The sequence below is a fragment of the Emydura macquarii genome, unplaced genomic scaffold (assembly GCF_026122565.2).
Source record: "Emydura macquarii macquarii isolate MOO-44397 ecotype Brisbane River unplaced genomic scaffold, CSIRO-AGI_Emac_v2 contig_3511, whole genome shotgun sequence".
Lineage (NCBI taxonomy): Eukaryota > Metazoa > Chordata > Testudines > Chelidae > Emydura > Emydura macquarii.
The window spans coordinates 559,740-843,884 of NW_027133648.1; the positions used below are offsets into that span (position 1 = coordinate 559,740).

The window sequence follows — 284,145 nt, forward strand, 5'->3', positions numbered from 1 at the left end:
AAGAGGAGCGGAGATGGCACACGCTAGATGTTAGGCAAGCATTAGTCTTCTACATTGAGCATACTAAATCATTTCGGAAGTCTACTCAAATCTTCGTCGCAGTGACAGATCGGATGAAAGGCTTACCAGTCTCCGCCCAGCACATCTCGTCCTGGATAACCTCCTGCATTAAGTTCTGCTACGAGCAGGCAAAACTGCCCCTTCCAGGGATAGTCACAACCCACTTGACCAGAGCTCAAGCGTCTTCGACAGCCTTTCTGGCGCAGATGCCGCTGCAAGACATCTGCAGGGCTGCCGCCTGTTCATCGGTGCACACCTTCATGTCCCTCTACGCCATCATCCAGCAGGCGCGGGACGACGCAGGCTTTGGCAGAGCAGTGCTGCAGGCAGCTCACCGGTAACTCCGGCCCACCTCCAAGGTATTGCTTGTGAGTCACCTACAAGGGAATTGACATGAGCAAGCACTCGAAGAAGAAAAGATAGTTACTCACCTTGTAACTGTTGTTCTTCTAGATGTGTTGCTCATATCAATTCCATAACCCACTCCCCGTCACCACTGCCGGAGTTGATGGTAAGAAGGAATGGCGGGGACGCAGGGCCAGCAGCACCTCATATACCGTGGCATGTGTGTGGGGCTCCAGGGAGCACCGGAGCTGGCCCCACAGGTACCGCTGAAGGGAAAAAAGTTCCGGTGACCATGCACGGGGGCGTGCACACACCTACAATGGAATGGACACGAGCAACACATCTCAAAGAACAACAATGACAAGGTGACTAACCCTCTTTTTTTTTTGACTTAGCATCATTGTCAGATGCCTGGGAGAGTAGGGCTACCATCTATTGTATGAAGAAACTTCTCACCCACCTTCCACCTAGCGGGGACTGCTCACTCCTCTCCCCCGAGTAGGAAAGCACAGAAGCTCTCAAAGGAGAGGTTATTCACCTGTAACTGGTGTTCATAGAGAGTCACCTCTTTGCATTCACATTGCCAACCCCTTTCCCCTTGACCTCGGAGTTCTACATGCCATCAGGACTGGCCAAAGCATAGTTGGAGTTACAGCTAGCAAGGGGTGTGAAGGGTAACAAGAGGGGTTTTTACAGGTATGTTGGTAACAAGAAAGTGGTAAGGGAAAGTGCGGGCCCCTTACTGAATGGGGGAGGAAACCTAGTGACAGATGCTCTGGTTGTCAAGAAGGCTAATAGCATATTGGGCTGCATTAGGAGGAGCATTGCCAGCAGGACGTGGGAAGTGATTATTCCCCTCTATTCGGCATTGGTGAGGCCGCATTTAGAATATTGTGTCCAGTTTTGGGCCCCCCACTACAAACAGGATGTGGACAAGTTGGAGAGAGTCCAGCGGAGGGCAACAAAAATGATGAGGGGGCTGGAGCACAGGACTTATGAGGAGAGGCTGAGGGAACTGGGTTTGTTTAGTCTGCAAAAGAGACGAATGAGGGGGGATTTGACAGCAGCCTTTAACTACCTGAAAGGGGGTTCCAGGGAGGATGGGGCTAGGCTGTTCTCGGTGGTGACAGATGACAGAACAAGGAGCAACGGTCTCAAGTTGCAGGGCGGGAGGTCTAGGTTGGACATTAGGAAAAAGTTTTTCACTAGGAGGTTGGTGAAGCACTGGAATGGATTACTTAGGGAGGTGGTGGAATCTCCATCTTTAGAGGTTTTTAAGCTGAGGCTTGACAAAGCCCTGGTTGGGATGATATAGCTGAGGTTAGTCCTGCTTTGAGCAGGGGGTTGGACTAGATACCTCCTGAGGTCCCTTCCAACTCTAATAATATTCTATGATTCTATGACGTGGAAAAAACTGAAGTACTCAATGCTTTTTTTTGCCTCTGTCCTCAGCTTCCAGACCACTGCACTGAGCAGCACTGAATGGGGAGGAGATGAGCAGCCCTCAGTGCTGACAGAACAGGTTCAGGACCTTTAGAAAGCCTGGACATACACAAGTCCATGGGGCCAGATGCAATGCATCAAAGGGTGCTGGGGGAATTGACTGATGTGATTGCAGAGCCATTGGCCATTATCTTTGAAAACTCATGATGACTGCGGGAGGTCCCAGATGATTGGAAAATAGCAAATATAGTGCCCAGCTTCAAGAAAGGGAAGGAGGAGAATCTGGGGAACTACAAACCAGTCAGCCTCATCTCAGTTCCTGGAAAAATCATGGAGCAGGTCCTCAAGAAATCCATTGTGAGGCACTGGGAGGAGAGGAAGGGGATCAGGAACATTCAATATGGATTCGCCAAGAGCAAGTCGTATCTGACCAACCTGCCTTCTATGCTGAGATGACTGGCTCTGTGGATGTGGGGAAAGCGGTGAACGTGATATACCTTGACTTTAGCAAAGCTTTTGATACGGTCTCTCACAGTATTCTTATCAGCAAGTTAAGGAAGTATGGGTTGGATGAATGGACTATAAAATGGATAGAGAACTGGTTATAGCATAGGGCTCAATGAGTAGTGATCAATGGCTCCATGTCTAGCTGGCAACCGGTCACAAGCGGAGTGCCCCAGGGGTCGGTGCTGGGGCCGGTTTTGTTCAACATCTTCATTAATGATCTGGAAGATGGGGTAGATTGCACCCTCAGCAAGTTTGCAGATGACACTAAGCTAGGGGGAGTGGTTGATACCCTGGAAGGTAGGGATAGGATACAGAAGGACCTAAACAAACTGGAGGATTGGGCCAAAAGAAATCTGATGAGGTTCAACAAGGACAAGTGCAGAGTCCTGCACTTAGGACGGAAGAATCCCATGCACAGCTACAGACTGGGGACCGACGAGCTAAGTAGCGGTTCTGCAGAAAAGGACCTGGGGGTAACAGTGGATAAAAAGCTGGATATGAGTCAGCAGTGTGCCCTGGTTGCCAAGAAGGCTAATGGCATATTGGGCTGCATTAGGAGGGCATTGCCAGCAGGTCACGGGAAGTGATTATTCCCCTCTATTCGGCATTGGTGAGGCTGCATTTGGAGTATTGTGTCCAGTTTTGGGCCCCCCACTACAAAAAGGATGTGGACAAGTTGGAGAGAGTCCAGCGGAGGGCTACAGAAATGATTTGGAGACTGGAGCACATGAGTTATGAGGGAAGACTGAAGGAACTGGGCTTGTTTAGCCACAGAAGAGAAGAATGAGGGGGGATTTGATAGCAGCCTTAAACAATCTGAAAGGGGATTCCAGGGAGGGTGGAGCTAGGCTGTTTTCAGTGGTTGTAGATGGCAGAACTAGGAGCAACGGTCTTAAATTGCAGTGGGGGAGGTTTAGTTTGGATATTAGGAAACACTTTTTAACGAGGTGGGTGGTGAAGCACTAGAATGGGTTACCTAGGGAGGTGGTGGAATCTCCATCCTTAGGGGTTTTTAAGGTGTAGCTTGACAAAACCCTGGCTGGGATAGTTTAGTTGGGGTTGGTTCTGCTTTCAGCAGGGGTTTGACTAGATGACCTCCTCAACTCCCTTCCAACCCTAATCTTCTATGATTCTATGACTGCAGTAGCAGAGAAGAGACAGTGCTGGTTGGGTGCATTTACCTATATAGACTAGGATATCTGATGATAGGTGAGAGTGCTTGTGTGCCTTGCACTTCCCCATGGACGTAGATTTGAAAACGGGTTCCAAGCATTCACCAGCAGGGGTGTCTTGCACTAGTGGAAATGCACAGAGGTATTTATTGAAGAACAACAGTTACTGGTAACTAACCCTCTTTCTTCCTGACCACCTCCCAACCATTTCATCATTGACTGTTTTCTAGTAGGTGTCACAGCAGAGGTCAATCTTGATGATTTTGAAGGCGATGATATAAACCTTATGGATTACCTCAGGGAGGGCCAATAGGTGTCTGATACATTGGAAACTCCACGTTCCTCTGGCTGCTGGAAGGGAGAAGGAGCTTTCTGTCTCTTCTCTTCCCTCCAGAGCCTTCTGATTTTGAGACCAGGTGTTCATTTTCTCTGTCCCTTCCTTCAGCTTCCTGACTGTTGCAGGAGCTCAGGCTGGAATGTGCTTCAGTTATTCTACCCCTCCTTCAGCCTTGACAATAAGAGCCAGTGACTGGAATTAAAGCCAGACAAATTCAAATGAGAAATAAAGCATATGTTTTTAAGAGTGAGGGTGACTAACCATTGAAACAAACAACCAAGGGAAGTGGGAGATTCTCCATCTTTTGAAGTCTTCAAGTCTAGGTGCCTTTCTGGAAGACATGCTTTTGTCATGATGAAATTCTAGGGCCCCTGCTATGCAGGAGGTCAGACTAGAGAATCTGATGGTCTCTTCTGGCCCTAAAAAGATATGAATGCCTTTAGGTTCCCCCCTTTAAACCTCCACTATCTGTCACTGCTGCTGCTCAGAGCTTCCTAACCACCAAGGGTATGAAATTAACATGATTCTTGTCCCCTTAGCTTCTGTTCTGAGCCTTGTGAGCAGCAGGTGTAAAACTGACTAGTCTTGTTAATGTCACTTGCTGATTTTTCCCCTTTTTCTTTTGAGATGCTCTGCAATAGGGTCTTTGGAGCTGTCTGTTTGCAGACCTCAATATGCAGCAGCATCACAGTCATAGGTGGCAAGTGCTTACTAAATAGAAGGTCTAGAAACTTAATGTTTGTAAAAGCTGATTTTCTGAATAAATTGATGGCTTATGCCTCTCCTCTCCCCCACTTGCCAAACAAAGTTTGTTATGTGCCAGGGATGAGTACATTTTTTGCCCTTTGTTTAATTCCAATAAACACAGGATGTTCCTCCATCTCCCTCTCCAACTTCCTTCCTCACTTTCCTTGGTCTGATACGTGATGCAGCTTTTTCATTTAATTTTCTAAGTAATCTTTCCTCTGCACTTCTGTATCCATGATAAGTCATGGCTCCATCTGTATCCTTGCAATCAATGTGGTTCTCTCTTTCGCTGATCTTTTTCTGCCTCCAGGATAACTTAAACTCAGATTTGCCAGCTCCTACAATCATCACATCAGAGCCTTTCCCTTAGCTATGCTTACTGCATTGCACTCAGGGATGCGGAGCTGCCTGGTGACAGGGGAGGAGCCAGCAGAAGGTCCCCCTTCCCCAGTGAGATCCCTGGTGACTGTGGAGAGGGGGCAGGGAGAGATTCCTCTTTATGCCTGGCTCTTATAGTGATTAGGATTAGGCACTGGACAAAATAAATGTTCTCATCACCTTGCTGTGTCTGACCCTATATCTATCTTAGAGCCTGATACTGCCACGCATCACCATAGTATTTGAATGCCTTCTATGTCAAATCAGTAGAAGCAGTGAAATTTAAGTCCCTAGTGGCCTTCATAGAGTCTCTGGCTGAAGGGTCTTACCCCGCTCTGAGCTCATTTGGCGTGTTTGAGGGGGAAAGCTGGTGGCAGCCTTCTATATAGCAGTTAAAGGTTTACAATAATCTCCAGTCAATCCCACTGTTTTCAGTTTCTCACATTTCTGAGACATTCATCGTCAGGCTGAAATTTTACAAGCTTGGTCTCTGTCTAAAGGTGAAACATTTGCAGAAATTTGAACAGCTGCTCAGCTCTTTTCTACATAGGTGCTGTGCAGCTCTCATCACCGTAGTACCTGACTACCTTCCCGTAGTGCAGTAAGCCGTGACTAACACTGTGAAACGAACATGTGGAGTTCATTTTCTGTCTCTGCCTGTCCCCAAAGTGAAAACTGCCTGTAATTATGATGAAGTGGGAGTATTCTGTGAAGCCTATACGTGCCTCAATTTCCCCTATGTCCTGCATTGTCACCTAGTTGGGGGAAAGGTCTGGTTATTCTTGGGGTAGGCTGAGACACAGGTGTGAGTGGCACTTAGCTGTCTGGGGCCTTAGGTCTCATCTGTTTGGAGCTCTTGATAAGACAATGGCAAACCTGCTGCCTGGACATAGACATTTAGCAATCAACAACCCAAATCTATGGACTTCCCTGCCTGTCCTCAGGGAGGCAGTGTTGGAGTCCCCAGCTTGGGAACAAAGGACGGGGGGTGGAGGGTGAAGTAGAGGTTAAGAGTTGGCTGGTTAAGAGTTGTTTTTGTTCAACATCTTAATTAATGATCTAGAGGATGGGGTAGATTGCACCCTCAGCAAGTTTGCAGATGACACTAAGCTGGGGGGAGTGGTAGATACCCTGGAAGGTAGGAATAGGATACAGAAGGACCTAAACAAACTGGAGGATTGGGCCAAAAGAAATCTAATGAGGTTCAACAAGGACAAGTGCAGAGTCCTGCACTTAGGACGGAAGAATCCCATGCACAGCTATAGACTGGGGACCGACGAGCTAGGCAGCAGTTCTGCAGAAAAGGACCTGGGGGTAACAGTGGATAAAAAGCTGGATATGAGTCAGCAGTGTGCCCTGGTTGCCAAGAAGGCTAATAGCATATTGGGCTGCATTAGGAGGGGCATTGCCAGCAGATCGAGGGAAGAGATTATTCACCTCTATTCGGCATTGGTGAGGCCGCATTTAGAATATTGTGTCAAGTTTTGGGCCCCCCACTACAAAAAGGATGTGGACAAGTTGGAGAGAGTCCAGCAGAGGGCAACAAAAATGATGAGGGGGCTGGAGCACAGGACTTATGAGGAGAGGCTGAGGGAACTGGGCTTGTTTAGTCTGCAGAAGAGAAGAATGAGGGGGGATTTGATAGCAGCCTTTAACTACCTGAAAGGGGGTTCCAGGGAGGATGGAGCTAGGCTATTCTCGGTGGTGGCAGATGACAGAACAAGGAGCAACGGTCTCAAGTTGCAGTTGGAGAAGTCTAGGTTGGACATTAGGAAAAAGTTTTTCCCTAGGAGGGTGGTGAAGCACTGGAATGGGTTACCTAGGGAGGTGGTGGAATCTCCATCTTTAGAGGTTTTTAAGCTGCGGCTTGACAAAGCCCTGGCTGGGATGATATAGCTGAGGTTAGTCCTGCTTTGAGCAGGGGTTGGACTAGATGACCTCCTGAGGTCCCTTCCAACTCTAATATTCTATGATTCTATGGACTGAGGCTCCAAGCTCTTCGAAGGCCACACCTGGGAGTCTGACAAAGGAGATCAGATGGAAGGACAGCCAGAGCTTGAACAATGGGGTTCACTACAGGTTGGCTGGGCTCTGGTTACCCAGAATGGACTGTGTTTTAACCTTCAGTTCTCTGGGCTAACCTAAGGATTTCCTTTGCTGTGTGCCAGTTGACTAATTAACCCTTCTGCTCTGACAGCGCTGTGTGAGTGTCACTGCAGATTCTGGAGAGGGACATTGGTCCCTAAGGCGGGTCTGTCTCAGTGGGACTCACTGCACAGAGTGCACAGTGTGACGCAGGGGGGCTGCAGACCCAGAGGTCCAGTCTAAGGGGGTGGTGAAGCTGCGTGGCTCACCATGGAGGAAGAGTGAGACTCCTAGGGGGTCTGGCACAATGAAGGGCTCCTCCCAGAGACTGTTCTAAAGCTGGGTCTGTAGCATCAATCCTGTGGATCTGTGACAGTGGTGTAGTGTTTTGGGAGTTTATTTTCCCCTAAAATAAATATGTACATGCTGCTCTGTGTTTACATTAAAAAGGCAGGTTGAAGAAATGCACATTACACTTGGAGCAGAAGGTGGTGAGGTTTCTGATGGTCCTTAGCAGCTGTGGGAATTCATTTAACAGTTTGAGGCCAGGTGTTGAGAATGCTCAGGTGAGCTATACCCATAGGGTAGAAAGCTGAACTGCATCAGAGGAGGAAAGTTGTTGACCACAGTTTTAGTCAATCTTTTATGTGTCCATGGCTCAGGCCATTGAGCTCCTTAGAGATAGAGACTCAGACCTTGAACTTCTTTTGATATTCTATGTGGAACCAGTATAGAGAGTGGAGGCCAGGTCTAAAATGACAGTATTTCGTGTTGACAAGATACGCTACAGTGCTGAATTAGATAGCTACATGCCCAGGTGTATTGCATTACTGTAGGCAATGAATCTCCATCCTTAGAGGTTTTTAAGCTGCTTGACAAAGCCCTGGTTGGGAAATGAGTCCTGCTTTGAGCAGGTTGACCTTGTCCACCTATGATTCTATGATATGTATAAATGAGGACAGGTTATTGTCCACCAGGATGGAATAGAGTCTCCAAGTCAACTGGAGATGGTATTTATTACTTGCAGGTGCTGCTAAATGAGGCCTTATTTAGATAAGGCCAGAAGGGACCATTAGATCATCTAGTCTGATCTCCTGCATAGCACAGGTCATGGACTTTCACCCAGTTACCACTGTGTTGAGGCCAATGACTTGTCTTTAGCTAAAGCACATCTTCCAGTCTTGATTAGAAGACATGAAGGGATGGAGAATCCACCACTTCCCATGGCAATTTGTTCCAATGGTTAATCACTCTCACTGTTAAATTTGTGCCTTATTTCCAATTTGAATTTGTCTGACTTCATCTTCCAGCCATTCGTTGTTATGCCTTTCTGTGCTAGATCACAGAGCCCTTGATTCCCCACCCAGTATATCTCCCCATGAACATACTTATACACCGTCATTGAGTTAACTCTTGATCTTTTATGAGGAGCTCAATCTGTTTAACTTAAGTCTATCTATAGTCTGTAATGTAAGGGATTTTTGCCAGCTCTCAAATCATTTTTTGGCTCTTTTCTGCACCCACTCCAATCTTACAACATCCTTTTTTAAAGTGTTGACACCAGAACTGGATTCATTCCAGTACTGGTCTCACCAATACTGCATAGAGCTGTAAAATCACCTCCCTATTCCCACACACTACTGCCTTGTTTATAAATCCGAGGATCGTATTAGCCCTTTTGGCTACAGCTCCCCACTGGGCGCTCATGCTGAGTTGCTTGTCTGCTATGATCCCTACATCATTTTCATGGTCACTGCTTTCCAGGATACTAGCCTCCGTTTTATGGTAAGTGTAGGATAGGGTGACCATATTTCCCAAAGGGAAAACGGGACACGGCATGGGGCTAGCCTGAGCCCTCTTCCCCTCCCCCCGCCCCGCCATGCACTGCTGGCCTGAGCCACTCATCTGAGCCCTGCCCCCCTCCTTCCCCATGTGGGGCTGGCCTTGTTCGCGCAAGCCCTGCTTCCCTCCCTGTGTGGGACTGGCATCGTGGCTCGCTCCCTCCTCCCCCCCCCCACATTCCTCTGCCCTCCACTTTTTTGACAAAAGTGGGCATTTGTCCCGTTTGCTCTTGCCAACTGATCAAATTGTCAAGAATAAATGGGACAAATTCCCACTTTTGCCTAAAAGGTTGGGACGGCCAGGACAGGGCTTAAAAAAGGGACTGTCCCGGCCAAAATGGGATGTATGGTCACCGCAGTGTAGGAGGGTGGGGCTATCCAGGTGCACCCTGTGCTGACCAAAGTATGCACCCAGAGCCTTCCTTGCTAGGATTGTACTCTCTGCTCCTTCCTTAGCAATCACCTTTCAGACACATCCCAGCAATTCAAGGAACCGGGCTGCTGATTTTCATTTACTAGTTCAAGTCCTTTACCATTCAGGATTTTAGTTGCCTTTAGTTGCACTTCAGGATTTTAGTTGCATTTTCTGGGCATAGTCCTCAGTTTCCCCGCAACAATCAGTCCAAAATACTGTCCTCCCATCCTGGGATTATCACAGTCTTTTCAGTGTTCATATAACTGCCTTCCAAGGGTCTGGCTGGCCCCACTCCTGGGGTTCACACTGGACAGGGCTTATATTACTGCCCTCCCTGTATTCCTGGGCCTACCTTCTTCCTGAAGGGCTTCATGGAACTTTTTTGCCTCCTCAAGGCTTTGTGCTGCTTCACACAGCTACAGATGCCTGCAGAGCCTTTTCTCCAGGCTCCTTTCCCAGCTCTCTCTGAGATGCCTTGGCTCCTTTCCAGCCTTTGCCTGGCCATTCCCAGAGAGGGAGGAACTTTCCACCGTGTCTCTTGTGGGTCCCGCCCAGCTGAGTTTTCCACTATGTTTAAGTAGTCATCACTCATCGCACAACCGCCCTCACTGCAGCTGGGATCAGTCGTTGTAAGTCTGTGTCATGTTCAGGTGGTGGATAGGCAAGACTAAGTCTGCCTTGCCTTAAAGGCCGGCCAGCCAGTGACAACAAGATGATCTTATTTTTGGCTGTATTAAAATGCCTTTTGTTTGCAAGGGCCCAGTTTACCAAATCACCCAGATCACTCTACATGACTGCCCTGTCCCCATCATTATTTACCATTCTGCCAACTTTTGTATCATCTATATCCATTTTCTGTTTACATCCAGATTGAGAACAATCTTGAATAGCACTGAGCCTCAAACTGATCACTTCTGAGTGCGTACCTTCAACCAAAATGATGTCTGCAAATTCCTCAGTGTGCTTTCCCTTGACCATCAGCATAACCTCAGGTTACATGAGAATGGCCATACTGGGTCAGACCAATGGTCCATGTAGCCCAGTATCCTGTCTTCTGACAGTGGCTGGTGCCAGAACAGGGCAATTATTGAGTGATCCATCCTCTGTCATCCAGTTCCAGCTTCTGTCAGTCAGAGGTTTAGGGACACTCGATCAGAGCAACTGACCATCTCGGCTGATGGATCTATCCTCCAGGAACTGATCTAATCCTTTTTGGAACCTAATTATACTTTTGGCTTTCACAACATCCCCTGGCAATGCGGTTCAGCTTCAATCATCTGTTGGTCATCTTTGGATCGATCTTGTCCAAGCACTGGGCCAAGCACTTGGTGGTAGTGGTGGAGTCGTACATGGTGAAGGATAGGTAGAGCTGTGCGTCGTCTGCGTATTCTCCTCTTGAGTCCATGTCGTCTTAATGGTTCTGTTCTTGGCTGCAGGTAGATGTTGAATAGGACCCAAAATAGAATTTGATCCTTGTGTGACTCCACATATCAGGGGTCTCAGGGCAGAGATGCTGTTTCCTCTGACTAGCCTTTAGGTGCATCCTTCCAGGAACTTAAAATCATTTTAGTTCATTCCCCTGGACTCTTGTCACCTCTCTGAGGTGGAAAAGCATTATCTCATGATCAGTAGTGCTGAAAGCTGCAGAGGGTGGTCTAACAGAATGAGGATGGAGGTCTGCCATCTATCCATCAACAGCAGGGCATCATGCAATCAGTAACACTGATGCTGTTTTCATCTCATGTCCTGGCATGAAGCCAGATTATACAATGTGGATTAAGCTAAACAGGAACAAGGCACTCTTGTTCCAGAATAAGAGTGTCCACACATAGAATTATCTAGGAATAGCTGTTCCTGCATACCTCCATGTATAGACGAGGCCTAAGTATAAAGTTAAATTAGTTCAAATCCGTATGCCTGGATCTTAAATCAGCATGCCTATAAACTTAAATTAGCATGCCTGGAAAACTTGCACCCAAAGGTCCTAAAAGAGGTTGTTTTAGGAGATCAACCTGGCCCACTAATATTAATGTAATACATCTTCGAATACCGGGGAAAGATGGCTCATATTGTGCCAGTATTGAAACAGGACAAGCAGGGTGAGCAGGGTCACGCTAGTCCAGCTAGCCTTGTATCAGTGGTAGGCAACATAATGAAAAGCAGATACAGGATTCAGATGGTAAAGAATGAAGGACAGGAATCCAATTCATGGCAGCTAACATGGTTTATGGAAGATAGGTCTTGTCAAACAAACATGATCTCATTCTTTGAAGGGATGACAAGGTTGGCTGATGAAGGTTACTCTCTTGTATACAGATTTGCAGTCCACATTTTTAAAAGGATGTTGAAAAAGTGAGAGTGGGGAGAGAAGAGCCACAGATTATCTGAGGACTGGAGAAAATGCTTTACAGTGAGAGACTTAAAGAACTCGATCTGCTTAATTTATCAAAAAGAAGGTTGAGCGGTGACTTGATTAGGGAATAATGAGAAATATCAGGACTAGGCTCTTTAGTGTAGCAGAGAAAAGCAGAACAAGAACGAGTGACTGGAAACTGAAGCTAGACAAATTCAAATTAGAAGCTAAGCACAAATTTTTCACACCCAGGGTGATTACAACTATTGAAACAAACTACCAAAGGAGTGGTCTTCAAACCAAGGCTGGATGCCTCTTTGGAAGATATGATTTAGTCAAAAGTTATTGGACTCAACACGGGGTAACTCAGTGAAATGTAATGATCTGTGATAGATAATATGGAGGTCATCCTAGATGATCAAATGGCCCCTTTGGTCTCAAACTCAATGAACGTAGATGAGCTTGTGGTTAGCCTTTGGTTAGCTTATGTAAGAGCTTGCTCAGGATACTGGGTGATAGTCTGACAGTAGTTTGGGAGAAAGAAAACAGCGGGGGATGAAACACTCAGGAAAAAAATCTTGACTTTTTTTTTGACATGTCTAGTATTGAAATGGCTGGTTACTTGAAGTTTGACAGGAAAATCACCCTCACTGAAGAGCAGTGCATAGCTGTATCTTGGAGGAACTTGGATTTGATTTAACATTATTTTTAACATCATCAATGTTGATAAATGCGAAGAACTGCACATTGGAAAACAGAATCCCAACTCTACATACAAAATGATGGGGTCTAAATTAGCTGTTACCAGGCCCGACGATGGGGGAAGAACAAGGTGGGCAATTGCCCAGGGCCCCAGTGATTTAAAAGGGCCCAGGCAGATGGGAGGATAGATACGTATCCTCCCCTCCCGCAGGCCCCCCTCCTCCAAACCCCATGTGCCACTCATGCTCCCTGCCCCTCTCCTGAGCTGAGCTTATTTATTATGCATCATGCAGCTTCCCAGGTGGCTGAGGAGGTGATCTCTGCTACTTAGCTTCCTGGATTCATCAATAATCTCCCTGGGGAGTCCCAGGGACCCAGCAAGATGAGCAGCAGATACCGCCTCCTCCGCTGCCGGGGAACCTGCCCAGTGCATAATGAATAAGTAACAACTTCTGGCAGACCATTCCAACCTCAGCCATCCCTTTCTAGGGGGGCCATTGACTGTTCTGCCTTGGAGCCTGGACTTGCTGTCAGTGGGCCTGGCCGCTAGCACTCAAGAAAGAGATCTTGGAACCATTGTGGACAGTTCTCTGAAAACATCCACTCAGTGTGGAGCAGTAATCAAAAAAGCTAACAGACTGTTGGGAATCATTAGGAAAGGGATCGATAATAAGACAGAAAATATCATATTGCCTCTTTATAAATCCATGGTGCGCCCACACCTTGAATACTGCATGCAGATCTGGTTGCCCCATCTCAACAAAGATATATTGGATTTGGAAAAGGTACAGAAAAGGGCAACAAAAATGATTAGGGGTATGGAAAAACTTCCATATGAGGAGAGATTACTAAGCCTGGGACTTTTCAGCTTGGAAAAGAGATGACTAAGGTGGATATGAGAGGTCTATAAAATCACGACTGGTGTGGAGAAAGTAAATAAAGAAGTGTTATTTACTCCTTCTCATAACATAAGAACTAGGGGTCACCACATGAAATTAATAGGCAGCAGGTTTAAAATGAACAAAAGGAAGTATTTCTTCACACAATGCACAGTCAACCTGTGGAACTCCTTGCCAGAGGATGTTATGAAGGCCAAGACTATAATGGGGTTCAAAAAAGACCTAGATAAATTCATGGAGGATAGGTCCATCAATGGCTATTAGCTGAGATGATCAGGATTGCAATCTCATGCTTTCCCTAAATCTCTGACCGCCAGATGCTGGAACTGGACGACAGGGATGGATCACTTGATAATTGCCCTGTTCCGCTCATTCCCTCTGAAGCATCTGGCATTGGCCACTGTTGGAGGACAGGACACTGGGCTAGATGGACCATTGGTCTGACCCTGTATGACCGTTCTGAGGCAGAGCAGGAGCAGACAGTCCATAGAACAGATAAATAGATTATAAAGCCAAAAGGGACAATTGTGATCATCTAGTCTAATTACAGGCCATAAGGCTTATCAAACTAATTCCTTTTAGACTGGAGCATAAGTTTCCTCTGTGTGTTGCTCCCCTTCCTCCCACCCCCAGCTCAGAATCTCAATTCCTCTAATTCAGAGAGTTCTTAAGCAAATCGAGCAAGGCAAAGCCATGGTTATTTATGTTGCCACAGCTCGGGCAATGTCACAGTTGTTTTCAGATCTGCTGCAGCTATCACAAGGAATTTCTCTTTCCTACAGCTCCAGACCTATTGACCCAGCAGAACAAGAGTTGCCATCTGAATCCAGACACACTCTGCCTTTGACAGCATGGACCATAGGATTCTGACAGCTCTGGAACTCCCCTGCTCAGAGAAGGTAAAGGAGATTCCGTTGAGCCCCACTCACCTGTGTTATGATCACTAGTGGAAAATGTTTTTTGTGGGCAACCACCCGTAACAGACAGCCAGCATCAGCTCCTCTTCCATCTATAGTGCAGTATTTACTCCATTTGAAATCCTTGGGTCTCTGTATATCGACCGTCAAACTACATCTTGTAGCCATTTCTGCTCATGCAGTAGTTGAGCAAGTGACTGTACCCAGCCATAAAATAGTGGGAATGTTTATGAAGGTTTCCTCTGGCTAGAGATCTCACAGCCACATGGGACTTCAGTCTATACTTGCACACCTCACACAACCACCTTCCTGACCTCTGGGAGAATGTCTGCTGTTTCATCTCTGAATGAAGACCACCCCTAGAAGAATGAGTGAGCTGCAGGCTCTCTGGCTGACCCTCCTTTTACAGTCTTTCACTCAGATAAAGTGATCTCTCATCCCCAAGGTGGTTACAGAATTCCGTATTAACCAGCCCATAAACTTGAGAGTTTTCTTCCTTAGTCCTCACGTAGTCAGGGGAAGCTAAGCCACACTTCCTAAATACTAAGAGAGCATTTATTCTCTATCTGAATACGTCTTATGAATTCAGGAAACCGCCGAGGCTATTTATTTATCTCTTAGGAGGGAAAAGAAAGTAAAGCTCAGGCAGTCACAGCGCCACTGCATTTCCATGTGGGTTAGACTCTATACAGAAAAGGTTTATAAACACACCTGTGTTCCCATTCCAGAAAGGATTAGAATATTGTAAATTGTGGTGTTACCAGTTGTTGGCTGCATGTGTCCCCCCTGTGCTATGTGCTGTCCCAGCTCTGTGCAGGTAACTGAGACGACACCCACAATTGAATGAATCGACATGACTATGGATCCGCTGAGCAACAAAGGCACCCGGCCAGGTTTATTGCAGTGAAGCGATGAGAAGTGACCTATAGTTTACAAGAACACTTCACATATAAGTGCTCTGTTAACGGCGGGACTCTCTGTTACCCCGTCGGCCAGACAAAGCCGTTTCTTCTAACATGTTTCTTCTAACATGCTCTTCTATACATTACTAGAGAGAAGTTTCGTTCTGCCCCTTCTGACGCATGGGAGGGGTGCTGCTTGCCATACTCCCAAGAGTGGGAATGTGCAGAGGCTGCTGGCTCAAAGAAAAAATGCAGGTTACTCACCTGTACCAGAGTTCTTTGACATGGACTCTGCACTTGCACACACTTTGCACACATTTCCCTCTTCCTCTGAGTCCTAATGATAACTTTGGACCTAAGGAAGTGGTGGAAGGAACTGAAGTGGCCAGCACACCACACCTCTCTTACAGACGTGCCATCCGAATGTTTGAGCTGCTAGGGGAGAGTGGCACTACTACTAGAAATCTCTACTGGTCCAAGCTGGACCGTCAATACATTCCAAGGGTGTGAATGTATCCCTATCTTGCAGGGTATCTATCACTCCCCCCCAGCTTAGTGTCGTCCGCAAACTTGCTGAGGGTGCAATCTACCCCATCCTCCAGATCATTAATAAAGATGTTGAACAAAACCGGCAGAGTCTTTTTAACTTGCTGATAAGAATACTGTGAGAAACCGTATCAAAAGCTTTGCTAAAGTCAAGGTATATCACATCAAATAACTCCAAGTACAGATGAGTAACCTTCACATGCTTCATAATCGGGGGCTCCAGGGTATACCATGGACATTTATATTGTTCCAGGGTATTTTATAGCCTTACTGGTCTGTCAAATCCATCAGTAAGGCCCCAATTCTGCAACTGCATCTACATTGCCTTTGCACTGGTGTGGAGGAGTCTCATTTCTCCAGCGAGGCACTGCATGGGCACAGGACTCTGCCGATGGGCATCCCATTGCAGGACTGGGACCTAATTTAGTAGGCCTATATCTCAAAAGCAGTTTCAAAGACAAATGCGTTTAGAGATGGTTTGACTGCCTCCTGTAGCAGTGTAACTACTCTGTTCTGTTCACATGAAGTTTATGTTAGCGGGATGGGGTGTACAAACCCCTCACTAGACTGGAATGGGTTAAAGGCAGCCCCACCCTCACCAGCCCTGCAGAAATTGCTTCAACTGGAGAAAAGTGAGTAACCTGGTTTACAGGTGGGGATGAGGACAGACCTATGCTGAGGGCGCCTGACGGGCACTGGGAAAGCCTCCCTGAGAGAGGACGACTGTATTCTACGCTGAGCCTCGATGGGGCTAGCAGTTTGGTTGCCTTTTCTTTTTCTTTCCATCTTATATTGGACTGGAAGCTGGGGGAGGAAAGCAGACAGCAGGAAGTGCCTGAGGGAGGGTAACTTGGAGGCACCTTTGGTAGATAGACACTGTTAACCCTCCTAAGACCCTGGGCCAGCCCAGTGGAATGAGTGGGCCCAGACACTCCTACCTCTGCCCCTACTACTGGAGGGATGCACCTCACTGCACCTCTAATTAAAAGTGGACCCAGATTGCAAGACCTACTAGCTGGGAGGTGATGCTAAGTGCGCTAACCACTAGATCACCTAACCCACCAATGACTCTATTACAATTACATTTTCAGAGTAATGGATGCACTTGTGTCCAGTGAATGGAGTATTGTGTCCAGTTTTGGGTCCCCCACTACAGGAAGGATGTGGACAAATTGGAGAGAGTGCAGCGGAGGGCAACAAAAATGATTAGGGGCTGCAGTACATGACGTATGAGGAGAGGCTGAGGGAACTAGGCTTGTTTAGACTGCAGAAGAGAAGAATGAGGGGGGGATTTGATAGCAGCCTTCAACTATCTAAAAGGAGGTTCCAGGGAGGATGGAGCTGGGCTTTTCTCAGTGGTACTTGATGACAGAACAAGGAGCAATGATCTCAGGTTGCAGTGGGGAAGGTCTAGATTGGATATTAGGAAAACTTTGTCACTAAGAGGGTGGTGAAGCACTGGAATGTGTTACCTAGGGAGGTGGTGGAATCTCCATCCATAGAGGCTTTTAAGCTGAGGCTTGACAAAACCCTGTTGGGATGATTTAGTTGGTGTTGGTCCTGCTTTGAGCAGGGGGTTGGACTAGATACCTCCTGAGGTCCCTTCCAACTCTAATATTCTAGGATTCTATGACTTTTAAAAAAATATTGTACCTGTTTCTTCAGTATGTGATATGAAATGTACATCTGTTTCTGGACTAGATACAAAGCATTTAATTTTATTAGCTAGTAAAATGTCATCTAATGGGATGGTAGCTCCACTGTAGCTAAGGTTGGAACTTCGGTTTAGTAGCTAATTAGTCTATTCTGAGACTTTGTCCACACAAGGATGTTACATTTGAGTAGCAAAAGTTTGTTCCCCTTATAGGGCCTTGCCACTGTAAGGTGTCCACACACACAACCTTTTTTTAAAGTGAATTGTTTAGCATCTTAAGACACAGTAAGTAATCCCTCCTTAGAGAGGAATAACCCCACTTTGCAGTGGGTTTGTTTGCTTTAAAGGTTCATGTGGACACACTCCTAACTACAGTAGAACCTCAGAGGTACGAACACTTTGGGAACGGAGGTTGTTCGTAACTCTGAACAAAATGTTATGGTTGTTCTTTCAAAAGTTTACAACTGAACATTGCCTTAATACAGCTTTGAACTACTACTATGCAGAAGAAAAATGTTGCCTTCCCTTTGTTTTTAGTAGTTTACATTTAACACAGTACTGTGCTGTATTTGCTTCTTTTCTCCCTCTCTCTGCGGCTGCCTGATTGCACACTTCTGGTTCCAAATGAGGTGTGGGGTTCACTGGTCAGTTCATAACTGTGAGGGTCTACTGTACTCTGCTGCTGGCAGTCCTCCCACTGGTATCCCACACTGCATAGCTTCGCACCTAGACTAGACTGTCTGCATATATGTGGTCCTCTGCTGCTCTAGGGTTATCTTGATCAGATGTCACCCTCCATTTAAATGCTGGCACTCAGCTAGGTGTGCCCCTTTTTCACACCCCCGAAGTCACATCTCCATCATAGCAGCCATGCTCCCTGTGCTTCTGCAGGGACCCCTGCACAGCTCCAGTACTTGACTGCCCTCTTTAGATGGGACTTGAGAGGCAGCTCTCCAGAGAAGCATAACTGCAATGCAGACGTTTGCAAAACACCGTCAGAGCAAATGAAGAAGAGATGGCACTTCTGGAGCTGGTCCCAGTGTCAAGTCAAAGCAAAGGAGCTCCGGCAGAAGTACCTGATGACAAGGGACAAGAACAGGACCTCTGATAATGCTCTCACTACCCACTCACGCTATGAGGAACTAAACTGCATTTTTGCCCGTGATGCTGTCACCCTCACACCCAAGGAGCACGTGGTGGACAGTTTTCCAGAAAGCACCCAAGGCAGAATCCTTGACCCCAAATGTCCCCTAGGGGCTGACTACAAGGGGATTTTTCTGGACAGATGGTGATGGCACCACACTTTCCCACACTAAGGAGATCTCCCATGTTGGTGTTCTGCCACTGCCGCTACAGGGCAAGCTCTGCACAGATCTCTAGGGAACTTTCCCATCCTGAAGCTCTGCAGCTCCTGTTGGTCATCCTGCTTTTGCATCACTGTCCTGTCTCACCAGACAGCATTATCTGAGAGGCCAGAAATGGTGCTTCATTAAGTGAAGCTGCTCCAGATAAATGCCCTGCAGATGTAATTGCCCAGTTTTAATCTCTTGCTCCTCCTCCACCTGTAGCCATATCACTGCAGCATCTGAAGCTGCAGAGGTAGTTACCTCGAAGAAGTGCAGAACTGCATGAACGCAGTGATTCATAAGGAAAGTCCATTAAGCTGCCGTAACAAAGTGGCGAGGATGCACTTCAGTTTTATATAGTTAATTTGCTGCTCTCAGAGCAAACAACCTAATCCGATGTAACATCCCTGTGTAGATAAACCCTGAGGCATAGGGTATGGTGTGGTGATTGGAGTGTGCTGATGACTCTCTGCTGTAGGTTCCTCCCTTATCTGACTCTGACAGTGTTGTCCAGGACCTTGCCTTGCAAACTTAACTCTGCTGCTTTCTGAGTGATGTCTCAAGCTGCTCCTGACAGACACGCTCCAGCACTTTGTCTTCCCAGGTGCTATGGAGAGCTGCAGGGATGCAGCAGATCGCTATTGTATTGTAGGAGAAATGATCAGACTGTGTCCTCCGTAAGGCATCACATTTAGGGCAGGGCTACCCCTGGCCTATACTCAGCCCCTTTGCTTGCTCTGTGCAGATCAATGGGGGTTGGACTAGATACCTCCTGAGACCCCTTCTAACCCTAATGCTAGCGCCATCCCTTCGCTGGGCCCCGGGATGTAAACAGGCATGCAGAAGGACTAGCAAAACGTGCCATTGTATAGGGTGTGGTGTGTCCCACAGCGTTGTATTCTTTCTGTTGTCTACATCTGCTCCATCTTCCCTGCAGGGTGCTGGGGTGTCAACCAATACAGCTGGCAGGGATTATTCCCAGCACCTCGTTTGTGCAAGCAGAGAAGTGCCATCTACTCTTCTCCCAGGGCTGTGTAGCAGGGCAGGGGCATGTGCCGGCGACATTCCCGATGGAGTCCTTAGGACAAGCGCAAGGGGTGGCACCGTCTGGTGTCAGAGCTGAGCTGCACTCCGTGCTCGCGGGGGAAGGGAAGGGAAGGGAAGGGGTACTGCGGGTGAGCCCGAACTCCGAAGCAGTCACATTTCTGGGCGGTGAATCAATTACTCCCCCAGCCCCCATCGCCAGGCCGGGAGTCATTGGCAGAGTCGCTGGCTAGTGCTAATGGGAGCGTGAAGCACTTTCCCAGGCCGCCTGGTCGGTGCACTTCCGCCCAGCGTGCACTCAGAGGTGCTCGCCCCACCTGGCGACCTTGGCCGGCTGTCCGGCGCACAGCAGCTCCCGCACCCAGCGCCCTAGGCCCGGGAGTGACCCGCGCGCACTCTCGCTGCGGCGGCCCCGCGGCTCCTGGCAGCGGACAGGCACCCGGAGGCGCGGCGGGCGGCGGCAGGGTCCCGGCGGGGCTGGGAATGATGGCTGGGGAGCCGAGCTCCGGGGCGGGGCTGGCCGGGGCCCCGCGGCCCTTCCTCCCCAGGCCGGCGGCGGGCTGAGGCTGCGGCTGCGCTCCCGGCTCGCAGGCAGGCGGGCGGGCGGCGAGGCGGCTGGTCGGAGCCGAGCGGAGGCACAGGCAGGCTCCCGCTCCTGCTCCCGCTCCCGTTCCCCTCCCCTGCGGGGGCCGGTCCCCGGAGCCGGAGCCGGCGCTGACGCGGGGGGAGGCGGGGGCGGCGGCGTGACGCGGTCCTGCTGCTGGCTGGGTGCTCGCGGGCCGCCGGGCTCGGGAAGCGGCGGGGAGAGCGGAGCGGAGCGGAGCCGACACCGACCGGAGCCGCGCCGAGCCGAGCCGCGCCGCGCCGCCCCGCCCCGGCCATGCAGCGGCTGCCTGCGGCCTGGCCACCCGCCGCCCCGCGCCGCTGAGCCGCTGAGCCGCGCCCGCTGCCCCGGAGCCATGAACTTCCAGGCGGGGCCCGGGCAGAGCCCGCAGCAGCAGAGCCTGGCCGCGCCGGGCGGGCCGGGGCCGGGCCCCTCGGGGCCGCAGCAGGGCGGGCCGCCCCCGCCCCAGTTCGGCCTCTCCAACTCGGCCGCGATCCGGGCCGAGATCGGCCGCTTCGAGTCGGTGCATCCCAACATCTACGCGATCTACGACCTGATCGAGCGGGTGGAGGACCTGGCGCTGCAGAGCCAGATCCGCGAGCACGTCATCTCCATCGAGGGTGAGTGCGGGCCGAGCCGAACCGGGCCGGGCCCTCCCCGAGCGGGGGAGTGCAGGCAGAACCGGGCTGGGGCGTGCAGGCAGAGCCGGCCCTTTCCCCCAAGCCTGAGTGCGGGCCGAACCGGGCCAGGGGGCACAGAGCCAGAGCCAGAGCCAGAGCCGGGGCAGGCCTTCTCCCGCGGGTGAGTGCGGGCCGAACCGGCACTTGCAGGAGGGAGAGGCAGAGGCCAGGCAGGTGTGAGCTCCTTTGTCTGGGAGAAGGACCAGGAGGAGGCTGCAGGGGCTGGGAGGGACAGTGCGAGGGAGGCCGGGAGAGGCCTAGAGCCGGTCCGAGCACCAGCGAAGGTTGAGTTGGACTCACGTCTGTCTGCAGCTGCACGGGGTGACTGGGCTGTGGGGCAGGTGTGGAGGCTGAAGTGCCAGAGCAGAGATGGGGGGTCAGGGAAGGTGCTCTGGATCTGGCGGGTCCAGCCTCCTTCCCTGCGGAGGAGCTCAGATTGGACGGGGAGTGCGTGGGGAAATCTGGAGCATCTCTGGGCCAGAGTCTGGGGACTGGAGCATGTTATGTCAGGTGGAAGCACAGGTGTGCTGTGGCTCTTGCATCACAGCCCAGGACAGCAGGTCACCAGGGAGGAGCCCAGCTCAGAGCTGCCATACAGTCTGGCTTGTTTCTGAGGGGTCTTTTCTGAAGAGGTGCCCTGAGGGCCTTCCTGACCAGGGCCCGAGGGTTGGGTGCTGGCTTCTTGTGGCCTTTGCACTGACTTGCCTCTACTCTCCAGAGATATTGGACTGATTCTGCTCTCAACACTGGTTAATCCCCATTGATCTACCGTGGTGTGAGTGAGAGGGGATCAGACCCATTGGTGGTTTCTGCCTTGGGCTGGCTGTGTTTCCTCCTCGGTCCCGAGGCCTAGGGATGGATGTGGGTGTCCCAGCGGGTGTCTCCCTGCGGAGATCCTTGTCATGTCCTTTTCTGACAGGCGCCGTGTTATCTGTGCTCCGTGGTTGGGACTCCGTAGTTCCACTGCACTTGCCATTGGTGCCAGGACTCAGGAGGGGCAGGAGAACGTCTCGCTGCCTTCATTTTGTGTGTGCCGGAACTGCTGCCTGTTTTTGTTTCGTCTCCTTCGGAAGGAGGCTTGTCAGCTTCATCCTCTGTGACTTGTTCTGTTGTGTTTGCAGTGTCTGATTAGGAATGATCAAAGTACCTTATAGAAGTGTGATCAGATCCTGCCTCTAAAGAGCTGCTTCCGCCCCCCCCCCCAGCTTCCCCTGGGGATGAGAGATCTGCTGCCGCTGCAGCTGCAGAAAATGGAGCCCCTGATGCTGGGAGAGCTGGTGTGTTGGCTCCATTGCTCTGCAGATAGTTTGTGATTAATCAGTTACTGACTGTCACACAGCCCCCTGTGCTTCAGCCTTGGTGTTTATTAATGAGAGGAGGAGATCTGATGTCAGAAGTCTCCTGAAAGCCTGGCTTTTAGGGCACGTGTCTAATTGAGTGGGACTGGTGCCCCCATGCACGGGGACTGAGAGCTATGGAGGGCTGGTAGAAGGGCCCACTGCCAGAGAGGAGAGCTTGTGCCCTTACAGATCACATGAGAACCTTCCTTGCGGGATCCTACTGAGGGGAGCCATTGTTAACAGTAAGTCCTTCCCCAGAACAGAGCCTGCTGTAGATTTACCGTTGGCTTCAGCCAGAGCTGCCCCACACAGTGAATGTGCATCAGTGGCACTGAATCGCCTCTGCCTGGGGTGCCAAAGGAAAATCATCGAAGGTGGGTCAGAGGTTACCTCATTCTGGAATTGTGAGAAGATGGTTAGTGGACTTGGGCTCCCCTAACCTTCCTGGGGTCCCTGTGTCTCTTCTCTGTCTGCCACTCATTTTAGATTTTAGTTCTTGCTGACATGTGCTCGCTGGGAAATGGGAGTGAAGTCACTTCTTCCTGCCGAGGCCTTCTAGGCAGAAGGCTGAGAAAGTGGCCCCTCTTGCCCCAGTGATATCACCATGGCTCTATGGCATGAGGTGGAGGGGAGAAGTCAGGGGACTCTGGAGACCTGAGTCATCTGTGAACTGAGTGGTGCCATGGTGTGGCGGGTGGATCTCAGCTTTTGGGACTGAGCAGGCTGATGTGTTGTTCAACAGCACATGTGTCTCATGTGTTAATACTGCAATGTTGGGTACCAGGGCCCTGGGAGCTCAGATCACATGCAGGGAGTGGGGGCGGCAGCTCATTAGCAACAATTGTCCTGGGTCTTTGGATCTGTGTTAATGAAAAGCTGCTTTGAGCTAGCAGATTTTGCCAGGGTTCCCGCATGAGTCTCTGTACAGGCAGGTCAGAGCAGTGCATGCTCTACAGTCTTTGCCCAGTGGGCACAGGAGAATGCCCAGCTCCAGTGAGGGCGTGTGTGTCTGGTCGGGGACAGGTTTGGGGCTGTTTGTCTGCAACATCAGATGATGTGCATGCTCCGAGGGGAAAGCAGATCGGTGTTGGCAATGGCTGTTCCCTAGTGGGTGACTGCAAAACGCCAGTGTCTGAGCTAGGAGCTGCGTTGGACAGGCCTGTATTTGCTGGACAGGTGCAGTCAGCTAGCTGGTGCCCAGTGTGTTTCAGCTTGTTTCTCCCTCAAGTGTTCATAGCACATGCTGTCAGCAGCTGGTCATGAGGAGGCTTCTGTATTACCAGCTGTGGGAGCTGGGCAGAGAGAGGGTGTGTGAGCTTGCTCATTGAAACTGCATCCAAGAGGCTGGGGGAGGCTGAGTGCAGGAATGAGGGCATGGGAGTGGTAGGGAGCATAAGTGCTGGGGGCTTGGCCACCAAGTCTGTGGCTAGCAGGTGAGGAAAGCTGAGTGCGAGGGGTGGGTGGGGGTCTGGCGTTGAGGCCATTGCTCCTACTCAGATTGGCTGTGGGGACGAGCCCTCTTTGCACTACGAGGCCCTTATTCCGCCTGAGGAATCTGCTAGCGTGTCTCCCTTGCCGCTTGGCGGCACGCTTGTGGAACTGGGCCACACAGAGGTGCCTGGTCCACTTTGATTCTGCCCAGTGACCCTGTGCCTCCCTGTCCCCTCCCCCACATTGGGGCGCTTTTGTATGATTCATTGAAATGAAGAGACTGTCCTGAATATTGTCCTGTGTCATCCTGGATTGGGGTTTCTGGCATTCTCAGTCCATCCTGCGCCCTGTCAATGGGAGTTCCCCATGTCAGGGCCAGGAGTGGGCAGCCTGGATTTTTCTGTGGAATCCTCTAGTTGGGGGCAGGGATTCTCATCCTTTTGACCTATGGAGAACTGGTTGCAAATCTGTATCCGGTTCTGAGTGAGAAGAACTTGTCCACCTGGCTAACTTGATTAGTAGTAAATTGTTTCCAGTAGTACTGGCAGTGAGCTGGGTTCTTTCCAGTAAAAGAGAAGCCCCAGTCCCCAGCCCCTAGGAACTCCCAGTTGAAAGCGAGTGAAAGAAGCAAACACACAGGGGCAGCCGGTTGGGAGCAGCGCTGAGTTAGGCTGACGAATGTTCTAGGGCAGCTGGCAGCAGCCCCTCTAGTCAGGCTGCCCAATACCTTCCATTTTAAAAGATTCTTGTGACTTTTGGAGAATCTTCACCCCTCCAGTGTTAGCAACAGCGGAGTCTTGGGGCCAGAGATGTGTCCTTGGCTTGCTCCATGCCAGTCTATTTGGATTTGGCTGGGTCGTAAACTCTTGAAAATGACCATTTCCCTGCTGTGGCTTGCATTGTCACAGTTTCGTTCCGTCATTGCGCCCATTCCCTTGAAATTTGAATGCTGGGCTGCTTCCACCACATCCGCAGTGTTCACTGCTCTGGAACCCCAGGGAAGAAACATGGCCCAGCTGTAGCCAGAGCCACTGAAGGGGGGAGAGAGTGGAATGGGGCTCCCACCCAATCACCCCTGACTCAGCACATGGTCCCTGAGGGGCCAGGACGTGGGCCATCCCTCTGTGTCTCAGGGATGGAGGAGAGCTGGTCCAGGCTCCTCTTGTTTGACCCCCTTTATACAGCACATGGGTCCAGTGGCCTGTCCCCCTCTTGGGGCACCACACAGGCCAAACCCCCTGGAGCAAAGACAAATCATAATTGGGACTCGCTTCTTCTCCCAGCTGGTGTCAAGTCTGTACCCTTCACAACTGAGAAGCTTCACACCCTAATGAGAGGCTACGCGAACTGGAGATATAACCCAGATCTCCAACATACCATAGTCCAAAGAGGAACTAACGCAGGGACTCTGTGTTATGCAGGTGGGTCGGACTAGAGGATCACATCGGACATAAGAATGGTCATGCAGGGTCAGACCAATGATTGATCTGGCCCCGTATCTTGTTTTCTGACAGTGGCTAGTACCAGAAGCTTCAGAGAGAATGAAGAGATCCGGTCAGTTATCAAGTGATCCATTCTCTCTTGTCCAGTCCCAGCATATGCAGTCAGAGGCTTAGGGACACCCAGTGCATGGGGTCGCATTCCTGACCATCTTGGCTATTAGTCATTGATGGGCCTATCCTCCAGGAACTTATCTCATTCTTTTTTGAACCCATTTACACTTTTGGTCTCCACAGTATCCCCTGGCAGTATGTTGCACAGATTGGCTGCTCTGTGTGAGGAAGTACTGCCTGGTGTTTGTTTTAAACCTGCTGCCTATTGGTGTCTTCTGGCCTTACAATCTATGGATATGGCAGACCCAGATCCATCTGTGTAATCATGCTGCGCAGCTGTCAGAACCTGATCTATCTTTATCCTTTGCTATGCTCTTTGTAAAATGGGGCTGGTTGAGAACAGGTAGCTTGCAATTTCAGTGTCTTGTGCATTCTGCTTTAATGACTGGTTCAGTTAGGTAAGATTTCTCCTCTGCCAGCTAATGTGGTTAGTCCTGTAGTTGAAGCAGTAGAAGCCCCAGGAACATCAGAATTGCCAAACTGGATCAGACCCAAGGTCCAGGTATCCCAGTGTCCTGTCTCTGACAGTGGCAACACAGCATTCATTGTTGACAAATGCCAAGTAATGCACACTCAGGGGAAACTGAAACGATTCCTACACTTTCCAGGTTTCTCAATTACCTGTATCAGCTCATGAGAAGTGACCTTGGCATGATTGTAGAGCTCAATGAAGACCTCTGCTTAGTGTTCAACTATGGTCAGAAAAAGCAAACAAGATGTTAGGAAGCTTAAGGAGTGAGATGATGAACAATACAAAGAACTTTTTATTTATAATGTTTGTGGTTTTATATAGATCAGTGGCGCAGCCTCCAGGGGATACTGTGTGCAGTACTGGTCACCCTCTCTCAAAAAAGGTTTGCAGACCTAGATGGGTTCATAGAACAGCAATGGGAATGGTCAAGGGCCTTGGAAAACTTTCCTCTGAAGAGCCATTGAAAGGCTTGGGATTGTTGCCTTAGAGAGGAGATAAATAAGAGGCAATAAGATAAGTCTATAAAATAGGAACTGGTCTAGAGAAGGGAGATCAGGAGTGCGCGGCTCCCTTCCTTTCTAACACAGGAGCAAGGGGATGTTCTGTGAAATGAAATGGTGGGAAATTCAAACCTGATAAAAGGAAATACTTTTTTTATGAAACGTGTGGTTAAACTGTGGAAATCACTGCTACAGGAAGTCACTGAGGCCAAAAACCTTAAGATTCCAGAAGGAACTGAACATTTGCAAGGGCACCAAGGATATTCAGAGTTGTCATGCCGTGGAATGGTAAGGCTCTTGCCGACAGCAGGGGTAGGGTGTGACCCACAGACAATAAGTGGCAAGTTGCAGCAGTTCCTAACTCTGTCAAATCTGCACAGATTTCCAGCAGGCTTGCAAACGGCACTTCCCTGACCATAGGGCTGTCTACCAGCCACTCTTCAAAGTCCTGCTACAAGCCATGGAGACACGAGAGCTCTTTAAAAAACCCAACAAAACAAAACCCAAAACGGTAAGAATATTTATAATGCAGAATCGTAGACATCTTCATTGCGGAGGTCTCCACTGCCCCCCAGTACGTGTGATACGTAAATGGTACCCAAGGTGACCTAGCTGAGAAGTGTCTTGACACAGATGGACTTTCAGGAGGGACTGGAATGCACAGTCCCAGCAGAGGGGTGGCATGGAGGACCCTGACAGATGGGTGCATAAGGCTGGCATTGTGAACAGGGGCTGCTAGGTAGGGAGGGACAGTCATGCCAGGGTTTGAAGACAGTGACAGTGAAGGCGTTAAAATGGGGGGTGGGGTGGTCAAAATAAAGAGCAAGGAAGTTGATTTTAGCAGCAGTGTTTTGTGTGCACTGAGGCAGATGATGTGGATGTCAGGGAGACCAGAGGGACGAAGACTGCAGTTTTCAAGACATGAGATCATGAGACCAGGGACAAGAGTCTTTGTGGTGGGGCTAGAGAGAGAGAACTTCTTAGTGGCCCTGGCCCGTGTGGCCTTGGCTCACAACGTGGCTAATGACTGAGCAGTTCAAGAGAAACTTGGGACTTGACCAGTGAGTGCGGCGAGTCAGGTTGAGTGGGATGGGCAGAGCTTCAGGACTGGGAAGATTGAAATAGCTGGATGTGCTGTATTCATTGCCCCAGCATGCCAAGGGCACGGGAGTGGAATAGTGTGAGATGCTGCTGGTTAGCGCGTAGAGGTGAGAAGGGAGTTTGCAGAGCTCCTGTTCACACTGTCTCTGATGCTTTGGTGCTGCCACCCTTTTGTCACAAGGCATTCTGTGATGAGCAAGTGTTTTGGGTTTGCTGGTATCTCTGCAGCTCTTCCCCCCCTCACATGCCCCAGGATGATTCACCTACTCTTTGGTTTTAAGAAGGGCTTTGTTGTCAAGGTGTTAGTCTGGAAACAGCTTCCCTCTGCATTGTCCTGCTTGGATCGTGTAGCTCCTCAGCCGCTTGCACAGGCTGGAGTGAGCCTGCGGAGCCTGGCTGGGCTGGCCATGCACATGCTGTGCAGTCCCTTTGTGTCTGCTGGGCAGGTGATCTCTGGATGGTGGTTGAGATGATCTCCTAGCCATAGTGCTTGGATTCGTTCCCAGCTGGTTCATGGATTATCGAGTTTAAGGACAGAAGGACCCATCTAGTTTGATCTCCTGGATATCGCAGGCCATTAAACCTCACCCAGTTACCCCTGTGTTGAGTCCAGTCATTTATGTCTGTTTGGCTAAAGCATCTTCCAGAAGGGCGCCCACTCTGGATTTAGCGACATCAAGACCTGGAGAAACCATCTGTTCCTTGGGAGTTTGTACCTCCACTGAAAAAAAATGGTGCCTTATTTCTCATTTGAATGTGTCTGGCTTCAGCTTCCAGGCACTGGTTCTTATTCTGCCTGTCTCCACGAGATTAAAGAGCGCTTTAGTACCTGGTATTTTCTCCCCATGAAGATATTTATACACTGTAATCAAGTCAACTTTCAATCTTCTTTATGATAAACTAAGCAGATTCAGCACTTTACGTCTCTCACTAGAAGGCATTTTTTCCAGCCCTCAAATCATTTTTGTGGCTCTTTTCTAGACCCTTTCCAATTTTTCAATATCCTTTTTAAAACGGGGTGTGTGTTTCTGGTGCTCAGGCTTGCAAAGCAAAATATGGGAAAGGGCTGCCACTGCATGAAGGGTCTTGTAAAGGAAAATCAATCTGAAATTGACTGGGGTTCCTCCCACTTTTCTGGCTCTGGTGGAGCCTAGTCCAGCCAGGCTGTGTGATGAGCTCCCTGGCTCATCCTTGCTCCGCTGAATTGGCCTGGAGTAAATTACACGCTGGGGGAAGGAAAGAGTTCTGCTTAGCCAGCTTCTTTCCTGCTAATTCCGTGACCTTGGCAGACCTGTCCCATTTGTGTGTCTGTACATTCCCGGTGCTTTAGAAACCACAAGGAGTGGCAGGGAGGGGGTGAGTGGAAGAAGCTTCACTTGGGTTCAGAAAACAGTAAATGTTGGAGTCCTGACTGGATTCCCTGTCAGAGTGGGCCTGGGAATCCTGAGCAATTCCTATTTGTCACTCCTTTGCCACATCAGCTCCTGCCACAGTGACAAGGGCTGGTCATGCTCTGGCTGGGCAGGAGATGAGCTCTTAGCCATATGTGCTGGGACAGTGCAGGGACCCTGGTAAGGGCGAGCCTAAGGAAAAGGCTTGACCAGCTGTTCATTCTGACTCGCCCTTCTGTAGAGCCTCTGTATGTGGCCACTCTGGGGTCACTTCTCTCGGTATGTCTTAGCAGAGAAGGATCCTTGATTTTGCAGGGTGCTGAGTTCCCTTGACTCGCATTGAAATCTATGGGAGGTGAGGATGCCCAGGACCGTGCAGAACTGACCCCTACCTTCAGAGGCATGAACAGAAAGAACTGGATAAGGAGAGAGCCTGTGGTAGCTCTGGGGAAGGGCAGGAGAGATGTTTGTATGTGGGGGGCTGTGTGCTAGGGCAGGCACGTGCTTGGACAACTCTGTTCTTTGTATAAAATATTGATATTGTGGCCTCACTCAGGTGGGGCTTGCTGTGCCAGGTGCTGTGTAGACCTATAATAAATGACGGTCAAAAGAGCTTATGCTCTAAAAGACCAGGCCTCCCAGGTGGATGAGACAAACAAGTGGGTTAGGGTGGGTGGTGGGGACTTGGTGACAAGTATGCCAGTCTGTGCACAATTCCTAACTAGTCAGGAGCAGTGTCCCCGGCAGCTGTTGTCAGGTTACAGTTTCCATAAGCGTTATGGGAGAGGTGAGTTTGGGGGAGGGATTTAGGATGGGAGCCTGGCTTTACAGATTTTGGCAGGGCATTTTTTCTATTTTACAGGGCAGCATGGGAGACAGCACGACAAGGCCAATGATGGCAAACGGAGAGTCTGCTTCCGATAAGATGGTTGTTTGGATAAGTAGAGCGGGGCTGAGTGGTGAAAGGGGGGCAGGTAATGGGAGGCAATGAGGAGAAATGCAGCAGAGCTTAGAGGAGAGATCCGTGGGGTTGGTTTTCCCACTGTTGTCTCAGGCCTGCCTTTGTGTGTTGCTGTGGCTTGTTGAAGCTGGTTGTGCCGTACATCAGTGGTACCCAGCCACTGGTCCACATGTCAGCACTGGAGCGCTAGCTTGCGTGATCTGTTCTCTAGACCCTCCGTCCCACGGTTCCAGTGCACTGTGCTGTGTGCCATCCCCCAGCTCCCACTAGTCAGTGCATGGCACTGTAATCCAGGATGGCTCTTGAGCCGAGTGAGAGATGGGGTTTGGAGCAGCTTCAGCTCTGTGGTGGCCTAGAGGAGGCAGTGGATGCTACCGGGCATAGCTGAGATCCTAGTGGGGTACAATGGATACAGGTTCCCGGGAGGGTTGGCAGCACCTGCCTTCCAGTTTTTCTCCTCTGGTACTTTTTGCCTTGAATGGCTGCAGTGGCCTGGGGGGCTTAACAGACTTTCTGTTCTCAGTCGCAGGTTTATGCCACCCCCTCTCTTCCACCATTGCTGTTGGCACTGCAGCTGTGACTCCTGCTTTGAAAGGAGAGAGTTTTCTATCTGCAGAGTAAGTGGGTGGTGAGTGTGTCTCAGTCTCCAGATGGGGGAATGGATTGGAAAGCTGTGAGTGGAGCTGTGTTCTTCAGAGACTTGCTCCTGGCCAGGGGCCAGATGTCCATGGGTGACATTTCCTCCCCCATGCACAATGTCCCTCCCTCTTTGGGTGAGAGCGTTAACATACTTTCTGGGCCTTTGACCTGAACCCCAGCCAGAGGCGGGGACCAGCCCTGCATCAGTGGAGCTGAGCTGGCTCCGTTTCATGCTGTCTGGGCTCATCTCATGTGGATGTTTCTTGAGCAGTTGTTAAACCTTCTGTTCCCTGGACGTGAGGTTTGGAGACGTTATCTAGGCCAGTTGATTCCAAGGATGGCAGTTGATGCTGTCTGGCAGCTGGATAGTACAGTCATGGGTGCAATAGATTGACAAAGGCAGCTAGAAAAGACCCTCTATATTGCCTACTGCCTCCTTGCCTCTGTCCCTTCTCCCACATGGCAGAGCCAAGGCCTGCGGAAATGCAAAGCTTATGCCCTGGGAGTCTCTTTCTGCCCTGTAAGTCAGCAGGGCAGGGAGCTGCCTCCTGTGTTCTGGAGTGACCGTTCTGGGGTGCGTATTTTTAAAAGGAAGTTGAAAAATTGAAGTGTGTGCAAAAAAGAGCCACAAAAATGATTTGAGGAGTGGAGAAAATGCCTGGCAGTGAAAGACTTGAAGAGCTCAATCTGTTTAGCTGTCCAAAAGAAGATTGAGAGGTGTCTTGGTTACAGTGTGTCATTACCTTCATGGGGAGAAAATTCTGGGTACTAACGAGCTCCTTATTCTAGCAGAGAAAGGGAGCATGTCTGATATCTGACACATTCACATTTAGAAGTAAAATTCAAGTGTTTCCACAGTCAGGGGGATAAAACATGGGAACAAACTGGGAAGGGAAGTGGGGGATTTGCCATCCCTTGATGTCTCTGGAGGCCTTTCGGAAACATACGCTTTACTTAGACACGAACTGTACTTCAGTCAAAAGTTATTGGCTGCAACACAGGGCGACTGGGGGAATTCTCTGGCCTGTGCTGTGCAGGAAGTCAGACTGGATGGGCCGATAATCCCTGCTGGTCTTAATTTCTGGGAACCTAGGAAGGACCCTATGGGAGCCCACCAGAGCCTGGGAGGGGCTAAGCTCAGGACACCTAGCGCCCTGGGGAAGGCAGCGTATCCTGAGTCCCACTGCCCACGAGGAGGCTGTGGTACACTGTGATCGTACTTTGAACATCTGCACACTCTGCTCAGAACAGCATCTTTTAACGATTGGCTGCAGTACCTTTGTGTCAGAAAATCATCATCTGTAATTTTTGAAACCCCAATGATGTTTTATTGCTGACTGAACGAAACCGCCAGTCTACGTGTCCCACACTGTAGTCCCCCCTAAAATACAAGTTTTCTTTCTACAGATTACAGACAGGTGTTTAAGGAGTAACTCATCTTGTTCTCTGGTTTGATCTGATGGTCTGTAACAGATCCCCACAAATACCCCCTCCTGGGCTTTGTTAATTAGCACATTGATCCAGAGTCTATATTCTGAGTTATTGATAACCATAAAACAGGTAGTGGTGTCTTTAATGGTAGCGTGCAACCCCCTGTGATGGGGCTCAGATGGTTCCCCAGCTATATTCTTTTTCTCTGGCTTGTTGGCTCCAGGGGTCAGATTAGAAAGTACTAATTGGTATTCTCCCATGGTCTGCCTGCAACCCATGCTCCAGCCAATTGACACCATAATTGAGCAGTCATTCATAGTAGATGTTCCAGATCTGCATGACATGAGTGGCCCTATTGTGTGCATGCTTTGACCAGCAGTGAGATAATTCACAGCATTGATATGGAAATTATCCTCATTGGGAATGAAAGTTAACACCCCATTGAGATGAATGGGCCAGCTTGCTGCTCTCTGAGTTACCCTTTCAGGCTGTCTGCAGACTGGGCAGACCCCATGACGTCGGTTACACTTCCCAAGTTTGGACAGCTGGTCCCGATGACACCCCTGCCCTAGAGCTCAGCCTGGTCAGGTGCATGTTTTAACACACCTCCGAGCTCTGCTGGGGTCGGTGCCTTTATGCTGCGCCTCCTCCTCAGTCTTCCTTGCTCTTGTTTGGGCTGGCTGTGGAATCCGCCCACATTAAGCCTTGGAAGGTGACTGGAGGAGCAGGCAGCAGATGCAGCTCCCTGCCTGGCAGCATGAGTGAGTCAGGCTCAGGCACCATGGCACGGGGAGTGGGCAGGCTGGCACACGGAGTGCTGAAGCAGACTGAGTCACTCTGGGACAATGGAGCTGCTGGGTATGATGACCTGTTGGACTGAAGATGCCTGTACAGTTCCAGGTGCTAATGACTTTTCAGCCTGTTTCCTCGACTCGCAGCTTGTGCTATTCTCCGCGATCCCTCTAGAGCAGTGATACCAGGGCTTGCTGCCTCCTAAACTGTGTCGGGGAGATTTCAGAGACTGACCATTGAGAATCACGGCTCGAGAAGGCCTAGCATTAATATTCTGTGTGCCCCCGGCAGGGAAATAGACAGGACTGTGCGCCCTGCCAGTGTGTGGTACTCAGACTGGAAATGGGTCCGCCATAATATGAGCGCCCAAGTGGCCACATTCGTGTTTGGGTGACTTTGCTGGCCTGAGCAGGTAGCTGGATGTCTGGGTCCTGGGCATCCCGGTTTTAGGAAGCATCCCTTTCCACTCAGCAGGCATCATGCACTCAGACAGCACGAAGCCGGATTTCTCCATGGTGAGGGCATGTGGTCAGATAGAGGAACTGAAGTGTGACGTCCAGCAGAGGCTGCCCTCTGTGGTTTGAAGGAATCTGAGCCCTGCACCATTTAATTAAGCAGTAAAGCAGCAGAAAATCCCAACAACTGGGAATCTAATTTAATATGTCACCCTAAATCTGGTGCCTCCCAGTGCAGGTTGGGCCTAGCAGAACTAGCTCGGGGAGAGGAGAGGGGCGGAGGCCTTGGCTGGTGGACTCCAAGGAGCAGGGGCATTTGGGAATGAGTCTGAGGTTCCACTGGAGTCAGTTATTTGGGTCTGTGCTTCATCTGCTGGACAAAAGCCTTTGATTCAGACGTGGGATCATGTCATCCTGTCCCTGGCGAGACAGACCTAGAAGGGGCTGTGAGACCATGCCCAGGAGTCTACCGCCCCGGAGACTTGGAGTGCACTCAGCGTTTCATGATGATCCGGTCCATCTCACGGGAGGCCCATTGCTACAGCTCCTGGGCTTGGGATGGGCTGCTGCTTTGCCTCAGGCTGCGGCCTTCTGTCGTGGCCTCGCTCCCTGAGAGGATGGGGCTCCCCTACATGAGGCTGGCAGGATGGGAGAGTGTGTTCGGGTCAGGACTCCAGGGGACAGGCTTTGACCCTGCTCTGCACGGGGTGAGTAGCTGCAGGGTTGTGCCCACTAGGCCTCGCAGGGAATGCATGGGAGAGTCTGAGCAGCGTGTAGAGGTCCGTGTGGCTGGCTGAGCTCTGTATGAGATGAATGGGAAGCATGTCCATGCATGTCCATTTGCCTCTCAGGTCTGCAGGGGGAGCAGAGGCTATCTCCCCTCCCTTCAGATGGGGTCTGAGCAGGAGGCTCCTTGGTGTCTCTGGAGAAGGGCCCTGCTAGACTCTGTCTCTGGTTTAGCCATAGATCAGCTGTAGCTGTGCTTTGCTTCAGTGTGTGAGGTTCTGGCCGTATACGGTGGGGTTGGATTCCTGGGGTACCCTGCTGGGGCTGGTCGGCTGCCTGGGTGGGGCGGTGGCCATGTGATGCCCCACTGGGAGACGGGAGAGCTGCCTGGGCGGGATGGATACCAGATTCAGATCTGAAAGTTCATTTGAATCCATCATGGGGTCTTTGGGTTTGATACATAAGAACGGCCATAGTGGGTCATGCCAATGGTCCATCTAGCTGAGTATCCTGTCTTCTGACAGTGGCCAGTGCCAGATGCTTCAGAGGGAAATGAACAGAACAGGTAAGCATCAAGTGAAACAGAGGTTCGGGACACTTCAGAACGTGGTTTTTTTTCAACTCATTGTGGATAGCTCTCTGAAAACATCCACTCAATGTGCAGCAGCAGTCAAAAAAGCTAACAGCATGTTGGGAATCATTAGGAAAGGGATAGATAACAAGACAGAAAATATCGTATTGCCTCTCTATAAATCCATGGTGCACCCACATCTTGAATACTGCATGCAGATCTGGTCACCCCACCTCAAAAAAGATGGAAAAGGTACAGAAAAGGTACAGTGATGGGCTTTGTAGACTCCATGGAGCTCACATCAAGAGATAGGGCATGGGCATCCCACACTGGGAACCAGCAGCCCCAGATGGGCTAACTGGGGAAGATTTGTCAGAGACAGAACAACCTCTTTTTAGGAAAATCGCCTCTCCCTAGTCGCAGAAGAATGTCTGTCTGAAAAGAAAGGATTGACAACTGTCCTGCAGCAATCGAGGCCAGCCCTGCGTCCCAACAGCACCTGCAGTGTCTGCCAGTGAGTGTGCGGCTCAAGGATCAGACTCCGAAGTCACCAAAGGACCAGATAAAATAAAACCTGTGACAGAAACCAGCCTGGACTGTCGAGGGATCACGGACAGTGGAGCTGAGTTCGGTGGTTTATGGAGCTCTCGTGGCAGTTGCTCTTGCCCTGGTGCTCTCCTCTTCCACCTCCCCAAGGCTGTGGCTGGAGGTTCCTGTTATTGCCACTGCAGATACCATACGACAATCCAGGTGTGTCCCTGTCCAGGGGACTATTCCAGCCCTCATCTGAGCCTCCTTTCATTTCCTCTGTGGCGCCAGGCAGAAAAGGGCCCAGTCCCTGCTCCAAAGCACTTGCAAGCTAAAAGGCAGGGGTGGGCTGGCCGGCAGGCAGGCAGGCAAGGGGGAGTCCGGCATCTGAGGAAAGCTGGGCACGGTGGGCGTTGGCTACAGTGTCAGCGCTGGACTAGTGCAGCTGGAAAAGATGAAGGGCTTCGTGTGCCAAGGTGCTGGAGCCGGTAGGTGTCATGGGGGGGAGCCAGGGTCAGCCCCATCTAGGCTTGGCATTAGCGGTGTCAAGCAATGAAAGCACAGCCATGTAATCCCACTGGTACACGACAGGAGAATGGCACCTGCCGTCTCTTAGCAGGAGTTGGGATGGTTTCTACATGTTCAAAACTACAGATTTCACCGACACCTGGAATCCGACTTTCCAGGGCTCGCTCTGTGGTGGTGTTTTTGTTTATATTGTTACAGTGCAGACGTTTGTAAACCGAGTCACCTCATACACGTCGCCTCACCTGTCACGCAAGCTCTGTATCGTGAAAGTGCCGCTTACAAGTGTAGGATGATGATGATGATTGGTTTAGATGACTGCACTTGGAAACAAGGAATGTAAACTGCTAGGGCCCCAGCTCGCTGCATGAAGGGGCGTACGGATGTTCAGCATCTCTGGCCCGGCCGGCTGCACCAGAGCCAGGTGTAAATCAGAAGTGGGCAGCGTCTCACCTGGAAATGTAAACACACTTGTTTGTCTTAGCGATGGCTGACCAAGAGGCAGGACTGAGTGGACTTGGATGAGGTGAACTGAAAAATATCATTTCTTTTGTTCATCTTTTTTACAGGGCAATTAATCGCGACTGCTTTTTAAACCCAGTTAGTTTGTTTTGCATTACCTGTATGCGCTCACTGTGGTTGATTGGCAGCCCTCCTTGGACTATCAGAGCAGAGCCCCTAGCTGTGGCCTGGGGCTGCTCTGGGCCGGACAGCCAGGGCATCCCCGCTGCGCTCTGCCCCAGCTGGGCTCACGTGCCTGGGTCCTTTGCTTCGCCAATCCCACCTGGGAGGCGGATCCATTGTTTGTTGTTTCTATTGTGCGAGGGCCTCAGGTCTGCCGGGCTGGGGACGGCACTGCCCAGCCACCCCTGTTCTGCAGCGGCCCCGGCACCCACCCTGCAGCATGGAACAGGCAGGAGGAAGCCTCGGGAGAAGGCAGCGTCACAGGCTGGCTGTGGGCACAGCCAAGTGCTTAGAAGGCTTTTTGTTTGTTTTGACCCTGTAAATACCAGGTGAATGAGGCTGGTGTAGGAGGCCCCCCAGGCAGGTAAGTGACTGGAGGAGGGGGGTGAGGGGCCCCAAGGCTCTTTGGTTCTCAGCTTTTGGCTGTTTTTAGGGTTGGGGCAGAAGTGGCAGAGCGAATGAGTGACGATGTGGGAGGGGAGCGTGTGGGGCAGGGGAGAAGCTGGTAAAAGCAGCCAGCGCTGAGTGGCAGTGTTCACTGCCCAGACGGTGACAAGTGGAGTCTGATGACGCCTGGCGGTGGGCCCTGGGGCTGGCCTCAGAACCCTGCCCTGGGCTCTTGTGGTGGGGCTAGGAAGAGGGTTAGCTCCTTCTGCGCACCAGGCACTTCCCAGGCAGACGAGATGGTGTCTGTGCTCAGTGAGCTCTGTGTGTGGACAGACGGATGGACAGAGAGAACAACAACTGAGATTTCTACACAAATCGACGCACTCGCTCTAGGCAGTCGAGTGGAAGGGACAGGTCCAGGGACGTGGATCCAGGCATGGAGGCAGGTGTTTCGGAGCCAGGCAGACAAGGGGGTGCTAGCGGAGCAGAGGGGCAGTGCCAAACTGGGTCCCTAGTTCTCTGCAGATCCGGTTGGGCCAGTTGTGACCCGTTCCCCACTCCCAGCCAGGGGAGAGGCGTTGAGGGGCCCGGAGCTGCCCGTCTGAGCTGGCTGTAAAAGGAGGAGCCGTGGGAACATCTGGTGCAGCTGGACGTCATGCGGGGCTGCAAGAGGCAGCTCTGAGCTGCCAGGACAGATGCTCTGGGGAGCGAAGTCTCTCCTCCATGAACAGCTCAGCGCTGCCAGCTCCTGTGGGGGGGAGGGGGGGCCATCTGTTTCCTGCTCCAGAGCTGGAGGTCAAGATTGCTGGGAAGCAGAGTGCAGATCTCCGCCTGCCCCCGGCGTGAGCGACAGCGAGACCTGCCTTCAGCTGTGCCAGAGCAGCCTGCTGCTAGGGAAGGGGTGTCCCCTGGCGGGGCCCTCCTGACAGCCCCTCCCCTTGGGCTGAGGGAGGTGGAGGGGTGATGGCCTGGCTACTCTCCAGCAGGTGGCTGTCCCCCTCGTTACCTCCCTTCCTCGCTGTGGCTTGTGGAGGGTGCAGATGTGCTGGGGCTGGGCTGTGGACAGAGCCGGCTGTGAAGAGCAGCCCGGGGGGGTTGATGTGGGGGGGGGGGCTTGATGTGTGCAGCTCTGGGGCTGGGGAGCCTTGCTCCTGGAGGTCTGTGTGGACGGGGCTGGTGTTGTCTGGCCTGGCCAGAGTAACGGGATGGTGGGAAATCCATGTACCGCTGGGAATGACGCGGGCAATGTGACTTGGCCAGGGTCAGACGGCGCCTGTGGCGGAGAAGGGAACTGATGCCCTGTCCGCTGCTGGGTGATGGGGAAGAGGAGGGGGAGTTGTCCTTGTGGAGGGAGTGCTGGGGGGGCTTGTGGCTGGGGGGGCCCTATTATATCTCTGCCGTGTCCAGTCTTCTGCTGAGGTGAGGGGGATCGAGTCTCCCCTTCTCCTGAGGACAGGCAGTAGCCATGTCCCGTTAACCTGGGGGGAGAGGGAGCCCCCCCCACTGCTATCCGGGGCAGAGGGCTGGTAGTCGGGGAGCCCCCCATAACCCCTCAACTGGGGATGGGCTAGTGATCAGGGTGCCCCCCTCAACTGGTGGAGCAGCGGCTGGGAAGTCCCCCCCCCCACTCCATTAACTAGGGGTGGTGGTTGGGGAGCACCCTGTTAACTGGGGGTGTGTGGGCAGTTGGGGAGCCCCCGGTGCCATGCTAACCAGGGAGCAGGTTCCAGGCAGTAGAAGGCGCCTGTGGTTCTCACGTTCTCTCTTGGCGCCAACCACACAGGAAGTTTCTCTCGGTGCTGGATGTGGCTGAAACCTATCCGGTTTGTGGGCAGGCTGGGGACTTCCCCGTCCGCGGGGGGCAGCTGGGCTGCCCTGCCTGTGCGGGGTGGAAGGGGCAGAGGTGTGTGCTGGGATGGGCCCTTGGGGAGAGGGTACGGGGGGGTGGGGACCTCAGGAGGACAGCGCCAGTGACCTGCTGTGCTTTCGGGGGGTTTTAATCCTTAGGGCAGGTTTGATCTCCATGCAGGGGTCTTGGCAGAGGAGGGGGGGGCCAGGAGTGTGTGTGTGTGTATGTGTGGGGGGCAGGAATGAGGTCTGGCGTGCGTGTGGCTGAGGGCCAGATGGAGGCCAGTGGTGTGGAGGGGGGGTGAGGGGCAGAGTGGAGGGGCCCCTGGAATTTATGGGGGGTAAGGGACTTGCTACGGGTCCCCCATTATAGCTGTACTGGGGTGAGGGGCTCCCACATCCAGTCTGCTGTTGAGGTGAATGGGTTTAAGTCCCCACTAACCTGGTGGGAGGTGGGCGGTCGGGGAGCCCCCCATGTCCCACTGACTGGGGGGTGGGTTCCAGGCAGTGCTTAGTTTGTGATGAAAGAAGTGCCGGGGCTCAAGTGATTTTTTTTTTTTTTACATTCATTACTGACGTGGCCAGCCCAGGGGTGCCGGGGCCGTGACCTGCCAGGCCCAGGGGTGCCGGCTTCAGTGCCCGCACGGGTTCCTTCCAGGGCAGTAGAAGGTGCCTGTGGCTCCCAGCTTCTCTCTTTGGGCACCAGCCACACAGACAGTTCAGTGAAGTGCTTGATGTGGCAGAAATCCCCCTGCCTCCTGGCTGGTTTGTGGGCAGGCTGTGGGGCTTCCCCATCCACGGTGGGGACAGAGTACGGGGGTGGGGATTGGCCTCTCCCCTCCTGGGGAAGGGGGGCAGGTATGCTGATGGCTGTGTGTGGTGTAGCCTGAGCCCTTCTCGGGGGGGTGGGGGAGGAAGAGGGGGAGGAAGAGGGGGACAGTGGAAACTTGGCTGGGAGGCCAGTGACCTCCTGTGCTTTTGGGGCTTTTAGTTCTTAGGGCAGGGTTTGATCTCAGTGCAGGGGTCTTGGGGGAGGAGCCTAGAATGTGGGGGGAGTGGTGCCTGAGACAGTCTGTGTGGGGGGACCTGAAGGGTGGGAGGAGAGCCTGGTGTGTGTGTGGGGAGTACTGAGGCGTGGGGAGGGCTAGAGTGTGTGTGTGTGTGGGGGGGGGGATGGGATGAAGGGCAGTGGGGTGTTTGGAGTGGGGGGTTGGGGGCACTGAGGGGCAGTGAGTCTGGAGAATGGGGGTAGGAAGTGCAGAGAGGTGGTCTGGAGAATGAGGGGTCGGGGGTGTTGTGAGGGGTCGAGAATGGCAGGGTGGGGGGCGCCGGGGGAGGGTCTGGAGAATGGCGTCCGGACTGTGACCCCCTGCACCTGGGCGTCCGGACTGTGACCCCTTGCACCTGGGCGTCCGGACTCTTTCCATTAGAAAAGATTCTTGTGACCTTTTAGCGGGAAGCTCCAGCGCAGCAGTCCCCAGACTTCTGCTTCGCGATCCCCTTACCTGGTGCACCTCCTGCAGGGAGCTGGGGCCCGGAGTGGGGCCCAAGCCGCGGTTGGGGGCTGTGAGCTGGAGCTGTAGCCATGGGGCCTGGGACTGGCCAGGAGCTGGGCCCGGGCGTGGGACAGGGCCAGGAGCAGGGAGCTGAGGCTGGGGCTGCACCTGGGGGCAGAGGCTGAAGCAGAGATGGGAGCAGAGCAGGGTTGCATGGCGCTTCCTCCATGCCCCTGTGGGTCTGCCCCATGCCCTGCCGCACTCCCCCAAAGGTTCCTTCATGCCCCCTTGGGAGGTGCGCCCCACCGTTTGGGGATCTCTGCTCTAGCGCCTCTGTTGTTTGCAGCAGGACCTTGGAGTCTGGCAGTGGAAAGCCGTCTGGCTGGCTGTAGAAATGCTTTCTCTGTCTCCCCACAGGATCCCTGCAGATTTAGCAGGCTACAGATGGCTGGAAAATAGTCACTTCTCTGTCTTACCTGTTCTCCTCAGGAAAATACTGGCAGCACCAAACAATAATGGAGCACAAATCTTCGAAAGAGCTGGGTCCCTGTCGCTGCCCTGGGAATGCAGCAGCCAGGGGACTGGTCTTCCTGGCCCTAGCATGTGCCCCCAGTGGCCCAGGCTCGCCTCTTGGAGGCACCACTTGGGGCAGGAGCTCATCCCCCTTGGGGGAAAGGTGAGGGAGTGCCACCCGGGCTCTCCTGTCCTCTGCAGGCCAAGGTGCCAGAGTCGTCCCTGCCCTGAGAGCAGCCTGCTGCTGCTGCTGGCTCCGGCTGTGGCAGTGTGTTGTGTGCTGACGTTCCAGGCTCAGGCCCTGTGCTGATGAGTGGGACAGTTGGACCAGACAGATAAATATTGACCTTTTTCTTTTAAAAACCCAACCCGCTGAGCAGCGACTCACAAGAAAACCAGTGAAAAGAACCTGCTTTCTGTTGTAGCGTCAGACTCCAGACCGTTCGGAAACGCCACGTTTACCGTTGTGCATGTCGCCCTGACTAACGCAGCCCCTTGGGCATGAACCGATTACGCTGCAGGCTTTAATTCCACCCTCATGTCCTGTCCTTTCCCTGAGGACGCCGTCTGTCTGTGTACAGGACGGCTGCCCTGGGGGCAGTACTGACAGTGTTAATCTGGCATTTCCGAATTTTGGAGTCCTGGGCTTTTGTAACCATAGTTGTGTTCTTTTCACACGTGCGTGTAAAACGGATTCTTAATCAGCTCGGATGGGCGCGAAGCCAGGCTTGGCTTTGATCAAAGCGTTGCTCCTAGCAGCCTTCTGGCTTTGGTTTGCGAGGAAGGACCAACCCACTTGAAGACATTTCCACTCCCCCTGCTCCTCTTGGAGCTGGGAGAGGAGAAGCTGGAGCCTGACTCATCCCTCTGCGTGTTGAGCAGAGCTCCTCCTTGAGCTGCCTGCCATGGTGAAGGGCAGCATCCTGCTCGCCGAGCCCCTTGTGCTGACCCGAAGCTCTGCTACCAGAGTTGCAGAAGCAGCTGGGACCAGCAGGAACTCAGCTTGAGACCTGAGCAACAAACGTTGGAGCATTTCCCCGAAGTGGGATGCTGGAATAGCCTGAATAGCGGATTCCTCTGCCATCTCTGCTCCCCTGGGGTCGTAGGACGTGAAGTCCCAGGCCAGAGACGGTGTAGGGGATGCCTGGAGGAACGCAGCTCTGGCTTGCCTTGAGTCGGGGGGTTGAGGGAAGGTGGGTTCTAGCCCTGAAGGAAAGGGGGGCTCCCTCCCCTCCCTTCTCCTCCCCTCCCCACGCTGAGCTGGCTGCCTTGTGGTTACTTGCTGGGCACTTCCAGGAAGTGAGCATTCTCTGTCTCCCGCCCACCCCACTGCAGCGGGCACGATTGACGGAGGTGGGGGTCATGCTTGCAGCAAAGTTTGGCCTCGCCCTGATTTGAACGCCTGCTGCTGCCCCTTGTGGGATGTCTGGGAGCACAGCGCCCGTGTCCCCAGAAGGATGTGAACCCTCTTCTCTAAGGGGCGTGTGTGTGAAGCAGACGCAGGGCGAGTTCCTGGGCCCTTGGTGCACTGAGCTGGCTGTGGGGGAAGGTAGTGTGTGTTTGTTAATCCGATTTATGGAGCGGGTGGGGGTGGGAGCAAAGTAATCTTCTCCTGTCCCCATCTCTGTGCTGAGCTCCCAGTCCTGGCCAGCTCCAGCTGCAGCTCCCCCTCGCTCGCTTGTGCAGTCTCTGGTTTCCTCGCAGTAGAAATAGCAGCTTTTATCATGGAGCTGTGCTGCGCTTGTATCCCCTCTGTGCTGCTGCCCTGCTCCCTCCCCGAGGGCGAGCCAGGGCAGCCCTAGGCCCTCCCTGTATCCCTCTAGGTTTTATAGCATGCGTGGTACCAGCTGGATCTGCCCGGAGGAGGGCCCCGCCAAGGGATGGAGCTGTCCTCTCTCCCCCTTGCCAGTGGTAGGCTGAAGGCCCCAGGTATCTGGGTGGTGGGAGGAAAGGGAAGGGCAGAAGTCTGTCCAGCGAGTCTGTCCGATGGAAAGGAGGCTGGCTGGAGACTTGCTGCACCGTGTGGTCTGCATCTGCCCTGCTGTGTCTGCGGGGCTCTGGAGCCTGGCACTGCCGACGCGTCGTGTGTTTGGCCAGCACAATCTGCCTCTTGAGTTCAGTCTCAGCAGTGCCCTTGCATGGCTTCTCCTCCGGCTGCCTGTGAGTCTCCTCAGCCGCAAGTTGGGGGGCTGGGGCGGAGAGCAACGTACCGGGTCCTCAGCCAGTTCCAGCTCGCACAGGATGCTGCAGCCCAGTCCACTGTCAGCACCTCCCACTTGTCTGCCTCTCCCGATGTTGGGTCCCAAAGGCTATCCAGCCAAGGTTCAGGCCTTGCTCCAGTGTCCATGTGCCCAACGGCCAGGGCCCAGGGCACCTGCAAGGAACTCCTGGTGAGGAGTGCGGTGCTGGCTCCACCCCTCGGGCTCGACGGAGCCGTCCACTGCCAGGGGCAGGGAGAGCTTTCTTGGGGGCTGGTCCCTAGTTCTTGCAGCTGGTTGTCGGTGGGAGATAGGGCGCTTCTCATGGAGCCCTCGTCTCCGTTTCCAGGAGTTCTGCCAAGCGGGGTGTGCTTTGGAAGCTACGTGAAAGGGGCCCTGCGCTGATGCATCTTGGGAGCCCTGGAAATGGTCCAGCTCTTCCAAACGTCCTGCAGTTGGGTGCGCTCCTGAGTGCGCAGAGCAGTCCAGATGATGGCGTGTGCCCTGCAGCCTCTGCTCCAGATCTGCACCCTGCATTGATGCCTAGGCGTGGTGCCCTCTGCCTGGAACAGCCTGTCACACACTCGGGAGGTGGGGACCTGTCACTGTCCCAGGTTCTTGCCGGGCCGTTGCAGAAAGAGGAAGTAACAGAAGGGCTCCAGTCCGGGTCGAGGCCTGTCGCTCTAAGCGTGGCACAACGAAGAGTGCACAGGCAGCCGCTGCCCCAGAGAGCTCGCGCGCTGCTTACCCTCAGAATACGCTCTTTAGTCAGGTGACCACAGACTATTATGGTCTGGAAATCAGTCCACCCACCTTGAAAAACAGCCACTTCCAGGCTGGAGCGCAGCGCTGGCAGTGCGGGAACAGCCTGTCTCCGACAGACGGGGCAGAGGAGGCGGGTGCAATTATTGAGCTGGAATTCGGCCAGAAACGAGGGTTCATCCCCCAGCTCTCGAAGCCCCCAGCTGCAGGATCGTGTTTGGTCTCCTCTGAAAGACTTTCCCCACCAGCACCTGAGGCTATCAGGGTTGGCTCGGATCTGAGGGGAGAGTGGCCCCACCCAGACAGCTCCCTGCAGGGCCCGGGTTTTTCCTAGCCATCCGAAGGCTTGCACAGCCTGACTCCTTTACATCTGAGGAGCACAGAACTTCAGGCGGTGTGACTGCAGGCAGCGCAGGCTCATTCGAAGGCAGGCAAATGCTCTGCCGAGTTCCCACCTTCACTCGGCTCTGGGTTGTTTGCCAGGTGCCCACTGTGCTGTTGTGGTGAGAGGGGTGGGCCTGGAGCGTGCCAGGTGGAGCTGTGTCGCCAGTGCAGTCACAGAGCTCCCCAGGGCTGTTCGCAGGGTGTGACTGGCTCTGGCTACGCTGACTGGCCGTGTGCCCCTGCAGTTGCCTGGGCCCCGTGCTGACCACCTCTCCCTTTGCTGCTGCTGCTGTTTTCTTTGGGTCCTGTCTTTGTTCTCCTGCCCCGTGACCAGCAGAGCTAGGAGCTCTCAGGCCAGCTGGACGGAGCTGCTAGGGCTGCTCACTCAGGCCTTTGCTTGGACAAGGAGACCCAAACCTTGGGTTAGGCAGTTGCAAGCTGTCGATCTGCCTTTGGCCATAATGGACATGGGCTAGGCTGGTTCGTGGGTTGTTGGAGATCTGCACCCAGCGTGAAAGGGGTGTCAGTCTGTCCAACTCAGGAAGGAGGGGCCATTGCTTTGGGTGCTGGTGAGGGGCTCTTTCCACCTCCGCCCATTAGTCCCTTGCCTCCCCAGGACAATCCCACGCCTGGCTGGGAGGGCAGAGAAATTCCCAGAAGTTGCTGATCTGAGCAGCGTGCTCTAGATCAGCGGTTCTCAACCTTTTTTTCCCCGAGTACCACAGGGGAAAAAATGGGGGAGGGGGCTTTCGGCGGTGGCGGGGTTTCGCACAGGCTCCATGGCGGGAACAATGCCCTCCGCCAAAACCCTTCCGCCATTTCCCCTTTTCGGCGGCAGAGCATCCCGAGGGTGGGTGGGTGGGCCCTACCGGCGGCGGCGGATTCGGCGGCGTGGTACGGCTCGCGTACCACTCAGCCTTCTTTGGCGTACCACCGGTTGAGAACCGCTGCTCTAGATAGCAGCAGCTTTTTGAAGGCTCTTATCTCCTCTGGGTGGCGGAGGGCACCATCCCATCATCTTGCTCATTGCTGGGTTTCCCCTCTGGGAGCGTGTGAGAAGCGCCGATCTTGCTTGCTTTTCTCCTTTCTGAAGCGTGGACACAGTCTCTTCCCTTGCTCCTTTGCACTGAAAGCCATGGCCCAGGATGTGCTCCTCTGTCTGTCGTAGTGGGTGGGGAGTGGGCAGTGTGTTGCTGCTTGGCGGAGGGGCCCAGGAGCAGTGTGTGGGGGAATGTCTCTGGATTAGCAGGGGATCTAGCATCTGAGCGCCTGTCTGTGCAGCTGGACCCGTCTTTGCTCCTGTGTGGGAGAATGGGCTGGGCTGGGCTGGGCCGGGCCATCATTGGAGCAGCAGGTTTGTGGGAGGACTGTCTCTGTCTAGTGGGGCTTTTGCAGCATGGAGGCCTGCAGAGCTTTTTCTTTTCATGCTTTTATATCCAGTCAGAAGCGCCTGATGCATTTACTGTGAGAAGCAGGTTTGTGTCATGTGGGGGCTGTTTGATTTCTGTGTCGTCGTAACAAACCTTTACTTTGATTTGGCTGTTTTGGGGCCTTTTCAGGAACATCCTGAGTTGTCTTTCCCAGGAGATCTTTGGGCCTGTGTACTGCGGTAGGCTTCCATCAGGGGCCATGGGGCTGGATTCAGGCGTAGATGGTGTGGGTCTGTGTCTGTGACTCCAGGAATCGTGATGTCAGTCAGTTCAATTGTGCTAGCACAGGAAGCTGCAAACATGAGCCGAGCGTGACCAGCGCAGTGAGGCCTGCCTGAGTCTGCAGGCAGCCTGAGATGGCAGAGCTGGGGTTTGTCTAGGCTACTGGGGCCAGTGCATGACTCTGTCCTGCCGGCTATTCTCCAGGGCTTGTTCTAGGCGCTCCTACCCTTCCCTGGGGGAGGATTCTGCAGCCTCTTCCATTTCCCTCCCACCTCATCCTCACCTGTAAATCTGCCTTTTACATTTCTGTCTAGTGTCAACCCTGCCCCCCATGTCTCACTCTGCGCAGTCCCCTCGTCGTGACACCCCCTTCTGATATTTCCACTTGGCCTGCCTCCCCCCAGACTAAACTAAGCAGGTTTAGAGCTTTTACATTTTCCCTTAAGCCTGTGTTGTTCGTGGATTTGAAAATGCTAAGCCTCACAACACTGGCTAAGTTCTCATGCAATGCCCATCACTTAGTATCTCCTGTTAGACCAGTAAGGAATATTCAGAGATCACTGAAAGGCACCGGGTCTGGGGTGGAATGCAGCTGCTAACGGTGCATGGTGGGTCTGCCCAACGATTTAGGGGGCACAGCGATGAATCCCATATCCGATGGAAACTGCAGGGTAGGAGAAGTTGGGGTTGGCCGGGCAGGACGCTGGGATTACAGAGGTGCTGGGAATCTGAAATAGGGCAGGGCCTTGGCCTTGCCCAGACGGCAGCACAGTGCCCATGGCCCTTCTTTGTGGTGTTAGCATCAGTGCAGGGAAAGTGCCCCCTTCTGCCACTGCACTGCTCATTCAGCACCAGGGGTGCCGGCAGAGTGCGGGCCAGCTGCACGGCCTGCCCCATGCCAGGGGTTCAAGCCTGGGTGTGCTGCGCCTGATTCTCCTGTGTGCTGCCGGGCAGTGCCTTGTTTGTGTGGGGGGTGAGAAGCTGGTGCCAGGAGTGTGACCTCACGGCGTGTGGGAAGAAGGCAGCTTGCTTTGGTAGGATGAATCCCAGGGAGAAGAGGGTGGTAATTTCCTCATCAGCAGCAGTGATGACTGCAGGCAGGGACTGAGCTGGGAGCGTGGGTGGGAGGAGGGAAAGTGCTTGTGCTGGAGTCAGGCGCTCATGTGCATCTTCTGTTTGCTTCCTGGCTTTCGTTAACTGCTTGGTGGCTGGAGAGCGGTGCCTGCCGTGGGCTGGTTCTGCTCCTTCCTGCCCAAGGAGATCTGTGCTGGGCACAAGCTCCGTTCAGTACAGCTGGTCAGGGTGGAAGGGCTGTGGGAACCAATCCCCACCCTCGGGGGTTGGAATGAGAGGAGGACGTGGAGGGGGCTGAGCGATGCTAACGGCAGCAGTGGGATCCGGGGGGCCTACGACCAAGGACTCCTGAGCGAGGTGTGGTGGTTAGTCAGGATCTGTTCCCAGCTGTGCCACACACTCCTTGTATGACCCTTGCAGCGTGCCTCGCTTTCCTGATGGGGCAGTCCTCAGATGGAGGAAGAAAGGATCATTTATTACCAGAATCTCGCCCGTTCTTGAGCTCGGCGCAGGGAACGGGTGACGTTCGCTGGCTGCGAAGTCGGAGGTCAGACTAGATCAGGGAGTCTCCTGCTGTTGTTGGGACCCCCTTTGAAAATATTTCAGCCTGTGCTGATGCCCTCCCCAAAGTGCTGATGCCCCCATGCCATGTCACCCGTACCAGCGTATGTGGGGGCTGACAGCTCGCAAACCCCTCCATAAAAGCCCCGGAGGGGTCATGGTGCCCAGTTTGAGAACCCCTGGAGCAGATGATTTCATGGGCCCTCCTGGCCTTGCTCTCTGAATCTGTGGGCGCCTCAGGCGGTCGCTGGCATGCTCCTGACAAGTGAGATGTCCATGGAAGGATGACTGAGCAGCCTCTCCTGTCCCTCTGGCTGGTCTAAGTCCCGGGCTCTGCCGGGGCACTGCCACTTCCCGGAGGGCCCCTACCCACACTGAACCTGGGGTGTACCAGTGGAGGTCAGAGAGGAAACCAGACCATTCCCCCTGTGAACCCCTGAATGGGGCTGGAGGCCCAGGAGCTTCTCCTCCTTGCCTTGTGGGGGAGCTGACGAGGCCCCTGTCCCCCCTTCTCGCTCCCCGCTGTCAGCCCCCCTGGGTGACGAGCACAGCCGGCTGCTGACGCGCTGGGGGCTGGCTGTGATTTCCGTGCAGTGAGAACAGGCTGTGACGTGGGATTGTGCTGCTGCAGCTCCGTCCCCCGCTCCCGCCTGCCTGGCTGAGGAGGCAGTACACCCCCGCAGACCTCATTGGTATTCCTGGGGCGCGGCGCAGCTGGCGGGCGCTGCTCTCCTGCGTTCGGACAGGGGCAGCTCCCCCAGCAGGCCCCTGGCATGGGCACTTGGTGGATTAGCAGCTGCCCCTGCCCGTGGCTCCGCATGCGGCTGTCTCACCAGAACGTTTGGCCTGGCATCTCTCCGGTGCTGGGGAAGGAGCCCGGCAGCACTGGCTGTGGGGAGGCCTCGCGTCCAGCCCCCCACTGCTTGTCTCGTGCCCCCTGGCAGCGTTGTCTGTGGGGTGACATTGCAACCTGGCCCCCGCCCACCTCCTTGCCCTCTGCCGGCACTGTCCCTGGGGTGACATTGTGCCTTGGCTCCCTGCCCTCTGCTGGTGCTGGCCGCAGGGCGACATCATGCCCTACCCCCCACTACCTTCCCTGTCCCCCGGCTGCGCTGACCTTGGGGCGACATCATGCATGACCCCCATTGCCTCCTGCGCCCTCTGGCAGCACCGGCTGTGGGGTGACCTCACATCCTGGACCCCCACTGCCATCCCCGGGCCCCCTGGCAGCACTGGCCTCCTGCCCCCCTCTGTCTCCTGGCAGTCCAGAGGCCCTGTGGGTGGTACCTGAAAAAGCTGATCTTCGGGGAAGGGCCTGCGTCAGGGACAGCTGCAGCCACAGCCCCTCAGGGAACCAGGCTTCGGTTCCTCCCTGCTCCTGGCCCTGCCCCCTGCATCTGGCGCCTGCCCCGAGGCTGGACTTGGCTGCTGTGTTGGAGCCAAGGATTGAGTTCTCCGTCTTCCCGTCTGGTGAGGCTTCTGCCACCCTCTGAAACAGGGCGCGGGGGCCCCGATGTGCTTCTTGCCTCGGAGCCATTGCAAAACTTCAGCCACACGGAGTCCTGGTTGGCTGGCGCTGAGCTGCCTGTACAGACACGACAGGGTTTTATTCCGAATTCGAGGGGCCTGTCCTCTGTGTGCAACAAAGGGTGCCGGGGCAGAAGTCTGGCTCTTCAGTGGAAAGGCTGGAGTAGAAAGAGCCCAGCATTTTGTTCCATCAGCCACGTTTCAGCCCTTTCCGCCTGTCCCAGGCTCAGCCTCTGACCTGCGTGCTTGGGGCCGTGGAGGTGGCTCAGGAATGGAAAGGCTCCCTTGCTTCTGCGAATCGTTTCCCAGAGTTTCTTTGCGTGATCCCACAGGTTGAGAGTTCTGCTGCCGTAGGGTTTGTAACGGGGTGTGAGACACAGGAATGTTGCCTGCCTTAGGTACCTGGCCTGGCCAGGGTTACAAGAGATGATGCTCCTGTCACATGCCTGGGGTCAGTAGCTGTGGAGTCTAGTGGGTTGGTATAACAGTAGGACCCGAAAGCCTTAACTGGGACTCAGGAGCCCACTGTGCTAGGTGCTGTCCATACATACACAGTAAACAAATCAGCCCAAACCAGCACCACAAACTCGGTATGGCTAGAGACCTGTAGAGATGAAGAGCAGCCTGTCAGACATCTGGCAGTGACGACGGGCTCGGAGCCTCCTTGCTGCCCACTGTCTGGTCTCCAGTTCATTCCTTCTGGTGTTTTGCACTGACCGGGCCTGTGCCTGTTTGTGCAGGATCATTCCGGGGGCCTGTGGAAACAGGCTGTGTCCTCTCTGGTTTTGCTGAGAGATCCCTGTTCCTCTGGCACGACTGACGTTCAGGCGTGGTTTTGTCAGAAGAGTTAGTTTATGGATTTCATTGCCACAAAATGTCTTTAAGGCCACGAACTGAGCAGGACTCCAGGAAGGATCGGGCTGTTCTATGGAAAGGGGTAAAATCCAGAGTTGTTTTAATAAAGATGAAACAAGCCCAGATGCTTCTGCTTCCTGGCACGAGCCAGCTGCTAAGTAATGGGCATTGGGAAGAAACGGCCCCCATGTGCAGGCGATTCAGAGATGCCTTCCACAGCGCTTCGTGCACCTGGGTGTAAAGCCGCTGTCCTGGCCAGCATCAGGCAGGATGCCAGGCAGATGGAGTGGGGCTCTGAGTCGGTCTGGCAGTGCCTGTGTTCCTGTGACCTTGGTGCAGATGGTATAATTGCTTCCTTGGCGTGTTGCCAGCCACTTCTTGCAATCCAACATTCTCTCCCGTTTGCTGCATGTCTGACCGCCACCTTCTTCAGCAGTATTTATATTAGGGGAGTGACTGAGTCAAAGATTATGCCCAGGCCACATAATATCTGGGGGGATGGTGGTGTCCATTGAAAATTGGAGAGGGGATGAGGAGGGCTCATTGAACAAAACCGAGGGAATAAGCCAAGAGTTGGAAGGAGGCACAGGAGAGGACAGTCTTGAAAACCCGTGGATTGGAAGACTTCAAGAGGAGCAGGGACATTGGTGTCAAAGGCAGCCCGGAGAGGCAGAGGAGACAGAGGATAAGAGTATAGACCCTGAGACTTGGCAGGAAGTGGAGACGTTGGTGAGAGCGGGAAGAGGGTGGAAGCTGGATTGGAGAGTCTTGGCTGGAGTTGGAGGAAGATGGGTGTAGAGGGGGTGTTTGAGGAGGAGTTTAGTCTGCTGATTGATTTATTTCTGTTGGGGAGACCAAATCGTGCTTCTGTTGGGAGAAGAAGGAATGTGGTAAGGCAGCTAGAGGGGGCAAAGGAGCTTAGCGAAATGGAGGAGAGGAGGTCGCTGTGGGTAAGGGGGCAAAGATGAGGACATTGGAATTCTACCCAGAGTCAGTGACATCTAGAACGAGACGCGTCTTTGAGACCAGGGAGGAAGGGGAGAGGTCATGGTGGGTTTTATTATGGTACCCCCACTGTCCTGTAATGAGGCAGTCTTTGTGGGTGACCAGTGTCTGGGATGGTGGCCATGGGAATCCGAGAGGCAGGAGGAGTAGAGCTGCTATTTAGAAGAGGGGATTGGTAATGGAGGGCCAGAAGGATTTGTGTGCACCCGACACGTCCTGTCTTCTGTTCCAGTTGTCTGGCATATGGCTCTTTTGTAACGCTGAGTAGTTATTTGTCTGTGCCTCGAGAAGCCTGTTAGATGTTAACATTGAGATCTTTCTCCCTTGTGCTGCTGGGTCTCTGAACCTTGTGACTGTAACAGTGTTATCGAGTCTCTGGAAGAAAGGAGATACGTTGGATTCTCCATCACCGGTAATTGTGAAATCAGGACTGGATGTTTTCCTGCTTTAGGAGCTATTTTGGGGGAGTTTTCTGGCCTGTGTCACACAGGAGGTCAGACTAGATGATCACAATGGTAGCTAGCTATGAAACATATAGTCATTGCTGGTAAAGTTTGCAGGTGGCACAAAGATTGGCGGGATGGTAAATAATGGTGGGAAAGGTCACTGATACAGAGCAAGCTGGGCTGTGTGGACGACTTGCATTTTAATACAGCGAGTGCATGGCCGTATGTGCCTTAGGAACAAAGAATGTAGCTCACACGCCCAGGATGAAGGCCTGGATTCTGGAATGCACATGCACAGAAATGCACTATGGTCAAGGTGGATGTCAGGTGAACATGAGCTCCCAGTGTGATGTGGTGGTCTAAAGGGCTAATGCAGATACCACAGAATGTGCTCCAAGGAGAAGGTCCGGGATACACACCTTAACACACTCAAAATCGCCTTCGCCAACAAGGACACTCCACCAGAGAAGTAGATCACATCATGGCACGGGCCAGCCATATACCCCACCAGAACCTGCTTCAGTACAGAAATAAAAACCCCTCTGACCGCACACCCCAGTTGTACCTTTCCCAGAGTTGAAGAAAAGCTCTGCTTAGCTCAAAATCTTGTCTCTGTCACCAACAGAAGTTGGCCCAGTAAAAGATATTATCTCACCCCCCTCACCCCCCCCCCCCGGTCTCTTTCAAAGGGCTAGTGTGACTCCTGGATGTGTAAGCAGGGGAATCTTCAGTAGGAATAGGGAGGTGATATTGCTGCCTCTGTATACAGTGTTTGTGAGACCATTGCTGGATGTGGTGTCCAGTTTAGGTGTTCACACTTCAGAAAACGATACGGACAAGTTGGAAAGGATTCAGGAAAGAGCCAGAGGAACGATGTCTTTTAGGGAGCGACTGAAGGAGCTCAGTCTGCTCAGCTGAAGTATGTGAAGGGTTAGGCATGACTTGGTCACAGTCTGCAAGTACCTGTGTGAGGAAGAGATTTCTGTTCGTCGGTGGCTGGGATAGTCCAGGAGAAAAAGGCTGAGTGAGATCCAGTGGTTAGAAGCTGAAGCTGGACAAATTCAGGCTAGAAATAAGGTGCAGACTGGCATTAGTGAGGTGACTCATCTTGGAACAGCTGATGTGGGAGGGGGCGGTGTTCTCTCACTTGCGGTCTGGAAATCCAGCATGGATGTCTTTCTGGGACAGACCCGCCTGAGCTCAGCCAGATGCGTTAGGCTGGAGTGTGGAGTGTCTGGCCTCTTATGCACAGGTCAAACTGGAAGTTCATAATGGTCCCTGCTGGCCTTAGCTATGAACCGCCCCCCAAATCTGCTAACATCTGGGGTGTGACGGTTGGGGACTTCAGGTGCCAATGCAAAGGAAAGTCACTTGAACAAATACCAGCAGGGTAGGAGGAAGTACAGGGGCATGTGCATGCTATGATCTGTTTGCAGCAGACTACGGAAGTACTCCTGCATTCTGAAATCTAGACATGGCCTCCTCCGGTGTTCCCTGGGGAGTGCTGTCATTCAGTGGTGGTGATCAGGTTTTGGGATCTGTAAAATTCCTTGACTCACTGAGCTTTCTGACAATGGCCATTCTGCTGATGCTGTCCTTCGGTGTCTGGACCCTCTGCGTGACAGCTAACTTTACCATGCAGACAGATTCCACTTTTCTTCTGTCTTTTCGTAGGAATGGCACTTTTTGTATGACACGCTGGGATCCATATCGATTGTTATTGCCCGTTATTCTTGTTCTGCACGCATGCCTAGGTGGTCCAGGCAGGGTCTGTGGGGTGGGCACTGGCATGTGGATAATCACCAGTGCACAAGCAGTTACCATGGGGCAGGATGCCTTGTGTGGGGATGGGGGCAGATGCTGACATGTGTGGGCAGTCATTTGCTTATGTATGGGTCATTGTGGCAAGGAGGCTTGTGGAAAGACAGCTTAACTCTGCAGTCATGCCAGGGTCTCATAAAGCTCCCTCCCAGGCTGGGATCCTGGTCCAATAGGTGAGGTGGGGTAGCCTCATTATATAAGAACATCAGATCGGCCATGCTGGGTCAGACCAAGGGTCCATCCAGCCCAGTGTCCTGTCTTCCGACAGTGGCCAGTGCCAGGTGCTTCAGAGGGAATGAACAGAACGGCGATTATCAAGTGATCCATCCCCTGTTGTTTGGTGCCAGCGTCTGGAAGTCAGAGGCTTAGGGGCAGTCAGAGCAGGGGGTTGCGTCCCTGCCCATCCTGGCTAATAGCCATTGATGGACCTATCCTCCAGGAACTGATCTCATTCTCTTTTCAACCCCACTTACGCTTTTGTCCTTCACAACATCCCCTGGCAGTGAGTTCCACAGGTTGGTGGCACATTGGGTGAAGAGGGACCGCCTTTGGTGTTTGTTTTAAACCTGCTGCCTACTAATTTCATCGTGTGACCCCTAGTTCTTGTGTTCGGTGAAGGGCTAAATGACATTTCCCGGTTCACTCTCTCTCCCCATCCAGGATTGTCTAGGCCTCTCTCATGTTCTCCCTTCGGGGTCTCTTTTCCAAGCGGAACAGTCCCGGTCTCTCTACTCTCTCCTCATACAGGAGCTGTCCCCCACTCACTGGCTTGGCTGCCTTTCTCTGCAGCTTTCCCGGTTCCAGGCCACGCTCCCTGCTCCGAGAGCAAGTGCTGGGCCGGTTATCGGTTGCAGGGCTCTGCTGCCCCCTGCTGGATCTCGCAGGCACTTCCCTGAGAAAGCTTGGCCCCATCATTAAGCAAAGGGGTTTCAGCTCCCCACATCGGCCGCCCCGTGGAGAGGACTGGGCCCTCACTCCATCCCCTCAGCCTTGCTGTGGTGACTGCCCTCCACGCCCCCGTCCCTGCCCTGCGACGATTTCCTGTGAGGCAGGCCCAGGCCGGCAGGCAGGTGCAGCTCATGCCAAGTCCCCAGGCCTCGCTGGGCTGCTGATGGACACATGGGGAGGCGGCCGCGTTCAGGGGGTTCCCGTTTGCTGGAGGAGGGATTGGAACGATAAAGCTGTGCTAGCGTTTCCATGCGGCAGAGCTGTCGCTGTGTCGGCCCCAGGATAGCACAGACCAGCTGGCAGGGGTAATGGCCAGCTTCTGTGGGTGAGAGAGAGACGCTTTCCGACTGCACAGAGCTCTACCACCATCGGTAGTGCTAACTACTGTAGTAGCGACTACTTGGCTGCTACCTATACCATGCTGACTACTGTAGTAGGGACTGCTCTGCTGCTACCTATACCACGCTAACTACTGTCGCAGTCACTACGATATGTGGTGCGAACGACTTAATGCTAAACTATCTGTTGCATCTTGCATTTAGCTGTGACGCTTGGAGTACCTTTCTCAGACTTGGAGTTGTTCTGTGTGCCTCAAAAGCTTGTCTCTCTCACCAAGAAAAGTTGGTCCAGTAAAAGATATTACCTTCCCCCACCTTGTCTCTCTTAGAGTTTCTGGGTTGTCCAACCCAGGGCCCATGGGCCAGAGTCCGGCCCACCAAAGGCTGCTATCTGGAGGAGCAGCCCCTCCCCACCAGCTCACTGGCCCCTTGAGTGAAAAAAAGTTGCAATGTGGCCCTTCATGCAGAAAGGTTGGACACCCCTGGTTTAGACTCTGTGAAATGCTTGTAAGTTGCTGCATGTGGAAATCTCACTTGTAATATCCGTATCCCATGTTGTAAGATAATATTGAAGGGTTTGCACTGTAAGCCTGTGTACCTGTATAAATGACCAGACAAGAAAGAGCCATGGATTAGTGTGAAATGCTGGCTTCCAGGAGAAGACGTTAAGTCCTCCCAGGAGAGGCGGCCCATCGACACCAGACGGGTGATCGTGGAACAGCATAGGACAAAAGACTTTATTTATTGCTCTCCCGTGCCCTCATGAAGAGGAGACATGCAAGTGAATTCCTTTCCACAGCTGAGTTTGCAACTCAACGTGCAAGGTGGGACGGGAATAAAAAGCCCTATCAAGGAGGAATTGTTTGTCTATGCAGCTTGGACTCTTGAGAGCAAGGTTTTCTAGGCATAAGCAAGAGATCCACAGTGCTTAGGCTGGGTTAGCCCTAAGGGACGTATAGAGCTTGCTTATTATAGAACCTTCTCTTGCCTTTTGCAGCTTCAGATTGTAACTCATTTGTGTGTGTATGTTTACCTGCTTTAACCTTGTCAATAACACTCTTCTGTTGATTAGTCTTTATATAACTATTGTGATTTTTGGTGTCAGAGGCCATCTGTCACAAAGGCAGCCTTGCGTAGGTGTTGAGGGATCGGAGTGCCCGAGGGGACTGTCTGTGACTCCATGTTAAGGCTGCTACAGTGCCTGGGGAGTTTACACTAGATACTTGGTGAGTATAGAACTCACAGCCAGTTTGGGCTTTGCGCCCTGCCTCTTAACAGCCTCCGAGCCACTGCAGGACAGCTCCCGTGTGCATTGCTGGATTTTACCACGGTGCCAGCCCTGCGCTCCAGGCCCCTCTCGCCTCGCTACACATAGCACTGAGGATCGTGCCTAGTCCTGCCCTCGCTGAAGGTTTTTGAGACGAAGCTGGGCAGCCCTGTCAGGGAGGGTCTCAGTAATGCTTGGTCCTGCCTCAGTGCAGGGGACTGGACTTGGCTGGTCTCTCAAGGTCCCTTCCAGCCCGACACTCACTTGACTGATGGGTGAGACCAGTGCTGGAATACTGGGTCGGGTCTGGTGCCCATATTTGAAAAAGGGGGTTGGGTAATGGGAGAAGGTGCAGAAAAGAGCCACAGACAGGAGCTGAGGGCTGAGAAATGCCTGACCATGAGCGTCGATCGGAAGACACTGAGTTAGTCATAGGTGCCGTCACATGCAGACAGTCGTGGTGCTTGCGGGCTGTGAAAGGCAGAACGAATTCAGAGAGGCATTAGGCACAAACTTCGCAGTGAGGGCATTAACTCGTGGAATGAGCAGTTGCCATGGGCAGCGGTGGATTCTGTCTTTCGCTCTCTCTGGACCCAGGCTGGGTACCCTTCTGGACAGTGCGTTAGCCAAACCCCGTGGTTGGGCTCAGCACAGGGCTAATGGCTGGAATGCTCTCCCCTGTGCGCTACAGGCGGTCAGATTGGATCAGCTTATGGTCTTAAACTCTGTACGCGTGGAAGAGGGTGGATGAGGCAGGAATCTGCTCCTGGCTGGTGCCCGATGGCTTGCGGCACCTTCCCCTCCCCACTGTGACGGGCTCGTGTGCCCCATCGCTCCAGGCCCAGCAGTTCCTCCCAGTGCTGCAGGAGCCCAGCAGAGGGTCCCTAGACGTGGATCCTAGCCATGTGGGTGCTGGGGGGAGAAGTTCGGAAGAAGAGCCATTACCCCCTCCCACCTGTGAGAATCTGACTGGTACGGGGGGGGGGGACACCAGAGCACCTTCCTTTGTCCTGGCTGCCCCCTCAGCTTGATGGGGGGGAGCCCAAGCTTGGGCCCCCGCTTTGGCCGTCCTCGTGGTGACCCCAGTTGCAGGCCGCCGAGAGCGAGCGTGCAGGTGGTGCAGCGTGCTGGGAGGGGAAGCCTGGCAGATCGGCGGGCAGGGAGCTCCAAGTCCGGCGGGCAGAGCGTAGCTGGCACCATGACCCGGGTGGGAGGATGCCGGGCGCTGGCGAGGGCGGTGCTCCGAGTGCTGGTGGCGGCGTTTCGTTGGCACCGTGCGCTGTGCCTGGCTGTTGTCTCCAGGTGTTGTGCTTTGTTAGCACATGTGCGGGTGGCTGGTGCTTTAATCTGGTTTGGGTTACGTGTTGCTGTCTCTGCCCTGTGGGCAGGCGTGCCGGCTCCGAGCTCTGCTCCTCCCTGGGTTCAGGGCAGACTGGCTGTGGCTCTGGGGAGGAGCAGCCGTGGTAGCCAGGGTGAGCTGCTGGTGCTGAGGGGGCGGAGACGGGCGGTCCCTGGGCCTGCACTCTCTGGCCTCCTGCCCTCTGCCCCCTTGGCAGCGGCCCAGGGTGGGTGTGGAGCTGTGGCCCCTTGCCAGGGAGAGGTCTGTGAGTGCCGCGCGTGGTTCCCGTTCCAGGGCAGGATCCAGCCCCGCAGTTTGTGGCGTGTCGGGAGCCAGGTCTGGGCATGCAGGCTCAGTGTGAGCGGAGCAGCTGAGAGGGAAGTTGTGCAGGAGGCGCTGGGGCGGCTGGCAATCTGGCGCTGCCCCTGCCTCTGCCCCGGCTGTCGGGATGTGAGCTGCAGGCAGCCCTGGGTGCGGCAGGGCCATGGGGCCGGGAGATCCCAGCAGCTGGCGATGGAGTCCCCGGCCAGGGGCTGTGTGCCTCCTGCAGCCTTGCCCCCGGAGGACCGTGAGCATGGGTGAGTCGCTGGACCTGCAGGGCGACCCTGCGGTGCAGGCTGCCCTCCGAGCCGCCCAGCAGCAGAAGCGAAGGCCCAAGAGCCTGTGCTCAGTGGGCAACGGGCTGGGCCCTGGCGCCCTGCTGCCCCCAGCGCCCCCCACCAGAGCCCACAGCAGCCTGCTGGACTTCTTCAGGCTGCGCTCGCACCGCAGGCGGGAGGCGTCGGGCCTGGTTCTCTTGCTGCCCGCGGGCTGTGACCACGGGGCAGACGGGGCGCAGCGCCCAGCCAGCGTGGCCTTCCTGCCCATGGGGCAGCAGCCGCCCACGGCCGAGAGCGTGGGGTTCCTGCGGGGCAGCTCCCTGTGGGGCAGCCGGCGCTGGAACATCTTCAGGGGCAGTGGCCGGAGCAGCCCCAGCCCCAAGAAGAACTTCAGCTCCCTGCGCAAGAGCTTCAGCTTCCGCCTGCGGCGGGGCCACGAGCTGCGGCGCTCGGAGTCGGGGGGGCTGCTGCGCCCGCCGCGCCTCCGCACCAGGAGCGAGGGCGACGCCAGCTCCCTGCACACCTGCCCCAGCAAGCGGGACCTGCTTTACCCGGACCTGGGGCGAGCTGGCGGGAAGCTCTGCTCCGACTCCAGCCAGGCGGGCGGCCTCTGGAAACTCCTCACCGGCCCCTTCCGAAGGCGGGACCGTGGCAGCGCCAGCAGTGCCAGTCCGCAGGACCCCCCCCGGGGCGTTGAGCCCATCCTTGTGGCCATGGGGGGCAGCCCGCTGCAAGCGCTGGGTGAGTGCCGCCTGCCGTCCTGCACCGTCAGGAGGGCATAGGCTGCTGGGATGGTCGTGTGGGCTGGGCAGCCAGAGAGAGCTGGCTCTGGGCCGTGGGGCTGGGCGAGGGGGCGGTGAGAGCCTGCCCCAGTGAGGGCCCCTCTTGGTGGTCAGGGTTGTTTGGGGGAGGATGACACGTTTTGACCCTTCTCTGCACTGGGGCAGAAATGCTGGTTGCTGCAGGCCCCATCTCCCCTTGGCTGGCTCTGTCTGTGAAATCTCTGCCGTGATGTGGGTGCAGTGGGCGGGGGGTTGGATCCCACGTTCGTTCTCCGAGGGAGACGTGGCCACAGCAGGCTGGACGGGTGGGTGCTTCCCTCTGCGCAGGGTGGCTGCAGGGCGAGCGGGGGGGGGGAGCCTGGTAGCCAGGGGCGAGGGCATGGAGCAGCCCCTCTGGATGAGGGCAGGGTCGCAGGTGGCCCCGGCTGTGTGAGGGGTGGCTCTGTGGTGCTGCTTGGAGGGGCTCGAGCAGGTAGATTGTGAGGCTCTGGCCACACGCTGCTAACGGCATTTCGGGGCCGTGCCTGGGCGGGCTGGGACTGATACGAGCTTCCCTCCCCAAAGCCTTGGGAGCTGCTCTGGGCATCTCCGTGCCAGGGCCTGCATGGCAGAGAGCAGCAGACGGGGCAGGGGCTGGCTCACCCCGGCCCTGTGCTGTGCTGGGCTGGGCAGAGGTGTGGGCGGGCAGTGCTGCGGCGTGGACAGAGAGAGCGAGGCCGTTCTCGCTCCCTGCTTGGCCCTGGCCCGTGTTATACACATGTCAGATGGATGGTCGCAGGGCTCCCTTCTGGCCTGGGAGTCTGTCACTCCCCCCCTTGCCTGGCGGCCCCGGCAATGAAAGGCCACCGGGGCAGTGCTGCCCACTCACTGTCCCACAGACCGTGCCGCCTTAGGCAGCTCTGCCCTGTGCGCTGGAGCCGCCTTGCTGAGCCTGCTGAAGGTGGCGCTGAGAGGATCCCGGTGGCCTGCAGCCTGGTGTGTGCCAGCGCCAGCCAGAACAGGGGTGGGTGGAGTGTGGGCCTGGGCTGGCATGGCACTGGGGTAGGGAGAGGAGAGCAGTGTCTGCAGGCCCAGGGCATTGAATGCTGGCAGGTGGGCAGAGACGGGCGCTTTACGGGTTCCTGGGGTGTCAGGGCAGCATGTTTGTCAGGTGCCCACCCAGGCCCAGGGCGCCTCTGCTCTCTGTCCTGTCCCTCGTGGATCTGAGTGCTTGTGGAAGCAGAGCTGTTCTCTCCTGGCTTGGCTCCTGTCCTGGAGGCAACTGACTGGGACTAGCAAAGGGTCCTCAGGCCATTTATATTCCCTGTGGCCTGGGATCCCCAGAGAGGAGCCAGCTCTGTGTCTGGGGAGCCTTACAAGAGGGACTGGGCTAGAGAGGTTGAGCTGGGGGGGGCGGGGGCAGCGAAGGACAGCAGCGTTGGCTGGGGTCAGGCAGTGCACTGGGGCGCCCCTGGGTTTTACTTGCCGATGGGCACAAAGGTGATGCAGATGCCTTCCAGGTCAGGGGCTCATGGTGCCTTACAGACACAGTGGGCCGATGGGTACAGACAGGAGGGAGCTTGCCTCCAGTCTCCTGCCCCCTGTCCCGGCTCATCCCCTGGCCGGAGCTGGCGGGCGTGCAGCTGGACTCTTTGGAGCAAGAGGTTCCCAGGCTGCAGGGAGGCAGCGTTCATGGCTCAGGAATGTGGGTGTGTCCTGAACAGGAGGGCTTGGCTCCTTCCCTGGCGGCAGGGGACCTGTTACTACTTGCCAGCAGCGCCATGGAGGAGCTGCCTCCTGAGCACGGCGGCTGCTTGGACCAAAGCTTGTGGCTGTGGAGCGGTCACCAGCACTGCAGAACAAGGCCTGACAGGGCTGAGCTCAGTGACGTCCTGTCGCTCTCTTTTAACGCCGTTGCTCCTTTGGTTGGCGAAGGTGACTGTTGCCATAATAGAGCTGGTCTCTGGCAAGGCGCTTGTCTTGCTCCCACACGACAGTCTGATGAAGGACCCTAGACCGCTCTAAAAGGAACATGGCACACACATGATAGGTTTAAAGCCTGGCTAACTAACGGCTGGGAATCCTCAGGAAGCAGGTGTGTTTCTAATGGGGTCCTGTATGGATCAGTTCTTGGCTCTTTGCTGTTTAGCATTTTTATCAGTGACCTGGAAGAAAACATAAGCTCGTCCCTGACACACAGACTGGGGGAGTGGGAAACAAAGACGAGGGCAGGTCACGGACGGAGCGGTCTGGATGGCTTGGCCAACGGGGCCCTAGTATCAGTGTGCATTTTAATATAGGCCAATGTCAAGTAATACCTCGAGGCACAAGACGCTTCCAGAATGGGGGGCTTTATCCTGCAAATCAGTGACTCTGAAGAGGACGTGGGGCTGCAGAATCAGCTGGACACGAGCTCCCAGTGCCATGCTGTAGCCCAAAGGGCTGATGCAACCCTTGGGTGCGTGACCAGGGAATCCGGAGTAGGTGCGGGGAGCTTTGGCAGTGGGTGTAAGCACGGCTGGAGTCCTGTGTGCAGGGCTGGTGCTGCCCTTCCAGAAGGATGTTGAAAAATTGTGCAGGGTTCAGAGAAGAGGCGTGGGCCAGGCCGGGGTGGGGTGGGGCGGGGCGGGGGAGTTTCTCTCACAGAGCAGGTGAATGCTGACATGGGGATCAGCAGTCTGATAACAGACGTTCCTCAGTCTCTCATGCAGAGAGCGGAGTCCGGCACGCTGGAATAATTAATAGGTGCAGAGCTTCTAAGGCCAGAAGTGACCACAGTGATCATCTAGCCTGCCCTCCTGTGCAGGCCATGTGACTTCCCCACATCGTTCCTGTTCGAAGTAGAGCGTCTCTGTTACAAAACATCCCGTCCTGATTTTAGAATTGCCAGTAATGGAGACGCTGGTTAGTCGTGGACAGCTGCCTGCAGTGACTCGAGTGTGCGCACAACCCCAGGGCAGACTGTTGAGGAGCAGCGCACAACACCAAATTGGTTGAGAGGTCTATACTTCGATTTCACCACCTGGTTATTGAGTGCAAACGCCTCCTTACCATGGGGTCACAGACAGTCCCCTTGTATTCCCACCTGTCTCACCACCCAGGTGAGCCTACTTTTGTGATGGATGGTCTCTTTACACCAAGGATCAGAGCAATATTCAGGTGACTGCCTAGATCTTACATCAGAGACAACACTTGTAGGCAATCCTATAACCAACTATCTGCAGATTTATTAACTAGGAACAGGAAGGAGAGTTGTTTACAAGTTTAAAACAAGTAAATGTACATGCACAAATGAGTTCCAATCTTCAGTTTCAAAAGGTAGTGGAAGGTTCTGTAATAAGCAACCTCTATGTGACCTTTAGGGCTAACCGAGGCTAAGCACTGGGGATCCCTTGTTTATGCCTAGAAACCTTGTCCCCCATCCCAAATGTATGCAGCACAGAGATCCAGTTCTTTCTTGTTGGGGGTTTTTATTCCCCTCCTCCCTTGTTCTCTGAGCTGCAAACTCAGCTGACCAGAGGAGTCCACTTGCCTTCACAGGAGCAGGGTGAGGGCAAAACTACAAATGTCTTTTGTCCAACACTTTCTGTTGGAGATCAGCGCTTCACGCTAGTTACTCTCTCTCCTGTCTGGTGATTTACACAGTCACAGAGGCTCACAATACAACAGCTCAAATATTATCTGGCAGTATGGGTTACAGCCCTTGTAAGTGAGATTAATGCTGGCAGCAACTTACAGGCATTCCATAAACACTAAACACAGTCTCTGATTCTGTTTTAACTCAAATAACGCCCAGGTGAGCCTGGCTCTGTATTTGTCTGTGTTAAGATGAGACACCTACGGTCTGCCAGTGTCTCAGGTTAAACTGGGCCCCGGTCTGCCAGTGTCTCAGGTTGTTCCGATGGTTAATTATCCTCATTGTTCAAAACATCCACTTTATTTCCAGTCGGAATTTGTCTAGCTCCAGCTTCCAGCCATTGGATCTTGTTGGACCTTGGTCTGCTAGCCTGAAGAGCCCGTTACCAAATGTTTGTTCTTCACGTGGGTAGCTGTAAACGTTGGTCAGATCACCTGTGACCGTCTCTTTGTTAAACTAGACAGATCGAGCTCTTTGAGTCTATCCTCAGGCAGGTTCTCCAATCCTTTCCTCATTCTCTTGGCTGTTCTCTAAACTCCCTGCCATTTATCGACATCCTTCTTGAGCTGCGCACACCAGAACTGGAGACAGGATTCCAGCAGGTCGCACCAGAGTCAGATCCAAAGGCAAAATAACCTCTGAGCTTTCCCTGTTCTCACCTCCGAAGATGGCGTTCGCCAGCCGTTTTGGACGCAGTCTTGCAGGGAGTGCCTGTGCACAGCTGATTATTTATCACAACCCCCACCTCCTTTTCCGAGTCACTGCTTCCCAGGATAGAGGCCCCTCTCCAGGAAGTATGGCCGGCGTTCATTGTTCCTAGATGTGTTACTTCACACCTGGCCAGATTGAAACACATGTCTTTAGTTGCTCCCAGTTTACCGAGTGATCTAGATCCCTCTTTGGTCTGTGACCTGTCCTCTGCATTATTTATGCTGCTCCATTATATATATTGTCTACAAACGTTAAGGATTTTATATTTTCCTCCAGGTCATTAAAAAGACTGTGAAATAACAGAGGGCCAGAACTCTCTGGGACCCCAGTAGAAATACTGCCACTCAAGGATGATTCCCTGTTTACAGTTACATTTTGAGACCTGGTAGGTGAGGTAATATTTTTATTGGACCAACTTCTGTTGGTGAGAGCTACACAGAGCTGTTCTTCAGGTCTGTGTATGCTCGAAAGCTTCTCTCTTTCACCAACAGAAGTTAGTCCAATAAAAGATCTTACCTCACCCACGTTGTCTCTCTAATATCTTGGGATCAACACAGCTACAACAATACTGCATGCAACATTTTGAGATTTATCAGTTGGCCAGCTTTTACTCCATTTAATGTGCACCAGGTTAGTTCTTTACTGTTCTAGTTTCTTAAAGTGTTCTGTGGGAACAAGTAAAATGCCTTCCAGAAATCTAAGTTTGTTGCATCAATGCTGTAAACTTTATCAATCAAACTCATAATCTCATCAAAAGAAGATAACCAGTTAGTTTTACTGGATCCATTTTTCATAAACTCGTGTTGATTGATGGTAATCATATTACCCTCCTTTAATTGAATCCCGGATCAGCCACTCCATTATTTTGCCCGGGATCAGTGTCAAACTGATGGATCTACAAGTACCTGGGTCATCCCATTTACCCTTTTTAAATATTGGCACATCAGTAGCTTTCTTCTAGTCCTCTGGAACGTCCCCGGCGTTCCAAGACTTCTTGAAAACCAACATTGATGGGCCAGTGAGCTCCCCAGCAGCTCTTTTAAAACTCTTGGATGCAAGTTATGTGGACGTATTGTTTTTAAAATGTTTAACTTTAGCAGCTGCTGTTTAACGTCCTCCTGCATTACTGTTGGAGTGGAAAGTGTATCATCAGCATCACCATGATATGCTGACATCTGTTTTTCCAAAACACAGAACAGAAATATTTATTGAACACTTCTGCCCTTTCTGCATTACTATGGATAATTCTACCACTTCCATCTAGTAATGGATCAATACCTTTGTTAGGATTCTCTTTGTTCGTACTGCTATCTACTTAAAAAAAACCTCTGCTGGCCATAGATTTCTCCTTCTGTCCTTTTGCTTTTTTTGGTCGTTTTCTACAAGTCCGATGTTCTAACTTGTATTAATTAATAGAGGCTTTCCCCTTGCTTCCATTTGTTATCTGTTGGTTTTCTTATTTTTTGTTTTTGCCTTTACTTCTAAACTGGGTTATTATTTTAGCTAGGCCAATCTTCTTTTTTGATTGTGGGCTTGCAGCTTTTGGGGCATCTATTAAAATGGTCTTAAATAATTTCAAATGGTCATTTATATTTTCCGTTTAAATTCTTCCTCCTAGGTGATTTGGCTGATAAATGTTTTCAGCTTTGTGAAATGGCCTTCTTAAAGCACCATGTATATATATTACTCATTGGACTTTATTTTGTTTGCACATAACCAATCTGATTTAAGAACCAATCATTTTTAGTTCTGTGATCAATTCCTGTTTATCTGTCAAGATGAGGTCAAACATAGAATCCCCCCGTGTTGGATACAACACGTTTTGAGTTTGGAACTCCTGGAAGCTTTGTAGTACGAAATAAAAGGATTTGCTGGGACTAGTGTGCTTTGCACAGCTAAGGGGAAGTGGGTAAGAGAAGGGGAAGAGTTTTCACCTTACTAAGACAAAACACGTACAGTGACATCACTAAACGCTACCATGCACCATCTCTTACGCATATCACACTGGCCTGCCAAGGGAAACTTTCCCATTAGCAGGGGGATGTCGAGTAGGCGAAGGGAGATGGTGGTACCTTTTGCATACATTAGGAAGAGACCATTACTGGTATACTATGTCCAGCGCTGTGTCCACACATCAAAAAATGTGGACAAATTGGAAAGCGTTTAGAAAAGAGCCACAAGAATGGTCTGAGGTCTGGAAAACCTGCCTTACGGTGAGAATCTGAAGGAGCTCAGTCAGTTAACAGGAACAGGTTGGGGGTGACTTGGTCATGGTGTACGAGTGCCTCCATAGGGAGGAGATTTCTGAGAGCAGATCTGGCAGAGCAAGGCAGAATGAGAGCCAGTGGCTGGAATCTGAAGCAAGACAAATGCAGGCTGGAAAGAAGGCTCGGATTTGTACTAGTGACAGTAATGCACCGTTAGAACAACGTGTGATGAAGTGGGAATTTTCTGTAATGGTTTCATGAACGACGTGCGTAGCAGTGACTGGTGTGACTAGGGACTGTTCCCAAGGAATGCAAAAGGTTACAAATCTGCTCTCTGGGCAGCGCAGAGCACACGAGGTATGTCAGCTGACGGTGCCATCTGCGATGGTGTGACTGGCCGAAACTGCCCCATATCAGCAATGCTAGCATTGCCGAGCGGGGCATGTTCTGGATGGAGCATGTGGGGGAAGAGAAGCTCCTCTGAGGTGCCTGGCTTTGCAGCATACCTGACTTGCTTGACCACTGTGTGGGCCTGGCTCCAAGATGGGAATTCTCCTCACTTCTCATTTCCTGACAGTTCCCCATTGTTGCTTCTGTGAGTGGCCCTGGGAATGGCAATGTGAGCTTGGCACAGCTTCTCAGGAGGGTGGGTGCTGTTGTCCCAGGGTATCTGTTACTGCTCAGCTGCAGGAACGCCCTGAAATCAAGTACCCAATCCCCTGTGTCAGGACTGTCCTGGGGAAACATCTGCTCTTGAAATGATCACTCATTGTTGCATCCTCCCAGCCTTTATGTGAAGCAGATTCCAGCCTGGAGAGCAGGTGTCCTGATGTCCTTTTGTCTGTGTGCCAGGGAGCTGAGCTCCCCCGGACACTTGGCTACTTTGGAACTGGGCTTTGGTGGTGGTCTGTGGACACAGTAGGTTTGTTCAGCCTCTGGCCCGGTTTTAGGGTTGGGATTTCAGTGCCTGGAGGTTCAATGTGCTAGTTAGTCCCACAGTGACCTAGGCGAGTTAGTTAATTATTAAGGGCCCTCTTTTGGCAGAGGAGATGCCTTTGCATGGCAGTTGCCATCTGAGCAGTGCTGCGTCTGCTAACTTTTTCCTGCAGGAAGGTCAGCCAGTCCACGAGGCAGTTGGACCCTGTAGTCTGTCCTCCTCTCCCCAACCCCCACTGTCCAGTAGTGAGTAGGTGCAAAGAGCTTCCAGACCCAGCTACTGTGAGAGGAGCAATGCTAGCCAAAGCCGAGGTTGCATTAGCTTTCGTACATTGCAGAGGAGGACGAGACCATCTGATATCCTTCACACATGGGCCCAGCCTTCTGTTGTGTTGATATACGTAGAATACAGGGCCCGCAGTCAGATGTGTTCTCATGATCCCTGGCGCCATGCAGCACGGAACAGTTCAATGGCTCAGGGCTTTGAGTCCACAGCCCTTGGCCTGCTGAGTCCCTTAGCAGCGACTGCCATTAAAAACCTTCCCAACCTTCAACTGAAGATACAGAAAAAGAAGGAAACCATTTGCAATGTCCAGTATTGAGTTAAGGCTTTTAGTGGCCAATGTCCTTTACTCCCTTGCCCTGTTAGCTGAGAAGAGTTTGTTTTAATGAGGATGTGATGGTCTTTAAGATGATGTTAAAGGAGATGGTAAGTGTCTCTTTTGGAGAAGAGAGACGTTAGCTGGGCTGGGCTGGCACTGCTGCTGCTGATGGTAAGAGCCAAGCCTGCCTCCTTTAAGACAGAGGCACACTGACGGGGCAGAAAAGAGCAGCAAAGATAGAAAACGAAGCTTCAGTCTCTGGTGCTGCCTGTCACTTGCAACCAGAGCAGACCCGTTGCATGGTCGGATCTGCCCCTGCAACATCAGGCAACTTATGTCAGCATCGGCCCTTTCAGAGCATTGCTTTTTTTCTGCCTCTGGTCACAGTCTTTCAGCAGTGCAGCGGAAGAGACAGCACTGACTGGCTTAGCCACATGCTTACACGGAAGGCAGAAAGAGCAGGCTAGGAAGGAGAAGAAATAAGGGAGGAGGGAAAGGAAATGGGCCTGGGGGGACGGCAGGAGCCCAGTCTCACATCCCAGGTGGTGTTTGGGATTTAGCCACAGCCGATGCAGGTGGCACTGTCATCTGGGTTCCTTTCTCTGGCCTGATCTGGTTAGGATGTCTCCCAGGATCTGGTCAGGGAAGGTCTGGGGACCCAGGAGATGGTCGGGGTGGTAGCCATGAGCGGGAAAGTTGCTCCTTTCAGTCCATCCGTCTCTCAGCTATTTTGATTCCCCTTCCTCCGTGTCACCACAAAATCTCTCTTTCTTGGAGGCCAAAGGGGGCTGATGGGTGCCCTAGCCCAGCCCTCATTAGTTTCTTCACCAGTTAGGTCTGACTTCCACACACCAATTAGGGTCCATTCGTTTTTGATTCCATGCTCCTGTGTTTACCAGTTATGATCTTAATTCAGTTCTTGGGTGGTAGCATGAGATGTTTTTGTCTGGGCTAATTCTGGTTTTCTGACTTTTACAAGCACTTTTATAGAACAGGCTATTACGCAGGCCCTGGATGATCTGGGAGGTGGCAGCCCCAAAACTGGTTTTCGTGCCAGTTAAGTTTAAACTTGGTACAAGGGGGGAAGCAAACCAAATCCCAAAGTCAAGTGTTGAATTGCAGCTTAACTGCCAATACCGAGCTGCCTGCCCATATTTCAGTGTTAGGAGCACATCGTGTGTGCTGTCCTCTCTGAATGTCTCAACACCTGGGTAACGACTCGTTATGTTTAACCAGCATGCCGTTCCAAATGGAGATATCTGCCTCTTCAGGCTACGCAGACGGATGGCCCTAGCCCACACGAGAGATGCATGGGCTCTTTTAGACGGGTGGTGGTTTGGCCGAGGGCTGTTTTGGCTGCCTTGAGGTGTTGTGCTGATAAATGCTGTGGGGTCTATGCAGACACACTCGCTTGCTACCAGTAAACGCTGGCAGCATTAGCAAACCAAGGGCAAGCGTGCTGAGCTAGCAGGGCTCCCCTCTGCTCAGGAAAATAAAACTAAGACCCAAGAGTTACTCCTTCTGCCGGCTGGCTGTGGCGAGTTCATGCTGCTCTCGGAAGCTGGTGCTCAGGACGGATGGATTAGCTAGTGGGCTTCCTGGCTCCGCTGATCAACGTGTATGGACCGAGTGGCTGACTGGGAGGCTTCATGCCTGATAGTGGACAATGTTCAGCCCCTGCTGATGTCTGCAGAGAGCGTTGAGTGTTCCTGGTTCCTACACCTCTGGTGGCCAGTTGTGAGAGAGGGAACACAGACCTCAGTGGTGCCTTAGTTCAGTCTTCCAGTGGTGTGGCTGAAAGCATGGGCTTGGTTTGTCCTGTCTCTTGTAGCTCCTCCTTTGGCAAATGGAAGTGAGATCCTCCCTCGTGGAGTCCATTCGGGTTAGATTAGCATGGTTTATGCAGACAAAGATCTGCCCCTTCCCAGCTGGCAAGTCCCAGAAATATTCTGAGATGCAGACATCCTGAATCAGGTGATTTTGCAAAGTTGACAGCAGCTTCTCTTGGTCATGAGGACTCTAAGCTTGCAGAACCCCATGTAGAGTCCCCTAAAGGATCCAGAAATGCAAAGTTAGTGTAAAGTTGGAACTGAAATCATAAAACCAATTACTTGGCCATGCACATAGAGAAGTCTCTTTCTTAACAGATGGGGGCTCCACTTTTCCCCTGTCTCCCTTGGTCCCCAGCAGCTCAACTTTGAACATATTTGAAATGGCTTTTTTTTTAACACCTGAATTGTGGGTGAAAGGTTAACCTTTTAACTCTGTTAGAGCAAAAAGGCTTTTCCATGGAAGAATGGTAACGTGCTAATACATAAAATGATAAATGGGACAACCCAGGTAATTATAGGCCTGACACCTTTGATCCCGGGAAAAATAATGGAGCAACTGATTCAGGTCTTCATTAATAAAAACTGAAGACGGGTAATATAATTAATGCCAATCAACATCCTGTCAAACAAAACATATCTTTGTTTTATGAGCTCACAAGTTTGGTTAATAGAGATAGGAGTTGATATAGTATACTTAAACTTCTATAAGGCTGTTTGACTTGGTACCACATAACATTTTGATTAAGAAAATAGAACTGTACGAAATTAACCTGGCACACATGAAATGGATTAAAACTGGCTAACTGATAGGTCTCAAAATTCAATTGTAAATGGGGAATCATTGAGTGAGTGTGTTTCTAGTGGAATCCTGCTTGGATTGATTCTTGGCCCTATGCTTTTTAACATTTTTTTATCAATGATCTGGGAGAAAACAAAATCATCACTGATAAAGTTTGCAGATGACACGAAGATTGGGGGAGCAGTAAATAATGAAGAGGACAGGTCACTGGTCCAGAATGATCTGGCTTATTTAGTAAATTGGGTTCAAGCAAACAATGTGCATCTTAAGACAGCTAAATGTAAATGCATACATCCAGGAGTAAAGATTGTCAGCTGTACATACAGGATGGGGGGATATCTTGGGATGCAGGGACACTGGAAAAGAGTTGGAGGTGATGATGGAAAATCAGCTGAACATGAGCTTCCAGTGTGATGATGTGGCCAAAAAGCCTAATGCCATCCTGGGGTGCATAACCAGGGGAATCTTGAGGAGGAGCAGAGAAGTTATTTTGCCTCTTTTTTTGGTACTGGTGCGACCGCTGGTGGAATCCTGTGTTCAGTCCTGGTGCTTACAATTCAAGGAGGATGCTGATAAATTGTAAGAGGTTTCAGAGAAGGGTCACAGGAATGGTTAAAGGGTAAGAAAACATGTCTTCCGGTGATTGCTCTCCTGGAGTCTGTCTGTTTACCTTGATGACAAAGTTAAGGGTGATTTGATCACAGTTTATAACTACCTACATGGCAAACAAGTATTTGATAACGGGCTCTTTAATCTTGCAGACAAAGATAATCACAAGATCCAATGGCTTGAAGTTGAAGCTAGACAAATACAGGCTGGAAATAACTTGTACAGAGAGAGTAATTAACTGTTTGGGAAATTTACCAGCAGTTACGGTGGATACTCCATCACTGGCTCTTTCTAAACCATGATGGGATGTTTCTCTGAAAGGGTCTGCTCTGGTTCAAACAGAAATGAATTCAGGGAAGTCCTATGGTCCATGTTATACAGGAAGTCAGACTAGGTGATCACAAACTCGCTTCTGGCTTTAGAACATATGAATCTATGAAAAACCACGTTTGGAGTTCAGTTTTCATGCAACCCTCTCTTTGTCTTGTGGTGAGCCCCAGATTGCTGTGTACAATGGACCCATCCCCATCCTCACCACCACCCACATCAGTCGTGTCAGTGCCAGCTTTACCAGTAATGATGTTCTGTTTTCTTCCAGACCAGTGATAAAACTATTGAATAACATTAGGCTGAGCACAGATCCCTGTGGGACACCACTAGAAACAGCCCCACTGGGTGGCGATTCCCCACTTCTGGTCCGAGACTCTGCTTCTGAGCCCTTGGAGCTCTCTCAGTTGTCCCCCGCCTGGCTTTTCATTTTCTATGCCAGCCTTTGTCTGCAGGTGACTGGTTTGAAACTGCTGGAGCAAAATGGGTTCAGCTGTATTTGAGGGTGAGCTGGGGGGAAAGCATTTGTCCAATTTTGGTCACCAATGTATAGAAAGGATTTAGAGAACCTGGAAAGGATCCAGAGGTGAGCAATAAAGATGATCGAAGTGCTGGAATGCAAGCCAGATGAGGAAAGGCTGAAGGAACCGGGTATGTTTAGTTTGGAAAAGAGGAGATTAGGGGGGAATAGGATAGCTGTCTTCAGATACTTGAAAGGCTGCCATAAAAAAGTTGTTCTGTCTCACCACAGAGGGCAGGACAAGAGGCATGGGTTCAAACTACAGCACAGCCGATTTAGATGAAAGCTCAGGAAAAACTTCCTCACTGTAAGAACAGTAGGACAAGGGAACAGACGGCCTTGAGAGGTTCTGGAAGATCCTTCATTGGAGGCTTTTAAAAGGAGGCTGGATAGCCATCTGCCTTGGATGGTTTAGAGACAACCAGTCCTGTATCTTGGCAGGGGGTTAGACGAGATGACCCGTGTCATCCAAGGGAGATGGCTATCCAGCCTCCTTTTGAAAACCTCGCGATATTCCCATGTATATTTCCTGCTGTCAGGCCCCTCCTTCTATTCCCTGTATGAATCCCTTTGGGTTTAGGGATACATCGGAAGAGCTGGTCTTAGGAATTAACCCTGGATGGAGGGCTCAAACAACCGATTCTGTTTAAATTAATCAGAACCAGGTTAGTAATGACGGTTTTCTATCTCAAAAGGGCTGACTTCAGGAAACGAAGGGAACTGCTGTAGTTAGTGATGTCAGCTGGACTGAAGCCCTGAGGGACTTAACTGTGGAGGAGGCTTGGAATTTCTGTAAGTCAAAGGTGCAAAAGCTATCTGGAATTTGCATCCCAGGCAACGTGAACAACTTGTAGGGAAAGGCTCTAGGGCTGACTGGGTGAATAACCACATCCAAACAGGATATTGGGAGTAAACAGAGAGCCTGTAAGGACCAGAAGAAGGGACTGATCGGGAAAGAAAGCAATATCTTGAAGGTCGGACAGTGTAGAGATCAAGTGAGAATTGCTCAAAGTCAAGCTGAGGGAGACCTTGCCAAGGAAATTGAGACAAATAGTAAAAGATTCTTTAGCCATAGAAGTAAAAAGAGAAGACGTGGGAGTGCTCTGCAGCAAGGATGGGCGTGCACGGGGGGGGGGGGGGGAAGCAGGGGCATGGACGTCCCCCATTGGTGGGGGCCCAGAACTTGTCTGGGGCTGGGGAAAGCCAGCTTCTCTGGCTGTGGGGTGTGGGAGGGGAGGGGGGGGAAGCCAGCTCCTCCAAAAGTAGTCAGATTTTTAGTCCTGTGCACGCCCTGGTGGAGATTACAATTAATCTTGGTGTGGCCCAAAACGGAAATGAATACTTTGCTTCGTTTGTCACTGAGGATGGTGGTGAGAGCCTGGGGGCAGAGGAATGAGTCAGTCGAGGTTACTACATCCGAGGTGGAACCAAAGGTCCAAGAGCTTAATGCCCTCCCAATGGGAAGTGTGTATTGATCTAGCTGGACTGAATGGGCCAAAGGTGTAAACACGACCCAGCCAGTGTCGAACATTAACCAGTTTTAAACAAGGTTTGATGTACAGAGACCTCAGCCTGCTCAGTGCCACCCCATGAACCTTTTCTTACAGACACACACAAGGAGGAGAAAGGATTAGAGCACTTGAAATGTGACGTGTTCCAGAAGGCTTTCGTTTTTACGACATTCCTTGCTCCTTCCCCTTTTTGTTTCAGAAGGAAACGCCCCTTTTAGATCGTGTCAAGGATGGAATAGCTGTCCTGGGGGAACAGAGATGTAGGGAGATGAGATGAGTTGAGCTGGTGGTGGTAAAGTCAGACCCCTGTGATGGGGTGGCCCAGGTGGGCCAATTAACTGCGTGGGCTGCAGCTGGGGAGGAGCCAGAGAGCAAGAGATGGTGCCCAGCTGGACGGGAGCAGAGGAGGAGGGGGCTGCAGTCCCTCTGGCATGAGAGAAGGCAAGGCAGGAAGTAGCCCGGAGTACAGCAGGAAGGGGTTGGGCTGTGCAGACTTGACAGCTTGTAGGGTCCCTGGGCTGGAACCCAGAGTAGTGGGTGGGCCTGGGTTCCCTGCCCTCCACAGGGCAGGTGGCTCTGTTAAGGGGCAGTGAATGGGTCCTGAGACTTTGAGACACTCCCCCACTCCTCCCACACGCTGACCTTGCCGAAGGGCCATCCCACAAAGTGGGAGCAGTTGAGTCCCGAGAGAGCGAGATACCAAGAGAGGGACAGAGTGAGCTGCACACAGGCTCTTCGGGCCATTGCTTTCGGTTGCCCTTTTGCGGCCGCAGGCTTGTGGCCGTGTTGCAGAATAGACCGTTTTGGCTGGCTGAGCCAGACAGGCTTTCATGAGACCGAAGGAAAAAGGAGAGGGATAGGAAAGAGAAGGAGTAAGGTTGGGAAAGAAAAGGACACATGACAGAGGGGAAGAGAGAGACAGCCTCACATGCCAGGTGGCATTCGGGATTTAGCTGGAGCTGGTGTCATCTGTCTTCCTCTCTCTGGCCTGGTCCGGTCAGGTTATCTCTCAGGGTGAGGATGAAGAAGGTCCAGGCCCCAGGAGATGGTGAGCGTGGCAGTCGTGAGCGTGAGGCTTTTGCTCCAGTTTTTCTCCGTCTCTTTCGTGAAGGGCCCGAGAAGGGAGTGCTGGGGGGAACAGCCTGTCTTCTCATGGTTTTGTCCATCAATTAGTCCTAGTTTGCAACACACCTGATTCCTGGTTCTGCAAGCCTCTTGTTTGTGGGTCATAATCTTAACATGGTCCTGGAGTGGGATCAGTGAACCTTTCCTGTTACATTAATTCACTCTTGCTGTTTCCCTTCCAGTCTTTACTTAAACAGTTTTATGTAACAGACTCTTGTGACAATTCACGAACTGTTACCCACTTTTCACCAGCTAGACTAACAATCATTGGGGCCTCCTAGGCCTCAGTTATTACAAGGGGGGTGAAGGGGAGAGGTGGGGGGAACGCAACCCATCATTTCCACCCTAGACTACTGAAAGAACACTGGCTCGTGAGCTTGCCAGTCTGGTAGCAAGGATTGTTAGTATCCCGTCGGGGTGGTGCTGTGTGACTGGAGAATAGCAAACTTAGCACCTTTGTTTGACAATCGGGAGAACTTCAGCCCCGTTAGTCTGACCTCACTAGCAAGCAAGGCAGTAGGACGGGTTCTGAAAGAAAGAATAATTAAAGACATGGACATAGATGGAAAATGGGATAATATGCATCCTGGGCTTGTCATAGGTAGCTCATGGCAAACTAACCGGGATTCTTTCTTTGCTACGTTAACTGATTGTTCAAGCAAGGAAGACGCTGTAAATCTAACCTGTTTGGATGCCAGGAAAGCATCTGACATGATACCACATGGGAAGTGATTGAAGTAGAGAGGATGGGGATTAGCCAGAGGAATTGTAAGATGGCTAAGGAACTGGCCAAAGAGGAGATGGCAGCAGGCTGTGCTGAAAAGGGACCTCAGTTGCAGGGAGGTTAAAGCAGAGTTCCTCAAGGATCACTCTTGGGACAAATCTGATTTAATATTTTCACCAGTGGCTGTGACACACAAGAAGCGGGAGTGTGCTGATGAAATTTACTGATGACAGGAAGGTGGGAGGCATCGTCAATGCAGAGGAGGATCAGGATATTCTACAAGAACTGGATGACCTAAAGCACTCGAGAAATAGAAGTGGGATGAAATGTAATAGCACGTAGTGCAAGGTCATGCATGTAGCTCCTACTAACAATAATTTCTGCTATAAACGGGGGTGGGGGGGCACTCATCATTTGGAAGCCGCAGAGGGGCTGGGTGTATCAGTCAATCACAGGCTGACTCTGAGCCACCAATGCGATGCATCGGTGGGATTCTTGGCTGTATCAGACAAGGTGTGTCCCATGGAGCTAGGGAAATATTAGTGCCATTGACAGGTGCTGGTGAGACTCATCGGGAACATGGTGTGCGTTTCTGGCACTCATGGTCAAGGAAGAGGAATCCAAAGTGGGAGGGGGCAGTGAAGGCTGCTGGGACAAGCGGTGACTGGAGGGGGTGATCTCCGGGGAGGAGCCTGGCTTGTTTAGCCCAGCACAGTGAAGGCTGCCGGGATCTGATTGCTCTATACATAGCTCAGGGTAAACGCCAGAGAGGAAGAAGAGCTTTTTAAGCTAGAGGACAATGTTGGCACAGAACAAATGGGGATAAACTGGCCAGGAGTGAACTGAGGCTGGAAACGAGAGGTTTTCTAACCTCAGAGGGGTGAGGTTCCAGACCAACCTCCCAACAGGAGCAGTGGGCAAACAGCCTCACTAGTTCAAAGATGGAGCTTGGTCGGTTTATGATTGGGATGATGTGACGGGGTGACCTGTGGCAGCAGGGACTGGACTCGAAGACCCAGGAGGTCCATTCTAGCCCTGTTTGTTTGAACCCTTGTGTGATTGTTGCCAAAAGTTGGGCCCAGAGTGACTTAAAGGGACCTGATTTGGGATGTGAGCCTGGCGCAGGCTGCTCATGGGGAGGCTGCTGCGACAAAGCGTTGGTTTCACCCTTCCATGCTTGCTGGGGCTTCGCTTAGGCCACTGGAGAGATTTGTGAGCTGAAAAGCAGCCCTGCTTGCACATGCACGAAGGGCCACGGTGAGCACTCATGCACAATAGCAGGGGCCCCAGTGAGCACGTACGCACGTGAGAGGGCGCGGGTGCAGTGGTACGGGGGCTCACCAGTGAGCTCTCGTGCATGCTAGAGGGCGCGGGTGCAGTGGCGTGGATGCGCCAGTGGGCGCTCATGCATGCTAATGCACATGGGAGTAGTGGTGTGGGAATGCACGCTAGAGGGCGCAGATGCAGTGGTGCATGTGTACCGTCAGCTCTCGTGCATGCTAATGGGCATGCGTGCAGTGGCATGGGCGCACAGGTAAGCGCTCGTGCACACTAGAGAACACGAGTGAGCGTGCACATGCTAAAAACGATAGGACAGGAATCCCTTTACAAATGCTCCCTTCCCATCAGGGTTTAGGGGCACCCTGTTCCCCCCAGTCACTCCCTTCGCACTGTGGGCTCCTGCACTAGATGTTTAAGGAGTGGCTGTGGAGCCGAGATCAGGTCAGGTGAGGCAAAGCATTATTCACGCCAATCCTGCCCACCCCAGAGGGCCTCAGCCGGAGTCCATCTGTTCAGCTCAGGGGGAGGGAATGGGCAAGGGAAGCTGCTGAGGCAAAAGGTCCATCCTGGGCCAGGCAGCAGGGCAGGGGAGCAGCGTCTCCTGGCATCAGGACAGGCGCTCCCCTTCTCTGAGAGCCTGCGTTAAAACCCCACCCAGTAAGCACGAAGGGCCCTCGCTGAGCTCTGCTGCGTCTGCCTTAGCAGCAAGATGCGACAGCTGCTGGGGTGCAGACAGCGGTGTCGCTGGGGTCCTGCAGCAGTGGCTCAGAGCACTGGAGTTACCAAAGCCGGCTTGCATGGTGCAACGCAGGGGGCGGCGTGGAGGCTGCCCTTACAGTTCACTGCATTTAGTTTGAAAGGGATAGAAAAATGGCCCAGTTCTGGGTCCTGCTGGGTTTCCCAGCTGGCCAGGCCCATGCTCAGCAGCTCCTCGTCAGGGGCGTTTTGTGCTCCTGGGAAGGCCAGCAGTGTGGCCCAGTGGATTGAGGACTGGCCTGGGACACAGGAGACCTGAGTTCTCTTTCCAGCTCTTCCCTGGGGGGGAGGGGGACCTCAGGTGAGTCTCTTTGGCTCTCTCTGACTCAGTTTCCCCATCTGTAAAATGTGGTTAATGACACCGATCTCCTTTGTAAAGGGCTTTGAGATCTCTTGAGGCGCTAGGTGGGAGCTAGCTGTCATTAGTGATGATTAAAGGAGACGGGCCCTGGCTGGACTGCCGACGTGTTCCTGCGTTCCCGTTGCTGTGGGGTGCATGCCTGACTCCTTCATTTGTCGCAGCTGCCTCCTCTGCGTTGCCTGTGTGGCTGTGCTGGCATGTCCCGGGTTGGGCTCTGCTTTGCGTTCGTCCCGTGCAAGGCGTGACTGCGGGGATGAACCATCTGCCTGAGCAGGGACCCACAGCTGCTCAACTCGCACAACTGGTTTGGGTGGCACCGCTGCAGGCTCCGGAGGGTGATTCTTCGCTTAGGCAAGAGATGAGCCAGAGATGCCGGAACAGTGGGACGGGGCCACGTGGATCCAGCTCCGGCAGGGCTGGGGGGTGTTTCTGGGCGTGGGGGGTGGGTGCTGTTCTCTATGTGGGGAGAAGGTGGCCAGTGCAGGGAGGCTGATAGCCCAGCCTGGGGGGCTGTGGGGGAGGGGGTTGCAGCAGCCCTCATAGGGAATGGGAGGAGGGCATGGGCGGAGTCCCAGATGCTGGTGCTGCAGGCCTGGCTGAGAGTGGTGCCTATGGTGCTGGGCGCTGCCCAGAATAACAACCCTTGTTCCAAAGAGCAAGCCCGGGCTGGGGAAAGGGACTGGGGTGTGGCAGACCGGAGAGCACACAGCTGCCTCTGATGGTGGCTGGCATGTAATGTGAGGGGAATTTGCTGAACAAGGCGGCAAGGCAAGGGGAAGGGCAGCTGGACAGAGACGGAGGTGACCAGACTGGCGGGGGGTGGTTGTAGCGAATGGAGAATGGCCAGCAGCTCCGGCTGCATCTTCCCTGCCTCTTCCCCACCCTGCGTCTCCTCACCTGCCCCTGGCATCGCTGCTCCAGCTGCATCTTCCCCGCCTCTCCCCCAGGGCTAAATCCCCGCCTCGCTGCATGTCCTCATCTCTCCTCTGGCTGCGCGCACCCACAGCCCCGCTGACCCAGCATTGCTGATGCTGTTCTCTGCCTGCTCCTGCCAGCTTTGGTTTCTTTAGCCCCAAGGGGCTGGCTCCTCCTGGGAATTTCCTTCTTCCTCCAGCCCCCTGGCTTGCGGAAGGGGGGTGCGCATGGTCCTAGTGCCCCCGGAGGGGAGCAGGGTGGTCGCCTCTCCTCCTGAGGCTGCCTGTGTCTGCAGGGTCCCTGCTCCTTCAGCGGGCGCCTCCTCCAACCCTGGCTCCAGTGGCTCATGCAGGGCTGGAAGGTGGCCACTGAGTTTGGAGGGTGTTGCAGTTCCGTAGCCCTCCCTCCTGTGTGGGGAGGGGGGAGCCCCAGGGTGTCCCTGCCAGGCAGAGGGCAGGGTGGGGGCGCACTGGGGCCTGAGCACGCATCTCCCCACTGACCCGGGCTGACAGCATCTTTTGTCTCTTCTGCAGATTCGTTTGTGAACAGCCAGGAGTGGACCCTGAGCCGCTCGGTGCCTGAGCTCAAAGTGGTGAGTGCTTGCCCCTCCCGGGCTGAGCGGGGCCCTGGCCCTGCTCTGCTCCAGAGACCCTGGCTGAGCAGAGGCTTGTGGGGGTGGGAGAGGAGGGCGGGGGAGCAGCACTGCCAGGTACTGTATCCCCTCAGATGGGAGAGGCTGCTGGGCTGGGGTTGAGTCCTTAGACGCGGAAGCCCTGGGCACCATTCTGCACATCTCATCCAGCCTGCTGCAGAGCCCTCGCCCAGGGCACCTGGCTGAGCCAGAGCAGGTCTGTCTGAGAGACGCCCCCTCTGGATTCACTCACCCTGTTGACAGAGGAACCCCCAGGTCAGTCCCCACCCCCCACATCCAGTTGTTCCAGTGATTGTCTCCATTCAGACCCCATCTCTTCCTGGTGCCCGTCGATGGGAGTAGGTGCGGCTCCCGTCCCCTCCCGTATGCATGTCTGTCGGCGGCTCCATCCCGCCCTGCTCTGCAGCCTAGCGCTGATCAAGGCCCTCGTGCTGTGGCCATGGTAACAATATCGAGACACCTGGATTTCCTTTCTGCTGGCTGTGTGCGTCTCACATCCTGGCTTTAGGATTAGGGAGCTGGCCTGGGAGTCAGGCGACCCGGGTTCAATTCATGGACTCCCTGTGTGACCCTGGGCATGTCCCTTTGTCCCTCTGTGCCTGAGCCCCATCTGTGAGAGCCGTTGCCTTGTTCTGTGGGCCGCACCGTTGGCTGAGGGTGTCAGCACGGCCAAGGTGTGCTCAGAATGCGGGGGAAATGTGCTAAGGACCCCGCTTTCCCTGTGCGTCCCGTGTGCAAAGAGCTCCTGGCTTGGCTACATCTGGCCCAGTTTCCCAGGGGCCGTCAGTGAGGACTTCCTGCACTCTCTCTGGTACCCCGCCTGTCTGGCGCTGGAGCTGGGTCTCTGTGGACCCATTCAGTCTGACAGCAGCACCTCAGCATGCCCAGGGCTTGTTCTCTGGCTGCACAGAACTTAAGGGATTTAAATCTGGAAACCTTTAGCTACAGTGAGAGACTCAAGAAGTGCATTCTGTTTAGTTTAACCAGGAGAAGGCTCAGAGGTGACTTGACCGTGGCTAGAAGTACCGATGTGGGGAGGAGATTTGATTTCACAGACGAAGGCAGGTCAAGAGCCAGTGGCTGAAAGTTGATGTCAGCAAAGCTCAAACTGGAAATCAGCTAATTATTTCCCAGCGAGGGTAACTCCCCACTGGAACAATTGACCGGGGTATAGGGCGAGTTCTCCGTCACGCAGGGGCAACGAGTCCAGACCAAGCGTCTCTCTACCAGTCCAGACCCACTCTGGCTCAGGCAGGGACCAAGGGCTGGATGCTGGAATCCCTGGGTGAGATTCTCTGGTCTGGAGAAGGCCCGATGGGATGGGCAGAACAGTCCCTGCTGGCCTTAACCTCAGTGAACCCATGAACTCGGATCCTTTGGGGTATGGACTCCCTGGCTCATCGATCTGAAGACACCTCTGGAAACCAGGCCCTCTGTGTCTCAAGTTGGGCACCGAAAGCCATAAAGTAAACGTGAACGTCGGCCATGGCTCCTTGTGAGGCTGAGCCCTCAGAGCGCAGCCTTTTCCTGGCACCTGGGGAGGAGGAGAAAATAGCCTGCAGGTCAGCCCAGCCTTGTGCCCCCTATGGATGGACAGCCACGGGGTGGTGGGGGTGCAGCTGGGAGCTCGCAGTTCCTCAGGGAGTTAACCCACATCCAGCCACACACTGCAGGGCGGCCCCATGGCCCTGCACACGCAGTTCCCGGAGCTAGATTTAACAGGTTGTCTGTGCTTCCGAGCGTCAGAGCCATTTGGACTCAGGGCTAGATCCGTGGCAGAGTCAGCCCCTCACTGCAGGAGCAGCAGGGCTGTAACTTAGACTCCCCCAGGGACAGGTCACAGGTGTTCTGAATCTCTGATTATTGCCCACGATCTGTTACTTTCACTAGAAGTACCCGTGACAAAACCTTACCCGTAAGCATGGCTAAGCAGCCGAGACTCTTGCACACTGTGTTATGGTCCCAGCCCTGCCACTGCAGCTCTCCCAGCCCTGTAAAATGACAGGTTGCTACTTGCCTGCCTCCTCGTGTGGGGCAGTGAGGCCTTTTTCAGTCGTAAGGGATTTGAAGTGCACAGAATTAACTGCACTCGGGAGAAGAGGTGAGTCAGGAAGCCCTTTCTGTAGGCCCGGGGTATTCTGAGGAGGCAGGACAGCGGGCGAAGGGTCTGTTTGATCTTTGTGCCGAGGTGGTGTTCTGTCTGGAGGGTTCAGTGGGGCTGGAGGTGCTCAGTGCCATGGGCTGTTCAGAAGAGGAAAGTGCGAGTCTCTACCCAGCTGTACGACACATGTGCAAATGGGGATTTTCTACAGCTAGAACTTGGCCCACTCTGACCAGATTTTCACAGACAGCAGAAGGTGCCTCTCTGACCCCAGGACTTTCCTGCAGCCTACTTTCAGCAAGCCCCCGAGGCACTGCAGCTCCAAAGAAATGGTTTGAAAAATGTGACTAATGGAGTAAACGCCCTGTGCGTGGCTGACCTTGCTTTTGAAAAGAGCTGCACCGTTGTTGTTGAGACTTCCCGAATGATCCAGCCAGAAGCAGGCCCCTGACTTGGCTAGCATCAGCCTGTCCTGTAGCTGGCTGAGCCATGTGGCAGATATCACGCCCCATTGCTGGGATCCCAGGTCGCAGCGGTGTCCAAGCCCACAGCCAGACCCAAGCTGTGTGCCTGGTGTCCATGGCCCTCAGGAGTTTGGTGTATGGGCTGGGAGAAGGATCTCCTCCCCTCCCACAGCACAAGTGTCCATCAAAACGAGGAGATCTGGGGGTTGATGAAAGGGGGTCCAGCGCTGGGCCCACCATGGCTGGAGCTGTTCTGCAGTGCAAAGGAAGCCCACTTGCAGTCAGCCACTCTGCCTCGAGCCAGCAGGGCTTCAGCATCTGTTCTCAGCTCCCCTCTGATTCCAGGACACTCAGTGCTCCCCCTGGCAACCCATGTGTTGTGTAGTTTGTGTCTTGCCTAATTGCCGTAGCAACAGAGCTTAGCTTGTTGCCATAGCAACAGAGTTAGACTATTAGGAGATAGCTCAGCCAGTCCTGGCTGGTTTCAGTGTTGCGCTCCCTGGGTTGCGTCTCTGTGATCCTGTGCTGGCTTCTCTCTCTGAATACAAGCAGTTAAAAGGAATTCAGCATAACACCATGAATGCCCGTCGGAGTGTGTCCTGACTGGGCCCTCTCCGAGGTGGGTCTTGCCTGCCCCAGCAGTAAGAGTGTGTGTGTCATGAAGTGCTGCTGCTTTACACCCCGGGCGTGGCTGATGGTGCTTGCCCTGGTGTCGCCGTGATGTTCGCTGTGAGTGGGCCGGGCACTTTCACGCACCTTTGTGTTGCAGGGCATCGTGGGGAACCTGTCCAGTGGCAAGTCGGCCTTGGTGCATCGCTACCTGACTGGCACTTACGTGCAGGAGGAGTCCCCAGAAGGTAAGGGCCTCTTCCCCTCCGGGGGCTGTCCCGATGCTGAGCTCTGCGGGCACCTGGGAGGGCAGGATGGGCTTCTAGTCCCTTGCTCAAAAAATGGCTCCCAGCTAGACTACTCTCCGGGCACCTCACAGCTGCCCCCGACAGCTGGCTGCCTTTCGTCCGGTGTGAGCCCACGCATCCTGCTCTCCACTCCCGCTCAGTGCGCTGCTTTGCCTTGTCCGCAGGTGGCCGGTTTAAGAAGGAGATCGTAGTGGATGGTCAGAGTTTCCTGTTGCTGATTCGAGATGAAGGGGGCCCTCCCGAGCTCCAGGTAAGAGCCCCCCACATTCCTGCACTGATCCTGCCTTTGCGAGCCCTGGCAAGGAGCAGGGAACTCCTGGGGCAGGAGAGGAGCGGCTGGCCTAGCTGTCAGGCCGGGAAGAGGCCCTCTCCTGGATTCGGATCTCACAAGCTAAACAGGGGTGGGTGGGAGACCAGGAAGTGCGTAAAAGCTGCAAGGAGTGAGATTGGGGCTAGCTGGGACGCTCTCCTCCCGGTCAGTGCTGACCCACGTCCCAGCGTGCTGCCAGGGGCCTGTGCCGGAGGGGGTGGGGGAGGGCCAGCGCCAGCAGGGGTGCTCACCCCCAGTCAGTGCTGGCTCCACTGAGTGTGGGGTGGGGACGCTGGCCTGCAGAGAGCGGGCTGGGGCATGGCAGGAGTGCGGGGCGGGGACATGGCGGGGGCTTGGCAGGGAGGGGTTTGTGGGCATGGCAGGGGGCGTTGAGGGCAGGGACCCTGGGTGGGGGCTCAGTGGGGTGGGTGCTGGGGGGCGTGGGGTGGGGGGAATGGGGCTGGGCAGGCGGTGATGGGTGGCGGGGTGGGGGCTTGGCGGTGGCAGGGTGCTGGGTGGCCGGGAGCGGGGGAGGGGCTTGTCGGGAGGCGCTGGGGGGCGGGGTGGGAGCTCGGTGGGGGGGATTCTTCCCTCAATCAGCACCCCCAGGGCCTGCCGGCCGCTGCAGGTCCCCGGCAGAGGCCCCGGGTCGGATTGTGATGGTTGGTGTCTGCACCAGTTCGCTGCCTGGGTGGATGCTGTGGTGTTTGTCTTCAGCCTGGAGGACGAGATCAGCTTCCAGACGGTGTACAACTACTACCTGCGGCTGTGCAGCTACCGCAACACGGCCGAGGTGCCCATGGTGCTGGTGGGGACGCAAGGTGAGCGGTGCTGGCAGCCAGCCCCGGCTAGCGCGGCAGGGACCTGCTGACGGCTGCGGGCACACCCTGGGGCTGTACGGGGCTCACTGGGGCTCTGTGTGGGGCCTGGCTTTTAACTGCGGGGGGGGGGAACTGCTCCCCACGCACTGCCCCACGCAGCCCTGGGGCACGAGCCCCGCCGGGAACATCGACTGTGAACACCACGCCCGCCACGGTGCCAGCTGCGCCTCCCCCCAGGGCACCCTGAGGTGTCCCAGCACCTCCCCCGCTCTGGGCCGTGCTGTGAGGCATCCCAGCACCTCCCCCCCCCGCTCTGGGCCGCGCGGAGGCACCCCCGCAACTCCCCCTCTGCCGGAGGCCCCAGGAGCAGGAGGCTGGGGTGGCCGAGGGAGGAGCGGGATGTCTGTGCAGTGCACAGGGGCTTGCCTTGGATCTCACTCCGGGGGGCCCACGTGGCTCAGCAAAGGCAGGTGTGAATCTTCTCCAGGGCCCTGCCAGTGCCGGGTGCAGAGAGCAGGAGCTGGATCGGACAGACCTCCGCTGGCTGGCACAGCGGGGGCCGGCGAGTGGTTTCGAGGGCCTTTGGGTGTGCGGAGGAGGCAGCTACTCCTGGGGCTTCCAGCGGGCAGGCTGGGTCGGGGTTGGAGCCGGGAGGAGCCGTCTCTTCACTCAGGTGCAGTTCTGAGCCGTTCTGCAGCAGCAGGCGAACAAGGAGCCTGGGGTACGGGTACCTCGGTGCTGGGCTGCGGCTGGCGGCCAGCCTGGCAGACAGCCTCACGCTAGCGGGGCTGGAGTTAGCATGTGGCTCAGGCTGTGGCTGGGGCGCCGCGACGCCTCTCAGACTGCAGTGCCCTGGAGCTCGAATTGCTGTTACTGCCTCTGCCGCACGGGATGCTTCATCCAGCCATGAGGCTGAATCCTGCCTTGCCGAGTTCCACCTATGTTAGCCATGCACAGGCAGGGCAGGGGGAGGGAAGCCGTTGGGGGGCTTTGGCATGGACAGTTCTGTGCTTCAGGACTTCTGACACCTTGGTGTCTGCCTCTAATTGTAGCCGAAGGGCAGAGCTGAGGGGAGTGGGAGAGCAAGGGGTCGGGGGATTGCTCTGCGCGTAGGGCTAGTGGGCATAGGAGAGCAGTAGGGAGTGGAGGATGTGGCAGCAGAGCTTCTGTTGGCAGAGTGCCCGTGCTGGAAGAGGGTGGGATTAAGCCAGCAAGATCAAGTCCCCCACGAAGGAGGGGGTAGAGAAATTCTTAGAGCTCAGGTACAAGGAATTACAGCTGGAGGAGAATCACCCGTGGTGTCTGCTCTGGACCGCGGTGTGGGGGAGCACAGTGAGGGCAATACCTTCCTGCCCCAAGTCACTGCATCCTTGGACATCACACACTGCAGACAGCCAAGACGTGACAAGTTTTTACAGTGCTTCTCTACAAATGCTGGAAGTCTAAATACTAAGATGGGTGAACTCGAGTGACTTGTATTAAATGAGGTTATGGATATAATGGGCATCACAGAAACTTGGAATGAAGATAATCAACGGGACACAGTAATACCAGAGTACAGAATATATTGGAATATACACAGAATAGGTTGTCCTGGTGAGGGAGTGGCACTATATGTGAAAGAAAGCACAGAGTCAAACGAAATGAAATAAAAATCTTAAATGAACTAAACCGTACCATAGAATCTCTATGGCTAGTAACTCCATGCTTGAATAATAAGAATATAGCAGCAGGGATGTACTACTAACCACCTGACCAGGAAGGTGATAGTGACTGTGAAATGCTCAGGGAGATTAGAGAGGCTATACAAATTTAAAAACTCCATAATAATGGAGGATGTCAATTATCCCCATATTGACTGGGTACATGTCACCTCAGAACACGATGCAGAGATAAAGTTTCTTGACACCTTAAATGACAGCTTCTTGGAGAGCTAGTCCTGGAACCCACACGAGGAGAGGCAATTCTTGATTTAATCCTAAATGGAGCACAGAATCTGGTCCAAGAGGGGAATATAGCTGAACCGCTTGGTAATAGTGACCATAACATAATAAAATTTAACATCCCTATGTGGGGGAGAGGGACACCAAAGCAGCCCACCATGGTAGCATTTAATTTTAAAAAGGGGAATCACACAAAAATGAGGACGTTAGTTCAACAGAAATCAAAAGGTGCAGTGCAAAAATTGAAATCCCTGTCTGCTTCATGGAAACTTTTTAACTACACCATAAGAGAGGCTCAGTTTAAATGTTTACCCCAAATTAAAAAAACATAGTGAGAGAACCAAAAAAGTGCCACTGTGGCAAAACAACAAAGTCAAAGAAACAGTTAGAGGCAAAAAGGCACCTTTAAAAAGTGGCAGTTAAATACTATTGAGGAAAATAGAAGCAGCATCAACTCTGGCAAGTGAAGTGTAAGCACAGAATTAGGAAGGACAAAAGAGAATTTGAAGAGCAGCTAGCCACAGACTCAAAGAGCAACAGCAGAAGTTTTTAAAGTACACCAGAAGCAGGAAGCTGCTAAACCACCAGCAGGGCCACTGGACAATCGAGATGCTAAAGAAGCACTCAAGGAAGATAAGGCTGTTGCGGAGAAACTAAATGATTTTTTTGCATCGGTCTTCACGGCTGAGGATGTGAGGGAGATTCCCAAACCTGAACCATTCCTTTTTGGTGACAGCTGAGGAACCGTCTGAGATTGAGGTGTCTTTAACTTATCAATTTATTTCAAAATCTCCTCTAAACAGTAATAAGTCACCAGGACCAGATGGTATCCACACAAGAGTTGTGAAGGAACTCACATGTGAAATTGCAGAACTACTAACTGTGCTATGTAACCTATAATTTAAATCTGCTTCTGTACCAGATGACTGGAGGATAGCTAATGTGATACTAATTTTTTTAAAAGGCTCCAGAGGCAATTCCAGCAATTACAGGCTGGTAAGCCTAGCTTCAGTACCAGGCAAATTGGTTGAAACTATAGTGAAGAACAGAATTATCAGGAGATGATGATGAATGCAATTTGTTGGGGAAGAATCAACGTGGTTTTTGTAAAGGGAAATCATGCCTCACCAATCCACTAGAATTCTTAGGGGGTGAACAAGCAGGTGGACAAGGGTGACCCAGTGGATATAGTGTGCTTAGATTGTCAGAAAGCCTCTGACAAAGTCCCTCACCAAAGGCTCTTTAGCACAGTAAGCTGTCATGGGATGAGAGGGAAGATCCTCTCCTGGATCAGTAACTGGTTAAAAAACAGGAAACCCAGGGTAGGAATAAATGGTCAGCTTTCAGAATGGAGAGAGGTAAATAGTGGTGTGTCCCCAGAGATCTGTCCTGGAACCAGTCCTGTGCAACACATTCATAAAAGATCTGGGAAAAAGAGTAAACAGTGAGGGGGCAAAATTTGCAGATGATACAAAACTATTTAAGATAGTTAAGTCCAGAGCAGACTGCAAAGAGTAACAAGGGGATCTCAGAAAACTGGGCGACTGGGCAACAAAATGGCAGATGAAATTCAGTGTTGATAAATACAAATAATGCACATTGGAAAACAGAATCCCAACTATATATGTATATATGATGGGGTATTACCTGGCCGTTACCACTCAAGACAGAGATCTTGGACTCATTGTGAACAGTTCTCTGAAAACATCCACTCAATGTGCAGCAGCAGTCAAAAACGCTAACAGACTGTTGGGAATCATTAGGAAAGAGATAGATAATGAGACAGAAAATTGCCCCATATTGCACCGTATTGCCTCTATATAAATCCATGGTGCACCCGCATCTTGAATACTGCGTGCAGATTTGGTTGTCCCATCTCAAAAAAGATATATTGGAATTGGAAAAGGTACAGAAAAGGGCAACCAAAATGATTAGGGGTATGGAAAAACTTCCATATGAGGAGAGATTAATAAGCTTGGGACGTTTCAGCTTGGAAAAGAGACGACTAAGGTGGATAGGAGAGGTCTATAAAATCATGACTGGTGTGGAGAAAGTAAATAAGGAAGTGTCATTTACTCCTCATAGCAGAGGAAATAGGGGTCACCAAATGAAATAAATAGGCAGCAGGTTTAAAATGAACAAAAGGAAGGATTTCTTCACACAACACACAGTCAACCTGTGGAACTCCTTGCCCCAGAGGATGTTGTGAAAGTCAAGACTATAATGGGGTTCAAAAAAGAACTAGAAAAGTTCATGCAGGATCGGTCCGTCAATGGCTATGAGCCAGGCTAGGCAGGGATTGCTGTTTGTCAAAAGCTGGGAATGGGCGACGGAATGGATCACTTGATGATTGCTTGTTCTGTTCATTCCCTCTGAAGCACCTGGCACTGGCCACCGTTGGCAGACAGGACACTGGGCTAGATGGACCATTGGTCTGACCCAGTCTGGCCATTCTTACTGATCCCCTGGAGTGGGTTGTGGAACCAGGGGATCTGAAGGCGGGTGATGGGAGAGGATGAGGTGCTGTAAGGGTTCCAGTAATGTACTGTGGAACCTGGCTGGCTGAGCCCAGAACAGGAAGGGCGTGGGCTTTGGCAGCTGGGTATCTCCAGAGGCTGGCGGGGCCCTGGGAACGTGCTGTGGGACCCTGGTATCTTGGCCGTCAGTGGGATGGGGATGTGGAAACCTGTTTTCTAACTGTTCCTCCCCTTTGGTTTCCAGATGCTATCAGTGCCACAAATCCTCGAGTCATTGATGACTCTCGGGCCCGGAAACTCTCCAACGATTTGAAGCGCTGCACGTACTACGAGACCTGTGCCACCTACGGCCTGAACGTAGAGAGAGTCTTCCAGGATGGTAACTGCAGTCCTGGGGTTGAGCAGAGCAGCACCCCCTCCCTTTCCCTGCCCCTCACTCTCCTGCAGATACGGTTCTCTGGCACTGGCAGCCCCAAATCCAGTGAATGGCTGCACTGGAGTGCTTGTCTCCCCATGTGGGCCTGTGTGAGCCGAAGGAGTTGTGAGGCTGGAGACGTGGGTGATTGCTAATGTATTGGGGGGAAGGGTGGAACTCCAGCTGAAGCCTTTGTATCTGGACACCATGCCAGGAACTGCTGGCTGGAGCATCTGCCCCGAGTGAGAGAGCAGAGCATGGAAAATGGGCCTGGCTCGGGTAGAAATGCTGCTGTCGTCGCTTGGAAAAGGGCTGTTGGGACACGGTGCTGCACAGAGCAAGGGGCTCCAGGAGGAGAACTGTGCCTACAGAGGAAGGGGCTGCAGGCATGGAGTATGGCGTGGAAGACGGTTTGGAAAGGGCAGTGCACTCATAATGGGAGAGGCTGGTTGGCGCAAGGGGCAGCTGGAGAAGAGGCAAACGGCAGGTGGCAGGAGTTGAGCTGCAAGGAACACGGGTGCAATGCAGTTCACTGCTGCTGGGATTTATTTCTTCCTCTCTTGGTCCTAGAAGAGGGAAGCATGGTCTAGTGGGCAGGGCACCGTCTCACTCTGCTGCTGACTTGCTGTGACATTGGGTGAATCCTCCTTTTGTAAGATAGGGCTAATGATCTGAGCCTGCTCCCCCTCTGCAAAGCCATTGGGCTCCAGGGTAAAGTGCCAGCCAAGGACTGAGGGTTAGGTTTAAGCACTTCACCTTCTCTGTGATGGCCAGAATTTAAAATCTCAGCACATCTTGTTTCATTGCTGAAACCTTCAGTCTCATACTGCCTTTTTCAGCTCCATTCAAGAGCTGTCATCAGAAATCTTAGAATCATAGAAGATTAGGGTTTGAAGGAACTTTAGGAGGTCATCTAGTCCAACCCCCTGCCCAAAGCAGGACCAACCCCAACTAAATCATCCCAGCCAGGGCTTTGTCAAACCGCACCTTAAAAACCTCTAAGGATGGAAATTCCACCACCTCCCTAGGTAACCCATTCCAGTGCTTCACCACCCTCCTAGTGAAAAAGTGTTTCCTAATGTCCAACCTAGACCTCCCCCACTGCAACTTGAGACCATTGCTCCTTGTTCTGTCATCTATAACTACTGATAACAGCCTAGCTCCATCCTCCCTGGTACCCCGCTTCAGGTAGCTGAAGGCTGCGATCAGATCCCCCCTGACTTTTTTCTTCTGCAGACTAAATAAACCCAGTTCCCTCTGCCTCTCCTCATAAGTCCTGTGCTCCAGCCCCCTATTCATTTTTGTTGCTCTGGGCTGGACTTTCTCCAATTTGTCCACATCTTTCCTCAATACTCCACAGTATTGTCCACAATACTCCAAATGTGGCCTCACCAGTGCTGAACAGAGGGGAACAATCACTTCCCTCCATCTGCTGGCAATGCTCCTACTAATTCAGCCCACCATGCCGTTAGCCTTCTTGGCAATAAGGGCACACTTCTGCCTCATATCCAGCTTCTTGTCCACTGTAACCCCCAGGTCCTTTTCTGCAGAACTGCTGTCTAGCCCGTCGGTCCCCAGTCTGTACCTGTGCATGGGATTCTTCCGTCCTAACTGCAAGATTCTGCACTTGTCCTTGCTGAACCTCAATCAGATTTCTTTTGGCCCAATCCTCCAATTTGTCTAGGTCCTTCTGTATCCTATCCCTGCCCTCCAGGGTATCTACCACTCCCTCCAGCTTAGTGTCATCTGCAAACTTGCTGAAGGTGCAATGCACCCCATCCTCTGGATCATTAATGAAGATGTTGAACAAAACCAGCCCCAAGACCGACCACTGAGGCACGTTGCTTGTTATCGGCTGCCAACTAGACATCAAGCGTTGATCACTATCCATTGAGCCCAATGCTCTAGCCAGCTTTCCATCCATTTTATAGTCCGTTCATCCAACCCATACTTCTGTAACTTGCTGATAAGAATACTGTGAGAGACCGTATCAAAAGCTTTGCTAAAGTCAAGGTATATCACGTCCACCGCCTTCCCTACATCCACAGAGCCAGTCACCTCTTCGTAGAAAGCAATCAGGTTGGTCAGACACGACTTGCCCTTGGTGAATCCATGCTGACTGTGCCTGATCACCTTTCTTCATCTTCTCCCAATTAAGGTGCTTGCAGACTGGGATCAAGTCACTTTTGAACCTACTCTGGAAGCTAAAGAGATTGAGTTCCTCCCACGATGAAGGCAGGTTTTCCAGTCCTTGAATCATCCATGTAGCTCTTTTCTGAATCCTTTCCAGTTTGTCAACATCCTTCTTGAAGTGCAGCCCCAGCAGCAGACCCGGTATCCAGTGATGTCTTGTGAATGGCACATGCTCTCCTCCTGTCGGCAGGTCTCTGAGCGCTCTACAAACTTGGAGGAAGTCAGCCTGGGGAGAGGGAGGAGCCTTGTCCCTATTTACAAACTGGAAACCAGCCCAAGAGAGGGAAGGGCTTTACCCACAGTACAGAGCCAGGAACAGGGCCCTGGAATCCTGGCCCCCACTTCCGTCTCTCTAACCGCTAGGCCAGGGCTCCTTGTGGGGTAGGCAACTCCTTATCTGAAGTCAAAGGTTTTCATGACCCCCTTGCATTTCCTACAGAAGAGAAGGAGTATATCAGTGATAACCAGGGTAAGCTGCTCCTGACTCGTGCATTTGGGAGGTTGCCAGGAAATACTTGGTCTTGACAGGCCCGGGTGTGCAGGGAGTGGAGAAACCAGATTTTCTTCGCTTTAGATTGTAATAAAGCTTGCAGTGCTTTATGACCTTCTACGGGTCCTGACCCTCCACTGAGAAACACTGCACCTGACCATACTACTTCACGGTCATTAGGCTAAATGGGCTTCCTACAGAGGGGTCATCCAAGGTAAGTGGAATGTATTGAACTAGAGAGAGCATGCTATGGCCACAGATAAACTAGGAGGGAGTGGCAGAAATGATGGCTCTAAAATGGCTGGGAAACAGTGGTGCAGTTTATGCAGGTTCCTGGGAAGTGTCTGGTACCAGGTGTCAATAAATCTGACTTGGAAAATTCATTCAGATCAGGAAGTGTTATTTACTCCTTCTCATAACACAATAACTAGGGGTCACCAAATGAAATTAATAGGCAGCAGGTTTAAAAGGAACAAAAGGAAGTATTTCTTCACACAACGCACAGTCAACCTGTGGAACGCCTTGTCAGAGGATGTTGAGAAGGCCAAGACTATAACAGGGTTAAAAAAAAGAACTAGATAAGTTCATGGAGGATAGGCCCATCAGTGGCAATTAGCCAGGATGGGCAGCGATGCGAACCAAGCCTTCCAAGGGGAGCAGGGGGACAAAAAATCAAACTTGTTTGATGCCTGAGCTTGATAAGTTCTTGGAGGGGATGGTATGATGAGACTGCCTACAATGGCATGTGGCCGATATGCGACTTCTAACAGCAAATATCTCCAATGGCGGAGGTGGGACACTAGATGGGGAGGGCTCTGACTGACTACAGAAAATTGTTTCCCAGATGTCTGACTGGTGGGTCTTCTGACATGCTCAGGGTCCAGCTGATCACCAGATTTGGGGCTGGGAAGGAATTTTCCCCCAGGTCAAATTGGCAGAGACCCTGGGGGGTTTTGCCTTCCTATGCCCCATGCTGCAGAGGTAACTTGCAGGTTTAAACTAGAATAAATGGTGGATTCTCTGTAATTTGAAGTCTTTAAATCATGATGTGAGGACGTGAGTAACTCAGCCAGAAGTTAGGTGTCTATTACAGGATTGGGTGGCTGAATTTCTGTGGCCTGCGATGTGCAGAAGATCAGACTAGATGATTAAGATAGTCTCTTCTGGACTTACACAGTGCGCTGCTAAGGCAAAAATGGTTATTGCAATCTTTGCATGTATAAGGAGGAATAGGATTAGGGAAGCGGTGTTACCCCTCTATGGTGTTGGTGAGACTGATACTGGAATAATGCATCCAATTCTGGTGTCCACGTTTTGAAAAGAATGTTTTTAACAGTGCAATTAACCATTGCAACAAGCTCCCCAGGGAAGTGGCGGATTCTCCTTCTCTTGGTGTCTCTAGATCTAGACTGCTGCCTTTCTGGAAGACACTTTATCTAAACACAAGTGACTAGGTTCAGTGCAGAGTCACTGGGTGAAGCTGAATGATCTGTCGTACGCAGGAGGTCAGATTAGATGATCTGATGGTCCCGTCTGATGTTAAACCCTGTGAATCTGTGACCTGTCTGGTCTGCTTCCTTCATTCTCCTGTGCAGACAGCAAGTTTTGTTCCACCACCTCCAGGTACAATAGCCCTGCATGTGCCACGGCGCTTGATTTTTGTCACCATTTTGTCAGCATCAGCATCCTGAATAACAACTACTGCCTTCCACTCCAGTTGCTGGCATGTCTCAGAGGAAGCTTTCCTTTGAGTGGGCTGCCTGCGTAGCCAATGTGCAGGCAATGGGGATACAGGCTCTGGTGAATTCACTCTGAATGCGCTGGTCAGGGCTCTGGAGAGCTGTGGAGAAGACAAGGGACATCAGTGGTGGGACGGAGTAGCAGGTGCGAACGGAGGGACCTGTCCGCTCTCTGAAGCTCTGGAATTGATTCTCAGTGTTCCTCCTCCTGCCAGCCTGATGTGCAACAGGACAGCACAGAAGCTTCCCGCGCTGCTGTGGCCATGGCCTGGGAGCGAGAGGAGAGTGCTGGGTCTGTAAAATGGGCACATGGGGGCAAGGGGTATGTTCGAGACATTGCTGGGATCCCAGGATCTGTTCAGCGAGTCCCAGGGTCCGGACACAGTAGCAGAGACCGTGACCAAGCCGGCTTGGCAGGAGAAGGAGCCGCTAGAGCAGGTAAGCTGTGGTTTCTTGCAGCGTCTGCTCTGGGACCGACGCTGCTGGTGCTGGGGAGTTTGGAATGACCGCTGCTGTTAGTGTTGTATAAAAGAGCAGTCATGGCCTCATAGGAGAGCACAGCAGTCCCCTCTCTCCCCATTTCTGCCAGTCTCTCCTCCCCGCCCACTGCTTCAGTGACACATGCTGCGCAGCCCCTCCCCAGTCGGGCCCCTGCAGGTCTCCTGGATCCCCTCCTGGTTACCCTCTCTGCTGGTCTCAGGCCGGTGGAGGCACTTGGCTTGGTATGTGCAGGGACTGACTGAGCCATGCAATGCGGAAAAATCTCTTCTGGGCACTAGGGCCAAAGCGTTCCCGTGCACTCTGCTGGCCTGTGTGCCCACTGATGGCATGGAGCGAGCATGGTGCTCTTGGCTACCTGCAGTCCCCTTTCATCCCGCCCTCCTGTGCAGTGCACAGGGAACAGCCAGGGGCATGCTTTGACAGCAAACTGACGTCAAACTAACCCAGGTCCTTGGGGGCTGGGGAATGACGTCCTTGCCCAGCCGTTCTGCTACCGGTATAGAAGTCGAGGCCGGTGCCAGTTCTTTCCTTCAAGAGTATTGCCTCGGGATGCCACTGAGCCCGGGGAGCCTTGTGGACGCAGAGCCTGCTGGCCCTGCGCGGGCCCCCTCTTGTGTCTTGAATGGTCAGACCTGAGCTCATTAGACGACTGGGCAGCTTCACCCGCCTTGGTTCCTTGCTTTCCGGGCCAGCGGTGCAGTAGGGACCTTCCCCTGTGCCTGACGTGGTTTCTGGGCGTTTGATCCAAAGCTGCCTTCATTCTAGAGCAGTGCAGTGCAGGAGCTAGGTAGGACGTGTTTGCCAGATTGTGCCATTGGCTTTTTAACAGGAGTTCTGGACCTAGGCTCCTTTTGGCCCCAGTCAGTCAGGGCCTCCCAGCTTGCTGATGAGAGGCCTGGAGTGAACTAGCTCCCTGCCTTTTGTCTGCTGAGGCCTGGCAGCTTGTGGTGGACTCACATCCAGTCGGTAGATCTCACTCCGCTTCGATACATGAACCAGTTTCGTGCATTGTGCCACAGGGATCCTTCAGGAGAAACTGCTCAGAGCAGCGGTGAGCTTCTCAGGACAGGCTTGCTCATACAGCACGAGAAACGGCCTCTTCCCTTTGTAGCACTTCAGAGACGGAACAGCTTCATCCGGACATTCCATGTGCCGGTCTTTCCCCTCGAATCTGGCTTGGGGCTCTCAGCTTAACGATGCCTGCTTCCGTGTGGCTATCAGAATGAATCATAGAACCCTAGAAGATGAAGGTTGGCAGGGACCTCAGGAAGTATCTGGTCCCACCCCCTGCGCAAAGCAGGACCAACCCCAACTAAACCGTCCCAGCCAAGGCTTAAATGGCTCTCTTTGTGGAGGGACAGCCATCCATTATCAGTGCAAGGGGCTGCGCTTGGCTCTGAGGACTGCACCACAGGGATTTCCAAATGCCTGGCAGTGGCTCATGTCCATCTCAGGCATCAGGATGCTCCCATAACTAGACAGTTGGCTAGTTGTGCCGTTCCCCAGGCGTTTGAGGAGTCGTTCAAGGTGACGTGGCAGTGCCGCTAAGTATTCCTTGGAGCTCTCTGGGCCGCCTCTTGGCAGGAGCTCCTGGCCACTGTGTTGAAGGGAGTGCAGCTGAGCGCTCCGACCCCATCCGTGGTGATCCGTGGTGTGGCTCTCGTTCCTCAGAGCTGACGGTTCATGGTGGGGGGATGTTTGGGGGAGCTGTTCTGTAGCAGTGTCTGGAACTGAGCTGTAAGAGGGGCTTTAAACCATCTGTGCTTGTCGGGATGTGATGTTCCAGTGCTCTTGGCCACCACCACACGTCTTCAAACAAGTGCTTACTCCCAGAACCGTGTCAGGAGGCTCTGCTCTGTGGGACGGGTCTGGCTCAGCTCTGCACGCTAGAGTTCTATGCCCGGCACGCAAAGAGCGTGTTAGAAATGACCGTGGTCAGGGAGGAAGGATGGGTCGAGTGGTTAGAGCATTAGTCTGGGCTGTGGGAGATCCGGGTTCAGTTCCTGCTCCATGGCAAACATCCTTTGTGACCCTGGCCATGTCACATAAGGCTTGTCTTCATGGGACATTAGTGCACGGCAAGCCAGAGCGTGAATCTCCAGCGCCCTAGCTTTCACACAGTAATGTTCCTTGTAGACCAAGCCCTGGGTCTCTCTCTGTGTCTCAATTTCCAACTGCAAAATGGGGTAACAGGCTTGCCCTCCCTTATCATCAAAAGGTTGCTGTGATGATCAATACTCTGAGGTGCTCAGATACTCTGGTGATGGGGGCCAGAGAAGTATCAAAGACAGTGGGACAGGATCAGGCCACAGGGGATCTGATGTTAAAGACGTGGCGGACCCCTTTCCAGCAAACATCAGTGTGAAGTCCTGAGCTGTGCTCCAGAGATTCCATCTCACAGCCATGCTGGACCAGAGCACCTTCCCACTAGTGATCAGAAAGATGCAGGACAGGACAGAGCTCGAGTCATGCTGCTTTCTCCAGCATGGGCCAGGCAATGTTGCTGTGTGGCCCTCCTGGATCTCCTACGGCAGGCTCCATTTTTCCTGCTGATATCATGAGCCCTACTGTCTCAAGAAGATGGGCTGATCCTGCCTCTCGCTCTGGAATCGCTCACCTGGTTGCCTGAATCTCAGGGCTCAGTTTCACACCTGTGGTGCCCCGCGGAAGTGCGGAAGGCATGCAGAAAGCCCTCTGCCCTCGGAAGTGAAAAGGTTTCTCTGTGGGCAGTAGATAATGTTTGCCCATTCCCTGCCTGTCTAATTTGCTTAGGACTGTTTGCTGGACACGAAGTCTCTGGGCTGATCCTTGTCTTCTGTCCAGGTGCAGCTGGCTGCCTTCTCCACATGAAAACCATGGATATTCCAGCTGATTTTAGTCACCCTGTTGTTGCAGGATTTCTGAAGACCTGGTTAATACCTCCAGAGAGCCCACTGCATCATGGGACCTTCACCTGACTCGCCTTCTGATCCCTTGGGAGTGTGCTCTTTATCCTTCCTGCCTTTAAAGACCCTTGTCCGTGTCTTCAGTGGGTGTAAATCGAGGCTGCTCCATTGAAATCACTGGAGCTATTCTGACTTACGCAGGCTGAGGATCTGCTCCATTGAAATCACTGGAGCTATTCTGACTTACGCAGGCTGAGGATCTGGCCTGCTGGTTTTTCGTTACCGTTACTTTAGCAAGAGGAGTAAGGCTACATCTGCACTGCGAGCGAGGGTGCGACCCCAGTTTGCATAGACATGCGTCGAGCTAGCACGCTGAAAATTGTAGCATCACCATGGCAGCACCAAGCGGTGACATGGACTGGCTGCCCCGAGTACGTACCCATGGAGTTCGGGCGGGTTTGTACCTGACACAGCTAACGCAGCTCCGCTCCTGTTTTTAGCAGATGGGGTGTGTATGTGAACTGGATATTGCGCCCTGGCTCATCTTGTAAACGTAGAATAAGGGAGTTTTAGGCTTTAATAATGGATCCTCCGCATGCCATATTCTACAGGGACTAAAGTATCCTGAATCCTCTTCCCAAATTTATGCCAGAGGCTCTATCTGAAATCCACCTGCATCAGACTTCTGTCATCTTCCTGTTCTCAGACGAGGACTTCATTCTTACCGAGGGGAAGCCAACCTCCATGTTGTAGATGTCAGCAGGGCTTTGGCTTTTTGTCCAGCTAGGACTAAACCATTTAGGAAACTCCCTAAACATTTGGTAGCCCTTGGGGATGAAAGCAAAAGGGAAGCGGTTTCCACTCAGCACCTGACTAATGGTGTTGGATTGTGTACTGAGACTGCCTTGTCTAGGATGACAGGGACTGAGGGCTCACTGTCAGGGCCCAGGGGGTGGCTGTGGCCTGCCTCTGTGATGTTTCCATGCTAGAAATATAGGATGTGTCTACACTGCAGCTGGCCCAAACTCACACTAGTGGGGTTTGAGCTACCTGCTGAAAACGGTGTGGACCCTGTGGCACTGGTGAAGGTCTGAGCTTGGATGGCCAGCCTGAGTCCTCACCTGGCTAGGCTGGGAGACTGGCTTCTCCTGCAGCGAGAGGTACCCATGTCTGCAGGGCTGCTCCTGGAGCTCTGTGCAGATGTTATACAGCACCACTCTCAACCGGGCGTCTAGCGCTGAATTCCTGTGGGAAGCAGTTCTGTATCCTGCCCCTGCTAGGGTCTGTACGGCTGGCTAGGACCCCCACTCCCAGCTGGGGCTATGCAGAGGCCTTTCAAAGAAGACAGAGCAGCTGCTTCTGGCGCGGGTGTTCATGTGCTGGCTGTCCTTCCATTGGCAGGATTCTGGGCTTTCACAGAAGGAACTGAGGCACTCTTTCAAAGACCCCGAGCTCCTTTGGTTCAGTGCATGTACGCCCTCAGCAGGCTCTGCTTTCCAGCAGGTTCCCCGAGCTCAGTGGCACGAGTGTGAATGTGCAAAGGCAGTGCTCTAAGAGTCATGGCTTCTGAGGGAAGGACCTACTTTCTTAGCTCTTCTTTTCCCCCAGTCCTTAGGAGCTGTGTCTCTATAGCCACTGCTCTAGCCCGGCGGTCACAGCAGGGAGCCATGCTCCCACAGAAACTTACACCGCGTTGGCTTCTGATGTCATCCAGGTGAACCGCTTCAGTAACCTGGCCTCCCACTCACTTGTACATTGCCCCCATTCACCGGCTGGGACCCGCCCCAGAAAGATGTCCGAAGGATGCTCTTCCTCTGCAAGTCCATACCCTTTGCTGAACTGCAGCCTGCCACGCTAAGCCATGCCTGTCCCCTCCATTGCTCCTGCTTTCACAAGGAGCTGGCCCCTCTCGTGCCTCACCATGGAATTTATGACCTGCCGTTGTAGGAGGCAGAGCGAGGTGCTGGGATTGGCGTCCCTTGGTAGTCCCAGGATGGAAGAGCCATCGCTATGGTGATTAAACCTGTCCCTCCTCCTTGTTCCTTGTAGTGCCCTGTCCAACCCCACGCACCTCTCAGAGCAGATGGAGGGTCAGACCTGTGGGATCCGAGTCCTGGAGCATGAGCCAGGAGAGAATCTTTTCCTGGACGTGTAGAGGGAGAGGGACTCAGAGTCAACACCCCATCTGGAGCAGGAGAGAACCAGGACAGCAACCGACGCCAGAACGTTGCCAGGACAAAAGGAGAATGAGCTGTGAGCGCCAATGGTTCCAGAGAGAAGATGGCAGACACAGCAGCTGGTTTCTCCACCACCTGCCCAATACAACATGGTTATTCAGGGCAGCTCCTTCAGCTCCCTTCCTTCGTGTGATGGGGGCAAAGGAAATGAGAATCCCCAAGCCCTGACATCTACAGTCCCTGCTGCCCTCGGTTCAGGGCTGTGTGTTGCCAGAGTTTGATATTGCAGCTCTCCTGTGTATTTGTACTCGTTTAATGAAGGAATTTCTGCAGAAGGTCTCAGCATAGTCAGCACATCAGTCGCATTGTACTCCCTCGCCACAACCAACACAACTCAAACCGGCCGTCAGAGCAAAAGTGCAAACTCGCCAGCCCGAAGTCCGTCCATCACAGCGCCTACCGCTGCCGTGGCTATAGTCCCTGCCCCATCAGTGCAGCCAGTGTTCTCGTCCCCAGGAAAACCATCCCTCACTAGACACACACACGCAATGGAATAATTGATACATATGTAGAAACCCACCGCCAGCAGAGCAAGAAATGGCTGGAAGTAGCAACAGGCCAGCTAGCGTGAGCTCAATGAGTCATCCTTTTTCGGCACCGTCCGTGGGAAAGTTTGCGCATGGAGCGTTTCTGAGGTGGGCCGGCTGCTGGCTGCACTAACATACGTCTCCGGAGGAGCAGGTTGTCTGTCCAGCTGTGAATAGTGACTGTATGTCTCGCTGTTGCCTCATGCTGTGGGGCAGCTTCACTAAGAGCTGTCCCGGTCGGTCATCAGGACTGGCACCATCCTGTCAGTCCCTTACTCAGACTCCAGCCCACTCACCCTTACTCCACCTCTCTGCGCCGCTTGGGAATGGACTCGTGAGCACTGGCACAAGTGTGTGTGCCTGGTGCCCGCAGAATCCCAGTAGGGCAGTGTTGGCTGGGCTGTGTTGTGTGGTAGGAAGTGTCCTCCTCTGCTGGCTCTTGAGACCAGGGACCTGCCACCACGGGCTGGGTGGAGCCTCCTGGGCTACCTGGGGATGGGGTGGGGGAGCCGAGCGGGCTGGGATTCTGTCCCTCACTGCTCTTTGGGATACTGGCCCCTGCACTGCCTTCCGAGGCCCATTCTGTGTATTGCAATGGAAGCCCCATGACAGTAGCACCTGCTGTGGACCTCCGAAGCCCAGGGCCCAGCTGCCAGTAGCAATCGGGTGGTTTGCTGAGCAGAGCAATGCCCCACTCATTCACACGGTCTGGTCCCTCCCCACAGAGGGATGAAAAGTCTCTGTCCTTATCCTGCAGGTCTGTAGCAATCCCAGCTCAGTCCGTGGTCATGGTCCACCCGGGGAGCACTGTCCTCCAGCGCTGGGTGGGGCTGCTGCTCCTGGGCAGGGGATTGCACGGGAGGTTCTGCGTGGCTCTGTCTTGTCACACTTCCCGTGCTGCCTCTCGTGGGAAGTGAGGGTTTGGTTTGTGGTGCTGGCAGGGCTCTGTGTCTCCACATCACCTGACCCAGCCCAGGTGGTCAGTTGCCCAGCCCAGCATTTGGATGAGAGCAGAGCATGGCCAAGAGCCTACAGGCTGTGACTCATCCCAGAGAAGAGGGAGCTCTATGGGGGACAGCCGGATGTGAGGCAGAGGAATACGGGCCACTCTGGTTGAGGGAGTTCACGTCATCTGCCGTTGGGTTCTGGTTGGACTCCCAGCTGTGTCAGAGAAGGAGGCCGGTCAGCCTTTCCGATCCGTGTGCAGCCATGAGGTTGCACCTGTGCGGTTGGGGCGTGGGGACCCCACGAGTGCTGGCGGGCTAGACACCTCCGGGTTCGATGCTGTGTATGGTGCGGTATTTTCAGGCTCTCTGGGAGCTGCAGCTGGTGCAGAGTACACCAGCGGCCTTGTGCCAGGCACATCTTGTCAGCAGCACAGGGCATGGACCATGTGGCTTTATCCTCTGGCCCTCTGAGTGGCTTTGCACTGCCTGTCTGAAAGACACCTCTCCCTGGGCTGTACTGTTGCCGTTGTGCCCCACACATATGAGCGTGGAGTACTTCTGGCCAGGCTTCCCCTGTGAGCACCTTGCCATGGGTGCCTGTTCCCCCTGCTCCCTTGTGTGTCAGCCTTTCGGGCATCCTGCAGAGCTGTTTGCTTTCCCACGGGGTGGGGAGGCTCTGTTGGAGACTGTAACGGCCTGAGATCTGCTTGGGGCTGCTGGGTGCTGAGCAGCATCTAGAGCGGAGGATGGGGGCCCCATGGGCTCCCAGGTGGGAGGATGGAGGCGCCAAGTGCCCAGGTGGAAGGAGGGGGTGGGGGAATTGGGGTGGAGGCAACTGTGGCATTTGGGGCGCAGCACAGGAGCACCTGAGCTGGAGGCTGGGGTACCCAGTGTGTTCATGGCGTGCCCAGTTCAGTATCTGGCTCTGTGAGCTGCACGCTCTGCAGCTCCTGCGGGAGCCCCTCCGCTGCCCCAGGTGCCTCACAAGTCTTTTCCAAAGCTCCAGCAGCTGCGTGTTCACCCTGGCCCCGTTCTGAGACCAGGACTTGGATGTGGGGCCAGAGACCGATGGGGCTCCCCAAGAAATTAGTGAATTTGATCTCTCTTTCTTGCAATTAACCTGGGCTTCAGAAGATTTTTCACAATCTCCCTGAAGCCACTGCTTTATGGAGCTGTGCCAGGAGCTGTACTCAGGGGGCAGGGCAGACTACACGGATAGGACAGGCTAGTGTGAGCATGCTGATCCCCCGGGGCAGCTACTGGCGGCTCCGTTCTCTCTTGCACAGGCAGCCGGAGGAGGCTGCAGGTGAGATGTGCACCCGAAGTCCCTTGGGCTGCCACAGGGAGGTGCAGTTTGAAGTCCCAGGCATTGGCGGCAGGCAGAGGCAGGCGCCTGTACTGGACATGGCAGGGCTGGGGGCTCTGGGACTGCTCTGAAGGTGCAGGGGTGGGGGAAGCCATCTGACCTAACCCGTCTTTTCTCTTTCAGTGGCTCAGAAGGTGGTGGCCCTGCGGAAGAAACAGCAGCTCTCCATAGGGCCCTGCAAGTCCCTGCCCAATTCACCTAGCCACTCGTCTGTCTCCGCTGCCTCCATCCCGTCTGTGCACATCAACCAGGTGGGAAATGGGACCTCCCCCTGCACTGGGCCCCTCCCCCCCAGCACTCGCCTCTCACTGAGAGAGAACCTGGGCCTGCCGAGCACCGGTGTCTCATGCACACCCCGGCATATCCAGTGCATAGAAGAACAGCAGCTAGCTGGGACCTGCCGGCCTAGGGCCCCCGGTAGCTCCCCACCTGCTGAGGGGCTGGGGGCGTGTAAGGCAAGCAGCTGGGGTCTCCTAGAGCTCAAGGGCAGCGGGCAGAGGTCAGAACTGCTGAGCTGGAGGAGCAGGTGGTGGGATTGCTATTCCTAGGGACAGTATAGAGCGGGGCCATCTAGCCTGGCTGCCCTGGGCCCTGGAGATGGGGAAGGCGGCTCCAGCTGCGGGGAGGGGACACTTGCGTAGCCGGGCCCTGCTGTCGGCTTGACGTGGGGGAGGCTGGTGGTCCCTCCCGCAGTGTGAGGGTTGCTCCAGGGGCTGGGGTGCCAGCTAGGAGGTGCAGCCAGGCTGTGAGAGGTGGTGGCCTGAGCTGGGTCTGTGGGGACTGAGAGAGCCAGGCAGGAACCTGCCAGCGGGCGTGAGGCACCTGGAGAGGCTCCTAGTGAGTGCTGGGGGGGACCCGGGGGTGGGGTGAGCTAGGAAGAGGCTCCCTGCCAAGGCCTATGGCTGCCCCTTGCAGTGCACCAGGGGCAGGGCCAGCCCAACGGGGAGCCCCAGGGATCCAGTGCAGGGTGGAGAAGATGGAGGAAGAGGAGGGGTTAGGTTGATGGGTGCTGGGGAAGGCAGAGTCCATGCAGAAGGGAACAGAGCAGGTGAGGTTTGGGGATAACAGCCGAGGAGCTGGGGACGCCGGAGGAGCCCTGGTCAGGCAGGAACAGATCTCTGCTGGGGAGGTCAGAGAGCCAAAGGGAGACCGGGAGCAGGGTGGGGCGTTGCACCAAGGAACGAAATAAGTGTGTCTGTACCGCTGGGGGACGCTGACAAGCAAAAGGCAGCGACCCAAGGGCTGGCCCCAGGAGTGGAGTGCTGCAGACCAGGCATCCCTGCCAGACAGGACACGGATGGAGGCTGTACTCCATGTGGGTGAGGCAGGGCAGGGCAGGGCAGGGCAGAGCGGGCTGGAGAGTGGCCCTTGGCCCAACTGGGTCCGTGCAGCCCCATGAGAACACGCCTGGTGGAGGAGCACATGCAGCAGGGTCCATTTGGTTAAGAGGGAGCTGATCAGTTTATGAAGCGGTTGATACGACAGGGTGGCCTGTGATAGCAGGGGCGGGGCTCAGTGACCCTGGAGGTCTCTCCCAACCCTCTGTGTGCACATCCCAATGGTGAGAATGCAAATATGGCAGCCAGGTGGTACTGCAGGCACCCAGCTCAGGGACCGAGACCCTTTGTGTAGTGCTGCGGGAGCTCAGAGAGGCAGCTAGGTCTAAGCAAATGGTAATAATGGGGGACTTCAGCTCCCGGTATTTAAACCAGTCAGTGTCACGGGGGTTTCTCCACAGGGGAAACGGCTGTGTCTCAAACAGCTTGTCCTAGAGCACAGGCACTGGTCTCAGAGCAGAGTGTAACTGGGTGAACCCCTAAAAGTAACAGTGACCACGGTATGGTTACTTCACCATCCTGAGGGGAGGGAAGGTACCAGTCACCACGCAGTGACACTCGGCTTTGGGACAGGTGATTCCAAACCTGAGGAAATCCTAAAGGCCAAAGTGTGGAAGTTACAATCTTGCGACTCTGCTTGGGGCTCTGGAAGCCACAATCACAGAGTTCTAGGAGGCTCGGAAGCCATAGACCACGAAGGAGGCAGGGCAGCAAGAGCTAAACCAGTCTGGCTAAGTGACCAGAGTCAGGGGCTACCCGAGGCAAATGGGCATCTTCCGGTCCATAGCCAGGCAGCCACGGGTGGCCAACAGAAGGAACAAATGGCGGCAGGTAAGGCATGCGGCGGAAATGGGCAGGCTAAGAGGGAATTTGAAGAGCAAACATCCAAAGACATCAAAACAAATAATACAATATTCTAGAGGGGTCGCCGTGTTAGTCTGTATACAGCAAAAACAACGAGAGTCCTGTAGCACCTTAAAGACTAACACATTTCTGCGGGCATAAGCTTTCGTGGGCTGCAGCCCACTTCGTCAGATGCATGAGGTGGAAACCACAGCTAGGAGGTATATAGATACATCCAAGGGTGAGAAACAGAACAAAGTCAGTTCAGTTAGGGTAGAGGAGGCCTGTTCACAACGGGTGATTTAGAAGATGAGAATGTATGAACAGTGACAATTACTTGTAATGAGAGAACCATTCCAAGTCCCCATTCAGACCCAGTCTGATTCAATACTTAAATAGTACAAAGCAGTAGTTTTTCTGTAGCACCTTAAAAACTAACAAATTTCTGTGGGCATAAGCTCCTCCCGGTAAAGACGAGGTGCTGTCAGCGGCTGAGGTGTACGAGAGGAGGTGCTGAACAAACTGGTAAATAGGGAACAACAAGTCAGCAGAACAAGATATTTGTCTGCCCAAGAGTCCAAGGGGCTGAAAGTGGCTGAGCTGCTTTTGTTCAAGCCAGCTACTACCGCAGAGAATTGGAAGGTGGCGAATCCCAGCTCAGGGACTGGGCTGTGTGAGGGCGGCGGAGCAAAGAGTCCATAATAAATGCAGGGGAATGCACATTGGAAGGAATAATTTGAATTCCTCATACATGTCGGTTGGGTGGGTTCTAAATCCGCTAGCACCCAGGAAGACATTTGTGGATCTGTGAAATCTGTGCTCCGTGCTGATCAGAGAAATGAGATGTGTTGAGTGGCATAAGTAGTGGGATGGAGAATGACACTGAAAATGTTCCCCTGGCTTGTGGACCTGTCCTTCTCGGGACACTGTTCAATTCTGCTTACCCCGAGGGTTGGTTCAGAAGCAGTGACAAGAAAGCAGAGGCCTGGCAGAGGTTGGGACTGTTGAGTTTAAAGAGGAGACATGAACTATGAATGGAAGCCGGCTGCTCCTGTTTGCCCTCTCAGAATGCTAGACAAGGCAGGGCATGCTCGGGGAAAGCAGTACATCCACAATGCTTTGCTCTTCTAGTGTGGTTGTCACGGATCCAAAGGATAGCTGCCCCACACGCTGCTCTGGAACCTCTTCGTGTGCCAGACCCTCTAGAAGTCTGACGCTTCCTCCTAGGTGGGCCACACAGCTTCCCTGTCTCCTTACAGTGGACCTCTGGGTCTGCAGCCCCCTGCTTCACACCATGAGTTCCAGGCAGCTAGTCCCACAGAGACAGACCCTGAGGGGGACTTGTCTGCTCTGCAGGGCTCAGTGTGCCTTGCCCAGCATTTGTAGTGACACTCACACAGCATTGTCAAAGCAGCCGGTCAGCTGGGACACAGCCTAGGCCGGCGTTCGGTTAGCATAGAGCAGGGAAGGTTAAAGCACTGTCCATTCTGGTCAGCCCAGATCCCAGCCAAGCTGTAGTGATCCCTCAGTTCAAGCTCTGTCTGTCTCGGACCTCCTTGGTCAGACTCCAGGTGGGAACCCCAATTCTTTCCTGCAGCCAACTCATCCCCATCTCACATCTCTCCATCTCCAGCCTTTTCATCTTGAGCTGGGGATTGTTGCTCAGCTTCCCCAAGGAGAGACGGAGCACTCCGCTTTCCTCCGGGGCGCTGGTGGCTAGGTGCCAGTGTCTTCTCAGATGCTCCATTGATAGGAGAGAAACTAAGGCCCACGAGTCAACCTGCCTGGAGAGCAAACAGTCCACATCCACCCATTGGGCAGCAGTATAGCACATCGGGGAAACTGAGGCACAAACAGGACTTGAAAATATTACAAAATATTCCCACTTACTTGCATTGGCCATTTGGGTCCCACATCGGGTCCCTGGAACAAGAATCTTTTGGTTAACAGCATCTGTTAGGGCTGCACTTGTGCCCCTGTGTGTCTTCACACCCTCCCCCTGAGGGCAGCGAGGGGGTGCAGCTCTACTGCCTTGGACGAGAGCCTGCCCTGCTTCCCATGGGGATTACATCAGACAAGTTACCCGCTCCGTTTCCAGGCCCTTGGTGGTTTGCTCTTCTTACCAGGCTGCCCTGCTGGCAGCCCTGCCCCGTTTGGGGCGGTGAGCTGAGGTCCCAGCCTGCTGCAGATGCCGTGTGGGAGTTGGCTTTGCCTGGGAGAGTCCTTGCCCAGTGTTCAGTGTTGGCCTCTTTCTGTGCTACGCTCTGCCCTCTAGAGCAGTCCGCGAAGGTGGCACTGGACTCAGATCCCTCCCACCACACCGTCCCCTCAAAGCGCCTTCGCTGTCCCAGTGCACCAGGACTCTGTCCCACAGTCTTCTGCCACCAGTATCAGTGTGTGGGGGGCACATCTCCATCGGGGAGCCAATCCTGGTCTCCAGGACCAAGAGTGTCAGCTGCTCTGCATCCTGTTCCCACTCCCAGCGTCGCTGTGGCCTCAGCCTTCCTTCTTGGGCCAAGAAGAAAACGAGAAGCTGGGAGTCGCACAACTCTCCCTGGCCTCAGGAACCCAGGTCTGGGCTCAAGGTGTCGACTGGTATCACAGGAGCATCCTCTGCGCACCTCACTACTGACAGCCGTGGCATTGGAGCCATTCCAAGGCCTGGAGGAGCAGTAGCTTGTGCTGACTGCGATGGCTAGAGATCCATGGCAGGCCAGAGGGACGTGTTGATCGTCACATCTGGCCTCCAGCAGAGTCCATGGAGGCGCATCTCATACAGGGACTCCTGCATCCAGCCTGGCACTGAGCTAGGGCAGGTCTGTCAGAGGCTCCTGGAGGATCCACCATCATGTCTGTTGGTGTCAGTGTCTTGACACCTGCATGGTGTGGTAGTGTGCTAACTGTCCAGAGCCCAACCGCAGGGAGATTGCACCAACCCTCTGCCCTAGCAGCCTCCTCCAGGAGCAGTGGGGGCTCCAGGGTGTCCTCACTGCCATCCGGAGTGGGGACTGAGGCCCCCCCAGGGTCCTGCCCTGCTAACACTTGCATGGCCCCCTGGATGACTCCTTCCTGGGCCCCTCTGCAGTCTTATCCCTGCAGATGTGTGGCCTTATTGGGCAGTGTGGGCTTCCCATCCCATCTCCCAGTGCCACGTCTTCTCACAGACCACCTAGATCCCCCTTCCCGGTCCGGTCTTGGAGCAGACTGGGCAGAGGTGGTTGGGAAAGAAGAGGCCTGGGAGGACCCTGATGATGACTTCACGTGCCCTGATGCAGCAGTCGCCCCTAACCTTCAGGACCTGTCAGGCAGGGTTGCCAAGACTCTGGAGTTGAGCTGCTTGATGGCGCAGGAGAAGCTCCACAGGCTCCTTGACACCCAGGCAGCGTGGCTATGCCCATCCTTGAACCAGCCCAGATCTGAGCGTGTCCTAGCCTCAGTCCTTCGCCTTGCGAGGAGCCCGACAGCAGGTACCGCTGCCACAGAGGGGCTTGGAGTACTTGTGCTCCCACCCAACCCAGGCTCTCTTGTGACCTCAGCACCCGCAGAGGTCTCCAATTCCACAGGTCCTCCAGAAGCCAGGCCAGTGAAGAAAGACCAAACAGTTGGAGCACCAGAGAAGAAAGGTTGGCTCTTTCAATGGCCTCCAGGTGTTATTGCCAGATATCCGCCCCGCTGGCTCACTCTCCTCCTGGACAAATGCCCACAGAGCCCCAGGCCACAGCTCAACGGAATCCTTGCCAAGGTCAGCGGGTGCAAAGATTTCCCTACAAGCTATGACGGACTCGCCAGAGACGGCAGCCAGCTCATCACGGCTCTAGTCTACACCTGCCAAAAAGGTTGAGGCCCTTCCCCTTGAGGGTTCTGAGCTCTTCAGCTGAAAAATCAGCGATGCTCTACACGCCCTCAAGGACTCGGAAGTCACTCTGTTCCCTGGGCCTCTCGGTCCCAACTACCGAAAGGAAGCTGTTTTGTTACTGGGGCCAGTTCAGACAGTGCCAGAGGTTCTCACAGCCCCTAAGAAAACACCTGTCACTGGCGTTCCTGTCCAGCTCTGCTCACTGTGCACCCAGGACAGAGATGCAGGTTTGACGGACAGCTCGGGAGCCCCATTCTTCTGCTCACCCCAGAACTTTGGCCCCATGCCCCCTCTTGGCAAGCACTTGCCCTTGTTTTGTAGGCATGGGCGGCAGTCACCTTGGACTTGTGGGCTCGCAAGATAGTCACTAGCGTTATTCCAACTAGTTCCAGTCTCTTCCCCACTCCTCTTCAGGGACGCATCTCACGAACCGTTGCTGAGAAGAGGGGGGCCTTTTTACTCCATTGGGGGCCGTCAAGGAAGGGCCTCGGCCATTTTGGGGCCAGGGTTTCTCCTCTCATTGTTTCCCCAACCCCTTCTTTTTGGGCACATGCACTTGATCCTGGACTTACCGTGTCCCAACAAATTCACCCATCACCTCAGGTTGGACGGTAACCCTGCCCTTTGCTCCTCTCCATCTCCACCCTGGATCCTCAGGATCAGTTCCCAGCTCTCGACATGCAGGGCGCTTACGTACACATTGCCATGCATCCGGCTCAAGGGAGTATCTCCGGGTCACAGTAGGGGCAGCAACCCTCAATAGATCGATGCCATTTGGCATGGCTATGGCTCCAGCCGTCTTCACCATGTGCCTAGTAGTAGTGACAACCTGGTGCAAATGTCGGGGCACATGCTGTGGCTAATGCAGGAATTTTTGGTAACGTTTTTATGAACAATATATGTGACTCAGTTTACCCACTCACTCTGTATTGCTGCCTGCGGAATGCAAAGGGGTTAATTTCCTCTCTGGGAGAAGGAGAATAAGAGCTTGATGTTGGGGCAGATAGGCTCATCTGGGTGGTGTGGATGCAGTGTGGAGGCCTGACCACATATGGAACTCTGCAGAGACGATGGAAACCTCAGCCCCGGAAGATTAGTTTAAATGATTGGCAGCCAAGGAAGCTGAAACGTGAACCCAGCGTGGCTGCAGCCGGAGGCAGAGAAACTGAAGTGTGAACAGCCTGGATGTTAAGTGTGCAGCTGCCGACATGCAGACCTGCACAGCTGGGGACAGACAGGATGGCGTGGAGTCAAGGGGCAGCTGCTTCCGCCAGGATGGACTCTGTCTGAAGCTTGGCTTCTCCATGCTGACCTCAGGACTCTGAGTCCAGGTGACAAATAAATGCTCTGTGGTTCTGAGCTGGCTGCACGGCAGATACCAGGAGTGTTACTCCCAGAAGGAGTGAAGTCTCTGCAGGTGTCTGCATTCAGCCCAACCTGCCGGGGAGCCACAATGAGAATCACAGTGTGCTGGAACCCGAAGGCCTAGTGTAGATCTGTGGGATGTGCTCTTGGGAAAGCTAAGCCTCGGGCGTGGCAAATATTAGGGCTCCCCCCCCAGAAAGGGCATGGAGGCTGTGGCATAGCACATCCCTGGAGAGCCATGACACATGCACCTGTTGACTGGCTTGTCCAGGGCAGACCCCTGCAGGACATTTTCAGTGCTTGAACCACTGTGCTCAGTCTTTCTCATGCTTCGAGTTTGCAAGTGAACCATTCCAGATCCACTCTGTGACCCAGAGGTCTCTGGATTCCAAATGAGCAACAGCCTTCCAGCCTCCGGACAGATCCCAGCACGTCCTGAGGCTCGTCTCAGTCCTCACCACAGCCAGGGTTTGCTGAAGGCTGATGGGGCGTGTGGCTCCTGCATAGCACCTCTTTCCTAAATTCCCCTGGCTGAAGGCAGCCTGCCAGCCCAGCAGACACAGCTGTGCCATCTGTCTCCCTGTCCGCACTGAGCGCCCTTCCATTCACCCCTTCCTGCAGCAGTGTCAGTGACAGGTGCTTTTGCACTGGGTTGGGGAACGCCCCCAGGTCTGTGGGCTGTTCAGTCACTTGTTCCACAAAGCCATTGGGGATCAGAGCAGGGCTCTGGGGAAGGCTTTTTGCTCTCCATATCCTGACAGGCAACACCATGGGCCGTGTGCTGTGTCAGCAGGCTGGATGGGCCTTGGTCGTCTCTGTTCTGGAAGCCATCCTGTTCTGGAGCTGTGTCGCAGGGCACCTGCACCCTGTCTCCCCTTGGGGGGTGGGGTGTGGACCCTGTGGCTCTGCAGTTACTCTGTCTGGCTGTCCTCAGCCTCAGGGCAGAGTGGCCAGATTCAATAGCTGCCTTCCGGTTCAGGGTTGGGTGGCCTAGGGGCCTGAGTCAATGGAGCCTCCCCTGCCTCCGGGATGATGTGGCCTGATGGCCAGAGTCAATGGCTGCCCTCCGGTTCAGGGCTAGGTGGCCTAGTGGCGTGAGTCAGTAGGGCCAGCCCTGCCTTAGGGCGATGTGGCCTAAGCGCCAGAGTCAATAGCCATGCTAGGACGTCTAGTGGCCTGAGTTAGTGGGGCTTCCCCTGCTTTTGGGGCAGCATGGTCTAACAGCTGGAGCCATTGGAGCACCCCGCCTTCAGGGCAGCGTAGCCTAATGGCCAGAGTCAGAACGACAGCGTGACCTCGGTCTTTGGGGCAGTGTGGCCTAACGGCCTGAGTGCTCTACCAGGTCCTAGCCCAGGGCCCTGTCAGTGACCCGTGAGTGCCACTGTGTCAGTGGGCATCCAGCCGAAACACCGTGCTTCATCACAGGCCAACAGGTAGCCTTCCCCCTGGGCCAGTTCCTATCCTGATTCCTGAAGCCTCTGCCCAGGCATCTTCAGGGTCTCCGGCTCCTTCGCCAGGCACAGCAGCCTGTGAATCCTGGGGCTTCTGTGGAGCATGCCCAGCAGGGGAGGGGGCGTGGCTTCTGCTGCCGTCTGTCCTCTCATCTCACAAGGATCATCAAGGAGAGAGAATCAGCAGCAGAAAGATGCAGCTGCAGTGAGCTCTTGCAGTCCTGGACAGGAGGTTTCCTTCATGCTTTCTCCAGGTCCTCTCATCTCCAGGATCATCAAGGAGAGAGAATGAGATGCAGCTGCAATGAGTCTTGCAGTCCTTTCTAGGCAACACAGGTGTGGTTCACAGACCTGCTACACATGTCCATGTGGCCCTGCTCCCACTACCAGACATTCGGATCTTCTGTCTTGGAAGCAGGGGCAGAGCTTTCAAGTCTCTGCAGCTGGCCAAACGGATGTTAGTTCACTGAGCATCACCAACAGCTTGTGCTCCACAGATGCCTGTCGCATCCTTATCCAAAGCGGGGAACCCCCCACCAGCTCCCTCTGTAGGAGGGGGTGGAAAAGCTTCTCTGTCTGGGGTACTGAGACGCACCTTGTTCTTGTATATGCTCCTGCGCCAAGGACTGAACTGGTTTGCCCTCACTTCAGTCAGAGTCCCCGGGCTGCAGGTCTGGGGGGACCAGGAAGGATTGTTCCCTTTATCACCCATCTCTCTAGATGGCTTTCTTGGTGGCTGTCGCCACAGCCAGAGGGTTGGTGAGCTGCACGCTGTTATGGCTACGCTTCCGTACATGGTAGATTCTGAGGCCCTGCCCCAGGCCTTCGTCAACGTATGTTCTTGCTTCCACCTGAACCAGTCAGTTGCCTGAACTGATTCCTTTCCTGAGCCCCATTCTTCTCTGGGGGAGGCTCAGTTCATACCTTGGGTGCTTAGAGGGCCCTTTCTTTTTACCCAGATAGGACAAAACCACTCGGGTAGTCACCCTGGTTGTTTGCAGCCCACGGTGATATTTCGAGGGGCCAGTTTTTTCCCCAGAGGTTATTCGGGTGGATCAGCCAAGTTTTGTTATGAGCCGCAGGCCCCTCCCTTCCCATGGGTATCTGAGCAGCAGCTCCTTTAGCAAACCTTAGGAATGCACTTACCAAAGCAGTTGGCAGGGTTGCATGGAGGAGCTCAGTCTGCACTTGACGCAGTGTTATTCCCTAGGTCTGGCTGGCTCCCTCGGACTTCCTTTGGGAACTGCTCCCTCATGGGCGGCTCATCAGCGGTGGGGATCCTCACTGGTAGTAAGAGAGAAGGTTGTGCAGATCCTGCAATCTGCCCTGCTCTCCTGAGCCTTCCCAGTCCTGCTTGCCCTTGCGTCCGTGAGGGTACGGCGTGCGGACGAGGCTGCATTCCCTGTATGGCTCTGGGTGGGGCTGCGTGTGGACCCACAGTGCACAGTCCCAATGGATGCTGCTGGCCCCGTGTGTGCCCCAGCCCTGGGACCCACAGGGACAAATGTCACCAACAGCTGGTTACTGTGCAGTCAGGGTCATTCTCTACACACTCGGCCTGTGGAGCTCTCTGCCACGAGACCTCCTGCAGTGCGAGAGCTGAGCACAAGTCAGACAAGGGTCAGATCTTCCTCTGGATACAAGCACATCTCTGGCAGTCACAGGGAGGGTGAAAAGAAAGCAGAATGAACCGAAAGCTGGGAGGGCTCTCTGCCTCCTGCTTTGGCGTGTTTGCATGCTCCACTGGAAGGGGTGGAGAACTGCTCACTACAGGAGCTGCCACTGGGCTAGCCGGGCCTGGCCTGAGCTACTCTGGCTAGTCCTGTAGTCCTTCCAGAGAAGCCAAGCCTGCTGCAGTGCCGCGAGCGGCATCCCAGCCCGGGGAGAACATGGCGTCAGGGTTGTTCTGAGCTGTGGGCGTCCAGCTGCCTCAGTGCCTTCCTTTGCAAGCCCTTCTCTGAGCAGGCGTCCCCGGGGCCTTAGGAACAGGCTGATGTGATGTCTTCAGAGGGGCCCTAGCATGCGAGGTCACCCAGTGCGAGCACAGCCCAGGGGTGGTGGTTCTAGCCAGGCTGGGGGCAACCTGCAGGCGGGTACCAGTCACTCCCCAGCTCACCCGGCGCACTCTCTCTCTCTCTTGCTCTCAGGCCACCAACGGTGGAGGAGCCTTCAGTGACTACTCCTCTTCCGTGCCCTCCACTCCCAGCATCAGCCAGCGGGAACTGCGGATTGAGACCATCGCTGCCTCCAATACTCCCACACCCATCCGCAAGCAGTCGAAGCGGCGCTCTAACATCTTCACGGTACGTGTGGCCAGCGACAGGCCAGGCAGGCAGGCGAGGGGAGGAGAGAGGAGGGTGGCCCCATCGGCACCACGCTGAGGCGAAGGGGGGGGGCCTCGCTCACAGCCATTTGCGTGCTGAGGCCACTGAGCATATTGTAAATTCTGTCAGTGTGTGGGGCAGAGAGGCTGTGGGGAGAACGATGCCGTGTGTGTGCGTGTATCCTCTGCGAGTGTGCATGCATCTGTGTGCGTGTATCCTCTGCGAGCGTGTGCGTGCGTGTGTGTGCATCCTCTGAGTGCGCACCTGTGTATGCTCCCCATGGGGGGAGGGCGGAGTGCAGCACTGGTGCTCTTTTCCCAGTGCTCTCCCTGGGGCCCTGTCCCCGGAACAGGGACTGACGTCCCCGGGGCTAGGCTCTGTTCTGCACTGGCTGAACGGGTCGGGCACACTCTGGCAGGGGCTCATGGGCAGTGGTGCTCAGCATTTGGAGCCCCTCCTGCATCCATGTGCAACTCTAGCAGGGCACTTGGGAGCTGTTGTGAGATCTCTGCTGCTACGTAAGGGCGGGGGTGGGCATGTCTGAACCAGGGGATTGAGGAACCCCCCAGCTCTGGGACATCCTGGGGAGACAATCTGGGGACATTTACAGCTGTTGTTGTGCTGGTTGTCTTTGCACCCCGTCACTCAGTGCACTCTGCATCCCCATGCACACACAGTCACCCCACTTGCCCAAGGCACCTATGCCTCCCCACACATCTCCCATCCACCCGCCCGCTGCGCCCCGACACCTGTACTCCAGTGTACACACCCGCCCACTGCGCCCCGACACCTGTACGCCACCGCACACACCCGCCCGCTGCGCCCCGACACCTGTACGGCACCGTACACACCCGCCCGCTGCGCCCCGACACCTGTACGGCACCGTACACACCCGCCCGCTGCGCCCCGACACCTGTACGGCACCGTACACACCCGCCCGCTGCGCCCCGACACCTGTACGGCACCGTACACACCCGCCCGCTGCGCCCCGAGACCTGTACGGCACCGTACACACCCGCCCGCTGCGCCCCGACACCTGTACGGCACCGTACACACCCGCCTGCTGCGCCCCGACACCTGTACGGCACCGTACACACCCGCCTGCTGCGCCCCGACACCTGTACGGCACCGTACACACCCGCCCACTGCGCCCCGACACCTGTACGGCACCGTACACACCCGCCCACTGCGCCCCGACACCTGTACGCCAGTGTACACACCCGCCCACTGCGCCCCGATACCTGTACGCCAGTGTACACACCCCCCCACTGCGCCCCGACACCTGTACGCCAGTGTACACACCCGCCCACTGCGCCCCGACACCTGTACGCCAGTGTACACACCCGCCCACTGCGCCCCGACACCTGTACGCCACCACACACACCCACCCACTGCGCCCCGACACCTGTACGCCAGTGTACACACCCACCCACTGCGCCCCGACACCTGTACGCCACCACACACACCCTCCCACTGCACCCCGACACCTGTACGCCACCGCACACACCCGCCCACTGCGCCCCGACACCTGTATGCCAGTGTACACACCCGCCCACTGCGCCCTGACACCTGTACGCCAGTGTACACACCCTCTGCCTCCCAACTGCCCCACACACTCATTTCTCCAGTGCACACACCCGCTGTCTCCAACACTCAGAAACCCATGCACACAACCACCTCCCCAGCGCACACCTCTCCCCCACGTGCACCTTCCAAGCACCCTCGTCCCCAGTGCGCACAGGCCCCGCCATGGACCCTGCTGTTCCCCAGCACCCGCCAGCACATTCTCTCCCTGCACCTTCTCTCCGCACAGGCCTGCAGATTGTCTCGCAAGGTCATGCTCACTGTTGTGCTCCTGTTCTAATGGGCGTTCTTGCTCCCTCACTCGCCGTTACTGTCGTTCATGCTCCAACTTGCCGTCGTGCGCCAGTGCACATGTTCTCTCATGCCTCTCACGCTCATCCTTTTGCTCGTCCACGCACCCACTGGTTCCGGACTCGCCTTCAGCTCATCTTCACGCTCTCCCTGTGGCTCTTGCTGGAGCTCGTCAGCTTGTGGCGACATGTCCATTCTGGGGGTCACGCTTAATCACTCTGGAAGTCATGAATCTGGGGCTCACGCTCGCTTCCCCTCTCTGTGCGGCTGACACACGGCCTGTCTGGGTTCTCACTCGCTTGCCCTCTCTCGGTGGGGCTCACGCTCGCTCAGTCTGTGGCTCACGCTCGCTTGCCCTCTCTGTGCGGCTGACGCGCTCTGTCTGGGTTCTCACTCGCTTGCCCTCTCCCGGTGGGGCTCACGCTCGCTTGCTCATTCAGGGGCTCACGCTTGCTTGACTTTGTGCTGGGGCTCACGCTCACGCGCTCATTTTGGGGCTCAGGTTTGCTCGCTGTCGCGCTGGTGCACGCACGTGACTCACTTGGGAGGCTTCGCCACGTTGGGGGGTGGTGGCGGAGCAGCAGCAGGACTTGACGGCGCTGGTTTGCCCTCTCCCCGCGGTTGGGCTGGGCAGGGAAGTTTGTCCAGCCATTAGTGCCCACTGGGCAGCCATTGTGCATGCTGCCAAGCGTCCCACCCCGTCCCAGTGTAGTACGCAGTGTCTTTGCAGAGGGAGGGGTGAGGCTTGATCCTTCTGGGTCGCCTGGCCCCTCCAGGTGGGCGTGCAGGATCTTGCCTAGGTCTCTGGTGCTGGGGAGAGACACTGAGCACCCTGCTCTGGGGGCAGCTGCGGCCCAGCGGCAGCTCACATGGCTCCGCGCTGCAGTTTGTTCCCTGGAGTTTCATTTCCAAGCCTCCTCCCCTTTGGCTCGAAGTGCCCGGTTGCCTCAGGCCTCTCGTCCGCTCCGGGTTCCCTGAGTGAGGTGCGGACCAAAGGGTGTGTGTGTCAGTGGCCACCAGGTGGAGACAGACTCCCGTTCTCAATCTAGCACTGGAGTGTAAATCCCCAGCTCAGCCTGCTGCTGCCTCCGGCTCCATGCTCAATGGCCGGCCTGTCTGTCTGTCTGTCTCCTCTGACGTCCCTGTCGCTGACAGACTCATGTCCGTGTTCTAAGTATAACTTGCCAAACTCTTTATTCTTTCGATATTTGCAGATATGTGCCACTGTTTCCAACTTTTCATCTACAAAAAGGCCTTTCCAACTCCTTCCAAATTAGAAGATCCAGGTGGTTACACACGGCACCTCTGTACAAATTCTCTCACTTTTCATTGCCTCTCCAGGGCCGGATAAGGGATGGGCACTGGGATTGATCTAAGATTAGAGGCTCGCCCGCCCGCCCTCCAGCCAGCATGGGTCCCCCTCCCGGAGACACGCAGGAGCCTTTTAACCCCCCCCATGTAAAGTCTAGGAAGCGCTGAGACGGCCTGCGCCTGCACTTTAAGCTGGGACTTTGCTGGGCCTGCTGGATGCTGTCTAGGCACTTTCCGTGTTCCGGGGATGCCAGGTGGACGACCCTCATAGGATGGAAAGATCTGCAGAGCCACCAGGACCAGGGCGACGGCAGCAAGTGGAGATGGATGGGCCAAGGGACTCATTAGCGCCTGCTGCTAGCACTCCGGCCCCTTCCTTCCTTCTGCATTTTCCTGCAGCCTGCATGGACTTCTGCTCCTCCTTCTCTTCCTCTTCGTGGCAGAGCAGCCATCTGTGTCTCTTTAATTTCCTCTCTGTCACTTTCCTTGTTTTATTCTGGGCCCGAAAGCGAGTGGATTGGTGTCCAGACGCACGGGGCAGATGTTCCTTTCCAATCCAAAGCACATGGGGAGCTCCCAGACTGAGGGGGCTCATAGGACACAAGGGAGAGACTTTGCCGCTGCCCCTCTTCTGCCATTGTTGTGATTCTGAATGTATTGATTGTGGTCCATGCCGTGTATGACTTGATATTTTCCTCTGTCTTAAGCACCTTGAATGAGTTCTGCTCGACAGACTGTATATTTCATATTGTATTTATTGGAGTTTGCTCTCTCATCACAGCCATCCTCCAGGATGATCCGATCCCGCTATAGACTCTCTAGATGTACGATAGATATTTATTGTCCATGCTCTTTTGTAAGGGGTTGGTGACCTGTGCTACTTTGTATGGTGCCAGTGTGTTCACAGAATAAATCTGTTGGATTAGTAGGAGTGTGAGTTCCTTTCACTGCCTTGGCCTCTCCTGCTTCCATCCATGCTCCGCGCACATCCCATGCTATTCCTGTCTGTGTCACTTTGTCTGTGTGCCCTGAGGGACTGAGGAGTCAGGGACAGCCCTTGCTGCTGGGAGAATGGCTCTGGGGCAGGTGTTAGACCTGGTTTGGGGGCTGGCTGGGAAGCTTGCGAGCAGGCGTGCTCTGGGGAGGCCAGGATCGGAGTCTGACCACAGCGTCTTTAGAGGGATGGGGAAGATGGGTTCTCTTTGAGCTCAAAGACCCTACCCTGGGGAGTGTGCGCTGGCCAGGCCTGCCGGCGCAGCAGGGAGAGATGTGAACTGCGCGTTACCTCTTCCCCTTGCCCCTGTGTCTAATGCGCCTGTCTCTCTTCTCTTCCAGTCTCGAAAGGGTGCAGACCCGGAGCGGGAGAAGAAGGTGCCGGAGTGTAAGGCGGACAGTATCGGCAGCGGGCGGGCCATTCCCATTAAGCAGGTTCGGATTCCCCTCCCCTCTAACCAGGAGAGCACCGCCCTCTGGGGCAGGGAGCCTCAGGCCTCCGGAAAGAAATTAGGGCTTCTCAGCCTGGGCCAGGGGCTTGGGAGAGGGGGGTGCCTGCAGCATGGAGATGCCTGGGGGGCCCTCTGGGCTAGGCCACGCAGGTGTCCAAGTGGTAGCAGAAGGAGTGTCTGTCGCAGACCCATTGTATGTTTTCATGCAAGTGTCGCTGTCACCAGCTCTGCGTTCAGCGTGCGTGTGTGTGTGTGTGTCTGTGCGCGCGTGCGCACCCCTCACCTGTGCCCTCCTGGCGTGTGTGCACCTGTGCGTGTGCCATGCTCGTACTGGTACTGATGCTTCCCAGCAGAGGGCAGCAGAGTGCCGCTGCGGCTTAGCCGCCGGTCCCAGGGTCCCCTGGCGGCTCTGGCCACGGCTGAGGACACGCAGGCCCGTCTCGGGGAGCAGCGCGCAGGGACTGGGCAGGGCTTAGCTGTCACCTGCATGGCCAGAGTGAGCCACATTCGCGCTGGGCAGCTGCGGTTCTGCTCGCTCCTTTGGGGTCGCTGGAGAGATGGTGAGAAGTGGATCCGGCCTCTCTGCTCTGCAGCCACGGGCTAGGAACTGAACTTTGTTCTGTGGTTCTGAGGACAGGGTCCAGGGGTGAGGGATGGTGGGGAGTGGGGCCAGGCTTGCTCCAGTTCATGCCTGCAAAGGGAAAGAAAGGGGGCAAGTATCATGCTCTTTCCATAGCAGCTCTGGTGGTGAAGATGGGGCCAGGTTGGGGGCAGTCGTGGGGAGGGGCAGCCAGGCCAGCTCTGGCTCTCGGGGCGGGGCGGGGGTGGGTCTGGGGTTGGCACTGTGGTGACGGGGAGGGATTGGGGGTAGCTCTGGTGCTGGGGTGACGGGGAGAGGGTCTGGGGTTAAACTAAGGGCTGGGGGAAAGCCGACAGGTGCGGTGGAGCACGTGGTTTGGACAAAGACATCCCTTAGGGGAGGATCTATTAATGGAGATTCTCTATATCCTAGTAAGGGGGAGAGGATGGAAGAGGATAAAATATGGGCAGGATCTGATGAGAAACAGTCCAATGAAAGAGTCCCATTCAATTACTTCACATAATGGCAGACAGCTAACAAGTGACAATTTTTTTTAAGTGCTTATGTACAAATGCTAGAAGTCTAAATACTCAGATGGGTGAACTTGAGTGCCTCGAATTAAATGAGGACATTGATCTAACAGGCGTCACAGAAACTCCTTGGTGGAGTGAGGATAACGAATGGGACCCGGTAATAGCAGGGTACAAGATACATTGGAAGGACAGAATAGGTTGTACCGGGGGGAGTGGCACTGCCGCTACTCTCACACAAAGGCGCCCCCCCTTTCCCAGCCGGGTGTATTCTACGGTGGGTTTGCAGGATCTTTTACTAGCGAGAGAGCCTGACACCGTAATAACCTTATCCTCTGTTTATTGACACTTACCACACACAGTACACATGCAAAGCATGTAATGCTATGCTCACTAATCCTGATCAAGCAAGTGGACTAAACCAATGGTTCCCAAACTGGGGGGTGGGACCCCCTGGAGGGGGTGCCAAAGATTACAGGAGGTCCATGAGGCTTCAGTACTATTGAGGTCATTTAGCCCCCCAAGCTCCGTGCCGGGCACAGCCCCCCAAACTCCATGCCGTCCGGAGCAAAGGAGCACCCTCGAACTCCGACTGGCAAGAGCAGAGAAGCAGAGAGTTGTGTCGCGGGGCGCCCCCCTCCCCCGAGGGAGCAGCAGCCCCGAGCTCCATTCTGGCTGGAGCGGAGGAGCAGCTCCTCTCCCAGCCCCAAGCCGGCTGGGCCCCTGACCGAAGAGGAGCAGCCCCATGCTGGTGGGAGCCTGGAGCAGCCCGGCCAACCCGCCAGTGAGGCATGGGAAGAGGCGGGGCCACGCGGGGCGTATGGTGGCAGCTGTGCCAGGGAAGGCTTCGCGTCTTACGCAGATAAGAGTCATTGATTAGTATTATGATGTAATTTAGTGTTGCTGTTGTTATCGTTATATGTGAGTATAGGGGTTTATGGACGGTGAGGTGGCGGGGTGCGGAGGGTGGGCGGGACACGTGTTTTACCTAGTCTTAGCTAGTAGGGCTTTCACTCAAAAGGGTTGGGAACCACTGGACTAAACCACCAGTGGGGCCACTGGACGATGGAGATGCTAAAGAAGCACTCAAGGAAGATAAGGCTGTTGTGCAGAAACTAAATGAATTCTTTGCATCGGTCTTCACGGCTGAGGATGTGAGGGAGATTCCCAAACCTGAACCATTCTTTTTAGGTGACAAATCTGAGGAACTGTCCCAGATTGAGGTGTCATTAGGGGAGATTTTGGAACAATCTGATAAATTAAACAGTAATAAGTCACCAGGACCAGATGGTTCCACCCAAGAGTTGTGAAGGAACTCACATGTGAAATTGCAGAACTATTAACTGTGCTGTGTAACCTGTCATTTAAATCTGCTTCTGTACCAGATGACTGGAGGATAGCTAATGTGACACTAATTTTTTTAAAAGGCTCCAGAGGTAATCCCGGCAATTACAGGCTGGTAAGCCTAGCTTCAGTACCAGGCAAATTGGCTGAAACTATAGTAAAGAACAGAATTATTAGACACATAGATGAACACGATTTGTTGGGGAAGAGTCAACATGGTTTTTGTAAAGGGAAATCATGCCTCACTAATCTACTAGAATTTTTGAGGGGGTTAACCAGCATGTGGACAAGAGTGACCCAGTGGATATAGTGTACTTAGAGTTTCAGAAAGCCTTTGACAAGGTCCCTTACCAAAGGCTCTTTAGCACAGTAAGCTGTCATGGGATGAGAGGGGAGGTCCTCTCCTGGATCAGTAACTGGTTAAAAGATAGTAAACCAAGGGTAGGAATAAATGGTCAGTTTTCAGAATGGAGAGAGGTAAATAGCAGGGTCCCACAGAGGTCTGTACTGGGACCAGTATGGTTCAACATATTCATAAATGATCTGGAAAAGGGGGTAAGTGAGGTGGCAAAGTTTGCAGATGATACAAAATTATTCAAGATAGTCAAGTCCAAAGCAGACTGCGAAGAGTTACAAAGGGATCTCACAAAACTGGGCAACAAAATGGCAGATGAAATTCACTGTTGATAAATGCAAAGTACCGCACATTGGAAAACAGAATCCCAACTATATGTATAAAATGATGGGGTCTAAATTAGCCACTACTACTTAAGAAAGATCTTGGAATCATTGTGGACAGTTCTCTGAAAACATCCACTCAGTGTGCAGCAGCAGTCAAAAAAGCTAACAGACTGTTAGAAACCATTAGAAAATGGATAGATAATAAGACAGAAACTATAGTAATGCCACTATATAAAGCCCACACCTCAAATACTGCGTGCACATCTCATTGCCCCTATTTCAAAAAAGATATATTGGAATTGGAAAAGGTACAAAAAAGGGCAACAAAAATGATTATGGGTATTGAACAGGTTCCATATGAGGATTGATTAATAAGACTGGGACTTTTCATCTTGTAAAAGAGACAACTGAGGGGTGATATGATAGAAGTCTAGAAAATCATGACTGGTGAGGAGAAAGTAAATAAGGAAGTGTTATTTACTCCTTCTCATAACACAATAACTAGGGGGTCACCAAATGAAATTAATAGGCAGCAGGTTTAAAAGGAACGAAAGGAAGTATTTCTTCACACAATGCACAGTTAACCTGTGGAACTCCTTGCCAGAGGATGTTGAGAAGGCCAAGACTATAATGGGATTTAAAAAACTAGATAGGTTCATGGAGGATCAGTCCATCAGTGGCTATTAGCCAGGATGGGCAGGGATTGCTGTTTGCCAGAAGCTGGGAATGGCCACGGGGATGGATCACTTGATGATTATCTGTTCTGTTCATTCCCTCTGAAGCACCTGCCATGGGCCACTGTCAGAAGACAGGACGCTGGGCTAGATAGACCCCTGGTCTGACCCAGTGTGACCTTTCATATGTTTTTATGTGAGCGCTGGAGTGACAGGGAGGGGACCGAGGGTTTGCTCTGGCTCTGGGGCAGTGGGTGTAACACAGGGAGACCATGGAGGCGAGGGTGGCTCAGGCTCTGGATAGGAAGGGGGACAGATCACTTTGACATCCAGATCGTGCCCTCCCATCTCTCCTTGTGTAGGCCCTGGTCACTGAGTCCTTTCCTCCCCCTGAAGTGGAGCCTGACCTGCGGTCCCCGTGGGCTGTTTAATCCGCTGGTCCTGTTAGCTGAGGGAGGGCCTTGCTGTCACGTTCCCTCTTTCTCCCCCTCCAAAGTTTGTGATGCTGGCTGTGTCTGTCAGTCCCGCTCGAAGGGTTGTTTGCTGGCCCTAGTTATCCCAGCCCCTCTGTTTGTTTGGTGCAGGGTGCAGGTTGATCAGCCCCAGAGCTTCCCTTTGCTCAGGTTTATCGATTCCTAGGCCAGCAGGGGCCATTGTGATCATCTAGTTAGATCTGCATAATGCAGGCCAGGCATCTGCCCCCCAGTTATTCCTAGACCAGCTCTAATCCCCCCCCCCCCTTTAGGAAGCAGTGTCAGATGTGGGTGGGTACTTAGTGGCGGGATATGTGTGTGGTGCCTTGACACCCGTGCAGGTTGCCAGGTGGGAGGGGGCAGGGAAAGGGCTAGCAGAATATCTGTGCTGAAGCAGGGACAGGCAGACACCATGGTGTAAGGACGTGCTTGTGCCCCTCGGTCTATTCATGAGACAGCCCCCAAGATTGGCTTACATCATGATATTTTACAAAATACGGCCGTGGAGGTGGTTTCTTTGCCTGCTGGTTTCTGACCCTTTGGGGTCAGGCATTCCAGCTTAGCGCCACAAGCTGTACAGAAAGAAACTTCCCTTTAGAAAACCCTCTGAGAGCTGCAATGAGTCGGAGTTCGCTGGTCTGCAGGAGCTGGGCTTTAAGAAAAGCACCCCGTACTGCGGGAATCGCAGTAAAATCAGGAGAACAGGCAGCTTGTAGAGGCTAAGGCACCATGGTGCCAGGCACTGTACAACACAGGCCAGAGCCAGTCCCTGGAGAAGGACATTTGTCAGAGGATTGGTTACCGCTGTCAGATGGCAGTGCTGAATGTGTTCAGGTACGGCGGGGCAGGGGGTAATGTAAACTCCTCCGTGGACAGATCCTGCGCAACGGCACCTGGGGGTTGGGCTTCTTTCTGGAATAGCCCCTTGTGGAGGAACCGGCTGGCCTGCACTGCTTTCCCTCCTAGAGCCAGGAGTGAGAGATGCCTCCAGGGTCTCTCCTGGAGGAGCCCATTGCTGCTGAAATGCTGGCCCAGAAAGAGAGGCGTTGGCAGCCTGCACACACACTGTTATCTCTTTGTCAGAGGAGTCACGGAGCCGGTCTCCTGGTCGGACCCTTCAGAGGGGCGCACACGGCTTGGATCAGGGCCTTCCGTTCAGTCCCAGCGGGTCCCTTCCTTCACTCGAGGCCCCAGAGGTTTCTCCGATGGCTCCAGCTGTGTCGCGCCTCTGATCACTTGTGAGAGTGACTTAGGTCCATGTGGCTGATTGGCAGCACTGACCCAAAATGCCAGTTACGGCTTCCAGCTCCTCCTCGACTTTCCCAGCAGGCCATGGAGGCTCTGCTTGCGTTGCACACGGCCTCTGCTGTGGCTGCTCCTTGTCTCTTCGGAGTGGTAGCAGCAGATCCCAGAGAGGCGTTGCCACGCACAGCTAGTTCAGCAGTGAGTGCTGGGGCAGCGGCCAGGCTCAGGGGATTCCCCCACCCTTCGAAGGGATGGCAGGAAATACCCTTTACTGTTTCTCTGGCCCCGTCACCACAGCCTTGGAGTGACTCATGCTCTGTAACAGGGTTACTGCATTCGTTCTTACTGTAGGCAGGTGGGTGCTAGCGTCAGAGACCTGGGACCTACAGGGACCAGCCCAAGGCCACCCAGGGAGTAACGGGCCAAACAGGGACTTGAACCCAGGTCTCCTGAGACCCAGAGTAGAGCCTGAACCACTGGACCATCCTTTCTCTAGGCAGCACCCACGATAGGCGCTCACTTGAGACAGCTCTCCTCTCCCGGGCAAACACTGGCAGCCCCAGGTGCTCCTCAGGCAGGGGACTCCTTGCTCCTCTGGGAAGCAGCATTTCTGATGTCTCTGCAGGCAGGTGGGACCACTGGATGCTGATACATGGGGCTCTGGGGACCATGGTCCCATTTTTCTTCTGCATGGTGTTGTGTCACAGTGAAGTGGTGGACCCAGGAAATGAAAGAATAGGGCTCTGCCCTAACCACACATCCCGTCCAGGGCCCCGTCCCGTGAGAATCTGCAGCTACCCTTGTGCTGCTCACAAGGAGAGGGCCTGCCAGAGCCTTACGAAGGCAAACGGAAGGAGGCTAAGATCCACTCTTCTGGTCTGTGGTGATGAGCCTGCCGTAACCTCCGCAGGTGCATCGGAAGGATCAAGTCTTGCACCCCACACTCTGCGTGAAGCCGTCTGCCTGGTTCAGGGCTTCCTGCAGAGAGCAGCTGATGCCCCAATATTCCAAGTGCGAAAACGAGAAGCGAGCACTGCCTCGGCGGCCGTTCTGCGTCAGGAAGGAGCAGAGAAGCACAAGCCTTGTAAGCACTGCTCAGCTCTCCTCGGGAGTGCTGCAGAGGGGAGTGAAGATCTCGGTGAATATCAGCTCGGCAGATGCCCGCCTCTTTGGAGCGTTCCCACTAGTGTGGATTAGGTTGAGACTGGATGGCTGTTTAATGGTGGTGGTGCTGAAGCCCCCTGTACTGAAGCAGAGGCACTGAGGAGGGTTATGGGGTGAGGAGAGAGGTGGCTGGGAAGGCCTCCCTCGGCTGCTCCCCAGAGTGCCAGGCCGGGGCCTGCGGAAGCAGGATGTTTGGGCCTTTGTCTCAGTCAAGTCCGCCTGGTCAGTGCCAGGCCGGGGCCTGCGGAAGCAGGATGTTTGGGCCTTTGTCTCAGTCAAGTCCGCCTGGTGACCAGCTCTGCGTCCGTGGTGAGCCTGCGTGAGTGGGCTGCATGCTCAGAAAGGAGGATGGCGAGGAGAATCCCAGGAGTGAGCTTTGGGGCTGCTTTGCCCAGTGGGGACGGCTGCCGTAGCAGGGAGCAGCACGCTCCGGAGGAAGCCTGTGGCGGCCACTGAGCTCTGCTTATCCCAGCACGCCTGGAGCATTGCTGTAGTGAGTCCATTTTTGTCTCTCTCAAACCCCAGTTGCAGACTGCTGAGATGCAGGGACCCAACTCCTCTGGCCCCCCGCATGAGACACAGGAGTCCAGCCTCCCTAACCTGCGCCAGCTCCTCCTCTGCCCTGGGTGGTAGCTGCAGCCTCCTGCTGGTGTGCGTGGTGCTGCATTCTAGGCTCAGGCTTGTTCCTGGGCCCATCCCCAAGCCCGTCTCTGGATGGGGGAGGAGCTTTGTGGCCGCTTGTCACTGAGAACTGGGCTAATTGGGCCGGGAGGCTGCAGTTTCCCAGCTGGTTGTTATGGGGAGCAAACCTGCATCAGCTTGCTCCTGCAGATGCTGCTGTTGAGTGCAGAGTCACATAGTCAGCTCAGGGCTGGGTCCCTGGCCCAGCTCTGGTCGGGCTGTGTTCTTCAGTGGAGCCCAGAGCCGGGATCTGGGATCATGCTGGGAGCTGAGATTACATTTAAATTGCCATTTGCATTTTCCAATCAATACACGACTTTACAATTAAGTTTGGTGTTAAAATTCTTAGCGAAAGTGAGTGGAAGGGAGATTTGTGGAGTGAACGAGTCCTTTGGGGGCCATTGCTGCTCCCCGCCTCATTACACTGCATATTGCTGCTGCTGTTGCTGCTTTTACTGTGCACACCCAATCCAAACACAACACCCCGAGACAAACACACAGGCCAGCATCGCAGGGCAGGGGAGGCGCGTAGGAGGGGGTCGTTCATCCCTAGTGGCCTCTTCCCGTCTGTGACATTCACACTGGGTAAAAGGCGCTAGCAAAGATCCGGGCGCACAGAACTCCCCGGAGCAGCCTGTGGGTAGCGAAGGTGTAGGGGTGTGGCTGTGCACATCCTGGTGTGTGACCAGTGTGAACATAGGATTTTGTGGGAGGTAGCGGGTGGGGTGCATGTGGGGTTGGGCATTCTTTGGGGGAGAGGGGAGGGAAGGCAGCATGTGCACAAGGTATGTTCAGGAGTGGGACGTGCTGGTGCAGAGGTCTCCAGCCCTTTGTGATGGGTCTGCAGCTGGGTTCACATGTGGCTGCTGCATCTCACCTGGGCTTTGTTCTTCTCCTCTCTCCTTTCTCTCCTTTCCCCTTTCTCTTATTTCTTCTTCTGCACAGTATTGGGATTTTGCTCCATTTTTCAGGAAAACAGAAAAAACTGGATCTCCCTAGGGCCTTCTGGGTCCACCCCACACCCTGTATCATCACAGTGGAGAACAAGTCCAGCCACAGAACACGGAGCCCCACTGTAGCATCACAAAAACCTGGATCCAGCACTTGCCTCCTCCCACTTTTTTCTCCAACCCTCACAACTTCCAGTGCCTCAATAGAGAACAAGTCTCTCTGCGTCCATTGCCCCAAAAATGTCTGGGCCCCCGTGTCCCAACCCAACCGCGCTGCAAAACCTGGATCTAGCTGGATCTTGTGAAGTTTTGATCCCGAATCCTCCATTTGTCCAGTCTAAATAAAGAGCAAGCCCAGCTGCTGCAGACTCCACTGGAAATATCTGCAATCTGATGCATCCCAACTCAGGAGTCCTGGAAAAATGTGTCTGATACCTGCCTTCTCTGTACCCAGCTCCATTTTTGGATTTCTCAAGCACTGGCTCGTGTGCTGGGATTTGTTGTGGTCCAGATTTGCATAGTGGGTTAGGGGCAACTGCATTTATTGTCTCTCTAGAGCAGTGGTGCTCAAGCTATTTACCACTGTGGGCCGCAAAGGCAGCTCTCTCTGTGTGTCATGTGGGCCGCAGCCACACAATATATTTAGACTACCGGTCTGGCCCTGAGCATGTCCAGTGGGCTGCAGCTCTGTGCTGATTGGGCCGCGGGTTGAGAACCACTGCTCTTGATAGTACATTTTTGGGGTTTGAGGCCAGAATTGACGAGGTGTAGCAGGACACAGGTAATAAATAAATATTTTTGCAATGCTGTTACACTGAGACATGTCAGGATCCAGACTTTTCAAGCAGAATAGGGGAGTTACACTTGGTCTCTGTTTACATGGTAGAATTTTTGGTTTGTAGCAATTATTAACAGAAAGCCAGAAGAGGCCATTATGACCAGAGAGTCTGACCTCCTACATAACACAGATCAGGGAATCTCACCCTGTGATTCCTGAGTCAAGCCCATAACTTCTGGTTGAGCTGGAGCTGGTCTATTAGAAAGAGATCTGGACTCCAAGTGATGGAGAATTCACTACGTCCCTAAGTCTGTTGTTCCAATGGTAAAACCCCTCATTGTAAACGTGTGGTGCCCTGTTCTAGTCTGAATGTCTCACTTCAGCTGCCAGCCGTCGGCTAACATTCTGCCTTTGTCTGCCAGAGTAAAGACTCTCAGCTATCAGAAATCTCTGCTCCACGTAGGTACTTGTAGATCCCAAGATCAAGTCACCCCTTAATCTCTTGGATAAACTAGATTGAGCACCTTTAGTCTCTCACTATAAGGCATGTTTTCCAGACCTCAGATGATTCTTGTGTCTCCTTCCTAAATCTTTTCCAATTTGTCAACATCCTTCAGCAGTGTGGACACCAGAATTGGACACAGTATCCAGGCATGGTTTCACTAATGCCTTGTACAGAGGCGGAAGCATATTCATACTTCTACTTGATATTCCCTTGCTTATACATCCATGGATTGCATTCACTTCTTAGCTACAGCATCACACTGAGCGCCTTTGTTCTCTCGATTTCCACCAGGACCTGTAAGTCCCTTTGTGTGTCACTGCATCCTGTACCTTTGGCCTACGTTCTTTGTTCCTAGATGTAGGACCTTAGCATTGAGCAATACAGATAGGCTTGTACAACTGACTCTCCCCAACATTTACCTCTCCACCAATTTTGTGTATGTTTTCCCAGAGCAGTGATAAAGATATTGAATAGAATTGGGCCAAGAACTGGTCCCGGCGGAGCCACTCTAGAAAGGCTTCCATTGGATGATGATTCACTGTTTGCGGTTACTTTTTGTGATCTATCATTTAACCAGTTTTTACTCCATTTTTATCAGCTACATTGATTTTGTACAGTAGTAATTTTTTAATCAAACGTCATATAGCAGTAAGTTCCGTACAGAGGTCTAAGCAGAGTATGTCAACACAATTAACTTTGTCAACAAAACTCATGAGCTCATAAAAAATTAGTATCAGGCTTGTCTGACCAGATCTATTGTCCATAAAACACTGTTGATTGGCATTAATTACGCTGCAGTCCTTTAATTCTGAACTAATTTCTTTCCATATTGGTCCTTTCCATAATTTTGTCTGGTATCAGTGTCAGGCTAACTGGCCCGTAGCTATTGGAGTCATCCCTTTTACCCTTTTTAAATATCGGCACAACGTTAGCTTTTTTCCAGTCCTCTTGGACTTCTCCAGTGTCCCAAGATTTGTTAAAAATCAACATTAATGGCCCAGAGACCACCTCAGCAAATGGTTTTAGAACTCCTGGGTGCAAGTTACCTGAGCCTGACGATCTGAAGATGATTACCTTCAGCAATTAATGTTTAACATCCTCCCCAGTTCTTGCAGTAATAGGAAGTATTTCCTTAGCATTGTAAACTGTGAGTAATTCATAGAAGATGAGGGTTGGCAGGGACCTCAGGAGGTCATCTACTCCAACTCCCTCCTCAAAGCAGGACCAACCCCAACTAAACCATCCCAGCCAGGGCTTTGTCAAGCCGCACCTTAAAAACCTGTCAGGATGGAGATTCCACCACCACCCCAGGTAACCCATTCCAGCGCTTCACCACCCTCCTAGTGAAAACGTTTTTCTTAATATCCAACCTTGACCTCCCCCACTGCAACTTGAGACCATTTTTCCTTCTTCTGTCATCTGCCACCACTGAGAACAGCCTAGCTCCATCCTCCCTGGAACCCCCTTTCAGGTAGTTGAAGGCTGCTATCAAATCCTCTATCCTTCTTTTCTGCAAACTAAACAAGCCTAGTTCCCTCAGCCTCTCCTCATAAGTCGTGTGCTACAGCCCCCTCATCAGTTTCCCTGCCCTCTGCTGGACTCTCTCCAATTTCTCCACATCCTTCCTGTATTGGGGGGCCCAAAACTGGACATAATACTCCAAATGTGGCCTCACCAGTGCCAAATGGAGGGGAATAATCAGTACTCTCGATCTCGATCATCCAGCTTCTTCCCAAATACTGAACAGAAATATGTATTGAACACTTCTGCCTGCTCTGTATCACTGTTGGCAGTCTGTGTGACACTGCATGTATGTGTGACTGTGTTGCCCAGGATGTCAGATACTTGATCTTTCCCGTGGAGTTTAGGCAGTGGGCCTGGGCCCCAGAACTGGCTTGTTCTAGCAGTGTGGAGGTCTTAGATCAGATTTTTGCAGTGCTGTTGAGGGAACAGCTAGACTTGTTCTCTAGTGAGGTTGGGGCATTTTGGGATTTGGACCCAACCACTAGCTAGATCCAGCTTTTTCCCCAGACTCCCTTTTTCAATCTTGTTTTGTTTCCCAGTTCTCTCCTTGCCTCCCGTCCTGGGAGGTGCTGAGCACTCCTGCTGATTTGGCTGGGACACCTTGAAGGAGGCCCTTTTCAGTATTGCTCTCTGCAATGCAAGCCTCTGGCTCCCATCTCCCTCCCCTGGCGGAGCTGAGCACAGGTCTCCTCTTGTCTAGACTAGGGGAAGCGCACTGTGTGTTTGCACAACTGTGTTAAAACCATCTACACTAGGTGCGAACTCCTTCTGTGGATGGTGCTTGACCCCAGGCTCCCCCCCACTCAAGCCTAGTCTACACTTAAGTTGACAAAGCCTCAGCGCTCAGGGGTGTGAAAAATCCACACCCGTGAGCCCCATGCGTACGCCACCCTAAACCGCTGGTATAGACACAGCTGGCTTGGTGGAAGAATGCTTCCATCGATCTAGCCACCACTGCCTAGGGAGGTGGAGTTACTACACCAACAGTCGCTGTAGTGTGCGTCTACACTACGGGGCTACGGCACTGTAGTGCCGGTGGTGCAGTCATGGCCTCAACCAGCCTGTGACTGGGTCTGCTGTCCTCACCGCTCGGTGGCACCGCCTCCAGGCCGTCCTGGGGATTAGTTCTGCAGGCATTGCGCCCTCCTCGGCTGGTATCTTCACCCGTCCTGTCTCACCCTGCAGCCCTCTTTGTGATTCAGCCCTCCAGCCAGGTCACTACGTGGTTTCCCCTTTGGTGGTGAGGGCGGGAGGGATATGTAACAGTCTTTCTCAGACAAACCATCCCAGGCAGTCAGCTGTCCTCTGCCGGGCCTGTGTCATGTCCCCAGGGGCTAGTAGGGGAACCTGGGCCGGCCCTTTACTCTGATCAGCAGCTACGCCCTGCACTGTCCTATCTCGCTGCTTCCCCCCGAGCCGCCTTCTCCCTTCCTGGCTTCCCTCTCTGGGTTCGCCAGCCTCACAACTCCCTCCTCTCAGGGATAACTAGCGTCTAGCCCCCAGTGCACCAGCATGGTCCCCTTCCCTGCAGCCTCCTCCTGTTCCCAGCTTCCTGGCTTTCTAAATCCCGGCCCAGCTCCTCCCCCAGCCAGGCTTTACTGACCAACTAGACCTTAGCACTGGCTTTCCTCCAGGGTCAGCCTATCTGTCAATGGGCCGAATGGACCCGCTGAAGCCTGGTGTGGGGTGGCCATCCCCTTGCACAGCCACATGCCGGCGAAAGGGGTCAGCCTCTGTCACTGCTAGGGAGGAAGTTGTGAGTTGGCCAGGGTGACCAGTCATGGCCTCGCGGCCCCGTCCAGACAGACCCAGGATGAGCAGCGTCTCAGCGGCAATGGGGAATGACCAGACAGCTCAATAGGAGCCAGAGGCTGAGCCCTGCTGCCCAGCGTCATTCCCCATTTGGGAAGCACTTCTGCCCTGGAGGCAGGAGTCTCTGCTGCCTCCTTCAGCCAGCCTCTTCTGGCCTCTAGCATCTGCGCCCACAACCTCCCCCAGCCTCCTGGGCCCAGCCATGGCAAGGGAGGGGAAGAGGCAGTCCTGGGGGCTCATTGCCTCTTCTTGTGTTTGCGCTGTGTGCGGCAGGCTGATTGGCGTTGCTGATGCAGCTGGATCCACCACTCTCTCCCCACCCCTGGAGACCTCGCGCCCCAAGGGGGGCCTGCCTCCAGCTCCAGAGCTGCTGGGTGGCTTGTGTAGGGTGTGCGCCCATTGCGTGAGAAGGCCTGAGGGGGTGTGGAGAGCTGCAGGAGAGCGTGTTGTGTTCCTGGGGGGCGGGGTGTTGTGCTTGCGTGGGCAGGCGTTTGTGGGTGGGGTGTGGGGAGCGATGGCCAGGTGAGGGGTGTGGGGATGCTGGAGGGCATCTCTCTCCAACCAGGTTGTTGGGTTGTGAGTCTGCCTGGCTCCAGCACAGGGCTGTAGCAGGCCTGGGACAGCAGGCCCGGGGGGCACCTGCAGCAGGCTGGCGGCGGGGGGAGCTGGAAGTGAGGGTGAATCCGGACAGGGAGCAGCAGCAGCAAACCCCTGAGCAGGCCCAGCTGCTCCGTACTCCTGGCAGCTCTGTCAGTTTGGGAACCCTAACGAACTTCCCCACATGTCCAGTCCCCCCACACCTCCCCGGAGCTCAGCTCACCTTGCCCTTCCCTCCCCACAGGGCGGTGTCTGGGCCAGCCCTTCCCCACCTCCCACCTGCTGCTACTGGCCTCTCCCTGCCCCTCCATGCCAGCAAAGCCAAACCTCTGCTGCAAGGCGAGAAGCTGATTTTTGGGCGTTCCAGGGTGGGAAGGCAGGCCTAGTCCCCTACCAGCTGGTGATCCTGAAAGGGCCATCCCCCATTCTTCCCCATGCCCCACAGCCTGTGACAACAGGAGGGTGGGGAAGGGACATCGAGTGCCGCTCGCAAATGGCCCGGGGAACGATTGGGAAGCTGGTTAGACTTTGCTCTGTGGAGCCCAGGTTCCTGTGAGTCACTCAGGGCCGGTGTCCGGGAGGGGCACTCCTGGGGCCGTAGCGGTGGGGCAGCGCCAGGGCCAGCGTCCCACAGGAGTTGCTCCCAGGAGGGCAAGCCCAGCATCCCACGCGGGACGCCCCCAGGGTGGTAGCAGTGGGGTAGTGCCAGAGCTGGTGTCCCATGAGGGACACTCCCGGGGCAGTCGTGGTGGGGCAGCGCCCGGGCCAGCTCCCGGGGTAGTAGTGGTGGGGCAGCAGCAGTGGGGCAGCGCCAGGCCAGGTCAGGGTTTGAGGTTCTTGACTCCTTTCTTGCAGGGCATTCTCTTGAAGCGCAGCGGCAAGTCCCTCAACAAAGAGTGGAAGAAGAAGTACGTGACGCTGTGCGATAACGGAGTCCTCACCTACCACCCCAGCCTGCACGTGAGTGGGCGCTGGACAGGTCCTGCAGAACCACAGGGTGGGGGCAGGGAAGGGACCCAGCATGGGGAATTCTTTGTTCAGCTGCTCCAGTGGGTCCTTCTGGGCGTGCGTTGCTCTGTCCAAAGCACAAGGCTGTTGCGGGAAGCTAGAGGGGGCAGACCTAGAACTCCAGCCTCTCCTTGTAATGGGAACTCAGCAAGCACGCTGGGCCTACCCCTCCCAGGACAGGTTTGTGTCCTGTGCCCGCCCGGGCAGCATCTCTCATCCCCTCTGGAGCATTTCCCATCACAGCAACTCGTGGAGTGCTCTGGCCGAAGGGAGGATTCAGCAGGGACAAGCACGCAAAGAAATGTGCCTCTTTTCCCCTCCTTCCCAGCTAGTTCCCGGTGCCCCCATGCAGCGGAAGGGAGGTGCAGTGCGCAAGCTCCTTACAGCCAGGCTGAGGGCCCGTCTGGGGCTGGAAGCGTGTTCCTGGCTGCTGGGTGTTGGGGAATGGAGATGAGGTGCTTGTGCAGAGCCTGCCCAGCTGAGCTGTCACTCGCTGCATCTCCAGTCCTCTTCGCTGCTCAGCTCCGGCGCACAGCTGCCTCTTCCATCCATCTCTGTCGCCTCCCTGCTGCGGGGCTAATGGCTCCTTCCCCATTCCCTCTTGAGCACAGTTTGCTGCTGCGACAGCGAACCGTAGCCACAGGCGCACCTCTGGCCCTGCCGATCACAGGCCCCTCTGGACAGAAGGGATGACTTCCTGGGGGGTACGGGCTAGCCAAAGGAGTGCCACCAGGACCCTACGTTGGAGGGGTAAGATGCTTCATGCTCAGAGCCCTGAGTCCCTCTGACCCCTGGTGTTTTAACACCCCAAGCTGCTTCACTCTCCTCCTCGACCCCAGTGTGCCACAGTCCGGGAGCCTTATCTGAGCCCACCCCCAACGCCCTAGAGGGCAAAGGCCTCCTGTCTCCTACCCTCCCCAACACCATCTCCCCTGGGGGCTCAGAGCCTCGCTGGGCACCTACATGCTGGGCTGGCTCCGAAAGGTCCTAGAATGACAGAACCCTAGAAGTTTAGGGTTGGAAGGGATCTCAGGAGGTATCTAGTCCAGCACTCTGCTCAGAGCAGGACTAACCTCAGCTAAACCATCCCAGCCAGGGCTTTGTCAAACTGCGCCTTAAAAACCTCGAAGGATGGAGATTCCACCACCTCCCTAGGTAACCCATTCCAGTGCTTCACCACCCTCCTAGGGAAAACGTTTTTCCTAATATCCAACCTAGACCTCCCCCACTGCAACCTGAGACCATTGCTCCTTGTTCTGTCATCTGCCACCACTGAGAACAGCCTAGCTCCATCCTCACTGGAACCCCCTTTCAGGTAGTTAAAGGCTGCTATCAAATCCCCCCTCATTCTTCTCTTCTGCAGACTAAACAAGCCCAGTTCTGTCAGCCTCTCCTCATAAGTCTTGTGCTCCAGCCCCCTCATCATTTTTGTTGCCTTCCGCTGGACTCTCCCCATTTTGTACACATCCTTCCTGTAGTGGGGGGCCCAAAACTCCAAATGCAGCCTCACCAGTGCCGAATAGAGGGGAATAATCACTTCCCGCGACCTGCTGGCAATGCCCCTCCTAATGCAGCCCAATATGCTATTAGCCTTCTTGACAACCAGGGCACACTGCTGACTCATATCCAGCTTCTTGTCCACTGTAACCCCCAGGTCCTTTTCTGCAGAACTGCTGCCTAGCTCGTCAGTCCCCAGTCTATAGCTGTGTATGGGATTCTTCTGTCCTAAGTGCAGGACTCTGCACTTGATCTTGTTGAACCTCATCAGATTTCTTTTGACCCAATCCTCCAGTTTGTTTAGGTCACTCTGTATCCTATCCCTGCCTTCCAGGGTATCTACCACTCCCCCCAGCTTAGTGTCATCTGCAAACTTGCTGAGGGTGCAATCTACCCCATCCTCCAGATCATTAATGAAGATATTGAACAAAACTGGCCCCGGCACCAACCCCTGGGGCACTCAACTTGTTACCGGTTGCCAGCTAGACATGGAGCCATTGATCACTACCTGTTGAGCCCGATGATCTAGCCTGTTCTCTATCCATTTTATAGTCCATCATCCAACCCATACTTCTGTAACTTGCTGATAAGAATACTATGAGAGACAGTATCAAAAGCTTTGCTAAAGTCAAGGTATATCACATCCACCGCTTTCCCCACATCCACAGAGCCAGTCACCTCTTCATAGAAAGCAATCAGGTTGGTCAGGCATGATTTGCCCTGGGTGAATCCATGCTGACTGTTCTGATCACTTTCTTCTCCTCCAAGTGCTTCAAAGTGGATTCCTTAAGGACCTGCTGCATAATTTTTCTGGAGACTGAGGTGAGGCTGACCGGTCTGTAGGTCCCTGGATCCTCCTCCTTCCCTTCTTTGAAGCTGGGCACTATATTTGCCTTTTTCCTATTGTCTGGGACCTCCCCCAGTCACCACGAGTGGCTCTGCAGTACCATCAGCCAACTCCCTCAGCCCCTTGGATGCATTGTATCGGCCCCATGGACTTGTGCCTGTCCAGCCTTTCTAAATGATCCTGAACCTGTTCTATGAGCACTGAGGGCTGCTCACCTCCTCCCCATTTGGTGCCACCCAGTGCAGTAGTCTGGGAGATGACCTTGTCTGTGAAGACAGAGGAAAAAAAACCATTGAGTACCTCAGCTTTCTCCACATCCTCCGTCACTAGGTTGTCTCCCCCATTCTTCAAGGGACCCACACTTTCCCTGACCACCTTCTTGTTGCTAACATACCTGTAGAAACCCTTTTGTTACCCTTCACGTCCCTTGCTAGCTGCAACTCCAATTGTGCTTTGGCCTCCATGTTTGAGCAGTATCTTTATGCTCCTCCCTAATCATCTGTCCAAACTTCCACTTCTTGTAAGCGTCCTCAGACTCAAGTTTTGGGGAGCTGCGAACAAGGTGTGGATGGCCACGTGCCATCTGCTCCAGGTACTCTGCTCTGGGGACAGGTGGCAAGCATAGGTGCAGCCACACAACACAGGGAAGGGAAAAGGGCCCTGCAGGGATGGTCTCCCAGACTGGCCTCCACTTGTGCACTGTCCTCCGGAGAGCATCAGGAGGCACTGCTATGCAGGGAGCAGACAGCCTTTCCCAGAGACAGCTAGCAGGCATTTCTCTTTGTCCTGAGGCAGAGCAGCCTGGCCAACTAGTGAAGTGCATTTCCCACAGCTGGGATCACAGCTCCAGTGCTGTTGCCAGCAGCAGCAATGGATCCAGCAGGCACACGAAGTAGTGAGCCAGTGTGGCAATGGTCAGGGTATGTCTCCCTGGTCTGAGGGAACGCTCGCAGCTCCCTTCACTTCTTCAGGATGTTTGCGGTACCCACCAGCATCCCCTCCAACTTGCCAGGCGTGAGGTTCAGCTGCAGAGAGTTCAGGAAACCGCAGAATCCAGGTGCGCAGAGGAGACAGCTGAGAATCATCCTTGTCCTTCAGGTGGGGGCTTTCCACAGCCCTAGAGAGCAGAGGCCTGTGCACTGCCCCATGATCCCAGTGACCTTTTCCTGTCATGTCCCACTGCCATGCTGAGGAGTTGCTGTCCCCCCACCCTCTCACCTCACTCCTGCCCCGGCCCCCTTGCAGTCAGGGCAGCTGCCCCAGGTGTGTTAGCTGCACTTCCAAGTTGAGTCGCACTCGTGTTTCTCTCGGGACTCTCCTGAATTATTTCTCTGGTTTCATTGGGATTCGTTGCTCCCCCCCAGTTCAGCAAGTTCATCTCTAGCCGCAGCAGTGGGAAAAGGTCTCCCCCTCCCCCGACACCTCACTGTCTCCAGGGCTTAGACGTGACATGGGGTTTGAAGGCTCCCGTAAGAGCTTGTTCCAATCCAGGAGTTAATGAAGAGGCCTGTTAGTTGTACTGGGCAGGTAACCCTGGACCTGCTGATGTCTCCAGGCAGCTCAAGCAGAGACTTGTCTTGCAGCCCTCAGCTGGTGTCACCCTTGTTGCTTTCCCTGGAATCTCTCTGAATTGACTCTGCGTGGTGGGCAGCTCTGGACACCGTACAGATGGGCTGTCCTGAGCTGAAGCTGTGAGAGCGGCAGCTGAGGCTGTAGACGGGAGGCCCTGTGGGCCAGAGCCCAGGGCTGCAAGTGGCTGGCACAGCTTTCTCCATTCCTTGTGCCTCTTTTCCCTTCATTTGTGGCTGAGTTTGTTCTGTGAGAGGAAAAGAGCAAATTCTGTGGAAAGGCCAATGCAGCTTCAGGTCACTTTCCTGAAGCCTTGGAGAGCAAGTGTCTGCTCCTGGGGAACGCGTGTGCAGCTCAGCCCGGCGTCGCAGCCAGGCTACACTACGCAGAGCCAGTGAGAAAGCATCTCCCATTTTGCAGCCAGTGGAGCCATTCACACAATCACCTTCTGTTAATTCTATCTGCAACATCAATTAAATTGTTTGTAGAAACTAATTGAATGTGGCTTAATCACACATCTTAATAGCTTTCCACGCTTTGAACTCGTTGTTAATTCCAGTAATAAAATGAAATGAGAGAACTGGCTGGGTAATTAGTGAGGAGGGTTGGGAGGAAATTGCTGCTTTATAGCAGGTAATAAAAGCAGCGTGCTGGTGACCGCTCTCTCCGGCAGGCAGCCGGCTAGCTCAGCAATTGTGCTGAGTTAGAGAAAATCCTCCAGCCCCTCTGAGATTCCCTGCCCAGGGGCTTCTCCTGTCTCCCACTCAGCCCTACTACTGCTCAGAGTAGCTGGTGATGAGGCTGGACGGCGAGGGGCACCCAAGGGTGTCCGTGTCCATTGACTGGGCCACTCTGCTCAGCTGGAGTCAAGTCCCCGTAGGAGTCCAGTGTCTCAGAAGGGTGCACTACGTGAAGTGCTGTGACCGTTCTCTGCTGGGGCTGGGAGTCGGAGCCCTGGCTGAGGCGCTGTCAGAGTGAGGGGAGGCCAGGGCAGCCTGGCTTGAGAGGGTGAGAAGGCAGCCCAGCATTTACAATCCTTGCACCTCGTGACCTGAAGGCTGTGGTAGACTCTCCTCCGCCTTCTGCTGTAAGCCAAGGGGCTCAGAGAAGCCATCGCTCCAAGCTTGGCCCTCTCCATCGCTCTGCCTTCCTTAGCTTAGAAGCAGCGGGTTTGCACAGGGACCAGCTCTGACTTAGTCTTTTCAGTGACCTCCTTGTGAACTGGAGCAAACCCACGCTTTCCTGCTGAAGGGAGCTGCAGCTGCAACTCCATCCTGGCCAGCTGCTGTCACTCATGTGTCGCTGACTGAGCAAGTCCCCAGGGAGGGGATTCTGGACAGAGCTGCCTTGGGGACAGCCCCTTTCTCTAGGGCTCTAGGGAGACTTGCGCCACACACACTCGGGGGACCTTGTGCTCAGCTCTCAGCCCCGGAGCAGGGAAGGGCAGCTCCTTTCTGTGGGGAGATCACACCTGGACTAGCGCACTTATTTCTGGATACATCAGTCCCAGAAAGATTCTGACGATTGGAGGGAGTTGCTCCGGGCTCTGGGTTATGGGAGAGGCTGAGACTGCTAAGTGTGGCTGTCTTGGCTAAGAGGCAGCGAAGGGGGCTCGTACGGGCACTCTGTGCGGGAGATGTGCTGGTTGCTGTAGGGTTTCCCAAGAGAAGAGGTAGAAGCCCAAAGTGTAGAGTCATTTCAAGTCATGCTAGTGACTGTACCGCAGGGAAGTGGCCTGCACTGGTTCCTGGCGCTGGATCGTGTTAGCTGGGATCTGGGAGCTCTGCATTCCATTGGTACGAAGACGACAGGCTACAGGGAAGAAGGAAGGGACTAGCCACTCTTCCTCCAGCTCTTACAAAGGGGCCTGCCACGGTGGCCTCTCAGCAGCCTTTGGTGACATTCGGGCACTGGCAGCGAGACATGGAGCTTTTCACCCCAGGAGCACCGGTTCTAATCCACGCCCAGCGTGGGAGGGGACCTGGCTGGCTCAGGGCTGGCATTGTTCAAGGCAGGAAATGGCTGGCACTGGCAATGAGACATGGAGCCTTCCCCCGCTAGGCCACCTGTGCTGGTAGCTCAGGGGAGTGCAGGAGGAGCTGGTTGCAGATTGGTGAGATGAATTTGGAGCTCTTTAAACACCTCCAAGTTCCCTGCTGACCCCTCGCTGCTGGCTGGTACCAATGGCACCTGGCAGAGTATGTGAGTGAGAGGGAAGTGGAGAGGGTTGTGCTGAGCCTGACACTCACTGTCTCTGCTGCAGGATTACATGCAGAATGTCCATGGCAAGGAAATAGATCTGCTGAGAACAACAGTGAAGGTGCCAGGCAAGAGGCTCCCACGGGCCACGACGACGACGGCCCCCAGTGCCAGCCCCAAAACCAACGGCCTGGCCAAGGAGAGGAGCAGCATGCAGTTCGCAGGAGGCACAGGTAAGGAAGTAGATGGCTCTCGCCCGGCTCAGCCTTCCAGTTCTCTCGCGCGCGCTGTGTATTTGGCTAAGTCAAAAGCAGACAATGCACGAGTGGTTCTGGTGTCTCCTGCTCCTCCCGCTCTTTTCACAAGTGATCCAGTTTCTGCCTGGGGACCAGCTGAGCTCCCTGTTGGGGTAGTGCCGTCTGGCTTCCAGTCTGGAGAAGGAACAGGCTTGAACAGCCAGAGAGGAGCCAGAAATCAAGTGCAGTTGATCACCGTCCAAGGGAGGCCAGCAATTCCCTAAGAAGTGTTAAATGTTTTTCCCAGGGCTGCCCTGGTCCTGAGGTGTCTCCTCTCTACCCCCATGCACACAGATCCTCTCCAGCATTTTCTCCTGCCCTCTTCACCGTGGTGTCTGAGCGTGGGCCGAGCACTAGGACTGGCCATGGGCATGTATGGCTCCTTCTTTCTCTCTTTTCTCTGTGAAGGGAAAACTATGGGAGGGTTTGTTATTTTATTTATTTATTTTCTGTCCACTCTGTGGTGAGTTTTTATTACTGAAGGCAGGTCAGAGGAGTGCAGCCAGCACAGGGAGCGGAAGGCGGCAGGTCTGGAATGGTCCTTGGTTCCTGTGCTGTTTGCTCCATACCCTGGGCCTGGCCCCTGAGAAAGCTCTGTCTCCTGCCCAGAGGAGCTTTCCCCGTGCGCTGGACAGCTCCACTGTGCCCAGGAGCTGAGCAGTCAGTCAGTCTTCATCCTGGAGCTTTCGGCTCTTTTAGAACTTGTCTGTGCTGTGTGCTAGTCCCCCCACAGGGGTGTCAATTCTGGTGTCTACCAGCATGTTACGTACTCACTGGCTGTGTGCTCCCTGCTGGCGTGCACTGAAAGTTCTCTTGTGTGTGCTGACCTAATACTGCTTGAGCCAGGACTACATCAACATGCACAAGAGAACTTTCTGTGCATGCCAGCAGGGTGCACATGGCCAGTGAGAGTGCGACATGTTGGTGTGCACTAGAATTTACACACTAATGCAGTGTGTAGATAAGCCCTTAGTTATCAAGGGACCTGGTCATTGAATACCTTGACAATAAGGACTGAGACTTTAACTTGATACTCTATGGGGAGTCAGTGGCTGATGAAGTCTGACATGCTCACAGATTCATAGACTATAGGGCCAGAAGGGACCGTTGTGATCATCTTGTCTGATCTCCTGCGTAACACAGGCCAGAGAACTTCCTGAATTAATTCCTGTTGAAACTAGAACAGATCTTGTAGAAAAACAGCCCATCTCGATTTAAAAACGGCCAGTAACAGCAGATCTACCACAACCCTTGGTAGATTGTTCCAGTGGTTAATTACCGGGGAGCCGAGTTTTCCATAACCCCTCCCCCACCCCCAACCCCACCCCAAATCTCTGATTAAAAAACATAAACATCCATGTTTTTCCATGATTAAAATGAAACATTGACCCTTTGTCTCCCTAGCTACAGTATAGCACAGAATCATAGAATATTAGAGTTGAAAGGGACCTCAGGAGGTATCTAGTCCAACCCCCTGCTCAAAGCAGGACTAACCTTCGCTATATCATCCCAGCCAGGGCTTTGTCAAGCCTCAGCTTAAAAACCTCTAAGGATGGAGATTCCACCACCTCCCTAGGTAACCCATTCCAGTGCTTCACCACCCTCCTAGTGAAAAACTTTTTCCTAATGTCCAACCTAGACCTCCCCCCTGCAACTTGAGACCGTTGCTCCTTGTTCTGTCATCGGCCACCACCGAGAACAGCCTAGCCCCATCCTCCCTGGAACCCCCTTTCAGGTAGTTAAAAGCCGCTATCAAATCCCCCCTCATTCTTCTCTTTTGCAGACTAAACAAGCCCAGTTCCCTCAGCCTCTCCTCATAAGTCCTGTGCTCCAGCCCCCTAATCATTTTTGTTGATTTTTGTTGATATATAGTAATATATTTTTGTAATATTTTTGTTGATATATAGGTATCAGTTTCAGTAAAATTTAGTTACTAGTTAATATATTGGTTTTTATTTTTTCACAACATGTAAAAACTAAAGATTCTCTGTAAAAATGTATATTCCATGTTTTTCCATGGCAAATGGATTTCTAGGATCCCTGTTAATTCCCCTCCCTGTTACAAATGTACAGTGCGTTTCCTGTCTGAATTTGGCTAGCTTCAACTTCCAGCCAGGGGATCTTGTTATACTTTTGCCTGCTAGATTGAAGAGCCCATGTAGATGCTCCTGAGGTCCCTTCCAACTCTAATATTCTTGATTCTATATGATTAAAGACTGATCAAATCACCCTTTAACTTTCTCTTTGTTAAGCTAAATAGATTGAGCTCCTTGTGTCTGTCACTTTAAGGCAGGTTTTCTAATCCAGTGATTCTCAAGCAGGGGTGTGCGTACCCCTAGAGGTACGCAGAGGTCTTCCATGGGGTACGTCAACTCATCTAGATCAGTGTTTCTCAACCTGGGGGTCTCAGGATGGGTTTGGGGGGGGGGGTCACAAGTGCAGGGCCAGTGTTAGGGGGTGGCAAGTGTGGCAATTGTCTGGGGCCCCACACAGCTAAGTTATATGCTTGAGCCCCGGGTGGCAGGACTCAGGCTTCAGACTGCTGGAACGGGTACAGGAGTCTGACGAGGTTGAGAGCCACTGTTCAGATCCTTTAAACGTTTTTGTGGCTCTTTGAACTCTCTAGTTAATCAAAATCCTTCATGAATTGTCGACACCTGGACTGGACACAGTATTCCAGCAGCTGCCAAACGCAGGGGTATCTGATTGCTTGGGATTCCCCTGTTCATACATCCAAGGATGGCGTTAGCCCTTTGGGCTGCAGCATTACACCGAGACTTCATGCTCAGCTAATTATCCACCATGTCCCCCAGATCTTTATCAGAGTCACTGCTTCCCAGGAGAGAGTCCCCATCCTACAAGTATGGCCGACATTCTTTGCTCCTAGCTGTATGATTTTTACATTTGGCCATGTTGAAAGACATTATTTGGCTGAGCCCAGTTTACCAAACAAATCCAGATTGCTCTGTATCAGTGACCTGTCCTCTTCATTATTTACCATACCCCCAATCTTTGTGTCAACGGCAAACTTTATCAGTGACAATTTTATGTTTTCTGCCTACTCGTTAATAAAAAGGTTAAATACCAGAGGGCCAAGAACTGATCCCTGCAGGGCTTCTCTAGAAACGCACTCACTCAATGGTGAGTCCATGTTTATAGTTGCATTTGTAGACCTGTCATTTATCCAGTTTTTAATCCATTTAATGTGTGCCATGTTCATTTTGAATCAGTCTAGATTTTTAATTAGAGTGTTGTGTGGTGGTCTTACAGAAGTCTAAATACGTTCCATCGACACTATTACCTTATCAGCTGAACTTGTAATCTCATCCACAAAAGACACCAGGTTAGCTTGACAGGCTCTATATTCCACAAGCCCATGGTGATTGTCATTAATTATATTACATCCTCTAATTCTTCTATAAACTGAGTCTCATATCAGCCTCTGTTACCTTGTCAAACTGACAAGCTTATAATTACTTTGATTGTTCTGTTTACCCTTTTTAAATATTGACACAACATTAACTTTCTTCCAATCTTCTGGAACGTTTCCCCAGTTTCCAAGACTTACTGAAAACCAACATTAATGGTCCAGCAAACTCCTCATCCAGCTCTTTTAAAACTCTTGGATACAAGTTATCCAGGCCTGCTGATTTGAAAATATCCAACTTTAACTGCTGTTTTACATCCTCTTGTGTTACTAGTTAACTGGAAAGTGTGTGATCATCAGCATATGACATGATTACATCACTGTAAGGATCTGTGGGTCTAAAACCTGAGTCTCCTGGTCCGTGAGTGATTGCCACATCCACAGCACCACCTGGAAGCTCTGGCAGAGCAGCGATTGACAGCCTGTGATCCTTGTGGGCCCAAGCACCACAGAATGTGCCGCCTACAGAGGGTGTCATTGGCAGTGCTCCAGGGGTCCCTGAATGGTCCAAGCACACTACTCAAATGCATAAAGGAAACAGACCGTAAAGTGTGAAGGTTTTCCCACACTCAATCTCAGCGGTAGTGATTGGAGCGTTACAGTACAAGGGCAAGTATCAGATTTTCAGACATGTGGATTTTCATTTGTTGGTGTCCCTTTAAGGGACATTCGGAATGGGAGGAATGAAGTGTCGTAGGCTCTTCCTGAAGGTCATTGACCCAGCGGCACTCTTAGTCAGAGCTGGAGGAAAGCTCTCAAACAAATTAAGCATAAGGCCAGACTTGCAAGGAGCCTCGGGGACTGAGCCACAAGAACTTGGGTGTCACCGAGAGATTCTGAGCTAAGGCTGTTGCTGGAGCCTGCTGGGATGAGTGCCGTAACTAGGGATGTGGTCGTTTGTACTCTGTTAGTGGCCACAGTGCCGCCCTCAGTGCCACTCACATCAAGAGGGGACACAGTCCCTGCCCCAACAGCTCAGAAGAGAAGCAGAAAATGAAGGACAAAAATTAAATGAAGGACGAAATCTCCTTCCCACCCTACATTTGTGCACTTAGATTCTCTGGGGATGGCTCCAGGGTAAATCCCCGAGGGATAATGGGGCAGCTTTTAAAGCCAGCAATACCCACAATGGCATCTGAGCCCAGCCAGCTTCATGGACTGGTTTCTTGGCGCTGTCATGGCAGATGAAGGAGGAGAGGGTGGTGGTCGTGTCCATCAGGTAGGTTGGGGGTTCAGTGCTCTGGGGGCAAAGTGGCAGAAAGTGGTTGTGGGAGAAACCACTGGGAAGCGCTGTGGGAAATGGAGAAATTCAGTGACTTCTGCTTCTGGCCACTCCCCTCCTCAGATGGAATGGGTAGGGACCAATAAATCCTTAGAAACTGCAGGGCACTGACTCCTGGGTGACTTCACCTCAATATCGTTTGGGGAACAACTCTGACTAGACACTAGCAAAAAGGTTCCCAAGTTCCAAAGAGAACAGTTCAGAGTCTGACCTGGTAGAGATGCCTGTAGTTAAGGTGGAATAGCATTTTTCTTCTTCAAGCGCTTGCTTCGGGTGCTTGCTGGTGTCGATTCCAGGTAGGTAGATTTTTCCCCTAGCGGTACCCGTCGGGTCAGTGCAGGTGCCCCCTGGAGTCATGCCTCTGTGGCACCGTATATTAGGCCCTTCCAACCTGCTGCCTCTTCAGTTCCTTCTTACTGCCCGTGACGATTGTTGAAGCTCCTGTCTTCTCTTGCTTCAGCAAGCGTTTGCCCCACTGGTCTTCTACTGTGGTTCCTGTAAATAGTTAGAGTAGAATTAATTATTAGTAGTTAGCTAAAGATTTTCTTGGGGGGGTTCCCCATTGCGTTCCCCGCCTCTCCCCCATGCCTCAATCCCGAGGATTCAAACTGTGTGGGAACTGCCAGGGACCTATGCCAAAGGATGATCCCCATGAATCCTGCCTGAAGTACTTGAATGAATCCCACCAGACGGATCGCTGTAAGATTTGCAGGGGATTCCATCCTAGGGCCAAGAAGGAGAGGAACGTTAGACTTAAACACCTCCTCATGGATGCAGCTCTCCAGGCCACTCGGACCCGGCACACAGTACCTCGGTATGGAGTGCGCCGGCCTCTGTTAGAGAGTCTGGGCGCTGAAGAAGGACTTGGCACCGAGAGAATCCTGGTGCTAGCATTCCCCGGCACCGAAGATGACCCAGCACCATTCCCACCCTCCAGTGCCTCTCAAGAGGCTTAAAAAGACTGATAAGAGGGCATTCGCCCACAACGAAGGGAGTGGAGAAGGACAGCACTAACTGAGTGTGTCCCATGCCTGGCCACCTGGCGCCTACCCCACCAGAGGCAGCACTGTCGACTTTGGACCGTGGAGGGTTCCATCGATCCCGGTGCTAGTGGAATCACCAGTAGGGGAGAGTCAGGTGGAAGAGCTGGACCTCCCTTCTGCCCCTGACACTTTTGAGGCGGCTAGGGACCTGATAGCCATGACGGCACAGCGGTCCACCGCCAGAATGGGACCTTGGCCAGCATAGTGGCAGATGTCCACACGATAGTCCTTTTGGACCCCATGGGCATACCACCAGGCCCAGGGGTCTTACTCTAGCCGTTCCCACTCGATCGCCTCTGATAGACAGGCTCCCGGGCTGCACAAGGAACACCTGACATCTCCTGGCACTGAGACAGACGTCGAGATGAGCGCCAAGGCTGGCACAGAGTATAGTGCGGGTCCGGCACCGGGGCGGAGCATGGCACTGAACATGTCAACCTGGCACAGGGCAAAACCCACAACCCAGATGGTCAGGAAGGCCTGGTGCCATCCAGGGCATCCTCATCCTCCCCTAGTGAGGCAGTGGAAAGGACTTTGACCCTGCCATCCCTAGTAGACAATGCGGTTCACCAGGATCTATTACGAAGAGTGGCCCAGAACCTAGGACTCTAAGTGGAACAAGGGAGGGATTCAGTGGACTGTATGGTGGGCACCAGAGGGCCCCTCAAAGGTGGTACTGCCCCTTATTAAAACCATTCAAAATACCACAAAAACTTTGTGACAGACACCAGCCTCTATCCCCCCTACAGCGAATGGTATCGGCATTAAAGGAGGAAGAGAAGCAACAGCTTCAAGGCCCAACGCCCAAGTCCAAGGACTCGAAGAAGCTGAAACTTTTCAGTAGGAAGGTGTATTCCACTGGGAGCTGCAGCTTCGCAGCGCAAACCAGCAGGTGATGTTGAGTCGATATACTTTTAATTCCTGGGAGACCATGACAAAGTTCAAAGTGCTGCTTCTGGCCAACTCCAGATTGGAATTTGGAGCGGTTGTGGAAGAGGGCAAGGAGTGGCAAGGACCTTGTTGCAGACTGCCCTGGACGCAGTGGACTCTGCCGCATAAACCATGTCATCCGCGATCATCATGAGAAAGAGCTCTTGGTTGTAGGTGTCGGACCTCCCTCCAGAGGTCCAATAAACTGTTCAGGACTTCGAAGGTTCAGGGTTGCTTTCAGAGCAGATAGACTCCAAACTCTACAGCTTGAAGGATTCAAGGGCAACCCTGAAATTCTTAGGGCTTTGTACACCATCCACCCAAAGGAAGCATTTTAAGCCACAGCCTACTTGACAGTTTTGTCCGGCACTGCCTAGGCGGGACTACTCTAGGAAGTGAGGCAGAAATAACAAGCGTAGGACACTGCAACCTCCATCCAACCAAGGCCAGGGCAGTCCTCCGGCTCTAGGCAAGCATTTTGAGGGTGCACCTGAAGCCACACATCAGACCAGATGCCGGATCCTTCTTGCTTCCTGAACCGTCTATCCCATTTCTATCAGGCATAGTCTCAGAAAACCTGGGACAGATGGCTGCTACGCATGGTAGAATGGGGTGTTCGCTCCAGTTCCGTACCTCCGCACCTACCATCCCCATTCCCTATCTGTCTTCAGGGACCCTTCTCATGAGCAACCTCTTATGTAGGAGGTGCAAAGGCTCCTAAGAGCAGGAGCAGTGGAGGAGGTTCCTCAGGAACTAAGGGGAAAGGGGTTTTACTCCCAATATTTCCAAAGGCCAATGGGGGTCTCAGTCCTATTCACGACCTGCGGAACCTCAACAGATTCATGAAGAAAGCAAAGTTTTGCATGGTATCCTTGGCTGCCATCATTCCCTCCCTGGATCTAGGGGACTGGTATGCCGCCCTTGACTTGAAGGATGCATATTTTCATATATCAATAGTCCCATCCCACAGAAGGTTCCTCAGGTTCATAGTAAACCATACTCGTTATCAGTTCACAGTCCTCCCTTTGGCCTGTCAGCGGCCCCTCGAGTGTTCATCATGTATATGGTGGTTGTCGCGGCATTCCTAAGGAGATGACAGGTAAAAGTGTTCCCATGTCTACACAACTGGCTTGTCAAGGGCCACTCCAGGGAGCAGGTAGAGGCACACGTCAACCTGATCCTGTCAACCTTCAACAGATTGGGTTTACAGCTAAACGTACCAAGTCGTCCTTGTCCCCTACCTAAAGAATAGAGTTTATAGGAGTTTAGACTCGGTCCAGACCAGGGCACTCTTGCTTCCAGACATTTGCTCCATCATAGAGGACTTCAGTCACTTTTCCACTACAATAGCACAGAGCTGCCTGAAGATCCTTGGTCATATGGCCTCCTGTATATATGTGGTCCAGCACATGAGGCTGAGGCTCAGACCTCTCCAGACTTGGCTGGCATCAACATACCAGCCAAACAGAGACAAACTAGATGAGATAGTTTTTGCTTCCCCCTTAGGTCATTAACTCAAGTCCCTTTTGTGGTGGCTCAGCACTCAATGGATATGCATGAAAGTGCCCATATCCAGACCCCAGATGTCGTTGTGTCTAGTCACGGATAGGTCAGCGTTGGGGTGAGGAGTACATCTAGGAGCTCTCAGGACTCAAGGCCTCTGGTCTCGAGCAGAACTATCCCTCCACATCAACATCAGGGAGCTGAAAGTGGTTCTCCTAGCATGCCAAACTTTCCAGTCCCATCTATATGGCAGATGTGTATCACTCTTGATGGACAATAAAACAGCAATATTTTATATAAACAGACAGGGTGGAGCACGCTCCTCTCCCCTGTGTTGAGACGCTCTCAAGCTGTGGGATTTCGGCATAACTCACTCCAGACACCTGAAGGCATGTTACTTCCCTGGATCCCAGAACGAACTGGCAGACCATCTCCACAGACCCATCCACTGCTACAAATGGTCTATTTGCCTGGACATCGTGAACAGCATCTTACAGCAGTGGGGAGTTCCCCAAATAGATCTGTTTGCAACAAGACTCATCAGGAAGTGTCAACAGGAAGTGTTTTGTTCATTCCTGAACCATAGCCCAGGCTCGATCGCGAATACGTTCCTCCTTGCTGGGAGTGGCCACCTGCTTTCGTGTTCCTGCCTTTCCCGCTCATTCACAGGGTCCTGCTCAAGATCAGGAGGGACAGAGCGTCCGTCATACTGATAGCCCCAGCATGGCCCCGACAGTATTGGTATGACGCTACTGGAACTGTTGTTAGTCACTCCGATCACCCTGCCTTCGGTGTGGACCTAATCACATAGGAGTACAGCTACCTGCAATATTCCAACCGAGAGCCTCTCAACGTAGAAGCTTTCTGGTTAAATCCCAGAGTGTCCACATGGTCGGGGCCTGTCAGAGAGATCCTCCACAGCAGCAGGAAACCGTCCACCAGGGCTACGTACTTGACCAAGTAGCTGAAGGGCATCCCTCCAATGCAAGCAGCATTACCCTTCGTTCTGGACAATCTGCTGCACTTGAAGCAATTAGGTCTGGCAGTGTCATCCTTAACGGTGCATCTAACGGCAATCTCTGTGTTCCATCCTGGGATGGATGGTCGATCAGTCTTTGTTAATGTCCTGGTTGCGATAACCTCAGCTAAGAGGGTGTCTGAGCTCAAGGCTGTAACATCCAAACCTCCGTACATGGTGCTCCGTAAGGACAAGGTTCAGTTGCAGCCCACCTTGCCTTCCTCATTAACGTAGTATCCCAGTTTCATATAAGCCAGGACATCTTACCTATTCTTCCCTATGCCACACACGAATAGCAGGGAAAGAATTCTCCACTTCCTAGGTGTGAGGCGCGCACTGGCTTTTTACATCGAAAGGTCAAGACCATTTCGTAAATCATACCAACTCTCTATCGCAGGAGCAGACAGGATGAAGGGTCTCCTGGTGTCATCCCAGAGGATTTAATCTTGGATCATGTCCTTCATCAGGACTTGCTATGACCTGGCGAAGGTGCCAGCCCCGGCACTGGCAGCGCACTCCATGAGGGCACAAGCCTCCTCGGCAATGTTCCTGGCACTGGAGATCTGCAGAGCCACAACATGGTCCTCGATCCACACGTTCACCTCACATTATGCCATCACCCAACAGCCCAGGGACAACAAAGAATTCAGCAGAGCAGTGCTTCAGTCAGTGATTCCGTGAGCTCTGACCCCTCCTCCTATGGTCAGAGTGGGAGTCACCTACTTGGAATCGACATGAGCAAACAATCGAAGAAGAAAACACGGTTACCTACCTTTTCGTAGCTGTTGTTCTTCCAGATGTTTTGCTCTTGTTCGTTCCAACACCCCCCTGCCTATCCCTCTGTCAGAGCCAGCCAGCAAGAAGAAATCGAAGAGGCGGCGGATTGGCAGGGGCTTATATGCGATGCCATGGAGGCATGACTTCAGGGGGTGCCTGCACCTGATCTGACAGGTACCGCTAAGGAATAAACCTTCTGGCGACTGTTCACATGGCGTGAACACACCTACTTGGAATGGACATGAGAAACACATCTTGAAGAACAACAGTTACAAAAAGGTAGGTAATTCCAATTCCGGGTCCTTCCCTTTGGCATAGCCATTACAACCTGAGTCTTCACAAAAGTCTTTGTGGGTCGTGGCCTACCTGATACTCCCGGCTCACTCTCTATTCCATATCTATACGATTGGCTCTTGGTGGAAGCATCCCGCAAACGCCTCCTCAGCACTATCCCAACTCTGTGAATGCCCCTTGACAGTCTGGGCATCTGTATCAACGAGGAAAAGTCCACTCTTGCCCCTACCAAAGAGCTCACGTTCATAGAGGCTGACCTGAACTCTCATGTGGCCCAGGCCTTTCTGCTGAAAGACCTATTTGCCGCTCTCAAGGCCTTTGTTATGCACCTACAGCACTACCCATGCAGGCAGGTCTGATATTGCCTCTCGTTCCTAGAACACATGATGCTCTGCACCGCTGTTACCACACATGCACATCTCCAAATGAGATGCCTACAATTGTGGTTACACTTGGTGTACGACCCACAGAGGGTCTACTGAAACAAATGAATTACACACACAATGGCAACTTCCCTGGTATGGTGGCACGACCTATGGTGGCAGGTACCCCCTCCATGCCAAAAACCACCCTTACCATGGATGCGTCACTCATCGGCTGAGGAGCTCACATTCTATGGACCCCCAGAGAAGCCAGAATGTACATCAATATCCTGGAACTATGAGTAGTACAACATGCCTGTCAAGCACTCCTCCCACTTGTGCAGCTTCTCTCAGACAATATGATGGCAGTAGTGTAGATAGACAGGGAGGAGCCAAATCACCAACCCTGTACAGGGAGGTGTTCCGACTGTGCAATTGATGGCTACGATACGATGTCATGCTACACACAATCCACATACTAGGTACAGACAACACCCTGGTGGATATATTGAGCCGCTCTTTCCACCGCAATCACGAGTGGGAGATCCACAACCCCACGCTTTGCTCAATCTTCCAACAATGGGGCACACTGTTGTGGGACCTATTCGCAACAACAGCAAATCACAAGCTTCCCCTGTTCTGCTCCAGGAGATGCCTTTCTCCTTCCATGGACGCTGGGACTTGGTTACACCTTTCTGCCCATCTCACTCCTTCCTCAAGTCCTCCACAAAGTAAGAAGGGACTGGGCAGTCCTTATTCTCATAGCCCACTTCTGGCCCCGCCATTATGGTTTGCAGCGCTCCTTCATCTGTCTGTCTGCTCTCCAATCTGTCTTCCCCTCCTTCCGGACTTCCTCATGCAAGAGAAAGGCCAAATCCACCATCCCAGCCCACACCACCTGCATCTCATGGCCTGGTATTTGGATGGGGAGCGCAAATAGACGTTGCGTGTTCCACTCCAGTACGTGACATACTCACCCACAGCTGACATCCCACCACCAGAGCCTGCTATCAGGCCAAATGGCATCAGTTCCCGAAAGTGTGTCCATACCAACTATCCTTGATTACCTACTTCACCTCCACCACTCGGGCCTTGCCCACTCCTCCATTAGGGTACACATGGCGGCAGTCAGTGTCTTCTTCCTGCCGTAGAGGGTTTCTCTGTCAAGCCACACAACTACAGCTCGATTTCTCCGGTGTCTCCTCAACATCTTCCCTCAGATCAGTAAACCTACCCCTCCCTGGGACCTCAACCTTGTCCTTTCCAACCTCACAAAACAGCCTTTTGAGCCCCATGCCATTTGCTTGCTCATCTACCTCTCCATGAAAGTGAGCTTAGTGGTCATCACATCTTCCCGCAGGGTCAGCGAACTTGCAGCCATGATGGAGGACCCGCCTTTTGCTGTATTGCACAAGGATAAGGTCTTCCTATGACTCCATCCCAAGTTTCTTACAAAGGTGACCTCTTCCTTCCACCTCAATCAAGTAATACATTTCCCAACCTTCTACCCGAAACCACATTCCTCCAACAGGGAGCGCATATTACACTCCTTCGACATCCATCGTGGGCTGGCTTTTTATCTCCACTGCACTCATGCCTTTTGAGCCTCGCCCAGACTCTTTCTTACAATAGCAGAGCTCAATCGAGGCCGTGCCCTCTCCTCTCAATGGATTTCCAAGTGGATTTCATGCTGCAACAACTGTTACGCTGTTGCCAGACATCGTGGCCCACTCCACTGGAGCGCAAGCCACCACATCTGCCCTCCTCGCAGACCCCTATGGCAAGACTTTTGTAAAGCTGCAACATGGTCCTCTGTCCACACATTCAGCGCACATTCAATGCCATAGCCAACGCATCAACGACGGATGCACCAGTTGGCCACGCAGTCCTACAAACTCTCACCTCAACTGAGCCCTGGCTCCCACCTCCAGACTGAATACTGCTTGCTACGCTACCCGCATCTGGAATCCACATGGGGATTGGCACTTGGAGAAGAAAGGGAGGTTCCTTACTGTAACTGAGGGTTCTTTGAGAGGTGTCCCTATCTGGGTTCCAATTCCACCCCTTCCCCTCTGCTATGGGCTCTGTGTCCGTCGGTAAGAAGGAACTGAGGGGGCGTTGACCCACGCAGTCTTATAATACGTTGGACGCACCACGTGGTGAACACACGACAGACACGTGGGTCAATGGAGACTACTTCAAACAGTTCCGGCGCATGGCACACTTGCACACCCACATTTGGAATCCAGAGAGGGAGCATATTTCTCGAAGAACCATCAGTTACAGTGAGTAACCTCCCTTTTTGTTTCATATGGAATGATACAGAGAGCAGAGAATCCACCCAGGAACAGGCCCATCGCTGAGGCCAAGGGTACGGTCTATTAACAGTTTTTAGTATCTAATTAAACTCAGATAACTAGTTAATGAAGCATTACGGGTGAGCAATCAAGCCCTTAAAAGTCAGGAAATTCCCAAAGTGGTGGTTGCTGTCCCATGTTAACTCACCCAGTTTGCATTTCCTACTTCTGCATTCATCACAAGCAATGATCCCTTACAGGGTTATGCTGAACAAGGCACCTAGGCCTGGCAAACAAAGCCCCACATGTGGGACTGGAGCACATTAGAAAAAGGGGTTTCTTTCGTTTCGCTTTTGGTTCAGAACGGACCATGCCCTGTAGGGAAGCCTGTGAAATGTCAGCCAACGGGGAATTGAGACGTTCCGAGCTCCCCACATTCACAGCTGCCTCGTTCCCTCCTCACTGCCAGCCAGGCTCCACTGAAGCGTTCAAAGCAGCCGGAGAGCCTTAAATCGTCTCAGCCTCTGAAACGACAGTGACATGAGCAGCCCTTCAGCCACTCTGGTGGCGGTGCTGAGTGCGGGGGTTGGGCTCTGCAGGGATTCCCACTGCTAGTGCATGTCCAGGGAGCGAGTCCAGGTGAACCTGCCACTTCCCTGCAGAGCTCAGCTCAGTGTGCTATGAGGGTGCTCACACTGTTGCTCACAGAAGTGTCATGGCAGAGGCTGAGGTGGTTTGCGGCTCGCCCTCCATTTCTGGTAACATGACCACTTTAAAGACGCCTGCCTGCAGGCGGTGGAGGGAGGGGGCGAGGGCGGGGAAGCAGTCCTGCTCTGGGGACAGACTATGGGAGGAGAGTCAGTGCCAAGGGCAGAGGGGAGGGTAATGCTGGGTGCATAGGGGCTGGCTGAAAATGAGAATTCTGTGTTGCAGAACGTTGTGAGGTTTTGAAATTCATTGTGATTCTGCATCAGAATGAACCGGAGACCTTGGAAAAAGGAGGTGGCGGGGGAAGGAGACCCACCTCAGACTGCCCAGAAGCCCAACTGCAAGGTCACTCACCTGAGAGGTGGCAGACCCAGCTTCAAGTCCCTGCTTTGCCTGCTTTGGAACATTTCCCTGCTCCAAATAGGGAAGAGTAGGGCCGTCAACCTGGGTCTCCCATATCCCAGGTGAGTGCCAGGTCTCTGGGTGAGGAACGAGCTCATTCTGGGCCTTGTCAGAACTTAGGAGATCCCCAGCACTAAGCACTGGGCTAGAAAGTCAGTGTCTCTCTCTCAGTCTTCTGTTGGAGCCGTTCCACTTTGTATAAATCATTATGTATTTGACAGAGAGAATAATTTTCTAACCTATTGGCTATTGGTCTCTCGTTCTCTCTCTCTCGTTTAGATCACAAAGTCCGTCCTGGACTGAGCAGCTTTCCCGACAGAAGTTTCTCTGGAACCAAGATATTTCCAGAAAAAATGTGGTTTTGATAAACTGGTGCTTTTCAGTGAAAAACCATTTGGTCAAAAACTGCCCAGTGAACTCCAGCTACCTGCTTTCACTGGCTGCGTCGCCTCTGGTAGCAGGGCAGATTCTTTAACGTCAAGTACGCGAGGGGAAAGGCATTATTAGTTAAGCGCTGACGAGATCCAGAATGAGCCAGTTCCTCACCCGGTGACCTAGCAGTGCCAGCTGGACCCCATAAAGACGAGGCAGGGCATGCAAGGTGTCTGGGGGCCGGGGGAGAAGGGGAACAACTTGCGTTTAACTTGCTTTGACTACAACAAGAAGCAAAACAATGCGAGTGTTTTGGTGGACTCCAGTGCGGAGAGGATTGGGTCTGGCGAGCTGGGAATGGGAGCGGGCAGGAGGCAGGGAAGGTGCTGATGCAGGGGATAACTAGCACACACTAGGGGCTGTCTGCATGGGGACTAAGGAGAGTGAAGGTCCGTTACCTAAGGCCATTCTACAGCAGAGAGCTTACAGAGGTGCCGCTGTGCCACTCTTATCTCTATGTAACCGCCCTAACCCTAACCCTTCCTCCACCCGCAAAGAGCACGGGAGCGATGTTGGCAGGAGGAGCACTCACGCCGACGTAGCATTGTCCACACTGGCGCTTATGTCAGTGGCACTTCTGTCACTCAAGGCTTGTTCACACCCGTGATGACATCAGCGATACCCACGTCAGTGGTAGTGCAGACACTGCCTAGAGGTGTGCGGTCAGTGCGCATGTTAGTGTTAGCCCTGCGTGGATGCTCAGCAGGGTTCACACCTTTAGATCCACAACACAGTCCTCGACTGCCAAGCTGACGGAGTAACTGGTAGCAGTAAAAGACTGTTATCCTCTATGTGGACCTAGCAGTAGAGAGGGCATGGAGAGAGACAATTTGCCAGTTGTATCACAGATATTTACTGGACACAAAAGGGAAGTTGAGGCACAAAAAAGACAGGTTCAATGCCAGCAGAGAGATTTAGTGATTATAAACAGTTAGTTAGTTCCCTGTCCCCTTCTGCTCCTACAGCCCAACCCCATACAGCTTCCCTTATCCCCGCCCCGTCCCCTGCTCCCACCGACTTCCCCCCTTCTCTGCTCCCAGCACCGCCGCACCCCTGCCCTACTCCTAGCCCCAGCATTCCCATCTGGCTAGTCCCTCCATGTCCTGAGGTGCTGGCTGAGCGGGGACATGGAGAGCACAGGAGACAGACTCCTTGCTCTGTCCCTGGGCCCAGCAGCAGAGTGGCTCCCCGTGACAATTGCAGGGAAAGTGCTCCTCAGCCTGGCTGCCGTGAGCTGCAGTGAGCTCAGTCGCTCTGGGGCATGGCGCATGTGCAGGCCGCTCACGTGTTGGAGGTGTTAGGGGCTGCAGCACACTGAGGTCAGAGGAATAGTCACAGACTTGAGCTGCCAAATTCCCAAGTCTGCACTCAGCATGTGGAAACTGAGGTCTTTTTCAGAGGATTTGGGCAGATTCTCACAGAGGCATCTAAAGACATCTCCCTGAAACCAGGGTGACCCTCTCCCCCCCTTGTCAAATTTCAAGTCACTGCTCCAAACCTTTCAGCCATTTCCAAGAACAAGATTGGGGGGACACATTTTGTTCTCAGAAGTGGCTGATCTGTTTTAGATTAAACATCCCCGTACAGTTCTACCTGAAGCAGATGACAGAACAAGGAGCAACGGTCTCAAGTTGCAGGGCGGGAGGTCTAGGTTGGACATTAGGAAAAAGTTTTTTACTAGGAGGGTGGTGAAGCACTGGAATGGGTTACCTAGGGAGGTGGTGGAATCTCCATCCTTAGAGGTTTTTAAGCTGAGGCTTGACAAAGCCCTGGTTGGGATGATATAGCTGAGGTTAGTCCTGCTTTGAGCAGGGGGTTGGACTAGATACCTCCTGAGGTCCCTTCCAACTCTATGATTCTAAGCAATCACCTGGCATGGAAAATTTCAGCCCAAGCTTGGCAGAGTGATAAGAAGCTGAAACACAGCCTAGGAATGGAAAGTATTGGGCAGCCTGAACCATTGACTCAGTTCCTGTGCTGCCTAGAATGACACTTCCCAGGTCTCCAGCAGTAATTCTCTCCCTCCATCTCTGTCCCCGCTGTAGCGCTGCAACGTCCTGCTAGAGATGGTGTAACCAGTGGGGCACACAGCGCCCGAGGAGGCCTCACCAGTGGTTTATTGACTCCAGTCTCCTTTGCCACAGAACACTGGGAGCAGTTACACTGCTGGTGTGCTGGACACAGTCTATCCTGCTGTCCAGCATTAGTTCTTTGTACTCCTCCATCGGTCTATATCCATCTGTTGTCTCTTGTCGTATGCTTAGAATGTCAGCTCTTCGGGACAGAGCGCCTCTTTCTGTTCTGGGTTTGTTCAGCACCTGGCACAGTGGAAACCCGGTCCGGGACTAGGGCTCCCGGGCACTACAGTAATACAAATATTCAGTAAAATAGATAACAGCATTAGGGTATTTGTAGTATTACAAATGTTTTTACAAAGTATTTTACAGAGTATTACAAACTCTGCGTGTTTTACTGTTGTCTCACAAATGAGATAACGGTAAAACAAGCATATCTTAGCGCAATAAGCACTAGTCATTTTTCAGAGCTTCCACTGATCATTCCACATTGACGCCCAGGTCGTTTTCCTGAGTGTTTACTGCTAATTTAAAACCCAGCAACGTGTACAAGGAACTCAAATTATTCCTTCCATTGTGCATTGCTCTGCGTTTATCACCTCTGAATTCCATCTCCTGTTGTGCTGCCCATTCCCCTAGCGTGGTTATTCCTGTTGAAATTCCCAGACGTTTCTAGTCTTGACTGATCTAAATAATTGTTTTCTCTAGAATTTTGCCCCCTCACTCTTCACCCCTTTTTCCAGATCATTAATGTGTAACATTGGTCATAGTGTGGATCCTAGGGGATCCCCACTTTTGCCATATTGAAAACTGGCAGTTTATTCTTAATTAACTTTCTTAAACCATTGTCAGTATTTTTTTACAAGACCTGAGACCTGGGGAGGTTCCCGAAGGAATCAGAAAAAGCAAGTGCTACCAGTCGTTAGCGAAAGAAAAGACAAGTCGTCTTGGTAATTACTGCTCACTAAAACTAAACTCTCTCCCTAGTAAAAAAATAGAACAAATATTAATGGACCAAATCTTCAAAAGCATCTGCTAATTTTGGGTGTTCAACTTGAGTCCTCTGGGTCCAGTGGTAGCTCCCACTTACTTCAATTGGAAGTGTAGGTCCTCAACACTTGGAAAAATGAAGCCGTAGGAATCTCAAGACAGGGACACAATATATGAGTTCCCCAAATTAAGTGACCACTTCCGAAAACGAACAATAAGCAGCACTGAGCCAGACAAGCAGAGTTGTGTTTTGATTGGAGAGTGCAGCAGTGGAATAGAGTCCTGTGTGTTAGATGGTGTGTCAGATTTCACTGGCTACTGGAGGAGCTGCTGCCATGTGGATTTTCACTGACTGAGAATACGCCTCTGCACACTGAGGGGATGGAGCTTGTTTCCAGCTCCTCTCTTCCCAGCCTGAGCCTCGTTTCTCTCCCCACTCCTCTTCACACATGGCAGTCCATTGTGAGAACGCATCTCCGCCCCCAAACCGGCTGGCCAACACCTTCTTGGTCCTGCCCTCTGCATTTCACAGAGCCTGTTTCTCCTCTCATCCCCCAGCCGGCCTCCTCTGCTTGTTCCCAGTGTAAGGGGCAGAGGTAGGTGCTAGGCACCTGGGGGAGACAGCTTTTACTGGACGTGCAGACTGGACAAAAAGGGAATTTTACAATGGTAGGACAGGACATGCCCCAGCCCTGCCTCTCACTGACCCAGCCCCCTTCCCCTTCCCTAGGACAGAAGCCGTATTTCTCACTGACCACAAGACCTAGCAAATCCCAGAAAGACACTGAAAATCTGCAGGAAGTTTGGAGCCAGAAGATCCCACATCTGGGAACCAAGCAGGCAGGTCACACGTAGGGGCTGGGAGACAAGTGACTCTGAAAAGGACTTCAGGCTCCTGGTGGAAACCAGCTGAACACGAGCTCCAGTGTGATGCTATAGCAGAGAGGGCTTATTGAGTCCATTGAGCTACACAGAGAGCCCTTCAACAGGAGCAGGAAGGTGATGTAACCTTTAGTTGTTGTTTGTTTGTTTGTATTGGGATAGCACCGAGTAGCTCTGTTGTGGCCCCCCACCCCATTGTGCTAGGCATTGTACAAACACAGAACAAAAGCAGGCCCTGCCCAAAGAGGTTACCCTCTAAGCCTGAGAGAGCCCAGAGCTGGATACAGGGAGACAGATGGGGAGCACAAGGAAGCAATGAGACAGTGTTGGTCAGATTGAAGGAAATGGTCTCAGCAGCCCAACAGTTGTCATGTTTTTCGTAGGCATAAAGGTCAAGGAAAATGCGGCTGTTTGCGGGGAGCATGAAGGACAGTGTGGGAGAAAACACAGAGGTGCTTGTTTGAAAATGTGACATGACCAATGAAATATGTAAAATACCTGTGTATACAGCCGTAATGAGACTCTTACTGGATGTTGTGTCCAGCTCTGGTCTCATAGGATGGTGAGAAATTGGAAAGAGGTCAGCAAAAAGAAAACACCCCAAGAATGATCTGAGGTCTGGAAAACCTACCTTCAAGTGAGAGATGAAAGAAACCCAGTTTAGTTTATCGAGAACATAAGAACGGCCACACAGGTTCAGACCAATGGTCCATCCAGCCCAGCATCCAGCCTCAAAAAGTGGCAGTGCCAGGTGCTTCAGAGAGAATGAACAGAGCAGGGCAATTTATTCAGTGATCCATCCCCTGTTGTCCAGTCCCTCCTTCTGGCAGTTAGAGTTTAGAGACACCCAGAGGATGGGGTTGTACCCCTGGCCATCTTGGTTAATAGCCATTGATAGACCTGTCGTCCATGAATTTACCTAATTCTTTTTTGAACCCAGTTTTACTTTTGGCCCTCACAACATCCCCTAGCAGTGAGTTCCACAGGGTGACTGTATGTTGTGTGAAGAAGTACTTCCTTATGTTTGTTTTAAACCTGCTGCCTATTAATTTCATTGAGTGACTCCTGGTTCTTGTGTTATATGTAAGGGTAAATAACACTTTCTTATTCACTTTCTCCTCACTATTCATGATTTAACAGGTCTCTATCAATCTCCCTTCAGTCATCTCTTTTCTAAATTGAACAGTCCTGGTCTTTTTAATCTCTTCTCATATGGAAACACGTACATATGCCTAATCATTTTTGTTGCCGTTCTCTATCCTTTTAAAATTCTAATATATCTTTTTTGAGATGGGGCAACCGGAACTGCTCACAGTGTTCAAGTTGTGGGGGTACCAGGGATTTATACAGTGGCATTCTGATATTTTCTGTATTATTATCTATCGCTTTCCTATGGGTTCCTAACATTTCTGTTAGTTTTTTTGACTGCTGCTGTACACTGAGCAGATGTGTTCAGAGAACATTCCTCAATGACTCCAAGATCCCTTTCTTGAGTGGTAACAGCTTATTTAGACCCCATCATTTTGTATTATAGCTGGGATTCTATTTTCCAATGTGCATAATTCTGTGTTGATCATCATTGACTTTCATCTGCCATTTTGTTGCCCAATCGCCAGTTTTCTGAGATCTCTTTGTTACTCTTCGCAGTCTGCTTTGGACTTAAGTATCTTGAGTAATTTTATATCATCTGCAAACTTTGCCCCCTCATTGCTTATCCTTTTTTCCAGATCATTTACAAAGATGTTGAACAGGACTGGTCCCAGGACAGATCCCTGGCGGTCACACCGCTATTTACCTCTCTCCATTCTGAAAACTCACCATTTATCCCTACCCTTGGTTTCCTGTCTTTTAACCAGTTACTGATCCTGGAGATCAGTAACTCCCCTCTTGTCCCATGAAAGCTTACTGTGCCTAAGAATCTTTGCTGAGGGACCTTGACCAAGACTTTCTGAAGGTCCATGTACACTGGATCACCCTTCTCCACATGTTTGTTGACACCTTCAAATAATTCTAACGTTGGTGAGGCATGATTTCCTTTTCCAAAAGCCGTGTTGATTCTGCCTCAGTGTATCGTATTCATCTATGGGTGTGTTGACACACAAACTGCTATAGTAGCACAGCTGCTCCACGCTGTGTGAAGACCACGTGTGCCAACAGGAGGGATTCTCCCCTCAGCATAAGTAATCCACCTCTGCAAGAGGTGGTTGCTAGCTCAACAGCAGAATTCTCCCATCGACTGCGCTGTCTACGCCAAGCGTTAGGTCCTGCATCACTCTAGATGTGATTAATTGCAACACTCGGGTGTGGAATTTTCACACCCCTAAGTGACATGGTTATACTGACCGAATTTCCAGTGTAGGCCAGGCCTGTGTGTCTGAAAGCTCTGTTCTTTACTGTACTTTCAACCAGTTTGCCTGGTACCATAGTTAGGCTCACTGGCCTGTAATTACTGGGATCGCCTCTGGAGCCGTTTATAAAAATTGATGTTTCAGTAGCTATCCTCCAGTCTCTGATACAGAGGCTAATTTAAGCAATATGTTGCAATCCACAGTTAATATTTCTGCAATTTCATATTTGAGTTCCTTCAGATCATCTGGTCCAGGTGACTGATTACTGTTTAATTGATCAGTTTGTTCCAAAATGACCTCTACTGGCACCTCAGTCTGGGACAGTTCCTCAGATTTGTCACCAAAAAGAATGGCTCAGGTGTGGGAATCTTCCTCACGTCCTCTGCAATGAAGACTGATGCAAACAAGTCATTTAGCTTCTCCACAATGACCTTGTCTTCCTTGAACACTCCTTTGGCACTTCGATCATCCAGTGGCTCCACTGGCAGGCTTCCTGCTTCTAGTGTATTTAAAAAAAATTGCTGTTAGTGTTTGTATCTTTTGCTAGATGCTCTTCAAATTCTTTTTTGACCTGCCTAATTATGCTTTGACACTTGACTAGCCAGAGTTTGTGCTCCTTTCTATTTTCCTCAGTAGGATTTGACTTCACATTTTTAGAAGATGTCTTTTTGTCTCTAACCACTTCTTTTACTGTGTTGATTAGCCAAGGTGGCATTCTTTTGGTCCTTTTGCTGCTTTTTTATTTGAGAGATGCGTTTCGTTTGAGCCTTTATTGTGGTGTTTTTAAAGGCTTTCCATGCAGCTGGCAGGCATTCCAATCTTGTGCCTGCTCCTTTTAATTTCTGTTTGACTAGTCTGCTCATTTTTCTTTACTTCCCGTTCCGAAGTTAAATGCTGCTATGGGGGCTTCCTTGGTATTTCTGCCCCCCACAAGGATGTCACATTTAATTACATCATGATTGCAGTACCAGGCAGTTCAGCTGTATTCACCTCTTGGCTCTGATCCTGTGCTCCACTTAGGCCTAACTCAAGAATTGCCTCTCCCCTTCTGGGATCCAGGACTAGCTGCTCCGAGAAGCAGCCAGTAATGGTGTGTAGAAATCGCATCCCGTCCTGAGGTCAGGTTCCCAATCAATGCGGGGATAGTTGAAACCCCCATTATTTTGGGGGTTTCTGTTTTTGCACATCTTTGATCTCCCTGAGCATTTCACATTCACCGCCCCGGTCTGGTGGTCGGGAGCATATTCCTACCACTATATTCTTATTATCCAAGCATGGAATTTCTGTCCATTGAGATTCTGTGATACAGTTCAATTCATTGAAGATTTCCGCTATATTTGAGTCTATGCTTTCTTCCATGTATAGTGCCACCCCCGCATCATTGCAACCTACTTTGTCATTCCTGTATATTTTGTACCCTGGTATTACTGTGTCTCATGGATCATTATTGTTCCACCAAGTTTCTGTGATGCCTGTTGTATCAATATCCTCATTTAATCCCAGGCACTCAAGTTCACCCATCTTAGTATTTAGGCTTCTTGCATTTGTATAGAAGCACTTACAAAACTTGTCAATATTTAGCTGTTTGCCTCCATGTGATGTGATTGAAGGGGACTCTTTTTGTTTGACTGTTTCTCTTCAGTTCCTCCTGCACTTTATCAGCTTCTCCCATCTTCACTTTACTAGGCTATAGAAGCCTCTTTAGTAGCTCTTCCCCTAAGGGATGCATCTGTCTGAACTGTATGCTCCTCCGCACCTGTCGGGTTTTCTACAGGCCTTAGTTTAAAAACTCCTTTATGATCTTTTTAATGTTGCGTGCCAGCAATCCGGTTCTGATCTGGTTTAGGTGGAGCCCATCCTTCTTGTACAGGCTCCTCCTTTCCCAAAAGGTTTCCCAGTTCCTAAAAAACCTAAACCCCTCCTCCCTGCCCCATCGTCTCACCCACGCATTGAGACCCTGCAGTTCTGCCCGTCTAACTGGCCCTGCACGTGGAACTGGCAGCATTTCAGAGAATGCTACAATGAAAGGTCCTGGACTTCAATCTCTTTCCTAGCAGCCTAAATTTGGTCTCCAGGACCTCTTGCCTACCTTTCCCTGTGTCACTGGTATCTACAGATACCACGACCACCAGCTCCTGCCCAGCACTGCAATACGTCTGTCTCAATATTTCTAATAATCAACCCCCCCATTACTAATACCTGTCTCTTCCAGGTAGCTGGGATTCCCTCCCCCGGAGAGGTGTCCTCAGTGCGAGAGGAGACCGTGACATCATCTGGAAGGAGGGTCCAACTATGGGATCCTTTCCCTCCGCTCCAGTTTGATGTTCTCCTTCCCGGAGACTTTCACCCTCCTCAGCGGTACAGAGGCTGCCAGACCGGGGGGACCCTTCTCTTGTGTCCCAGAACATCACCTCTATGTACTCTCTGTCTCCCTGAGCTCCTCCAGTCCAGCCACTCTAGTCTCCAGAGCCCTCACTCGGTCTCTGAGGGCCAGGAGCTCCATGCACCGAATGCACACATACGCCCCTGCCCACGAGGCAGGTAATCATACATGCATTCAGTGCAATAAACTGGACAGCCCCCACTCTGCTGTTGGATTTCTGCTGGCATTACTTTAACTCTTGCAGGATTGGGTTTTGTTGTTTGTTTGTTCTTTGTGTGCTTTTTCCCTTGGGGGGTGGGTATTGGCCTAAGTGTGGAGAATGTTTGTTAGGTATATCTGGCTCTCACGCTTCCCCTCTAAACTCCCTTGCAAATTCTCCTGTTCACCAGTTCCTCTGGTCACGTCAGAGCTGGCTTTTTAACCCCCTGTTCTCCCAGAGTAGCCCCACCCCCTTGTCAAGGAATCCTAAAGCGCCTAGGGGTCAAAGGATGGCAGGCTAGAGCCTGATTAGGGAGTGCTCAGCCCTGCCTAGCAGGCTGCTAGTCTCAGCACACGCCCCCCAAACACACCGCAGGATAAACGTCAGTCAAGCAGGCACCCAGCAAGCAGCAAACACACACGACAGCAGCCAACAAGCTCACCTCCAGTCGCTCCTCCTTCACCTGGAAAACTCTCCCGTTTGCTGCTCCTCTTCGCTGTCCGAGAGGAATTCTGAAGGTGACTTGACCACAGTACGCAAGTCCATGGGGAGGAGATTTCTGAGAGTCGAGAGCTCTTTAATTTATCAAAGGCAGCGCAAGAGCCAAAGACTGAGACTGAAGTGAGGCACATTCAGACTAGCAAACGTTTTCCAGGGAGAGGGATTACCCACTGGAACAAGGAGCCCGAGGACCTGAGGATTCTCCCTCACTTGGAGTCTTTATGTCTGGATTGGACATAACTTCAGGAGGAGCTGGAAAGTTTATCACTGGGTGAGATGCAGCATGACCAGGATCATAGAATCATAGGGCTGGAAGGGACCTCAGGAGGTATCTAGTCCAACCCCTGCTCAAAGCAGAACCAACCCCAACTAAATCACCCCAGCCAGAGCTCTGTCAAGCCACACTTTAAAAACCTCTAAGGATGGAGATTCCACCAGCTCCCTAGTAACCCATTCCAGTGCTTCACCACCCTCCTAGGGAAAAAGATTTTCCTAATATCCAACCTAGACCTCCCGCCCTGCAACTTGAGACAGTTGCTCCTTGTTCCCTTCTGGCTTTAAAATCTACAAATCTATAACAATAGCCACCCAAATGGCCAGGGAGCCGCAGGGTCCGAGGTCAGGGAAGCCTCCAAGAGAGTGAGATCCATCTGGCGTGGCTCAGCAATGGCTAAGGATCAGGATCTGCAAATCCCTGTGGGTATAAGTCCCAAGTGGGATTCTTAATGGGGAGACCCAGGGGTGGGGGTGTTCTCAGGAGAGAGGAGACGGGGGCTGACTCTCAGGGCAAGGTCCTGGCCAGGAGAGGCTCCCGCTGCGGAATCCTCCCCCAGGGCAAGCCAAAGCACTGGTCACTTAAACTGGAGAACAGAGTCTAGGACTGACACTGCCCAGCCCCCAGGGAGGAATTGGATGGTCTAATGCCTGTGATTCAGCGTGCGCTGAGCATGAACTCTTCTTGCCTGCCCTCGTCTGGTGCGCGGGAGCAGTGGGGGAATCCACTTCCCTGTGTGTGTCTGCCTCTGGAAGCAGCTCTTAGACTGTGATTTGGGGCCCAGGGGGCATAGACCGTTGCAATGGGGAGGGCCCATAGCTTTCTTTGCAGAGACAGGGATCCACTCCCACCTGTGGACAGGCTGGGGCTGCTCCTCTTGCCACATGTCACTTGTGGCAGCTGACTGGCCTGAGGTTGGGGGCGCCATGGCAGGCCTAGCTTCTCCTCTCAGCCCCGGCTGTGGATCTGGGGTTGGATGGGAGAGGTTTCTGGTGAGGATGTTTTCAGCAGGGCCTGGGGAATGTTGGGGCTGAGCTGCTCAGCTAGCAGGTGGGAGCAGTGTTGGGGGCACCCCTGGCAGGCCAGCCAGGTGTGTGCTCAAAGCCTAATGGCACATTTTGTTTTCAACGCCAGGACACACAGTCTGGGGAGGTTTGTACCAATGCAAAGGGGGAAGCCAGCCTGCCCCTTCCACTGCCTGGCCTCTGATCCCTGGAGAGACAGAGCTGCACCACCTGGCCCTCGCTCTGCCCCTCCATAAGAGGGTTGGGGGGTGCAGTGCCCCTGATGCTCTGTGTCTCAGAGTGAGGGCTGGGCTCCCCAGGCCAGGGTTGCTGAGCCCTGCTGTGATCATGTCACGTCGGGCTCCGTCGATGTTAACATCTCATTATCTTTGTTACTGTAATTACATTATCCGCTGCTTTATGCAGAATTATTCTCCGAGGACTAATTGATGGATCCATGTTTAATTCATTAATCATTAGCATCAAATTCGACAATTACAGTGCACACTGATTGTGGAATTTCAAATGTAATGAGGGGAGAATTAACAAAGAAAAGGGAAAACCTGTTTCCCCGGCACACTGCTGCTCTCTGTGGGGGACAATGACATTGAGGGAAGAAGAGGCGGCAGAAAGCACGCCATGGGGCCGGGTGGCTCAAGACATTGCTGAGAAAAGGCCTGTTAGCTCATCCCACACGGCTCCACTGATCACAGCCAGAGCAGCCTGTTCTCCAGGGCCGGAGTGGGCCCATGTCAGCCTCCTGCTAACAGAACCAGCATTTGGGCTCTGTGCAAGAGACACTCCGCTTTGAGGGAAAGAACCAATCTGCCTAGCCTGTTCCCGGAGAAACAGCCTTGAAGATGTAACCGACCGGTAGGGCTCAGAGGAGCAAGCAGCCTGGCATCACCGCTGCACCAGAAAGGTCAAGGGAACCTAAAGAAATCTTCCCCTTCACCCACTCGGTGTGTAAAGCTACTCAGTGACATTTGGGGTGTCCCAAAGAATGCTCTTGCCGATTTCCGCACTGCAGAGTGGGCTGGGCCTGGTGCACAGGAATCCGTTTCCTGAGGCCAGCAAAGCAACATTTCACAGGTCTGCCCTCGCATGCTATGGCAGCTCTGCTCCTTCGAACACCAGACCTCTCCAAAGCCGGGAAGGACCATTGCCAATGCTGCTGTCCCCTGCCAGCCTGCAGGAAAGGCAGTGCCACCCCTGGCAGCTCCAGCAACGCATAGGGAGGCAGGGCCACGCTGCAGCTGTTGCACTGAGTGGGAATCCTGCAGCCCGTCTCTCCCGCCATTGGAGCCTGCCTGCTTGTTCCCAGACAGGATCCTGGAACCACGTTCCCTTCCTGACCTGCCACCCCAGCTGGGGGAGATCTGTTTCCTCGCTTACTTGCCTCCAGCCTCACATCAGGGGCGCCTGCTCAAGAACCAGAGTTGACTCATTCATACCCTCCCAGCTGACTGTCAAAGGGGCCCCCTCCCACTCGACTGGCCCAGCCCCACACGGGACCCTGTTCTTCCCCTGGCTCATCACCAGCGGGGACTGGCAAGGGCATGAGGAAGCCCCTGGTTACTATTTTGGTGGCACTTGAAGATTTGCCCAGTTTAATTTAATCAGTGGGGTCAGCCTAATGCAGTTAATTAGGTCTCAGGTGGGTGACTGGAGCCCAGTGGGTTCTGTTTCTGTAACAGGGTCTAGTCGGGCTGTGCCTTCAGGCACCGTCTCCGGCTTTGGAAAGCACTAAGTGTGCGCCAGGTGCCGGTGAGTTCTGAATAGTAATAACAGCTTTTCCTACAGGTAGCAAAGGCAAGCAGGCAAAAATGAGGAACTGTTGGAATTGAAGTTGACCATGCAACCTGAATTCGGCCCCTTGGGCATCTGCTTATGAACCAGTCTTTAAGGATGTGAGCACATTGTGTTTTTTCCACAGGACCCCAGCCTCGTGCAAAGCACTAAGTGGACAATGCTAGGCAATATTTATTTTTATCCTCCCCACGCCTAGCTCCCTGCACACCATCCAAACCCTGCACTGAATGCAGAATTGGGGCTATCCTTGTGCAGTTTGCTGTGAGGCCGACAAAGGGACTTAGGTGTTGCAATACTCAACATGGCGGAACCTAGGAAAGCACAGGAGTAACAGTGGGGTCCCCTGGCCCCCAGAGTTTGCTGCCAAGGCTCCCTACACAGTGAATGGAGATAGGTGGGCATCTGTGAACGTGACTCACAAAAGCCAGCTCGAGTTGAGGTACTCTCCGCGCCAGGCTGTGTGCGCCCTCTCCTTCGAGTCGAATTAGTGCCCCTGTGGACGCTCCATGCCAGGCTGTGTGTGCACCCATGCACTCTTGATCGGAGTTTTATCGGCGCTATCCACATGTCCACACCAGTGCCCTGCACATCCTTGTTCTCTTCTGCACAGGTATCTAGAGAAGGGCGGACCTGCTGCTGCTCCCGTTGCTGCTTCTCAACTGCCAGCAGCTCGAGACAGTGTCGCAGTGACGACTCTAGCTGCAGAGCTTGCTGTTTTTCTCATTGTTCGCTTGGTTCTCTTTATTTTTGTCTTTAATTTTCATGATTTCGCACAGTTTGGGCTTTAGGAGTGAAGGGAGGGTTCCCCCTTTTCCCTCCCCCCCTTTTTGCCTGGGCTAGCCCTTCTGAGCCACAGCCTCTCCTAGGGGATGGTGCCCACGACCCTGCACTTCAGACCCTGTCAGACCTGCCACTGCTCTTGTCCCAGCAGCGACGAGCATTCGAGTGGCCTCTGCTGCCTTGGGGATACTCACGTCTGCTGCAGATGTGAGCTCTGCTCAGGATTTGAAAGCAGTTCTAGAAAACTGAAGAGGACGGACTAAAATTCTTGCTAATGGAGCATTCTCGGAGACCTATGTAGTCTGATACCCTACCCCACATAACAGAGTCAATTGCCTAGAGAACCCCAGTGACCATTTCTGCTTGTGGGCCCTTCATAGTCTTCCAGAGCATCGAAGAAGAAGGGACTCCATTCTCTGAAATGAGAAACCAAGAGAAAGTTCCCCTCTCGGTCTGGGTCTAAGGAGATGTTTCTTCATAGCATGGACACCACTGAGGCTTCTACCACCTCTGGTTCCGTAACCCTGGCACCAGCTGAAAGATAGCGATGTGAACCAAGAAGCTATCCTGTAAGCAGCCTCGAGCAGCATTAGCATCAATAGCAAATTCAGTGCCTCAAAAACACAGGACTCTGCTGAGGCTAAGCCATCATCACTGGTACCTTCATTTTCAGACCACAGAGGAGAGCGCATGGACTGTCCCTCGGTACCATCTCCAGTACTTCCCGATGTGCAGATGCTCAAGGAACCCTATCCAGACCCCTTGGTACTTCCAGGCTCCTCCTGGAAGAGCCTGAATCCCCTCTGTTGAGGAGGACCAAGAGACATTTCCCTCTGCTAATCAACTTACTTTCTGGAGTCAACTTACCCTCCAGGCGGCTAACGGCATTCTTCCACACTGACTTGACCTCTGGTACCTGTGCAGTCACCGGCCACACACAGATCTTCAGAACCACCTTCGCTGAGAGGTACAGCAAAGGATTTCCAACCCGTAATAATGTATTCTTTGGAACTGACTTATAGGCCTGCAGAGTCTCGACCACCATTACTGGTGCAATTCCTGGCCCCAGTACTGATATGAGCACCACTGCAGGCTCATTGAGGGCCTCTTCAAATTTTTCCTCATGTCCAAGAACCTACTTCACCATGGAACTTCAACTTAGGCCTCTGTGAGCTGAGAAACTCCTGTTTGAACCGATGGAGAGTTGTTCCCTTCTCCAGTTGTCCCTCAAGACCTCTTTCCTCATAGCCATCACTGTGGCCAGAAGGGTGGGGAGCTAGGAGCCTTTATGGTACATGGTTTTCTATTGCAACGAGGTGACATGTCTCCAACCTCATTTCCTGCCTAAAACTTCTCGAGAGTTCCACATTAATCAGGACGTTCATCTATCAGTATGTTACCCCAAGCCTCACTCTGAGAGAAGAAGCTAGTCTCCACACACTAGCAGAAAGAAGAGCCCTGGCTTTGCACCTTGACAGGGCTAAGTCCTTCATGGCTTCTTCTAGAGATTTTTCATCTCTATCATGGAATGAATTAAAGGGCACCCGGTCTCCACCCAGAGACTGTCTCAGTGGGTTTTGGGGTGCATTTTAATCTGTTACAAAGCCTCCGGGGTGTGCCCTCCCTGCTAGGGTGATTGCTCATTCCACCAGGGCTCAGACTTCACCATGTCACAGACATCTGCAAGGCCACTGTCTGGCCTTCAGTGCACACTTTTCCCTGCACTATGCTCTCGTGCCTACTTCTAGAGCTGACACAACTTTTGGTGATGCACCGAATCCACTTCCTCAGCGCCTTCCTCAATAATTGGGGTGTTACTTGGGAACCTCCGGCGGTGGAGCACCCATAGGGACAGGAAGTGGAAGAAGGAGAAGCTGCTTACCTTGTATGGTAACTTCAGTTCTTTGAGATGTTTTGTCCTCTAACACTCTCCTTCCTCTCTGCCTTGGAGTCCCTCCAGATGGAACTGGAGCAGTGGCAGATCCACCCTTTCCTATATACCCTCACACCACAGTGCAAGGATGTGTAGGGTGCAGGCACCTATGGACACCACTGACAAAATCTCTGATTTGAGTGTACACATCCTGGCATGGAGCACCAATAGGGACAAAACATTTCCAAGAACTCCAGGTATGTAACCTGTCATTCTAGTTTTGTACCTCAATTTTCCAATCTATAATGTAGCAATAACCATACAGTACACGCCACTTCAGAGAGCGGTTGAGAGGCACTAGTTTCTGTAACACATTTTAGTATCCACATCGAGCTCCTGTGGAGTTTAGTATTCCATCAGCACATGAGAGAGAGCCCCTCGGACAGATGGTGCTAGTAGAGAGAGGTACGAAGTATTACTATTACGATTATAATACTGTTTCTTGTTGCAGCCTCTGGTTTCCCAGCTCTCTTCCTTCAGACGTTCAGCAGATTCATTCTGTCTCTCTCTGGACAGCTGAAGTAGATACTTGTGACTTTACAGAAGTCAGTGTTCTCTTGATGGCAGAAGTAGCTGGTTGCTGTTAGCAGTGGAACAGTCTCACTTCAGGGCATTCACGAGGTTTGTTTAAAATGGCAAAGGCAGCACACCACATATCTCAGGGTTTTAAGGCTATTCCTTAACGTTATCAACTGGTATCAGGGTGGCACGCTTCACCCTATGTACAGGTGCAGGGCTTCTCTGTTGAGTCATCCTGATGGTTTCATGGAGGGGCAAGGTGGTTGTTGCTGAGTCATTCTAGCCGGTGGATTGTGTCAGCCTCAACCAAGATAGGGGAGATGTTGGAGCATCTCTTGGAGGCAGAGGGACTAGAGACAGGGCAGAGGAGACCCTAGGCATGGCCAGGCTTGGGGAGGAAGCTGAGGCTGTTGTTTGTTTTCTTCAAAAAAAAAAAAAGAGAGAGAGAGAGAGTTCTGTAGTACTTTAAAGACTAACAAATTTAATTTCAGCAGGCATAAGCTTAGTTTGTTTGCTATGTGTATATGCTATTCAGAGCAGAGTGGGCACCACAGCTACTTACACCATCTGTCTAATCGGCATTCTCTTACGGAGCCCATCCCCCTGGTATCTGAGCACCTGAGTTAAATTACATTTAAACTACACTTACACTATAGGGCATAAAAATACACATGGTCTTTTCAGTTACATAGCAGAACTATTTATATTTCTTTCTGCAGCCTCACTGGTGTTCATGGGGCTTTACCAAAGCATTATCCATGACCCAAAGAGATTACAAGCTAAGTAACACCAGAAAAGCATTGCTTGACTTGCCATCAGGAACCTGGGAAATGATTCCTCTGTGGGACTGGTACATCAAGAATCATGTATTATTACTTAGTCCTGTCTTGAGTGCAGGGGACTGGACTAGAAGACCTCTCAAGGTCCCTTCAAGTCCTACATTTCTACGATTCTATGTCTTCAGCCATTCCTGTGGCTGGGGGAAGGATTTGCACATGGATGTGCTGCATCACAGGATCAAGATCAGATGTTTGAAAGAATCAGCGTCGGAGAGTCTCTTCTCCTCTCAGGTCACCTTAGGTTCACCCACTCACTTCACCAGAGAGTGCCCAATGTGTGAGGTTCTGACAGAACAAGGAGCAACGGTCTCAAGTTGCAGGGCGGGAGGTCTAGGTTGGACATTAGGAAAAAGTTTTTCACTAGGAGGGTGGTGAAGCACTGGAATGGGTTACCTAGGGAGGTGGTGGAATCTCCATCCTTAGAGGTTTTTAAGCTGAGGCTTGACAAAGCCCTGGTTGGGATGATATAGCTGAGGTTAGTCCTGCTTTGAGCAGGGGGTTGGACTAGATACCTCCTGAGGTCCCTTCCAACGCTAATATTCTATGATTCTGCACAAGTGCAGCAGGAGACTGGGACCCTGTCAGATGATTTTCTGTATCTCTTCCCCCTTTTCCTCTGGTGCCTTGTGTTCTCAGACAGGCAAGGCTGCACATGACTCTGGCAGGTCCAGCTTGGACAAGGCAATTCTGGGTCTCATGTTTCTTATTCCAGGAAGAGAACTACTGTGATGCTGCCTTTCTCCCTCGGCTGCTATCTCAGAAGAGGATGTAAGATTTGGGGGGATAGCCCAGATTCTACGGCTGGATCCAGAAGTTCCTCTACTGGGTACTTTGAAATGTAGGCCATATCTACACTAGAGGTACTACAGCGATGTAGCTATTGCAGCCTAGCTATGCTACTGAAACCCCATAGTGTACATGCAGCCTACCACAATGGAAGGGTTTTTTCTGTCCCAGTTGGAACTCCAGCTCCCTGAGCAATGGTAGCTAGGTCAGTGGAAGCATTCTTCCGTTGATCTCAGTGTGTCTACACCAGGAGCTAGGTCAGCGTATCTCTGGCACTCAGGTATGCGGATTTTTCACACACGTAAGCAACAGTTATATCTCTCCAGTTATATCCATATATCAATGTCCGGTTATATCCATATCCGGTTATATCCATATATCAATATCTGGTTATATCCATATCCGGTTATATCCATATATCAATATCCGGTTATATCCATATCCGGTTATATCTATCCTGTTATATCCGGTTATATCCATATATATCAATATCCGGTTATATCCATATATCTATATCCGGTTATCTCAATCTTGCATCGGCTCTGATTGTCCTTTTTATCACTCATCTTTAAAAGCAATTTCTTGTGTCTGCCAGATGCTGTTCTGGCAGCTGATCTCCCAGCTTGTGCTTCTCCCAAAGGCCCCTGGTTTGCTGGGCAAGGCGAAAGTAGAAAGGGTTAGACAGTAACTGTAACATTCAAGGGCACATCAGAGGGGACACCTCAGCCAAGAGACAGTCCATTTGGATGAGGCTTTGCACTCAAGCCACTTATAGCCAGATGGGTCCAAAGTCTCACTCTGCTGGGGCTGGAGCAGCACCGAGCGCACCACCTGAGCACTGCTTTGGTACTGGAACGCCACAGAGACCTTGCCTACACGAGGAAATGTTGTTCTGCTTACACAGGGCTTCTTATCAATGGATTTATTGGCACAATGTGGACCTCATCTGGTCCTTGAACGGCCATACTGGGTCAGACCAATGGTCCATCCAGTGTCCTGTCTTCCGACAAAGAGAATGAACGGGACAGAGCAATCCTCAAGTGATGCATCACCTGTCGGCCAGTCCCAGCATCTGCAAGTCAGAGATATAGGGACACTCAGAGCATGGGGTTGCATCCCTGACCATCTTGGCTAATGGCCACTGATGGACACATCCTGCATGAACTTAACTAAGTGTTTTTTTAGCTCAGTTATACTTTTGGCCTTCACAACATCTCCTGGTAACAAGTTCCACAGGTTAACTATGCGTGGTGTGAAGGAAGTGCTGCCTTGTGTTTGTTTTAAACCTGCTGCCTATTCATTTCATTGGGTGACCCCTGGTTCTTGTGTTATATGAAAGGGTAAATAATGCTTATTCAATTTCTCCACATTATTCATGATTTTATAAATCTCTCTCATATGCTTCTGTAGCCGTCTCTTTTCTAGGCTGAACAGTCCCAGTCTTTTTAATCTCTCCCCATATGTACTATACCTCTCATCATTTTTGTTGCCTTTCTCTGAACGTTTTTCCAGTTCTGTCTTTTTTGAGATGGGACAGCCAGAACGGCACACAGTGTTCAAGGTGTGGGCATACCCTTGATTTATATAGTGACATTGTGATCATTCTGTCTTATTTCTCCCTTTCCTAATGATGCCCAACATTCTGTTAGCTTTTTGGATTGCCACTGCACATTGAGTGGATGTTTTCAGAGAACCGTCCACAGTGACTCCAAGATCTCTTTCTTGAGTGGTAACAGTTAATTTAGACCCCATCATTTTAGCTGTATAGCTGGGATTCTGTTTTCCAATGTGCAGTACTTTGCGTTTATCAACACTGAATTTCATCTGCCATTTTGTTGCCCAGTCATCCAGTTTTGTGAGATCCCTTTGTAACTCTTCACAGTCTGCTTTGGACTTACAAAATTATTCAAGATAGTTATCATCTGCAAACTTTGCCACCTCACTGTTTACCCCCTTTTCCAGATCATTTATGAATATGTTGAACAGCACTGGTTCCAGTACAGATCCCTTGGGGATACTGGGCTAGATGGGCCATTGTTCTGACCCAGTATGGCTGTTCTTATGATTTCCCTTTGCAAAAGCTGTGTTGACTCTTCCCCAACAAATTGTGTTCATCTATGTGTCTGATCTTTCTTTTCTTTACTATAGTTTCAACCAGCTTCCCTGGTACTGATGTACGGTTTACTGGTCTGTAATTGCCAGGACCATCTCTGGAGTCTTTTTTAAAAAGCAGCGTCACATTAGTTATCTGCCAGTTATCTGGTACAGAGTCTGACTTAAGTGATGAGTTAAATACCACAGTTAGCATGTCTGCAATTTCATATCCAAGTTCCTTCTGAGCTCTTGGTGAATGCCATCCTGGTGACTTAGTACTGTTTCATTTATCAGTTTGTTCCAAAACCACTACTGACACCTCAGTCTGGGACAGTTCCTCAGATGTGTCACTTAAAACAAATGGCTCTGGTGTGGGAATCTCCCTCACATCATCTGCAATGAAGATCAGTGCAAAGAATTCATTTTGCTTCTCCACAATGGCTTTGTCTTCCTTGAGTGCTCCTTGAGTGTGAAGTTGCATCATGTCCGATCAGGCCAGTGTTTAAAATACTGTTCAGACACAATGATATCTCCAGTGTAGGCACAGCCAGCGAGGTTATTGGAACTCAGTTCATGTGACCCTGGTGTAATATCCACCGGTAGGGAATTGCGTGCCAGCCCCCTCCCTCTGCAGAGAGGAATGCATGGGGCACCATAATTCTAGTCTGCGGGCAGGTGGCGCTCAGTCCCCCCCATCTGCGATGCCGAGAGTGTGCCTGCCCAGATGTTCTGGTGCCAGGGGAGGTTGCCCTGAGGAGGCAGAGAGAACCTTGACTTGCCTGATCTGAGAGGCTTGTTCCATATTTTGAACTGAAAACACTGGGCTGGCGACTGCTGGGAAATGTGCCTGGTGCCAGGGCTGGCAGGGTTGGAGTCTGGGTTCCTGGAGGCTCAGCCCTGCCCCTCCAGCTGCTCTTTGAGCCCGGCAGCCTGGGCACGATGTCCTTCCTCCCCAGGCTCTGTGCCGAGTGCCCTGACGCTCAGGTGTTACATCGGCGGTTCCCCTCCCCCACCCAAGGGAGGTCCCTGCAGCTGCACAGCTCTGGGGACACATTCCCAAGGTGTCACTCGGCTCACGACTGCGTTCTCATTTATTTTCCTGTGACTGCCCAGGCCGTTAGTGGCTGCCTGGGGAGGGGACGTTCAGAGCCACTGCTCGGGACACTGCCACCTCAAAGCCCCAACAGCCGGGCACCTGTGAAACCAGTGAGCAAGTGTATTACAGTGTGAGTCTGCGATGGAAAACGTGCCTTGGACCAGATGTCCAGTGGTGAGGAGTGCATGGCAGGGAGCCACACCTGCCTGGAACATTCGGGGTGTGGGCGCTCAGCATGGCAATTTGCCAGCCACGGCCAGCAGCACTCTGCACCACAAATCCAGGAGTTCTGCTGCATAGGGGGACGCTGGTGCTTCACACCGTGCCTCGCACAATCAGAAAAGGCCCAGTATTCATGGGCAGGAGGACTGAGCGCCCCGCCTTGCCATGGCCCGAGGAGATGCCACGGGTACCAGCGCTCAGTGCCCGCCTGTCACAGCCCAAGGAGATTCAGATGACACTAAGCTGGGGGGAGTGGTAGATACCCTGGAAGGTAGAGGAAGGATACAGAGTGACCTAGACAAATTGGAGAATTGGGCCAAAAGAAATCTGATGAGGTTCAACAAGGACAAGTGCAGAGTCCTGCACTTAGGACGGAAGAATCCCATGCACAGCTACAGACTGGGGACCAACAAGGACAAGTGCAGAGTCCTGCACTTAGGACGGAAGAATCCCATGCACTGCTACAGACTGGGGACTGACGAGCTAGGCAGCAGCTCTGCAGAAAAGGACCTGGGGGTAGCAGTGGATAAGAAGCTGGATATGAGTCAGCAGTGTGCCCTGGTTGCCAAGAAGGCTAATGGCATATTGGGCTGCATTAGTAGGAGCATTGCCAGCAGATCGAGGGAAGTGATTATTCCTCTCTATTCGGCATTGGTGAGGCCGCATTTGGAGTAGTGTGTCCAGTTTTGGGCCCCCCACTACAAAAAGGATGTGGACAAGTTGGAGAGAGTCCAGCGGAGGGCAGCAAAAATGATGAGGGGGCTGGAGCACAAGACTTATGAGGAGAGGCTGAGGGAACTAGGCTTGTTTAGTCTGCAAAAGAGAAGAGTGAGGGGGGATTTGATAGCAGCCTTTAACTACCTGAAAGGGGGTTCTAGGGAGGATGGGGCTAGGCTGTTCTCAGTGGTGGCAGATGACAGAACAAGGAGCAACGGTCTCAAGTTGCAGTTGGGGAGGTCTAGGTTGGACATTAGGAAAACGTTTTTCACTAGGAGGGTGGTGAAGCACTGGAATGGGTTACCTAGGGAGGTGGTGGAATCTCCATCCTTAGAGGTTTTTAAGCTGTGACTTGACAAAGCCCTGGCTGGGATGATTTAGCTGAGGTTAGTCCTGCTCTGAGCAGGGGGTTGGACTAGATGACCTCCTGCGGTCCCTTCCAACTCTGTGATTCTATGCCATGGGCACCAGCACTTAGCGCTCTGCCTGCCACAGACTGAGAAGATGCCACGGGCTCCAGCGCTCCAGCCCCCCTCCCCCACATCTCGAGGAGACCCATTATTCACAACTTCCTTCAGTCTTACAAATCCACTTGTGAACTAGAGGCGTCGGGCTGGCCCTGCTGCCACAGGAGCCCTGGTTCCGCTGAGTGACCCATCAGTGGCCTGCTCTCACACATGCCCTAGCACCAGGCGAGGCTGTGCTGTGCTCAGGGGCCATGTTTTTGCTCTGTCTGTCACACACTCTTGTGCTCTGGTGCAGGAGGTTCCTCACACTGAGCTCCCTCTCTTCACATGCTGGCAAAACCATTAACAACCTGTGCAGGGGGATGCTGCTGGCGTCCGCTCCCCCTCCTCTCTCACCACCCTCCCTGATGGAAAACCAGAGACTGATTGTCTCTGACCCCGCAGTGTAATCATTAACCCTAGTTGGAGATAATTACTGGGACTTGATTCACTACAGTAAAGTTAAGCCGGGAGAAAAGGCACAGAGACTGGGGAGGGACGGAGGGAGTGGGGCAGACAGAGTCCAGTGAGTGAGGCGGAGCTCAGCAATGAGGGGTGAAGGTAGGCAAAGAGGACCGATGAGCATGTGGTGTTATTGCACTGCGGCAGTGGGCCATACCCATTGACTTCAGTTGCAGGTGAGAGCACTAAGCAGTCTGCGACTCGGGCCTTAGGGGTCACACAGTGGGCACCAGGAAAATGAGGAACACATGGTGGCACCTGTGAAAAGTTTGGTGTATGTAACTTGGCAGCATTACAAAGGAGGATTGTGTTACAGCCCGAGAACCTAATTCTCCTGAGTCTCTGTCTAGCACCTTCTCCACAAAGCCATCTTTCCTGTTCAGACCTGGGGCCCCTCCAGTCCAGGATCCTGTCTGTGACACTGGCCAGCTCCGGAAGCGCAGCATGCACCGCCAGAGCCCTACCGGTGCAGTGTGATGTGCCTCCCGCCCACCCTCCATGAAGGTATCATCCCAATCTCTAATAGTCAGAAAGCCATACGGCCCAAAGCAGGAAGTTTGGTCTCCCGTCTAAAGTTCTGTTTGTTAGCATTTGCTGTTCTATTCTTGCTGTCCGTATGACTCTGGCAGCGCATGCCTGGGACTAAACCACTGCCGTGCAGAGAGGAAGGATGGTTTGCTGGCCCAGCTTGCGTTGAGTCAGCGAGCGTTCAATGGCACAGGGGGTCCCACATTGTTTGATTGCCATCCTGTTGGTGGCTCCTGAGCGTTCTCGTGAACTGTGGGCCATCACTGCACCGTCTGAGAGCAGGCGGCACCAGCTGCTGTTGGCTCTGGGGTAGTGTCTGTGCAAGGATGATGCATGTGTCAGCTTATGATCTCTTGGCCTCTGTGATCATGGAGGGATCTCAGTTATCGGAGGAGATGCCAAGAATCTGATCTTTGGTTTGGGACTGGAGATGAGGATGTGAAATGACATCTTGTCATGGTCAGGTCTTCGCCTACCCCACAGAGTGGTGGCCCTGCCCAGAGACTGATGGTCTGTGACGCTCCCAGCTTTGTCTCAGATGCTGCTCTGGCAACAGCTGCTGTTCTAGAAAGAACAGTCAGTGCCGCTGCTCCTAGCAGGAAGTTGCTTCTCTGTCTGGGACTGGGAGAAGCGGAGAGACTCCTCCTGTGCCTTAGGGCCTGTGAAGCCCAGGACAGGGACCAGCTCCCAGGGGAAGAGGCTGGTAACAGAGAAGAGCCAAGGATTCTCCAATCTATTCCACTGTGAATCAGTTGGGCCCACACAGACAGGAGTGACTGGCCGCAGAACCGAGCAGGGCGTCCCATACACACTCATCTCTGGGTACAACTCACCCAGCTCTGCTCGCTTAAGTAGATCCTGGAGGTGCTGGGAATTGTTGCTGCTGGTTCCCTGTGAGAAAAGGACCCGTGTCCTTCGTGCACCCATCTCTTCCTCTTAGGTGTTTCGATGGTCCCGTCATCAAGGCTTGGTGACTGATAGCAGGCAACCGTGACGTGTTTTAGATCCGTTATTGATGGGCATTTTGTTTAGGGCAGAACAAACCAAGCATACTCAGAGACTCAGCACATGACTTTTCGCTCACTAAGCCGCATCTCCTGACATAAGCAGCTTTTCCACTCATCACTCTGCTCTGAGCCTTCCACTTTGGGGGGGAGGGAAGAGGGTTTATTGGAAAGTCAACACTGGGGTTACTCCAGCTGCATCTGCTTTCAGATATCCAGGGTATTGCTCTCCTACAGACCACAAGTAGTGAGATGTCCACTCCGCAGCAACCTCTGATCCCATTGTCCAGGAGGAGATAATGAGTCACCTTGTCAGGGACCTAGCACCCTTGGAACTGAATTAGTTCTGCATCCTCATCCTTCCTGACCTGTCAGCCGTCTGTGACACACTGCATGAAATCCATAAGCAGGAAATTAGATGTTAGGCCAGCCCTGCCCATCGACTGCCCGGCATTTCCATTTCTTTGCTAGGAAACATTCTTTCTTTCCTTCCCTGGGGGTGCTGAGTGACACTGCAATTGTCATGACTGAGCAAAAATCCCCAGGATGTGAGAACTGCCCATCTTATGAGGCAGGGGTGCCACTCAATGAAGGCTGCACAAGATGCCTGATTTGCCTGGGCCCGGGACATGTTGCTGAGAAAGGTGCCTTTTGTGAATCTTGTTAAGAGAGGACCCAGCAAGTGAGAGAATCTTGCCTTAAAATGCTGCTTCTAGGAAAGGCCATGTGCCCAGCCTCTGACCTGGATTTGCCCAGGGCAGAAACATCGGCTGTGATCTCCTTGGGAAGAGCTCCAGCTGTACCTCCTCCTTTGAGTACTGTCCCTGTGGATGCTCCACTGTAGGTGTGTCTGCTCCCTCACACTGCTCGTTGGAGAACTTTGCAAACAGTCTGTCCCTGCATGCCATGAGGCCAGCCATCATGTGCAGGCATTCCCTCCTCAGTTCCTTCTCAGCTGCTGCTTGCAAGAGACGGAGCTCAGAGCTGTCCATTCGCGGATCGCTAACTCCCTATAGTTTTGTTCATTTTAGCTTCACTTGAAGCTTTTTTTGTTTGTTGCCTTGTTTAGTTTTTGTTGGCTGTGTACCTCCCCCCCATAAAAAAGAAGAAAGAAAAGAAAGAAGAAAGGGACCCAGCAGACAAGGGTATGCCTGGATCTCCAGGCTTCAAAAAGTGCCTCATTTGCACTGGAATCAATCTAGTGACTGACGGGCACTTGCAGAACATTCGCTGCCTGGGAGAAAAGCACAATCCGCAAAGGTGTGGTTGGTACCAGCAACTAAAACCCAGGTCCATCCTCGATGCTCGAGCATCAGGAGTGAAATCAGGAAGACCAAAGCACAATTGGAGTTGCAGCTAGCAAGGGGCGTGAAGGGTAACAAGAAGGGTTTCTACAGGTGTGTTGGTAACAAGAAGAAAGTCAGGGAAAGTGTGGGCCCCTTACTGAATTGGGGAGGCAGCCTAGTGACAGATGATATAGAAAAAGCTGAAGTACTCAATGCTTTTTTTGCCTCTGTCGTCACAGACCAGGTCAGCTCCCAGACTACTGCACTGAGCTGCACCGAATGGGGAGGAGGTGAGCAGCCCTCAGTGCTGACAGAACAGGTTCAGGACCATTTAGAAAGGCTGAACATGCAGAAGTCCAGAGGGCCAGATGCAATGCATCCAAGGGTGCTGGGGGAGTTGGCTAATGTGATTGCAGAGCCATTGGCTATTATCTTTGAAAACTCGTGGTGATTGGGGGAGGTCTCGGATGATTGGAAAAAGGCAAATATAGCGCCCATCTTCAAAAGAGGGAAGAAGGAGGGTCTGGAGAACTACAGACCGGTCAGCCTCACCTCAGTCTTTGGAAAAACCATGGAGCAGGTCCTCAAGGAATCCATTTTGAGGCACTTAGAGGAGAGGAAGGTGATCAGAACAGTCAACATGGATTCACCAAGGACAAGTCATGTCTGACCAACCTGATTGCCTTCTATGAAGAGGTGACTGACTCTGCAGATGTGGGGAAAGTGGTGGACGTGATATACCTTGAGTTTAGCAAAGCTTTTGATACAGTCTCCACAGGATGGAGCTAGGCCGTTCTCAGTGGTAGCAGATGGCAGAACAAGGAGCAATGGTCTTGAGTTGCAGTGGGGGAGGTCTAGGTTGGATATTAGGAAAAGCTTTTTCACTAGGAAGGTGGTGAAGCACTGGAATGGAGGTGGTGGAATCTCCCTCTTTAGAGGTTTTTAAGGCCTGGCTTGACAAAGCCCTGGCTGGGATGGTTTAGTTGGGATGGGTCCTGCTTGGAGCAGATGGTTGGACTAGATGACCTCCTGAGGTCCCTTCCAACCCTAATCTTCTATGATCCTGTGAAAGACAGAGAGTTAAGGCTCAAACTCCTGCTCATGGAGATGGCCCTTCAACCCCCAGAGTCCCAGCAAGAACTCTCACTGCAGCCTTCTACTTCGAAGGCAAGTGATTCCAAAGAGAGGAGCCATTCACTTAAGGGCTGTGAGTCCCCACAGCGAGCCTTGATTGAGCTGGAAATGATCTCTGGCTCCATTGGTATCATTGGTGCCAACTGCGCCGAAGCTGCCTAATGCTGGTACCCAGGGCATGCGTGTTACCGAGCCAACGGAGCAAGTCAGTCTGCCCAAAGACCTGATGGGCATGGGCAGAGAAGTACCAGTACCGCAGAGGTATGAAAGGCACAGAAGTTCTGCCCTGGGGAAGGCTACATTGGCACCAACACCGGCACTGATCCTCGTGTGCGTGGCACCGACAGCCCCTACAGCCAGGTCCACATTGCCGATTCCGTCGGTGCAAGCCTCTTGGTACTGACATTCACCACCAATACTGATGCTATATCTGCACCTCTGGATTTCTGGTGCATGACTGAGCTCTGTGTCCGATACACTGGACTCACCCCTACTCAGTACCAGGGCCACAGCACCAAGTTCTCCCAGAGCATCGGACTTGCTGACATCTCCCTGCTGCACACCACCTTTCTTATCGTCAGAATCGGAAAGTGAGAGAGAGGACTTGGGTTCCCACTGCCCTTCTTGCCTGCCATATAGGACCCAATCTCACTATGGGCACCAGACATATTGTCCACCCGACCCTCAGCTTCCATGGCTTGGTCAACCATGATACCAGCCACCCACCCCCTATCCCCAATGGCTGTACTGGGACCCTGGGAAGGCTCAGAGGTAGCAAGGCTCCCAGGCCCCTAGTATGGCATGTCAACAGACAAGAGGCACCCTCCTTCAGCTGTGGCTTTGAAGGCCTTGGAACCCTGAACAGCTGGGGGAGGAAGTTGGGGGCAGAGGAGGAAGACACTTCTCAAGCTCATTTCTCATCATCCTCAGCAAGCAATGCAATGATGTTGCCACCGTCATCCATGGCTGATGATTTTAAATCATTCCAGGACCTAGCTCAGAGGGTGGCAGAAGCCCTGTAAATACAGTTGCAGGAAGTGACTGAGCTTCCCCAGAAATTGGTGAACATTTTACACTCTTCCACCTCTGCTACAGTGGCCCTCCTGGTTAATGAGGCTCTCCTGAACCCTGCCAAAGTCATACGGCAGACCCCTGCGTCCATCCTGCCGACATCCAAGTGGGTGGACAAAAAGTATTATGTGCCAGTAAAGGACACAGAATTTCAATTTTCCCAATTCCATCATTGTGGATGCGGTTAATTCTAAGGGCCTCCAGCACCAATCTAAATCTACCCCATATAACCAAGATGGGAAACATCTTGACCTATTTGGCAGGAAGGCATATTCATCAGCCGCCACCCCCTCCCCCTCCCCCAGTTCCGTGTAGCAAATTACCAGGTCTTGTTGGCAAAATACAACTACCGGATTTATACAAAACTCAACCCCTTTATTGAACAGCTCCTGGATGCCCATAAAGATCAATTCAAGGCCATAATCAGCAAAGGCCAGCTGATGGCTGAAATGTCTCTTCAATATGCATTAGAAGTGGCCGACATGGTGGCAGGTCCGATTTCCACGGCCACTGTTATGAGACAAGCTTTGTGGCTGCATTTGTCTGGCTTCCTTAAAGAGGTCCAAACCATGCTGGAAGACCTTCTTTTTGAAGGGACAAAGTTATTCACTGAGAAGACTGATGCATCTCTTCACACGCTGAAGAATTCGTGGGTGACTCTTTGATCCCTAAGGAGACACTCATCAGCCTACGAGAGAAAATACAGCCCTCAGCCACCGTTTAAGCCCCAGTCATAAAAACACATCTCAGTGTTCATCACAGAGAGCTTATGAGCCACAGAGGAAGAAAGTGAGGTTCTCCAGGCAAAAGCAATTGGGACCCCATCTGACTGCATCTCATCCCTCCACCTCAAAGCATTAGTTTTGATGTGTGGTCAAGGCGCTACTCTCCTTGCAACCTCATGCAGGAAGACATTGCCTGTCCTTTCGGAGACCACCTTACCCCATTCCGCAGCACCTGAGAACAGATAACCTCTGACAAGTGGGTAGTGGGGATTGTCCAGAATGGATATGCCATCCATTTCTCCTCCCTCCCCTCTCCCAAACACTCTTCCCCATCCCTCTCCAGGGACCCTTCTCATGGTAGTCTACTACGTCAAGAGATAAACCATCTCCACAGCGTAGGAGCTGTAGAACCTGTGCCTGTACATCCCAGAGGTGAAGGCTTCTTCTCTCGCTACTTCCTGATACCAAAGAAAAAGGGAAGTTGGAGACCCGTCCTGGACCTCAGAGCACTCAACAGATATGTCAAAGCGCAGAAATTCAAGATGGTCACCCTATCAACAATCATTCCAGCATTAGAGAAAGGAGATTGGTCCTCGGCCCTCAGCCTTCAAGATGCACACTTCCACATTTCCATCATACCGAGTCACAGTCGTTACCTCAGATTCACGCTAGGCCAGGACCACTGCCAGTGCAGGGTACTCCTTTTCACCCTCTCATTGACCCCAGGGTATTCTCCAAAGTCTGCATCTGGATGATTGCCTTCTCAGGGCACGGTCCTTCATGGAGACCCAACAAGTCACTCAGGCCACATGGGACCTGTTTCTGAATCAATGAACAAAAATCAACCTTAACACTAGTACAGAGGCTAGAATTCATAAGACCCAACCTCGACTCTATTCAAGTGAAACTGCTCCTCCCACAGCACAGATTTCTCAGTCTCTCCTCGTTGATAGAGACAATACAATCCAGCCCACAAATTTCAGCCTGACATTGCCTCCAGCTTCTGGGGAACATGGCTGCGGGCACGTCGGTTATTGCTCATGCCAGATTACACATGAGATGCCTTCAAGCATGATTCAGTTCAGTTTACAGGCCGAATAGAGACAATACAAATAAACTTGTATCAATGCCCACCAGGGTCACAAGATCCTTGGACTGGTGGAAGGACCCGGCACTCATCCGTACGGGAATCCTGTTTGCTCAGTCTTCCCCATCTCTACTCCTTAACACTGATGCATCCCTCATCGGATGAGGTGCACATCTCAATGGTCGCACAACACAGGGCAAATGGTTCCCTGCAGAGACATGCCTTCACATCAACCTGCTCAACCTCAGAGTGATCAGAAATGTATGTGCTCACTTCCTCCCGCTGATCAGAGACACACACAAGGGTCATGACAGACAGCATGGCTTGCATATATTACCTAAACCAACAGGGAGGCACCAGGTCTCATTCCCTGTGCATAGAGGCACTAAAACTATGGAACTGATGCATCTCTCACAATGGCCTATGTTAGAATATAGATATTCAGGCCTGCCTGTCAAGTCCTGTGATTTTTAAGTATATTCTTATCACTTAATTAGTTACAGGTATAAAAACAAAGAATCAAAATCACAGGCCACCTATCTATGGGCCTTCTCTCACTGTGACAGTCTGAGGCCTTGTACTTTGGCTGAGCAAAACCAAAAGCAGCAGGGGCAGCCATAAACTGGGAAGCTTGTGGAAACATCCACACATTCCAAACAAATTACATTAAAACAAGGTAATATCAGGCTGTTTAGAAAGCGATACAATCTAACGCCTGTGGATAAAGGACAGACCATAGAATGCTTAAAGAAAACTTTGTTTGATGGCATTCTGTCTGATTTTTAAACATTTGTCAATAGTTGTGGTTGTAGAATCTACACTTCGTATTGTTTGGTCATTATGGTACCCACTGTTCTGATCATTTCTGTCTGATTCTTTGATTGTTTCTGTCCATTGCATAACTAATTGCAATCAGTTAAGGTGATGGGGTAAGACTGGTTAGAGAATTATGTTACAATATGTTACGATTGATTAAATAATTATCCTGTAATATTTTAAAGAAAATGATTGGTTAAGATACATTACAAGAACTGAGGTCAAACAAGAAGTAAGGGGGGAGGAAGGATAATTACTTGTGTGAAGAATTGGGATTCTTGCTTGATTACCCTAATAAACCCATAGTATTGCCTGTTGCTGGACTCTGGACTTCTGCTTCTGTCAGCGAACCAAGAACTGAGGGAGGGGGCAGGGCCCCTAACGTCAGTGGCCTACCTACTGGGAATACACTACACAACGGCAGACAGTCTCAGCCGCAAATTTCCACATGACCACGAATGGGATATAGAGTCAGTAATACTACACAACATATTCCAGCAATGGGGACACTGGTAATAGACGTGTCCGCTACTTACCAGAACAAGAAATGTCCACAGTGCTGCTCCAGAGTGGGGATCGGACGACACTCCCTGGGAGACATCCTCCTCCTTTCTTGGGACAAGGGCCTGCTTTACACCTTTCCCCCATTCCCTCTATTATTGGTCCTCTTGAAAATAAGGAGAAAGCAAACATCATACTGATTTCTCCCACCTTGCCCAGACCTGTCACAGCTGGCGTTATATCCACTGATGACTCTGTCGACCACTCCATACCTCCTGTCTCAGAATGAGAGGTGCACTCTCCATCCCAGTTTGCGGATTCTGCAACGCAAAGCATGGCTCCTTCATGGTTCACGCATGGCGGGACAGACTGCTACCAACGTTTTCCGATCAGCAGTGTGGGGGCACAGACGCACCTACAGTGGAGCACCCATAGGGACACATATCTCAAAGAACTGTTGTTACTGTACAAGGTGAGTAACTTCCTCTTCTACAGAGACTGCTGTGACCATCATGATACCTTCTGACCCGCAAAAATTTCCTTGTGATAGAAGAAGGAAAGAGAATCAGGTACACAGGGAAGAGAGAGAGATCTCTTCTCCAGGCCTATTTGCTATAGGTCGTAAGTCCTCCAGATTGAGAACAAGAGTATCTCAAGACCAGAAAGAGTTCCATGAATGCCTATGCTGAGACCAGACTTGACTGATTCTGGATCACCGTGTTATGGATGACTCCAGTGCCGATGACCTTGGTGTGGACCACTCCTGTACTGATAATAGTGGTTCCAGTTTCAGCAGTGTCAAAGGCTCCAGTACTGACTCCAATGAGATCCATCATGTGGTACTGGTCCCTTGGTTACCATCAGCCTCAGTACTGATTCTGAGATCGTATCTCACTCCGAAGGACTTTCTCTTCTGAGGAGCTTCCTTCAGTACCAATCCTGGTACCCTCATCATTGCCAGTACCACGAGGAGCTCACTCTTCAGGTGCCAAGCTGTTCAGCCAGAATGGGGTGTGGGACTCTATCCTAGGAAGCAGCGACTCTGTAAAAGACTTGCGAGTGCTGGTGAATGATCAGCTGAACATGAGCTCCTAGTGTGGTGCTGTGGCCAAAAGGCTAATGTGATCCTGGGATGCATAAACAGGAGACTCTTGAGTAGGGACAAAAAGTTGTTTTACCTCTGGTGGCATCGCTGCTGGAATACTGGGTCTAGTTCTGGTGTCCATGATTGAAGGAAGTTGATAAACTGAAGAGGGTTTAGAGAAGAGCCACAAGAATGATTAAAGTATTGGAAAACCTGCCTTCTAGTGACAGACTCAAGGAGTCAATCTGTTTAACTTAAAGAGACAGTTAAGGGGTGGTTTGATCATAGTCTATAAGAACCTACCTGGGGAACATATAGTTGATAACAGGTTTTTCAATCTAGCAGAGAAAGCTGGCTGGAAGTGGAAGCTAGACAAATTCAGACTGGAAATAAGGCATACGGTTTTGACAGTCAGGGTAATTCACCATTGGAACAATTTACCAAGGGTCTTGGTGAATTCTCCGTCAATGACAATTTTTGGATTGGATGTTTTTATAAAACAGGATTGGATGTTTTTATAAAAGATCTGCTCTAGGAATTAGTTTGGGAAAGTTGTTGGCCTGTGTTATGCAGGAGGTCAGACTAAATGATATAAATGGTCTTTTCTGGCCTTGGAATCTATGAATGAAAAGCAGCTCCACCTCTTCATGGGGAGAATTCCTTTTTTCTCTTCAGGATTAAAAGAACATCAATCTGTCAATCAATCAATCAATGTCAATGTGAGCAGCCACAAACCATGACACGTATTGTTGAGGACTGCAAAATTACTCAACTTCCTGGAAGTCTTCGTGCCTTGAACATCATTGATAAGAATGCTGTGACTTGGCTTGACCGGATTGCATATGCCAATTAAATGGCTTTATTAGACCCAGTCATATTATTATGGCAAACCATGGTTTCCTTGACCACTACATCAAAGAGCGTTGATTGCCACTACCAAGTACCATCCAGTGGTTTGCAACAATTCTTCATCTATCCTGTACTGGGTTCTTGATGGTAGCAACAGCCAATGAAAAATCTCACCAGGGATGACAGAGATCTACATGAAAGGATAAAAAGTCCAAGAAGAGTCCAACCTCTCCAGTGGGAAGATTACTCCACATCCACATCTTGCAGATGAGGATCTCAAATTATTAAGCTGTACTGACTAAATATGATAGTTAATTGAGACTGTATGAAACTTATTGGAAAACTGAGAGAAGAGCTCAGGGCTGTGATGGCTCAGGGTCAGCTGGTAGCAAGAAAATCACTTCAGGCAGCCCTGGACACAGCAGACAAAGCATGTAGATCTAGGACAACGTCCATAACAATGCAACAACATGGATACATATCTTCCTTGTGACGGGAACCCACATAGACAACCTGCAGACTCAGGGTGTCTCTCTCTCCCTGGAAACATACCTGAGTTGAGAGCTGTCCATCAAACTTGCAGAGTCTTTCTGGTAGAGATTAAAGGCCTCTCTATTCAGGTGGTGGCAGACTGCACGACAGCCATGTTTTACCTAAACGAGCAAGATAAAGCAGGATCCTCCTCCCACTCTGTCAGCATTGTGGAATGTTTGCCTATTTCAGGACATCTCGTTAACAGCTGTTCACCTTCCAAGGGTTCACAATTCACTGGCAGACAGCCTCAGCAGGAAATTTGTGATCAATCACGAGTGGTCAGTAAAGGAAGAGTTGATCAGTTCATTTTCTTAAAGTGGAGTTTCCTCTCTGTACCACCAGAAAGAACACAAAATGTCATTGATTCTCCCCTAGAGGGTGACAGAGCCCAAGATCTACCTCCAAAATATTTCTAACCCGTGGTCCTCCCGGCTACTTTGAGTGCCTATCACCCAACTCCACTAATAGCATGAACAGTAGGAAACTCTTAACAGGCCCAGGCAATTTTGGTATTCAAATCTCCAAATATTATCTGCTCAATCATCAGTAACCTTACAACTGCCTCTGAACTTCTTCACTCAGAAGCAGGGACTGATCCTGGATCCATATCCCCCAACTCTCCACCTGACAGCGTGGATGCTGAATGGCTGACTTTGCCAGAGAGAGCATGTTCCTCCAAAGTGCAGACTATGCTTATCCACAAGATCCACTTACCTAGCAAAATGGAAGAGATTCTCAATATGGGCTCATCAACGTCAATTGTTTCCCTCAGAATCTCTGATCCCACTCATGCTACACTACCTACTGAAGTCTGAGAACTCAGGCCTATCATTGAGCTTCTTGAAAGTTCATTTGGTGGCTATCTCAGTGATTCACCGAGCCATATAAAGGAGTTCCATTTTTCTCACCCTACGGTAACCAGTATAGAAACCTGTACCTCTTTGGGACCTACATTTAGTTCTGCTAAGTCTCATGGGCTCACTCATTGAGCCCTTTGCTACCTGCTGTTTGTTCTAGCTCTCCATCAAAACGTCCTTTTTAGTGGCAGTGCCATCGGCCAGAAGAGTGGGAGCAATCCAGGTTGTAATGGCACAACCACCATACACAACTTCCATAAAGTATCCCTGTACCAACACCCCAAGTTCTTACCTAACGGGGCTTCTGACTTCCATTTGCAACAAATCATACACCTGCCACTATTTCCCCCCAAACCTCACTTAAACAACGATGAAGAAAAATTACATTTTTGGATGTATGTAAAGCACTTTCATTTTATTTGGAAGGCCTAAAATCTTTAGGAAGTCTCCTAGATATTTTATAGCATATAGGAAGATAGTTAAAGATGAAGTTGTTTCACCCCAAAGAATTTCTGATGGGATCTCATCTTGTGGCGGGCTCTGCTATGAGTTGACCAATAAATATCCACCTGAGAGAGTCACTGCACATTCGACAAGAGCGCAGTCCATTTTAGTAGCCGCTCTCAGAAAGCTACCTACTCATGGATATTGGTAAGCAGCAGCTGGTCTTCCATCCACACAACACTATGCCGCTATCGAGGCGTCTAGAGAGGATAAGAACTTTGGCAGGACTGTTCTATGTACCAGCTAGACTCCTGGTCCTCATCTCCAGCAAGGGTGGTTGTGTGGGAACCACCAACAATGGAACATATATGTACAGACATGCACTCAAAGGAGAAGCAATGGTTACTGTGTACAATAACACTGGTTCTTTGAGCTGTATCGTCCATGCATGGGGGGTGGTGTGTGTGTGTGTGTGTGTGTTTTCCACACCTCAACCCCGTCCCTGTTACTGTGGAGTCAACCACTGACCAAAAGTCTCTATCTCACATGCACCAGGTGCATATGCCCCAACGGGAATATCTATACATCTTAAAGCACCACGGTGTGCAGGTGAGTAACTGCCAACGTGGGCTGGGTGCAGACCCAGGCTACAGACTGGAATAAATACAGGACACTTAATAATTAAATATTCACTTACAAATGAAATAAATGACAATTGATTTGCAGCAAATCTCCAACCCTAAAGCTTTGCGCTGTGGGGAAGGATCGTTTCTGGCTTCCTGTCTGTGTAGGGGGCTGGTAATCAGAGACACGCTGGACCTGGAGTGGTGGCGGTGGGGGCGCTAATCTCAGGCTCTGACGACTCTGTGATGGGGAATTAATCTCCAGTTCCCCAAGCCCACCCCGTGGTCCTTGGTGAGGTGAGGAGGGTCTTTGAGCTGTGTGTGAAGAGCTGTTCCTGCACTGTAGGGCTGGCAGGCTCCCCTCTGAACAGATTTGGGGGGGCCCACTAAGCCCCAGCCTGGCCATGTCCCCAGCACACAGCTCTTTCCCTTCCCCGGGAGAGCAGAATCCTCCCTGCTCGAGCGACTGGCAGGCTCCCCTCCCACAAGGAGGCGAGTGGAGATGGATGCTGCCGTCAAGAGCGGAGTGCCAGCTAATTACCCTTCCAAGTGTGTCTTGTAAATTAAGGGCTAATTAGAGGCAAAGTCAGTGTCATGGTTTTACACGTGTTCCTTTGGTGCTGAACAAGGGAGGGGGGAGTACACAGCAGCCAGGCCAGTCGTTCCCTGTGCCTGCTGTGCATATCGTAGGGGGCTGCGGAGTGGGTCAGACAGGAGCCCTGGGGCTGCCCTGGGCTGGGACGGGCAAGTGGGCAGCCATTGCAGGTAAGGTCTGTGGCTCTGCCCGGGTGCTCTGGTTGGCCGACAGGGAGTTCTGTGGTCTCTTCATTTCAGTGAACCCCATATATTTTGCATGAATTTGACATGGCTGTGTGCAGTGCAGCAGCCGGAGCTGTGATCCTTGGGCGTTTGATTTGATGAGTGTGAGCTGGGGCAGGCCAGGCCTCTCCGCGCTGTTCTTTCAGACTGTCTGCAGATCAGGCATAGCCCAGGGCATCGGTTACGCTGGGTCATGTTTCCAAGGTTTCCTTTGTGTCCACAAGGGTTAGAAATGTAATTTTATGAATGAACGCTTGGACTCTGTAGGCAGTCCTAGAATCATAGACGATCAGGGCTGGACGGGATCTCAGGAGGTACCTAGTCCAACCCCCTGCTCACAGCAGGACCAACCCCAACTAAACCGTCCCAGCCAGGGCTTGGTGAAGCCATACCTTAAAAACCTCTAGAGAAGGATGGAGATTCCAGCACCTCGCTAGGTAACCCTTTCCAGATCTGTTGGTGAGAGAGACGCTTTCGCACTCTCACACCTGTGAATGTGAAAATGTCAGGCAGCCACTGGGAGACTCCCACCTCCCAAGAGCGCTGGTCTCTGGACCCCAATGACTGGGCTGAACCCAGGATGACACCTCACCCCTCCTGCCCAAGGCTCAGCTCTTCTCAGCACCTCTGAGATCTTGTCTTGTGATTGAGAAAAGGGTCTGGATCCCGCATGGGCTGCCTAGTGCTCTGAACACAGCCCATACCCCCCACCAATTGTGTGAGCTTCTGAGAGCAGGTTCTTGAGAGGAGCTGTCCCCGTGGATTATGGTGACAGGACAGGCCCACACAGTGGATTATGGCGCACCACACAGAGGGGAAGCCTTGTCACGTGGAATGTGAACTTGGTGCCATACTCATGGAGCTGGCTCTCCAGACTCACTGGGGATGTCTGGCTGCCCTGAGACACCTCCCAGTAGAAGAGAGCATCTGACCAGAGACTCTCCTTGGTAGCAGGGTTGGGAACAGCTCGCACCAAATGCTTATGGGGAAATCAGAAGCACCCTGCAGTGGCCAGATATGGCATAATCTCTCCCAGGGCAGTCTGCTCCACCTTAGTAGACTTTGGGTAAAGCCCTGAAACAGTAGATTTTATCTCCCTTCTAAAGCCCTTGTGTTTAGTATGTACTGAGCTCTGGATACGCTGCGATCAGCAGAAACATCCACTCTCTCCTTGAAGCTTGCTAAGTTCCTGGAGTCGGATCTTGTAGCACCAAGTCCCACAGGTTAATCACACATTGTTTGACAAAGTATTTCCTTTCCTCAGTTTTGCATTTCCCACCATTTAATGTCAGGGCGTGTCCCCTTGTCCTTGTGTTAGGAATAAGGGAGAACAGGCTCTCCGGAGCTCCCTTCTCTGAGTTAGTCAGTATTTTATCGTATCCGCTCTCGTTCGTCTGCTCTCTAAGCTAACTATCCCAATCCTGCCAGTCTCTCTTAGCAGTGTTGCCCTTCTCTGAAGCCACTCGAGTTCTGCAATACCCTTTTGGGATGGGGTGCCCAGAGCTGCACGAAGCACCGTGAATTAATAGGAAGACAGAATATTCTCCAGGTTATTCTCAGTCCCGTTCCTTGTGCACCCTAATGATGTGTTAGCTTCTTTAACTGCAACTGCCCATTCAGCAGCTGTGTCAAGGGGTTGTGTGCGTCTCAGGGGCCACACGGACGTACCAAGGAGGTGTGTTGGGGGCCCGAGCCCAACTGGAATACATTTCAGCAGGACGGGGTGCCAGCCAGGATGTGTTGTGATGTGAGGGAGAGACTGAGCCAGGCTGCCCAGCTGGTACCCATGTGGGAGTGAAGCTGGCTGGGATGTGTTCTGGGGGTCACACGTCATGGTGCCCGGCTGGGATGTGTGAAGGGGACACACATGGTGCCCGGCTGGGATGTGTGAAGGGGAGACGCATTGTGGTGCCCGGCTGGGACGTGTTATGAGGGTCACGCTTCGTGGTGCCCGGCTGGGACATGTGGAGGAGACATGTCTTCGTGCCCAGCTGAGACACATTGGAGCTATGACAGGCTGTGCAGCTGGTACCCAGGTGGAAGTGGAACTGCCTGGGATGTGTTGTGGAGAGAACACGTCAGTGGTGCCTGGCTGCGACCTGTTGGGGGGTGTATCAGTGGTGCCTGACAGGGTGGGGGGAGAGACTATTCCAGGCTGCCCAGCTGGCACCCAGCCTGGAATGGTGCTTGGCTGGGACGTGCTGGGGGGTGTATCAGTGGTGCCCAACCAGGGGACACACATGGGTGGGGAAAGAGGCTATGCCAGGCTGCCGGCTGGTACCCAGTTGGGAGTGGAGCTGGCAGGGACATATTGGGGGGCTGCTGGGGGGAGAAGCTGTGCCAGGCTGCCGGCTGGTACCCAGGTCGGAGTGGAGCTGGCTGGGGTGCATGGGCAGGAGCGACCAGCTGCAGCGTTTGGGGGATTTGTGTGAGGATGGGGTCTAGCCGTGTGCAGTGGGGCGTTGTGCTCTAGAGGGGGGCCCGCTGGGACTCGGGTGGGGGAGGTGCCCCAGTGGGAATGTGTCAAAGGGCCGTGATGGCGAATCGGAGGCTGGCCCGGGTCTCTGCGGTTGGGTGCAGCCGGGCAGCCTCCTGTTGAGCGTGGGACTGTCTTGCAGGTGCGCCGCACTCGACCAGCAGCAGCTCCCTGCACTCCGAACGCTCCATCAACTTGGTGGGCTTCAGCTCGAAGCCCGACGGCCTGCACCAGCGCTCCTACTCCGTCTCCAGCGCAGAGCAGTGGAGCGAGGCTGTGGTGATTCCCAGCAGCTGCCCCAACCCCGGTGAGTACCGGTCCGTGCTTCGCTCGGCTGCTGGGGGGGCGAGCCATCCCCTGCGGGCCGCGTGGCACTGAGCGCCTTGGCAGCGCTCTGAGGGGACCCGTGCAGTGTGGGGGTGGCCCTGCACCCCGCACTGGACAGCAAAGCACACAGAGGTGCCCCTGCCGGGAGTGCAGAGCAGCAGATGTGCCCAGCCTTCGCCCACCCAGGACCCAGGGATTGCCGGCCTCAGGCTGAGCTGGCCGAGCAGCGAGCGCTCCTCCATCCTCCCTGCGCTTGGTCCCTGCCCCCTGCACTTACCCTCCTCCCAGGGTAAGTGAGCAAGAGGAATCCCTGTCTGCACACAGGGCTGTGTGCTGCCCCCTCCCCCCGATCGCTCGCTCACTCGCTCGCTCGCGGATGGCTCAGGACAGTTGAGTGAATTAAAATAATTCATACATTTCCCAACGTAGCCACTTTGCCGAATTGGAAAATAAATGCTTCTGTGCTGCATCCATCACTCCTTCCTGCCTGGCCCTGCCGGCGCACTAAAAAAGCAGTTAAATGCACATCAAGAATGGAGGAGCCATTTCCATGCCTCCTCGCCCCCTTGTAGTTCTCATTAGCACGGCAGCCGCCCCCCCGCGCAGTCCCAGGGGCTTTCGCAGTTTAAAGAGAGCCTCTTTATGATCATTACCGGAGTCCGACTGTGCGGGCGCCATTTGCAGCTGAGGCGGCTCCTCATTTGTAACTGTGAAAAACTATCAATTTCAGCGCGCCTGATGCAGCGGCTCCATCATTGGCCCCATCAGCTCCCTGCTGGAAGCGAATTAATCAGACTGTTACTGCTGATGGGGCAGCGCAGGCGACGGGAGCGGAAGGGCGCAGCTCTGAGCATTAATGTGCTCGCGCTCCACCCCCCCGCCCCCGTCGGACACTGAGCGTGGCGGGGCCAGCCAGGCTCCCACGCTCCTCGCTCTGGAACGGCCAGCGAGCGAGGCACGAGGCCTGGTCCTGCCCTGGAGCCCCTCCGTGCCCAGCCCTGTGAGGGGGAGCCATCCCCCGGTGGCCCCCCCCACGGCCACAGGTCCCCCCGTACATGGGAGAGCCGCGCACCCCGGTTCCACAGGGTCCCCTGTTCATGGGGGGAGCCCACCCCAATACTGCAGGGTCCCCTCCCATACGTGGTGGAGCTGCCCACCCCGATACCCCCATGCATGCAGGAGCTGACCGGCTTTGTAACACCCCCCCACACACACACCTATAGCAGGGGGCTGGTGGGCAATCTAGGCGCGCACACGCTCTCCGAAGGAGACAGGTGATCGGGCAGTGCTGGCGTTCACAGGCACGCACAGGTGAGCGGGTGGGCTGTCCCCATTCCCCTGTACAGGTGCGTTTGTAGCGCTGTATGTCCCCCCCACCCCACCCCACCCCACCCGCAGTGGCCCTTTGAAGCTGAGACTCAGGTGGGCTGCTGGGGGCACAGGGACGGGCGAGAGCGGCTCAGCAAGCTCCTGGGAGCTGCCCCCTTTGCTCACGCTTGCCAGCTGTTTGCTGGCGCCTGGACTTTCAGCCCCCTGCCGAGGTTGGGAGCCGGGAGCCAGCGGCAGCGCCGTGCATGGCTACTGTGTCCCACGCTGGGGCAGCTCGCAGCACTGCCAGCCTCTGCTCACATTCCACATGAAGGAGCCGCCTCTGTTTGCTGCCACCCAGCGCAATCCACTCATTTCATGCAAAGTAACCCCGAGATTGATACAAACAGGGAGTGAGGCGCTGCCAATCGCAGTGGCACGGAGGGTGGAGATCTTGGCTGCGGCGCTAATTGTGTGTCTGAAGGAGCTGCTGAGTGCTGCCTGTCTGCTCCTCAGGGAGTCCCCGCACGGCTGGGCCTGGGGCATGCTGGCCACGGAGAGACAGGCAGACCCTCACCCACCTTCTCTAACCTGGCCACGGGCAGAGCCGAGAAGAGGCAGGGCAGGCCGGGGAGGGGCAGGCTGCTCCGCCTAGAGGCAGTTGCACTTTCCTGGGAATTTTCTGGGCCGGCACCAAGCTGCCAGAGAGCAGTGGGGTCTTGTCACTGCTGCATTGGCAGAGAAGCCTTTGCTTTCCTGCTTCCCACCATCTGTGCACCAGCCCCAGAACTGGCCTGGCTGTGGGAAGGGTTGTGGGAGGGGGAGTTCTGGGGAAGGTTCCTACCAAAGATCAAATCCACTAAGCCAGCCCCATGGCTCAAGGTGAGGTGACGAGTGGAGCCAGATCTCAGTCCTGCCCCCTTCCGTGCTGGGGGAGGGCCCCACTCCTGGATGCGTAGCAGGACTCCACTGCACCGGGGCAGCTGAGGCACTCGGTCTGAGAGAGAATCAGACGTAAGACGCCTGCCCGAGAAGCGGTGAGGTCTCTGGTCACGCAGGGAGGCTGCAGTCACGCAGGGAGGGTGCAGTCACGGAGGCTAAGGACATTGCAAAGAAGCAAAATTGTGACTTTGCTCCACCATCGTGGATGTTGGGGGACGCCTGCCCCGGGGCTGCTACCTACAGTGAAGTGCTGTCTGGGACCGAAGGCTCCGCGGGGAGGCGTGGAACACACTGATAAAGAGCAGCAGCTTACCGGGAGCAGAGCTACCTCCCGGACTGAGCTGCCAACAATTCTTAAATTCCCGGGGCCTGCCCCCAGCAGCGCTGGGCTAGCTAACTTCATTCACGTCACACCATTAGTTAAACTGGGGCAGCTTTCTGTGTAGACCAGGCCCAACTTTCTTGAACCAGCTCGTTTGCGTGTCTCAGGCCTGCATCAGCAATAGCAGTTCTCCTCCATGTGCTCTGGGATGAGCTGTTCCAAGAAGCAGCCGTTTCCAGTGTCAAGAAATGGTTTCCCTGTCCTGTTGTGAGTAGTTTATATGGGGAATTGATTCCCTTTTATTGGACTCAGATGCCTTAATTGTCAACTTTGTGAACAATTTCCCTGTGGATAATTTGTAGGAGAAACACCCAGCTAATGTGTGTCTCCACCGGGGGCGCGTGTGAGAAGCTCTGATACCAGGGCTTGGTTTACACTTAAAATGCATGTTAGCAGAGCTGCGCTGGTCGGGGATGAGTGAAAGGCAGAGCCCTGCCCAGCACAGCTCTGCCGACAGAAGAGGGCTAGTGTCATTCAGGGCAGTGGTGTTACTATGTCAACTGACACACTTCTGTAGGTGTGTGCTGCGTCTATGCCAGGGGCTGCGTTAGCATAGCCTAGGTCCCTTCCAGTCCCTTGCCGAGGGCAGATCAGGAGTGTTGCACACGGCTTTGTCCCAGCTAGTGTTACGTGGACCCTGTCATGACCTTGCGAGCCTGTCCCTCAGCCTTCCCCATCTCGCCAGTAATTCGTGGTTTGACATTAGTGCCTGGGTCAGGGCTGTGCACACAGCCAGAGACGGACCGTGCTGTGAAGAGCTCACAATCCAGCTGGACTAGACAGACGGGGGTGGGCAGCCCAGAGAAAGGCAGCGACTTGCCCAAGGTCCCCTTGTGGGTCAGAGCAGAGCTTGGAGTAGAAGCGGAGTCTCCTGAGATCCAGCCCAGTGCCCTCTCTACTAGTCCACGCTGCCTCTCCTTACAATGTGTCCCCATGCCTTTCAGCCCCTGAGTTCCTTTTCTTCATGTCATCTGCCACCAGAGGTCAAAGGGGGGGGCAGGAGCCACGCCAGAGAGGGGAGGTTACTGGGGGGCCCGGGGACAGGACTCAGAGCAGAGTCCCAGCCCTCGGCTGCAGGAGCGTATTTCAGAGAGGGTTAACAGTGGAGCGCAGCTCCCGCACCTCACTGCCTTCCCCGGAGTCTGCATTTTTATGCTGATTGGAAGCCTGTGCTTGTGTGCTGCTGAAATTGAATGTCAGGCTTTTGATTTTGTTGCTGGTCTCTAATGAAATTTGACATTTAATGGTGAGTGCAGCGTCAGCGTGTGTGTGTGTGATCGGAGCTTGATTAGCGCGCTCTAATTGACAGTAATTAGGCAGCTCCCTGATTGTTTCTAATTCTGCTATTAATTGTAAGGAACAGTATGATTGAGGATAAATTTGGTGCGTTGCTGCCGGGGATACGGCTTCTTCAGCGCCGTATCAGCAGCCTATTGAGACCATCCTGCTTGGATTCCTGAGAGTGGCAGCCTCACTCATCTCCTCTGGAGGAGGAGGAGGAGTGCCAGGCTGGGACTGACTGTAGCTGGCAGAGAGTCCAAGCATTATCGGGCAGGGCCTACGAGTGATTCCCAGCAGGTGTGCGCTGCCAGAGTCACCACGCTGCCCTCGGGGCACAGCCAGACTCACTGAGTGGGGTGGGGTGTCCCAGGCCATCTTTGACGGATGGCAGTGGGCGGCTCTGAGCAGGCCAGGGTGTCCAGGGTCCTCTGTGGGGCAGGAGCGGCTGGGGATGTTCGAGTGTTTCTGTGGGACAAGGTGGCGTGTCTGGGGCTGTCTCTGTGGGGCAGGAACGGGCAGGGGTGTTGGAGGCGTCTCTGTGGGATGGAGTCTGGTGGGTCTGAGCATGGTGGGGTGCTGGTGTGTCTCTGCATCACTCTCTCTCTTTCTCCCCATAGCTAACGGCACCACAGAGTCGCTTAGCTCCAGCCCAAACTTTTCCAGCGCCGCCAGCCCAAAGCTGGAGCCACCTCCATCCCCACATGCAAACAGGAAGAAGCATCGCAGGAAAAAGAGCACGGGGACAGCCCGCCCTGATGGCCCCAGCTCAGCCGCAGAAGGTAGGATGTGTCTGGTCCTGCCCAGCTGGTAGTAACTGGAGAGCCCTGAGCCCTCCAGTGCGTTGTTGGGGCCAATCCTGAGCTCTCCTCAGACAGGCTTTCCACCCTTCGCCAGGAATGAACTCCCAGCCCAGCGTGGTCTGCCCCCGATTCTGCCCTGCAGCTGGGGGCAGGCAACGTGCTCCAGTGCCAGCTGCTGCTCTGGTCATTGCATTGGCTATTTCTGGTCCTCGTGGCGGGGCTGAGAGAGCCCCACAGGAAAGGCTCCCAAACGCTTTCCAGTGTAAGAGCCTCTTTGTATTGGCTTACCAATGTGCCCAGCTTTAGCCATTCCGAGTGTGAATTCCCTCACTACCCTGCCAGGAGAGGGGCCTCTGCTCCTGCTGCCCGCTGGCCTTTCCTGGCCTTGGCCTGTGGTACACAGCAGGTTAGTCTCTGGAGGGCTGCAATAGTTGGCTCTGATTCCAGCTGTTGGCTTGCTGGGTGGCTGCCTGCTAGTGCTGGTGGCCTGGCCTGTGACATACAGGAGGTCAGACTAGATGATCTGGTGGCGCCTTCTGGCCTTAAATCTGTGACTGTATCTGGCTGCCTCAGGCCGAGCTTTCTGAGAGAAGTTCAGCGATTTCAGGGATATACCAGTTAAAAAGCTCTTACATCCATTGACTGGGAAGCTCTAGCATCTCCCGGTTTGGAGCAGGCACTTGACATTTGCCAGGGGAAATTCTGGCCAAGGGAGTTGGCCTGGGGCCAGAAAGGAGCCTTTGCTGACCTTGTGAAAATCTGCCCAACCTGCTAAGATCTGCATCGTCTTCATCTGTACCGACCATGCCTCAGCTGGCATACAAGGAGGGCCAGACTGGATCAGAGCTGAGGTCCAGCCAGCCCAGTGTCCTGCCATAGTGGCCGGCATCAGGTGCTGCAGAGGAAAGGATAAGAATCCCACAGCAGCAGATGGGGGATAATTTTTCCCTCACATAAGCGCTCAAAGTTAACGCAATCTCTAAGCCTTGACGTATGAGGTGTAATATCCCTTCCCAAATGGCTAGAGGTAATTATGACCGCTCTGGAAATTCTGGATATCCATGTAAACATCCAGGATCTCTTGGAATCTTGCTAACTTCCTGGGACAGGAAATTCCCCAGTCTAAGGATGCATTGTGTGAAAAAGAATTTCCCCAGTTTTGAATTTCCCACCTAATGACGTGGAATGTCCCCTTAGTCCTGTGTTAGGAGACAGGGAGAAGAGACGTTCCCGATCTCCCTTGTCTAGACCAGTTGTTATTTTATCAACCTTTGTCATGTCCCCTCCTCTTTGTCTGCTCTCGAAAGTAACAATCCCACTTGTGTCAATCTCTCTTCAGAGCAGAGGTTTCCAGGCCCTTCTCTCAGCCCTGCAAACCCTTTCTGAGATGGGGTGACCACTAGCGCTGCACACAGGGTCCAGCTGCTGCTGCAGCATTGATTTATGTAAATCCACCGGTTCAGTCTTTGTATTAGTCCCATCACACCCTTTATGCCTTCTGACATCTTGTACGCTTGTTTGACCTCCTCTGAGCTGTCTACAGAGACACCCAGGTCCCTTTCCTGGGTTGGTACCGTTCATTCAGAACCCTGCCAAGTGTACGAGGAGTTAAAACTTTCCCCTCCAATGTGCATTACTCTGCGTTTATCGACGGTAACGTTCATTTGCCAGGGAAATGTGTACCAAGCTTCATTTGTCACTGCCCCTGCCCCCAGCCGCCAGAGGGCACCAGCCCTGAGTGTAGGGAGACTTCTCTCCTGTGCGTTCAGTGCTCGCCCTGCCGGTGCCCAGGCGCTGGGAGGAGGAGCAGCTGCCTGGCGTGATGCAGTGCCGCGCAGGGTCTGGGACGCAGAGGATGGGGTAAGGCATGAGCAGAGGGGAGAGGTCTGGGGAGGGACACACTAGCAGGGGTGGGGCAGAATGGTCTGTAACCGCTAGCCAAGCTCTCCTCGCCAGCTGGGAGTTGAGCCTGTGATTTCCGAGTCCAAATGTCATGTCCTGTGTTAGAAAGAGGGGGAAGGCAGCGAAGCCAAGCGTGTCAGAGTTGGGTTTGTCCCATGAGTCTCTCTGAAACTCACACCTGGGCAGGGGAGGACAGGCCATGGGATCCACGTTCAGGAGAGCCCTGGCTGCTGTGTGTGTTGTCTGTGCAGGACAAAACCTTGGCCTGGGTGCTCCAGGCTGCGGTGCAGCTTGGGGGTGTTGCTCCGAAGAGGCAGGGGTTGTTCACGGGGTGGCAGGGCTGTCCAGCTGTAGCCAGACAGGAGTTCCAGCAGCTGAGGGGGGCAGGCCCCGATCTGCCTGGTCTGAGGCAGCCTCTGTGGCATGGCTGGGACATTTCTCTCGTCACACCTGTCCTCCCCGGACATCTCCTGAGCCAAGCCACACTCTCCTTTTGGGAGAGCAGCTCCTCGCCCTCCTCAGGGCTTTGACCGGCAGCTCCCCGGCGGAGAGACGACCTCCTCCCCCACCCGCTATGCCCCTTCTTCAGACGCCGCCCGCTCCGCATTGCTCGGCACCAGCGCCGCGGAGCGCTGGGCGTGGCATGCAGGAGGCAGCCCCTGGCCGCTGAGCTCGCCGTCTGCATGGGGCAGGCTGGGAGTCCTGGGGGTGGGTGGAGCTGTCTCGACACGACCACTTTGGCCGGTATAACTTACGTTGCTCAGGGTGTGAAACCTGCCTCCTCCCCCTAAGTTACACCGACATCGGTGGGAGAGCGTCTCCCGTGACGTAGCTACCGCCGCCCGCTGGGGGTGGTGTCGTTATGTCGCTGGGAGTCTTTCCCGTCAATACAGAGCAGCTACACGAAAGATCTTCCAGCAGCGCAGCTGCTGTGGTCCGACTGTGCTGCTGTAAGCGCTCTGGTGTGGTGTGGCCTTGGTGTTTGATCATCTTAGAGTTCTGCATAGGCACTGTCTGCTCCCGTGTCCCGCCTCAGACAGTGGCCAGCGGGGGCTGCCGCGGGCAGGAGCAGACGGGATAACTTACCGCTCGTGTCAGGTCCCCCCCACCGCTCTCTAATGCTCAGAAGCAGGAGCTGTTTCCAGAACTGCGTTTTTAACCATAGCTCTGGGTGCTCTTGGGGTCCAATCATACACCTGTCCCGCTTGGGGAAGGGTCAGGGAGAAGTTTTTCTGTGGGGGAAGGAGAACGATTCAGTCTCTTTGTTCTCACATCCTGGGGAAATGCGAGAGTCCCTTTGTGGTGAGGGTTGGGCCTCCGGGGACAGAGATGCCCTGCTCAGCAGGGAGCCAGAGCTCGGCGCAGAGCCGCTCTGCCAGAGGGACTGGGGCTGGCTGTCACCCAAGCTGAGGAGCAGTGGGGGCATGCCAGGGGTTGAGGAGGGAGCTGGCTTTGGCCCATCCATGGGTTGCAGATCGCGTTCGTGCCTGCGCTCGGGGTGCTGCTTGTTGTCAGCCGGCCCCGACGCGAGTCTGCCGACAGTTCTGCCCAGCTGCCGCCTGGGTTCTTTGGGCAACGCGGGACACTCACAGTGCTGCCTGCTCAAGCGCGTGGCTTTCCCTGCAGAAAGTCACTCGCATCAGGGCAAATGATACACCTGCAGGGACACCGGGAGTCTATTTCCTTCTCCCTCCTCCTCCAGTTACTGCTGCCCCGGTATCCAGCCCCCTGCTCCATCCTGCCCCTCTCCCTGCCCTGCGAGTGCACACACGCTCCAGCTGGATTCGCTGGCACGGCCCCTGCCCTGCATGTCTGTCCCCATTGCTGGTGCGAGTGTCTCAGGTTAGCATCCTGGGAAAGCTGGGGAGGTCTGGGGATAAATTGCCATCAGTTTATCTCATTTAGGAGGTAATCAGAGCTGCGGACGTGTGGAGCAATTGAATCTTAGTTGTTCTGAAGTATCATAAATCAAACGAGCTGTTGCTTTTTACATGGTCGCATGTTAAAGAGAGCATCATGTCAGGCTGCTAGGGAGCATCCGCAAACTACGGCCAGCGTGCCACCAGGCTGCCGGCTACGGCGCAGACGTAGCGAGCATGGCGTGGGGCTGACGGAGCACCGGGAAAGCGGGCTCTGGGGAGCATTGCCGCCCTGCAGTGCTGGCCAGTGAGAGAGCACCCCCGCGTGCCAGCCTGCAGCACCAAACTCCTCGAACGGAGCAGGCAGGGAGCTGCCAGGTCAGAGCCCTGCCCGCAGCCCCAGCCTGTCTGAAGAAAGCCCTGGGCTTCCCCTACTGCTAACGGCCTTTGGCTTCTCTCTGGCAGCCAGGAGGAGCGTGGTGAGCTTGCGAGGTGTGTGTGTTGGCAGGAGGCACCTTTGCGACGCTCCCTAGCCCAGCATCCCCGTGGCTGCCGGAGCTCCAGGGATAATGAACTTCTCATGTGCTTAAAGAGTGATGCAGGGTGCATGGCGAGAAGCTGACAGCCCCGTAATGTGCTTCTCAGCAGCGGCCAAACGCCGCGCTTTTGTCTTTGTTTTTTAGTTTTAAAACCCACGGGAAATTGATGGCCAGTAAAGAGTTGTGTTGGGGCGACGTGCGTGATTAATGCAGACTGTCAGGGGCTGTCGGGAGCGCCCATCTCTGCTGGCTGGAAATACTCCTCTGATCTGCATTTACCAAATTGCCAGGGATTACAGCTGCTAGCGCTCAGCTCCTGTCTGCCCCACACAGACACTGTCACCCACACGTTCCCCTTCCCCAGAGCCTCTTAACTCAGCACCACCGAGTCCCTCCCGTTCACCACGGGCCCACACGCTCCGTCCTTCGAAGGCAGGCAGCCGGGCCCCAGCTTCCCACCCCCGTGCTGCACTCCTCCTCCACCTGCCCCTCCTGTGTGCCCCTTGGTACAGCCCCCTTACTCCATACATGCCCCATCACTGTGTGCCCCACAGTACTGCCCCCACCCTCTACGTGCCCCACAGTCCTCCAGTGTGTGCACCCCAGAACAGCTCCCCTCACCCTTCACACCCCTGTGCACCGTCCCCCTGCCTGCCCTGTACACGCCCCCACCCAACCCCACTGTCTGCTTCTCAGTATGACCCCTTCATCCCCTGTGCATGCCCCCATCCCCTCACTATGTGACCCATGGTACAAGCCCCGGCCCCTGCCCCCTCACTGCACCCCCATTGGTATGACCCACCGTCCCTGTGCAGGCCCCCCACTGTGTGCCTCTCGGCACCACCTCCCTGCACACCCACCCTCATCGTGTAACTCCCTACAGGCAGGAGCCGACGGGGTCTGTGGGGGTCTGGCTGGTGGGGGATCTGCCGGCTGGCAGGTGGGGGGTGCCACTGGTGCCCCTGTGCCTGGGGTGGCGGGAAGCGCAGTGGATGTCTCCATGGCCATGCTTTTTTCTGTGTCTCCCAGAGGCTTGTCTCTGCGGAGGGGCCTGGTCCCGTTGCACTAATGCAGGTTAGAATATTGGGTTTAATGATCTGCAAAATGAGGAGGCAGCGAGCTGACATTTACGAATGGCGCCTGCATCCTTCTCTTCCCCGCGCCTGCTAATTTGTTGATATCCCAAACACCTCATCATGGTACAGTGGCAGCTTGCAAACAAGCACCCCACGGCCTCCTGCCAGTCCCCAGCCACCGGGCCTGCCTCTGCCCCTGGATCTTGGTGGGACACAGGCTGCAGTTCAGGCTCAGCTGGGCAAGAACGCACTGCCTGACCAATGGGCCAGGAGACAGCGCCTGCTCCCCCTGCTGCCAGCCATGACCCCGGCAGCACATGCCCTATGTGCAGCCCCATGTCGTTGCGCTTCCTCTCCTTCCTACTGCACCATTAGGACCGTGACCCATTCAGATGGGCACCCCCAGGCCAGGACAGTGTGAGCCACAGGCAGGGTGAGTTGGGGGTTTCTGGAAGAGGAGGGAACGAGTGAGGTGGAGGGGGTGTCAGCTCAAGGGGGGGGAGGAGAGGACAGGCAGGAGCAGGCCTCACCAATCCACTAGAATTCTTTGCAGGGGTGAACAAGTGTGTGGACTCAGGGTGACCCAGTGGATACAGTGTGCTTAGATTGTCAGAACACCTTTGACAAGGTCCCTCACCAAAGACTCTTTATCACAGTGAGCTGTCATGGGATGGGAGGGGAGATCTTCTCCTGGATCAGTGACTGGTTAAAAGACAGGAAACCCAGGGTAGGAAGAAATAGTCGGTTTTCAGAATGGAGAGAGGTAAATAGTGGTGTGTCCCCAGAGATCTGTGCTGGGATATGACAGAGGTTTATAAAATCGTGTCTGGTGGGGAGAAAGTAAATAAGGAAGTGTCATTTACTCTTTCTCATAACAAGAACTAGGGGTCACCAAAAGAAATTAGTAGGCAGGAGGTTTAAAACAAACAAAAGGAAGTATTTCTTCACACAACGCACAGTCAACCTGTGGAACTCCTTGCCAGAGGATGCTGTGAAGGCCAAGACTCTAACGGGGTTTAGAAAATAATTAGATGAGTTTATGGAGGATAGGTCCATCGATGCTATTAGCCAGGATGGGCAGGGATGCAAAACCATGCTCTGAAGTGTCCCTGGCTTGTGTTTGCTAGAGGCTGGGGATGGGCGACGGGATGGATCACTTGCTGATGGCCTGTTCTGTTCATTCCCTCTGAAGCACCTGGCATTGGCCACTGTTGGAAGACAGAATACGGCTAGATGGACCATTGGTCTGACCCAGTGTGGCCGTTCTTCTGTTCTTATTTCAGAAGAGGAGTCTGCTCCAAGAGGCAGAACATGATCTGGGTGTGAAGCTCCAGTTCATTATTCTTCTGGGTTGTTCGCTGTAGGCTCCACTCCTTTGCTAGACGTGTTGCTTTGGGGAATGCCACTGCGCACCGCCAGAGGGCCCTGTGCCCAGCGCGCTTTGGGGGGTGCTGCCCTGTGCACCCAGAGGTACCCCATGGCCAGCGTGTTTTGGGAGGTGCCACCCCACAGGGCCTTATGCCCAGCATGCTTTGCAGGGTTCTGCCCCATGCCCCCAGAGGGCCCTGTGCGCAGCAGGCTTTGGGGGATGCCACCCCGTGCCCCCAGAAGTATCCATGCCCCATCTGCTGTGAGAGTTGTTACCCTGCATGCAGAGGGACGGTCGTGCCTGCATGCTGGGCGTGCTGCCCCTGCAGTCCAGAATAGAGGATGCTCTCCTGACCCTCTCACCCAGGGTCCCTTGCACACCTGCACGCTGGCCGCGGCGCAGTGCCCTTTCTGCTGTGGGAGGGGGCGCTCTGTTCTCACGCCCACAGTTGCTGCAGCGTAGCTTGCCCAGGCAGCCCCTGCCCTAGCCACTTTACTCTGGGCTTACGGACATGGCCGGGTGGAGGGAGAGCTCTCCATGTTGGGCTCACGCATCTCGGCTGTCAGGGCGCTGGGCTGCGTGGCCCGGCACTCTCTGAAGCACCTGGCATTGGCCACTGTCGGAAGGCAGGGCACGGGCTTAGCTGGACCGTTGGCTGTTCTTACCCCAGGCCCAGTCCATCTGGAAAAGCAGCAGCTCCCTATTGTGAATCCTCGCTCCTGCCCCCGCCAGCCCAGAGCTGGCCCCCTCCTTCCCATGGCCCCTTGGAGGGCCAGCACGGCCATTCCCAGCTGTGGCTCCCACGGCTGACAGGAAGCCTGGGGGTCCCGGAAGCTTAGTCAGGCACCAGCATCTCCTGCTGCTGCCACATGAGCTAGATCCATCCTGCGGCTGAGTCCTCCTCTGCCCAGCCCCAGGGCAATCTGGAAGCTGGGCTTCCCTGCCACGGGAAGGGAGCTGTGTGCTGCCTGACTGCACCCTCCCTGGCAGCGGGGGCTGACTCCCCTGTCCCCATGCCGGCTCCTGGGGGGAGGAGGGGCTCCATCTCCCCCCCCACCCCCATGCGAGCTCCCCAGCACTGGCAGTATCCACAGGAGTGCGCCTTAATTGCAGGTGCCGCCTGTGCCCATCTCCTGCCCTTGCTAATTTCACTCTCGTCTGCAGCACTTGTTGCTGGGTGCGTTGGAGCTGGGTCACGGGGTTAATGCACATTAACAATGGCAGGTTCCCGCCACACTCTGCTCGGCAGCTCTCCACAGCTCTCAGTCTTTAAAACATCATCAAAAAATCATCAAGAGGCAGAGAATTGGCTGGTTCATTTCCACTGCCCACTAATTCTAATGGAGCAGGCGTAATAGACTCCCTCTAGCCCCTCTCTGGCCCTGTGATGGGCCGCATGCGCCGTACCCGGGGCAGCCTGTGCCCCAGCCAGCTGGGGTCGGGACTGAGGGGCACCGGCAGAGCTGGGGGGAGCCGAGGGCTGGAAACGTGGGGGCTATGCATCAGGACTGAGGGGTGGTGGCAGAGCTGAGAGGAGCCAGGAGCTGACATAGGCGGGGGGACTGTGGGTCGGGATTGTGGGGCAGTAGCAGAGTTTGGGTGAAAGAGCAGGGGGGCTATGGGTCAGAGTTGGGGGGAGCAGAGCTCAGAGAGCAGGAGACTATGGGTTGGGTTGGGGGGTACTGGCAGAATGGAGCCCAGGGTAGTGGGAGTGGGGGGCTATTCAGGGTTGGGGAGCATGGGCAGAGCAGAGCATGGGGAGGAGGAGACTATGGGTCGGGTTGGGGGGTATTGGCAGAGCGGAACTCAGAGCAGGAGTCTATGGGTCGGGGCTGGGGGGCACCGGCAGAGCGGAGGACAGGGCAGGGGGGCAGGGGGCTATGGGTCAGGGCTGGGGGTACCGGCAGAGCAGGGGGCTATGGGTCGGGGCTGGGGAGCACTGGCAGAGCAGTGGCCAGGGCGGGGGGACAGGAGGCTATGGGTCAGGGCTGGGGGGTACCGGCAGAGTAGGGGGCTATGGGTCGGGGCTGGGGGGCACTGGCAGAGCAGAGGCCAGGGTGGCGGGGCAGGAGGCTATGGGTCAGGGCTGGGGGGTACCGGCAGAGCAGGGGGCTCTGGGTCGGGGCTGGGGGGCACTGGCAGAGCAGTGGCCAGGGCGGGGGGACGGGGCTATGGGTCGGGGCTGGGGGGCACCGGCAGAGTGGAGGCCAGGGCGGGGAGAACAGGCTGTGGGGCGCTGTCGCGTGGCAGGCCCTCCCCACGCTCCCTCTGGCTCTTGCCTGGGCTCTCCCCCCCGGTTCACGCCCAGCGGCTGCGAGGCAGGCGCCTGCGGTTCAGCTCTTGATTAAGTTACCAAAGGGCCCTCGGGATGGGCCAGGATCCCACCTGCCTTCGGGGCAGCCCCAGGGCAGGACCCTGTGGTGTGTGGCAAGGGGGGCTGGGCCCAGAGAGGTGTGGCCATGGGGCCAGCCCCAGGAGTCTCGGGTGTGGAGGGCTTCTCCTAGGCGAGGGCCGGCCCGTGGCAGGGCAGGAGGAGTGGGGCGGTGCTGGCTGAGCTCTGGATCTGCTCTGCATTCTCCCGCTGCGGGGAGACAGAGGCCGGCCACGCCCGGCTGGTTCTTGCCCAGTTCTCTCCTCTGCTGCTGGGCTGCGGGAGCTCTGCTCTGCTCTGCCCTGCGCTGCGCTGCCCTGGGCCTGACCAGCCCCTCTGCTCTGGCCGGAAGCGCTACACTCGTGCGTCATGTCATGGCTGGGGGGAACCACTTCCTCTCCTGGGAGTCTCCCCAGCAAGAACGTCTCCCCCTTAGAAGCAGGAGCCGCTAGCCCCCTGGGGCCAGCACATGGCGCTTTCCCCGGGGAGGGGCCAGACTGGGAGCCGGGGCCTGGCAACGTGGAGCCAGCTGAGCGGGCAGGCACCGTCTGGTGCCGCAGCCTGGAGCCGAAGACCTGACTCTGTCCCTGCCAGAGCTGGCTGCAGCCCCAGAGCACAGCTGGCTTGGCCAGGCCCGTGGGAGGAGCCGGAGGGAAATGGCCCTGGCCCGTGGCACAGCCGGGGGGGGCGAGGGGTCCTCAGAGGGAGTCCCTCACGGAGCCCTGGGCGTGGGCGGGCGTGTGTCTGATCGGCCTTGTCTGGCTCTGCCTCTGGCTGCTGTTACCCCAGTGCAGACGGGCACGGGGCAGGGAGCTCTGTCTGCCGAGGGGAGTGGGGACGCTGGCCAGGGGTCCTGGTGTCACTGATGCCACCCTTGGCCTTGGCCTGATACCTGGCAGACCAGAGCGGCTGGAGCAGGCCCCAGCTGGTGCATAGCTGCGCACGTGTCTCCGCTGGCCAGCACAGACCAGCTCCAAGCTCTCCTGGCCCAGACCTCCCCAGGGCAGCAGCAGCTGGGCTGATGGTCCAGGAGCATCTCCTACCCTCGCCATTACACGCCCGGTCCCCTTCTCCTGCCCCTGGGGCGGGGCGGGGCAGTGCGGCGCCGCGCCGGCGCTGGCGTCTACCCTCACTTTGCATTGCTCTCAGCGGGGCTCAGGCAGTGCTAAACGGGCTGGTTCTGCGGCAGGCTGCACAGCAGCTGGCGGGTTTCTGAACTAAGCCGGAGCCCGTCTATGGAGAGACCATGGACTGTTCGGACCAGCCCCTGCCACGCTGCCGCCACTGCCTCCTCCCCGGGCCGGAGCTGACGAGGGGCTCCCCAGAGCTCCTGCCCCTCGTGCCTAGGATGGCTGCACAGCTGCCCCGTGGGGACCTTGCCCCTCCCTCTCTGGTGCTCCCTGGGGTGTTCTGCACCGCTGGTTTCTCAGGGGTCTGTGTCCCCCTTTGGGAGAGCCGCCTCTGCGCTGCAGCCCTCAGGGCCGGGGGCCGGGGACTGAGCCACAGAGCAAAGGCCAGGGACGAGCATCCCTTCTAGGCCAGCGGTAGCAGAGCCCTGGCCCCTCCGGGCCTGGCCCCTCAACCTCCGTGCTGTCTGCGGAGCTGTGCCGTTGGCTCCCTGCTTTTAATAGAGAGCTGGGAAGGCACATTATGGAGATGAGGGTGTTATTTGCATAACGCTAATTAGGTAATTACAAATCATTTTGCTATGAGCTGAAGCGTGTGCTGTGACATAACGTTTATTAGTCATTCCGTTCAGGCCCCGCTTAGTTAAGTCATTTGCTGCACTAAGTGCAGAAGTTGGGCAATAAAAGGTAAACGCTGGTGTCCTCGTGCAGAGATGGGACACGTGTGAACTCGGGGTACACGAATCCCCCCCCCCGGTGCTCCCAGGCACCCCTGTGCTCCGTGCCCTGTGGGGATAACCCCACCCCCAGCACCACGGACTCCCTGAGCAGGGTCCCCCCGCCCTCCACCCACCCGCCACGGACACCCCGCGTAGCCCCGCCCTCCACCCACCCGCCACGGACACCCCGCGTAGCCCCCCCGGCCCATCCCATCCCTCTCTCTGGGGGGCTCGGGGTCTCTCGGGCCCACCCTGGCAGCCCCTTGGGGGCCCAGTGCTTGCTGCCGGCTGAGTTGCTGTGGCAGCTGGGCTCAGAGCTAGGTGCTGCTCTCCTCAGAGAACATGGGCCCCACTCCCAGCCTGCCCCGCAGCGCCCGCAGGCCTGGCCCAGCTGCAAACCCGCCCTGGGCCCAGGCTGGCCCCAGCTCCCCCCAAACGAGGCAGGCCCCACAGCAAGGCACGAGCTCTCCCTGTGCACGGGCTGATCTCGGGGGGAGGAGGGGGGGCGAGTGCCAGCCTGGGTCTGAGCCGCTCTCCTCGTGCAAAGCTCCCCAGCCACGTCCCTGCCGCCTTTGTCCGTCCCTGGCCCGTTCCAGCCAGCGGGGAGGCAGGGCAGGAGCCAGGGCAGGGCTGTGGGAATGGCCCGGCCGCACTGGGGTGGAGGCGTCTTCTGTCCAAGGGGGGCAGCACCCGCACGAGGGGCTCGCTCCGCACGGCCTCACGGTGCACTTGGGCCACCGCCTGGGTGAGGGGCTGGGCTGTGCACGGGGCCAGCTGCCAGCCGCCTGCCAGGAGATGGCAGCCCCCCACTGCTGTGCCGCCCCGTGACCCCATCCCCCACACCCCCTGTGACCCCATCCTCTGCACCCCCGTGCGGGCGCAGGGACCCCATCCCCCACACCCCCTGTGACCCCATCCCCCACACCCCCGTGCCACCCCGTGCCCCCGTCCTCTGCACCCCCGTGCGGGCGCAGAGACCCCATCCCCCACACCCCCTGTGACCCCATCCCCCACACCCCTGTGCCGCCCTGTCCCCCATCCTCTGCACCCCCGTGCCACCCCGTGCCCCCATCCTCTGCACCCCCGTGCGGGCGCAGGGACCCCATCCCCCACCCCCCCCCGTGCGGGCGCAGTGACCCCTCCCTTCTCTTCCAGAACAAGACGAGTCGTTTGAGTTCATCATCGTGTCTCTGACGGGGCAGACGTGGCTCTTTGAGGCCTCGACGAGCGAGGAGCGGGAGCTGTGGGTCCAGGCCATCGAGAGCCAGATCCTGGCCAGCCTCCAGGGCTGCGAGAGTAGCAAAAACAAGGTGGGGGCCCCCCACCGTATCCAGGCTGGCATCTGCCCCACGGTGCCCCCCACCCCGACACCTGCCCCACTACATTCCCACCTCACCTAGGCTGGCGCCAGCCTCACATCACCCCCACGCCAGCTCCTGCTCCACTCAGCCCCATGCGGGCCAGCTCCTGGGCGGGGGGGAGGCTGCATCCTCTACCCCCACCCACTAGCGCCTGCACCCCCAGCATCACCCTGTCCCTGGGCTGGCTCCTGCCCCACTGTGCCCCCGCCCCACCTGGGTCAATGCCAGACCCACCCAGTCAGCGCCTGGCCCACTGTGGCCCTGCCTAGGCCAGTTCCTGGGGACCCTTCATACCCCCCAGTGCGATCTGCCTCTCTGGTGCCCGTCAGAGCATGGCCCTGGCAGCTGCCTGGCAGGCAGGTCTCAGGGACAGCGGTGGGACAGTCAGCCCCCAACGAGCTGGGTTTTGCGCTTCCCGTTTCAGGCTCGGCTGGGCAGCCAGAGCGACGCACTGGCCCTGCAGACGGTCCGCACGGCGCGTGGGAACAGCTTCTGTGTGGACTGCGACGTGCCCAGTGAGTGATGGGACCCTCCTGCCCTGCCCCTAGGGAGGAGGATCTGTGCCCCACAAGATCGCCCTGCCCCTGGGGAGGAGAATCTGTGCCCCACAGCACCCTCCCCCCCTTCCCAGGGGCCTCACTTCCCCATGAACACATACTGCCCAAGGGAGGCAAAAAGTGGGGTGCCTGGATCCCTGCGGGGCTGGTGCTTCTGTGAGTTTGGGGTGGGGAGAACATGTGGGTCCCTGTGGGGCTGAGGATATGGGCTTATGGGTCGCTGCAGAGCTGGTGCTTCTGAGGGTGGGGGGGGGAGATGTGTGGGTCCCGGCAGGGCTAGTGCCCCTGGGAGTTGGGGGAGGGCTTGTGGGTCCCTGGGGCCTCCGCTAACTCCCCTTGCCCCCTGCTCCCCTCCAGACCCTGACTGGGCGAGTCTGAACCTTGGCTCCCTGATGTGCATCGAGTGCTCCGGCATCCACCGGAACCTGGGCACCCACCTGTCCCGTGTGCGCTCCCTGGACCTGGACGACTGGCCCGGCGAGCTCATCATGGTCATGACAGCCATCGGCAACGCGCTGGCCAACGCCGTGTGGGAAGGGGCGGTCCAGGGCTACCACAAGCCAAGCCCCGAGAGCAGCCGGTGAGGGGCAGCGAAGGGTGACAGGAGCCCAGGGCAGGGGGGTCTGGTTGGCAGGCGCCATGGCCGCCCAAGCGCCGGCTGGCTGCGGCGCGGAAGGGGTTAACGACGACAGCTTGCCAGCCCCATGCATGCGGGTCTCAGGGGTGCGTCCCGTCCCTTTCAGGCCTTGTCTGTCCCTATCGGAGCGTCTCTCCTGTCAGTCAGCGAGACAAGAGCCCATTCTGCAGCCTTATCAGCGGCTAAGAGCAGGTCAGGGGGCAGCGGCAGCGAGCATGCGCCGCGCGGGGGCTTGGTCGCCGCCTGCCAGATGCAGATGGATAGAATGGGAGCAGATAGCGGGCGCCCGGCGCGCATCGATCTGGCCGGGCCCAGAGCCCCGGCGGGATGGGACGGCGGCTCCGTCTTTGTCTGCACCAGGCGCCACGGCAGCCGCGATAACGCTGCCTCCTGTGGCGCTGGGCAGCCCCGCACCGCGGCTAACCTTTCCCTGCCGCCGGCCGAGGCCCACCCGCCCCCTGAGACTGCGCCAGCCGGAGGGGCAGGAGAACAGGAGGGTGCATGTGCACACACGGGGCACGAGTGCCGGGCTGGGGGGCGCAGGGGGCACAAGAGCTGGGAGGAGGAGGGGCGCACAGGCCACGCGTGCTGGGGTGGGGGGCATGAGTGCCGCAGGGGTACCCCCAAAGCACAAGCGCCAGGGAGGTGCACACAGCACAAGTGGAGGGGCCGTGCACAGGGCACGAGTTCTAGGGAGTGTAAGTGAGGGGCGTGAGTTCTGGGGGTGCACTAGTGCGAGGGGTGACGGGCATGAGGGACAGAGGTGGTTGGGGAGGCTCACAGCTGCTGCCGGACGCTCCCGCTTGGCCTCTGCTCCCCGGGGCCCCCTGCCCGCTGCTTGCACCTCTTCGCTCCCTCCCCCGAGGGGGCAGAGCAGGGGGCAGGGCCACCGTCCGGGCACCGGTGCCTCCCCAGAGCAGGAGTCACGTGCCGCCCGTGCAGAGGGGAGCACTTGGGACACGAGTGCCGGGCTGGGCGTGGGGCTGGAATGCCAGGAGGGGGCACGCGCGTCTGGCACAAGTGCTGGGTTATGGGGCACGCGCGGCCCTGCCATGCATGTGCCCCTGACACTGGTCCCCTCGCAACGCTCCCTGGCAGGGAGGAGAAGGAGCGCTGGATCCGGGCCAAGTACGAGCAGAAGCTGTTCCTGGCGGCGCTGCCGCACTCGGACGTGCCCCTGGGGCAGCAGCTGCTGCGGGCCGTGGTGGAGGACGACCTGCGCCTGGTGGTGACGCTGCTGGCCCACGGCACCAAGGAGGAGGTGAACGAGACCTACGGGGACGGGGACGGGCGCACGGCGCTGCACCTCTCCAGTGCCATGGCAAACGTGGTCTTCACACAGCTGCTCATCTGGGTAAGGAGAGGCCCCCCTTGTTGGCCCCCCTTCCCCAGCTCCTGGGGCCCCCCCCCCCCGCTGCCCTCCCCCTTCCACAGCTCCCGGGCCCCCGCCTCCCTCTGATCCCCCCCGCCGCTGCCCTTGCCCTGCTCCTGTTCCCCACTCCCTGCCGATCTCCCGTGTGCTGAGCTCCTGCCCCCTTCCGCTGTTGATTCCCGGCACCAGGTCCTGCCCCTTGGTAAGTCCCACGACCGCCACTGTTCGTGCAGCCCCAGCTGGGGCAGCCCTTTCTGCCAGCCCTGCTCCCTGGCTCCCTGCGCCACGCTGTGTGGCCATCCTGCTGGCAGCCGCACGGCCCGGCCCGGCGCTGAGCCGGTGTGCTCTCTCCCTGCACAGTACGGGGTGGATGTGACGAGCCGGGATGCCCGTGGACTGACGCCCCTGGCATACGCCCGGCGAGCCGGCAGCCAGGAGTGTGTCGACATCCTCCTGCAGCACGGATGCCCGAGCGACAGCTCCGCCAGTGCGCTGACCCCCAGCCTGTCCCGCCGCAACGCCAACAGCAACAACAACTCCGGCTCGACCTCGCCCACCCCGCCGGGCCCCGGCCCCAGCGCCCTCTAGCCGCCCCGCCGGGCCCGCCCCCACTCAGAGCCACGAGACGGCGGGAGTCTCCCGGTTCCACCAGACGGACGGACGGACGGACGCTGCTGCTGACTCGGGGGAGGAGCTCGCCTTGCCCTGCCCTGCCCTGCACGGGGTCTCACAGGAGCAAAACCACAGCCCGGCCGAGTCGCTCTGTGCCCCCTGGTGCCCGCACGGCAGACGGGTCTGCCCTCCTGGGCACCACTCACCCTGTACTGAGAGGCAGTTCCTGTGCCCCACACACACACACACACACTTGGTACGGGGAGGCAGTTCTTGTGTCCCCCACACACCCCTGTGCAGAGAGGCAGTTCCTGTGGCCCCCCACCCCACACTTGGTACAGGGAGGCCGTTCCTGTGGGCCCCCCACACACACACGCACACACACACGCACACTTGGTACAGGGAGGCAGTTCCTGTGGGCCCCCCCCACACACACACACGCACACACACACACGCACACTTGGTACAGGGAGGCAGTTCCTGTGGCCCCCCACCCCACACACACACGCACACGCACGCACGCACGCACACACACACGCACACTTGGTACGGGGAGGCCGTTCCTGTGGGCCCCCCTCACACGCACGCACGCACACACACACCCGCCCACTTGGTACGGGGAGGCCGTTCCTGTGGGCCCCCCCCCCCCCCCCCACACACACACACATGCACACTTGGTACAGGGAGGCAGTTCTTGTGCCCCCCACACACCCCTGTGCAGAGAGGCAGTTCCTGTGGCCCCCCACCCCACACTTGGTACGGGGAGGCCGTTCCTGTGGGCCCCCCCCCCACACACACACACGCACGCACACACACACACACACACTTGGTATGGGGAGGCGGTTCCTGTGCCCCACCCCCACACATGCCCCATACGGGGTGCCGGGCTCGGGGGGCTGCATGCATGCTGGCGTCACGGGGAGCACAGCCCCTCCATGCTGCAGGCCGGCTGCCTCCTCTGCCTCTGCCTGCGCAGGGAACAGCTCTCCTGGGCAGCTGCGGCCCTTCTTTGCGAGCAGGCGAGGAGAGGGATCGACCCGCTCTGGGCACTTCCTGGCTGGCTGTGTCCGTCCCCGTAGAGTCACTGTCCTTCCCCAAAGCCATACGCAGTGGCTGCACCTGGGGATCCGTGCCCCCTCCTGCTGCCCTGCCCGGGGCAATCTGCCGGCCTGCTCCAAGCCGGCAGCCACATGCTGGGCCCCCAGATTGTGGCCACAGCTCGTGGGCTGGCTCCGCCGCACGTGTATAAAATGTACATTGGAAATATTTATATGGATGCGCTGTAAATACTGGTTCTTTATCAGGAGTTGCCCTGTGTGTGTGACCTGCAGCCACGGAGATAGCGGCCAATAAAGCTCCCACGCCTGCCAGCCTAGCCTTTCTGTGCCAGCTGCCCGGACATTCAGCACGGCCTGCAGCCAGGGAGCTGCCTGGCCCGGGGGCGCCAGGCCAGGGCATGGGGCATGGCCAGCCACGTGCTTCCTGCCAGCAGAGGCGTTAGACCTGCAAGTGCCGTGGCCTGGCTTTGTCCAGCAGGCCAGCTGCAATCAGGCTATGGCCTTTCCCTGATCCCAGGGTGCAAACGCCTGGCGCCAGGCCAGGACGGTGCCCTGGTGCGGGCACAAGGGGCTGGGGCTGGGCCCATGGGGCACAGGAGCAGCCATCTCCGAGGGAGCCTGCGCCCGGCGCAGCAGCGAGCCCAGGGGATTCATGACACCCTGACCTGGGCCTGGAGAGGCCAGCTAAGGCAGGGGCAGGCATCAGCTGAGCCACCCAAGCACCCCGGAGGCTGGAAAGGCCAGTGCTGCCCGCAGCAGCCAGCGAGTGGCCCTGGGTAAAGGCGGGTGCGGCTAGTCAAATCCGGTGTGGTGCCGGGAGCGAGGCGCGCCGGGCCGGGGTAGGAGCTGAGCCACGGGGAGCTGCTAGCCAGCCAGAGCTGTGCTCCAGGCGGGGCCCACGGGACACGTGGGGAGGAGGCAGCCTCACAGCTGGGCCTGAGTTTGCAGCAAGGAGGGTAGAACCAGTGGCCCCGGAGCAGCCCCGCAGCCAGGAAAGGGGCAGAGGCTGGGCTGAACCGTCGCCCAGCTGCTCTGGCAGCGCTCACTGCACGCTGCTAGCACAAGTGTAGCCCGGTGGGTGCAGCCAGGCTGCCGCTGCCTTGGCAGAGAGCTGGGCAGTGCTGGCCGCAGAGCAGGGGCCTCTGCCAGGCTGCCTCAGGCATTGCAGAGCGCCCGGGTACGGCAGCGCCCAGCCGGCAGCTCGCCAGTCCAGCGTCCTGTGGCTGTCCGTGCTTTTGTACCGTGTCACTGCTCGCAGCCCGGGGAGGAGTTTCTGGAGCAAGCGGCGAAGGGGGACCAGTGGGTTTGTCCTTCAGACTCGCCCCCAAGCCGGGAACCCAACTTTAAAATGCAGACCAGGCTCCACGCTGCCTCCCGCTGGGCCCCCGAGGAGCTGCGTCGCCGTGTTTCTGCCTGCGAGAGGCGCTATTGAGGGCAGCAGCGGTGCCCACAGCCCATAGCAAAGGGCAGCACTGGGCACTGCCCCGGCCTGCCCATTGCCCCGGCAGCGCACGGGGCCTTGCCAGCTGCTAGTGCGGACAGGAGGTGCCACATGGGACGGCCGGGGCTGCCCAAGGAGCAGTGATGGGTGAGGGCAAATATGTGGGGCTCAGACAGCAGCTGCGGGTCTGTCTCCGGTAACCCTGGGCTGCCCATCAGCACCACGGCATGTGAGCGCCTGCCACAGCCCTTAGCCGCCTCCACCCTGCGCCCTCCCAGCTCGCCCCGGAGCTCCCCACGGCCTTGGGCCCATCCTCCTTGGGCGCCTGGGTCCTGCTGGGCCCAGAGAAGCCCAGCTGGCTTGGGGGGGTCACGACCAGCGGAGCGGCGGCCTCAGGGGAGCTGGCCCAGCCTGACACGGGCCTGGACCCCTTTGCCACGCACAGAGGCCTGGCAGGAGCTGCGCAGCTGGGTGCCGGTGGCTCACCGCGGCTGAGTGGGCCCCGCAGGCCCTCGAGGTGGAGGGCGCAGGACTGAGTGGCAGGCTCGGCTCCAGGGGAGGCGCTGCAGCCTGCGGCCAGGCAAGGGATGCTGGTGCCAGGGGGTGCTGTGGGGCCTGTGGGCTGGGCGGGGCTGGCGCTGGGCACCCTGGCGGCCAGGTCAGCGCTGCCACCGCGCTGGGTCTGAGCTGTGAGCACCATGAGCGCGCCACGCCAGGAGGGGCCATGCGCACCCAGCCTGTCGCTCTCAGACGCCTGGCCCGGCTCCCCAGGGCCCGGCTCACCCGCCCTGGAGCAGCCACAGCCATCAGGGCGGGCACTGAGCAGCCGCCCCACACCCCAGAGAGTCCCAGGCTGCCCTGCCCCAGGCCCTGGGGCCCACGCGGGGGCTGTGAGGACGAGCCAGAAACCAACTGGCTCCGAGCAGATTTCCAAGACTCTCCACCAGCCTGGGCTGTCCCCGTGCGCCCTGCTCTGGGGTGGAGCCCAGGGTGCTCACGGGCACACACCGCCCCTCGCCAGCCGCCTCGGGCACCCACAGGGGGGGCTGGGGCAACCGAGGGGGGGGGGCTAGGGAGCCCCTGACCCTACTGAGCACTAGTTGGGGGGGCATTGAATGGGCAGCACTATACCTCAGTCCGCCCCCTCCCTCCCCCGGCTCTTCTTCCCCCTCCCCCGCTCTTCCTCCCCTCTGCTCCTGCCCCCTTCCTCCCCCCCCACTATCCCTTCCCCGCCCCCCACTGCTCTCCCTGCCCTCCCCCCTCACTCTCCTTGCCCCCTTCCCTCTGCTCCTGCCCCCTCCCTCCCCCCCACTGCTAGCCCTCCTCTCTCTTCTTTCCTGCCCCCCCATCCCTCCCTGCCCCCCTTCGCGCCTGCTCTGCCCCCCACCATGCTGCTGGATCCCGGTGGCCCGGCCCAGGCTGGCTCTGCGCTGCGCTGGGCCCGGGGCGGGTTCGCGCAGTTCCTGGCGGCTGCCTTGGCGCAGGGGAAGCGGAGGGACGGCAGCTTCTCTGGGGACCCATTAATCATCCCCCCCGACAAGCTGCCTTGATTACAAGTGGCAAGAAATTCATTAGGGCTCCGGCTCTGACAACTTTTATCTGCGCGGCTGGATCTGACTCATTAGGCAGCCAAATTAAAGCCATGATGGGCGCTGATGAAATTCCCGCTTGTTTATCTTGTGCGATCTCATACGTCTGCCCATCCATCATCCCAGCCCGGCCCCACGCCCGCCTGGCTGGGCCCCACCCCGTACTTCAGCCCGACTCGGCCCCACACGTCAGCCCTGCCTGGCCCAGCCCTATACCTCATCCCCGGCCTGGCCCCAGCGCCACCCGGCCGGCCAGCCTGGCCCCATACATCATCCCCAGTCTAGCCCCGGCCCAGCCCTGGCCCCATACATCATCCCAGCCCCTGGCCCAGCCCTGGTCCCATACATCAATCCCGGCCCAGCCCTGGCCCCATACATCAGCCCCGGCCCAGCCCCGGCCCAGCCCTGGCCCCATACATCAATCCCGGCCCAGCCCTGGCCCCATACATCATCCCTAGTCTAGCCCCGGCCCAGCCCTGGCCTCATACATCATCCCAGCCCCTGGCCCAGCCCTGGTCCCATACATCAATCCCGGCCCAGCCCTGGCCCCATACATCATCCCTTGCCTAGCCCCGGCCCAACTCTGCCCCCATACATCATCCCCGGCCCAGCCCTGGCCCCATACATCATCCCAGCCCTGGCCCCATACATCATCCCTGGCCCAGCCCCAGCCACCTACTTCATCCCAGGCCCACCTGACCCAGCCTGACCTTGGCACCGTGCCCATTGGCTCCGGCCCTAGCCCCACACTCACGCACCCAGCCCTACACTCTCCTGTCCAGCCCCACAGTCTCATCCCAGCAGCCTGCTACCCTCCCGTCCCATCTGACCCTAGCCCCACCGTCCGCTTTCCACCCCAGCACCCTGCATCCCTGCTGCCCGCCCAGCAGCCCCGGGCGCTCGGTGCCCATCTCACCCCCGCCCCCAGCGCCGCCAGGCCCATTCCAGGCCCACCTTGGCTCACCAAGGTGCTGACGCTCCTTTTCCCCCTGCCTATAGCCCCCCGCAGCCGGGGTGGGACCAGGCGAGCCCAGAGCCTTGTGCAGGGGGGGGGGGGAGACTGGGAGGCGGGTGAGCCCGGAAATGACTGGCTGCAGGAGGGGCCTGTGCAGGGGGCGGGCGCCTGTGACCATTATTGAGTGTGTGGGAATTTCCTGAGGGGACGCGCCATGCCCTGCCCCACAAAGCAAACAGCTGGAGGTGGGTGAGTCTGTCCAGGGTCCCGCTGTGCGGCCTGAGGGACATGAGCCCGGCAGACTGGCTGTGCTGGTGTGGGCAGGCTCTGCAATCTTTGCTGGGGCGCCTCAGTTTCCCCTATGTGCTGCATGGTTAACTAAGTGGGCGGAAGGGTTTTCAGCGACCCAGCTGTGACTGACGCGCATTGCCTGGGGCCTGGGCCCCAAACCCACGGCGCACCCCAGGGAAAAACGGTCACGCCAATTGCCCAGATTTCTGGCACCTAGCAACCACGGATGGCCGAGCCCCCTACCAGGAAGCCAGGCCGAGCGACCAGCTGGAGAACAAGGTGGCGGCCAGGGGACAATGTTTGCCCGGGAACAAGCGAGGCCTGAGGAGGGGCTGTGAAGTGTGGGCGGCTGGAAGCAGGCAAAGCTCCAGGACTGGGACTAGGAAGGGGTCAGAGAGAGAGCTGGACTCTGGCCTGGCCCAGCTGGACTTTGCTGGAACGCGCTGTTCTCTGTGTTCCACACGCCCAGTAACCCCACTGCTGTTACCGCGCGGCTGAGCGTCCCTGCGGGGTCAGGAAGGGGGGTATTGCTCCTTTTGGGTGTACACGTCTCCCGCCGGTGTCCAGCCCATGTGGGCTCACTGAGGGGAGCTCATGGCGTGAAGCCGGGGTGCCGACAGCTCCACGGTTGGGTTCCAGGAAGTGGTGAAGCCAAGGGGCTGACCCAGTGAGAGTGTGACTCTGAGGCGGCTGACACACTGAAACGGTCCTCCCACAGGCTGTTCCAGAGCCCTGGACCTGCGGATCTGTGACACTGGGTCAGACCCATGAGCCATCTAGCCCAGGGACCTGTCTCTGGCAGGGGCTGGAGCCAGGTGCGTCAGCGGGAATGGCTGGAACAGGGCAATTATCGAGGGACACCCAGAGCATGAGGCTGCCTCCCTGCACATCTTGGCTAGTGGCCATTGATGGCCCCACCCTCCATGAACGTAGTGTTCTTTTTTAAATCCCTTTCACTTCTGGCCTTCACAACATCCCCTGGCAAGGAGTTCCACAGGTTGACTGTGTGAAGAAACTTGCTTGTGGTTGTTTTAAACTTGTGGCCTATTAATTTGATTGGTGCTCTGCGGTTCTTGAGTTAGGCATCAGGTTATTAACACTTTCCTAGTCACTTGCTCCACGCCATGATTTTATAGACCCCCTCCCGCCCCCCAAATCTTAACCCCTGTATTTGTTCCAATTTTAATATCTCATTGTTGAGCTGGAGTGACCAGATCTGCACGCAGCATTCACGGTGCGGGCGTCCCATGGATTTATATAGAGGCATTGTGATATTTTCTGTCTTAGCTTCTATCTCGTTCCTAACGGTTCCCGACATGGTTGGTTTTTTTGCCTGCCACTGCACTGAGCAGACGTTTTTAGAGAACTGTCCGCACTAGGCCCTGACTAGTGTCGCACCGTCAGTGACTGGGCATGTCACACTCTGGTGCTGTGTGTCATGATCCCCCTCCAGTGGTGGTGCACACAGGGGATAACAGCCTACTACTGCTACCGAGGCTGTTCCAGCTGCACAGGTGCTCTCTGTCATTCTGGGTGCTCCTTGGCTTTGCTTAGCTAGCTCCTGTTGGTCCAGCCGGGCTGACCCTCAGACGATCCCGGTACGTGCCTAGCGCTGATGGCATGGCATTACCCGGCCCGGCAGGAAATCTGCCCCATTGCAGTGTGAGTGTCTGCTGGCTGGCCCTGTTGCAGGGCGAGGTCACTGCTGTAATCCCCCAGGGCTGGCTGGCTTTGGCTGGCTGACACCCAGTGATCGGCTCTCGTTAACTGTGGGTACAGTATGCGGGACGGCGGGTCGCACAGCCGCAGGCCAAGGAGCCTGTCCGGCTTTGCCTGCCCCGCGTTCACCTCCTGCTGCCTGATTGCCAGTTACCACAATGCATGGCTGCACTGAACACGTCCCAGCATGGTCTGCACTAGGCTGAGCGCTGCGCTGTCTGGCCTCCCGCCCTGGGCGCAGTGTCGCTGACAGACCCAGGTGGGGGACCAAGAGGGTCCGAGCATGACAGCGGCAGCAGCAGGGCATCCTCACGACCCGGTTCCCCGTCTAGCAAGGGGGCTCCCCACTGATAGAACTAAAGTGGGGGCTCTTCAGTTAGAACAACAGCGGCTGGAGGCTCACAGAAGGGGTGAGCTGCCTGGAGAAGCAGCACCAGCGTGAGGAAGAACAGCAGACGCACCAGGAGACGCAGAGGGGCAAGGACGGGGGCGATACTGATGCCTACCTCACTGCCTGTGAACCAGGCTGACCCTGTGATCCGCACCCCCGTACTCAGTCCAGGAGCTATCGAGGTTGTCACAGACTCACAGGATCGAGGCTACGGCCCCGGCTTTGGAACACTCTCTGGGAGGCCCCTTCACTGGGCCCGACCCCCTGCTCCAGCGTGAGCCACGCAGTTTTACCGCCCCTTTAGACTGGACCTCTGGGCCCGCAGCCCCCCTACTCCCCCGTGAGCCCCAGGCAGCCACTCCCACGGAGACAGACTCTTCTCCACGCTGCAGAGAGCAACACACCCTCCCCTCACGTCGGCAGGGCCCCTCGCCCAGCGCTGTCAGAACAGCCAGGTTTATCCGTCCAGACCTGCTGCTGTAACCGCTCTGCAGGAGGCGCCTGTGCCAGCACAGCTGTCAGTGGGCAGGGAAACTGATCTGCCCTCAGCTGATGCAGCTCTGCTGGTCCCAGTCCGGCCTGGCCGTAGGCTCTGGGAGGTGTTGGGTTAGCTCCGAGGGCAGCCCACAGGAGAGGGGCTAAAAGCTGTTTGATGGCGAAATGGCTTTGTAATTGTCACATGCCCGTTCGCTCCCACAGGCTCCAGTCCTGGGCCCAGCTAATCAATGAGCTGCAAGGAAATATAAACTCATTGCTGGTCACAGCGCAGCTGACACGGAGCGTGCCAGGCCGGTCAGTAGTGATGGGGATGGGTCAGTTCTACAGACCAACTTCGCTTCCTTGCTTAAGAAAGGCCACCCTGGGTCCGATCAATGGGCCATCTAGCCAGGATCCTGTCTGCCGAGAACGGCCAGGCAGGCGGTTCAGAGGGAATGAACAGGACAGGATCCGCAAGTGACTCCCTCCCACTGCCCTTTCCCAGCCTCTGGCAAACAGCAACCCCTGCCTCACTGGCTAATAGCCATCGATGGGCCTGTCCTCCATAGAACCAGAGCATCCTAGAAGATCAGGGTTGGCAGGGACCTCAGGAGGTATCTAGTCCAACCCCTGCTCACAGCAGGACTAACCTCAGCTAAACCATCCCAGCCAGGGCTTTGTCAAGCCAGCCCTTAAAAGATGGAGATTCCACCACCTCCCTAGGTAACCCATTCCAGTGCTTCACCACCCTCCTAGGGAAAACGTTTTTCCTAATATCCAACCTAGACCTCCCCAACTGCAACTTGAGACCATTGCTCCTTGTTCTGTCATCTGCCGTCACCGAGAACAGCCTAGCTCCATCCTCCCTGGAACCCCCTTTCAGGTAGTTGAAGGCTGCTATCAAATCCCCCCTCATTCTCTTCTGCAGACTAAACAAGCCCAGTTCCCTCAGCCTCTCCTCATAAGTCTTGTGCTCCAGCCCCCTCATCATTTTTGTTGCCCTCCACTGGACTCTCTCCAACTTCTCCACATCCTTTTTGTAGTGGGGGGCCCAAAACTGGACACAATACTCCAAATGCGGCATCACCAATGCCGAACAGAGGGGAATAATCACTTCCCGCGATCTGCTGGCAATGCTCCTACTAATGCAGCCCAATATGCTATTAGCCTTCTTGGCAACCAGGGCACACTGCTGACTCATATCCAGCTTCCTGTCCACTGTAGCCCCCAGGTCCTTTTCTGCAGAACTGCTGCCCAGCTCGTTGGTCTCCAGTCTGTAGCTGTGCATGGGATTCTTCTCTGCACTTGTCCTGGTTGAACCTCATTAGATTTCTTTTGGCCCAATTCTCCAGTTTGTTTAGGTCCTTCTGTATCCTATCCCTACCTTCCAGGGTATCTACCACTCCCCCCAGCTTAGTGTCATCTGCAAACTTGCTGAGGGTGCGATCCACCCCATCCTCTAGATCATTAATAAAGATGTTGAACAAAACCAGCCCCAGGACTGACCCCTGGGACACTCTCAGCTTGTGACCGGCTGCCAGCTAGACATGGAGCCATTGATCACTACCCATTGAGCCCGATGCTCTAGCCAGCTTTCTATCCATCTTATAGTCTATTCATCCAACCCATACTTCTGTAACTTGCTGATAAGAATACTGTGGGAGACTATACCAAAGCTTTGCTAAAGTGAAGTCCATGAAGTCATAAATCCATGAATTTATCTAGTTCTTTTTTTAACCCCATTATAGTCTTGACCTTCACAACATCCTCTGACAAGGAGTTCCACAGGTTGTCTGTGCATTGTGTGAAGAAATACTTCCTTTTGTTCATTGTAAACCTGCTGCCTATTAATTTCATTTGGTGACCCCCTAGTTCTCGTGTTATGAGAAAGAGTAAATAACACTTCCTTAGTCACTTTCTCCACCCCAGTCATGATTTTTATAGATCTCTATCATATCCCCCCTTAGTCATCTGTTTTCTTAGCTGAAAAGTCCCAGTTTTATTAATCTGTCCTCATGTGGAGGCTGTTCCTTACCCCTCATCATTTCTGTTGTCCTTTTTGGTACCTTTTCCAATTCCAATCTATCTTTGTTGAGATGGGGCGACCAGATCGGCACGCAGTGTTCAAGATGGGGGCGTACCATGGATTTATAAGGAGGCAATCTGATGTTTTCTGCCTTACTATCGATCTCTTTCCTAACAAGGGAAGCTTGTTTGAATAACGTGGGCTTTAATCTTGCCAAATGCAAATGCATCTAGGACCAAAGGTGACTCTTACAAACTGCCGGATGCTGTCCTGGAATGCAGCAGCACTGGAAAGGACCTAGGGGTCATGGTAGAAACCAACTGAACAGGAGTTGCTGGTATGTCACTGTTGCTCAGAGATCAACACACCCCCTTGGCCATGTAATCAGGGACTAGTAAGTAGGAGGAGGAAGGGGGTGTTATGGCTGAATGTGGCATTAGTGAAACTGTGAGTGGGTGCCGTGCCGTGCTCTGGGATACGCACATCCAAACCCGATGTAGAATATTGGAAGGGGTTCAGGAAGGTGCTACAAGGATGAGTCACAGTCTGGAAAACCTGCCTTATGGGGAGAGACAAAAGAAGCTCCCGCTATTTAGTTTAGCTGCGAGGAGGCTCAGAAGTGAATTTTCCCAGTCTACAAGTACCTGCATGGAAGGAGATTTCTGACAGCAGGTGGAGGAAAAGGCAGAATGGCATCCAGGGGTTGCAAGCTGACGTTAGACAAAGTCAGAGTAGAAACAGGCACCAATTTTTCACAGTGAGACTTAACCACTGGACCAGCTGACCGGGGATGGCGTGGGTTCTGTCGCTTCAATCAGAGCTGAGCATCTCTCTCGCGCTCACAGGCCCACTCCAGCTCAAGCGGACTGATGGTCTGGGTGCAGGAATCACTGGTGAGGGGCTCTTACCTGGGCTATGCAGGAGGTCAGGGTAGACAGGTGTAATGTCTCTGCTGGCCCTAAAATACATGAATCTGTGACATCAACGTGTTATCGTAACCACAGCCATGACACCATCTCATTAGCATGGCCACGCCCACACTCCCTGCCCCAGGCATTGCTGGTCCCCTAAAGCAGCTTTTAGCCCCCGTCAGTCGCATCCCCTGCAGTCCTGGGCCACAGGCTGTAAAGTGCTGTTCAGAACGCTGTTCTCCACCCACTTGTCATACTGCTGTTACCGCCTCAGGTCAGGAACCAGGGGGGTCAGACCAGCCCTCGTGTGACCCCGGCTGTACTGGGTGCACTGGACAGTTTAGAGCAGTGTGAACACTGCATTTTATCCTTTGCTCCAACCAGTCCATCTGCAGGCACTTTAGCGCTGGGGTGTGGGAGCTGTTGTGGTTTCTGGTTTCTGGAGCTATCAGTCCATGCATCCTACAGGACATGCTGTGATGGGGGGCCCTGTCTCAGGTCTTCAGTAGCCTTGGTAGTGGCTTTCTGCTTCACTGATGTCATCCGATGGTCTTTCTCTTGCCACCTATTGGTGACCTAGAGGAAATGACCTCTCAAGCAGCTCTTATTTGCATAGACCCACCTACCTTGCCAAGGTGATCCATTTTGCCCATTTTGGGATAAAATTTGCCTAATTCTTGGATGCAGGGGCAATGAAATGTTGTTATCCTTATTGTGTGACTATCAGGCAACAGAACTATGCTTAATATACCCTGACTGAGGGGTCACCATAATGGAAACCTCACTCACTAAGCATGGCGTGGTAGGGCTGCCAGCTTGCTGAGGAGATTTGTTAGTGTTTGTTGGTTTCTAGTGGTCTTGGGATATCTACATAGAGCACATCACCGGCTACTGGCAGTACCACGAGGAGAGGGACAGAGTGCCACCAGAAGACTTTTCTGACGGATGTGGTGGGGGACACACCAGTGGATGTAGCGACTGCTGAAGCATTGGACTTAATGAGGGACCACCACTTTGTATGGACTTATTTCCTCTCTTTGTTAAACACCCCCCAAAAGTAACCCACAGACGTACTTAGTGATGTTCCCCCATTCCCATATATCCCCTTGTATCTCTTAGCGCCCACACCATCACCCCCCATCCAGGACCCCACAGCTTATCCCTTGTTATTCTCCCCAGACTCTCAACCACTCCCCGTGCCTCCCGATAACCTGCATGTTGTCCCTGGATGTTATATAACTTTGCCCCTTTAACTCTATGGGTTACCTGTTTGTTATTTTTTGAAACATTTACTCAATAAAAAACTTTAAATCTGTTAGTGATTGAAGACTGAGCTGTGCAGGTGCCTTTGTCAGTCTTTGGGTTCTTTCAGACTGTTAAAGCTGAAGTTACTGATGAGTTTATTAAAGAGAGAGGTTCCTGGTATGCAGCTTGTGTTGCAGTAAGATGATGCAAAGACTGGGCAGTGAGGTTCCTTGCTCCTCAGTGAATTCAGTACAGCAAAGATCACTGAGAGCAAGGTGAGGTGATAACATTTCAGCGTATGGCATCAGGGCTAAAGGTTGTAGAGTAGCAAGAGCTGCAGTGGCAGAAGTACAAAGCCTAGAGCTGTGCTCGCTAACAGCTGGGCAAGGTGCCGTGGTACAGGGGGGCTGGATGGGGACATGGCAGCAGTGAGAGGCTCAAAAGCAGAGGCAAGATGAAGTGGCAGCAGACACCCCACCACCCCACCTTTCCCTTGCAGGGCGGGAGCTGAGCCTGTCTGACAGCAGCCCTGGAGCCTCAGACAACAAGCTGAGCATGGGATGCCATGGAGGGAAAAGGGACCTGATGGGGTAAAGAGACATTGGGCCATTGGACTCCCACCGCAGGGCACAGGACTCTGCCCAAGCCATGATGTGGCAGTGGTGTTTTCATTGCATTGCATTGCTGACATCTGGGAGTCGTCGGTGCTGAGTGTTCCCAAATTACTGCTGCATTCCCTCGCCGCCTAGTAAACGTTTTCTTCTGGTTACATACAGACTCAGCACGTGCAAGCTGGGCAGTGTTGCCTAGCGGTGCCCAGCAGGAGGTGGTTAGTTTCCCCAGGTTTGGGGGGCAGGGCTTAAGCTGGCTTTGTTCTGTAATTTTAAGAGGAACCCCTTAGATATTGAACCTGGTCCTTCCTGCAGCCAAGCACGTATGGCGGCAGGGTTATGGTACCTTGACTGTATTGCTGGCCCTTTCTGGCAGGCAGGGATCTTGTATCCGCAAGGATGGGGCACGGCTGGCTGGAGCAGGGGAAGGGCCATACAGCCAGGGCCTGCAGTGAGGGCATCACACAGCAGGAAAAGCCCAAACCAGCCGCCTCGGGCACCTTGTGGGCAGATTTACGGAGGCTGTGCTATGCCCTGGCCGCTAGAGGGTCTCCGTGGAGTACCCCTGTAGTGTGTCAGACCCCCAAGGGGGGGGGTGTGAGCACCCAAGGACAGGCCATACAACCTCAGCATCTCCAAGACTGAGCCGCAGTGGTCCTGGCTCTCAGTGTGAGTCCTGCTCAGAGAGTCCCACAGAGGTAGGCTGCAGTTCAGCGCCTCTCTGCTGTGTCAGAGATTGTAACTCTCCTTCCAGGGCACTAGCCGCATGGCAGGATGTTAGCCAGCAGCTGCAAAAGTGAGATTATTTTAAAATGAATGGGGCTTGATAACTTGCATCCAAGAGTTATAAAAGAGCTGGCTGATGGAGAAGCCACCATGATCCTTCCAATCATTAATTAACCCCCCCCCTCCCCCCCCCCGTTAAGAATGGATGCCTTATTCCAGACTGAATTCAGCTTCAATTTCCAGCCATTGACTCATGGGCCACCTTTGTCTGCTACACTGAAGCGCCCATTAGTTAATATTTGTGCCTCATATAGGTACTAGAACATAAAAACGGCCACACTGGGTCAGGCCAATGGCCCGTGAAGCACCATAGCCTGTCTGCCGACGGTGGCCAGTGCCAGAAGCGTCAGAGGGCATGAACAGAACAAGCAATCATCAAGTGATCCATCCATTCCCAGCTTCTGGAAAACAGCAATCGCTGCCGCTCCTGGCTCATAGCCATTAACAGATCGATCCTGCCTGACCCTGACTCGTTCGGTTAAATGTTAATCCAGTCGCCCTTAACGTTCGCTTTGTTAAGCTAAAGCGACAGAGCGCCTTGAGTCTATCGTTACAAGGCTTGTTTGCCAAGCCATTAATCGTTCTCGTGGCTCTTCTCTGAACCTGCTCCAATGCATCAACAGCTTCCTTGACTTGTGGACACCAGTATTCCCTCAGTTGTTGCACTAGTGCCACATACAACGATACAACAGCCGTTCTAAGTCCTGCTCAAGACACCCCGGTTAAACATCCAAGGCTGGCATTAGCCCTTTGCCTGCAGCATTGCACGGGGTCATGTTCAGCTGATTTGCCACCCAACCCCAAAATATTTTTCTGACTTCTTGTGCCCCAGGCCAGAGTCCCCCCGCCTGTCAGTATAGGCTTGGGTCCTTGTTCTAAGGTGATTGCACCCTTTAACTACCTGAAAGGGGGTTCCAGGGAGGATGGGGCTAGGCTGTTCTCGGTGGTGGCAGATGACAGAACAAGGAGCAACGGTCTCAAGTTGCAGGGCGGGAGGTCTAGGTTGGATATTAGGAAAAAGCTTTTCCCTAGGAGGGTGGTGAATCACTGGAATGGGTTATCTCGGGAGGTGGTGGAAGCTCCATCCTTAGAGGTTTTTAAGGCCTGGCTTGACAAAGCCCTGGCTCGGATGATTTGTTTGGGGCTGCTCCTGCGTTGAGCAGGGCGTTGGACTAGATACCACCTTAGGTCCCTTATCTTCTAGGATGCTATGATTCTACTGTAACACACAGACATGTTCCACCTCTGTATTGGTCAGTGGAGACAAGAGGATGCTGGCATGACCGGGCAGCTGGCCGGCCAGCAGCACAGCTTGATCAGAAGCAAACAAACTGCGGCCCCATGGTTTGTCCCAAGCACAGAACAGAACGAGTTATTGAACACACATGCCTTTACTGCATTATTACAGTGACTGCCACCATCTCTGCTTCGCAATGGCCAGTACCAGCTAGGCGTCTTTGTTCCTAATGCCTCATTGTCCGTAACTCCGCTGGCCATAGCTAGCGCCATGTGACCTTTTGCTTTCCTTATCTATTTTCTGCCAGGCCTCATTCCTGATTTATCACCATGAGGAGGAACTTCACCTTTCAGCCATTTAGTTTTATGTTTTTTACAGCTGCCGTCACTTCCCCGCTGAACAGGTCAGGCTGTTAAGCCAGCACAGCTGCCTTTCTGGCTCGTGGCACTTTGGCCAGCAGGTAACGCATTAATGGCCCTGGGCTGAGCCGCCTGAGTGCCCATCCTGGAGCGCTGGGCAAATACGTCTTTTGGCCGCCCTGCTGCAGGCCTTGGTCCCTTTCCCTTCCTGGCCAGGGGCACACGTCTGCCTTTGGCAGACCTGCCGCTAAGCATCGCTCAGCCTCGCCGGCTTGCGTGCTCCACACGGAGTCAGCGTTTCCGCTGGGGCTTTCCTCACTCGCCGAAAGCCCCAGCTCACAACCCCTGGGCTGGCGTGGTGCCAATGGCCCCCCCCCCCCCCCCCCGGCCTGGCTGGGCTGCCCCCTGCCCTGAAGGTGGGGAGCGTCTGACGCGGGCCCTCAGCCCTGGCAGGGGAGGGCAATAGCTCTGCAGTGAGTGAGCCCGTCCCGAAACAGCCAGTCGTGTAGCCGGGGCATGCAGAGCTGGGGCCACCCTGCCCTGCAGAGCCCAGTGTGGGGCTGGCACCCAGGCGCAGGGCTCCGTGGACACAGGAGCTGAGCTGGGCCGTGGCCCTGGAGCGTTGGCGTGTGTGAGGCACTGCCCAGGAGCGCCAGGGCGGCACTGCCACAGGGATCGGGGCCCAAGTGCAGGAGGCCAAGGTGGCGAGGAGCCGGGGCTGCCGTGTCTCTCCAGGGCAGACCCTGCTGGCCGGGAGGGGGGAGGGCAGGAGGCCCACTGGAATGTAGCCCTGGCTGTGCCCCCCCAACCCTGTGCTGTGCTGCCCCCAGGGCCTGAGCCAGAGCCACGCCCAGGCAGCGAGCAGCCACGCGCGACTAGTGTGAGCCAGGCAAAGCGCTTGGCTATGGCCAGGCCCATAACCTCACGCAATCGGGTGGGGGAGGGGAACACTCCCCATGCAGTCAGTTCGCCAGCATGGTGCTGGGGGGGGGGGGGGTGTTGCAGGGTGGGGGAGGCATTCTGTGTGTGTGTGTGTGGAATTAGTGCTGCCCCCCCCCCCCCCCATGCCACAACAGGGTCACGCCAGGCCAGGCATGAGCGTGTGACCCCCTGGGGCTGTGGGACAGGGCGGCCAGGCAGCGCCCCCGGCGAAGGAGGCAGCAGCGCGCTGCAGGCCCCCACGTGTGCCCAACCCCGGAGCTGGTGAGGCAGGGCAGGTGGGCGGGGGAAGGGTGGGCATGGGGGCAGCAGGTTAGGGATGAAGTGGGTGGCAGGCGCAGTGGTGGTGTGAGCCGGTGAGACGGGGACGGGCGCTCCGAGGCCAGGCAGGCCCAGGTGGCGTGGGCCATGCGTGCACATGTGGGGAGAGGTGCTGGGGGGGGGGGGGGAAGAAGGCGGCAGCAGTGTTACAACCAGGCCAGCACAGGCTGCGCACAGCTGGCTGGAGACGGTGCGGGCCAGGCTCAGCCATGCCCCGCCAGCACCGCGGTCGGCTGCAAGCTAAGGTCCAAGTGCGCCTTGTGCAACGTGCTCAGGCTGCCGGGCCTCAGTGCTGGCCGCAGGCGAGCAGGCTGCAGGGACGTGGGCCAGTGACGCACCCAAAGGGAACAGGGACTAGCCACATGAGGAAGGGACAGCGCGGGGTCAGGGCCCCACAGGATCGGTGCTGCCCCCCCAGCTTCGGAACTGTCTCATGGAGGAACCCGGTCAGTGAGCCTGACCCCCAGGGGGTCTCACTCTTTCTCCAGGGCAGGCCCATGGGCTCACCACCTGCTGAGACTGACCCTCAGCCCCCCGCTGCACCCCGTGAGCGCTGCGCGGCGAGTCCTGCTGAGCCAGGCGCCTGGCAGAGCCTTGTACGCTCTGCGGGGCTCCGTGCACCTCACCGAGGTTTCCAGCGACACTCGAGCAGCGTTTTCACACCCGGCGGGTGCGCCAGGCCCTGGTGCGCCGCAGCGGACGGCCTTAGGCCAGCACAGAGACCTGATGGTTAAAGCAGAGTCCGTGCTGGTCAGCCCCTTGCACCAGCCGAGCTGCCGGCAGCCCCAGGTGCGGGATCTCGGCCCGCGGTCGCGAGGCAGTTCCCAGGCGAGCACGCTCCATGCGTCGTCCAGCAGGTGACTCTTAGCCTCGCTGCCCCAGTCCGCTGTTCTCCAGCTGGGAGCGCGGTGGGGAAAGGGGACAGTGGCCAACTGTGTGCGTGTGCCATGGCCGTGGGGCGGTCTCAGCCAGTCCTGGTCACTGACCCATGCAGTCCACATGCAGACACACACATCTCTGACGCCTTTGCCCGCACTGGGGTGCCACTGCACAGTATAGGGGAAACTGAGGCAGACTCAGGCTTAATTAAAAAAATAGGACAAGCAGTGCCCACATTGTCACAGCAGGATTGGGCCTCTTTGGGGGGGGGGGGGGGAACACGACTGAGAAGGGAGGGGGGCTAATGGCAGCACTGGCTCACGCCGCAGGGGTGGGGGAGGCAGGCTGGGAGCGCTGGGCTATGGATTCAGTCTCTCTGGCGCTGGGCCACTAGACGTGCACCTATTTCATACAAAGGGGAACCACGACCCCAGGACAGCTGACGCACCCGCACTCCCCTGCAGCCCGGGTGTTAGGGCAGGGAGGGGGGAGAGCTTCGCGCAGCTGCCTGCACCATAGCAGACAGAGGGGGGCTTTGACTCTGGTTTTCCCATATGCTGGGGGCGCACTAAGCGCTGGCCTATAGCCCATGCGGCACCTGGCCTCGTCTCTGCTGTGGGGCCAGCGCCTAGGCAGCCTCGGAGAACGTCTCACCGCCGTGCAGCCAAGCCAGGGCACGCCTTGCTGTGCCGCTGCCAGTGTCAGCGTGAGCGAGCTGCCCAGCGGGCCAGCGGCTCAGGGAGCGGCAGACGCCCGGCCGCAGAGCGTGCGGCACCCTGAGGACTTTCCTGGTGGCACGGCCCCCGCCGGGTGGGGCTGCAGCTCCGCAGGGGCGTCTGAGGATCCCTCGCACGCACACGCACCCACAGCCGCCCCCTTGTGAATGGAGCCGGGCTGTTTTAAAATCCCATGGCTCCGTGCCACCCGCGCCCCACGGCTGCATGGCACCAGGCCGTTGGGGCACAAAGGCGCCAGGCCCCGTGTGGGCGGCCGGGAGGGCAGCGGTGATGATGCCAGGGGCCAGCTGCCAGGGCCCAGCCTACGCACGGGTGCAGCGCAGAGGAGGGCGCACAGGGGCTGGACGCGCTGTGGGGCAGGCTGGCTGGGGCACTGGCCGGGCTCCGCTCTTGCTAACAGCCCTGCTCTGGCTCAGGCAGACAGGAGGGGCCGGGGCAGGTGTCCCTGGGGGAGATGCTGGGGGAGCTGCAAGACTGGGGAGAACGGGTGCTGTGGCCCAAGCGCTGGGAGCCTCCCGGGGTTACTAGCCCGTGAGGAAAAGCCGTGCCCCCCCTTCTCTCGTCCCCGCCCCCCCCCCCCCCCACAGGTGCGCCTGCATGGGGCACAGGCAGCTCAGGCGCCTGGGCACGTTCATCGAGTTGCAGGTTCAAGGGCCGAAGAGGCGATTCGGAGCATCCTGTAGAGGCTGCGGCCGGGACTCACACCCAGCAATGTCTGCACGCAGCCCCCCCCACCCGGCCAGAGCAGCGCCCAGTGGTTAGCCAGACGCCCACTCGGAGCGACAGACGCCATGTGACAGCGAAGCCACCCCACCCCCGCTCGGCTGCTCCAACCCGCAGGCGCCGTCACTTGCACGTCTGTGTGGCGTTTGAACTGGTTTTGCTTCAGCTCCCAGCCCCTGGCTCGTGGGGCTGCGTTTATCCTGCGGGTGAACCTGGCGTCTGCTCACCGCCGGCCTCGCCCCTGTAGGTGCCACTAACACCTCACCTCTGAGCCGCCTGCCAGAAAACTTTGCGTTTCTGCAGGCGCCCTGAAAGGCAGGTTCTCCAGCCCTCGACCCCTCCGTGTACCTCTGCTCTGAACCCCTTCCAGTGTCGCAACGCAGAGTAAGAGTAAGACCTCTTCCCTAGGCCTCCTGGCTAGATTTAAGGGTCGCGTTAGCCACACCATGAGAAAGCCAGGCTGGGTCAGACCACTGGGCCATGCAGCCCCGTAGCCTGTCTTCTGACAGGGGCCAGTGCAGGCGGTTCAGAGGGAAGGACTAGAACAGGCAATCATCCAGTCAGTAGCTGCACCACAGCGGAGCACAGCACCACACCGGGCGTTCATAGCCAGCTGCTTTCCACCAAGTGCCTACTCCCCCCCAGGAGCGGGCCCTACGTTTTTTGTTCCTGGCAGCAGGACCTTACGGCATGGTTTCCCCAAGATCAGAGAGGCCCACTAGGCCCAGCCCATCGGACTGGCGCTAGTGCAGCCCTAGAACTGCCCCCAGCTTATCCCAGCATAGATCATTTAGAAAAACACCCAGGCTTGATTTTAAAATTCTCAGGGATGGAGATGCCAGCAGGACCTTTGGGAAAATGTCCCCCTCCCCCCAGTCAACGTTTACCCCTTATTTCCCGTTACCTTGCACTGAAATGCACTAAACCCCTTTTGTTTGCGTGCGCCCAGTTTGCCCAGTAATCCAGCCTGCACCGTAGCATTGACCCAGCCCCTCATTTACCACCCACCTGTTTCTAGCACCTGCAATAATCTGCTGTTTTCTTCTGGAGCATTTACACAGCATTAGCCCAAGAGCAGGCCCTGTCCCGTGGGCCCTCACCAAAAAAAGCTCCTGTGCACACTGCTTGCCCTGCACAGTTACCTTGTGAGCTCAACCAGTTTGAACCCATTTCATACACACCATGTCGCGTTTGCACTGCGCTGTGGTACCATGTGCACACGCTGGCTGAAAGCTGCTCCCCCACACATCCCCGGCTCTGCTGCGCCCCATCCCAGGCCCAGGGCACTCACAGCTGCGCCTCGCAGGGCGGCAGGGAAGAATCCGGTTTCCTTTCCATAGAAAATAATTTATTGAAATCACAACTATCCATGGATGGGCACAGACGCAGTCAGGCACAGCGATACCATACGGACAGCGAGAATACGTACGCCAGAGACCCCTTCTGCGCAGCCCTGCCCCCCCCCCCAAGGTCTGCTCTCTGCAGGGAGCAGGGGCTGAGGGGCGAGAGGGCGGCATGTGGAGGTAGGGGCCTGGAGAACCCACAGACTAACCACTGCACGCAGGAGCCAAGGGGCTGGGTACGAGCAGAGTCCAGCACCAGGCAGAGCCCCGTGCCCCCCGGCGGCAGCCCTGCACGCTCCCGGACAGACGGCCACACACAGTCCATATGTACAGACTTTACACAAATAAATAAGGGCTATTTACAGACAGGTCTGTGAGCAGCGGCTGGAGCGCCAATGGTTCAAACTCTCCTTGCAGCAGCAGCAGCAGCAGCACCTCCCCACGGTCTGCACTGGATCCTCTCCCTTTGCTGCAGTCTCTAGAGTGGGAACTTGGGCCAGCCCCGCACCCGGCTTGGCCATGCAAGCCAGGCCCCTCCGCAAGACACGGAGCCTGGGACCCTGGCACACGCCTGCTCTGCTCGTCCGTAGCCAGGAGCATTTGGCTTGTTTCTTGTCCCTGCGCGTTGCAGCTGGGAGAGGCTCAGGGGCGGCTGCCCTGCTCCAGCTGCTGGTGCTGGCTGCGCACAGCAAACCTGTTGACGTGCACGGGGATGGGCACCACGATCTTGGGGTTGCGGACGGGCTCGCCGGAGCGGTTGTTGACGTTGCCAGCCTTGATGCGTTTCCACTTGGCGCGGCGGTTCTGGAACCAGATCTTGACCTGCACCTCGCTGAGCTTGAGGGCGTGGGCGATCTGCGAGCGCTCGGTCAGGCTCAGGTACTTCTTGCAGTGGAACTCCTTCTCCAGCTCCAGCAGCTGCTCGCTGGTGAATGCCGTGCGCCTCCGGCGGCTCTTCCCTGGGTTGGAGCCGGGGGGCGCCTGCTCCCCGCCGGAGCTGCTCTTGGGCTTGGGTTTGGGCCCCAGAGAGCTGGCACTGCTCCCATCCAGGAAGCTCTCGTCTTCACTGTCAGCGGCAGAGCTTTCCTCTTCCCTCTCACTGCAGGGAGTCTCAGCCGATTTCACCTCCAGCTTCTCCTCATCAGAGCTGTAGGCCTTCCCATCTGCAGCCAAGACAGAGACAGCATTAGCCAGGGCAGCTGCACGGGTGGAGGGAAGCGAAGCACTGCCTGCTCTGGGAAACCCCAAGAGAAACGTCCTCAGCCCAACGCCCCACAGCTTAGAGCCGTGTCTGTGCCGAGTCCCTGCAGGGAGCCACCAGCACTTCGGGTCTGCTCTGTGTGCACTACAGCTCAGCCCGGCAGTCCCTCCCATTGCCCTTCCCTCTCCCCCCTCCAACCCTGCCATGCAAAGCACCACAGCAGGCACAGGGGAGGCGCTTCCTCCATGCAGCCCACCTGAGAAACCCCCCTGAACACTGAGGGACAATTTCAGCTTTTCATTCCCTCCCTCCCGCGCCCGGAGCAGCTTTGCCTCCTACCTGGACGTCACCACACTACAAGCCAGGCCAGCAGGATGTCAGGCTCACTGGATGAGCCAGTTTGGAACTGGGGGCTCTGAAGCATGTGCGCTTGGGGGCGGGCAGGGGACGTACTTTGGCAGAGCCATTTCCACTGCAGTTACGCCGGCGTCCATGGGCACACAGCGCTCCTGCCAGCAGGACACCTCTGGCTCAGCTACAGGGAAATCAGAACGTGTTGTTTCCCCTTCCCTTCAGACGCCCCAAAGTTCTGTGCTGCCCTGGACGAGACCTGGGTGTGTCCAGGCTCTAGGGATGGCTATTCCAGCCAGGGTTCGCCAACAGTCCCAGAGCAGCTCCCTGAACCTGTCACTAGCACCTCAGCGATGCCCAGGCTGCTCCAGAGACCACCCTCCAGCCGGGCCTTTAGCACGTGCGTGAGCACTGAGCAGAGCGTCTGTCATTTCCATCTCACGGGACAGCTTGACTCATAGAAAGGCAGAGCTCAGGCAGTCGTCACACCCAGCCCACCGCTCTGCGGCAGAACCAAGCAAGCCATCCCCACAGGGGTTTGGCCAATGAACCTGGTCTTAACAACCACCCGTGCGGGGGACGCCACAGCCACCCTTAGAGCTTGTCCCAGAGCTTAGCCGCCCTGAGCATCAGGGCAGAGGCTAGGAAAACTTCTAGGGCTCCCTTGCTGCACAGTAAGCCACTTATTTCTTGGCTTCTCTCCTGCACAGCCGCACCCTGGAAGCTCCATGCGCCACTGGCACGGGATGACGCGTGTACAAAACATCAGTATGCCTCGTGAGGGATCATTGTAAAAGCCCGGCTCTGCTGAACACCAATGTCCTGCTGGAGCGTGTGTGAAGTTATGAAGCATTGCTATATGTGTCACTGCACCGCGTTGTGAGGTTGGGAACACCCACAACCAGTCCTTCAGGGCCAGCAGTGGCATAGGCATGGGCAGCCAGACAGCATTAATGGCTCATCAGCACCCCTCCACTCGCTAGAGACTTGTCAGAAGCAGCACATACCCAACGGAGCATGCCTGATCCCCACATCCCAGCAAAGAGCTTCCCAGCACGCTGGAAGAAAATATAAAAGAGGGGAAGTGACATTAACACTTGGTCTTTCCCCACCCCTGTCCATTTCTACAGCTGGAAGAAAGTCTGGAAGAAAAAGACTTTGAACTGAGGGAGTTTGGCCCCAGACTGGAAAAAGGTCCCATCTGCGCATTGAGGGACAGAAACCTTGTACCAGCTGCCAGGGTGAGACACTGCTCGAGGCAAATCCTGGTTAGTTTGTAGAATTTAGATGGTGAATGTATTTGTATTTCTCAAGTAACCAACGCTGATCGCTATGCTTGTTACTTACAATCACTGAAAAGCGACCGTTCTGTAGTTCGTAAACCTGTTTTATCTTTCACCGCAAACAGTGTTTGGTTGAAGTGCTTAGGAAATCTCAGCTCAGTTTACCAAAGGCTGGTGTGTCTCCTCTGCACACGGAGGGAGTGGCCAATTTAATGAACTTACCCTGTCCAGGCTTCTGACCAGTGCAAAACGGTACAGTTCTGGGGTGCCAGCCTGGGGAGAATTGGCTGGAACCTCCCTCGTGATGGTTCATGCGTGGCTGGGAGATCGTTCATGTAACTCGGTCAGGAGCGTCCCTGCCTGTGGATGGCTGTGCAACTGCAGTCCCTGCCAGGCCCAAGGTTTGCGCTTGACACAGCACCACAGTGCCAGAGGCAGCCCAGGTTAGTGGGGCAGAGGGGTTCACCCTGGGGACCCCCTCACAAGTGGACATGGAGAACAATCAATCCCCATCCTCTTTCTAGCAGCCCTTAACAGGGCTGAAGGCTGGAATCAGGTTTCCCCCTCAGTCATCTTTTCCCAGGACTAAACATACCCAGTTATTTTAACCTTTCCTCATGGGGCAGGTTTTCTAACCCTTTGACCACTTTTGTTGCGCTCCGCTGGACGCTGTCCAATGGATCCACTTCCTGAAGGGTAGCACCCAGAACTGGACATAGGACTCCAGTTGAGGGCTCACAAAGGCCAAGCAGACTGGGACAACTACCTCCCGTGTTTTACATACGATGCTCCTGTGAATACACCCCAGAATGAGATTAGCCTTTGTCACAACTGCATCAGATTGCTGACTCATTAAATCTGTGATCCACTATAACCCCCAGGTGCTCATGTGCATAGTCGGTTATATAATCCAGGAGAAAAAGTCTCTATGGATGGAAAGATGGCTTTGTTTTAATGCGATATTTGTGCAAACAAATCTGTTAAATTCCCATTATCTGAACTTTGTGAATTCTTTCACTGAGCAATAACTGTACTGCAGAGTCTGAGTTGCTGGTAGCACCGGTGGGTGCAGAAACCATCTGCCCTTTGCACGGTAACTAATGAAACCTGTGCAGCTCCACCGGCAGTTCCTATGTGCTAGTGTTTGCAGTTTGTGCGGTGAGTCACCCAATCAGGGAACAGAACCAAAAGCATATGGCACACTTCAAACAGCCAGTGGGGGCTGCAGATACAATCTGAAATGTATTTTTGCCAAGAACTGGAACTTTCAAGCTGGATGTCAGGTTTTCAGCAGGATTTCGGCTAGTGCCATGCCTGGGCAGCTGCAGGCTGGGGCCGTGACAGAGCAGTGACGCTTGCCCGGGCATCCAGGAAAGTCAGCCTGGGTGTGTACCCCCCTCTCTGCAGCTCAGAACAGGGAGTTTCCATCTAAACCCAATTTTTACTCCCCGTGACCTTTCTGGAAAACAATTCCCTTTTGTTCTACAGGAGGGGGTGGGAGGAGGACAACTTTGCGGGAAAGTCTCAGATTCACATTTTAACAAATGGAACTAAAGAAAACCGAAGGGCTCGTTGCTGAATGTCAGGTTTTGCTTTTTGCCCAGTGCTGGCGCCAGGAGATCTGCACCCCCGGCACAGGGCGAGCTCCAGGGAGTCCCGAAATCCTGCCCGAGAAACAGCCTCTGCCAGAGCAGCGCTGGGTCGCGGCCCTGAGACGCTCCACGGATGCAGGACAGAGCTGAGCCTCTGCAGGAGCCAGCTGTGCTGCTCCGGTGCCCAGAGCCGCTCCAGCACAAAGCCACGTGCTCCAGATCAGTGGTTCTCAAACTTCTTAAATGGAGCCCCCCGGGGACCTTTGTCTAACAATCGTGCCCCCCCTTCTCCCAAATCGCACCCCCATTTCCCCCTTCTGAAGGGGGGGCCTTTCAGGAAAAAAACAGGGGGGGGCGCTTCCCATGCTGTAGGCCCTAACAATCACGCCCTCTTACCCCGAACCACCCCCCTTTCAGGAAAAAACAGGGCCGATAGCGCAGGAAGTGGGGAGCGTGGCAGCAGCAGCAGAGGGGAGCAGGGAGCCCCCGTAACAGCGCAGGAAGCGGGGAGCACGGCAGCAGCAGCAGAGGGGAGCAGGGAGCCCCCGTAACAGCGCAGGAAGCGGGGAGCACGGCAGCAGCAGCAGAGGGGAGCAGGGAGCCCCCGTAACAGCGCAGGAAGCGGGGAGCGTGGCAGCAGCAGCAGAGGGGAGCAGGGAGCCCCCGTAACAGTGCAGGAAGCGGGGAGCACAGCAGCAGCAGCAGAGGGGAGCAGGGAGCCCCTGTAACAGCGCAGAAAGCGGGGAGCACGGCAGCAGCTGCAGCAGCAGTGCAAGGGCGGCAGCAGCCCTGGGAGCTGGACCGGCTCTGTCCCCTGCTCCGCGCCCCCATGATCCATCTCATGCCCCCCAGGGGAGCGCACCCCCCACTTTGAGAACCACTGCTCCAGATCACCCAGTACTGACCCTCAGCGACTGTAGCTTCCAGGAACAATGGGTCTGTTGTCTGCAGAGCCAGCCCGGGCTGTGACGCTCTCACCCCAGTCACCTCCTGTCCACACACAAAAGGCGGGGTACGCCCCCCCTTGACACCAGGCTCAGCTGGCCTGGCTGAGGCTAGAGGCTAAAGCACATGTGCTGCTTTCACTCAGCCCGGTCACCTGCCTGCGTTGCAGGGAGGACACAGGCCAGATCACCTGCATGTTGATTGTCCCTCAGTGCCTTCCTGCAGCCACCCCCTGCCCCGCGTGCCCAGAAGGACATACAGCTCACTGGGAAAGAGTGCTAGAGCAGCACAAAATCCCTGGGCTGTATCCCAAGGCAGCCCTGGGACAGGTCACAGCAGCCCTGTGGAGGACGCTCCCTGAGCTCTGGCTCTGCAGCCTGGGTGTTAATCGTTACACTTCCCGGCCAAGGGAGGTTTTATTAAAGGTAATAGATCTACCCCCCACGCACACGCAGCCTGCATACCCCCTGCCAGCTCCGTCCCACGGGACACAACCATCCCCTCCTTGCTTCTCCGTGGGGTTCCCTCTTCTACAGCAGTGCTCCAGCGCTGGGCACGAATTCCAGGGCACGAATCAATGAGCCCTGACATCCGCTTCGCAGTACTACACCACACCTTGTCTACACTGCCGTCACTACAGCTGCACGGCCCTGGGCAGCAGCTGTGCCTCTGCCGCGCCGTGACACACACACTCGCTACAGCGAGGGACAAGGCTTCTCCTGTCACTAACTTAACCCAGCCCCTGAAGAGGCAGTAGCTCGGCTGACGGACGTCTTCCATCCACCGGCTGCTATCTACACAGGGGCTTAGATTGCCTCAACGCTCTCCCTCCCTCGGGTGTGGTTTTTCACATCGCCAGGTGTAGATCAGGCCTCACACCCTGACAAGGCCACCCCAGGTGCCAGGACCTGGTGCCAATCCCCCAGATTAAAGGCAGTGAAGCCAGCCCCTGGAAAGCCCCCCGTCAGCGAGCACAGATGTTTGACATCAGAGAGCTGGAGCCCAGACAGCCCCTGCCCAGGGGGTGCATAAGCACCGATGGGAGCAAACCCACAGCACTTTACACCATTTTTCAGGGACAGGTCTCCATTCCCCTTCCCCCGCCCCCGCTGACAGCCTGGGCTCTTGACCATCACCTACAGGGGCAGCTGCCTGCTATTGCTAGCGTCCCAGCAGTGCAGCTGGGCTGAACAAACCCCTTCTGCGAGGGGCTTGGGTCTCTCCTGGACGCTGCTGCAGGGAGCTGGGACATCGGCCGGGACCATCTGTACATGACACGGGGCTGTCTTGCATCATGGCGCTATGCGCAGAGCAGGCCACGTCAGAGAGCTTGCATACAGCAGAAATGCGGCCAGGACTCTCTGCAGGGACTCTGGGGGTGCTAAGGAGCAGCTGAGTTTGTGGTGCCAGGACAGCAATTTAGCACCCCCCGCCCCATGGAGGTAGGAACCATTACACCATCAGACCTCCGAACATCTCCCATTACCAGCCACCCCTCAGCAACTGGGAGACCCAGCAGCACCATCCCTTCCCCTCCTGCCTGGGGCCATCACAGCTACCGTCCCCCCACAGGCACAGTTCTCCCTTTACCTTGGGGGAGCACCCAGCTCATCCCTGGCTGCCACAGGGACCACCCCAGCGCATGGCTATTCTTACAGAGTAGATGCCATGTGGCTCACGGGGCGGTCAGCTGGATCTCAGCAGCCTGCGAGTCCCAAACCAGCAGTTTCATTGACTGCCTGAGCCTGCACCAGAGCCACTCAGAGTGAGCGCAAGCACCAGGAGGCAGGACAATGGGTGTTGAGGTACCAAGCCCTGGCAGTGCCACCTTTTACACCTGGGCTGAGTCTGTGCTTTGCCGCCTCCCTGACCACCCTTCAGTTGGGCACCACAGCGTCTCCTGCGCCAGGCCAGAGTAAGAGTGCCCCATTGCATCTGAGCCAGCTCTCACACAATGCCACCGACAGGAGCCATGCCAGCCTCTCCCTAAGCCAGACTCAATCCCGGCACCCTCCCACCACCAGCCAGCCTCTCCTTGCTGCTGCGCACAAAAACCTGCTAGTGAGGGAGACCCAGGTTATTTTCTTTCCCTCTATCTCACACCAAGGCCAGGCAGCCCCATACCTCACCCTCTACAATCACATCCCTCAAACAGGCCCCCCTCGCTGCTGTGGGGTGGGACCCAGGACTCCTCCACGAGCCACGTCTCCTCCGCCCTATCCATTCTATGCATCAGAGCCACAGACCCAGCACCTGACTCTGACACAGGCTAGACAGCCTGCCAGCCAGGGGCCCCCAACACAGTCACTATGGAAAGTTACGCAATCCCACGTGCGCTATGGGAACACAGCTCAGACAGGAGGTGTGGGGCTGGGGCGAGAGAGAATGGGGCGCAGCTGTTTGTGGAACCAGAACCCAGTTTCCCCTTTCCAGTCCCAAGGGGCTTAGGTGGAGCTAAGGAGGTTCTCTTTCAGGTTTGTTCCTTCCCACCCTTAACTCTGCCCCTTGGAAGTATGGCTGCACTGCACCTCCACTGAATCGGCTTATGACAAATATGTGATGTTTTCCCAGCCAGGCGGAAACCTACAAACTGGACCAGCCAAAGGATCCGCGTGGTAAAGCTGCAGCCAGTGTTAACACCACCATTCTCCCATGACATGCAGCACAACAAAGCAGCTCAGGAGGCTTCTACAGAGTGTGGCCAAGCAGCCTGGCAGGGTGGGAAATGCTGGTACCAGTGACCCAGGAGGGAGGGAGGTGGGTAGGAAAGGGCTCCAGCCTGCAGTGACAGTGCAGAGAGGAGCGGAGAGAAGATGGCTCTGATAATAACGGGCGTGGGGGGTGTCAGCTCCCCACTTCTGACCTGGTCAGATGGCACAATGGAACAGAACTTACAGAAACCGTTGTGGCTGTTTCCTAGCTTCTAAGGCAAGACGGGACCATTGTGACCAGCCTGCTGCCCTGGATAACATTCCTAGGGATTGTTACATGGAGCAGCTTGTTCTAAAGCACCCTCTGACTCATCAGAACATCCAGGAGCTAATTCAAGGACTGGCAGTAGCTAAGCCACTAACAGTCACCACGATAGAATTCGGTTCCACACCCCAGAGGAGGCCAGGCACCAAGAATGACAGTGACACTAACGAAGGATTGCAACAGAATGAAGCAGCTGTTCAGAAAGGCCCTGGGGTCAGAAGTAAAGGCAGTAAAATCCCTGAAGGAGGCATGGATGCCACTGAAAAAAACCCAAACAAGAAGAGACTCAGAAGGCCTGCGAGCTGCTGAACAAAAGGCAACCAGGGAGGAGAAGAGGAAACCAACAGGGCTAAATGACAGGGTCGACTGGCTACTCAAACCAAACAGAACTCCGTGAAAATCTGACCCTCGTGAGGAGAACAGGAGCCTACATTACAGCAGGCAATGTGTGAGAGGGGAGCTAGAGGGGCTAAGGGGGGTTTTGAAAAGCAAACAGGAAGAGACAGAGCAAAGGATGGCCCAGTGGTTAAGGCCCTAGCCTAGGACATGAGAGACCAGGATTCAGTTCTCTGTTCAGCCGAAGACTTCCTTTGTGACCTCAGGGAAGTCACTGGGCCGCTCTGGGCCTCCGTCCTCCATTTGTGCAATGGGGATAACTGCCTTGTGGCACCCCAGAACTAAACACTACTCTGAAAAGTTTGAGGTGCTAAGGTGATGGGGCCAGAGAAATATCACAGATACAAACGTTAAAAATGTAAAAACAAACAGGATTCCAGGAGCTGGAAGCCTGAAGAGAATTTGTGGGTGCACTGGCTGACCAGGGATTAAAGGGAGTAATCAAGGAAGCCAAGGATATGGCTGAGATGCTAAGCAATTTCTTTGCATCAGTCTCCACTTCTGAGACTGCTGGGCAGATTCTGCCCCTGCCCTGCTCTTTTCTGGCAATGAAGATGTGCTAAGAAGAGGGGCAGAAGCAAAGTGATGGTTTTAAAAAGCCGCGAGTCCCCAGGCCCTGATGCTCCATCCAGGAGTCTGAAGGCATTTGAGTAGGAAGTGTTGAGCTGCTAGCAAAATATGCAACCTCTAAGAGCCACTACCATCCCTAACTGCTGGAGGGTAGCCAGTGCTGTGTTTAAAGGGAGGGTCTTACAGCCCAGGCAGCTTTACAGCGGGACCTGGTAAATCGGATGAAGTGATCATTAAAAATAGTAGATTAAAATCCCCAGTAGATCCCATTAATGAGGGGGTCTAACCAGCACATTTTCTTCAAAGGAAAATCATGTTTTGCTGAGCTCTTTGAATGCTCTGAACATGTCAATGAAGTAAACGGAGCAAAGGGACTGGCTGGCAAGTGAGCTGGATTTTCAAAAGCCTGACGGAGACTAAGGTGAAGAAGTGGAGGTGCTGGAACTGGTGAACAGAGAGCAACAAGTCAGCAGCACAAGATACCCGAGCCCTGAAGTGCCTGAGCTGCTAAGAGAGGATGAAGGGCCGTCAATATTAGCCCCTCCTTGAAAAAATGGGCAAGTCATGATTCTGGGAACTGCAACCAGGGACCCTTGCTTCGCTTTCACCTGCTGCTGAGGGTAATGGACTGATAAAGAGAGGGACTGGAGAGAACAGGCACACGGCTGCCGAAACTTTGGGAAGGGAAATGTATTAGAAAATGCCTCTCTCCTACCCGAATTCGTGGAGCTGTGAGCAAATTGGTGGTTCAAAGAATAGTTTGGATTTTCAGAAGACCTTTGAGGAAGTCACTCACACGATATCGGTAAGAAGCGAAGTAAGGGCAGGATGAGAGCAGAGCTCCAGCCACAGATCAGAAACCAGCTAGGGCAGAACCCAGAGGCGGGGTAAGAGATCAGCCGGACTGGAGCCAGGGCTTAATTGCCAGTGATCTGCAGAGCAGAGCGAGCAGGAGGGGAACCTGCACACGACACAGTTATTCAGGTCAGCTGAAACCCGAGCAGAGTGGGAGAAGTTTGCAGGGCCAGACCCAGGAACGGGCAGCAGACGCACAGATGACATTTAGCCTCGATGAACGTCGGGTAATGCCCCTACACCGAGGGGATTCGCAATCAGCTGCTCGGGAAAGGGACCGAACCGCGTTATCGCCGGCTCAGTGTCCAGCCCTGGTCAGAGAAGCAAATGTAACGTTAGGATGCGGACGGGGCGGGCTAGAGACTCCTACTGCCACTGTAGGAGAGGAGCCAGCAGGTGCAGGGACAGGCAATGACTCAACAGGGGGTCCCAGGGCGGATGGGGCCAGGCTGTTCTCGGCGGTGGCAGGTGACAGAACGAGGAGGAAGGTCTCAGGTTGCAGGGGCAGGTCTAGGTCGGACATTAGGAAAAGGTTTTTCACTAGGAGGGTGGTGAAGCCCTGGCTGGGGCGGTTTAGTTGGGGCTGGTCCTGCTGTGAGCAGGGGTCGGACTAGACACCTCCTGAGGTCCCTGCCAACTCCCCTCCCCCTTCTGTGATTCTGTGACAACTGGGAGAAGCGCGGACAAACCAGGTGTGAAGAGCCTGAAAAGACCGGGCCTGTGCAGAGAGGATGACCAAGAGGGGACAGGAGAGGGACCCAGGCCAGCGACTGAAGCAGACACTGCGCACCCACGAGAGCCCAGATTAGTCAGGCCGTGTCTCCGAGGGGCGGGAGGGAAGCCAGAGATGGCTGCTGTGCTTTCCATCTCGAGATACCTGGCAGGGCCTGGAAGCACCTGGCTCGGACACCAGGAGCAGCCGCCGAGGCACCTGTTTCCCAGCGGAACAAGGGCCCAGCCAGCCCCACCGAGAGGCAGGCAGGTTACAGCGGGTGAGGGGCTCCCCCGGGCTCCGGAGGGATCGGCTGTTCCTGAGGTTGAGACACAAACGCGCCCTCCCTGCGGGGGGCTGGGGCCTGCCCTGGGGCCGGTTATTCCAGCCCTGAGCAGGGGAGCTGCTTCTTGGACACGGGGCCGCCGTCGCGCTCCGGCGGTGCCTGGGTTTCGCCAGCCCCCAGGTTGCGGTTGCTTGGCGCAGGGGGGGCGGCTGTGGGTCCCTCCCCCCTCAGGGGACTGCGACCCTCAGGCTGCCGGGCGCTGGCTGGGCTGCTACGGGAGCGAAGGGGCCAGCTGTCCCGTGCGCCTGGGGCGCCCCGCACCTCGAGACGGCGCCCCGCGGCTCCGGGGAGCAGCACCTCGGAGAGCTCCGCGTCCTGGCGCTTCGCGTGGACCAAGGGGGTTGGGGCGGAGCCCGGCCCCGACCCCGGCCCCGGCCGTTGAGTCCGCCCCACAGCGCGCTGCAGGGCCCGGCTCTGGAGACGGCGGACACGGGACCCGCGCCGGACAGTTCAGCTGAGCCGCGAGCGGCGGCTGCGGGGCTGGCGTCACAGGAGCTTGTTCCACCCCAGACACCCACCTGCAAACCCCGACCCCCCTTCCCGCACAGCCCGACCCCCCTTCCCGCACACCCGACCCCCACCTGCAAACCCCGACACCCCCTTCCCGCACAGCCCGCTCCCACCCGCGCTGCGCACCCCGACACGCCCCCTGCAGGCAACCCCCCATCCCGCCCACCTGCGCCCTCCCCCGACGCCCCCCGCGCCGACACCCCCCAGTCAAACCAAAACGGCCCCAGCAGCCCGGCCCAGGGCAGGGGGCTGGCCCCGCACCCGCACCTGCCGCGGGGAAGGAGTCGGCGGGCGCGGCGGAGAGGGCAACACGCCTCCCGGTAGCTTCCCCCCGCGCAGGTGGGTCACCGCCCCGCCGGGGGCTGCTGGGGCGGGTGTCCCCCCCGCCTGGGCAGCCGGGGCGAAGGGCAGAGCAGGGTCCGTCCCGAGCCCTGCCGGGGGGCTGGAGGCTGCGCGTAGCCTCCGACCCGGGCAGGGGCTGGCACCCACCGCCCCTTCTCCCTAGGGCCCGGGGCCCCCCAGGCCGCCACCAGCCCGGGCGGCTCCCCACCCAGAAGCCGCCGCCCGGGCGGAGCAGCCCGGCCACTCCTGCTCCGGGCCGCTCGAAGGGAACTCGGGCAGCCAGCGCAACTCGGGCCGGGTGGGAGCCACTTGCGGAGGGAGACCCCGGGGCAAGGCGGCAGCCCCGGGGAGGGGCAGCGGGACCCCCGGCTCTGTCACTGTCTCCTGCCCGAGGGGGAAGCTGCCGACCTCCCCTGGCGGTGGGAGCGGCCCTTTCCCAAGCGCAGGCTGCCCCGGGACCCAGAAACCCGGAGTCGGCGCCTCCTCTGGAACAGCCCCCCGCAGGGACGGCCCGCACCCCAGTCCCCGCCGGTTCACAGCTGGGGTTACAGGAGAGCTCCCTCTGCAGGCACTGCCGCCCGGGGGCCTCCGCCGGGAACCCCCGCCCGCCCCATCAGTTTCTTCCCCCCGACACGCGTCTGCTTGCCCCCGAAGACATTTTACCCCCCAACTCCGGCTTCACCAGCCCCGGGCTCTGCCCGCCGCAACCCCCCACCGCTGCCCTATTCCACCCTTGCAGACCTGTTCCCCACGCAGCCCGGCCTCCCCACGGTACAGCTCCCGACTCCACCTGCCCCTCGGGTCACTCTCCCTGCCACCCCCAACCTCGGCTCCACCAGCCCCTCGGGTCACTCTACCCCTGCCGCTCCCCACCCCCAACCCGGGCTCCACCTGCCTCCCGGGTTATTCCCCCCAAACCCCGCCAATCCTCACCCCGTTTCTCTCTGCCCCCTGGGTCCCTCTGCCCCTGAAATCCCCCTCATGCCGGCTCCAGACACCCCCCAATCGCTCCCCGCTACACCGCCGGACCCCCGGTCCCCACTGCAGCTCCCTGCCCCCTCCATCGCCGCCCTAACCTGCCCCCGGGCTCTCTGCCCCCGCTATCTACCCCAGCCCCAGACTCCCACCGCCTCCCAGGACGCTTCCCCCAACACTGGCTGTACCGCCCCTAGGGTCTCTCCCCTCCACAGACCCCTTTCCGCCGTGCCCCCTTGCCCGGGTCTTTCCCCCGTAGCCCCTTTACTCCCTCCAACCCCGGCTCTCCCCTTTCTCTGCGGAGCGCGGATCCTCGTCTCCACCGGCTGCCGGGGGGTCCGCTACCCCGAGGGGGCCGGGACCGCGCGGCGCTTTGCCCGGCCCCAGCGCCCATGGAACAGGGCTGGCGGCTCCGCTCTTGCCCGGCCAGGAGGACGCTCCGGTCCCGGCTGGGCTCCCCGCGGGGGCCCCTGCGTGCTGCGCGGGGCAGAGCCCCCAGCCTGGGACTCGCCCCGCGCCAGAGCCCCGGCTCGCCCGCAGCGCCTGCCCGGGAGGAAGTTCCTCTAGCCCGCACGGGGCGGCGGCGGCGGCGGCGGCGGCGGCCCCGGCTCTTACCTGCCAGGTTGGGGAAAGGGTCCGGGAAGTGCAGCTGCGGCTCCGGCGGCCCCTTGTCCCGCGCCGGGGGCAGCTCCTCCGCCTCCAGGCTCTCGGCGCTGCGCCTGCAGCCCGGCTCGGCGTTGGTGCGCGCAGCCGGCAGCTCCTGCGCCGGGTAGAAGCCGTCGGGGGGCTCGCTGAAGCTGGGCAGCGCCGTGGTCAGCGCCACCATGGAGGGCACGCCCTGGCCCAGGCCGGCGCAGAAGGTGTTGGTCAGGCGGCCGGCGAAGGAGGCCAGCGGGGCGAGCGGGGGGATGCCGGACTGCAGCGGCGCGTGCGAGAGCGCCTGGGGCAGCACCAGCGGCCGGTAGGGCATGAACATGGGGTAGCCGGTGTAGAGCAGGTGCCCGGAGCGCGGCGGCGGGGTCCCGATCAGCGAGTCGATGGAGAAGGCGGCCCCTTGGCCGCTGGGTCTCTGCATGGCGACCGGGCACCGAGCGCTCCCGCGCTCCGCACCGCCCCACGGGTCCCCGCCGCCGCCAACTTGCCAGGCTGCCCAGCAGCTCCGGGGCGCGCGGTGCCCAGCCGGGCTGCGCGGTGCGCTGCGCGGTGCCCGGTGCGCTGCGCGCTGCCCAGCCGGGCTGCCCCTGGGCGCTGCTCCGGGTCCCCGGGTCCCCTCCCGCGATCCGCCCGCTCCCGGCGAGAGCTGCCTGCCCGCTGCCTTCGAGGGCGGAGTGGCGGCGCGCTCTGAGCCTGCTCCGGCAGCCGGGCTCAGCGCGGGGGGGCGGGGGAGGGGGACGCCGGCGAGGGGTGTCGCCCTCCGGACTCATCCATCTTCCTCAAAGTGCGCTTCAGTGCCTCCTTCAGCGCCCGCCCGCCCGGCGGGGGCAGGGGCAGGGGCCGGGGCCGCCCGTTCCCACTGGAGCAGCGCGGCCCCTGGGAAGGCGCCTCCCCCTCCCGCCTAATCAGCTATTATTAATGGAGATTGATGAGCGGTAATTACTGAGGCCGGAGCACAAGGGAGCCGCACAAGGGCGCTTTTGTGGGCTGGGGGCGGACGGGACGGGACGGGACGGGCCGGCGCGGCCAGACAGATGCTTTGCCCGGTCACTGTTCAGACCTGTCTGCGGCGCTTTGGCTGGCAGTGAATTGTCCGGGGGGGGACGGCGGGATATCGGGGGACAGCGGGATAAAGGGGGGCGCCGGGGACAGCGGGATATCGGGGGGGACAGCGGGATAAAGGGGGGCCGCTAGGATAACGGGGGGGACAGCGGGCGGGATATCTGGGGGGGCGCCGGGGACAGCGGGATAAAGGGGGGCGCTGGGATAACGGGGGCGATATCTGGGGGGGCGCCGGGGACAGCGGGATATTGGGGGGCGGCGTGATATCGGGGGGGGCGCCGGGATAACGGGGGGCCAGCGGGGTATCGGGGGGCCAGCGGGATATCGGGGGGCGCCGGGGACAGCGGGATAAAGGGGGGGACTGGGGGATATCGGGGGGCGCCGGGGACAGCGGGATATCGGGGGGCGCTGGGATATCGGGGGGGCGCCGGGGCGCAGCGCCCCGAGTCCTGCAGGCAGCGCAGCACCCGCCGCCCCCACAGAGCCGCTGCCAGCGGGACTCGCCGAACTCCCTCCCGGGCCCGAGGCGAGCCTGGCTCCCCGGGGGAGCCGCTCCCGGGCCGGTCCCAGCAGCACGAGCGGAGGCCGGGCGGGGCGGCTGCAGCGCAGCCCTGGAGAGGCGGCCCGGCCCGGCCCCCCCGTCGCTAAGTGGCGCTGATTGCCCCATTGAGCCGGGAGCTGAGCTCCTGAACCGGCCGCTGATTGCGGGAGGGGCGGGCCCGGGCCCGGCCAGGCTGATTAGCGCGGAGGGGCACGCATGCTAATTACCAGCCGGCAACTGCCAGGGCCGCCGCCTCCCGCCCGGGGAGGAAAGGGGCCCCCCGGCTGCCGGGCTGGGGCTGGGGTCCTCTCACGCCGGGGAGATCCCGTTATCCTCTGCCCCACACACGTGGGGCAGGGAAGGGGTCCGTTATCTACCCCCCAAGACGTTCCCTCTGTTCGCCCTCTCCTCCCCGCCCCCGGGCCTAGGAGGCAACTAGTCTGGGGTCGCTGAGCGGGTCCCTCCCTCGGGGGACGGGGTACTGGGGCCTTTCCTCGTGGGGCCTGCTGCCGCCCAAGCGGCTCTGTGGCAGAGAAAGGGCTGGACTATCCTCACAGGCATTGCACCCGCAAGGGGACCCCCACCCCAGCCCAGCTCAGCCAGTGCAGAGGAGGTGGGCCCCAGGCATGGAGACTGCAGTTCCCAGTCACCAGCTTGCTTCGGGGGAGGTCACTGCCCAGCACCTCCCCCCAATAATCCCCGTCAGAGGGACAGGGAGCCTGGCTTGTCTGCCCCCCCAGCAAAGCACCAGCAGGGGCAGCCAGGGGCTCTCAGTGCACCAGACCCGCAGGGGCTCAGGGCACACCCCCACCTGCCCTAGCTCCCTGGCCCTGTGGAGTTCACTCCCACCCGTGTCTTGTCTCTGGTGCAGCAGCCCTTCCCAGCAGGGGCTGTGGCTCCAGGGGCCCTTGGGCTGTGTCTAGCCCAGACGCTCCTCTCTCCACCCCTGTGCCTACCCCTCATGTACTGATTACACAGCCCCAGAACAAGGATTCCCCCACCCCACCCGTTCCTCCAGCTCTGGGCCCCCCTGCTGCTTGCCCGGCCCAGCCCCAGGCAGGTAGGGAGCTGTTCTGGGTCCTAGCCAGCAGCCCCCAGTTGGCTGCTGCTCTTCCAGCTGCAGGGGATACTTGGAGATCGGCCCAGGCAGACTGTAAGGATGAAGGGAGGGGGGCACTCTCACAGGCCCAGCTCCACGCTGTTGGGTAGAGGAGGGTGGCTTGAGCCTGAGCTGTCTCTGTCCATCAGGGCTGGGAGGCTCAGGCCCAGCTGCAGCATCGACATGCCCCATTGTCTGTGCATTAGCCCAGCCACAACTTATCTGAAGCCTGCTCCTCTCCCGGAGCTCTGCTCTCGCTAAGGTAGCAGCATTGCTATGGCACCAGCACAGAGCATGAGGACCTCCACCCTCCCGCCCCCCACTTACAGGCAGGCAGCTGGCAGCAGGCCCAGGCTGCAAACAGACTCGTGCACAGAGTTTTGGTTTATTTCAACTTTCAAAGAGCCGCGTTTAGGCTTCTTAACAGCCCCCGCTGCCGTCAGAGCCGTGGCCATTCGTTCTTTGCTTTCCACCACGGCTCCAGTTACAAGGAGAGGCCAGCTCCAGCGGTGGGTGACCGGTCTCACTTCAGCCAGTCTGCACTGCACTAATTCCCCTACCACCAGCTCTCGCTGCCCCTGCTACTCAGCTAGGTCTTAGCTCTCCCCAGGAATCACAGCTGGGCCCCTTCACTGAGAGGGGGAGAAGCAGGTCGGACGCAGGCCTGGCTCTGGCTAGGCCCTGCCTTTTCCCTCTGCACTCTCATTGCTGAACCAGCTGCTCCTCGATCTAGGCGGAGCGGGATGAGCATGTGCACGGGTTCGTGTGTTTTGGTGAGGCCTACGCCCAGTGTCAGGCTTCCCCGTCATACCCAGGATCTCCTCGGCCCGGCGGCTGAGAGGGGATGTGCACAACGGGTGAAGCACCAAAGCCCCAGCCTCAGTCTCATGCCCAGCTCAGGCTCTCAGAGCTGCCCGGTGGCACAGAGCCCCTCCGCCTACCTGGGCAAGTGCCAGGACCTAGTCCCCCAGCCAGCACTGCCCGCAGCGGGAAAGGGGTTGGCACCGCCCACCCAAGACCTCACCTCAATCTGTACTGACCTCCGCACTAGCACCAATGCCAGAAGCCCTGCTGCTGCCAGTGCACCATGGTGCAGGGAAGCACTGCCACCCCTCGTCCTCCCCTCCCGGCACCAGCCATCGCGTGCCTGGACAGCTGCCTTGTCTTGAGTGAAGGGCAAAGGAGCACACAGTGCACTCAGAGATGGCTCCACAGCCGATGGCTGTGCCAATAGCCCAGTGCCTATCCTATACACACCATCCACAGTGCTGAGGCAACAAGCCACCCCCCATAGTGAACTCACGGGTCACCGCGGCTAGCATCAGACCTCAACTTCGACGGAAGGCTCTGGTCCTGGCTCCTTCAATGATGAGCCGGAGGAGGAACTTGCCCAGCTGCCCCCATCCATCACCTCGTCCCGACTCCCCTCAGATCCCGGGAGGGAGTCCCTAGAGCAGTGTTTCTCAAATAGTGTGGGTGCCGCGGGCTGAGTTGAAGGGTTCCGCGAAAAAGCGGAACCGTGCCGCCGAAATCAACACAAATCGCGTGCCGCCGAACAGCTGGCAGTGCGCCGCCGAAAACTGCTTACAGAGCGCGCCGCCGAAACGGGGAAGATTTCCTGGACTTGACGGCAGAGGGTATCGCATGGCCACGCAAGGGTGCCGCGGCGAAATATAATTGAGAAACACAGCCCTAGAGTGCCCCTTGAAGTGCCTGCTCTGGCCCACAAGACAGGATGCACCAAGACCCCTGTGTGACCTGGTTTGTTTGACATTGAGCCCACCACTGGCCCCTTCCACGCTGCTTCCTGCACACAACTGCTGCCACAGAACCCAGTGCCACTGGCACCAGCCCGTCACACCACCTACACAAGCCGTGGTCCCACCTCAAACTCCAGCACCCACATCCCTGGCACTAGCTCCAGGACCAGCTTTGCCATGAGCACGGACAGGGGAGCTGGCAGTGGCAGATGAGCAGAGATCCAGGACTCCAGCATGGCTGAGGGTGTGTACACAGATGCACATAACATCCCTACCACCGGGACAGGACCTGTCAAAAACATCACCCCTGCAGTAGTTTCCCCACCAGAAAAGTGCTGCCACTTCCTGGACCCACTGAACAGGACAGCATGCACACTCCTGCTGGAAACTGCTGAGGCTCTCACTCAAAAACTGGATCTTCTGCCAGCCTGCAACTGAATGTTAATAGGATTTCCCTGCCCGTCCGCCAGGGCTTACTGTATCATAATCAGGGCTGGAAGGGACCTCAGGAAATCATCTAGTCCAACGCCCTGCTCAAAGCAGGACCAACCCCCACTAAAGTCACAAGCGGAGTTCCCCAGGGGTCGGTCCTGGGGCCGGTTTTGTTCAACATCTTTATTAATGATCTGGAGGATGGGGTAGATTGTACCCTCAGCAAGTTTGCGGACGACACTAAGCTGGGGGGAGTGGTAGATACGCTGGAGGGTAGGGATAGGATACAGAGTGACCTAAACAAACTGGAGGATTGGGCCAAAAGAAATCTAATCAGGTTCAGCAAGGACAAGTGCAGAGTCCTGCACTTAGGAAGGAAGAATCCCATGCACAGCTATAGACTGGGGACCGACGAGCTAGGCAGCAGCTCTGCAGAAAAGGACCTGGGGGTAAAGGTGGATAAAAAGCTGGATATGAGTCAGCAGTGTGTCCTGGTTGTCAAGAAGGCTAATGGCATATTGGGCTGCATTAGGAGGGGCATTGCCAGCAGGTCACGGGAAGTGATTATTCCCCTCTATTCGGCATTGGTGAGGCCGCATTTAGAATATTGTGTCCAGTTTTGGGCCCCCCACTACAAAAAGGATGTGGAGAAGTTGGAGAGAGTCCAGCGGAGGGCAACCAAAATGATTAGGGGGCTGGAGCACAGGACTTATGAGGAGAGGCTGAGGGAACTGGGCTTGTTTAGTCTGCAAAAGAGAAGAGTGAGGGGGGATTTGATAGCGGCCTTTAACTACCTGAAAGGGGGTTCCAGGGAGGATGGGGCTAGGCTGTTCTCGGTGGTGGCAGATGACAGAACAAGGAGCAACGGTCTCAAGTTGCAGGGCGGGAGGTCTAGGTTGGACATTAGGAAAAAGTTTTTTACTAGGAGGGTGGTGAAGCACTGGAATGGGTTACCTAGGGAGGTGGTGGAATCTCCATCCTTAGAGGTTTTTAAGTTGAGGCTTGACAAAGCCCTGGTTGGGATGATATAGCTGAGGTTAGTCCTGCTTTAAGCAGGGGGTTGGACTAGATGACCTCCTGAGGTCCCTTCCAACTCTAATATTCTATGATTCTAAATCATCCCAGCCAGGGCTTTGTCAAGCCAGGCCTTAAAAATCTCTAAGGATGGAAATTCCAGCACCTCCCCAGGTAACCCATTCCAGTGCTTCACCATCATCCTCACGAAGAAGTTTTTCCTAACGTCCAACCTACACCTGACCCACTGCAACTTGAGACCATTGCTCCTTGTTCTGTCATCTGCCACCACTGAGAACAGCCTAGCCCCATCCTCCCTAGAACCCCCTTCAGGTAGCTGAAGGCTGCTATCAAATCCCCCCTCACTCTTCTCTTCTGCAGCCTAAACAAACCCAGTTCTGTCAGCCTCTCCTCATAAGTCATAGAAGGCAGTCAGTTTAGTCACGCATGACTTGACCTTGGTTAATCCATGACGACTGCTCCTTGCCACCTTCCTCTCCTCCAAGTGCTTCAAAATGGATTCCTTGAGGACCTGCTCTTGAGGTGAGACTGACCAGTCTGTCATTCCCTGGATCCTCCTTCTTCCTTTTTTTAAAGATGGGCGCCATGTTGGCCTTCTTCCAATCATCTGGGACCTTCCCGGGCCCGCTCGCCCAGAGTTTTCAAAGATAATGGCCAATGGCTCTGCAATCACATCAGCCAACTCCCCCAGCTGCATTGCATCTGGCCCCCTGGACTTGTGCATGTAGTTAATTAAATAATTAGGAGCAAGAGAAAGACGAAGGAAAGTATAGAGACTCTACGTAGCGAGGAAGGAGAGCTAACATAGCGTCATGCCAGCTGCAGTGGGTCCTGACCATGAGTGCCTACCTCAGGCTGACTCTCAGAAAACAGCAGATGGCCCAAACTGGTGTGTTCTGTAACTGGAGTTCACCAAGCCCCTGACAAACATGAACTCCTGGATCACTGGATCAGTCTTACCGTGGAGTCATAGGCAGTGCCCTTGGATTTAGTTTGGGGAAAGCAGGGCAGCATTGCCCCACCCAGAGAGGGGCACGGCGTGGGGGGTACACAGGGGTCACATGCCACTGCCACCCCCTGGCCAGCAGGGCTTGCTCTGCTCAGTCTGTGGGAGGGGGACTCTGTCCTTCCCCCGCTGTACCTCCCTTCCTTGCTTCAGTCTGCACTAAAAAGGAATGGGTCCCGCTGCACACCACTATTAATATTAACAAGGGGGAAGGAACACAAGCCACAGCAGGGATGTAATGCTCCCACCAGCGACACAAGAGCATGAGTACCACCCTCACGGCAGACCAGTAAAAACCAGGGCACAAAACGCAAATTAATTATGAGTTCTAAACTTAGATTTCACCAAGTACAAACTCCTCAGACACTTTAACAGCCTTAACACAGAGTCACAGCCAGTCCCCCGGCTGCTCCGTTCTGTCTTACCACTCAGGCAAGCATATCTCTGTGATCGACCAAGAATCACAGCAACATTCAGGCTAATCTGATCCCACAGGACCAGTTACTTACCCCACGTCAATTGTGCTTTAGGTCTCACACCAAAGACAATGCTTGTAGCCAGTTCTATAGTAAAGTATATGAAGATTTAGTAAATAGGAAAAGGAAGTGAGAGTTATTTGCAAGGTTAAAACAAGCAAACATGGACACATGAATGACTTGGGCTTAGGTTTCAAAAGGTAATACAGGCTCTTATAATCAGCAAGCTCTATTTGACCCTTAGGGCTAACCCATGGTAAGCAGCTGGGGATCTCTTGCTTATGCCTGGGAACACCTTGCCCCCAGAGTCCAAGCAGCATAGAAATCTCTTTTGTTTGGAGTTTTATCACCCTCCTGCCATGTGCTCTGAGCTGCAAATTCAGCTGATGGGAGGAGTGCACTGGCATGGCTCATTGTTCTGTCTCCTCCCTGTGACAATAGGAATCTGTAGTCCTTTTGTTGATGAGTCCTCAGTCCAGATGTGGGGGGTTTCCAGTTGTAAGATCCACTTATAGCCTGTCTGGTATTGATGGGTCTCCTCTTTTGGAGGAGCGGAGTGGTAACAATTTCTGTAGAAGACATGCTCCTCACAGTAATTAACATCCCTCTCCTGTATGGGGCTTCACACAGTCAGAGAGGCTCGCAGTGCAACCACTCAGATATTACACTATAATACAGAACACAGATATTACAGTTAACATTAATGGAGGCAGCACCTCCCAAGCTTTCAATAAAGTCTAAAAACTAACACTTATTGTATCAATATTAACCCACGAGTGAGCCAGACAGATTCCAGCTCTGCATCTGTTAAGTGTCCTGCTGAGACGTGGGGACCTTGGCATGAGCTGGCACTTGGCTGGTCAGCATCACAAGGGAAAGAATAGGTTAAAGAATATTAGGTAAATTAGATACATTCAAGTTGGCAGGGCCTGATAAAATTCATCCCAGGGTACTTAAGGAACTAGCTGAAGCAATCCCGGAACCATTATCAATTATCTTAGGGTAGTCACAGAGGATGGATGAGGTCCCAGAGGACAGGGGAAGGGGAAACATAGTACCTATCTTTAAAAAGAGGAACCAGGAGCATCTGTGGAATTAGAAACCAGTCAGTCTAACTTCAATATCTGGAAAGATACCAGAACAAATGATTAAACAACCAATTTGTAAGCACCTAGAGGTTACAAGGAATAGCCAGCATGGATTTGTCAAGCACAAATCATGCCAAACAAACCTAATTTCCTTCTTTGACTGGGTTACTGGCCTAGTTGTAAGCAGGGGACATAGTAGACAGGATATATCTGGATTTTAGTATGGCTTTTGACACAATCCAACATGATATCCTCATAAGCAAGCTAGGGAAGTGCGGTCCAGATGAAATTACAATAAGGCGTGTGCACAACTGGTTGAAATGCTGTAGTCAAAGAGTAGTATCTATAGATTGTTGTCAAACTGGGAGTCCCATAGGGCTCAAGGGGACCAATCCTGGGTCTGGTGCTATTCAATATTTGTATTGACGACTTGGATAATGAAGTGGAGATAAAATTTGCAGAGGACACCAAGCTGGGAGGGGTTGCAAGCACTTTGGAGGACAAGATTAGAATTCAAAAGAATCTTGACAAATTGAGGAATTGGTGTGAAATAATCAAGATAAAATTCAATAAAGACAAGTGCAAAGTACTTCACTTAAGAAGATAAAAATCAAATGCACAACTGCAAAGTGGGGAATAACTGACTAAGTGCTAGTACTGCTGAAAAGAATGTGGAGGTTATAGTGGATCACAAATTGAATATGAGTCAATGTGATGCAGTTGCAAAAAAGATTAATATTCTGGGGTATATTAACAGGAGTGTCATATGTAAGACATGGGAGGTAATTGTCCTGCTCTGCTCATCACTGGTGAGGCTTCAGCTAGAATACTGTGTCCAATTCTGGGCACCACAATTTCGGAAAGATGTGGACAAATTGGAGAGAGTCCAGAAGAGATGCTAAAATGCTAAAAAGTTTAGAAAACCTGACCTATGATGAAAGGTTAAAAAATTGGGCGTGTTTAGTCTTGAGAAGAGATGAGAGTGGTGAGGGGCTGATTACAATATGTTAAAGGCTGTTATCAAGAGGTTGAAAATCAATTGTTCTCCATGTCCCCTGAAAGTAGGAGAACAAGCAATGGGTTTAATTCTGCAGCAAGGAAAATTGAGTTTAGATATTAGAAAAACTCTAATGATAAGGGCACTTAAACTCTCATATGGGCTTCCAAGGAAGGTTGTGAAATCCCCATCATTGGAGGTTTTTAAGAACAGGTTGGACAAATACCGGTCAGGGATGGTCTATATTTATTTGGTCTTCCCTCAGCACAGGGGGCTGGACTTGAAGACTGTAAAGCATGTGTCTTGGTACCTGTGATGAAGTGGGAATTTTTTGTAGTATTTTTAGGAAGCCTGTGTGCGCCTCAGTTTCCCCATATGCTGCATTGTTATTTGGCAGGGGGAAACCTCACTGTTTGCTCTCTGGGTAGGCTAAAGCTTCTAGCTGTTTGAGGCCTTAGGTCCCATATCAATGGGGCCTCTGAGAAGACAATGGCAAATTCGATTGCAGGGATATTGCTATCTAGCAACCAACAACCCAGAGAGATCTGCACTTTCCCACCTTTCAGAGGGGAGGTGGAGCCACACCTCCCCAGATGGAGAGCGAAGAACTCAGGGGATGGCAAGGAGGAAGTTAAGTGTGGACTGTGGGAAGCAGTCAGGCGCACACATGAACTGGGACAAAGAAAGGTCAGAGGGTTGGAGCTTTGGGCTCTGAGCTAACCACAATGGACCGTGCTGTAACTTTCTTTTCTCTATGCTAGCCAAGAATTTCCTATGTGGTTTTCCAGTTGACTTAGGCCATGTCTACATTTACAAGCTTACAGTGGCACAGCTGTACCAATACCTCTGTGCCGCTGTAAGAGAGCTCGCGTAGCCGCGTAATGCTGATGGGAGAGAGCTCTCCCGTTGCCATGATAAAACCAGCTCAATGAGTGGTGTAGCTATGTTGCTGGGAGAGCGTCTCTCGCCAACATAGTGCTGTACACACGGGCGCTTATGCCGGCAAAACGTAGGTCGCTCAAGAGAGTGGTTTTTTTCACACCCTGAGTGACAAAAGTACTAGGGCAGACATGGCCTTATAAATCGGATCGTTTGTCACGGCTATGTGAATATCACTGCAGGTGCTGGCAGAGGAGGTCTGTTGCTTCCTAAGATTGTACAAGTCTCCCTCAAGGATCAGTCTCAGTGGGACTCACCGACTGGAGCTCACAGGGGACTGGAGGCCCAGTCTAAGGAGGCAATAAAGCCACATGGCTTGCCCTGGAGGAAGAGTGAGACCCCAGGGAGTCCTCCCAGAGACTGATCCAAAGCTGGGATTATAGCACTGGGTCTGGGGGTCCATGACAGGACCACACAGCATTTCGACTGAAAAATGAAAACAAATATAAAGTTACAGGGCACACATTAAATGGATTAAAGACTGGCAGGTCTCAAAATGTAACTGTAAACCAGGGAATCATCGTCGAGTGGGTCCATTTCCAGCAGGGTCACACAGGGATCCGTGCTTGGCCCTACGCTATAAATGACTTGGAATAAAAACAAAATCATCACTGATAAAGTCTGCGGATGACACAAAACTAGGGGAGGGGTAAATAATGAAAGCACTTGGAAGAGAGGAAGGTGATCAGAACAGTCAACACAGATTCACCAAGGGCAAGTCATGCCTGACCAACCTGATTGCCTTCTATGAAGAGGTGACTGGCTCTGTGGATGTGGGGAAAGCGGTGGACGTGATATACCTTGACTTGGCAGAATCATAATAATCCATGTGGGATAGGCCATGTCAGGTACTGTTCGGAAGGTTGTAATGTGCTAAGTAAGATAATAATGCTTATGTTCATGTGTGATATTTGAAATGGAAGTTATAGATGTATTTGAGATATCTGTGTTTCAAATTGTTCTGCCTGGGCAACACCTCAGATAGGAAGGCTGCAGAACAATGGCCTGCATAATGGCCCATTAAGGCATTCCCAGGTGCACGGGGCCCTGAGGGAGAAGCCAGCATCACCACTGAGTCACCAGAACCTGCTTACGTGACTCTGGACTCCATTGCAGGCAGCCTACCTGATGAAGCGTCAGGACTGTCCCATGTGACTATGGACCCCAGGCACACCGGAGTCACCAGGATTGGCCCATGTGACTATGGACTCCATTTTGGGTCTTGTGACTGCCCACAGGCCGCATGGCCGGAGGAAGGGGTTTATAAGATCAAGCCAGAGAAACCATTTTGTCTTTGCTCCTGTCCAGTCTGCAGACACACATCTACCTCTGGATCTATTCATCTTGCAACTGAACCGAAGGACCTAGACCCATCCAGGTACTGGATGTGAACCAGAGGGGACTATACAAGCCTACAACTCCACATCTCTTCTAGAAACCTGATGTAAATGGACTTTTAATCATTTGTATATCTGTGATTTACTTTAACCCTTTAACATTTCCCTCATGGTTTATTTCTTTCTTTTTACAATAAACCTTTAGTTTAGATACTAAAGGATTGGCTTACAGCATGGTATTTTAGGTAAGATCCAAACTTACATTGCTCTGGTGCTGTGGCTGACCCTTTGGGGTCAGAGGGAACCTCTTTAGTAAAGAGCAGAGAGTTTAAGTAACTGGTCTCTTTGCTGGACCTAGTGCTGATTTGGGAGCCTGGAGCTGAAATGCAGTGAAGGGGGCTGTAGGCATTTGTGGACTGGCTTCGTGATATCCAGTGTGGGGAAATCAGAAGCAGTTCGTGGCTGGTTGGGAAGCCGGGCTTCAGTGTCACCCACCAGCATGGGGAGAATCTGCTCTCCTTTTGCAGCCTGCCCTGACCTTGGCATTATCAGTTGGCAACCCCGGGCATGGGTCGTATCACAACGGTCTCCTACAGTATTCTTATCAGCAAGTCACAGCAGTATGGGTTGGACGTACGGACTATAAAATGGATAGAAAGCTGGCTAGATCATTGGGCTCAATGGGTGATCAATGGCTTGATGTCTAGTTGGAAGCCGATATCAAGTAGAGTGCCCCAGGGGTCGGTCCTGGGGCTTGTTTTGTTCAACATCTTCATTAACTATCTGGAGGATGGGATGGATTGCACCCTCAGCAAGTTTGCAGATGGCACTAAACTGGGGGGAGTGGTAGATACACTGGAGGATAGAGATAGGATACAGAGTGACCTAGACAAATTAGAGGATTGGGCCAAAAGAAATCTGATGAGATTCAACAAGGACAAGTGTAGAGTTCTGCAGTTACAATGGAAGAATCCCATGCACAGCTACAGACTGGGGACTGACGGGCTAGGCAGCAGTTTTGTAGAAAAGGACCGGAGGGTTACAGTGGACAAGAAGCTGAAGATGAGTCAACAGTGTGCCTCTGTTGCCAAAAAGGCTAACAGCATATTGGGCTGCATTAGTAGGAGCATTGCCAGCAGATCGTGGGAAGTGATTAGTACCCTCTGTTTAGCACTGAGGCCACAACTGGAGTGTTGTGTCCAGTTTTGGGTCCCCCATTATCGAAAGGATGTGGACAAATTGGAAAGAGTCCAGTGGAGGGCAACAAAAATGATTAGGGGGCGGGAGCACAGGACTTATGAGGAGAGGCTGAGGGAACTAGGCTTGTTTAGTCTGCAGAAGAGAAGAATGAGGGGGGATTTGATAGCAGCCTTCAACTACCTGAAAGGGGGTTCCAGGGAGGATGGAGCTAGGCTGTTCTCAGTGGTGGCAGATGAAAGAACAAGGAGCAACGGTCTCAAGTTGCAGTTGGGGAGGTCTAGGTTGGATATTAGGAAAAACCTTTTACTAGGAGGGTGGTGAAGCACTGGAATGGGTTACCTAGGGAGGTGGTGGAATCTCCATCCTTAGAGGTTTTTAAGGCCTGGCTTGATGAAGCCCTGGCTGGGATGATTTAGTTGGGGTTGGTCCTGCTGTGAGCAGGGGGTTGGACTAGATACCTCCTGAGGTCCTTTCCAACCCTCATCTTCTATGATTCTATGGAAAGAGTTAATGAGATCCTGGGATGCATAAACAGAAATCTCAAGGAGGAGCAGAGAGGTTATTTTTCCTCTGTATTTGTCACTGGTGCAACCACTGATGGAAGGCTGTGTCCAGTTCTAGTGCCCACAGTTCAAGAAGGATTTTGAAAACAAGGAGAGGGTTCAGCAAAGAGCCATGACAATTATTAAAGGATTAGAAAACATGCCTTGTAATGATAGCCCCTAAAAGCTCAATCTATTTAGCTTAACAAAGAGAAGGTTAATTTAGTTTAAGAAAGAGAAGGTTAAGGGGTGAATTGATTAGGCTGTAGGTACCTGCATGGTGAACAAAAATTTAATAATAGGGTATTCAAACTAGCCGAGAAAGATCTAACACAATCCTATGGCTAGAAGTTGAAGTTAAGCAAATTCAGACTGGAAATAAGGCACACTTTTTTTTTTAACCCATGAGAGTAATTAACTACTGGAACAATTTACTAAGCGTCGTGGTGGATTGTCCATCGCTGGCGATTGTTAAATCAAGATTCGGTGTCTTCTTACAAGATCTGCTCTAGGAAGGATTTTGGGCAAGTTCTATGGGCTGTGTTGTGATCACCTAGTCTGACCTGTATAATGGTCCCTTCTGGCCTTAGAAGGTATGACATCTCAATGTCCCTTCCAGCTTTACCTTTCTAGGATTTTAAGGCCTGGACCACTGGGTGCTGGACAGTGTGTGTCAGAGCTAGTCCATACAGCATACAGACTACCTTCCTTTTCACAAGATAGAACTACAGGAAAATGCCAACTCCCTCTTGTCCAATGGAGTCATAGATGAGGCCCTGCAGGATTTTCAAGGAAAGGCCTTCTAGTCAGGCTGCTTCCTGGAATCCCATGGATGGAGATGGCTTCTGCCCAATCCTAGTTCTGAGGAGACTGAACAGGGTTATAACGACCCTTCAAGTTCAGGATGCTCTCTTTCGGGACAATCACCCCTTCCCTGTCCCAGTCAGATTGGTATTTGGTTCTTGATCTCAAGGACTGCTACTTCCATGTAGATACCAGACAGATTGCATTCCAACTTCCGACAGAAATGCTAAGCACACCCTGAAAGTGACCTTCCACAGCAGCACTGTGCAACACGACCTCACTCCAAGCTATCTGAGTGCAGCTGGCTCGCACGCTAACCTCCCACGACCAGATGAAGAAGGCAACTGCCAAGACAAAGACAAGGGTCAACCTGGTCCAGAAACTGGCAAGCACAAGCTGGGGAGCATCCGGGCTCCAGACATCAGCGACAGCCCTTGTGTGCTCCTCAGCCGAGCACCATGCACCGCTACGGACCAGAAGCGGCCACACTCTACCTGTTCATGTCCAACTGAACACTGCAATGAAGTGCCTCACTGGAACCCTCGAGTCGACTCCAACACCTTGTCTGCTGGGCTGTCGCACATTGATTGCCCCTCCATTCACCAGGATGCCACAACCCTGAGAGAATGTGCAACACTGAGAAGGCAGGGCAATTGGCTAGTTACCTTCGGTGCCTGTACACGAACGCAAGAAGCCTGGGAAACAAGCAGGAGGAATTGGAAGGCCTGGCACAGTCAATGAACTATGATGTGATTGGAATAACAGAGACTTGGTGGGTAACTCACACGACTGGAGCACTGTCATGGATGGGTATAAACTGTTCAGAAAGGACAGGCAGGGGCGAAAGGGGGGAGGAGTTGCACTGTATGTAAGAGAGCACTATGACTGCTCTGAGCTCCAATATGAAACTGGAGATAAGCCAGTTGAGAGTCTCTAGGTTAAATTTAGAGGCGAGAGTCACAAGGGTGATGTTGTGGTGGGCGTCTGCTATAGACCCCCAGACCAGGAGGATGAGGCTTTCTTCAGCCAACTAATGGAAATTTCCAGATCACAGGCCTTGGTTCTCCTGGGGGACTTCAATCACCCTGACATTTGCTGGGAGAGCAACACAGCAGAGCACAAACAATCCAGGAAGTTTTGGAGAGTGTTGTGGACAACTTCCTGGTGCAAGTGTTGGAGCAACCAACTAGGGGCTGTGCTTCTCCTGACCTGCTGCTCACAAAACAGGGAAGAATTGCTAGGGGAAGTAGAAGTGGGTGGAAACCTGTGCAGCAGTGACCATGAGATGGTCGAGTTCAGGATCCTGACAAAAGGAAGAAAGGAGAACAGCAGGATACAGACCATGGACTTCAGAAAAGTGGACTTTGACTCCCTCAGGGAACTGATGGGCAGGATTCCCTGGGAGGCTAATATGAGAGGGAAAGGAAAGAATGAGGGGGAAAGGCTGTAATTTTAAAGAAACTTTATTGAGGGCACAGGAGCAACCCATCCCGATGTGCAGAAATAGCAAATGTGGCAGGCACCCAGCTTGGCTTAACAGAGAAATCATCGCTGAGCTTACACACAGAAAGGAAGCTTACAAGAAGTGGAAGCTTGGTCAGATGACCAACGAGGAGTATAAAAATATTGCTTGAGCATGCAGGATTGAAATCAGGAAGGCCAAAGCACAACTGGAGTTGCAGCTAGCAAGGGACGTGAAGGGTAACAAGAAGGGTTTCTACAGATATGTTAGCAACAACGTGGTGGTCAGGGAAAATGTGGGCCCCTTACAGAAGGGGGTGGCAACCTAGTAACCGAGGATGTGGAGAAAGCTGAAGTACTCAATGCTTTTTTCCCCCCTTGTCTTCACAGACAAGGTCAGCTCCCAGACTATTGCACTGGGCAGCACCAAATGGGGAGGCAGTGAGCAGCCATCAGTGCTGACAAAACAGGTTCAGGACCATTTAGAAAGGCTGGACATGCACAAGTCCATGGGGCCGATACAATGCATCCAAGGATGCTGGGGGAGTTGGCTGATGTGATTGCAGAGCCATTGACCATTATCTTTGAAAACTTGTGGTGATTGGGGGAGGTCCCGGACGATTGGAAAAAGGCAAATATAGTGCCCAGCTTCAAAGAAGGGAAGGAGGAGGATCCAGGGACCTACAGACCAGTCAGCCTCACCTCAGTCCCTGGGAAAATCATGAAGTGGGTCCTCAAGGAATCCATTTTGAGGCACTTGGAAGTGAGGAAGGTGATCAGGAACAGTCAACATGGATTCACCAAGGGCAAAATAAGGCTGACCACCTGATTGCCTTCTGTGATGAGATGTTTGGCTCGGTGGATGTGGTGGATGTGATATACCTTGGCTTTAAGTAGGCCCTAGGCGTCTCAAGTTGGCCTCCCTAAATTAGCCAGAGAGGTACCTGGTCTGACTGCTACTACAGTTGGAAGGAACTGCGATGGTTGGTATACCATGTCTTCTGGATGTTTGGCACACTGAGGACAGGAATAGGGGTGCTTGAACACTCTAGCAGCTGTACCTAGAAGATGTCAGATTCCAAGGCCAGAAAAGACCATTGAGATCACATAGTCTGACCTCCTAACACAGGCCACAGAACTTCCTCAGCATAATTCCTGTTTGAACTAGAGCAGATCTTTCAAATGCACACCCAGGCTTGCTTTAAAAATTGCCAGGGATACAGAATCCATGACAACCCTTGGTAAGTTGCTTGAATGGTTCATTACCCTCACCGTTCAACATTTACGCCTTATTTCCAGTCTGAAATTGTGTAGCTTCAACTTCCAGCCATTGTTCTTGTTACACCATCCTCTGCTAGACTGAAGAGCCCATTATCAAATATTTATTCCCCAAATAAGTACCTCTCGACCATGACCAAGTCACTCCTTCTCACCTCCTCTTCAGGTTTGTCAACACAAACGTTTAATGCACTGCAAACTGGGGTGCAAATCCACCCTGCACTAGTCCGTTCTGCAGCAAGTGTCTGTCTGGACCCTGCTGCCTCACGGTGACCGTTCCTTACCTCCTTTGGATCTGCTCCCATTTCAGAGCAGTGCAGGTCAAAGTGCACTAGGGACCGGTTAGTGAGCAGCAGCAGTGTCCACACCCACTTAATACGCAGCAGGCTAGCGTGCAGTAGATTTACACCCAACTCACTATGAACTACATGTTGGTGTAGACAAGCCCTTCGTTAAGCTAAATACATGGAGCTCCTTGAGTCTGTCACTATACGGCAGGTTTTCCAGTTCTTTAATCATTCTCATGGCTCTTCTCTGACCCCCTCCAGATTATCAACTTCCTTGAATTGTGGGCACCAGAACAGGACAGTACTTCGGCAGCCGTCGCACCAATAACCTCTCTGCTCCCCCTCAAGATTCCTCTGTTTATATATCATAGAATCATAGAATATTAGAGTTGGAAGGGACCTCAGGAGGTCATCTAGTCCAACCCCCTGCTCAAAGCAGGACTAACCTCTGCTATATCATCCCAACCAGGGCTTTGTCAAGCCGCAGCTTAAAAACCTCTAAGGATGGAGATTCCACCACCTCCCTAGGTAACCCATTCCAGTGCTTCACCACCCTCCTAGTAAAAAACTTTTTCCTAATGTCCAACCTAGACCTCCCTCCCTGCAACTTGAGACCGTTGCTCCTTGTTCTGTCATCTGCCACCACCGAGAACAGCCTAGCCCCATCCTCCCTGGAACCCCCTTTCAGGTAGTTAAAGGCCGCTATCAAATCCCCCCTCACTCTTCTCTTTTGCAGACTAAACAAGCCCAGTTCCCTCAGCCTCTCCTCATAAGTCCTGTGCTCCAGCCCCCTAATCATTTTGGTTGCCCTCCGCTGGACTCTCTCCAACTTGTCCACATCCTTTTTGTAGTGGGGGGCCCAAAACTGGACACAATATTCTAAATGCGGCCTCACCAATGCCGAATAGAGGGGAATAATCACTTCCCGTGACCTGCTAGCAATGCCCCTCCTAATGCAACCCAATATGCCATTGGCCTTCTTGACAACCAGGGCACACTGCTGACTCATATCCAGCTTTTTATCCACCGTTACCCCCAGGTCCCTTTCTGGAGAGCTGCTGCCCAGTTCGTCGGTCCCCAGTCTATAGCTGTGCATGGGATTCTTCCTTCCTAAGTGGAGGACTCTGCACTTATCTTTGTTGAACCTCATTAGATTTCTTTTGGCCCAATCCTCCAGTTTGTTTAGGTCACTCTGTATCCTATCCCTACCTTGCAGGGTATCTACCACTCCCCCCAGCTTAGTGTCGTCCGCAAACTTGCTGAGGGTGCAATCTACCCCATCCTCCAGATCATTAATAAAGATGTTGAACAAAACCGGCCCCAGGACCGACCCCTGGGGAACTCCGCTTGTGACCGGTTGCCAGCTAGACATGGAGCCATTGATCACTACTCGTTGAGCCCTATGCTCTAGCCAGTTCACTATCCATTTTATAGTCCTTTCATCCAACCCATACTTCTGTAACTTGCTGATAAGAATACTGTGAGAGACCGTATCAAAAGCTTTGCTAAAGTCAAGGTATATCACATCCACCGCCTTCCCTACATCCACAGAGCCAGTCACCTCATCATAGATCATCCCATGATCACATTAGCTCTTTTGCCCACAGTGTCTCACTGAGAGCTCATGTTCAGCTGATTATCCTCCACAGCCCCATCTCTTTTCCAGAGTCACTGCTTCCCAGGACAGGCCCCCAGTCTGCAAGTATGACCCACGTTCTTTTTCCCCTAAATAAATAACTTGACCTTTGGCCATGAAACCTGTTCAAGCTGCACCATCGATGCAGCCCACGAATAGGAATTTGAATGAGCCCATTCAAAGGAGAGATTCTTATTTCAAGATACTAACAGCTCAGCTCTGTGGATGTTCTTCTTTGGGTTTAGGGAGTAGATTATTCCGGTTTAGTTTAAAGCTGTTCCTAATGAGCTGGTGCTACACCAAAATAAGCCTGGTTTGAAATGAAGTGAGCAAATTTTTGCAATAGTTTAACCAAATCCATTTAACAAATAAAACTATCACCCAAGTCAAACCGTTGTAATGCTGCATGTAGGCAAACCCTTGCTGATATTTGTACTTAAAGGCAGGTGTCGATTCTCTCCTTAACCAAATAAACATTCAGCCCTTTGCTGAGTCCTGCTGAGCCTTTGGCCTCAATGATCTTTTGTGGCACTGAGTTCCACAGGGTAGGGAAGTGGCTTTCCTTTCTGTCACTGGGTGCAACTCTGCCAATTTCCCCTCAATGGCTGGGCAGTCTAGCCTTCCAGCCAAGAGTCCAACACCCTCATCCCTCAGAGTGGGGCTCACAAACAGCCAGATACCAACCTCCATGTTCACTTCTCCCCAGGGCCCTTGCTCCTCCATGCCTCCTCCTCCGCCTTTTCACATGCGTCTCTCCATCAGTCCTGCCAGACCCCCCCCAGTCCTGCCAGACCCCCCCCCCTTGCGGGAGAGCTCTCTTCAGCTCTCTCCTCTGTGAGGGAAGGAGCTGGTTTACATTCCTACTGCTTTTCTGCAGACTAGAATTTCCATGGTCCCTCTGAGAGCTAGAATTCCCAAAATGCCTTGCTGCTTGAACAGGTACCATCCACCAGAGTTAACGGTCCCAGCACACACTGTCTCACGGGCTAATTGCACCTCATGTTACAAAGGGTTTATTTTTGTCTGGTTCAAATTAGGCTCCTTTCTATTTCATTCATTGTCCCATGTTCTTGTGATGAACAGGAGCAGCTAATGGACATTGATTTCACAGTAGTGACCAGCATGGGCAAATGGTGGCAAATCCAAAACGGATACAAGGAAATACTTGTTCATGCAATGTTTAACCATACAGTGGGACTCAGAGCTAAAGCCTGGCTAAACTCCTGCTGCATCTTCCTTCTAAAACTCTGTTTTGTTTAGTATTCTAGTCTAACTCTGGATTTTCTTGTGATTCATAGAAACCACAAGTCCTTCTTTGAGTCCCAGAGCCTAGCAGGTTTCAATTACTTCATGTGGCAATGAGTTCCACAGGCTAATTATGCATTAGTTAGAAAGTATTTCCTTTTGAATTTTCCATTTATTTTGAAGAATTGGAGAGGTCAGTGCAGGGGGAACTGAAGAACAAGGAAGAAAGTTGGCAGTATGTGTCCTCCAGAAGGAGGAAGAGAACCAATATACCTCCAATGCAGCTAGAGGTAAGCAACTGCTTTCAGGCTCTCTGCACATCTGAGGATGCCTTGGAAGAGTCATCGGAGGGAAGGATAAGAAGGAGACACCCCCCTCCCCAATCAACCCGAAGGCATGGGATGCATTGTTCTACGGATGGGGCTTCCACCATCACTAGTCCCAAGAGGAAGAGACGGGTGGCGGTGGTCAGGGGACAGCGTCATCCATCTGCCATCTGGACTGGGAATCCCAAGCAGTGTGCTGCTTGCCTGGAGCTAGAATTAAGTATGTGACAGAGTCTTCCAAGACTCATCAAGTTCTCGGATTCCTACCCCTTCCTACTTATCCACGTGGGCATCAACCACACTGCCAAGAATGACCTTGAGCAGATGACCGCAGACGACGTGGCTCTGGGAAGAAGGACAAGAGTTTGTGGCGCAAGTGATGTTCTCATCCATCCTCTCTGTTGAAGGAAAAGGCCCAGGCAGGGACAGTCGAATCGTGGAAGTAAATGCATGGTTGTGCAGGTGGTGTCAGCAAGTGGGTTTTGGCTTCTTCAACAACGAGCTGAAGTTCCAGGAAAAAGGATTATGGGGCTGACATGGGCTCCATCTATCAAATACTAGGTATAGCATCTTTGGACATCGTCCGGATAATCCAATAAGGAGAGCTTTAAACTAGGTCCTATGGCGGCTGGTGACAAAAATCTAGCCAATGCACATCTAAGCTCAAGTAACAAAGACAAGAGAAAGGAGCTAATTTCTGGAGATGAGACTAGAAATCACAACTTCATTAGAGCAAATTAGTCTGCAAAATATCTTCGATGCCTGTCTGCAAATGCCAGGAGTATGGGGAACAAGCAAGATGAACTGGAAATCAGGGTATATGAAGAAAATTATGACAATTGGCATCACAGAAACTTGGGGGGATAGCTCCCATGATTGGAGTACCAGCATTGAGGGATATAGCTTGTTCCAAAAGGATAAGTATGGGGGGGAAAAGGAGGAGGTGTTGCTCTGTACATCAATATATACACTTGCTCTGAGGTCCAAGGGGAAGTGAACGACAGACTATGGAGAGTCTCGGGGTAAAGATAACAAGGGAAAAGAACTATAGAGATGTTATGGTGGGGGTCTAGTATAGCCTGCCAAATCAGGAAGAGGAAGTGGATGAGTCATTCTACAAGCAGGTAACAAGATTAGCGAACACACATGAGCTAGTATTAATGGGGGATTTTAACTTCCCTGATACCTGTTGGAAGACTATTACAGCAAAGCTTAATATGTCCTGCAAATTCTTAGCATATGTAGGGGACAGCTTTCTGATTCAGAAAGTTGAGGAAACAAACAAACAAAAACTAGGAAGTCATCCATTTTGGATCTGCTTTTGCTTAACAGGGAAGAATTAATTGCGAACATGAAGATGATTGGGAACTTGTGAGGAAGTGATCATGATCTGACCAATTCAAGATCCTATGGAAAGGAGGACATGAGAACAGCAAAGGGAATGCAAGGGATCTAATTTACCTAAATTTCAGTAAGGTATTTGAAACAGTTCCACATAGGGAATTATTAGTCAAATTGGAAAAGATGGGGATTAATATGAAAATTGAAAGGTGGATAAGGAACTGGTTAAAGGGGGACTACAATGGGTCATACTGACAGGTGAACTGTCAGGTTGGAGGGAGGTTACTAGTGGAGTTCCTCAGGGATTGGTCTTGGGACCAATCTTATTTAACCTTTTCATTACTGACCTTGGCAGAAAAAGTGGGAGTATGCTAATAAAGTTTGCAGATGACACAAAGTTGGGGGGTATTGCCAATACAGAGAAGGACTACGATATCATACAAGATCTGGATGACTTTGTAAACTGAAGTAATAGAAATAGAATGAAATGTAATAGTGGAAAGAGCAAGGTCATGCATTTAGGGTCAAACAACAAGAATTTTTGCTATAAGCTGGGGATGCATCAATTGGAAGTGACCAAGGAGGAGAAGGACTTGGGTGAATTGGTTGATCACAGGATGACTATGAGCTGCCAATGTGATGTGGCCATGAAAAAAGCTAATGCGGTCTTAGGATGCATCAGGCAAGGTATTTCCAGTAGAGCTAGGGAGGTGTTAGTACTGTTATACAAGGTGCTGGTGAGACCTCATCTGGAATAGTGTGTGCAGTTCTTGTCTCCCATGTTTAAGAAAAATGAATTCAAACTGGAACAGGTGCAGAGAAAGGCTACTAGGATGATTCATGGAATGGAAAATCTGCCTTATGAGAGGAGACTCAAAGAGCTTGGCTTGTTTAGCCTGACCAAAAGAAGGCTGAAGGAAGATATGATTGCTCTCCATAAATACATCAGAGGGATACATACCAGGGAGGGAGAGGAATTAAGTTCAGCATCAATGTGGACACAAGAACAAATGGATATAAACTGGCCAACAGGAAATTTAGACTTGAAATTAGATGAAGGTTTCTCACCATCAGAGGAGTGAAGTTCTGGAACAGCCTCCCAGGGGGAGCAGTGGGGGCAAAAAAAAAAAAACAAACCAAAAAAACCTAGCTGGCTTCAAGACCGAGCTTGATAAACTTGTGGCGGGGATGGTCTGATGGGACAGACTAATTTGGCAATTAACGGATCTTTGACTGCTAGCAGTAAATATACCCACTGGCCTGTGATGGGATCTTAGAGGGGCTGGGGTTGGAGTTACTTTCCCAGGTGTCTGGTTGGTGAGTCCTTGTGCACATGATCAGGGTTTAGCTGATCTCCATATTTGGGGTCAGGAAGGAATTTTGCCCAAGGCAGATTGGCAGAGGCCCTGGGGTTTTTCAGCTTCTTCTGCAGCGCGGGGCATGGGTCACATGCTGGTGGATTCTCTGTATCTTGAAGTCTTTAAACCATGATTTGAGGACTTCACTAACTCAGTCATAGGTTAGGGTCTATTACAGGAGTGGGTGGGAGAGATTCTGTGTCCTGCGTTGTGCAGGAGGTCAGAGTAGATCATCATAATGGTCCCTTCTGACCTTAAAGTCTGTGAGTCTATGTGCAAAACAAGGACACTGAACTTCGGAAAGGCAGATTTCAACCGACTCCAAGAAGTAGTAGGCAAGGTCCCCTGGAAAGACCAATTAGGAAGAAAAGGAGTTGAAGAGGGCTGGCAGTTCTTAAAACACGTAATACTAAAGGCTCAACATCCAGCTGTTCCGATGCAGAGGAAAGAAGAGCCACAGGAAGCCAATGTGGCTGCACAAGGAGCTTTTCAGCTATCTAAAACCCCAAAAGGGACACATACAGGACATGGAAAGAAGGGTGTGTCACTAAAGATGTATACATGGGAATAGCACAAGCATGCAGGGACAAAATCCGGAAAGTCTAGCTAAAGAACGAGTTACAGCTGGCAAGGAATGTTAGCGACCACAAGAAAGTGTTCTACAAAGGTATCAAGCAAAAAAGGAAGATCAAGGCTGGTGTGAGGCCACTGCTCAATGGGGAAGATGAGCTGGTAATGGAAGGTGACAGGAAGGCAGAGCTTCTCAGTGCCTGCTTTGCTTCAGTCTTCTCACAACATGTGACCAGACGACTAGAGAAGTTATCAGACCATAAAGGGGAAGGGAGGCAGATCGGGATCAGTGAAGAACACATCAGAGATCATCTGACCAATTTCAATGAATTCAAATCAGCAGGGCTGGATTCTATTCACCCCAGGATACTGAAGGAATTAGCTGAAGAAATCTCAGAGCTAGTGGCAACAGTATTTGCAAACTCATGGAAGACAGGGAGGTTCCGGAAGACTGGGAAAGGCTAACGTAGTGTCCATCTTTTAAAAGTGAAAAAAAGAGGCGCCAGGGAGCTGTAAACCAGTCAGCCTGACTCTGATACCTGGGAAGCTACTAGAGCAATCATAGAAGCATAGAGTTGGAAGGGACCGCAGGAGGTCATCTAGTCCAACCCCCTGCTCAGAGCAGGACTAACCTCAGCTATATCATCCCAGCCAGGGTTTTATCAAGCTTCAGCTTAAAAACCTCTAAGGATGGAGATTCCACCACCTCCCTAGGTAACCCATTCCAGTGCTTCACCACCCTCCTAGGGAAAAACTTTTTCCTAATGTCCAACCTAGACCTCCCCCACTGCAACTTGAGACCGTTGCTCCTTGTTCTGTCATCTGCCACCACTGAAAACAGCCTAGCCCCATCCTCCCTGGAACCCCCTTTCAGGTAGTTAAAGGCTGCTATCAAATCCCCCCTCATTCTTCTCTTTTACAGACTAAACAAGCCCAGTTCCCTCAGCCTCTCCTCATAAGTCCTGTGCTCCAGCCCCCTAATCATTTTTGTTGCCCTCCGCTGGACTCTCTCCAACTTGTCTACATCCTTTTTGTAGTGGGGGGCCCAAAACTGGACACAATATTCTAAATGTGGCCTCACCAATGCCGAATAGAGGGGAATAATCACTTCCCGTGACCTGCTGGCAATGCCCCTCCTAATGCAGCCCAATATGCTATTAGCCTTCTTGACAACCAGGGTACACTGCTGACTCATATCCAGCTTCTTATCCACTGTTACCCCCAGGTCCTTTTCTGCAGAACTGCTGCCTAGCTCGTCGGTCCCCAGTCTATAGCTGTGCATGGGATTCTTCCTTCCTAAGTGGAGGACTCTGCACTTTTCTTTGTTGTACCTCATTAGATTTCTTTTGGCCCAATCCTCCAGTTTGTTTAGGTCACTCTGTATCCTATCCCTACCTTCCAGGGTATCTACCACTCCCCCCAGCTTAGTGTCGTCCGCAAACTTGCTGAGGGTGCAATCTTCCCCATCTTCCAGATCATTAATGAAGATGTTGAACAAAACCGGCTCCAGCACCGACCCCTGGGGCACTCCGCTTGTGACCGGTTGCCAGCTAGACATGGAGCCATTGATCACTACTCGTTGAGCCCTATGCTCTAGCCAGTTCTCTATCCATTTTATAGTCCATTCATCCAACCTATACTTCTTTAACTTGCTGATAAGAATACTGTGAGAGACAGTATCAAAAGCTTTGCTAAAGTCAAGGTATATCACATCCACCGCCTTCCCTACATCCACAGAGCCAGTCACCTCATCATAGAAGGCAATCAGGTTGGTGAGGCATGACTTTCCCTTGGTGAATCCGTGTTGACTGTTCCTGATCATCTTCCTCTCTTCCAAGTGCCTTAAAATGGATTCCTGAAGGACCTGCTCCATGATTTTTCCAGGGATTGAGGTGAGGCTGACCGGTCTGTAGTTCCCTGGATCCTCTTTCCTCCCTTTTTTGAAGATGGGCACTATATTTGCTTTTTTCCAGTCCTCAGGGACCTCCCCCTGTTGCCACGAGCTTTCAAAGATAATAGCCAATGGCTCTGAAATCACCTCAGCCAACTCCCTCAGCACCCTCGGGTGCATTGCATCTGGCCCCATGGACGGGTGTATGATCAATCCTTCTAAATAGTCTTGGACCCGTTCCTTCAGCACTGCGGGATGTTCGCCTCCTTCCCATTCTGTGCCACCCAGTGAAGCATTCTGGGAGCTGATCTTATCTGTGAAGACAGAGGCAAAAAAAGCATTGAGTACCTCAGCTTTCTCCACATCCTTTGTCACTAGGTTGCCTCCCTCATTCTCTAAGGGGCCCACACTTTCCCTAATCTTCCTCTTGCTGGCAACATACCTGTAGAAACCCTTCTTGTTCCCCTTCACATCCCTTGCTAGCTGCAACTCCAATTGTGCTTTGGCCTTCCTGATTTCACCCCTGCACGTTCGAGCAGTGTTTTTATACTCCTCCCTAGTCATCCGACCAAGCTGCCACGTTTTCTAAGCTTCTTTTTTGTGTTTAAGTTCACCAAAGACTTCTTTGTTAAGCCAAGCTGGACGCCTACCATATTTGCTATTCTTTCTGCACATCGGGATGGTTTGCTCCTGTGCCCTCAATAAGGTTTCTTTAAAATACAGCCAGCTCTCTTGGGTTCCTTTCCCCCTCATATTAGTCTCCTAGGGAATCCTGCCCATCAGTTCCCTGAGGGAGTCAAAGTCTGCTTTTCTGAAGTCCATGGTCCGTATCCTGTTGTTCTCCTTTCTTCCTTTCTTCAGGATCCTGAACTCGACCATCTCATGGTCACTGCTGCCTAGGTTGCCACCCACTTCTACTTCCCCTACCAAATCTTCCCTGTTTGTGAGCAGCAGGTCAAGAGAAGCACGGCCCCTAGTTGGTTGCTCCAGCACTTGCACCAGAAAATTGTCTGCGACACTATCCAAAAACTTCCTGGATTGTTTGTGCTCTGCTGTATTGCTCTTCCAGCAGATGTCAGGGTGATTGAAGTCCCCCATCACAATCAAGTCCTGTGAACTGGAAACTTTCCCTAGTTGAGTAAAGAAAGCAGATCTAAAACATTCCATTTGCGAATACCTGGAGGATGAAGGGATAATCACTAGCAGCCAGCATGGATTTACTAAGCACAAATCATGCCAAACCAGCTTGTTTTTTTTGACAGGGTAACTGGTCTTGTGGATAAGGGGAATGCACTGGACGTAATATACCTGAACTTCAGCAAGGCTTTTGACACAGTCCCACATGACATTGTAACAGGTAAGCTGGAGAAATGTGGGCTTGACAGAAGGACCATTATGTGGATTCATAATTGGTTAAACAACCACAAACCAACAGTAACGATGAATGGAACGAGGTTAGATTAGAGAGAGGTCTCAAGTGGGGCTCCACAGGGATCTTTCCAGGTCTGGTGCTGTTTAACAACTTTATTAATGACCTAGATGGAGATGGAGAGAGCATACTGATCAAGTTCGCAAATGACACAAAATCAGATGGTTGCCAACACTTCGGCAGATAGAGCTAAAATTCAGAGAGATCTTGATAAATTGGAGAACTGGTTTATAGACAACCACATGAAATTCAACAAATGTAAGGTGCTACGCTTAGGGAAGAAAAACCAAATGCACAAATACAGAACGGGGGAAACTGACTTGGCAGTAGCACTGTTGAGAAGGTCCTGAGAGGTGTGGTGGCTCACAACCTCAACATGAGTCAGCAATGCGATGCTGTTACAAAAAAAAGCAAATGCAATTTTAAGTTGCATTAACAGAGGCATAGCATGCAAATCACGGGAGGTAATAGTACCAACTCTATTCAGAACAGGTTAGGCCTCAGCTGGAGTCCTGTGTCCAATTTTGATCACTAACGTACAGAAAGGATGCAGAGGACAGCAATAAAGATGATCAGAAGGCTGGAATGCAAGCCAGATGAGCAAAGGTTTAAGGAACTTGGCATATTTAGTTTGGAAAAGAGGAGATCAAGGAGGGACAAGATAGCCATCTTCAGATACTTGAAAGGCGGCCATAAAAAAATGGAACAGTTGTTCTCTTTTGACACAGAGGGCAGGACCAGAGGCAATGGATTCAAACTGCAGCATCGCAGATTTACATTAAATCTCAGGAAAAGCTTCCTAACTTAAGAACAGTAGGACAATGGAGCAGACTGCCTTGGGAGCTCATGGTTGCTCCTTCACTGGAGATTGTCAGGAGGAGGCTAGATAGACATCTGTCTTGGATGGTTTAGACAACAAATCCTGCATCTTGGCAGGGGGTTAGATCAGATGACACTTGCGGTCCCTTCTAAACCAGTGATTCTGTCTTTGTGCACCAACTCACTGGGGAATGGGCTGTGATTAGGAATGTTATAAGCAATTTGGGTGAAAGTTATTATGAAACGGTAGATACCCCGATTCTAAGGAACAGAAGGAGCAAGAGCAACAGAATAAGGACAATGGCCTTAAAAAAAAAAAAAAAAAAGCATAATTTTAACAAACCCAGAGAACTGATAGTTTTTCTTCTTATGCGACCTTACCTAAGTGATAAAAGAGTTCAGGAGAGCTGGCAGTTTCTTAAGGGAACAATATTAAAGGTACAACAAACTATTCCAATGCAAAGGAAAGATAGGAAGAATAGTAAGAAGCTAATATTGCTTTAATGACCTGAAAAAAAAAAGAAAAAATCCTACATAAAGTGGAAACAGACAAATTACTGATAAGGGATACAAAAGAATAGCACACTGATGTACATAAGCAGAAAGGCTAAGGCACCTGTGTTACACTTCTAAGGGACATTAATAGAGTCCAAGACCAGAAGGGGTTGAGAACCACTGATCTACTCTGACTTCCTGAATATATCATAGGCCATAGAACTTTGCCAACATAATTCCTAGAGCAGATCTTTTAGAAAAACATCCACCCATGATGTAAAAATTGGCAGTGATGGAGAAAGCACCGTACCCTTTAGTAACTTGTTCCCATGGATAATTACTCATTGATCAAAATTTACACCTTATTTCCAGTCTGAATGTGTGGGGCTTCACTTTCCAGCTACTGACTCAGGATATACTTTTTTCTGTTTAACTGATGAGCCCATTATTAAATATCTGTTCCTCGTGTAGTTACTTGCAGATTGAAATGAAGTCTCCTGTTAACCTTCCTGTTAAGCTAAGTAGATGGAGCTCCTTGAGTCTATCACTATAAGGCACGTTTTCTAAACCCTTAATCAGACTTGTAGTTCTTCTCTGAGTGGTCTCCAATGTATCAACATGCTTTGAGTTGTGCACACCGGAACGCTATTCCAGCCGCAATCGCACCAATGCCAACGACAGAAATAAAATAACTTCCACTCCTCCTTGAGATTCCCGTGTGTGTATGTTACAGGGTAGGTACAGCCCGTCAGGGGGTGTCAGGTTGTGAGAGAATTAGAGTAGAGCATAGGTGGCCCAATCTCCTGAGCCTCCACAGCAGCCCTGGCTCCCAGGGCAGCATGGCTCAAGGGTCAGAGTCAATAGGACTAGCCCGTGCTGCAGGCACTGCGGTCCAGTGGCAGGAGTCAATAGGACTATTTTTCTGGGCAGGACAGTGTGGCCTACTGGCTGGAGTCAATAGAACTACCCTTGGATGCAGGGCACTGCAGTCCAGGGGTGAGTGGTGGCCTGGGTAGGGGGACCAGGGTCCTCCCTACGCCGCCAGATCCCAGCCCAGGACCCTGTCTGCGGTGGGGATATCCACTGCCGACCAGCAGGGATCATTTCCGAAACATGGAGCCAAAAAGTTTGGAGGCTACCAAACTGGGAGGGGTTGCAACCGCTTTGGAGGATAAGATGACCAACCTGATTGCTTTCTTTGAAGAGGTGACTGGCTCTGTGGATGTGGGGAAAGTGGTGGACGTGATATACCTTGACTTTAGCAAAGCTTTTGATATGGTCTCTCACAGTATTCTTTAACTTGCTGATAAGAAGCATGGGTTGGATGAATGGACTATAAAATGGATAGAGAACTGGCTAGAGCATAGGGCTCAACGAGTAGTGATCAATGGCTCCATGTCTAGCTGGCAGCTGGTCACAAGCGGAGTGCCCCAGGGGTCGGTGCTGGGGCTGGATTTGTTCAACATCTTCATTAATGATCTAGAGGATGGGGTAGATTGCACCCTCAGCAAGTTTGCAGATGACAATAAGCTAGGGGGAGTGGTAGATACCCTGGAAGGTAGGGATAGGATACAGAAGGATCTAAACAAACTGGAGGATTGGGTCAAAAGAAATCTGATGAGGTTCAAGCAAGGACAAGTGCAGAGTCCTGCGCTTTGCATGGAAGAATCCCATGCACAGCTACAGCCTGGGGACCGATGAGCTAGGCAGCAGTTCTGAAGAAAAGGACCTGGGGGTTACAGTGGATAAGAAGCTGAATATGAGTCAGCAGTGTGCCCTGGTTGCCAAGAAGGCTAATAGCATATTGGGCTGCATTAGAAGGAGCAGTGCCAGCAGATCGCGGGAAGTGATTATTCCCCTCTATTTGGCATTGGTGAGGCCGCATTTGGAGTATTGTGTCCAGTTTTGGGCCCCCCACTACAAAAAGGATGTGGAGAAGTTGGAGAGAGTCCAGCGTAGGGCAACAAAAATGATTAGGGGGCTGGAGCACAGGACGTATGAGGAGAGGCTGAGGGAACTAGGCTTGTTTAGTCTGCAAAAGAGAAGAATGAGGGGGGATTTGATAGCGGCTTTTAACTACCTGAAAGGGGGTTCCAGGGAGGATGGGGCTAGGCTGTTCTCAGTGGTGGCAGATGACAGAACAAGGAGCAACGGTCTCAAGTTGCAGGGCGGGAGGTCTAGGTTGGACATTAGGAAAAAGTTTTTCCCTAGGAGGGTGGTGAAGCACTGGAATGGGTTACCTAGGGAGGTGGTGGAATCTCCATCCTTAGAGGTTTTTAAGCTGCGGCTTGACAAAGCCCTGGCTGGGATGATATAGCTGAGGTTAGTCCTGCTTTGAGCAGGGGGTTGGACTAGATACCTCCTGAGGTCCCTTCCAACTCTATGATTCTATGAAGATTAAAATTCAAAATGATCTGGACAAACTGGAGAAATGGTCTGAAGTAAATAGGATGAAATTCAATAAAAACAAATGCAAAGTGCTGCACTTAGGAAGAAGCAATCAGTTGCACACATACAAAATGGGAAATGACAGGCTAGGAAGGAGCATTGCAGAAAGGGATTGAGGAATCATAGTGGATCACACACTAAATAGGAGTCAACAGTGTAACACTGCTCCAAAAAAAAAAGAAAAAAAAAAAGCAAACATCATTAAGAACATAAGAACAGTTCTACTGGGTCAGACCAATGGTCCACCTAGCTCAGTGTCCTGTCTTCCGACATTAGCCAATGCCAGGTGCTTCAGAGGGCATGAACAGGACAGGTCATCATCAAGTGTCCCATCCCCTGTCACCCATTCCCAGCTTCTGGCAAACAGAGCCAAGGGACACTTCAGAGTGTGGTTTTGCATTTCTGTCCATCCTGGCTAATAGCCATTGATGGACCTATCCTCCATGAATTTATCTAGTTCTTTTTTGAACCCCGTTATAATCTTGGCCTTCACAATATCCTATGGCAAAGAGCTCCACAGGATAACTGTGCGTAGTGTGAAGAAATGCTTCCTTTTGTTCGTTTTAAACTTCCTGCCTATTAATTTCATGTGTTGACCATTAGTTCTTGTGTTATGAGGAGTAAATAACACTTCCTTATTTACTTTCTCCACACCAGTCATGATTTTATAGACGTGTATCATATCCCCACTTAGTCACCTCTTTTCCAAGCTGAAAAGTCCCAGTTTTTTAAATTGCTCCGCATGCATATGGAAGCTGTTCCATACCTCTAATCATTTTTGTTGCCCTTTTCTGTTCCTTTTTCAAGTACATCTTTTTTGAGATGGGGCGACCAGATTCGCATGCACTATTCAAAATGTGGGCATACCATGGATTTATAAAGAGGCAATCTGATATTTTCTGTCCCGTTATCTATCCCTTTCCTAATGATTCCCAACAGTCTGCTAGCTTTTTTGACTGCTGCTGCAACTGAGTGGATGTTTTCAGAGAACTGTCCACAATGAGTCCAAGATCTCTTTCTTGAGTGGTAATGGCTAGGTTTATATGCATTGTTTTATATGTATAGCTGGGACTCTGTTTTCCAATGTGCATTACTTTGCATTTATCAACATTTAATTTCTTCTGCCATTTTGTTTCCGAGTCACCCAGTTTTGTGAGACCCCTTTGTAACTATTCACAGTCTTCTTTGGACTTAACTATCTTGAGTAGTTTTGTATCATCTGCAAATTTTGCCATCTCACTATTTACCTCTTTTTCCAGATCATTTATGAATATGTTGAACCATACTGGTCCCAGTATAAACCTCTGGGGGACACCACTATTTACCTTTCTCCCTTCTGAAAACTGACCATTTATTCCTACCATTTGTTTCCGATCTTTTAATCAATTACTGATCCAGGAGAGGACCTTCCCTCTCATCCCATGACAGCCTACTTTGCTTAAGAGCCTTTGGTGAGGGACTTTGTCAAAGGCTTTCTGAAAATCCAAATACACTATATGCACTGGGTCAACCTTGTCCACATGCTTGTTGACCACCTCAAAGAATTCTAGTGGATTGGTGAGACATGATTTCCCTTTACAAAGGCCATGTTGACTCTTGCCCAATAAATTGTGTGAGTCTGTGTGTCTGATAATTCTGTTCTTTACTATAGTTTCAACCAATTTGCCTGGTACTGAAGCTAGGCTTACCAGCCTGTCATTGCCAGGATCACCTCTGAAGCCTTTTTTAAAAAATTGGCATCATATTAGCTCTCCTCCAGTCATCTGGTACAGAAGCAGACTTAAATGATAGGTTACATACCACAGTTAATAGTTCTGCAATTTCACATTTGAGTTCCTTCAGAACTCTTGGGTGGAACCATCTGGTCCTGGTGACTTATTACTGTTTAATTTATCAGTTTGTTCCAAAACGTCCTCTAAGGACACCTCAATCTGGGACAGTTCCTCAGATTTGTCACCTAAAAGGAATGGTTCAGGTTTGGGAATCTCCCTCACATCCTCAGCCATGAAGACTGATACAAACAAGTCATTTAGTTTCGTGGCAACAGCCTTATCTTCCTTGAGTGCTCCTTTAGCATCTCAATCGTCCAGTGACCCCACAGATTGTTTGGCAGCTTCCTGCTTCTGATGTACTTTTTAAAGTTTTTTTGTTGTTACTTTGAGTCTGTGGCTAGCTGTTCTTCAAATTCTCTTTTGGCCTTCCTAATTCTGTGTTTACACGTCACTTGCCAGAGTTGATGCTCCTTTCTATTTTCCTCAATAGGATTTAACTGCCACTTTTTAAAGGTGCCTTTTTGCCTGGAACTGCTTCTTTGACTTTGTTGTTTAGCCACAGTGGCACTTTTTCTGGTCCTCTGACTATGTTTTTTAATTTGGGGTAAACATTTAAATTGAGTCTCTATTATGGTGTCTTTAAAAAGTTTCCATGCAGCTAGTAGGGATTTCACTTTTGGCACTGTACTTCTTAGTTTGTGTTAAAAATGAGGAAGTTAGTTAGTGTAGTTCCCCTTTCTGAAATTAAATGCTACCATGGTGGGCTGCTTTGGTGTTTTCCTCCCCATAGAGATGTTAAATTTGATTATGTTATTCAGCTATAATCATCTCTTGGACCAGATCCTGTGCTCCACGTAGGATTCAATCAAGAATTGCCTCTCTTCTTGTGGGTTCCAGGATTAGCTCTCCAAGCAGCTGTCATTTAAGGTGTTCAGACACTCTCTCTCTGCAGCCCGTCCTGCGGTGACATGTATCTAGTCAATATGGGAGTAGTTGAAATCCCCCATTAATTATTATTATTATTATTATTGAGTTTTTTTATTTTTGTAGCCTCTCAAATCTCCCTGAGCATGTCACAGTCACTATCACCATCCTGGTCAGTAGTATGTCCCTGCTGCTCTATTCTTATTGTTCAAGCATGGAGTTGCTAGCCATAGAGATTCTATGGCACAGTTTGGTTCATTTAAGCTTTTATTTCGTTTGACTCTGTGCTTTCTGTCACATACAGTGTAAAGTCTGAGGCCTTGTTTTTTGGCTAAGCAGTAGCAGCCACATTAGGAGAGGTAACAGCCATAAGCTACGTAGCAGGTGGTCACATCTTCACATTCCTGAAATTACATCAAGATGGTGTAATATCAGGCTGCTAAGAAGGTGCTAGTGTCCTAATAATACACACCACCACGAGATAAAGAAACAGATCTTAAGAAAACTTTGTTTGCTAGCATTCTGTCTGGCAAAGAAAGACTTCTCAACCGTTGTGGTGGTAAAACCTAAACATCTTACTTTTGTCTGTATGGTACCCACTTCTCTAGTATTTATCTGAATGATTTCTCTCTGGTTCTGTGATTGTTTCAGTCTGTTGCATAACTGAGTGTGATCAATTAAGGTGGTCGGGTACGACTGGTCAAAGAATGATTTTGTAATAGGATTGGGTAAGTTATATCCAAGCAGGACTCAAGTTTCACTATAAAAACTGGGAACCAAGAGGGGGACCAGCTGAGAAGAAAGGGGAACACGAAGAATAAGGAGGAAAGACCTTAAGGAAGACGACGACTCCAGCTCCAAGACACCGCCCAAGATCAGAGCTGCTAGAATCCTCTGCACTGCCATGAGCTGCAGCAACCAAAACCCAGATGAGACGGACCTTGCCTGGCCAAGAGGGAAAGTCTTGCTGGCTGATCAGGGTTGGTGAGCATCGTACACATGCTAAGCATATGATGCTATGTTTGGTAATTGTCAATAAATAGAGGATAAGGTTATTACTGTGTAAGGGTCTCTCACTAGTAAAAGATCCTGCAACCCCACCATACGGCTCCGGGTGTATTCTATGGATTGGGAAAGGATGGGGTGCCTGAATTAACTGGGGTACAACCGAAGCCCTATGGATTGGGAAAGGGGGGGGTGTCTTTGTGTGAGGGTAATGACAGTGCCAATCCCCCCAGTACGACCTATTTTGTCCTTCCAGTATATTTTGTACCCTGATATTACTGTGTCCCATTCGTTATCCTCATTCCACCAACCTTCTGTGACGCCTGTTATATCAATGTCCTCATTTAATACGAGGCACTCAAGTTCATCCATCTTGGTACTTAGATTTCTAGCATTTATACATAAACACTGTAAAAAATCACCACTTGTTAGCTGTCTGCCATTATGTGAAGTAATTGAATGGGACTCTTTTTCATTGACTCTGTCTCATTAGATCCTACCAATATTTTATCTTTCATCCTCTCCTCCTTACTAGGATATAGAGCATCTCCATTAATAGATCCTCCCCTAAGGGATGTCTCTGTCCAAACCACGTGCTCCTCCACACCAATCAGCTTTACCCCAGCCCTTAGTTTAAAAACTGCTCTACGGCCTTTTTAATGTTATGTGCCAGCAATCTGGTTCCATTCTGGTGTAGGTGGAGCTCATCCTTCTTCTATAGATTTCCCCCTTTCCCAGAAGGCCTCCCCAGTTCCTAATAAATCTAAACCCCTCCTCCCTGCACCATTGTCTCAGCCACGCATTGAGACCCTGCAGTTCTACCCGTCTAACTGGTCCTGCGCATGGAACTGGAAGCATTTCTGAGAACGTTACCATGGAGGTCCTGGACTTCAATCTCTTACCTAGCAGCTTAAATTTAGCCTCCAGGACCTCTCTCCTATCCTTCCCTATGTCACTGGTACCTACATGTACCACGATCACCGGCTCCTCCCCAGCACTGCACCTAAGTCTGTCTAGATGTTTTGAAGCACTTTTTGAAACACTTGGAGAAGAGGAAAGTGATCAGGAACAGTCAACATGGATTCACGATGGGTAAGTCATGCCTGATCAACCTGATTGCCTTCTATGAGGAGATGAGTGGTTCTGTGGATGTGGGGAAAGCGGGTGACATGATAGATCTTGACTTTTGCAAAACTTTTGACACAGTCTCCCACAGTATTCTTATCAGCAAGTTACAGAAGTATGGGTTGGATGAATGGATTGTAAGGTGGGCAGAAAGCTGGACAGATCATCGGGCTCAATTGGTAGTGATCAATGCTTGATGTCTAGTTGGCAGCCCGTATCAAGTGGAGTGCCTCAGAGGTTGGTCCTAGGGCCAGTTTTGTTCCTCATCTTCATTAATGATCTGGAGGATGGGGTAGATTGCACCCTCAGAAAGTTCATGGATGACACGAAGCTGGGGGGAGTGATACATACACTGGAGTGTAGGATACAGAGTGACCTAGACAAACTGGAGGATTGGGCCAAAAGAAATCTCATGAGGTTCAGTAAGGACAAGAATCCCATGCACAGCTACAGACTGGGGACCGACGAGCTAGGCAGCAGTTCGGCAGAAAAGGACCTGGGGGTAACAGTGGACAAGAAGCTGGATATGAGTCAGCAGTGTGCCCTGGTTGTCAAGAAGGTTAATAGCATATTGGGCTGCATTAGGAGGAGCATTGCCAGCAGGTCGCAGGAAGTGATTATTCCCCTGTATTCAGCACTGGCGAGGCCACATTTGGAGTATTGTGTCCAGTTTTGGGCCCCCCACTACAAAAAGGATGTGGACAAATTGGAGAGAGTCCAGCAGAGGGCAAAATTATTAGGGGGCTAGGACCCGTGACTTATGAGGAGAGGCAGAGGGAACTGGGTTTATTTAGTCTGCAGAAGAGAAGAATGAGGGGGGATTTGATAACGGCCTTTAACTACCTGAAAGGGGTTTCCAGGGAGGATGGGACTAGGCTGTTCTCAGTGGTGGTAGATGACAGAACTAGGAGCAATGGTCTCAAGTTGCAGTGGGGGAGGTCTAGGCTGAATATTAGGAAAAATCTTTTTCACTCAGAGGGTGGTGAAGCACGGGAATGGGTTCCTTAGGGAGATGGTGGAATCTCCATCCTCAGGGTTTTTTAAGGCCCAGCTTGACAAAGACCCAGCTGGGATGACTTAGTTGGGGTAGGTCCTGCTCTGAGCAGGGCGTTGGACTAGATACTTCCTGAGGTCCCTTCCAGCCCTAATAGTCTATGATTACTATTACCTGTCTCTACCTAAAAACTGGGGTTCCCTCCCCCCGGAGAGGTGTCCTCAGTGCAAGGGGATACCATGACCTCATCTGGAAGGAGGGTCCCACTATGAGATTGTTTCCCTCTGCTCCAGTTTGATATTCTCCTTCCCGGAGACTTTCATCCTCCTTAACAGTACAGAGGTTGTCAGACCGGGGGTAGGACCATTTTACTGTGTCCTGGAAAGTCTCATTTATGTACCTCTGTCTCCTCTACCTCCTCCAGTTCAGCCACGCTGGTATCTGAAGCCCGTATGTGATCTCTGACAGCCAGGAGCTCCATGCACCAAATGCACACATAGGCCACCTGTCCATAAGGCAGGTAATCATACATGCTACATTCAGCACAATAAACTGGACAGCCCCACTTTGCTGCTGGACTTCGGTCGGCATTCTCTTCTTACTCCTGCAGCTCTTTCCTTTATTGTTTTGGTTTTATCAGGGGATGGTTATTGCCTTTAGTTTAAAGAATGATAATGAAGTGGATCTAGCCGCCCCACTCTTCCCCTCTAAGCTCCTTGGCAAAAGTCCCCTGTTCGCTAGCTCCTCTGGTCACTTTGGAGCAGGCTTTTTAAATCTCTGTTCTCCCTGAGTAGCCCCTGCCCCCTGGTTAAAGGCTGATGGGTGCTAACGGGCTCGGGGATCAAAGCTCTGTTAAGAAGCTCTCAGCCTTGCCTCCTAGGCTTCTAGGCTCAGCACCTGGTCCCCCAAACAATCAGAGCACACTTTATATTTCAGTCAGGCAGCAAGCACACCACAAACACACACACACACACAGAATCATAGAATATTAGAATTGGAAGGGACCTCAGGAGGTATCTAGTCCAACCCCCTGCTCAAAGCAGGACTAACCTCAGCTATATCATCCCAGCCAGGGCTTTGTCAAGCCTCAGCTTAAAAACCTCTAAAGATGGAGATTCCACCACCTCTCTAGGTAACCCATTCCAGTGCTTCACCACCCTCCTAGTGAAAAACTTTTTCCTAATGTCCAACTAGACCTCCCCCACTGCAACTTGAGACCATTGCTTCTTGTTCTGTCATCTGTCACCACCGAGAACAGCCTAGCCCCATCCTCCCTGGAACCCCCTTTCAGGTAGTTAAAGGCCGCTATCAAATACCCCCTCATTCGTCTCTTTTGCAGACTAAACAAGCCTAGTTCCCTCAGCCTCTCCTCATACGTCCTGTGCTCCAGCCCCCTAATCATTTTTGTTGCCCTCCACTGTACTCTCTCCAACTTGTCCACATCCTTTAGTCCACACACACTAAAGACAACAATCTCACCCCAACCCCCCCTCCCCGGGGCATGTAGTTGCTCCTCCTTCACCTGGAGAGCTCCCTCGCAAAGCTCCCATTAGCTGCTCCTGTTAGCAGGAGTGTTGTAAGCAGGAGCCGAGAAGCTCTGCGCTGATCAGGCCTCAGCTGGAGGGCTGTATCCAGTTCTGGGTGCCACATTTCAGGAAGGATGTGGACAAATTGGAGAAAGTCCAGAGAAGAGCAACAAAAATGTTGAAAGGTCTAGAAAACATGAGCTATAAGGGAAGAGGGGGAAAAAAAAGGGGGGGGGGGAGAAGAAGAGGGGCGGGTTTGTTTAGTCTGGAAAAGAGAAATCAGAGAAGGGACAGGATCACTGTTTTCAAGTACATAAAAAGTTGTTATAAGGAGGAGGGAGAAAATTGTTCTCTTTACCCTGGGTTCTGCAGTCTCTCCTCCATCAGGGGTTTTGGGTGGCTGGGGAGTTGGCTGGAACCACAGCCCAGCTGGCTTCTGCATCCTGGGACACTGCAGTTTTCTTCACAGGAGCCTACAATGCACTTCTGCTCCCTTCAGAAGTCAGCCCAAACTGAGCTGATGCTGAGCTGTTCCCTTTTATAGCCTGGTTCCAGCTGAGCATGCCCAAAAGGGACAGGTGGGGGCGTGGCTTCCTCAGCCCCGAGTGTGATTAACCCCCACTGAACCAGTACAGGATAGGTACACCCCATCACTATGCACCTGATGAGTCCATAGCCCTTTTGGTCACAGAGTTGGACTGAGAGCTCATATCCAGCTGATTATCTTCCTCCACCCCCAAGAGTCACTGCTTCCCAGGGCAGAGTCCCACACGGCCGGCATGTCCTACATTCTTTGCTCCTGGACATATATGTTTACCTGTAGCCATATTAAGATGCGTATTGTTTGCTTGCATCCAGCTCACCTGGCTAGCCAGACTGGTGTGTGTCAGTGACCAGTCCTCGTCGTTATTTACCACTCCACCAATCATCTTCAAACTTTATCAGCAATGATTCTGTGTTTCATTCTGCCTGTGGTGACGTGGGGATCTTTTGTAATATTTTTATGAAGCCTATGTGTGCCTCAGTTTCCCCTAGATGTTGTATGGTTACCTACTGGGGGGGAAAGGACTGTTTGCTCTCAGGGCAGGCTAAAACACAGATGAGAGCGTGGCCTAGCTGTCTGGGCCTTAATCTCCATGTCAGTGCAGAATCTGAGAAGACAAAGGCAATTCAATTGCCAGGACTGACACTAGCAACCAACGACCCAGAGAGATCTGAGATCTGGACTTCCCCACAGGAGACACACCTGTGAGTCTGAGTGAGGAGGTCAGAAGGAGAGCGCTCTGCCTAACCAGAATGGACTCTGCTGTAACTCCATTTCTCTGTGCTAACTGACGGTGCCCTACACAGTGATAAACCCGGCTGCCCGCCCGCGCTGGCCGCGTGTCTCTGCCGACGAGCCCGGAAGAGTGGGCAAGCCTCCCTCAGGGTCTGTCTCTGTGGGACTGGCCGGCCGGAGCCCACGGACTGAAATGGGGGCTGTAGGCCCAGAGATCCAGTCTAAGGGGTCGGCTTCTGTCAGGGGCCGAGGCTTCACTCCCCCCGCCCGGCTTCTGCTGGGGCTAGTGGTTGGGTTTGGCTCCCACCACAGCTTCTCCAGGCGGCAGCGGCCGGTGGGGCTTTTTTTCCCCTCGCCCTCCCGGCGTCTGCTGGGGGGTCTTCAGGAGCCAGGGCTGAGGTCCCACTACCCCTTCCCAGTTCCTCTTGTGCTGCCAGCTGGTGCCCAATATTCCAGGGGCCCCAAGTTAGCCACCACTCTGCACTGCCCCTCCTAGCCCTAGCCTACTCAGGGTCTCTCTGCCAGGACCTACCTGCTGCCTGGAGTCTGGCTGGGAGCGGGGAGGTGCTGGGAGGGGAGCTGCAGGCTGCAGCCACATATGCCGTCTGCCTTGAGGCACATTCACGCAGGTGAGGGGAGGCACTGGGCAGAGGCGTGGAGTGGCCCAGCGTGAGCGTGTTCCCAGGACTGGTGAGCAGCAGCAGGGGCGGCCTTGCATGCTGAGGAGCACCTAGGGCTACCACACCTAACCCCCCCAAGCCTTTTTTTTCTGTTACACAGTGCCGAGGGGGGCAGGGCATGACCTGGGAGCTGGCCCCCCCTCAGTGCCCCTGGCTGGAGCAGCAGCCCCACAGGTCTGTGCTGTGATTCAGTGACTCAGCCCCTGTCTGAACAGGGAGGCTCCAGTAAAACACATTCAACCAATTAGCAGTTAATGGGTGCAGTCAACATCTGCTGGGTGGGCAGGCCTGCCAACAGCATCTGCAGCTGCCTGCCGGCTGCCTGCCATGAGCTATCATCCCAACCCCAGCGGATGGTCCCCCAGTGGGTGATGAGCACCCACTGTTTTGTTTCCGTGG

General features: G+C 53.8%; 2 protein-coding genes across 3 annotated transcripts; one reads left to right on the plus strand and one right to left on the minus strand.

The window, feature by feature from the left end:
• The first annotated feature begins 19,719 nt into the window (after window positions 1-19,719).
• On the plus strand, window positions 19,720-210,146 carry AGAP3 (ArfGAP with GTPase domain, ankyrin repeat and PH domain 3). 2 transcript variants are annotated; one of them, XM_067535720.1, is made up of 18 exons: window positions 19,720-20,917; window positions 77,305-77,363; window positions 80,758-80,845; window positions 81,070-81,155; window positions 81,895-82,036; window positions 86,701-86,835; window positions 99,880-100,007; window positions 110,756-110,911; window positions 115,454-115,546; window positions 129,957-130,061; window positions 136,286-136,454; window positions 189,395-189,559; window positions 194,110-194,271; window positions 206,410-206,564; window positions 207,040-207,130; window positions 207,530-207,752; window positions 208,908-209,163; window positions 209,542-210,146. In XM_067535720.1, the coding sequence occupies exons 1-18, from the start codon at window positions 20,653-20,655 to the stop codon at window positions 209,767-209,769; spliced, it is 2,706 nt and encodes a 901-aa protein (XP_067391821.1). In that variant the 5' UTR covers window positions 19,720-20,652; the 3' UTR covers window positions 209,770-210,146. The 2 variants fall into 2 exon arrangements, with proteins under 2 accessions (XP_067391821.1, XP_067391822.1); XM_067535721.1 differs by lacking the exons at window positions 115,454-115,546; window positions 129,957-130,061; window positions 136,286-136,454; ... (5 more) ...; window positions 208,908-209,163; window positions 209,542-210,146 and adding an exon at window positions 114,022-115,049 and having other exon boundaries at window positions 19,970-20,917.
• Window positions 210,147-230,473: 20,327 nt separating this feature from the next.
• Window positions 230,474-243,960, minus strand: GBX1 (gastrulation brain homeobox 1). The gene is made up of 2 exons (XM_067535676.1): window positions 243,501-243,960; window positions 230,474-230,994 (listed from the first exon to the last, which is right to left on the minus strand). The coding sequence occupies exons 1-2, from the start codon at window positions 243,958-243,960 to the stop codon at window positions 230,474-230,476; spliced, it is 981 nt and encodes a 326-aa protein (XP_067391777.1).
• Window positions 243,961-284,145: the final 40,185 nt, after the last annotated feature.

What these genes read in the sequence shown, in the direction of transcription:
- AGAP3 (XM_067535720.1), top strand. Translation starts at nt 20,653, where the DNA reads ATGAACTTCCAGGCGGGGCCCGGGCAGAGCCCGCAGCAGCAGAGCCTG. An exon ending in CGGTGCCTGAGCTCAAAGTG is followed by an intron (nt 77,364 to 80,757) that starts GTGAGTGCTTGC and finishes TTTGTGTTGCAG; the next exon opens with GGCATCGTGGGGAACCTGTC. An exon ending in AGAGAGAGTCTTCCAGGATG is followed by an intron (nt 86,836 to 99,879) that starts GTAACTGCAGTC and finishes TTTCTCTTTCAG; the next exon opens with TGGCTCAGAAGGTGGTGGCC.
- GBX1 (XM_067535676.1), bottom strand. Translation starts at nt 243,960, where the DNA reads ATGCAGAGACCCAGCGGCCAAGGGGCCGCCTTCTCCATCGACTCGCTG. An exon ending in CCCTTTCCCCAACCTGGCAG is followed by an intron (nt 230,995 to 243,500) that starts GTAAGAGCCGGG and finishes TCTTGGCTGCAG; the next exon opens with ATGGGAAGGCCTACAGCTCT.